This window comes from Tachyglossus aculeatus, chromosome 8 (assembly GCF_015852505.1).
Source record: "Tachyglossus aculeatus isolate mTacAcu1 chromosome 8, mTacAcu1.pri, whole genome shotgun sequence".
Lineage (NCBI taxonomy): Eukaryota > Metazoa > Chordata > Mammalia > Monotremata > Tachyglossidae > Tachyglossus > Tachyglossus aculeatus.
Genome location: NC_052073.1, coordinates 34,529,100 through 34,779,310, shown reverse-complemented (window position 1 = coordinate 34,779,310; position 250,211 = coordinate 34,529,100). Strand labels below are relative to the sequence as shown.

At 54.3% G+C, this 250,211-nt stretch overlaps 9 protein-coding genes and 1 long non-coding RNA gene across 12 annotated transcripts; 5 read left to right on the top strand and 5 right to left on the bottom strand.

The window, feature by feature from the left end:
- Window positions 1–31,170: 31,170 nt before the first annotated feature.
- Window positions 31,171–66,299, top strand: ZNF335 (zinc finger protein 335). The gene is made up of 25 exons (XM_038750054.1): window positions 31,171–31,303; window positions 31,430–31,490; window positions 38,599–38,789; window positions 40,918–41,104; window positions 42,327–42,404; window positions 42,499–42,843; window positions 42,949–43,059; window positions 43,139–43,397; window positions 45,199–45,367; window positions 48,180–48,292; window positions 48,370–48,388; window positions 48,472–48,588; window positions 48,677–48,753; window positions 48,845–49,005; window positions 50,465–51,038; window positions 51,130–51,217; window positions 51,295–51,483; window positions 51,561–51,703; window positions 58,184–58,329; window positions 59,913–60,016; window positions 61,686–61,760; window positions 61,890–61,970; window positions 65,783–65,848; window positions 65,942–66,023; window positions 66,107–66,299. The coding sequence occupies exons 3-25, from the start codon at window positions 38,646–38,648 to the stop codon at window positions 66,208–66,210; spliced, it is 3,432 nt and encodes a 1,143-aa protein (XP_038605982.1). The 5' UTR covers window positions 31,171–31,303; window positions 31,430–31,490; window positions 38,599–38,645; the 3' UTR covers window positions 66,211–66,299.
- Window positions 66,300–68,158: 1,859 nt separating this feature from the next.
- PCIF1 (phosphorylated CTD interacting factor 1) lies at window positions 68,159–87,359 on the bottom strand. Of its 2 annotated transcripts, none has more exons than XM_038750504.1 (16): window positions 87,274–87,359; window positions 82,715–82,855; window positions 82,123–82,247; window positions 81,883–82,029; window positions 78,305–78,441; window positions 78,060–78,214; window positions 77,831–77,978; window positions 77,654–77,737; window positions 77,457–77,556; window positions 77,212–77,374; window positions 73,395–73,570; window positions 73,209–73,295; window positions 72,928–73,112; window positions 69,867–69,960; window positions 69,597–69,772; window positions 68,159–68,419 (listed from the first exon to the last, which is right to left on the bottom strand). In XM_038750504.1, the coding sequence occupies exons 2-16, from the start codon at window positions 82,836–82,838 to the stop codon at window positions 68,236–68,238; spliced, it is 2,085 nt and encodes a 694-aa protein (XP_038606432.1). In that variant the 5' UTR covers window positions 82,839–82,855; window positions 87,274–87,359; the 3' UTR covers window positions 68,159–68,235. The 2 variants fall into 2 exon arrangements, with proteins under 2 accessions (XP_038606432.1, XP_038606431.1); XM_038750503.1 differs by having other exon boundaries at window positions 82,715–82,859; window positions 87,274–87,358.
- Window positions 87,360–93,358: 5,999 nt separating this feature from the next.
- Window positions 93,359–117,394, top strand: LOC119931410 (proteoglycan 4-like). The gene is made up of 7 exons (XM_038750053.1): window positions 93,359–93,523; window positions 95,431–95,531; window positions 114,730–114,834; window positions 116,344–116,533; window positions 116,754–116,891; window positions 117,126–117,226; window positions 117,319–117,394. Exons 1-7 carry the CDS (start codon window positions 93,359–93,361, stop codon window positions 117,392–117,394), a joined length of 876 nt encoding a protein of 291 aa, XP_038605981.1.
- Window positions 114,784–134,638, top strand: LOC119931350 (phospholipid transfer protein). The gene is made up of 16 exons (XM_038749967.1): window positions 114,784–114,834; window positions 117,470–117,658; window positions 119,894–119,993; window positions 125,601–125,729; window positions 127,234–127,389; window positions 127,974–128,037; window positions 128,114–128,177; window positions 128,312–128,403; window positions 128,485–128,661; window positions 132,097–132,156; window positions 133,636–133,800; window positions 133,892–133,959; window positions 134,039–134,081; window positions 134,166–134,229; window positions 134,320–134,396; window positions 134,474–134,638. The coding sequence occupies exons 2-16, from the start codon at window positions 117,508–117,510 to the stop codon at window positions 134,627–134,629; spliced, it is 1,566 nt and encodes a 521-aa protein (XP_038605895.1). The 5' UTR covers window positions 114,784–114,834; window positions 117,470–117,507; the 3' UTR covers window positions 134,630–134,638.
- On the bottom strand, window positions 134,627–149,000 carry CTSA (cathepsin A). Its single transcript, XM_038749968.1, has 15 exons — window positions 148,996–149,000; window positions 144,089–144,276; window positions 143,882–143,993; window positions 143,660–143,710; window positions 143,383–143,469; window positions 142,095–142,250; window positions 141,477–141,568; window positions 141,281–141,365; window positions 141,106–141,197; window positions 140,942–141,020; window positions 140,369–140,511; window positions 140,171–140,246; window positions 137,400–137,489; window positions 137,201–137,302; window positions 134,627–134,957 (listed from the first exon to the last, which is right to left on the bottom strand). Exons 2-15 carry the CDS (start codon window positions 144,274–144,276, stop codon window positions 134,874–134,876), a joined length of 1,437 nt encoding a protein of 478 aa, XP_038605896.1. The 5' UTR covers window positions 148,996–149,000; the 3' UTR covers window positions 134,627–134,873.
- Window positions 149,001–156,178: 7,178 nt separating this feature from the next.
- On the bottom strand, window positions 156,179–156,776 carry LOC119931794. Its single transcript, XR_005452156.1, has 3 exons — window positions 156,713–156,776; window positions 156,441–156,506; window positions 156,179–156,234 (listed from the first exon to the last, which is right to left on the bottom strand). It is a non-coding gene; the product is annotated as an uncharacterized LOC119931794 (long non-coding RNA).
- Window positions 156,777–173,786: 17,010 nt separating this feature from the next.
- On the top strand, window positions 173,787–187,004 carry ACOT8 (acyl-CoA thioesterase 8). The gene is made up of 6 exons (XM_038750240.1): window positions 173,787–173,878; window positions 181,836–181,972; window positions 183,545–183,809; window positions 184,596–184,753; window positions 185,379–185,573; window positions 186,762–187,004. Exons 1-6 carry the CDS (start codon window positions 173,787–173,789, stop codon window positions 186,881–186,883), a joined length of 969 nt encoding a protein of 322 aa, XP_038606168.1. The 3' UTR covers window positions 186,884–187,004.
- Window positions 187,005–188,935: 1,931 nt separating this feature from the next.
- Window positions 188,936–197,830, bottom strand: SNX21 (sorting nexin family member 21). The gene is made up of 4 exons (XM_038750357.1): window positions 197,800–197,830; window positions 195,719–196,010; window positions 193,740–193,873; window positions 188,936–189,683 (listed from the first exon to the last, which is right to left on the bottom strand). The coding sequence occupies exons 2-4, from the start codon at window positions 195,990–195,992 to the stop codon at window positions 188,991–188,993; spliced, it is 1,101 nt and encodes a 366-aa protein (XP_038606285.1). The 5' UTR covers window positions 195,993–196,010; window positions 197,800–197,830; the 3' UTR covers window positions 188,936–188,990.
- Window positions 197,831–215,533: 17,703 nt separating this feature from the next.
- TNNC2 (troponin C2, fast skeletal type) lies at window positions 215,534–227,494 on the top strand. Its single transcript, XM_038750498.1, has 6 exons — window positions 215,534–215,566; window positions 222,333–222,384; window positions 224,677–224,820; window positions 224,915–225,029; window positions 226,909–227,045; window positions 227,378–227,494. Exons 1-6 carry the CDS (start codon window positions 215,564–215,566, stop codon window positions 227,407–227,409), a joined length of 483 nt encoding a protein of 160 aa, XP_038606426.1. The 5' UTR covers window positions 215,534–215,563; the 3' UTR covers window positions 227,410–227,494.
- A 6,047-nt stretch (window positions 227,495–233,541) lies between these two features.
- Window positions 233,542–246,298, bottom strand: UBE2C (ubiquitin conjugating enzyme E2 C). 2 transcript variants are annotated; one of them, XM_038750597.1, is made up of 6 exons: window positions 246,198–246,298; window positions 246,077–246,104; window positions 243,395–243,481; window positions 239,028–239,232; window positions 238,866–238,925; window positions 233,542–233,722 (listed from the first exon to the last, which is right to left on the bottom strand). In XM_038750597.1, exons 1-6 carry the CDS (start codon window positions 246,296–246,298, stop codon window positions 233,664–233,666), a joined length of 540 nt encoding a protein of 179 aa, XP_038606525.1. In that variant the 3' UTR covers window positions 233,542–233,663. The 2 variants fall into 2 exon arrangements, with proteins under 2 accessions (XP_038606525.1, XP_038606526.1); XM_038750598.1 differs by lacking the exon at window positions 238,866–238,925.
- Between the last annotated feature and the right edge of the window lie 3,913 nt (window positions 246,299–250,211).

Sequence of the window (250,211 nt, the reverse complement as noted above, 5' to 3'; positions counted from 1 at the left end):
CCTCCTCTCCATCCCCCCCATCTTACCTCCTTCCCCTCCCCACAGCACCTGTAGATATGTTTGTACAGATTTATTACTCTATTTATTTTACTTGTACATATCTATTCTATTTATTTTATTTTGTTAGTATGTTTGGTTTTGACCCCCTCATCCCCCTCTCCATCCCCCCCATCTTACCTCCTTCCCTTCCCCACAGCATCTGTAGATATGTTTGTACAGATTTATTACTCTATTTATTTTACTTGTACATATCTATTCTATTTATTTTATTTTGTTAGTATGTTTGGTTTTGACCCCCTCCTCCCCGTCTCCATCCCCCCATCTCACCTCCTTCCCTTCCCCACAGCACCTGTAGATATGTTTGTACAGATTTATTACTCTATTTATTTTACTTGTACATATCTATTCTATTTATTTTATTTTGTTAGTATGTTTGGTTTTGACCCCCTCATCCCCCTCTCCATCCCCCCCATCTCACCTCCTTCCCCTCCCCACAGCACCTGTAGATATGTTTGTACAGATTTATTACTCTATTTACTTTACTTGTACATATCTATTCTATTTATTTTATTTTGTTAGTATGTTTGGTTTTGTTCTCTGTCTCCCCCTTTTAGACTGTGAGCCCACCGTTGGGTAGGGACTGCCTCTCTATGTTGCCAACTTGGACTTCCCAAGCGCTTAGTACGGTGCTCTGCACACAGTAAGCGCTCAATAAATACGATTGATGATGATGATGATGTTAGTATGGTTGGTTTTGTTCTCTGTCTCTTCCTTTTAGCCTGTGAGCCCACTGTTGGGTAGGGACTGTCTCTCTATGTTGCCAACTTGGACTTCCCAAGCGCTTAGTACAGTGCTCTGCACACAGTAAGCGCTCAATAAATACGATTGATTGATTGATTGTACATATCTATTCTATTGATTTTATTTTGTTAGTATGTTTGGTTTTGTTCTCTGTCTCCCCCTTTTAGACTGTGAGCCCACTGTTGGGTAGGGACTGTCTCTCTATGTTGCCAACTTGGACTCCCCAAGCGCTTAGTCCAGTGCTCTGCACACAGTAAGCGCTCAATAAATACGATTGATTGATTGATTGATTTGTTAAACGCTTACTGTGTGCAGAGCACCGTCCTAAGCGCTTGGGAAGTACAAGTTGGCAACATAGAGAGACGGGCCCTACCCGACAGCGGGCTCACAGTCGGGCTCTGGAGTCAGTGGTCGTGGGTTTAAATCGCGGCTCCGCCACTTAATAATCAATCAATCAATCAATCAATCGTATTTATTAAGCGCTTACTGTGTGCAGAGCACTGTACTAAGCGCTTGGGAAGTCCAAGTTGGCAACATATAGAGACGGGCCCTATCCAACAGTGGGCTCACAGTCAAGAAGGGGGAAACAGAGAATGAAAACCAAACGTATTAACAAAATAAAATACATAGAATAGATATGTACAAGTAAAATAAATAAATAAATAATAATAATAATGGCATTTGTTAAGCGCTTACTATATACTATATGCTATACTATTACTACACTATTTACTTACTATACAGTCTTCTAGACTGTGAGCCCACTGTTGGGTAGGGACCGTCTCTATATGTAGCCAACTTGTACTTCCCAAGCGCTTAGTCCAGTGCTCTGCACACGGTAAGCGCTCAATAAATACGATTGAATGAATGAATGAACAAGGTGATCGGGTTGTCCCACGGGGGGCTCCCAGTCTTCACCCCCCCCCCCCCATTTTCCAGGTGAGGGAACTGAGGCCCAGAGAAGTGAAGTGACTCACCCAAAGTCACACAGCTGACAAGTGGCGGAGGCGGGATTTGAACCCGTGACCTCTGACTCCAAAGCCCGGGCTCTTTCAAGCTAAATGCACATCATAAACAAAATAAATAGAATAGTAAATTTGGACAAGGAAAATAAAGAGTAATAAATCTGTACAAACATATAATAATAATAGCATTTATTAAGTGCTTACTATGTGCAAAGCACTGTTCTAAGCGCTGGGGAGGTTACAGGGTGATCAGGTTGTCCCACGGGGGGCTCCCAGTCTTCATCCCCATTTTACAGATGAGGGAACTGAGGCTGAGAGAAGTGAAGTGACTTGCCCAAAGCCACACAGCTGACAATTGGCGGAGCCGGGATTTGAACCCATGACCTCGGACTCCAAAGCCCGGGCTCTTTCCACTGAGCCACGCTGCTTCTCACAAGGAGGGGAAGGAGGTTGGGCGGGGGGCGTTGGGGAGGAGGAGAGGGAAAAGGGGGCTCAGTCTGGGAAGGCCTCTTGGAGGAGGTGAGCCTCTTTATTCATTCATTCATTCATTCAATTGTATTTATTGAGCGCTTACTGGGTGCAGAGCACTGGAATAAGCGCTTGGGAAGTCCAAGTTGGCAACATATAGAGACGGTCCCTACTTTTTGAAGCGCTTGCTGTGTGCACAGCACTGGACTAAGCGCTTGGGAAGTCCAAGTTGGCAACATATAGAGACGGTCCCTACTTTATGAAGCGCTTGCTGTGTGCAGAGCACTGGACTAAGCGCTTGGGAAGTCCAAGTTGGCAACATATAGAGACGGTCCCTACTTTTTGAAGCGCTTACTGTGTGCGCAGCACTGGACTAAGCACTGGGGAAGTACAACAGAGAGAGACGGTCCCTACCCGACAACGGGCTCACAGTCTAGAATGGGGGAGACCACCTTCCCAGACGGAGCCCCCTCCCTCCTCTCCCCATTCCCCCCACCTTACCTCCTTCCCCTCCCCACAGCACCTGTATATATGTAAATATGTTTGTACATATAGATATCACTCTATTTATATTTATTTTACTTGTACATATTTATTCTATTGATTTTATTCCGTCAATATGTTTTGTTTCATCGTCCGTCTCCCCCTTCTAGACCGTGAGCCCGCTGTTGGGTAGGGGCCGTCTCTCTATGTTGCCAACTTGGACTTCCCAAGCGCTTAGTACGGTGCTCTGCACCCAGTAAGCGCTCAATAAATATGATTGAATGAATGAATGAACAAAACAAGACAAGGAGACGGGCGTCGATACCGTCAGAATAAATGGAATTATAGCTATAGACGCATCTTTGATAAATAGAGCAATAAATCTGTGCAAATATGCCCAAGTGTTGTGGGGAAGGGGAAGGGCAGAGGGGAAGATGGGGAGGAGGAGAGGAAAAAGGGGGCTGAGTGTGGAAGGCCTCCTGGAGGAGGTGAGCGCTCAGTAGGGCCTTGAAGGGAGGAAGAGAGCTAGTTTGGCGGCTGTGTGGAGGGAGGGCATTCATTCAGTCGTATTTATTGAGCGCTTACTGTGTGCAGAGCACTGGACTAAGCTCTTGGGAAGTACAAGTTGGCAACATATAGTCCCTACCCAACAGTGGGCCCATTCCATCTGTTCATCCGTTCATTCAATCGTATTTATTGAGCGCTTACTGTGTGCAGAGCACTGGACTAAGCGCTTGGGAAGTCCAAGTTGGCAACATCTAGAGACAGTCCCTACCCAACAGTGGGCTCATTCTATCTGTTCATTCATTCATTCATTCAATCATATTTATTGAGTGCTTACTGTGTGCGCTTACTGTGTGCAGAGCACTGGACTAAGCGCTTGGGAAGTACAAGTTGGCAACATATAGAGATGGTCCCTACCCAACAGTGGGCTCACAGTCTAGAAGGGGGAGACAGAGAACAAAATCAATCAATCAATCAATCGTATTTATTGAGTGCTTACTATGTTCAGAGTACTGTTCTAAGCGCTTGGGAAGTACAAGTTGGCAACATATAGAGACGGTCCCTACCCAAAGTGGGCTCATTCCATCTGTTCATTCGTTCATTCAGTCGTATTTATTGAGCGCTTACTGTGTTCAGAGCACTGTTCTAAGCGCTTGGGAAGTACAAGTTGGCAACATGTAGAGACGGTCCCTACCCAACAGTGGGCTCATTCCATCTGTTCATTCATTCATTCAATCGTATTTATCAAGCGCTTACTGTGTGCAGAGCACTGGACTAAGCGCTTGGGAAGTACACGTTGGCAACATGTAGAGACAGTCCCTACCCAACAGTGGGCTCATAATAACAATAATAATAATAATAATAATAATAATGTCGGTACTTGTTAAGCACTTACTATGTGCAAAGCACTGTTCTAAGCGCTGGGGAGGTTACAAGGTGATCAGGTTGTCCCACGAGGGGCTCACAATTTTAATCCCCATTTTACAGATGAGGTAACTGAGGCACAGAGAAGTTAAGTGACTTTCCCAAAGTCACACAGCTGACAGTTGGCGGAGCTGGGATTTGAACCCATGACCTCTGACTCCAAAGCCCAGGCCCCTTCCACTGAGCCACAGCTCATTCCATCTGTTCATCCGTTCATTCAATCGTATTTATCGAGCGCTGAATGTGTGCAGAGCACTGGACTAAGCGCTTGGGAAGTACAAGTTGGCAACATGTAGAGACGGTCCCTACCCAACAGTGGGCTCATTCCATCTGTTCATTCATTCATTCATTCAATCGTATTTATTGATCACTTCCTGTGCGCAGAGCAGTGTACTAAGCGTTTGGGAAGTCCAAGTTGGCAACATAGAGAGACGATCCCTGCCCAACAGTGGGCTCATTCCATCTGTTCATCCGTTCATTCAATCGTATTTATCGAGCGCTTACTGTGTGCAGAGCACTGGACTAAGCGCTTGGGAAGTACAAGTTGGCAACATATAGAGACGGTCCCTACCCAACAGTGGGCTCATTCCATCTGTTCATTCATTCATTCATTCAGTCGTATTTATTGAGCACTTCCTGTGCACAGAGCAGTGTACTAAGCGTTTGGGAAGTCCAAGTTGGCAACATGTAGAGACGGTCCCTACCCAACAGTGGGCTCATTCCATCTGTTTAGAGTGGACTAGGCCCCGAGCATTGCTCTAAACAGATGCGAGGTCATCAGGTTGTCCCGCGTGGGGCCTCACCCCCATTTTCCGAGACGAGGGAACCGAGGCACAGGGAAAGGGAGGCCCGAGCTCGCACGGCAGCCGAGCGGCGGAGTCGGGATTAGAACCCAGGTCCTCTGACTCCCAAGGCCGGGCTTTTTCCTCCAAGCCACCCTCTCCTCCTCCTCCTCCGGCCTCCCGCATCCGGAGGCCGGCAGAGATCTCCCGCCCTCCCTTCCCGCAGCTCGGCCTCCGGCTGACTCAGCCTCAACTGTTCGGAAGGCCGGGAATTTCCAAGCGGGGTCATCCCGACACGTAAGAGGAAAGGGCGAGGTGGAAGTGGGGGGCGAGGATGGTCAGGTCCCCACCTGTCTCCGCTTCTAAGTCATCCCCAGTCTCTCTCCCAAGGCCAGGGAGGGGCTCAGAAAGGCGCCCAGGCCTGGACGGCGGGGGAGTCCAGAAATGGAGAATAATAATTATGATGACATTTATTAAGCGCTTAATGTAACAATAATAATAATAATAATAATAATGGCATTTGTTAAGCGCTTACTAAGAGCAAAGCCCTGTTCTAAGCACTGGGGAAGTTACAAGGTGATCAGGTTGTCCCACCGGGGGACTCCCAGTTTTAATCCCCGTTTTACAGATGGGGTCATTGAGGCCCAGAGAAGTCAAGTGACTTGCCCAAAGTCACCCAGCTGACAGTTGGCGGAGCCGGGATTCGAGCCCATGACCTCTGACTCTAAAGCCCGGGCTCTTTCCACGCTGCTTCTCTCTGCTACTATGTACAAAGCACCGTTCTAATAATAATAATAATAATAACGATCATCATCATCAATCGTATTTATTGAGCGCTTACTATGTGCAGAGCACTGTACTAAGCACTTGGGAAGTACAAATTGGCAACATAACGATGGCATTTGTTAAGCGCTTACTATGTGCAAAAGTCTTACTTTTAGACTGTGAGCCCACTGTTGGGTAGGGACCGTCTCTATATGTTGCCATCTTGTACTTCCCAAGCGCTTAGTACAGTGCTCTGCACACAGTAAGCGCTCAATAAATGCGATTGATTGATTGCAAAGCACCGTTCTCAGCGCCGGGGAGGATACAAGGTGATCAGGTTGTCCCACTGGTGGCTCACGGCCTTAATCCCCATTTTCCAGATGAGGGAACTGAGGCCCAGAGAAGTGAAGTGACTCGCCCCAGGTCACACAGCTGACAATTGGCGGAGCCGGAATTTGAACCCACGACCTCTGACTCCCAAGCCCGGGCTCTTTCCATTGAGCCAACGCTGCTTCCCTAAGCAGAAGCGGCTGCTTTAAGCGCTGGGGAGGTTACAAGGCGATCAGGTTGTTCCACGGGGGGCTCACGGTCTTCATCCCCATTTTCCAGATGAGGGAACTGAGGCCTAGAGAAGTGAAGTGACTTAAAGTCACACAGCTGACAGTTGGCGGGGCCGGGATTCGAACCCGTGACCTCTGACTCCAAAGCCCGGGCTCTTTCCACTGAGCCATGCTGCTTCTCTTCGATCCCTCTTTTCTCTGCTGTCTGAGTTGGGGGGGGTCTATCATTCGATAATTTAGCATGATCGAGAAGGTCACGGGTTCAAATCCCGGCTCCGCCAATTGTCCGCTGGGTGACTTTGGGCCAGTCACTTCACTTCTCTGGGCCCCAGTTCCCTCACCTGTAAAATGGGATTAAGATTGTGAGCCCCCCGTGGGACAACCTGATCACCCTGTTACCTCCCCAGCGCTTAGAACAGTGCTTTGCGCATAGTAAGCGCTCAATAAATGCTATCATTATTATTATTATTTAGTCCCGTAGCGAACGAGTGCTCACTGTGTGCCGAGCACTGGACTAAGCGCTTGGAAAGTACAGTTTGGCCGCAGATAGAGACGGTCCCTACCCGAAAATGGGCTCGCAGTCCAGAAGCGGGGAGATGGGCATCCAAACAAGTACCGGCAGAAGAGGCCTCGATAGCAGCAATATAAATAAACAGAATTACAGATATAGACACATCATCGTCTAGACTGTGAGCCATTTGTTGGGTAGGGGCCGTCTACGTTGGCGACCTGTACTTCCCCAGCGCTTAGTACAGTGCTCCGCCCACAGTAAGCGCTCAGTAAGTACGATCGAATGAAGGAATAAAATAGAATACTAAATATGCGAGTCGAATTGGACTTTCCAAGCGCTTAGTACAGTGACAGCACACAGTCAGCGCTCAATAAATACGACTGAATGAGTGAAAGTGCCGTGGGGCCGGGATAAGGGGTAGAGCAGAGGGAGGGAATCGGGGAGATGGGGTGGGGAGGAGGAACAGAGGGTAAGGGGGGGAGTCGTTTATTTATTGAGCGCTTATCGGGTGCAGAGCACTGGACTGAGCGCCTGGGAGAACAATCAGACACATCGTCAGCCCACGACAGGCCGGCGGCCTAGAGGAGGAGACGGATGTTAGTAGAAATAAATAAAATGATGGATATGGACTTTCGTTCGTTCATTCATTCATTGTCGTATTTATTGAGCGCCTACTGTGTGCCGAGCACTGGACTGAGCGCTGGGAAAGTACAATTCGGCAACAGAGACAATCCCCGCCCAACAACGGGCTCGGGGAGACGGACGGCAAAACAAGTAGATGGGCATCAGACAAGTGGACTTTCATTCAATCATATTTATTAATAATAATAATAATAATGGCATTTATTAAGCGCTTACTATGTGCAAAGCACTGTTCTAAACGCTGGGGAGGTTACAAGGTGATCAGGTTGTCCCATGGGGGGCTCACAGTCTTAATCCCCATTTTACTTGCCCAAAGTCACCCAGCTGACAAGTGGCGGAGCCGGGATTTGAACCCATGACCTCTGACTCCAAAGCCCAGGCTCTTTTCACTGAGCCACGCTGCTTCTTTTATTGAGCAGTTACTGTGTGCAGAGCACTGTACTAAGCGCTTGGGAGAGTCCAAGTCGGCCACATCTAGGGACGGTCCCTACCCGACAACGGGCTCACGGGCTAGAAGGGGGAGACCGACAACGAAACAAGACATGGCGACGGTCGTCGAAGTCGTTAGGACAAAGAGGAATGGTGAGGGGCGGTAAGCGTGGCTCAGTGGACGAGCAGCAGCGTGGAAAGAGCCCGGGCTTTGGAGTCCGAGGTCATGGGTTCAAATCCCGACTCCGCCAATTGTCAGCTGGGTGACTTTGGGCAAGTCACTTCACTTCTCTGCGCCTCAGTGACCTCATCTGTAAAATGGGGATGAAGACCGGGAGCCCCCCGGGGGACAACCTGATCACCTTGTAACCTCCCCGGTGCTTAGAACAGTGCTTTGCACATAGTAAGCGCTTAATAAATGCCATTATTATTATTAAATAAAGGAAGTCTCCCCCTTCTAGACTGTGAGCCCACTGTTGGGTCGGGACCGTCTCTATATGTTGCCAACTTGTACTTCCCAATAATAATAATCATAATAATGTTGGCATTTGTTAAGCGCTTACTATGTGCAAAGCACTGTCCTAAGCGCTGGGGGGGCTACAAAGTGATGAGGTTGTCCCACGTGGGGCTCATGGTCTTAATCCCCATTTTACAGATGAGGTCACTGAGGCTCAGAGAGGTTAAGTGACTTGCCCAAGGTCACACAGCAGACATGCGGTGGAGCCTGGATTCGAACCCATGACCTCTGACTCCAAAGCCTGGGCTCTTTCCACGGAGCCACGCTGCTTCTTCTTCCCAAACGCTTAGTCCAGTGCTCTGCACACGGTAAGCGCTCAATAAGTACAACTGAATCGAATGAACGAATAAAGGGGAGCGAGCCGGGGCGACGCAGAAGGGAGCGGGAGAAGGGGAAAGGGGGGGGGGGTGCAGTCAGGGAAGGCCTCTCGGAGGAGGGGACGGGCCTTCGACAAGGCTTTGGAAGCGGGGGAGAGCGACGGTCTGGGGGATTTGAGGCGGAACGACGAGCGGATCCTCGTCGCCTTCGGCCAGCGCGGTGGCAGCCGGGGTGATGATGATGATTAGTACAGCTTAGTACAGTGCTCTGCACACAGTAAGCGCTCCATAAATACGATTGATCATCATCATCATCATCATCAATCGTATTTATTGAGCGCTTACTATGTGCAGAGCACTGTACTAAGCGCTTGGGAAATACAAATTGGCAACACATAGAGACAGTCCCTACCCAACAGTGGGCTCACAGTATAAAAGGGATATGTACAAGTAAAATAAATAAATAAATAAATAAATAAATAAATAGAGTAACAAATATGTACAAATATGATGATTGATGATGATTTTGATTGCATTTATTAAGCGCTTACTATGTGCAAAGCACTGTTCTAAGCGCTGGGGAGGTTACAAGGTCATCAAGCTGCCCACGGCGGGCTCACAGTCTTCCCCCTCCCCATCCCCCCCGTCTTACCTCCTTCCCTTCCCCACATGTAAACCTGTATAGATGTCTGTACATCTTTATCACACTATTTATTGATTTTACTTGGACATATCTAGTCTATATATTTTATTCTGTTAATATGTTCGGTTTCGTTCTCTGTCTCCCCCACCGTGAGCCCACTGTTGGGTAGGGACCGTCTCCAGATGTCGCCGACTTGGACTCCCCAAGCTCCGCACCCAGGAAGCGCTCAGTAAATACGATGGATCGATTAATTGATTCCGGGCCTGAGGCAGGACGTAGGCCGGGGCGGAGGAGGTTGGCGTCCCAGGCCCCCCGCCCTGCCTTCTCCCCACTTCCTCTGCCCCATCACCCACCCATTTCACAGGATGAGGTGGGGGGAATCCGCTTTCCACACCGTCGGGTTTCTAGAAAGGGGCAGGAAGCGGCCGAGTTGGTCAAGAGACCGCGGCTGCCGGGCCCACTTCCTCCGCGGCCCCCGGCCACATCCCGGGGCAGGCCGCAAAGGGCGGATCGTCCTGGGGGGGGGTCCGCTCGGGGGGTCTCAACAACACCCCCATCCCATCTGCGACGTCAGCCTCTGAGGGAGTCTTCCGGGCCGGGGGTCGACCGGGAATGCGGCGGTGTCTCCTTCCATCCTACTCCTCCCGGCTGCTTCCTTCGGCCGGGCTTAATAATAATAATAATAAGGATGGCATTTATTGAGTGCTTACTATGTGCTGGGGAGGTTACGAGGTGATCAGGTTGTCCCACGGGGGGCTCGCGGTCTCCATCCCCATTTGACAGATGAGGGAACTGAGGCACAGAGAAGGGAAGCGACTTGCCCAGAGTCGCCCAGCTGACAGTCGGCGGAGCCGGGGTTTGAACCATGACCCATGACCCATGAGCCATGGTTTAGCGGAGAGAGCCTGGCACTGGGAGTCAGAATGATAATAATAATAATAATAATAATAATAATAATAATGATATGGTACCTCATTCTCGCCTGTCCCGCCGTCCACGTCCTCCCCCTGGCCTGGAATTCCCTCCCTCCGCACATCCGCCAAGCTAGCTCTCTTTCTCCCTTCAAAGCCCTACTGAGAGCTCACCTCCTCCAGGAGGCCTTCCCACACTGAGCCCCCTTTTTCATTCATTCATTTCATTCGATCATATTTATTAATAATAATAATGGCATTTATTAAGCGCTTACTATGTGCAAAGCACTGGTCTAAGCGCCGGGGAGGTTACAAGGTGATCAGGTTGTCCCACGGGGGGCTCACAGTCTTAATCCCCATTTTACAGATGAGGTCACCGAGGCACAGAGAAGTGAAGTGACTTGCCCAAAGTCACACAGCTGACAGTTGGCGGAGCCGGGATTTGACCTCATGATCTCCGACTCCAAAGCCCGGGCTCTTTCCACTGAGCCACGCTGCTTCTCACTGCGTGCAGAGCACTGTGCTAAGCGCTTGGGAAGTCCAAGTCGGCGACATCTAGAGACGGTCCCTACCCAACAGCGGGCTCACGGTCTAGAAGGGGGAGACAGACAACAAAACAAAACATATTCACAAAATAAAATAAATAGAATAAATACGTACAAATAAAATCAATCAATCAATCAATCGTATTTATTGAGCGCTTACTGTGTGCAGAGCACCGTACTAAGCGCTTGGGAAGTACAAGTTGGCAACATATAGACGGTCCCTACCCAACAGTGGGCTCACAGTCTTTAGGACAGCGCTTGGCACGTTGGAAGCACTTAACAAGTACCATAATGATCATTTCTATTAATAATAATAATAATGATGATGGTTTTGCTAAGCGCTTACAGTGCCAAGCACTGTTCCAAGCACTTATTACAGTGCTTGGCACATAGAAAGCGCTTAACTTACTTGGAGAATTCAGCATGGCGCAGTGGCTACAATCAATCAATCGTATTTATTGAGCGCTTACTGTGTGCAGAGCACTGTACTAAGCGCTTGGGAAGTACAAGTTGGCAACATATCATCATCAATCGTATTGATTGAGCGCTTACCGTGTGCAGAGCACTGTACTAAGCGCTTGGAAAGTACAAGTTGGCAACATATAGAGACAGTCCCTACCCAACAGTGGGCTCACAGTCTAAAAGCCCAGGCCCGCGAGTCAGAAGGTCCTGGGTTCTAATCCCGGCTCCGCCCCTTGTCTGCTGGGTGACCTTGGGCAAGTCACTGCGCTTCTCTGGGCCTCAGTTCCCTCATCTGGAAAATGGGGGTGGAGACCGTGAGTCCCACGCGGGGGCAACCCGGCTTGTGCGTGTCCACCCCGGCGCTTAGCACAGTGCCTCGCACTTAGGAAGCGCTTAACAGATACCACAATTGCTGTTATTGCTTTTAGCACAGTGTTTGGCGCGGAGGGAGCGATCAGGAAATACGATTGAACGAAGGGGCGTCAGGTGTGAGGGGTGAAGTCTAATGTCGGGGGGCTCGTGGCCCGGCCGGGACGAGACGGCTCTCTCTGGGGGTTCGCTCGCCACCCGAGATTCGACCAGCGCTTGGCACATAGTCAGCGCTTAACAAATACCATTTCAAAAAAAGACAAAGCCAAACTGAAAAACTCCGCAGGCTGAAGCGACTCATCAGACTAATAATCAGGCCTAGTCCCCGAGGCCCTCCTGAGTTCACTGCACTCCTGTCCGTACTTGAGGAAAGCTGATGAATTAATTATTAGCCTTCATTCATTCATTCAATCGTATTTATTGGGCGTTTACTGTGTGCAGAGCATGATTATTATTAAGGGAGCGCTCCGTAAATACCCACCCAGCCAACCACATTGGCTCGGGATTCATCATCATCAATCGTATTTATTGAGCGCATTCATTCATTCATTCATTCATTCAATCATATTTATTGAGCGCTTACTGTGTGCAGAGCACTGTACTAAGCGCTTGGGAAGTCCAAGTCGGCAACATAGAGCGACGGTCCCTACCAAACAACGGGATCACAGTCTAGAAGGGGGGGACAGGCGACAAAACAAAACATGTGGACGGGTGTCAAGTCGTCAGAACAAATAGAAGTAAAGCTAAATGCACACCATTAACAAAATAAATAGAATAGTAAATATGGACAAGATAGAAGGCTAATTCATTCACTCATTCAATCGGATTTATTGAGCGCTCACCGTGTGCAGAGCCCTGTACTAAGCACTTGGGGAAGTACAAGACAACAATAAACAGTGGCGTTCCCTGCCTGCAAAGAGTTTGCGGTCTAGAGCCGGGGAGACAGACGTAAATGGAAATTCATTCAGTCGTATTTATTGAGCGCTTCCCGTGTGCACAGCAAATAAATGAGGGATGTGGACGTGAGAGGGTTTGGGGCTGGGAGGGGGAATGAAGGAGAGAAGCGAGGTGAGGTAGGAGGGGGCGAGGCGATGGACGGCTTTAAATCCAACGGTGCTGAGTTTTTGTCTGATACAGAGGTGGATGAGCGACCGCGGCAGACTTTTGAGGAGCGGGGTATCGCATTTTGTAGAAAAATGATCCGGGCAGCGGAGTGAAGCCCGGACCGGATCGGGAAGAGACGGGAGGCCGGAAAGTCAGTGAGGAGGCTGATGCCGTCATCCAGGCGGGAGAGGATGAGGGACTGGATTAACTTGGGAGCCGTTTGGATGGAGAGGAAAGGCCGATTTTAGCCACGTCGTGAAGGTGGGACCGACGGGTTGAATGCGTTGAATAACTGAATCGAATTCAATTGAATAATTCTGTTTTCTTGTTCTCTCCCCAGTGCTTGGTACAGCGCTCTGCCCATAGTGAGCGTTTGATAAATACCGTCGACTGATAAAATCAGAAAACGCTGCAAGAAAACAATACATTTCCCAGCCCTCGATTTCGAAAGGGAGCAGACATCCGCAGCTTTGTTATCATCAGGGTTGGGGGGGCGGCGGTGGTTTAGGAAGAGGTTTGTTGCAGCTGAAACCAGAGCGCTGATTTCGGCCTTGCTTCACTCTTACATACGGGGAGAGATCTCTCTGATTGACAGCCAGGGCCTGCTGATCTCTGCCTCGCTTCGCTTTTACAGATGGGGAGAGATCTCTCTGATTGACAGCCGAGGCCTGCTGATCTCTGCCTCGCTTTATTCTTGCAGATAGGGAGAGATCTCTGTGATTGACATCTGGGGCCTGCTGATCTCTGCCTTGCTTCATTCTTACAGACGAGGCGATATCTCCCTGATTGACATCTGGGGCCTGCTGATCTCTGCCTCGCTTCACTCTTACATACAGGGAGAGATCTCTCTTCACTCTTACAGATGGGAAGAGATCTGTCTCATTGACAGCCAGGGCCTGCTGATCTCTGCCTCGCTTCACTCTTACAGACGAGGCGAGATCTCTCTGATTGACAGCTAGAGCCTACTGATCTCTGCCTCACTTCATTCTTACAGACGGGGAGAGATCTCTCTGATTGACAGCCAAGGCCTGCTGATCTTACAGACGGGGAGATATCTCTCTGACTGACATCTGGGGCCTGCTGATCTCTGCCTCGCTTCACTCTTACAGACGGGGAGAGATCTCTCTTCACTCTTACGGACGGGGAGAGATCTCTCTGATTGACAGCCGGGGCCTGCTGATCTCTGCCTTGCTTCGCTCTTACAGACGGGAAGAGATCTCTCTGATTGACAGCCGGGGCCTGCTGATCTCTGCCTTGCTTCGCTCTTACAGACAGGGAGAGATCTCTGTGATTGACATCTGGGGCCTGCTGATCTCTGCCTTGCTTCATTCTTACAGACGGGGAGATATCTCTCTGATTGACATCTGGGGCCTGCTGATCTCTGCCTCGCTTCACTCGTACAGAAGGGGAGAGATCTCTCTTCACTCTTACAGACGAGGAGAGATCTCTCTGATTGACAGCCGAGGCCTGCTGATCTCTGCCTCACTTCATTCTTACAGACGGGGAGAGATCTCTCTGATTGACAGCCAGGGCCTGCTGATCTCTGCCTTGCTTCATTCTTACAGATGGGGAGAGATCTCTCTGATTGACATCTGGGGCCTGCTGATCTCTGCCTCGCTTCACTCTTAGAGACGGGGAGAGATCTCTCTTCACTCTTACAGACGGGGAGAGAGGAGAGATCTCTCTGATTGACAGCCGGGGCCTGCTGATCTCTGCCTTGCTTCGCTATTACAGATGGGGAGAGATCTCTCTGATTGACATCTGGGGCCTGCTGATCTCTGCCTCTCTTCACTCTTACAGATGGGGAGAGATCTCTCTGATTGACAGCCGGGGCCTGCTGATCTCTGCCTCGCTTTATTCTTACAGACGGGGAGAGATCTCTCTGATTGACATCCGGGGCCTGCTGATCTCTGCCTCGCTTCACTCTTACGGATCGGGAGAGATCTCTCTGATTGATAGCCAAGGCCTGCTGATCTCTGCCTCGCTTTATTCTTACAGACAGGGAGAGATCTCTCTGATTGACAGCCGAGGCCTGCTGATCTCTGCCTCGCTTTATTCTTACAGATAGGGAGAGATCTCTCTGATTGACAGCCAGGGCCTGCTGATCTCTGCCGAGCTTTATTCTTACAGATAGGGAGAGATCTCTGTGATTGACATTGGGGCCTGCTGATCTCTGCCTCACTTCACTCTTACAGATGGGGAGAGATCTCTCTGATTGACAGCCGAGGCCTGCTGATCTTACAGATGGAGAGATATCCCTCTGACTTACATCTGGGGCCTGCTGATCTCTGCCTCGCTTCACTCTTACGGACGGGGAGAGATCTCTCTGATTGACAGCTGAGGCCTGCTGATCTCTGCCTCGCTTCATTCTTACAGACGGGGAGAGATCTCTCTGATTGACAGCCGAGGCCTGCTGATCTTACAGATGGGGAGATATCTCTCTGACTTACATCTGGGGCCTGCTGATCTCTGCCTCGCTTCACTGTTACAGACGGAGAGAGATCTCTCTTCACTCTTACAGACGGGGAGAGATCTCTCTTCACTCTTACGGATAGGGAGAGATCTCTCTGATTGACAGTCGGGGCCTGCTGATCTCTGCCTCACTTCATTCTTACAGACGGGGAGAGATCTCTCTGATTGACAGCCAGGGCCTGCTGATCTCTGCCTTGCTTCATTCTTACAAATGGGGAGAGATCTCTCTGATTGACATCTGGGGCCTGCTGATCTCTGCCTCGCTTCACTCTTAGAGACGGGGAGAGATCTCTCTTCTCTCTTACAGACGGGGAGAGAGGAGAGATCTCTCTGATTGACAGCCGGGGCCTGCTGATCTCTTCCTTGCTTCACTCTTACAGACGGAGAGAGATCTCTCTCACTGACAGCCAGGGCCTGCTGATCTCTGCCTCACTTCATTCTTACAGACGGGGAGAGATCTCTCTGATTGATAGCCAAGGCCTGCTGATCTCTGCCTCGCTTTATTCTTACAGACAGGCAGAGATCTCTCTGATTGACAGCCGAGGCCTGCTGATCTCTGCCTTGCTTCGCTCTTACAGACGGGAAGAGATCTCTCTGATTGACATCCGGGGCCTGCTGATCTCTGCCTCGCTTCACTCTTATGGATCGGGAGAGATCTCTCTGATTGACAGCCGGGGCCTGCTGATCTCTGCCTTGCTTCGCTCTTACAGATGGGGAGAGATCTCTCTGATTGACATCTGGGGCCTGCTGATCTCTGCCTTGCTTCATTCTTACAGACGGGGAGAGATCTCTCTGATTGACATCTGGGGCCTGCTGATCTCTGCCTCGCTTCACTCGTACAGAAGGGGAGAGATCTCTCTTCACTCTTACAGACGAGGAGAGATCTCTCTGATTGACAGCCGAGGCCTGCTGATCTCTGCCTCACTTCATTCTTACAGACGGGGAGAGATCTCTCTGATTGACAGCCAGGGCCTGCTGATCTCTGCCTTGCTTCATTCTTACAGATGGGGAGAGATCTCTCTGATTGACATCTGGGGCCTGCTGATCTCTGCCTCGCTTCACTCTTAGAGACGGGGAGAGATCTCTCTTCACTCTTACAGACGGGGAGAGAGGAGAGATCTCTCTGATTGACAGCCGGGGCCTGCTGATCTCTGCCTTGCTTCGCTATTACAGATGGGGAGAGATCTCTCTGATTGACATCTGGGGCCTGCTGATCTCTGCCTCTCTTCACTCTTACAGATGGGGAGAGATCTCTCTGATTGACAGCCGGGGCCTGCTGATCTCTGCCTTGCTTCGCTCTTACAGATGGGGAGAGATCTCTCTGATTGACAGCCGAGGCCTGCTGATCTCTGCCTCGCTTCACTGTTACGGATGGGGAGAGATCTCTCTGATTGACAGCCAAGGCCTGCTGATCTCTGCCTCGCTTTATTCTTACAGATAGGGAGAGATCTCTGTGATTGACATCTGGGGCCTGCTGATCTCTGCCTCGCTTCACTGTTACGGATGGGGAGAGATCTCTCTGATTGACAGCCAAGGCCTGCTGATCTCTGCCTCGCTTTATTCTTACAGATAGGGAGAGATCTCTGTGATTGACATCTGGGGCCTGCTGATCTCTGCCTCGCTTCACTCTTACAGACAGGGAGAGATCTCTCTGATTGACAGCCAGGGCCTGCTGATCTCTGCCTCGCTTCGTTCTTACAGCTGGGGAGAGATCTCTCCGATTGACAGCCAGGGCCTGCTGATCTCTGCCTCGCTTCGTTCTTACAGACGGGGAGAGATCTCTCTGATTGACAGCCGAGACCTGCTGATCTCTGCCTCGCTTCACTCTTACAGACGGAGAGAGATCTCTCTGATTGACAGCCAGGGCCTGCTGATCTCTGCCTTGCTTCACTCTTACAGATGGGGAGAGATCTCTCTGATTGACAGCCGAGGCCTGCTGATCCCTGCCTCGCTTTATTCTTACAGACGGGGAGAGATCTCTCTTCACTCTTACAGATGGGGAGAGATCTCTCTGATTGACAGCCGAGGCCTGCTGATCTCTGCCTCGCTTCGCTTTTACAGAAAAGGAGAGATATTCTAGCCTGTGAGCCCATCGTTGGGCAGGGATCGTCTCTACCTGTTGCCGAATTCTACTTTCCAAGCGCTTAGTCCAGTGCTCTGCACACAGTAAGCACTCAATAAATATGATTGAATGAATGAATGAATGGAAGCAGCGTGGCCCCGTGGATAGAGCCCGGGGGTCAGAAGGACGTGGGTTCTAATTCCGCCTCCGCCACTTGTCCGCCGAGTGACCTTGGTCCAGTCACTTTTCTGGGCCTCAGTTCCCTCATCTGTCAAATGGGGATGAAGACCGTGAGCCCCACGTGGGACGACCCGATGGCCTTGTATCTCCCCCGGCGCTTAGAATGACGCCTGACGCATAGCGCTTAACAAATACCATCATCATCATCATCATCATCATTATTATTATTACTTCTAGAACGATGCTCAGTGGAAAGAGCCTGGGCTTTGGAGTCAGAGGTCATAGGTTCGAATCCTAGCTCCGCCACTTATCAGCTGTGTGACTTTGGGCGAGTCACTTCACTTCTCTGGGCCTCAGTTCCCTCATCTATAAAATGGGGATGAAGACTTTGAGCCCCCCATGGGACAACCTGATCACCTTGTAACGTCCCCAGCGCTGAGAACAGTGCTTTACACATAGTAAGCGCTTAACTAATGCCATTATTGTTATTATTATTACAATGGGGATGAAGACTGTGAGACCCCTTGGGACAACCTGATCACCTTGTAACCTCCACAGTGCTTAGAACAGTGCTTTGCACATAGTAAGTGCTTAATAAATGCCATTATTATCATTATTATTATTATTATGTACTAAGCCCCTGGAAAAGTATGTTCCTTAGTGGAAGGAATACCTGCTCTATAGAATTTACAGTCAATCAATTCATTAGTAGTACTTGTTGAGCACCTCCTGTGGGCAGAGCACTGTCCTAGACACCTAGATGAGCACACAATTGACGCCCTCTGATCAAGCAACCAGTACTATTTATTGAGCACCCTTGAGCAGAGCACTGCGCTAAGAACTAGGGTTAACAGAGATAGAATATGTTATCCTTGTCTTCAAGGAGCTTATAGTCCAGCAGGGAAGAGAGCAGAGACAGCCCAGGCCCGGGAAACAGAGGGCATGGGTTCCAATCCCGCCACATCCCTGCTGCGTGACCTTGGGCACGTCGCTTTCCTTCTCTGGGCCTCAGTTTCTCCCCGTAAAATGGAGAGTCGATCCCCTCTCTCCCATCTCGTGGAGGACGGGGGCCGGGTCTGAATTGACTATCTCCAATCCACCCCATCCTGTGCTGTCATTAATTCATTCAATCGTATTTATTGAGCGTTTACTGTGTGCAGAGCACTGTACTAAGCGCTTGGGAAGTCCAAGTTGGCAACATAGAGAGCCGGTCCCTACCCAACAGTGGGCTCACAGTCTAGAAGGGGGAGATAGAGAACAAAATAAAACATATTAACAAAATAAAATAAATAGAATAAATATATACAAATAAAATAGAGTAATAAATACGTACATTTTCATTCGTTCATTCATTCAATCGTATTTATTGAGCGCTTACTGTGTGCAGAGCACTGGACTAAGCGCTTGGGAAGTACAAGTTGGCAACATCGAGAGATGGTCCCTACCCAACAGTGGGCTCACAGTCTAGAAGGGGGAGACAGACAACAAAACAAAACATATTAACCAAATAAAATAAATAGAATAAATATGTACAAATAAAATAGAGTAATAAATACGTAAATTTTCATTCATTCATTCATTCAATCGTATTTATTGAGCGCTTACTGTGTGCAGAGCACTGTACTAAGCGCTTGGGAAGTACAAGTTGGCAACTTATAGAGACGGTCCCTCTACCCAACAGTGGGCTCACCGTCTAGAAGGGGTAGACAGACAACAAAATGAAGCATATTAACAAAATAAAATAAATAGAATAAATATGTACAAAGAAAATAAATAGAGTAATAAATACGTACATTTTCATTCATTCATTCAATCGTATTTATTGAGTGCTTACTGTGTGCAGAGCACTGGACTAAGCGCTTGGGAAGTCCAAGTTGGCAACATAGAGAGCCGGTCCCTACACAACAGTGGGCTCACAGTTGAGAAGGGAGAGACAGACAACAAAATAAAACATACTAACAAAATAAAATAAATAGAATAAATATGTACAAAGAAAATAAATAGAGTAATAAATACGTACATTTTCATTCATTCATTCAATCGTATTTATTGAGTGCTTACTGTGTGCAGAGCACTGGGCTAAGCACTTGGGAAGTCCAAGTTGGCAACATCTAGAGACAGTCCCTACCCAACAGTGGGCTCACAGTCTAGAAGGGGGAGACAGACGACAAAATAAAACATATTAACAAAATAAAATAAATAGAATAAATATGTACGAGTAAAATAAATAAATAAATAGAGTAATATACATATATACAGGTGCTGTGGGGAAGGGAAGGAGGTAAGGCGGGGGGATGGGGAGGGGGAATAAATGGGGAATAAATGAAAGAATGAATTTATCGAGCGCTTATTGGGTGCAGAACTCTGTACTAAGCGTTTGGAAGGGGACACTATTACAATAAACGGACACATTCCCTGCCCACAATGTGCTGGCGGTCTAGAGAGGCAGCGGGGCTCAGTGGAAGGAGCCCGGGCTTGGGAGTTGGAGGTCGTGGGTTCTAATCCCGGCTCCGCCACCGGTCCGCTGCGTGTCTTTGGGCAGGTGGCTTCACTTCTCCGGGCCTCAGTGACCTCATCTGGAAAATGGGGGTGAAGACTGACAACCTGTTGACCTTGGATCTCCCCCAGTGCTTAGATCCCGGCCCGGGCTGCGCCCCTCTAGTCGTGGATTGGGGGTGGGGGGTCTTTGGGCTCTCCCTGCCCCCTCCTGCCCCGTCTCCCTGCCCACCCCCTTCCCTCTCATGGAGTCTGGAGCAATTTCCGATGACAACTCACTTCCACCAGAAACCCACATTTTGCTCAACACCCCCAGACGGGCCCGGGGTGGGGAGGAGCTCACAGCCGCCAAGTTCCCCCCAACCCTTTTCAACCCATCAGGCGTATTTCCTTAGCGTTTCCTATGGCCTAATCAATCAATCGTATTTATTGAGCACCTACCGTGTGCAGAGCACTGTACTAAGCGCTTGGGAAGTCCTAGTTGGCAACATATAGGGACGGTCCCTACCCAACAGTGGGCTCACAGTCTAGAAGGGGGAGACAGACAACAAAACCAAACATCTGAACAAAATAAAATAAATAGAATAGATATGTACAAGTAAAATAAATAAATAAATAAATAAATAAATAAATAAATAAATAAGTAGAGGAATAAATATGTACGAACATATATACAGGTGCTGTACAAGTAAAATAAATAAATAAATAAATAAATAGAGGAATAAATATGTACGAACATATATACATATATACAGGTGCTGTGGGGAAGGGAAGGAGGTAAGAGCGCTTGGGAGCGTCCAATACATTCATTCATTTCCCCCTTCTAGACTGCGAGCCCGCTGTTGGGTAGGGACCGTCTCTAGGTGTTGCCCACTTGGACTTGGCAAGCGCTTAGTCCAGTGCTCTGCACACAGTAAGCGCTCAATAAATGCGACTGAATGAATGAATGAATGGAAATGTACGTATTTATTACTCTATTTTATTTGTACATATTTATTCTATTTATTTTATTTTGTTAATATGTTTTGTTTTGTTGTCTGTCTCCCCCTTCTAGACTGTGAGCCCGCTGTTGGGTAGGGCCCGTCTCTAGGTGTTGCCAACTTGGACTTGGCAAGCACTTAGTCCAGTGCTCTGCACACAGTAAGCGCTCAATAAATACGACTGAATGAATGAATGAATGATGTACGTATTTATTACTCTATGGATTTTATTTGTACATATTTATTCTATTTATTTTATTTTGTTAATATGTTTTGTTTTGTTCCCTGTCTCCCCCTTCTAGACTGTGAGCCCGCTGTTGGGTAGGGACCGTCTCTAGACGTTGCCCACTTGGACTTGGCAAGCGCTTAGTCCAGTGCTCTGCACACAGTAAGCGCTCAATAAATACGACAATGAATGAATGAATGAAAATGTACGTATTTATTACTCTATTTTATTTGTACATATTTATTCTATTTATTTTATTTGGTTAATATGTTCTGTTTTGTTGTCTGTCTCCCCCTTCTAGACTGTGAGCCCGCTGTTGGGTTGGGACCGTCTCTAGGTGTTGCCCACTTGGACTTGGCAAGCGCTTAGTCCAGTGCTCTGCACACAGTAAGCGCTCAATAAATACGACTGAATGAATGAATGAATGAAAATGTACGTATTTATTACTCTATTTTATTTGTACATATTTATTCTATTTATTTTATTTGGTTAATATGTTTTGTTTTGTTGTCTGTCTCCCCCTTCTAGACTGTGAGCCCGCTGTTGGGTAGGGACCGTCTCTAGGTGTTGCCCACTTGGACTTGGCAAGCGCTTAGTCCAGTGCTCTGCACACAGTAAGCGCTCAATAAATACGACTGAATGAATGAATGAATGAAAATGTACGCATTTATTACGCTATTTATTTTATTAGTACATATTTATTCTATTTATTTTATTTGGTTAATATGTTTTGTTTTGTTGTCTGTCTCCCCCTTCTAGACTGTAAGCCCGCTGTTGGGTAGGGACCGTCTCTAGGTGTTGTCTACGGGTTCTAATTCTGGCTCCGTCCCGTCCCTGCTGTGTGACCTGGGGTGTGGTGGATCCGCTAGAGCCCAGGTTTGGGAGTCAGAAGGTCATGGGTTCTAATCCAGCCTCCGCCACTTGTCAGCTGTGCGACCTTGGACGAGTCACGTCGCTTGTCTGGGCCTCAGTCCCCTCCTCTGGAAAATGGGGATGGAGACCGTGAGCCCCAAGGGGGACAGGTCTCCCCCTAAATAATAAGCAAGCACTTAGTACAGTGCTCTTTTAGACTGTGAGCCCACTGTTGGGTAGGAACTGTCTCTATGTGTTGCCAACTTGTACTTCCCAAGCGCTTAGTCCAGTGCTCTGCACACAGTAAGCGCTCAATAAATACGATTGATTGATTGATTGATTGATTGCTCTGCACACAGTAAGTGCTCAATAAATACAATTGATGGATTGACAGGGACTGTGTCCAGCTCGATTGGCTTGGATCCAACCCGGCGCTTAGTACAGTGTCAGCTGTGTGACTTTGGCTAAGTCACTTAACTCCTCTATGCCTCAGTTCCCTCATCTGTAAAATGGGGATGAAGACTGTGAGCCCCACGTGGGACAACCTGATCACCTTGTATCCCGCCCAGCGCTTAGAACAGTGCTTGGCACATAATAAGCGCTTAACAAATACCATCGTTATTGTTAGAGAAGCAGCATGGCTTAGTGGAAAGAGCCCGGGCTTGGGAGTCAGAGGTCGTGGGTTCTAATCCTGCCTCCGCCACTTGTCTGCTGTGAGACTTTGGGCAAGTCACTTCACTTTGGTGGCAAGAGCCCGGGCTTGGGAATCGGAGGTCGTGGGTTCGAATCCCGATTCCACCACTTGTCAGCTGTGGGACTTTGGGCAAGTCATTTCACTTCTCTGGGCCTCAGTTCCCTCATCTGGAAAATGGGGATTAAGTCTGTGAGCCCCCCGTGGGACAACTTAATTACCTTGTATCTACCCCAGCGCTTAGAACGGTGCTTTGCGCGTAGTAACCGCTTAATAAATGCTATTATTATTATTATTATTATTATTATTATTATTATTATTATTATTCTCTGGGCCTCAGTTATCTCATCTGTCAAATGGGGATGAAGACTGCGAGCCCCCCGTGGGACCACCTGATCACCTTGTAACCTCCCCAGCACTTAGAACAGTGCTTGGCACATAGTAAGCGCTTAACAAATATTATTATTATTATTATTTATATAATAATATAAATAATTAATCATATAATAATTAATTAATTACTTCCCAATTAAGTGCTTCCCAATTAATTGTTCTTGTTATCATTTATTGTTAATAGCAATAATTAATTATTATTATTATCATCATCCCTGCTCATCTTCGCCGCCTGTTGGCAGGCCGTGGTATTTCATCATTATCATCATTCATTCATTCAATCGTCATCAATCGTATTTATTGAGCGCTTACTATGTGCAGAGCACTGTACTAAGCGCTTGGGAAGTCCAAGTTGGCAACATCTAGAGACAGTCCCTACCCAGCAGCGGGCTCACAGTCTAAAAGGGGGAGAACAGAGAACAAAACCAAACACACTAACAAAATAAAATAAATAGAATAGATATGTGCAAGTAAAATAAACAAATAAATAAATAAATAAATAAATAAATAAATGGAGTAATAAATATGTACAAACCTATATACATCTATACAGGTGCTGTGGGGAAGGGAAGGAGGTAAGATGAGGGGGATGGAGAGGGAGATGAGGGGGTATTTCTCACCCCCAGGCCTCCATCTCAGGGTGAGCGACCAGCTTGGGGGAGAGAGGGGATTCCTGTACCCATTCAGCGCTTAGGACAGTGCTTGGCGCATAGTAAGCGCTTAACAAATACCATTATTATCATTAGACTGTGAGCCCACTGTTGGGTAGGGACTGTCTCTATGTGATGCAAATTTGTACTTCCCAAGCGCTTAGTACAGTGCTTTGCACATAGTAAGCGCTCAATAAATACGATTGATTGATTGACTGATTAGTCATCAATTCATCCATTCATTCATTCATCCATCCATCCATTTGTTCATTCAATCGTATTTACTGACCGCTTTCCCTCTGCAGAGCACTGAACTAAGCGCTTGGAAAGTCCAATACAGCAATAAAGGGAGACAGTCCCCGCCCGAAAGGGATTGTACCCCCGCCTGTGACTGAATGAATTCTAATAATAATAATAATGGTGGTATTTGTTCATTCCTTCATTCAATCAATCATAATAATAATAATGATTATTATTCCCCCTCCTTCCTCTCCTCCTCCTCCCCCTCCTCATCCCCCGGGCCTAACCTCCTTCCCCTCCCCACAGCACCTGTAGATATGTATATATGTTAGTACGGATTTGTTACTCTATTTATTTATTTTATTACTCTATTTATTGATTGATTTTATTTGTACATATTTATTCTATTTATTTTATTTTGTTAATATGTTTTGTTTTGTCGTCTGTCTCCCCCTTCTAGACTGTGAGCCCACTGTTGGGTAGGGGCCGTCTCTAGATGTTGCCAACTTGGACTTCCCAAGCGCTTAGTACAGTGCTCTGCACACAGTAAGCGCTCAATAACTATGATTGAATAAATGAATGAATATGGTATCTGTTCATTCGCTCATTCAATCATAATAATAATAATGATGGTGCTATCTGCAAAGCACTGTTCTAAGCGCTCCCCCTCCCCATCCCCCGCCCTACCTTCTTCCCCTCGCCACAGCACCTGTATTTGTGTTTATACATATTTATTACTCTATTTATTTTACTTGTACACATGTACTATTCTATTGATTTTATTTGGTTAATATGTTTTGTTTTGTTGTCTGTCTCCCCCTTCTAGACTGTGAGCCCGCTGTTGAGTAGGGACCGTCTCTATCTGTTGCCAACTTGGACTTCCCAAGCGCTTAGTACAGTGCTCTGCACACGGTAAGCGCTCAATAAATACGATTGAATGAAAGAATGAATGGGGAGGTTACAAGGTGAACAGGTTGTCCCAAGGGGGGCTCACAGTCTTCATCCCCATTTTCCAGATGAGGTCACTGAGGCCCAGAGAATAATAATAATAATGATAATGGCATTTGTTAAGCGCTTACTATGTGCCAAGCACTGTTCTAAGCGCTGGGGGAATACAAAGTGATCAGGTTGTCCCACCGGGGGCCTCACAGCTTTAATCCCCGTTTTACAGATGAGGGAACTGAGGCCCAGAGAAGGGAAGTGACTTGCCCAAAGCCACCCAGCTGACAGTGGGCGGAGCCGGGATTTGAACCCATGACCTCTGACTCCAAAGCCCGGGCTCTTTCCACTGAACCACGCTGCTTCTCGGTGAAGCGGCTTGCCCAAAGTCACCCAGCTGACAAGTGGCAGAGCAGGGATTTGAACCCACGACCTCTGACTCCAAAGCCTGGGCTCTTTCCACTGAGCCACGCTGCTTCTCTAATGTTATCTTCATATTTATTGAGCACTGACTGTGTGCAGAGCACTGTACTAAGTGCTTGGAAAGTCCAATACAGTAATAAAGGTTATAAAATAAATATATTTATTCATTTATAAATAAATAAACATATTTATAGAATATAAAATACAAATAATTAAGTAATAATGGCATTTATTAAGCGCTTACTATGTGCAAAGCACTGTTCTAAGCGCTGGAGTAGATACAATTAATTAAGTAATAATGGCATTCATTAGGCGCTTACTATGTGCAAAGCATTGTTCTAAGCGCTGGGGTAGATGCAATTAATTAATTAATTAATAATGGCGTTCATTAAGCGCTTACTATGTGCAAAGCACTGTTCTAAGCGCTGGGGTAGATACAATTAATTAATTAATTAATAATGGCATTCATTAAGCGCTTACTATGTGCAAAGGACTGTTCTAAGCCTGGAGTAGATACAATTAATTAAGTAATAATGGCATTCATTAGGCGCTTACTATGTGCAAAGCACTGTTCTAAGCGCTGGGGTAGATGCAATTAATTAATTAATTAATAATGGCATTTATTAAGCGCTTACTATGTGCAAAGCACTGTTCTAAGCGCTGGGATAGATGCAATTAATTAATTAATAATGGCATTTATTAAGTGCTTACTATGTGCAAAGCACTGTTCTAAGCGCTGGGGCAGATGCAAGGTAATCAAGTTGTCCCACATGGGGCTCACAGACTTAATCCCCATTTTCCAGATGAGGTCACTGAGGCCCAGAGAAGTGAAACGACTTGCCCAAAGTCACCCGGCTGACAAGTGGCGGAGTCAGGATTTGAACCCATGACCTCTGACTCCAAAGCCCGGGCTCTTTCCATCCTTCTCTCAGAGGATGTGGGTTCTAATCCCGCCTCCGCCCCTTGTCCGCTGGGTGACCTTGGGCAGGTGGCTTCACTTCTCTGGGCCTCAGTGGCTTCATCTGGCAAATGGGGATGGAGACCGTGGGCCCCGCGTGGAACAACCTGATCACCTTGTATCCCCCCAGCGCTTAGAACAGTGCTTCACACGTAGTAAGCGCTTAACAGATACCATCATTATTATTATTATTATTATTATGTTGCCAACTTGTACTTCCCAAGCGCTTAGTCCAGTGCTCTGCACACAGTAAGCGCTCACTAAAGCATGAGAAAAAGCACTAAAGCTCATGAGAAGCAGCATGGCGCAGTGGAAAGAGCCCGGGCTTGGGAGTCACAGGTCGTGGGTTCGAATCCCGACTCCGCCACTTGTCAGCTGTGTGACCTTGGGCCAGTCACTTTACTTCTCTGGGCCTCAGTTCCCTCATCTGTACAATGGGGGTTGGGACTGTGAGCCCCACGTGGGACGGGGACTGTGTCCAACAAATTACCGCGGCTCAGTGGAAAGACCCCGGGTTTCGGAGTCAGAGGTCATGGGTTCGAATCCCAGCTCCCCCACGTGTCTGCTGTGTGACCTTGGGCAAGTTACTTCACTTCTCTGCGCCTCAGTTCCCTCGTCTGTCAAATGGGGATGAAGACCGCGAGCCCCCCGTGGGACAACCTGATCACCTTGCATCCCCCCCAGCGCTTAGAACAGTGCTTGGCACATAGTAAGCGCTTAACAAATGCCATCATTATTATTAAATCATCATCATCATCATCAATCGTATTTATTGAGCGCTTACTACGTGCAGAGCACTGTACTAAGCGCTTGGGAAGTACAAATTGGCAACATCTAGAGACAGTCCCTACCCAACAGTGGGCTCACAGTCTAAAAGGGGGAGACAGAGAACAAAACCAACCATACTAACAAAATAAAATAAATAGATAAATAAATAGATAGATAGATAAAATAAATTAAATCATCATCATCAATCGTATTTATTGAGCGCTTACTACATGCAGAGCACTGTACTAAGCGCTTGGGAAGTACAAATTGGCAACAGATAGAGACAGTCCCTACCCAACAGTGGGCTCACAGTCTAAAAGGGGGAGACAGAGAACAAAACCAAACATACTAACAAAATAAAATAGATAGATAAATAAATAGATAGATAGATAAAATAAATAAATTAAATCATCATCATCATCATCAATCGTATTTATTGAACGCTTACTATGTGCAGAGCACTGTACTAAGCGCTTGGGAAGTACAAATTGGCAACATCTAGAGACAGTCCCTACCCAACAGTGGGCTCACAGTCTAAGAGGGGGAGACAGAGAACAAAACCAAACATACTAACAAAATAAAATAAATAGATAAATAAATAGATAAATAAATTAAATCATCATCATCATCATCAATCGTATTTATTGAGCGCTTACTACGTGCAGAGCACTGTACTAAGCGCTTGGGAAGTACAAATTGGCAACATCTAGAGACAGTCCCTACCCAACAGTGGGCTCACAGTCTAAAAGGGGGAGACAGAGAACAAAACCAAACATACTCACAAAATAAAATAGATAGATAAATAAATAGATAGATAGATAAAATAAATAAATTAAATCATCATCATCATCATCAATCGTATTTATTGAGTGCTTACTATGTGCAGAGCACTGTACTAAGCGCTTGGGAAGTACAAATTGGCAACATCTAGAGACAGTCCCTACCCAACAGTGGGCTCACAGTCTAAAAGGGGGAGGCAGAGAACAAAACCAACCATACTAACAAAATAAAATAAATAGATAAATAAATAGAAAGATAGATAAAATAAATAAATTAAATACGATTGATTGATTATTAGAACAGTGCTCGGCCCAGATTAAGCGCTTCCTAAATGCCATCATCGTTAGCATTACCGTGACGGCCGAACGAACGAGCGACGAGAGTGCTCTGCACACAGTGGGCGCTCAATAAGTAGGACTGAATGAATGAATGACCGGATCCCGCCGGTGGGGCCGGTAGGCGTCCACTACGGACCACTTCCCGTGGGCTACCAACTGATGAGGCAGGCCACTTCCTCTGGCTTCTCCCCAACTCTGCTGAGTCCCGGGGTTTCCAAGCGGCGTGCCTCAGTGGGTAGAGCCCGGGCTTGGGAATTCCTTCATTCAATCGTACTTATTGAGCGCTTACTGTGTGCAGGGCACTGTACTAGGCGCTTGGGAAGTCCAAGTCGGCAACACCTAGAGCCGGTCCCTACCCAACAGCGGGCTCGCGGTCTAGAAGGGGGAGACAGACGACAAAACAAAACGTATTAACAGAATAAAATAAATCATCATCATCATCAATCGTATTTATTGAGCGCTTACTGTGTGCAGAGCACTGGACTAAGCGCTTGGGAAGTGCAAATTGGCCACATATAGAGACAGTCCCTGCCCAACAATGGGCTCACAGTCTAAAAGGGGGAGACAGAGAACAAAACCAAACATACTAACAAAAGAAAATAAATAGAATAGATAGGTACAAGTAAAATAAATAGAGTAATAAATATGTACAAGTAAAATAAATAAATAAAGTATTGGGAATCAGAGGTCGTGGGTTCTAATCCCACCTCCGCCCCTTGTCAGCTGTGAGACTCTGGGCCGGTCTCTTCTTTTCTCTGGGCCTCAGTTCCCTCATCTGGAAAATGGGGGTGAAGACAGGGAGCCCCATGGGGGACAACCGGATGACAATCAAATCCCGGCTCTGCCGCTTGTCAGCTGTGTGACTTTGGGCAGGTCACTTCACTTCTCTGGGCCTCAGTTCCCTCATCTGGAAAATGGGGATGAAGACTGGGAGCCCCCCGTGGGACAGCCTGATCACCTTGTAAACTCCCCAGCGCTTAGAACAGTGCTTTGCGCATAGTAAGCGCTTAATAAATGCCATCATTATTATTATTATTATTGGGCCAGTCGCTTCACTTCACTGGGCCTCAGTTCCCTCATCTGGAAAATGGGGGTGAAGACTGGGAGCCCCACGGGGGACAACCTGATGACATTGGGCCAGTCACTTCACTTCTCTGGGCCTCAGTTCCCTCATCTGGAAAATGGGGGTGAAGACTGGGAGCCCCACGGGGGACAACCTGATGACCCTGGGCCAGTTGCTTCGCTTCTCTGGGCCTCAGTTCCCTCATCTGGAAAATGGGGGTGAAGACTGGGAGCCCCACGGGGGACAACTTGATCACCTTGGGCCAGTCGCTTCATTTCTCTGGGCCTCAGTTCCCTCATCTGGAAAATGGGGGTGAAGACTGGGAGCCCCACGTGGGACAACTTGATCACCTTGTATTCCCCCCCAACGCTTAGAACAGTGCTCTGCACATAGTAAGCGCTTAACAAATGCCATCGTCATTACTATTATTACAGTGCCCTGCACATAATAATAATGGCATTTATTTAGAGAAGCAGCGTGGCTCGGTGGAAAGAGCCCGGGCTTTGGAGCCAGAGGTTGTGGGTTCAAATCCTGCCTCTGCTGAGTGTCAGCTGTGGGGGACTTTGGGCAAGTCGCTTCACTTCTCTGGGCCTCAGTTCCCTCATCTGGAAAATGGGGATGTGAGCCCCACGTGGGACATCCTGATCACCTTTGTAACCTCCCCAGCGCTTAGAACAGTGCTTTGCACATAGTAAGCGCTTAATAAATGCCATTATTATTATTATTATTTATTAAGCGCTTACTATGTGCAAAGCGCTGTTCTAAGCGCTCAATAAACAGTAAGCACTCCACACATCCGCCAAGCTAGCTCTCTCCCTCCCTTCAAGGCCCTAGAGAAGCAGCGTGGCTAGAGAAGCAGCGCGGCTCAGTGGAAAGAGCCCAGGCTTTGGAGTCAGAGGTCATGGGTTCGAATCCCAACTCTGCCACATGTCTGCTGTGTGATCTTGGGCAAGTCACTTCACTTCTCTGGGCCTCAGTTACCTCATTTGTAAAATGGGGATTAATATTGTCAGCCCCCTGTGGGACAACCTGATCACCCTATATCCTCCCCAGCGCTTAGAACAGTGCTTTGCACATAGTAAGCGCTTAACAAATGCCAATTATTATTATTATTATTATTATTAAGAGCTCACCTCCTCCAAGAGGCCTTCCCACACTGAGCCCCCTTTCTCCTCTCCTCCTCCCCATCGCCCCGGCCCTACCTCCTTCCCCTCCCCACAGCACCTGTATAAATATATATATATTTGTACAGATTTATCACTCTATTTATTTCACTTGTCCTTATTTACTATTCTATTTATTTTGTTGATGATGTGCATCTAGCTTTAATTCTATTTGTTCTGACGACTTGACACCTGTCCGCGTTTTATTTTGTTGTCCGTCTCCCCCTTCTAGACTGTAAGCCCACTGTTGGGTAGGGACCGTCTCCATCTGTCGCCGACTTGTACTTCCCAAGCGCTCAGTACAGTGCTCTGCACACAGTAAGCGCTCAACAAATAGGATTGAATGAATGAATAAATAGGATGGAAGGAATGAATGAATGAATTGACGCAGGACCCTGTGACTGGCAGGTCCGGGCTGCGGCCACTAGGGAGCGCTGCTCCCGCCCCGAGGCGGGGAGGACTACGCGGTGACGTCAGACGCAAGGGGTGACGTCCGGATGGAATGAATGAATGAATGAACCCGGGACCCTGTGACCGGCAGGTCAGGGCTGCGGCCACTAGGGAGCGCTGCTCCCGCCCCGCGGCGGGGGAGGACTACGTGGTGACGTCAGACGTGCGGGGTGACGTCAGGATGGAATGAATGAATGAATTAACGCGGGACCCTGTGACTGGCAGGTCCGGGCTGCGGCCACTAGGGAGCGCTGCTCCCGCCCCGAGGCGGGGGAGGACTACGCGGTGACGTCAGACGCACTGGGTGACATCGTGTGCCTGTGGTGACGTCAGACGCGCGAGGGGGCGCTGTGCGCGGAATGACGTCAGACGCATACGATAAGACCCTACGCGAGATCCTTCCGCTCCAACCGAGAAAATAGTTCCCGGCCGTTTGGGACGCGTCGCTCCGGACTAAGCGTCCGCCCCGCGGCCGAGGTCTGCTTGGGGGAGGGGTCTCTCTGTGGGGAGGGGGGTCTCCCGGGTTCCCTCGGCGGCCCTCCCGCGCGGCGAATGGATGTAGATCCGGCCGCGGACGCAGTGCGATGGGTCCTTCCGCCGCAGGGGGCGGCCGCGTCGATGCCGGAGCGGGAGCGGGAGCAAACCGCGCCGGGCCGCGCCGCAGGTGAGCGCGGGGGGGCGCGGCGACCTGCCCGGACCGGTCCGATCCGGTCCGGGAGGGAGAGAGGAAGGGCGGGTGGCGGCGGCGGCCCACGGGGCTGCCCCGCTCGAGGCCCCGGGGTCCGCGGACTTTTAGCGGCTCTCGCAGTTGCCTGAACGGAAATGGGCCGCGGCCGCCAGGTGGCGCCGCGGCCCGCGGTCAGGCAGCGCCGGGGGCAGCCCCGGGACCCCAACGCGCATGCGCGGATGGGGGGCGCGCGCCGGGGGCAGCTCTGAGACCCCCAATACGCATGCGCGGGATATGGAAGGGTGGGGGGCGCGCGCCGGGGGTAGCCCAGGGACCCCAATACGCATGCGCGGATTTGGGAGGGTGGGGGGCGCGCGCCGGGGGCAGCCCCGGGACCCCGATGCGCATGCGCGGATGGGGGCGCGCGCGCCGGGGGCAGAGCCAGGACACCAACGCGCATGCGCCGATTGGTTGCGGGGGAGCGCGCGCTGGAGACAGCCCCCGGGACCCCGATACGCATGCGCGGATTTGGGGGGGGGGGCGCGCCGGAGGGCAGCCCCGGGACCCCCAACGCGCATGCGCTGATTGGTTGAGGGGGAGCGCGCGCTGGAGACAGCCCCCTGACCCCCAACGCGCGTGCGCAGAGTGGGGGGGGGGGGGGGTCGCGCATGCGCGGATTGGGGGCGAGACATTGACCAGCTCGGGGCGGGGGGAAGGGGTGAGTGGACTGTGGTAATAATAATAGTAATAATAATAATAAAAAAATAATAATAATAGTAATCATAGTGATAATAATAATGGCCCTTATTAAGCGCTTGCTATGTGCAAAGCATGCACTGTTCTAAGCGCTGGGGAGTTTACAAGGTTGTCCCCCGTGAGGCTCCCAGTCTTCATCCCCATTTTACGGATGAGGGAACTGAGGCCCAGAGATTAATAATAATAGTAATGATGGTATTTGTTAGGCGCTTACTATGTGCAAAGCACTGTTCTAAGCGCTGGGGAGGTTACAAGGTGATGAGGTTGGCCCCCGTGGGGCCCACAGTCTTCCTCCCCATTTTACAGATGAGGGAACTGAGGCACGGAGAATAATAATAATACTAATGATGGTATTTGTTAAGCGCTTACTATGTGCCAAGCACTGTTCTAAGCGCTGGGGAGGTTACCAGGTGATCAGGTTGTCCCACGTAGGGCTCACAGTCTTCATCCCCATTTTACGGATGAGGGAACTGAGGCCCAGAGAATAATAATAATAATAACAATAATAATAAAAATGGTATTAAGCGCTTATTTTGTGCAAAGCACTGTTCTAAGCGCTGGGGAGGTTACAAGGTGATCAAGTTGTCCCCCGTGGGGCTCCAAGTCTTCATCCCCGTTTTACAGATGAGGGAACTGAGGCCCAGAGAAGAAGAATAATAACAATAATAATAAAAATGGCATTTGTTAAGTGCTTATTCAGTGCAAAGCCCTGTTCTAAGCGCTGGGGTGGTTACAAGGTGATCAAGTCGTCCCCCGTGGGGCTCCAAGTCTTCATCCCCGTTTTACAGATGAGGGAACTGAGGCCCAGAGAATAACAATAATAATAAATGGTATTTGTTAAGCGCTTACTATGTGCAAAGCACTGTTCTAAGCACTGGGGAAACAAGGTGATCAGGTTGTCCCACGGGGGGCTCTCAGTCTTCATCCCCATTTTACAGATGAAGGAACTGAGGCCCAGAGAATAATAATAATAGTGGTATTTGTTATGTGTTTACTATGTGCAAAGCACTGTTCTAAGCGCTGGGGATACAAGGTGATCACGTTGTCCCCCCCGGGGGGGCTCACACTCTTCATCCCCATTTTACAGATGAGGGAACTGAGGTCCAGAGAATAATAATAATAATAATAATAATAATAATAATAATAATAATGGTATTAAGCACAAAGCACTGAGGCCCAGATAATAATAATGATGGTATTTGTTAAGCGCTTACTCTGTGCAAAGCACTGTTCTAAGCGCCGAGGAGGTTACAAGGTGATTAAGTTGGCCCCTGTGGGGCTCCAAGTCTTCATCCCCGTTTTACAGATGAGGGAACTGAGGCCCAGAGAATAACAATAATAATAATAAATGGTATTTGTTAAGCGCTTACTATGTGCAAAGCACTGTTCTAAGCACTGGGGATACAAGGTGATCACGTTGTCCCCCCCGGGGGGGCTCACACTCTTCATCCCCATTTTACAGATGATGGAACTGAGGTCCAGAGAATAATAATAATAATAATAATAATAATAATAATAATAATAATGATGATGATGGTATTAAGCACAAAGCACTGAGGCCCAGAGAATAATAATAATAATAATGATGGTATTTGTTAAGCGCTTACTCTGTGCAAAGCACTGTTCTAAGCGCCGAGGAGGTTACAAGGTGATTAAGTTGGCCCCTGTGGGGCTCCAAGTCTTCATCCCCATTTTACAGATGAGGGAACTGAGGCCCAGAGAATAGTAATAATAATGGTACTTAAGTGCTTACTATGTGCAAAGCACTGTTCTAAGTGCTGGGGAGGTTACAAGGTGATCAGTTTGTCCCCCGTGGGGCTTACACTCTTCATCCCCATTTTACACATGAGGGAACTGAGGTCCAGAGATTAATAATAATAATAATGGTATTTGTTAAGCACAAAGCACTGAGGCAGAGAGAATAATAGTAATAATCATAATAATGGTATTTGTTAAGCGCTTACTATGTGCCAAGCACTGTTCTAAGCGCTGGGGAGGTTACAAGGTGATTAGGTTGTCCCCCGTGGGGCTCACAGTCTTCATCCCCATTTTACAGATGAGGGAACTGAGGCACAGAGAATAATAATAATAACTAACATTTATTAAGCGCTTACTATGTGCAAAGCACTGTTCTAAACGCTGGGGAGGTTACAAGGTGATCGGGTTGTCCCCCGGGGGGCTCACAGTCTTCATCCCCATTTTGCAGATGAGGGAACTGAGGCCCAGAGAATAATAATAATGATGATGATGGTATTTGTTAAGGGCTTACTATGTGCAAAGCACTGTTCTAAGCACTGGGGAGGTTACAAGGTGATCAGGTGGTCCCCCGTGGGGCCCACAGTCTTCATCCCCATTTTACAGATGAGGTCACTGAGGCCCAGAGAATAATAATAATAATAGTAATGGTATTGGTTAAGCGCAAAGCACTGAGGCACAGAGAATAATAATAATAATAATAATGATGGTATGTTAAGCGCTTACTATGTGCAAAGCACTGTTCTAAGCGCTGGGGGATATAAGGTGATCAGGTTGTCCCCCGTGGGCCTCACAGTCTTCATCCCCATTTTACAGATGAGGGAACTGAGGCACAGAGAATAATAGTAATAATAGTAGCATTTATTAAGCGCTTACTATGTACAAAGCACTGTTCTAAGCGCTGGGGAGGTTACAAGGTGATGACATTGTCCCAGGTGGGGCTCACAGTCTTCATCCCAATTTTACAGATGAGGTCACTGAGGCCCAGAAAATAATAATAATGGTATTAAACGCAAAGCACTGAGGCACAGATAGTAATAATAATAATAATAATAATGATGGTATTTGTTAAGCACTTACTATGTGGAAAGCACTGTTCTAAACACTGGGGAGATTACAAGGTGATCACGTCCCATGTGGGGCTCACAGTATTCATCCCCATTTTACAGATGAGGTCACTGAGGCCCAGAAAATAATAATAATAATGATGGTATTTGTTAAGCGCAAAGCAGTGAGGCACAGAGAATAATGATAATAATGATGGTATTTGTTAAGCACTTACTATGTGCAAAGCACTGTTCTAAGCGCTGGGGAGGTTACAAGGTGATCACGTTGTCCCATGTGGGGCTCACAGTCCCCATTCCAGCCCCACAGCGCTTATGTCCATATCCGTAATTTGTGTATATTAATAATAATGGTAAAATGGTAAAATCCCCATTTTACAGGTGAGGGAACTGAGGCCCAGAGAATAATAATAATAATAATAATGGCATTTGTTAAGTGCTTACTCTGTGCAAAGCACCGTTCTAAGTGCTGGGGAGGTTACAAGGTGATCGGGTTGACCCGCGGGGGGCTCGCGGTCTTCCTCCCCATTTTACAGATGAGGGAACTGAGGCACAGAGAATAATAATAATGGTGGTATTTGTTAGGCGCTTCCTATGTGCAAAGCACTGTTCTAAGCGTTGGGGAGGTTACAGGGTGATCAGGTTGTCCCACACGCAGCTCCCAGTCTTCATCCCCCTTTTCCAGATGAGGGAACTGAGGCCCAGAGAAGTGAAGTGACTTGCTCGAAGTCCCTCAGCTGACGAGTGGCGGAGCCGGGATTTGAACCCATGACCCCTGTGACTCCAAATCCCGGCCTCTTTCCACTGAGCCACGCTGCGTGATAATAATATTCATTCATTCATTCAGTGGTATTTATGGAGCGCTTACTGTGTGCAGGGCACTGTACTAAGCGCTTGGGATGTACAAGTTGGCAACATCTAGGGACAGTCCCTACCTGACAACGGGCTCACAGGCTAGAAGGGGGAGACGGACGACAAAACAAAACATGTGGGCAGATGATAATTGTGGTATTTGTTAAGCGCTTACTATGTGCCAGGCACTGTTCTAAGCGCTGGGGGAGATACAAGGTGATCAGGTTGTCCCCCATGGGGCTCACGGTCTTCATCCCCATATTCCAGATGAGGGAACTGAGGCCCAGAGAAGTCAAGTGACTCGTCCAAGGTCACACAGCGGACTAGAGGCAGAGGCGGGATTAGAACCCACACCCTTCTGACTCCCCAGGCTGGGCTCTTGCGGCTCCTGCCCCGCCGTGCCTCAGTTTACCCCCTCCGCCGCCGGGCCTGGGAGTCCGGTCCTGGGTTCTGATCCCGCCCCTTGTCTGCTGGGTGACCTGGGGCCAGTCACTTCCCTGCCTCAGTGCCCGTGGCTCAGTGGAAAGAGCCCGGGCTTTGGAGTCCGAGGTCACGGGTTCAAATCCCGACTCCGCCACTTGTCAGCGGGGTGACTTTGGGCGAGTCGCTTCACTTCTCCGGGCCTCAGTGACCTCATCTGGAAAATGGGGATTAATCAATCAATCAATCGTATTTATTGAGCGCTTACTGTGTGCAGAGCACTGTACTAAGCGCTTGGGAAGTACAAGTTGGCTTAAGACTGAGAATCCCCCATGGGACAACCTGATCATCTTGTGATCTCCCCAGCGCTTAGAACAGTGCTTTGCACATAGTAAGCGCTTAATAAGTGCCATTATTATTATTATTATTATTACTATTATTATTATTATTTAGAAAATGGGGTCCTGAATGGCTCCATTTCCTTTTCCTCTCCCATTGTGGGCAGGGATTGTCTCGTCTCTGTTGCCGCTTTCTAAGCGCTTAGCACAGTGCTCTGCACACAGAAATTGCTCAGTAAGCACGATTGAATGAGTGAATGGATTGACGACTGGGTGAATGAATAATAATAATAAATAATGACGGTATTTGATAAGCGCTTACTATGTGCCAAGCACTCGGGAGGATACAAGGCGATCAGGTCGTTCCCCCGTGGGGCTCCCAGTCTTCATCCCCATTTGACAGATGAGGGAACTGAGGCCCAGAGAAGGGAAGCGACTCGCCCAAGGTCACACAGCTGACAAGGGGTGGAGGCGGGATTAGAACCCACGACCTCTGACTCCCGAGCCCGGGCTCTTTCCACTGAGGCACACGAATGAATGAGACTGTGAACCCCACGTGGGGTGGGGATTGTGTCCATCCCCATTTGCTTGATTTCCCCCCCGCCTCAGCGCTTAGTACAGTGCCTGGCACATGATGACGATGATGATGATGGTATTTATTAAGCGCTTACTATGTGCCAAGCACTGTACTAATCGCCGGGGTTGATACAAGCCAATCGGGTTGGACATAGTCCCCGTCCCCCGTGGGGCTCACGGTCTCCATCCCCATTTGACAGATGAGGGAACTGAGGCCTGGAGAATAATAACGACGATGACGGTATTTGTTAAGCGCTTACTATGTGCCAAGCACTGTACTAATCGCCGGGGTTGATCCAAGCCAATCGGGTTGGACACAGTCCCCGTCCCTGTGGGGCTCACGGTCTCCACCCCCATTTGACAGATGAGGGAACTGAGGCCTGGAGAATAATTACGATGGTGATGGTGTTGGTTAAGCACTTACTATGTGCCAAGCACTGTACTAGTCGCCGGGATTGATACAAGCCAATCGGGTTGGACACAGTCCCCGTCCCCCGTGGGGCTCACGGTCTCCACCCCCATTTGACAGATCATCATCATCATCAATCGTATTTATTGAGCGCTTACTGTGTGCAGAGCACTGTACTAAGCGCTTGGGAAGTCCAAGTTGGCAACATCTAGAGACAGTCCCTACCCAACAGTGGGCTCACAGTCTAAAAGAGGGAACTGAGGCCTGGAGAATAATAATGATGATGACGGTATTTGTTAAGCGCTTACTATGTGCCAAGCACTGTACTAATCGCCGGGGTTGATCCAAGCCAATCGGGTTGGACACAGTCCCCGTCCCCCTTGGGGCTCACGGTCTCCATCTCCATTTGACAGATGAGGGAACTGAGGCCTGGAGAATAATAATGATGATGATGATGGTATTAAGCGCTTAGTATGTGCCAAGCACTGTACTAAGCGCCGGGGTTGATACAAGCCAATCGGGTTGGACACAGTTCCCTTATTGAGCGCTTACTGTGTGCGGAGCACTGTACTAAGCGCTTGGGAAGTCCAAGTTGGCAACATCTAGAGACAGTCCCTACCCAACAGTGGGCTCACAGTCTAAAAGAGGGAACTGAGGCCTGGAGAATAATAACGATGGTGATGGTGTTGGTTAAGCGCTTACTATGTGCCAAGCACTGTACTAACCGCCGGGATTGATACAAGCCAATCGGGTTGGACACAGTCCCCGTCCCCCGTGGGGCTCACGGTCTCCACCCCCATTTGACAGATGAGGGAACTGAGGCCTGGAGAATAATAATGATGATGATGATGGTATTAAGCGCTTACTATGTGCCAAGCACTGTACTAAGCGCGGGCTCCCCGTCCGGATCGGGTGTGGTTTTTCCCTGCCGGCAGAGTGAAGGCGTCGGACGGAGCGGCCCCCCCCGGCCCCCCGGGCGGCCATGGAGGAGGCCGAGGTGCAGAGCAGCAGCGACGCGGCCCCGCGGCGGCCCCGGGGCCGGGACCCGGCCGAGAGCGGGCTGGACGTGGGCTCCTCGGAGGAGGCCGTGTCCGCCGACAGCAGCGACGCCGCCCGCCGCGCCCCGGTAACCGCACCCGGGACACGGGCACGCCGCCCGCTTGGCGCCCAGCGCTGGGGGAGACGCCCAATCGAGGGCGAGGGGAAGCGGGGGAATCAGGAGGACCCGCGTCCTCGTCCCGGCCCTGCCACGGTGACCTTGAGCCAAATACGATTGAATGAATGAACACCTCCTCCAAGAATCAATCAATCAATCAATCGTATTTATTGAGCGCTGACTGTGTGCAGAGCACTGTACTGAGCGCTTGGGAAGCCCAAGTTGGCAACATCTAGAGACAGTCCCCGACAGCGGGCTCACAGTCACTTCCCTTCCCTGGGCCGCCTCTGTCGAATAATAATAATGATGGTGGCATTTATTAAGCGCTTCCTATGTGCGAAGCACCGTTCCCCGCTGTTGGGTAGGGACCGGTCTCTATACGTTGCCAACTTGGACTTCCCAAGCGCTCAGTACAGTGCTCTGCGCACCGTAAGCGCTCAATTAATACGATTGAATGAATGCTCTAAGCGCTGGGGAGGTGACAAGGTGATCGGGTTGTCCCACGGGGGGCTCACGGTCTTCATCCCCGTTTGGCAGATGAGGGAACTGAGGCACAGAGAAGTTAAGTGACTCGACCAAAGTCACATAGCTGACAATTAGCGGAGCCGGGATTTGAACCCATGACCTCTGACTCCAAAGCCCGGGCTCTTTCAGCTGAGCCACGCTGCTCCTCAACAATAATAATAATGATGGCATTTATTAAGCGCTTACTATGTGCAAGGCACCGTTCTAAGCGCTGGGGAGGTGACAAGGTGATCGGGTTGTCCCATGGGGGGCTCACGGTCTTCATCCCCATTTGACAGATGAGGGAACTGAGGCACAGAGAAGTTAAGTGACTCGCCCAAAGTCACATAGCTGACAATTAGCGGAGCCGGGATTTGAACCCATGACCTCTGACTCCAAAGCCCGGGCTCTTTCAGCTGAGCCACGCCGCTCCTCAACAATAATAATAATGATGGCATTTATTAAGCGCTTACTATGTGCAAAGCACCGTTCTAAGCGCTGGGGAGGTGACAAGGTGATCAGGTTGTCCCACGGGGGGCTCACGGTCTTCATCCCCATTTTCCAGATGAGGGGACTGAGGCCCAGAGAAGTGAAGCGACTCGTCCAAAGTCACCCAGTTGACAAGTGGTGGAGCTGGGATTCGAACCCATGACCTCTGACTCCAAAGCCGGGCCTCTTTCCACTGAGCCGCGCTGCTTCTATGGGGATGGAGACCGAGTCCGACCCAATCGGGTTGGATCCACCCCGGTGCTTAGTACAGTGCCTGACTCATCATCAATCGTATTTATTGAGCACTTACTATGCGCAGAGCACTGTACTAAGCGCTTGGGAAGTGCAAATTGGCAACATATAGAGACAGTCCCTACCCAACAGTGGGCTCACGGTCTCAGTAGGCGCTTAACAGATACCGTGATTATGGGACAGGTGAGGCAACTGAGGCCCATGCAGTCGTACTTATTGAGCGCTTACCGCGTGCAGAGCGCTGTACTGAGCGTTTGGAAAGCGCAGTCCGGCAACAGAGGGAGACGATCCCTACCCGATGGCGGGCTCACGGTCTAGAAGGGGGAGACGGACGACAAAACAAGTAGACAGGCGTCCATACCATCAATATAAATAAATAGAATTAAAGGTAGATACACATCATTAGTAAAATAAACAGAATAATAAGTATGGACAGACTGTGAGCCCACTGTTGGGTAGGGACCGTCTCTATACGTTGGCAACTTGGACTTCCCAAGCGCTTAGTACAGTGCTCTGCACACAGTAAGCGCTCAATAAATACGATTGATCGATTGATATACACAGGGGCTGCGGGGCGAGCAAGGGGGTAGAGCAGAGGAGAAGGGGGTCCCAGTTTGGGAAGGCTTCCCGGCGGAGGTGAGCTTTCAGGAGGGCTTTGAAGGGGGGGATGCAGTGACTTGGCCAAGGTCGCACGGCAGACACGTGGCGGAGCCGGATTAGAACCCAAGCCCGGGGTCCGCGGGGAGGGACGAGGCCGCCGCTCCGTGCCTCGGTCTCCCCGTCGGGCGGAGCGGGGGGCAAGACACCCGTGGTCTCCTCCCGACGCTCCCGTCCCCCCGGCGCGGGCCCGCAGGAGGAAGCGTCCGAGAGCAGCCCGGGCCCGGGCGCCGCCCGGCGGGGTTACCTGCCCGACTCGTCGTCCATGGGCCCGGCCACCGCCCTCCTAGCCGACTCCGCCGCCGCCGCCGCCTCCTCCTCGGACCTCGGCTCCGCCATCGACAGGATCATCGAGTCCACCATCGGGCCCGACCTCATCCAGAGTGAGAGCCGGGGGGCACCGGGGGGCACCGGGGGTGCTCTCGCCCGCCGCGGGACTCGCTGAGCACCTGTCGGGTGCGGAGCGCTGTCCTAAGCGCTTGGGAGAGGACGGTAGTTAGATATAATCCCCGCTCTCAAGGAACGGGGCATCTTGGGTGGCCCCCGGGGCACGAGCAGGGGGCCGAGCAGGGAATGCCGGGTAGCCCGGGGGGCTCAGCCGGGGGTCCTGAGTTCGAGCAGGGGACGCCGGGTAGCCCCGGGGCCCGAGCTGAGGATCCTGGTTAGCCCCGGGGGCCAAGTAGGGGATCCTGGCTAGCCCCGGGGGCCAGGCTGGGGATCCTGGGTAGCCCCGGGGGCCAAGTAGGGGATCCTGGGTAGCCCCGGGGGCCAGGCCGGGGGTCCTGAGTAGCCCCGGGGGCCGAGCAGGGGATGCCGGGTAGCCCCGGGGGCCGAGCTGAGGATCCTGGGTAGCCCCGGGGGCCAAGTAGGGGATCCTGGGTAGCCCCGGGGGCCAGGCTGGGGGTCCTGAGTAGCCATGGGGGCTGAGCAGGGGATGCCGGGTAGCCCCGGGGGGCCGAGCTGAGGATCCTGGGTAGCCCCGGGGGCCAAGTAGGGGATCCTGGGTAGCCCCGGGGACCAGGCCGGGGGTTCTGAGTAGCCATGGGGGCCGAGCAGGAGATGCCGGGTAGCCCCGGGGGCCAGGCTGGGGGTCCTGAGTAGCCATGGGGGCTGAGCAGGGGACGCCGGGTAGCCCCGGGGGACAAGTAGGAGATCCTGGGTAGCCCCGGGGGCCAAGTAGGGGATCCTGGGTAGCCCCGGGGGCCAGGCCGGGGGTCCTTAGTAGCCATTGGGGCCGAGCAGGGGATGCCGGGTAGCCCCGGGGGCCGAGCTGAGGATCCTGGGCAGCCCCGGGGACCAAGTAGGGGATCCTGGGTAGCCCCGGGGGTCCTTAGTAGCCCTGGGGGCCGAGCCGGGGACGCCTGGTAGCCCCGGGGGCCAAGTAGGGGATCCTGGGTAGCCCTGGGGGCCGAGCCCGGTGCCAAGTAGGGGATCCTGGGTAGCCCCGGGGGCCGAGCCGGGGATGCTGGGTAGCCCCGGGGGCCAGGCCGGGGATCCTGGGTAGCCCCGGGGGCCGAGCCGGGGATGCCTGGTAGCCCCGGGGGCCGAGCCGGGGACGCCGGGTAGCCCCGACGGAGCCTCAGTGGCCATCCCTCCCGCCCGCAGGCTGCATCACGGTGACCAGCGCCGAGGACGGCGGGGCGGAAACCACCCAGTACCTGATCCTCCAGGGGCCGGATGACGGTGAGAGACGGTGCGCGGGACCCCGGGGGGCCGGGGTGGCGGGGGGGAGGAGGCCTGACCCCAGCCCCGCCCCGCCCCGCCCGTCCCCCCGCAGGCGCCCCCGCCGAGGGGCCCACGTCCACCTCCGCCGGCCCGGGGCGGCCCGAGGAGCCGGACCTGCAGAGCCTGGAGGCCATGATGGAGGTGGTGGTCGTCCAGCAGTTCCAGTGCAAGCTGTGCCACTACCGCAGCGCCAGCAAAGCGCCCCTCCTCAGCCACATGCGCCAGAGGCACTTCGGGCCCGGTGAGGGGGCCGCCACCGCCGCTCCTCCGGCCCGCGCCGACCGTTTATTCCTCTCTCCCCCGCCGCCGGGTCACCCGGGGGCCGTTGCTTGTCCGGGCCGCGCCGACCGTTTATTCATCTCTCCGTCGACGTCCGTCCGGGGGACGCGCTCAGTAAATAGGAGAGGATAAATAACGGGGACGGGCGAACGGGATAAGAAAGGGGCGGCGGGGCGGTGTGGGGGTGGGGGGCGGACCACCTCTCACCGACGACTCCGGGCAGCGACGGGGCAGAGGAGCAGCCGGCCCGGCAAGCGGGGGGCCGCGCCCGAGGAGGAGGAGGAGGAGGAGGACGACGACATCGTGGACGCGGGGGCCATCGACGACCCGGAGGGTGAGGGGGGCCGGGGGGGGGGGGGGGGGCGGCGGCGGGGTCCCGGGGCGGCCGCGCTGACCGTTGCCCGTCGGCCCAGGGGACAGCGACTACGATCCGGAGGAGGACGAGGCGGGCCAGGGCCGCCCCCCGGACCCCCCCGCCGACCGGCCCCGCCGCTGCCGCCGGCCCGGGCGGCCCCGCGAGCCGCCCCGCCCGGAGGCCGAGGCCGGGGCCGGGGCGGGGGGCCGGCCCGAGGACGGCCCCCCGGGCGAGCCGCCCCCCGCCACCCCCCGGCGCCGCGGACACCCCTCCTGCCGCCTCCTCGGGAAGAAGTACCGCAAGTACACGGGACGCAGGTGGGTGCGACCGCCGGACCGGACGCTCCCGCGTCCCCTACCGGCCCCGGGAGTCAGGGGACGCGGGTTCGAGTGCCGCCTCCGCCGCAGCGGAAAGAGCCCGGGCTTTGGAGTTCCGATCCCGGCTCTGCCACGTGTCTGCTGTGTGACGTTGGGCGAGTCGCTTCCCTTCCCCGAGCCTCAGTTCCCTCATCTGTAAAATGAGGATTAAGACTGTGGGCCCCATGGGGGACAGCCTGATCACCTTGTAACCTCCCCAGCGCTTAGAACAGTGCTTTGCACATAGTAAGCGCTTAACAAATGCCATCATTATTATTATTATTATTATTACGTGTCCGCTGCGGGACCTGAGACGCGTCACTTGGCTTCTCTGAGAAGCGGCGTGGTTTAGTGGAAAGAGCCCGGGCTTTGGAGTCAAGAGGTCATGGGTTCTAATCCCGGCTCCGCCAATTGTCAGCCGTGTGACTTTGGGCGAGTCACTTCACTTCTCTGGGCCTCAGTGACCTCATCTGGAAAATGGGGATGAAGACTGTGAGCCCCCCCGTGGGACAACCTGATCACCTAGTACCTCCTCAGCGCTTAGAACAGTGCTTTGCACATAGTAAGCACTTAATAAATGCCATCATTATTGTTATTATTAAAATGGGGCTTAAAGACTGTGAGCCCCCCGTGGGACAACCTGATCACCTTGTAACCTCCCCAGCGCTTAGAATAGTACTTTGCACATAGTAAGCGCTTAATAAATGCCATTATTATTATTATTATTATTATTATTAAAATGGGGCTTAAAGACTGTGAGCCCCCCGTGGGACAACCTGATCACCTAGTAATCTCCCCGGCGCTTAGAACAATGCTTTGCACGTAGTAAGCGCTTAATAAATGCCACTATTATTATTATTATTATTATTAATAAAATGGGGCTTAAAGATTTTGAGCCCCCTGTGGGACAACCTGATCACCTAGTAGCATCCCCAGAGCTTAGAACAATGCTTTGCACATAGTAAGCGCTTAATAAATGCCATCGTCATTATTATTATTATTCTCCGGGCCTTGATTCCCTCACCTGGAAAATGGGGCTCCGTGTTCGTTGAGCGCTTACTGCGGGCCGAGCGCCTGGGGGGAGATTCGCGCATTCGGTCGTATTTATTGAGCGTCTACTGTGCGCGGAGCACTGTACTAAGCGCTTGGGATGTACAAGTCGGCAACGTCCAGGGCCTGTCCCTACCCGACAACGGGCTCGCAGTCTAGAAGGGGGAGACGGACAGCGAAACACGTGGACAGGTGTCAAGTGCGAGGTAGGGGGTGGACTCCCCAAGCGCTTAGTACAGTGCCCTGCACACAGTAAGCGCTCAATAAATACGATTGAATGAATGAATCTCGCTTTACTTCTATTTATCCCGACGACCCCCGTCCACGTGTTTGGTTTTGTCGTCCGTCTCCCCCTTCTAGGCTGTGAGCCCGTCGTCGGGGAGGGACCGGCTCTCTAGGTCGCCGACTTGTCCTTCCCGAGCGCTCAGTACAGTGCTCTGCGCACAGTAAGCGCTCAATAAATACGATCGAATGAATGAATCGGGTCGCCCCCCCGTCCTCACCCCCGTTTTCCCCAGGAGGTCACCGAGGCCCCAGAGCGAAGCGAGCGGCCCCCAGTCACCCAGCCGGCGGGGCCGGGATCGAAACGCGCGCCTTCGGGCTCCGGGAGCGTCAGCCCCCCTCCCGTGGGTCAGGGAGGGGGTCCGACCTGGGCGTTTAGACCAGCGCCGGGCACGTAGTGAGCGCTCACCGAGGACCGTCCGCCCCGCAGGTACTGCTACAAGGCCCCGCTGCGGCCCCACCTCTGCCGCGTGTGCGGATCGCGCTTCCTGTCCCCCGAAGACCTCCATTTCCACGTCAACTCCCACGAGGGCGGGGACCCCAACCTCTTCAAGTGTCTACAGTGCAACTACCACTGCCGCCGTTGGTCGTCTCTCAAGGTGGGGCTGGCGCTCACTACAGCGCCCCGAGCTCAGTCGATGCTTCCCACCGCGGCGTCCGTTCAGTCGCGACGACGGCGACGGCGTTTAAGCGCCGACTATGTGCCAAGCGCCGCTCTAAGCGCTGGGGTTGGGGGGATAGAGCCCTGGCTTTGGAGTCAGAGGTCATGGGTTCGAATGCCGGCTCTGCCGATTGTCAGCTGGGTGACTTTGGGCAACTCGCTTCACTTCTCTGGGCCTCAGTTACCGCATCTGGAAAATGGGGGTGAAGACTGGGAGCCCCCCGTGGGATCACCTTGTAACCTCCCCGGCGCTTAGAACAGTGCTTTGCACATAGTAAGCGCTTAATAAAGGCCATCGTTATCATTACAAGGTGATCGGGTTGTCCCGTGTGGGGCTCACAGTCTTCAGCATGGCTCAGTGGAAAGAGCCCGGGCTTTGGAGTCAGAGGTCACGGGTTCAAATCCCGGCTCTGCCGATTGTCAGCTGGGTGACTTTGGGCGAGCCGCTTCACTTCCCTGGGCCTCAGTCACCTCATCTGTCAAATGGGGATGAAGACTGTGAGCCCCCCGTGGGACAACCTGATCACCTGGTAACCTCCCCGGCGCTTAGAACAGTGCTTTGCACATAGTAAGCGCTTAATAAAGGCCATCATTATCATTACAAGGTGATCGGGTTGTCCCGTGTGGGGCTCACAGTCTTCAGCATGGCTCAGTGGAAAGAGCCTGGGCTTTGGAGTCAGAGGTCACGGGTTCAAATCCCGGCTCTGCCGATTGTCAGCTGCGTGACTTTGGGCGAGCCGCTTCACTTCCCTGGGCCTCAGTCACCACATCTGGAAAATGGGGGTGAAGACTGGGAGCCCCCCTTGGGATCACCTTGTAACCTCCCCGGCACTTAGAACAGTGCTTGGCACATAGTAAGCGCTTAATAAATGCCATCATTATTATTACAAGGTGATCGGGTTGTCCCATGTGGGGCTTCAAACATAGTAAGCGCTTAAGAAACGCCATCGTTATTATTATCACTCATCCCCATTTGACAGATGAGGGAGCCGAGGCCCAGGGGAGGGAAGTGACCCGCCCGAGGTCACACAGCTGATACGTGGCGGAGCCGGGATTAGAGTAATAATAATGATAATGGCGTCTGTTAAGCGCTTACTACGCGCCAAGCACCGTTCTAAGCGCTGGGGAGGTTACAAGGTGATCAGGTGGTCTCACGGGGGGCTCGCAGTCTTCATCCCCATTTCACAGATGAGGGAACCGAGGCCCAGAGAAGGGAAGTGACCCGCCCGAGGTCACACAGCTGATAAGTGGCGGAGCCGGGATTAGAGAAATAATAATGATAATGGCATCTATTAAGCACTTACTATGCGCCAAGCACCGTTCTAAGCGCTGGGGAGGTTACAAGGTGATCAGGTGGTCTCCCGGGGGGCTCGCAGTCTTCATCCCCATTTTACAGATGAGGGAACCGAGGCCCAGAGAAGGGAAGTGACCCGCCCGAGGTCACACAGCTGATACGTGGCGGAGCCGGGATTAGAGTAATAATAATGATAATGGCATCTGTTAAGCGCTTACTATGCGCCAAGCACCGTTAAAAGCGCTGGGGAGGTTACAAGGTGATCAGGTGGTCTCCTGGGGGGCTCGCAGTCTTCATCCCCATTTTACAGATGAGGGAACCGAGGCCCAGAGAAGGGAAGTGACCCGCCCGAGGTCACACAGCTGATAAGTGGCGGAGCCGGGATTAGAGAAATAATAATGATAATGGCATCTGTTAAGCACTTACTATGCGCCAAGCACCGTTAAAAGCGCTGGGGAGGTTACAAGGTGATCAGGTGGTCTCCTGGGGGGCTCGCAGTCTTCATCCCCATTTTACAGATGAGGGAACCGAGGCCCAGAGAAGGGAAGTGACCCGCCCGAGGTCACACAGCTGATAAGTGGCGGAGCCGGGATTAGAGTAATAATAATGATAATGGCATCTATTAAGCGCTTACTACGCGCCAAGCACCGTTCTAAGCGCTGGGGAGGTTACAAGGTGATCAGGTGGTCTCCCGGGGGGCTCGCAGTCTTCATCCCCATTTTACAGATGAGGGAACCGAGGCCCAGAGAAGGGAAGTGACCCGCCCGAGGTCACACAGCTGATAAGTGGCGGAGCCGGGATTAGAGAAATAATAATGATAATGGCATCTGTTAAGCGCTTACTATGTGCCAAGCACCGTTAAAAGCGCTGGGGAGGTTACAAGGTGATCAGGTGGTCTCCCGGGGGGCTCGCAGTCTTCATCCCCATTTTACAGATGAGGGAACCGAGGCCCAGAGAAGGGAAGTGACCCGCCCGAGGTCACACAGCTGATAAGTGGCGGAGCCGGGATTAGAGTAATAATAATGATAATGGCATCTATTAAGCGCTTACTACGCGCCAAGCACCGTTCTAAGCGCTGGGGAGGTTACAAGGTGATCAGGTGGTCTCCCGGGGGGCTCGCAGTCTTCATCCCCATTTCACAGATGAGGGAACCGAGGCCCAGAGAAGGGAAGCGACTCGCCCCAAGTCACACATCCGACCGGTGGCGGAGGCGGGATTAGAACCCACCACCCCGGGCTGGTCCCACCGAGTCACGGGGCTTCATCCGTTCCCTCCTCCGACCGCGCTTCCCGAGCGCCCGCGGTGGGCGGGGCGGTTGGACGCGACGACCCGGCGCTTTCCAAGCGCTTAGGACAGGGCCGTGCCCCCCTGGAGGCGCTCAGTAAACAGTCGAATGATCGACTTCGGGAAGTCGGGGGGACGGGGTGCCCGAGTCTTAACGGTCGCCCCTCCCCAGGAGCACATGTTCAACCACGCGGGCAGCAAGCCGTACAAGTGCGAGCACTGCGACTACTCCAGCGTCTACAAGAAGGACGTCACCCGCCATTCGGCCGTCCACAACCAAGACAGGTCCGGGGGGGCCGGGGGCGTCGGGGGGCCGGAGGGGCCGGGGGGGCCGGGCGCTGACCGGAGGTCTCGTCTCGCAGGAAGAAGAAGCCGGAGCCGGTGAGCCGCCGCCGCCGCCGCCCGAGTCCCGGGTGCGAGGGTGGTCCCGCCCCCCGCTGAGCGCCTCCCCCCCCCCTCCGCAGGCCCCCAAGCTGAGCTCGTTCCCGTGCCCCGTGTGCGGCCGCGTGTACTCCATGCAGAAGCGCCTCACGCAGCACATGAAGTCCCACAGCCCCGACAAGCCGCACATGTGCGACAAGGTGACGCGGCGGGGGCCGGTGGCGCGGGGCGGCGGGCCGCCGGGGGCCGGGGGGCTGGGGGTGACGCCCCCGGCTTTGCCCCCCGCAGTGCGGGAAGTCCTTTAAGAAGCGCTACACCTTCAAGATGCACCTGCTGACCCACATCCACGCCGTTGGCTACCGCAGGTAAGGGTCGAGGGCGTCCCGGGGCGGGCGCGGGGGGTCCCCCTCGCCGGCCCCCCGCCCCACGCGGCGCCTCCCCCCAACTCCGGGCCAGGTTCAAGTGCGAGTTCTGCGACTTCGTGTGCGAGGAGAAGAAGCAGCTGCTGAACCACCAGATCGGCCACGTGAGCGACAAGCCCTTCAAGTGCGGCTTCTGCCCCTACTGCACCTTCTGCGAGGACTTCCTGCTGGCCCACGTGGCCATCAAGCACACAGGTCGGCCCCCCGCGCCTCCTCCGGGAAGCCTTCCCGCCCGGCCCGCGCTCCGGCGAGGCGTGCCGGTCCCTGGCGTTCATTGAGCCCGGTCCGCCGCTTAGAGCGGCGCTCAGCCCGTAGCGAGCGCTTAATAAGCGCCACCGTTGCTATTATTCTCTGGGCCTCGGTTTCCTCATCTGGAAGAACCGGGGGTCCGATCCCAGTTCTTCCCCCCTCCTCTGCTGTGCGCTCCGATGATCTCCTGTGTCTTAACTGATCGATCAGTTCGAGTGTATTTATCGGGCGCTTACCGTGCGCAGGGCGCCGTACTAAGCGCTGGGGAGAGTCCAAGACAGCGGTAGACGGACCGCAGCGAGCGGACGGCCGAGGGTCGGCGGGGGCGGGGGTCTGGTCCGCTGCGTGACCTTGGGCCGGTCATTTCCCGCCTCTGGAAGACGGGGATGGAGGCCGGGAGCCCCACGGGGGACGGGGACCGTGTCCGACCCGGTTGGCTCGGCTCCGCCCCGGCGCTCAGTACGGTGCCTGCTACCTAGTCGACGCTTAATAATAATAATGATAATAATAATAATGATGGCATTTATTAAGCGCTTACTATGTGCAAAGCACTGTTCTAAGCGCTGGGGAGGTTACAAGGTGATTAGGTTGTCCCACGGGGTGGGGGGGGGGGCTCACAGTCTTAATCTCCATTTTACAGATGAGGTAACTGAGGCCCAGGGAAGTTAAGTGACTTGCCCAAAGTCACACAGCTGACAATTGGCAGAGCTGGGATTTGAACCCACGACCTCTGACTCCAAAGCCTGTACTCTTTCCACTGAGCCACACTGCTTCCCTAATGAACCCCCACGGTGGTTAATGAACCCCCACGGTGATTATCACCGCGCCGTGAGACCCGACGGTCGCCCGTTCGGTCGCGTCCGTCGAGCGCTTACTGTGGGCCGCCCTAGACTGTAAGCTCGCCGTGGGCAGGGAATGTGCTTTCATTTATGGCCCTACCAGCGCTTAGAACAGTGCTTGGCACATAGTAAGCGCTTAATAAATGCCATTATTATTATTATTACGGTGCTTGGCACATAGTAAGCGCTTAATAAATGCCATTATCATCATTATTATTACGGTGCTTTCCCAAGCGCTCAGGACAGCGCTGTGCACACGGGAGGCGTTCGGTAAATACGGTCGAACGAACGGGAGAGTCCATTAGAACAGCAGACGGACGCAGTCCCTGCCCACGATGAGGTGCGAGTCTAGCGTGACTTTGGGCTTCCCTGGGCCTCGGTTTCCCCATCTGGGAGACGGGGATGAGGCCCGGGGGCCCCACGGGCCGGCGACCCCGCGTCTCCCCCGGCGCCCGGGACGGCGCCCAGCCGTCTTCCCACGGTAGGCGCCGAGTCCGACCGTACTTACTGAGCGCCCGCCGCGCGCGGAGCAGATGGGTGACCACCCCGCTTCCCGCCCCGCGCAGGGGGCAAGCCGTTCTCCTGCGAGTTCTGCCACTTCAGCACGCGGCACCGGAAGAACCTGCGCCTGCACGTGCGGTGCCGCCACCCGGGCAGCTTCGAGGACTGGGCCGGGCGTCACCCCGAGGAGCCGCCCGCCGCCCGCCGCCGCCCGCACCGCCCGCCCTCCTCCCCGCAGCAGACGGAGGAGCTGAGGCGGCGCCACGCCCGGGCCGCCGACCCGCCGGCCCCGTTGGGGCCCCCCGAGGACCCCCTCCTGGGCCCGGGGGCGGAGGGGCCCGGGGGGCTCGGCGGTCCGGCGTCCCCGTCGCCCTCGACGGCCCTGGACCTGCTGCTGAACCTCGGTGCCCGGCAGGAGGTCGGGGGCTCGGCCCTGCAGCTGGCGGTGGTGGGCGCGGACGGGGCGGACGCCTCCGCGGCCCCCCGGCTGGTGACCCTGCAGGTGGCCGAGCCCGGCGGGGAGCGGGCCCCGGGCGGGCCGGACCTGCGGCGCATCGCCCTGGCCGCGGTGCCCCTGCCCGGCGGCGGCTACGGCGTCCTCGCCCCGGACGACGTGGGTCCCCCCGGGCCCCTGGATGGGTGAGAGGGGGCTCCCCGGGGGGCGGGGAGGGGGGGCGGGCCCGCGGGGCTCCCCCCGTGACCGGGCCGCCCCCCAACCGTGTGCCCGCAGCCAGGAGCCCCCCGCGGAGGCGAGCGACGCGGCCCTGCCCGGGCGCTTGGCGGGGACGGCGGACGACGCCTGCCTGCGGCACGTGGAGGTGGGCAGGGCCCCTCGCCCGCGGGGCTCGGGGTGCCCCCCGCGCCCCGCTCACCGGCGTCGCCCCCGTCTCCCCAGCTCGGCGCCGAGGCGGCCTCCTCGTCCTCCTCCTCCTCGCCCTCGACCAAGAAGTTCTCGTGCCGGATCTGCACGGAGGGTTTCTCCAGCCGGGCCGAGATGGAGAGCCACAAGCGGGCACACGCCGGGCCCGGTTCCTTCAAGTGCCCCGACTGCCCCTTCACCGCCCGCCTGTGGCCCGACGTGCGGGTACGTGCCCGGGGCGGCGGGACGGGGACGGGGGGCGGGACGGGGACCCCCGTGACCCGTCCCCCCCCCGTCCCCAGGCCCACCTGCGGGAGCACGTCGGCCTGAGACCCCACCAGTGCAGCCAGTGCAGCTTCGCTTCGAAGAACAAGAAGGACCTGAGACGCCACGTCCTCACCCACACCAACGAGAAGCCCTTCGCCTGCCCCCTGTGCGGCCAGCGGTGAGGGCGGCCCCGGGAAGAATAATCAGAATAATCAGAATAATCAATCGTATTTATTGAGCGCTGACTGTGTGCAGAGCGCTGGACTGAGCGCTTGGGAAGTCCAAGTTCGGAACGTATAGAGACGGTCCCTACCTGACGGCGGGCTCACGGTCTAGAAGGGGGAGACGGAGAACAAAACCGAACGTACTAACAAAATAAAATAAATAGAATAGATAGGTACAAGTAAAATAAATAAATAGAGTAATAAAATAAATAGAGTAATAAAATAGAGTAATAAAATAAATAGAGTGATAAAATAGAGTAATGAAATAGAGTAATAGAGTAATAATGGCATTTATTAAGCGCTTACTATGTGCAAAGCACTGTTCTAGGCACTGGTAATGGCATTTATTAAGCGCTTACTATGTGCAAAGCACTGTTCTAGGCGCTGGTAATGGCATTTATTAAGCGCTTACTATCATCAGCATCATCATCATCAGTCGTATTTATTGAGCGCTGACTGTGTGCAGAGCGCTGGACTGAGCGCTTGGGAAGTCCAAGTTCGGAACGTATAGAGACGGTCCCTACCCGACGGCGGGCTCACGGTCTAGAAGGGGGAGGCGGACAACAAAACCGAACGTACTGACAAAATAAAATAAATGGAATAGATAGGTACAAGTAAAATAAATCAATAGAGTAATAAAATAGAGTAATAAAATAAATAGAGTAATAGAGTAGTAATGGCATTTATTAAGTGCTTAGTATGTGCAAAGCACTGTTCTAGGCGCTGGTAATGGCATTTATTAAGCGCTTACTATGTGCAAAGCACTGTTCTAGGCGCTGGTAATGGCATTTATTAAGCGCTTACTATCATCATCATCATCAATCGTATTTATTGAGCGCTGACTGTGTGCAGAGCGCTGGACTGAGCACTTGGGAAGTACAAGTTTGGAACATATAGAGACGGTCCCTACCCGACGGCGGGCTCACGGTTTAGAAGGGGGAAACGGACAACAAAACCGAACATACTAACAAAATAAAATAAATGGAATAGATAGGTACAAGTAAAATAAATAAATAGAGTAATAAAATAGAGTAATAAAATCAATAGAGTAATAGAGTAATAATGGCATTTATTAAGCGCTTACTATGTGCAAAGCACTGTTCTAGGCACTGGTAATGGCATTTATTAAGCGCTTACTATGTGCAAAGCACTGTTCTAGGTGCTGGTAATGGCATTTATTAAGCGCTTACTATGTGCAAAGCACTGTTCTAGGCGCTGGTAATGGCATTTATTAAGCGCTTACTATCATCATCATCATCAATCGTATTTATTGAGCGCTGACTGTGTGCAGAGCGCTGGACTGAGCACTTGGGAAGTACAAGTTTGGAACATATAGAGACGGTCCCTACCCGACAGCGGGCTCACGGTTTAGAAGGGGGAAACGGACAACAAAACCGAACGTACTAACAAAATAAAATAAATGGAATAGATAGGTACAAGTAAAATAAATCAATAGAGTAATAAAATAGAGTAATAAAATAAATAGAGTAATAAAATAGAGTAATAATAGAGTAATAATGGCATTAAGCGCTTACTATGTGCAAAGCACTGTTCTAGGCACTGGTAATGGCATTTATTAAGCGCTTACTATGTGCAAAGCACTGTTCTAGGCGCTGGTAATGGCATTTATTAAGCGCTTACTATGTGCAAAGCACTGTTCTAGGCGCTGGTAATGGCATTTGTTAAGCGCTTACTATCATCATCATCATCATCAATCGTATTTATTGAGCGCTGACTGTGTGCAGAGCGCTGGACTGAGCGCTTGGGAAGTCCAAGTTCGGAACGTATAGAGACGGTCCCTACCCGACGGCGGGCTCACGGTCTAGAAGGGGGAGGCGGACAACAAAACCGAACGTACTGACAAAATAAAATAAATGGAATAGATAGGTACAAGTAAAATAAGTGAATAAATAGAGTAATAAAATAAATCGAGTAATAAAATAGAGTAATAAAATAGAGTAATAAAGTAAATAGAGTAATAAAATAGAGTAGTGAAATAAATAAGAGTAATAGAGTAATAATGGCATTTATTAAGCGCTTACTATGTGCAAAGCACTGTTCTAGGCGCTGGTAATGGCATTTATTAAGCGCTTACTATGTGCAAAGCACTGTTCTAGGCGCTGGTAATGGCATTTATGAAGCGCTTACTATCATCATCATCATCAATCGTATTTATTGAGCGCTTACTATGTGCAAAGCACTGTTCTAGGCGCTGGTAATGGCATTTATTAAGCGCTTACTACATGCAAAGCCCTGTTCTAAGCACTGGGGAGTTTACAAGGTGATCAGGTTGTCCCCCGGGGGGCTCACAGCCTTCATCCCCATTTTCCAGATGAGGGAACTGAGGCCCAGAGGGGAGTTTACAAGGTGATGGGGTTGTCCCACGGGGGGGCTCACAGCCTTCATCCCCATTTGACAGATGAGGGAACTGAGGCCCAGAGAAGCGAAGTGACTTGCCCAAAGTCACACAGCTAAGTGGCGGAGCCGGGATTTGAACCCGTGACCTCTGACTCCAGAGCCCGGGCTCTTTCCACGGAGCCATGCTGGAATCCGGGCGGATCGGGTCGGACGCGGCCCCTGGCCTGTCCTTCGTCCCGTCGTGTTCATCGAGCGCCCGGCGCTTACCCTGCGCGGAGCCCTGTGCTAAGCGCTTAATTAACCCCCACTTGACGGAAGAGGGAACTGAGGCCCAGAGAAGGGAAGTGACTCACCCAAGGTCACGCGGCAGACACGCAGTGGATCCGGGATGATATTATCACATTGTAATAATAATAATGATGGCGTCTGTTAAGCGCTTAATATGTGCAAAGCCTTGTTCTAAGCGCTGGGGAGGAGACAGGGTGATCAGGTTGTCCCACGGGGGGCTCACAGACTTCATCCCCATTTTCCAGATGAGGAAACCGAGGCCCAGAGAAGTGAAGTGACTTGCCCAAAGTCACCCAGCTGACAAGTGGCGGAGCCGGGATTTGAACCCATGACCTCTGACTCCCAAGCCCGGGCTCTTTCCACTGAGCCAAATTAATAATGGTGTCGGTCGCCACTGTACTAAGCGCCGGGGTGGATCCAAGCAAATCAGCGTGGCTTAGTGGTCGTGGGTTCTAATCCTGGCTCCGCCGCTCATCCGCTGCGTGACCTTGGGCGAGTCGCTTCGCTTCTCTGGGCCTCAGTTCCCTCATCTGTCAAATGGGGGTGAAGGCCGTGAGCCCCACGGGGGACCACCTGATGACCTTGTATCCCCCCCTCAGCGCTTAGAGCAGCGCTCAGCACAGAGTAAGCGCTTAACAGATAGCGTTATTATCATCAAATGGGGCTGGACACGGTCCCCGTCCCCCGTGGGGCTCGCGGCCTCCCTGCCCATTTTCCAGATGAGGGAACCGAGGCCCGAGCGAGGGAGGTGACTCTCCCGAGGTCACGAACCCGGAATTAGGATTTAGAGGAGATTTAGGATTTTCTTTCCAGTGGAAAGAGCCCGGGCTTTGGAGTCGGGGGTCGTGGGTTCAGTCATTCATTCAGTCGTATTTATTGAGCGCTTAACTGCGCGCAGAGCACTGTACTAAGCGCTTGGGAAGTCCAAGTTGGCAACACATAGAGACAGTCCCTACCCAACATCATCATCAATCGTATTTATTGAGCGCTTACTGTGTGCAGAGCACTGGACTAAGCGCTTGGGAAGTCCAAGTTGGCAGCACATAGAGACAGTCCCTACCCAACATCATCATCAATCGTATTTATTGAGCGCTTACTGTGTGCAGAGCACTGTACTAAGCGCTTGTGAAGTCCAAGTTGGCAACACATAGAGACAGTCCCTACCCAACATCATCATCAATCGTATTTATTGAGCGCTTACTGTGTGCAGAGCACTGTACTAAGCGCTTGTGAAGTCCAAGTTGGCAACACATAGAGACAGTCCCTACCCAACAGCGGGCTCACAGTCTAGAAGCGGGATGGGGTTCGAATCCCGACTCCACCAACTGCCAGCCGGGCGACTTCGGGCGAGTCACTTCACGTCTCCGGGCCTCAGTCACCTCATCTGTCAAATGGGGGTGAAGACTGGGAGCCTCCTGCAGGACCACCTGATCACCTTGTAACCTCCCCGGCGCTTAGAACAGCGCTTTAGACGTAGTAAGCGCTTCATAAATCCAGCGCTTAGAATGGTGCTTTGCGCGTAATAAGCCCTTAGTAAATGCCATTATTATTATTATAGATGCTATTATTATTATCATCATCATCATCAATCGTATTTATTGAGCGCTTACTACGTGCAGAGCACTGGACTAAGCGCTTGGGAAGTCCAAGTTGGCAACACATAGAGACAGTCCCTACCCAACAGCGGGCTCACGGTCTAGGAGCGGGAAGGGGTTCGAATCCCGGCTCCGCCAACTGCCAGCCGGGCGACTTCGGGCGAGTCACTTCACGTCTCCGGGCCTCAGTCACCTCATCTGTCAAATGGGGATGAAGACTGGGAGCCTCCTGCAGGACAGTATGTTTGTACAGATTTTTTACTCTATGTATTTATTTATTTTATTTGTACCTATCTATTCTATTTATTTTCTTTTGTTAGTATGTTTGGTTTTGTTCTCCGTCTCCCCCTTTTAGACTGTGAGCCCACTGTTGGGTAGGGACTGTCTCTAGATGTTGCCAATTTGGACTTCCCAAGCGCTTAGTACAGTGCTCTGCACATAGGAAGCGCTCAATAAATACGATTGATGATGATGATGATGACAACCTGATCACCTTGTAACCTCCCCGGCGCTTAGAACAGCGCTTTAGACGTAGTAAGCGCTTCATAAATCCAGCGCTTAGAACGGTGCTTTGCGCGTAATAAGCACTTGATAAATGCCATTATTATTATTATAGATGCTATTATTATTATCATCATCAATCGTGTTTATTGAGCGCTTACTATGTGCAGAGCGCTGTACTAAGCGCTTGGGGAGTACAAAAGCCCACTGTTGGGTAGGGACTGTCTCTCTATGTTGCCAGTTTGTACTTCCCAAGCGCTTAGTCCAGTGCTGTGCACGTAGTAAGTGCTCAATAAATACGATTGATGATGATGATGATGACAACCTGATCACCTTGTAACCTCCCCGGCGCTTAGAACAGCGCTTTAGACGTAGTAAGCGCTTCATAAATCCAGCGCTTAGAACAGTGCTTGCTTTGCGCGTAATAAGCACTTGATGAATGCCATTATTATTATTATAGATGCTATTATTATTATCATCATCAATCGTGTTTATTGAGCGCTTACTATGTGCAGAGCGCTGGACTAAGCGCTTGGGAAGTACAAAAGCCCACTGTTGGGTAGGGACTGTCTCTAGATGTTGCCAATTTGTACTTCCCGAGCGCTTAGTCCAGTGCTCTGCACACAGTAAGCGCTCAATAAATACGATTGATGATGATGATGATGACAACCTGATCACCTTGTAACCTCCCCGGCGCTTAGAACAGCGCTTTAGACGTAGTAAGCGCTTCATAAATCCAGCGCTTAGAACAGTGCTTGCTTTGCGCATAATAAGCACTTAATAAATGTCATTATTATTATTATAGATGCTATTATTATCATCATCATCATCATCAATCGTATTTATTGAGCGCTTACTATGTGCAGAGCACTGTACTAAGCGCTTGTGAAGTCCAAGTTGGCAACACATAGAGACAGTCCCTACCCAACAGCGGCTCACAGGCTAGAAGCGGGATTGGGTTCGAATCCCGGCTCCGCCAACTGCCAGCCGGGCGACTTCGGGCGAGTCACTTCACGTCTCCGGGCCTCAGTCACCTCATCTGTCAAATGGGGATGAAGACTGGGAGCCTCCTGCAGGACAATATGTTTGTACAGATTTTTTACTCTATGTATTTATTTATTTTATTTGTACATATCTATTCCATTTATTTTCTTTTGTTAGTATGTTTGGTTTTGTTCTCTGTCTCCCCCTTTTAGACTGTGAGCCCACTGTTGGGTAGGGACTGTCTCTATCTGTTGCCAATTTGTACTTCCCAAGCGCTTAGTCCAGTGCTCTGCACATAGTAAGCGCTCAATAAATACGATTGATGATGATGATGATGACAACCTGATCACCTTGTAACCTCCCCGGCGCTTAGGACAGCGCTTTGCACGTAGTAAGCGCTTCATAAATCCAGCGCTTAGAACGGTGCTTTGCGCATAATAAGCACTTAATAAATGCCATTATTATTATTATAGATGCTATTGTTATCATCATCATCATCATCAATCGTATTTATTGAGCGCTTACTATGTGCAGAGCGCCGGACTAAGCGCTTGGGAAGTACAAAAGCCCGCTGTTGGGTAGGGACCGTCTCTCTATGGTGCCAGTTTGTACTTCCCAAGCGCTTAGTCCAGTGCTGTGCACGTAGTAAGCGCTCAATAAATACGATTGATGATGATGATAACGCGGCTCCTCGCCCGCCGCTCCCAGGTTCAACCGTAACGGCCACCTCAAGTTCCACATCCAGCGGCTGCACGGCCCGGAGGGGAAGAGCCCGGAGCCCCCCGGGCCCGCCGGACCCCCGACCCAAACCATCATCCTCAACGGGGACGAGGACGCCCTGGCCACCCTGCAGAGTAAGACCCCCCCCCCCGGCCGGCGCCCCCCACATCCATTCCGCCTCCCCGGGCCTCGGTTTCCTCCTCCGGAAAACTGGGAAGAGCGGGAGCCCCGTGCGGGGCAGGGATCGGATCCACCCCGATCCGCCCGGATCTCCCCCGGCGCTTAGACCGCTCCTCGGCACCTTAGTAAGCGCTTAGAAGCAGCGCGGCTCGGTGGAAAGAGCCCGGGCTTTGGAGTCCGAGGTCACGGGTTCGAATCCCGGCTCCGCCAACTGTCAGCTGGGTGACTTCGGGCGAGTCACTCAACTTCTCTGGGCCTCAGTTCCCTCGTCTGTCAAATGGGGGTTAAGACCGTGAGCCCCCCCCGTGGGACAACCTGATCACCTTGTAACCTCCCCAGCGCTTAGAACAGTGCTTGGCACGTAGTAAGTGCTTAATAAATGCCGTTATTATTATTAGAAGAGAAGCAGCGCGGCTCGGTGGAAAGAGCCCGGGCTTTGGGGTCGGAGGTCACGGGTTCAAATCCCGGCCCTGCCAACGGTCAGCTGGGTGACCTTGGGCAAGTCACTTCACTTCTCTGGGCCTCAGTTCCCTCACCTGTAAAAATGGGGATGAATCGATCAAACAGTCGTATTTATTGAGCGCTTAGTGTGTGCAGAGCACTGTACTAAGCGCTTGGGAAGGACATATAGAGACGGTCCCTACCCAACAGTGGGCTCACAGTCTAGAAGGGGGGATGAAGACTGCGAGCCCCCGGCGTTCAGAACAGTGCCTTGCCCATCATAGGCGCTTAATAAATACCATCATTATCATTATTATCGTAATTGCGGTGCCTGTTAAGCGCCCCTTCCGTGCCGGGCATCGCGCTAAGCGCTGGGGCAGAGAGGGAAGCAGCGCGGTTCGGTGGAAAGAGCCTGGGCTTGGGAGTCGGAGGTCGTGGGTTCGAATCCCGGCTCCACCCCTCGTCAGCTGCGGGACTTTGGGCGAGTCAGCGCTTAGAGCAGCGCTTTGCACGCAGTAAAGCGCTTCACAAATACCATCACCATCGTTACTATTGCTATTAACTTGTACTTCCCAAGCGCTCTGCACACAGTAAGTGCTCAATAAATACGATTGATGATGATGATGATTAACTTCTTTATGTCTCAGTTCCCTCATCCGTAAAATGGGGATTAGCACTGTGAGCCCCACGTGGGACAACCTCGATTACCCTGTATCCACCCCGGCGCTTCGAACAGTGCTTGGCACAGAGTGAGCGCTTAACAAATACCAACATCATTATTATTAGTATTCGCTGGACCTCGGTGACCTCATCTGGAAAATGGGGATTAAAACCGCGAGCCCCACCACGGGACGATCCAATTAGCTTGTATCTCCCCCGGCGGTTAGGACAGTGCTGGGCGCGTAGCGGGCGCCTAACGGATGCCGTCATCATTGTTACGACGCGAGCAAGTCGGGTCGGACAGCGCTCCGTCCCACGTGGGGTTTAGCAGGGACTGGGATTATTTTTATTGGCATCCCGGCACGGTCCCAGGGAGGGAGAAGGGAGGCTCCCGGGGGTCTCCGGAGCCCTCCGACCCCCGACCCCCCACCTCCAGGCGCGCTGCAGGCCGGCCGGGCCGTGCTCACCCCCGACGAGCTCCAGCAGGCCCTGGGCCAGGACCACATCATCGTAGCCCAGGAGCAGACCGTCACCGACCAGGTGAGGAGGCCGGCGGAGGCGGAGGCTGGGGGAGGCGGAGGCTGGAGAAAGAGGAGGAGGCGGAGGCTGAGGGGGTGGGCTCCGGGCTGGGGCTGGAGTTGGCTTGGCCCAGGGCAAGAGGAGAAAGAGGAAGCTGAGGTGGAGAAAGAGGAGGCTGGGGAGGGAGGAGGCTGGAGGTGGGGGGAGGCCGAGGCTGGAGGAGTTAGAGGAGGCGGGAGAAAGAGGAGGAGGCCGAGGTTGGGGAAAGAGGAGGAGGCTGAGGCTGGAGAAGGGTGAGGAGGCTGAGGGTGGAGGAGGAGGCCGAGGTAGAGAAAGAGGAGGAGGAGGAGGCTGGGGGAGGCCTGAGGGGCGGGCCCCGGGGGGCTGGGTCTGGAGTTGGCTTGGTTCACGGCAAGAGGAGAAAGAGGAAGCCGAGGTGGAGAAAGAGGAGGCTGGGGAGGGAGGAGGCTGAAGAGGAGGCTGGAGGTGGGGGGAGGCCGAGGCTGGAGAAAGAGGAGGAGGCTGGGGGAGGCTGAGGGGGCGGGCTCCGGGCTTGGCCCACGGCAAGAGGAGGGAGAGGAGGCTGAGGCTGGAGGAGTTAGAGGAGGCTGGAGAAAGAGGAGGAGGCTGAGGCTGGAGAAAGACGAGGCTGGAGAAGGGTGAGGAGGCTGAGGGTGGAGGAGGAGGCCGAGGTAGAGAAAGAGGAGGAGGAGGAGGCTGGGGGAGGCCTGAGGGGCGGGCCCCGGGCTGGGTCTGGAGTTGGCTTGGTTCACGGCAAGAGGAGAAAGAGGAAGCCGAGGTGGAGAAAGAGGAGGCTGGGGAGGGAGGAGGCTGGAGAACAAGACTGAGGCTGGAGAAAGAGGAGGAGGCTGAGGCTGAGGCTGTGGGGGCGGGCTCTGGGCTTGGCCCGCGGCAAGAGGAGGGAGAGGAGGCTGAGGCTGGAGGAGTTAGAGGAGGCGGGAGAAAGAGGAGGAGGCCGAGGCTGGAGAAGGATGAAGAGGCTGGGGGTGGAGGAGGAGGCTGAGGTGGAGAAAGAGGAGGAGAGGGAGGCTGGAGAAAGAGGAGGAGAAGGAGGCTGGAGAAGAGGAGGCTGAGGCTGGGGGAGGCTGAGGGGGCGGGCTCCGGGCTGGGTCTGGAGTTGGCTTGGTCCAGGGCAAGAGGAGAAAGAGGAGGCTGGGGAGAGAGGAGGAGGCTGAGGTGGAGAAAGAGGAGGAGAAGGAGGTGGCCGAGGCTGGGGGAGGCTGAGGGGGCGGACTCCGGGCTGGGTCTGGAGTTGGCTTGGCCCACGGCAGGAGGAGGGAGAGGAAGCTGAGGTGGAGAAAGAGGAGGCTGGGGACAGCGGAGGCTGAGGTGGAGAAAGAGGAGGCTGGGGAGAGAGGAGGCTGAGGTGGAGATGGAGGAGGAGAAGGAGGCTGAGGAGGCTGGGGGAGGCTGAGCCTGGAGCGGGAGGCCGAGGTCGGGCAAAGAGGACGAGGCCCAGGCTGGAGGGGGGAGGGCGGGCGGGCTCCGGGTCTTAAGTCGTAAGCGCTTAATAAATGCCATCATTATTATTATTATTATTACTGTGAGCCCACTGTTGGGTCGGGACCGTCTCTGCGTGTTGCCGACTTGGACTTCCCAGGCGCTTAGTCCAGTGCTCCGCACGCAGTAAGCGCTCAATAAATACGATTGATTGATCGGTCCCCGGCAGGAGACGACCTACATCCAGGAGATCACCACGGCCGACGGCCAGACGGTCCAGCACCTTGTCACCTCCGACAACCAGGTCAGCGGAGAGACCCCCCCCCCGGGACCCCCCCAATCCCGCCCTCCGGGACCCCCCAAATCCCGCCCTCTGGATCCCCCCAAATCCCGCCCCCCGGATCCCGCTCCCATCCTCCTCTTCCCTGGGCAGGTGCAGTACATCATCTCCCAGGAGGGCATGCACGTGCTACCCCAGGAATACCTCGTTGTACCCCAAGGGCATCACATTGAGGTAAGCGTTTGGGGGCCCCCTCCTCCGGGAAGCCTCCCGGGATTTTCCAAAACGGCTTCTGTCTGGCGCTTACTACGTATCCAGGGCGGATACCGCCCTCCAACAGTCCCTTCCGGACTGTAAACCCGGGGTGGGCGGGGATCGCCTGATCACCTTGTAACCTCCCCAGCGCTTGGAGCAGTGCTTTGCACATAGTAAGCGCTTAGTAAGTGCCATCATTATTATTATTTGAAGTCAGAGGTCACGGGTTCAAATCCCGGCTCCGCCAGGTGTCAGCTGGGTGACTTTGGGCGAGTCGCTTCACTCCTCTGGGCCTCAGTTTCCTCACCTGTAAAATGGGGATGAAGACTTTGAGCCCCCCGTGGGACAACCCGATCACCTTGTGACCTCCCCAGCGCTTTGAACGGTGCTTTGCACATAGTAAGCGCTTAGTAAATGCCATCATTCTTCTTCTTATTATTATTATGGGGTAACAGAGGCCCAGAGAAGTGAAGTGACTTGCCCGGGGTCACACAGCTGACACTTGGCGGAGCCAGGAGTAGAACCCATGGCCTTCTGACTATTTATTATTCTGTTTATTTATTTATTTTACTTGTACATATCTATTTTATTTTGTTAGTATGTTTGGTTTTGTTCTCCGTCTCCCCCTTTTAGACCGTGAGCCCGCTGTTGGGTGGGGACCGTCTCTAGATGTTGCCAATTTGTACTTCCCAAGCGCTTAGTACAGTGCTCTGCACACAGTGAGCGCTCAATAAGTACGATTGATGATGATGATGATGATGATGATCGTCTCTCTACTGCTGAATTGTTCCTTCCGAGCGCTTAGTCAGTCGATCGTATTTATTGAGCGCTTACCGCGTGCAGAGCACTGTACTGAGCGCTTGGGAAGTACAAGCTTAGCACAGCGCCCTGCACACGGTGGGCGTTCAGTAAGTACGACTGTGAGGTAGACCCGGTCCCCGCTCTTAAGCGGCAGGGAGCGGCGGGTGGAGTCCGGCCCTGGGAGTCGGGAGGGCGTGGGTTCTAATCCCGGCTCCGCCGCGTGCCTGCCGTGTGACCTTGGGTAAGTCATTTCCGCTGTGTCTCCTTTCCCTCCTTTGGAAAACGGGGAGACCCGGAGCCCCTCAGGGGACGGGGACTTGGTCCCCCACCCCGGTTTGTGTGTCTCCACCGACGCTTAGGACAGTGCTCGGCACGTAGTAAGCTCCTGGCTCGGTGGAAAGAGCCCGGGCTTTGGAGTCCGAGGTCATGGGTTCAAATCCCGGCTCCACCAATTGTCAGCTGTGTGACTTGGGGCGAGTCACTTCACTTCTCTGGGCCTCAGTTACCTCATCTGTAAAATGGGGATTAAGATTGTGAGCCCCATGTAGGACAACCCGATCGCCTTGTATCCCCCCCAGCGCTTAGAACAGTGCTTTGCACATAGTAAGTGCTTAACAAATACCATTATTATTATTATTATTATTAAATTCCAGCTCCACCACTTGTCAGCTGTGTGACTTGGGGCAAGTCACTTAACTTCTCTGGGCCTCAGTTACCTCATCTGTAAAATTGGGATTAAGACTGTGAGCCCCACATGGGACAACCTCACCACCTTGTAACCTCCCCAGCGCTTAGAACAGTGCTTGGCACATAGTAAGCGCTCAATAAATGCCATCATTATTATATTATTATTATTATTAAATCCCACCTCCGCCACTTGTCAGCTGTGTGACTTTGGGTGAGTCACTTGACTTCTCTGGGCCTCAGTCCCTCATCTGTAAAATGGGGATTAAGACTGTGAGCCCCCCGTGGGACAACCTCACCACCCTGTAACCTCCCCAGCGCTTAGAACAGTGCTTGGCACATAGTAAGCGCTTAACAAATACCATCATTATTATTATTATTATTATTATTATTATTAAATCCCAGCTCCTCCACTTGTAAGCTGTGTGACTTTGGGGGAGTCACTTGACTTCTCTGGCCCTCAGTTACCTCATCTGTAAAATGGGGATTAAGACTGAGCCCCACATGGGACAACCTCACCACCTTGTAACCTCCCCAGCGCTTAGAACAGTGCTTGGCACATAGTAAACGCTTAACAAATACCATCATTATTATTATTATTAAATCCCAGCTCCACCACTTGTCAGCTGTGTGACTTTGGGCGAGTCACTTGACTTCTCTGGGCCTCAGTCCCTCATCTGTAAAATGGGGATTAAGACTGTGAGCCCCACATGGGACAACCTCACCACCTTGTAACCTCCCCAGCGCTTAGAACAGTGCTTGGCACATAGTAAGCGCTTAACAAATACCATCATTATTATATTATTATTATTATTAAATCCCAGCTCCGCCACTTGTCAGCTGTGTGACTTTGGGCGAGTCACTTGACTTCTCTGGGCCTCAGTTCCCTCATCTGTAAAATGGGGATTAAGACTGTGAGCCCCACATGGCACAACCTCCCCACCTTGTAACCTCCCCAGCGCTTAGAACAGTGCTTGGCACATAGTAAGCGCTCAATAAATGCCATCATCATTAACAGATACCATTACTGCTGCTGAGCTCACTGCGGGGGGGGGACCGTGTCCGTTCCGTCGCCCGCTCCCAAGCGCTCAGCACAGTGCCCGGCACACAGTAAGCGCTCAATAAATACGGCCGACCGGCTTAGTCCCCGTTTTACGGATCGGGGGTCACCGAGGCCCGGAGAAGTGACTCATCCAAGGTCACACGGCAAGCTCCAGGCCCGGGCTCTGTACCGCACCCCCACACCCTGGAGTCTGTACCCCCCGAGGAATTGAGGCAGTCGCCCCCCATCCCTCCATTCCTTTACCCGTAACGCTTTTCGCTCCCATCGACCCCCTAATAATAATAATAATGGCATTTATTAAGCGCTTACTATGTGCCAAGCACTGTTCTAAGCGCCGGGGAGGTTACAGGGAGATCAGGCCGTCCCACGGGGGGCTCCCAGTCCTCATCCCCGTTTTACAGATGAGGGGACGGAAGCGCAGAGAAGCGACTCGCCCGGAGTCACCCAGCTAATCGGCAGGGGGGGGATTCGAACCCACGACTCCGGACTCCAGAGCCCGCCACGGAGCCACACCGCTTCTCGGCACGCTCAGCTGTCCAAGCAGACTCGCCCGGGCGCTCAGCCCGGCGCCCCGCGCACGGGAAGCGCTCCGCAAATCATCATCATCAATCGTACTTACTGAGCGCTTACTATGTGCAGAGCACTGTACTAAGCGCTTGGGAAGTACAAGTTGGCAACATCTAGAGACAGTCCCTACCCAACAGTGGGCTCACAGTCTGAAAGGGGGAGACGGAGAACAAAACCAAACGTACTAACAAAATAAAATAAATAGAATAGATAGGGACAAGTAAAATGAATAAACAGAGTAATGAATATGTACAAACATATATCCGGGTGCTGTGGGGAAGGGAAGGAGGTAAGATGGGGGGATGGAGAGGGGGACGAGGGGGAGAGGAAGGAAGGGGCTCAGTCTGGGAAGGCCTCCTGGAGGAGGAAATACGAATGAATGAATGAATGCATGCATGTCCCGCGTGGGGCTCACGCTCTTCCATCCCCATTTCATCCGGTCGTATTTATGGAGCGTCGGCCGTGTGCCGCTTCTCGGCACGCCCAGCTGTCCTAGCGGACTCGCCTGGGCGCTCAGCCCGGCGCCCCGCGCACGGGAAGCGCTCCGCAAATACGACCGGACGTGAGCCGCTGGGGGAGTCCCGTCCGCCGGGTCCGCCGGGTGACCCTGGACGAGTCATTTCCCTTCCCTCGTCCGGCCGTTCCGCCGCCCGACGGATCTTCCCCCCGCCCCCAGGTGCAGGAGGGCCAGATCGCCCACATCCAGTACGAGCCGGGGATGCCGTTCCTGCAGGAGCCGCAGGTAGGGGCCGAGGGGAGGGGGCCGGGCGCGGGCGGGACCCCCGTGCCCGCGGCCCCTCACGCCCACCGTCCTCCTCCTCCGCCGCCGCGGCAGGTCCAGTACGTGCCCGTGTCCCCGGGACCCGCGCTGGTCACGCGGACCCAGCTGGAGGCGGCCGCCCAGTCCGCCGTGACAGGTGAGCCGGGGGGCCCGGGGGGCCCGGGGGGCCGCGGGCCGGGCGGACGGGACCCCCGACGGCTGTCCCCGTCTCCCCCGCAGCGGCCCGGGGCCTGTTCGGCGGCGGCGGCGGCGAGGCGGCGGCGTCCGAGGAGTTGCCCCCCGAGGGCGTCCAGTACGACATCATCGCCCTGGCGGACGACTGAGGGGTCCTTTCCGCGTTGTTTACAAATTAAAAGGATGTTTACGAGGGCCGCGGGATCCGTTGAGCGCTTACTACGCGCGGGCGCTGTCCTGAGCGCCGGCGGGGCGGGGGGGGACGCGGTCTCCGTCCCCGTTTTACAGAACCAGAGAGGCTCCGCCGCTCGCCCGCTGCGTGACTTTGGCCCGGTCGCTTCCCTCGAGCCCGCTGTCGGGTAGGGACCGCCTCTGGATGTTGCCAACTTGTGCTTCCCAAGCGCTTAGTACAGTGCTCTGCACACGGTAAGCGCTCAATAAATACCACTGCATGAATACCCTGGGCCTCGGTTTCCTCATCTGGGAAACGGGGATGAGGACCGTGAGCCCCGCGGGGGACCACCCGATGACCTTGCATCTCCCCTAGTGCTTAGAACGGTGCTTGGGACGCGGTGAGTGCTTAACAAATACCATTATTATAATTATGATGATTATGTATAAATACCATTGAATGAATACCCTGGGCCTCAGTTTCCTCATCTGGGAAACGGGGGTGAGGACCGTGAGCCCCGCGGGGGACCACCCGATGACCTTGCATCTCCCCTAGTGCTTACAGTGGTGCTTGGGACGTGGTAAGTGCTTAACAAATACCATTATTATAATTATGATGATTATGTATAAATACCATTGAATGAATGAGTGAATACCCTGGGCCTCAGTTTCCTCATCTGGGAAACGGAGGTGAGGACCGTGAGCCCCTCAGGGGACCACCCGATGACCTTGCATCTCCCCTAGTGCTTAGAACTGTGCTTGGGATGCGGTAAGCGCTTAACAAATACCATTATTATAATTATGATGATTTTGTTATAATCATCATTATATTATAACAATCATAATTGTAATAAATATACTGATTACAAATACCATTATTATAATTATGATTATGTTATAATCATTATTATAACAATCATAATTATAATAAATATGCTGATTACAAATACCACTATGAATATTATGCTATAATGATCATAATTATTATATCACAACAATAATAATTATAATAAATATGCTGATTATAATATATCAATAATGATATATAATTGTATCTTATAATTACATTATTATAATTATGTTATTGTTGTATGTTATTATTGTGATGTATTGTGTATGATTATATTACATATTATAATTATGATCATTGTTATGATCATCATTATATTGTAGCAGTCATTATTATAATAAATATACTAATTACAAATACCATTATTATAATTATGATGATTGTTATAATCAGCATTATCATAGCAATCATAATTATAATAAATACACTGATGACAAATACCATTATGATTATCATGCTATAATGATCATAATTGTTATATTATAACAATCATAATTATAATATACTGATAATATATTAATTATAATATAATATATAATAATATAATTATAGTGCTATTATTATTACGAGGGAGCCGAGGCCCAGAGGAGCAAAGTGATTTGCCCGAAGCCCCACAGCTGACAAGTGGCAGAGCCTGGACTAATAATAACAATAATAATAATAACGATGGTATTTGTTATGCGCTTACTGCGTACCAAGCGCTGTTCTAAGCGCTGGGCGGGGGGATACAGAGTGATCAGCTTGTCCCACGGTGGGGGGCCCGGTTTTAACCCCCATTTTGCAACCGAGGCGCCGAGAAGTGAAGTGGCTCGCCCCAAGCCACGCAGCCGGCGAGCGGGATTAGAACCCGTGACTTCGAAGTCCAGACCGGGGGGTCCGAACCGAGGGCGAGGGGGTCCCGCGGGGGGAAAGGAGGGGATCGAAGCGTGGCCGAGCCGAGCCCCCGAGGGCCGGAAGCGGGGTCCGCCCGCCCGCCCCGGCGCCCCCCAAAAGGGACCCCCGGCTCCTTCCCGCCCCACGCAGCACCCGGCCACAAGGTCGTCGGGGGTTTCGGCATTTTCTTTATACACGTAAGACGGGGGGCCGGGGGAGTCGGCGGGGGGGGGGGACGGGGCTATTCACAGGGGCCGCGGCGGGGTTCGGGGGGCCGCGATCAGGCGGAGGCGACGTCCCGGCTGGTGCTCTGGTCGCGGTCCTTGGCGCGGGGGGCGGCGCGCTGGTAAGCGGCGCTCAGCTCTTCGACCCGCCCCGGGGTGGGCTCCCACTTGGCGAAGCCGGCCTCGTTTTGCAGGAACAGCACGGCCGTGTTGTGAACCGCCTTGTAGTGCATCTCCTCCCTGGCGGAAAAACGGGCCAAGGTGGGGGGGCTCGGCCAAGGTCACGCGGCCGGCCGGGGGGCGCGGGGGGTCTCCGCGCCGGGCCTTTTCCCGTAGTAATAATGGCATTTGTTAAGCGCTTACTATGTGCAAAGCGCCGCTCTAAGCGCTGGGGGGGACACAAGCCCATCAGGTTGTCCCACGGCGGGGCTGGCAGTCTAAATCCCCATTTCACAGATGAGGGAACTGAGGCCCACAGAGGCGGCTTGCCCCAGGTCACCCAGCTGACAGTTGCGACCGTGAGCCCAGAGAAGCCAAGTGGCCTGCCCCAGGTCACCCAGCTGACAGTTGTGAGGCTGTGAGCCCGCTGTTGGGTAGGGACCGTCTCTCGATGTTGCCAACTTGGACTTGCCAAGCGCTTAGTACAGTGCTCTGCGCACAGGAAGCGCTCCATAAATACGATTGATTGAATTGGCGGAGGCGGGATTGGAACCCGCGACCTCCGACTCCAAAGCCCGGGCTCTTCCCACTGAGCCGCGCTGCTGCTCTACACGACGTGCCGTAATGCGCTCGGCCTTTCCTTAATCAATCAATCATATTTATTGAGCGCTTACTATGCGCAGAGCGCTGTACTAAGCGCTTGGGAAGTACAAATTGGCAACATATAGAGACAGCCCCTACCCAACAGTGGGCTCCTTACCCTCACCGAGTCCCATTATTAACAATAATGAGTCTGAGGTCGCGGGTTCGAATCCCGGCTCCGCCCCCAGTCACCCGTGTGACTTTGGGCAAGTCACAACTTCTCTGGGCCTCGGTTCCCTCATCCGGAAAACGGGGATGAAGCCTACGAACGCCCCCCCGCCGGGGACAACCTTGTATCGTCCCCAGCGCTTAGAACGCCACTTTGCACATAGTAGGCGCTTAATAAACGCCGTAAGCGCTTAGTACAGTGCTCCGCACACGGTAAGCGCTCAATAATCAACCAATCATATTTATTGAGCGCTTACTATGTGCGGAGCACTGTACTAAGCGCTTGGGAAGTACAAATTGGCAATAAATACGATGGACAATACTATTAGTTTTCGTCACCGTGCCGGGTGGGGGGGAGCGGAGCGAAACGGAGTCGGGCGCGGGGTCCCCCCGGCCCGGGGCTGTCGGGATTAGAACCCGGGACCCTCCCGGCCCCGCGCTTCCTCACTTTTTGCAGATGTGCTGGGAGCCGCTGCGGTACTCGTGGTCGAAGGCGGGCAGGATCAGCTGGTGCCGTTTGAAACGGCTCCGCTCCATGCGGGTCAGGGCCGGCGTCGGCGGCTCCCGCCACTCGGGGATGAAGACGATGAAGGACAGCGGCTCGGGCGAGCCTTCCAGGAGGCTCTGTGGGAGACGCCCCCGGGGGTGAGGGGACGCCGCCCGGACGGCCCCCCGCGCCCCGGCCGCCGCCCGCCCCGTCCCCCCCAAACCCCGGCACCTCGAAGTGAGACACCATGGCGTCCATCAGCTCCTCGCAGAAAGGGGGGTTGGCTTCAAAGGACCCGCTCAGCGGAGAGAAATCCAGGCACGGCCTAATCGATCGGGGACAGGCCGCGATCAGTCCGTCCATCTTTGCCATTTATTATCATTAATCGGTACTTCCCAAGCGCTCAGTACAGCGCTCTGCACATAGGAAGCGCTCAACAACTACGATCGGCGATGATCGATAACGGTGACGACGGCGGCGGGATCGGTCGAGCGCTTACTACGCGGCCAGGCGCCGGGGGCGATGAGGGGTGACCGTCGTCATCGATCGTATTTATTGGAGCGCTTACTACGTGCAGAGCACTGTACTAAGCGCTTGGGACGTAGAAACTGGCAACACATAGAGACAGTCCCTACCCAACGGTGGGCTCACGGTCTAAAAGGTGACGGGTTTGGGATGACGGGCTCCATCCCCGTTTCCCATCCGAGGCCCGGAAAAGCGGGCCCCTTCCCGCTCTCCCGACGTGGGTCACGGTTTACGGAGCGCTCTGCAGTACTAAGCGCCGGGGGCTGCGGTCCCCCGCATTTGTTAAGCGCCCACTACGTGCCAAGCACTGTTCTAAGCGCCGGGTGATCAGGTTGTCCCCCGTGGGGGCTCACAGTCTTCATCCCCCTTTTACAGATGGGGGGACTGAGGCACGGAGAAGTGGCTTTCCCGAGGTCACACAGCTGACTAGCGGCGGAGCGGGGATTCGAACCCGTGACCTCGGACTCCCGAGCCCGCCGCTTCTCTAGGAAAGACCAAGCGCGGACGTGGGGCGGGAGTCGGAGGTGAGGCGGGTGCGACTGAGGCACGGGAGAAGGTCAGCGCCGGAGGGGCACTACTGAACTCTCCCTGGCGCTTAGTACAGTCCCCCGCACGCATCGCGTAAGGTCTAGAGGGCTTCGAAGCTTTATTCCAAAGCCCATCTCCTCCGAGGGGCCTTCCCCGATTTTCCCCGCCGCCGCCGCCGTCTCGTAGGCCGGAGACGGGCCGTGCCGTCCTCTCCCACGTGCCCGGTGGACGGCGAGCGCTCAGTAAGTACCGCCGTGCGGAAGACGCGCCCCCGACTAAACCGCAGTGAGGGAAAACGAGGCACTACCGCCTGTGAGGCGGCGCGGTCGTGGGTTCTAATCCCGCCTCCACCGCCCGGCCGCCGCGTGACCTTGGACGAGTCACTTCACTCGTCCGGGCCTCGGCTCCCGCCTCCGGAAAATGGGCGTCGGGGGAGCCCCAGGAGGGACGGGGACCGCGTCCGACCCGATGACCTCGTATCTCCCTCGGCGCTCAGACAACGCGTGGCGTGTAATAAGCGCCTAACGGACACCGCAATTACTATTATTGCTAAGTGCTCAGAGCAGGGCCGGGCCCCCAGTCTTCGCAAATACCACGATTATTATTAGTATTATTATTAAGTCCTGTTATTAGAGAAGCAGCGTGACAGCGGAAATCAATCATTCAATCGCATTTACTGAGCGCTTACTGTGTGCAGAGCACTGGACTAAGCGCTTGGGAAGTACAAGCTGGCAACATATAAAGAGCCCGGGCTTTGGAGTCGGAGGTCATGGGTTCAAATCCCGGCTCCGCCAATTGTCAGCTGGGTGACTTTGGGCCAGTCACTTCACTTCTCTGCGCCTCAGTTCCCTCATCTGCAAAATGGGGATGAAGACTGTGAGCCCCCCGTGGGACGACCCGATCACCTTGTAACCTCCTTGGCGCTCAGAACAGTGCTTTGCACATAGTAAGCGCTTAGTAAATGCCATTATTATTATTACTAGACTGTGAGCCCACTGTTGGGTAGGGACTGTCTCTATATGTTGCCAATTTGTACTTCCCAAGCGCTTAGTACAGTGCTCTGCACACAGTAAGCGCTCAATAAATACGATTGATGATTACTATTAAGGGCTTCCAGAGCGGAGCGGTACCCAACGCTCGGAACACTGCCTGGCCCCCAGTAGGCCCTTCGCAAATACCACGATTATTATTAGTATTATTATTAAGTACTATTATTAGAGAAGCAGCGTGGCTCAGTGGAAAGAGCCCAGGCTTTGGAGTCGGAGGTCACGGGTTCAAATCCCGGCCCCGCCACTTGTCAGCTGGGTGACTTTGGGCCAGTCACTTCACTTCTCCGCGCCTCAGTTCCCTCACCTGTCAAATGGGGATGAAGCCTGGGACGGGGGGCAGCCTGATCACCTTGTAACCTCCCCGGCGCTTAGAACGGCGCTTGGCGCGTAGTAAGCGCTTAATAAATGGCGTTATTGTTATTAGCAATCAATCAATCGGATTTATTGAGCGCTTACTGTGTGCAGAGCACTGTACTAAGCGCTTGGGAAGTACAAGTTGGCAACATATAACATTAGCAACTGCTTCCGGAGCGGAGCGGTACCCAAAGCTCGGAACATGGCCCAGACTGATGTTATTAGCAATCAATCAATCAGTCGTATTTATTGAGCGCTTACTGCGCGCAGAGCACTGTACTAAGCGCTTGGGAAGTCCAAGTTGGCAACATATATGAGAAGCAGCGTGGCTCAGTGGAAAGAGCCCGGGCTTTGGAGTCAGAGGTCATGGGTTCAAATCCCGGCTCTGCCGGTTGTCAGCTGCGTAACTTTGGGCGAGTCACTTTTTTTTTTTAGACTGTGAGCCCACTGTTGGGTAGGGACTGTCTCTATGTGTTGCCAATTTGTACTTCCCAACAGTACAGTGCTCTGCACATAGTAAGCGCTCAATAAATACGATCGCTGATGATGATGATGAAGTCACTGCACTTCTCTGGGCCTCAGTGACCTCATCTGTCAAACGGGGATGAAGACGGTGAGCCCCCAGTGGGACCACCTGATCACCCCGTAATCTCCCCGGCGCTCAGAACGGCGCTTTGCACGTAGTAAGCGCTTAATAAATGCCGTCGTTATAACATTAGCAGAGCGGTACCCAAAGCCGGGAACGCGGCCCGGACCGCAGGCGCGCCCGAGGGGCCGGGAGCGAGCGGCCTCCCCGCGCCCCCGTCGCGGGGGGGGGGGGGGGGCGTCTCTCTCACCCCCGGGAGCCGAAGTAGCCGTCCGTGTCCGGGAAAGCGGAGCAGTACTGGCGGAAGTAGCAGTTGAGGGGCGAGGCGAAGCACTCGAAGCTGACGCCGAACAGCCGGTGCAGGGCTTCGAACACGGCCACGGGCAGGGCCCCCTGCAAGCCCGTGCCCTCGTACAGCCCCACCCCGAACATCATCTGCGGGAGGGAGGGAGGGACGGAGCGGTGGGCGGCCGGCCCCCCGGCCCGGAGCCCCCCGCGGCCCGCCCGCCCGCCCGCCCGCCCCTCGCCTACCTGGTAGCGGCGGAGGAGGCACCAGACCCGCGGCAGGAAGCGCTCGAAGGCCGAGTCGTCGACGCAGCTGTAGCGGTAGAGGAGCCACTGCCCGGGCGACGGGGGCCGCGGTCAGACGGTGCCCGCCCGCCCGCCCGGCCGCCCCCGCCGCCCGCCGCCGCCGCCGCCGCCGCCGCCGGGCCTCACCAGCTTGCTGAAGTAGCTCCGGCTGACGCGGACCACCTCGCCCTTGTAGCGCACGACGCAGGCCACGTGGCTCTCCATGTGCAGCTCCACGCCGGGCAAGGGCGGGGAGGGCACCGCCAGCCGCACCGGGTAGCAGTAGACCAGCCGCTCCTCCACCTCGCCCGCCTCCACCTCCTCTGCGGGGCCAGGGGGACGGACCGACCGTCTCAGGCCCCGGCCCACCCCGCGGCCCGCCCGCCCAGGCGACCGGACGCTCGCTCGCTCGACCGCGAGCCGGAGCGGGTCGGCGCGCGGGACCCCGGAGTCCGAGCCGGAGGCCCCGGGCCTCGGTTTCCTCATCCGCTCTCTTCCTCCCTTCAAGGCCCTGCTGAGAGCTCACCTCCTCCAGGAGGCCTTCCCCCTCGTCCCCCTCTCCATCCCCCCATCTTACCTCCTTCCCTTCCCCACAGCACCTGTATAGATGTTTGTACACATTTATCACTCTATTTATTTTACTTGTCCATATCTATTCTATTTATTTTCTTTTGTTAGTATGTTTGGTTTTGTTCTCTGTCTCCCCCTTCTAGACTGTGAGCCCACTGTTGGGTAGGGACCGTCTCTAAATGTTGCCAATTTGTACTTCCCACGGTGCTCTGCACATAGTAAGCGCTCAATAAATATGACTGATGATGATGATATGTTTGTACATATTTATTACTCTATTTTACTTGTACATATCTATTCTATTTATTTTATTTTGTTAGTATGTTTGGTTTTGTTCTCCGTTCTCCCCCTTTTAGACTGTGAGCCCACTGTTGGGTAGGGACCGTCTCTAGATGTTGCCAATTTGGACTTCCCAAGCGCTTAGTACGGTGCTCTGCACATAGTAAGCGCTCAATAAATATGATTGATATATGTATATATGTTTGTACATATTTATTACTCTATTTTACTTGTACCTATCTATTCTATTTATTTTCTTTTGTTAGTATGTTTGGTTTTGTTCTCCGTCTCCCCCTTTTAGACTGTGAGCCCACTGTTGGGTAGGGACCGTCTCTAAATGTTGCCAATTTGGACTTCCCAAGCGCTTAGTACGGTGCTCTGCACATAGTAAGCGCTCAATAAATATGATTGATATATGTATATATGTTTGTACATATTTATTACTCTATTTTACTTGTACCTATCTATTCTATTTATTTTCTTTTGTTAGTATGTTTGGTTTTGTTCTCCGTCTCCCCCCTTTTAGACTGTGAGCCCGCTGTTGGGTAGGGACTGTCTCTAGATGTTGCCAATTTGGACTTCCCAAGCGCTTAGTACGGTGCTCTGCACATAGTAAGCGCTCAATAAATATGATTGATGATGATGATGATATGTTTGTACATATTTATTACTCTATTTATTTTACTTGTCCATATCTATTCTATTTATTTTCTTTTGTTAGTATGTTTGGTTTTGTTCTCCGCCTCCCCGTTTTAGGCTGTGAGCCCACTGCTGGGTAGGGACTGTCTCTAGATGGTGCCAATTTGGACTTCCCAAGCGCTTAGTACAGTGCTCTGCACATAGTAAGCGCTCAATAAATATGATTGGTATATGTATATATGTTTGTACATATTTATTACTCTATTTTACTTGTACCTATCTATTCTATTTGTTTTATTTTGTTAGTATGTTTGGTTTTGTTCTCCGTCTCCCCCCTTTTAGACTGTGAGCCCACTGTTGGGTAGGGACTGTCTCTATATGTTGCCAATTTGTACTTCCCAAGCGCTTAGTACGGTGCTCTGCACATAGTAAGCGCTCAATAAATATGATTGATGATGATGATATGTTTGCACATATTTATTACTCTATTTTACTTGTACCTATCTATTCTATTTATTTTCTTTTGTTAGTATGTTTGGTTTTGTTCTCCGTCTCCCCCTTTTAGACTGTGAGCCCACTGTTGGGTAGGGACTGTCTCTAGATGTTGCCAATTTGGACTTCCCAAGCGCTTAGTACAGTGCTCTGCACATAGTAAGCTCTCAATAAATACAATTGATGATGATAATGATGACATGTTTGTACATATTTATTACTCTATTTTACTTGTACCTATCTATTCATTTTATTTTGTTAGTATGTTTGGTTTTGTTCTCCGTCTCCCCCCTTTTAGACTGTGAGCCCACTGTTGGGTAGGGACCGTCTCTAGATGTTGCCAATTTGGACTTCCCAAGCGCTTAGTACAGTGCTCTGCACATAGTAAGCGCTCAATAAATACAATTGATGATGATGATGATGACATGTTTGTACATATTTATTACTCTATTTTACTTGTACCTATCTATTCATTTTATTTTGTTAGTATGTTTGGTTTTGTTCTCCGTCTCCCCCTTTTAGACTGTGAGCCCACTGTTGGGTAGGGACCGTCTCTAGATGTTGCCAATTTGGACTTCCCAAGCGCTTAGTACAGTGCTCTGCACATAGTAAGCGCTCAATAAATACGATTGATTGATTGATTGATTGAACCCCGGACACAGGACCGGGCCCATTCATGCACTCATACAATCGTATTTATTGAGCGCTTACCGCCTCTCAGGGAAAATCCCGGAGGAGATGGGATTTCAGAAGGGCCTCGGCTGGAGGGGGCGGAGAGCGGGCCCAGAGACACCATCCCTATGCGGCGTCGGCCACGAGAGGCTGGGCTCGGGAGTCAGAGGCTGTGGGTTCGAATCTCAGCTCCGCCACCTGGCACAGAGCAAGCGCTTAACGAATACCGTCACCACCCCCATTATTGTCTGCTGGCTGACCTCGAGGCCGGCTGCTTCGCTTCTCTGGGCCTCAGTTCCCTCGTCTGGAAAACGGGGATGGAGGCCGCGAGCCCCACGGGGGATTGCCCTGCATCTACGCCAGCGCTCAGAGTACGCGCTTAACCGACACCCTCGTTATCGCTCTCCCGTACGTCCGGGCGTATCGGTAGTTCTATCTCCTTTATCTCCTAGAAGCAGCGTGGCTCAGTGGAAAGAGCCCGGGCTTTGGGGTCAGAGGTCACGGGTTCGAATCCCGGCTCCGCCAACTGTCAGCTGGGTGACTTTTGGCACTTCTCTGTGCCTCGGCTACCTCGTCTGTCAAATGGGGATTAAGACCGTGAGCCCCAGGTGGGGCAACCCCATCACCCTGTATCCCCCCGGCGCTTAGAACGGTGCTTTGCCCGTAGTAAGCGCTTAGCAAATCATCATCATCATCAATCGTATTTATTGAGCGCTTACTACGTGCAGAGCACTGTACTAAGCGCTTGGGAAGTACAAATTGGCAACATCTAGAGACGGTCCCTACCCAACAGTGGGCTCACAGTCTAAAAGGGGGAGACAGAGACCAAACATACTAACAACATAAAATAAATAGAATAGATATGTACAAATAAATTAAATAAACAAATAAATGGGGTCAAAAAATATGTACGAACATATATCCATATATACAGGTGCTGTGGGGAAGGGAGGGAGGTAAGATGGGGGGATGGAGAGGGGGGCGAGGGGGAGAGGAAGGAAGGGGCTCAGTCTGGGAAGGCCTCCTGGAGGAGGTGAGCTCTCGGCAGGGAAACACCTCAGCAAATCCCATCCTCATTATTCTCCTGTACGTCTGCCCAGTTCTATCTCCCTTAACGCCCATCTCTTCATCTGCGTCGCCGTCCGTTCCCTCCTCTCGCCGTCCGTCCGTCTCCCGGCCTCTCGACCGTAAGCCCGGGGCGGGCGGGGGCCGTCTCCCCCCGGACTTTCCGAGCGCCCCACGCCTCGGCGAGCGCGGCCGCCCCGTTGCCGGGCGGCCCGCCCGCCCCGCCGCCCCTCCCCGGGGGCCGTACCCGAGATGTCGTTCTCCTTGAGGATGGCGAGGTGCCTCTCGCGGATCCGCTTGACGTACTCCAGGGAGATGTGGTAGATCTTACTGCAGATGCCCTCCACCGAGTCCTTGGCGGCGGCCGACACGTGGGGGCCGCACTGCTTCCGCAGGTGCTCCAGCCGGTCCTGCGGGACCCCAGAGGCGGTCCGCCGGGGCGGCCCCCCGCCCGCCCCGCCCGCCCCCCGCCGCCTCCGCCGCCCCCCTCACCATGTAGTCCTCCTTGGAGGCGGAGCTGTCTTTCCTCAGCCAGCTGAAGGTGTCCTCCACGTTCCACTTGACCACCTTGCGACTGTCCGGGGAGGCCCTCCTGGGGGACAGCGGAGGGGTCGGCTCTCCCCGCCCGCCCCCCGCCGCGGGCGTCCCGCCCCGGGGCTCCCCGCGGGGACCGGGGGGCCCGTCCCGACCTGGACTCGATGAGTCGCTTGGCGGCCTCGGCGTACTTGAACAGGAGCCGCTTGGCTTCTTCCCGGAACTTGATGCGCGATAACCTGCGGCCGCAGAAGGGACGGAGGGGGTTCCCTCGGCGCCCTTCCCCGCCCGCCTCCCGCGCCCCCCCCCCCCACCGGCCCCGGGGTCCGCACCTGATGGGGATGTCGTTCATGATCTCCCGGAACATGGAGGGGGACACCACCGGCTCGCAGTCGCTGGGCAGCAGCGGGTCGGTCCCTTTGTCCACCACCTTGCGTTCCAGCATCCAGCGGTTGAAGGACTCCCGGGGCGGCTCGATGCCTGGCGGGGGGGGACCCCCGGTCAGGACGGCGGAGGCCCCCCCCCGGGGGGTGGGTGGGGGGCGCGGGGAGGCCGCCTTACCCTCGCGCTGCTGGCAGAGTTCGCGGTAATGCTGGCGCAGCTTGAGGATGAGCTGGGAGCGGAGCAGCTCCACCTCGGGGTGCGGGGGCAGGGCCTCCGCCGGCCCCCGCTGCCTGATCACCGCGTTGGTGGGGATGTCCAGGTCCCAGTAGACCCTGGCGGGGAGGGAGGGGGTCCCCGGGGGGCCGTCAGACGGGGGGCCGGGGGCCGGCGGGGCCCCCCACCCTCCACGGCCCGCCGCTCACTCGGTGGGACGCAGGAGAGCCGCCTGCTGCTTGTCCTCGGGGGCCGCGCTCCAGCCCTTCGGGGTCGGGGGCCCGGGCGCCGCGGGCACCGCGGGGGAGCCGGGCACCGGCTGGGCGGGGGGCCCGGGGGCGTCCACCTGAGGAGAGACGGACGCGGTCCCACTCAGGGGCCGTACCGAGCGCGGGGCCGACGGAAGGGTGACGCCACGCCGAAGCCACCCGCTTCGGTGCGGTCCAGGGAAACCGAGTCCGGGTGGCGGGGGTGCTCCGAGGCCACCCGGCGGTTCCCGGGACGAGGGGTACCGCCGGCCGATCCGGGGCCGGGGGGATCCCCGGGTCGGGAAGCGGCGAGGAAGATCCGCCGCCTCTCTCCGAGAAGAGAGCGCGCTCTCCCCGGATCTCTCCCGTGCGCTCCTCTCCAAACTCCCGGGATGGGTCCTCTCCTTGCCCCGCCTCCGATCCGGCCCCCTTCGCTCCGTGGAAACTGCCCTTTGACCCCTTTTTGGCCAATTTATAATTCTAATAATAATGACGGCATTTATTAAGCGCTCACTACGCACAAGGCACTGTTCTAAGCGCTGGGGAGGTGATGTCTCTATGGGTTGCCAATCTGTACTTCCCAAGCGCTTAGTACAGTGCTCTGCACATAGTAAGCGCTCAATAAATACGATTGATGATGATGACGATGATTAGGTTGTCCCCCGGGGGGCTCCCAGTCTTCACCCCCATTTTCCAGATGAGGTCACTGAGGCCCAGAGAAGTGAGGCGACCCGCCCAAAGTCACCCGGCTGACAACTGACGGCGCCGGGATTAGAACCCGTGACCTCGGACTCCCAAGCCCGGGCTCCTTCCGCTGAGCCGCGCTGCTTATCGTCACGGCGTCCTCGGTGGCATTTACTGAGCGCTCTGTGTGCCCGGCGCCGGACTGAGCGCTTGGGAGAGGACGATGGAGCAGAGCGGGCCGACACGGGGAGCTGGGGAGGACGTACCCGAAAATAAATAACTGAATCCCTGTCCTAGATTGGCACGTAAGTGTGGCGGGGTTGAGGGTGGGGCCAATATCAAAAGGCCCGGATCCAGCGGCGTCTACTCCACCCGGATCCTCCCCGACCCCCCCGGGGCTGCCTCCGGAGCCGTGGACCGTCGCCCCTCCTCCCGGAATCATAATAATAATAATGGCATTTACTAAGCGCTTCCTACGTGCACAGTCCCGTTCTAAGCGCTGGGGAATTTACAAGGTGATCAGGTTGTCCCACGGGGCGCTCCCAGTCTTCATCCCCATTTTACAGAGGGGGGAACTGAGGCCCAGAGAAGTGAAGCGACTTGCCCGGAGTCGCACGGTTGACAAGTGGTGGAGGCGGGATTTGAACCCATGACCTCGGACTCCGAAGCCCACGCTCTCTCCACTGAGCCGCGCGGCTTCTCAAATCGTTATCGAACCTCGGCTCCGCCGCCTCCGTCCTCTCCTGGTTCTCCCCTCATCCCCGTGGCCGCGCGGGCTCCTCCCCCTGCCTCCCGCTCCCGAACTGGGGGGTCCCTCGGGGGTCCCCTCGGAGAACTCCTCGTCCCCTCCCACCGCTTCCAATCCCACCTCCGCGCGGACGTTCCCGGCTTTCCCTCTCCGCCGCGGGACATCTCCGCTCGCCTCCCGCGGGATCCGTCTCCTTAACCACTCGGACCCACACGGACACTCCCGGCCTCCGAGCCTTCCCGCCAACCCCTTCCCCACCTCCTCAGGGATTCCTTCCCCCTCCACGTTCGTCATCAATCATCAATCGTATTTATTGAGCGCTTACTGTGTGCAGAGCACTGTACTAAGCGCTTGGGAAGTACAAACTGGCAACATATAGAGACAGTCCCTACCCAACAGTGGGCTCACAGTCTAAAAGAGTGGGCTCACAGTCTAAAAGTTCATTCACTCCACCGTACTTATTGAGCGCTTACTATGTGCGGAGCACCGTACTGGACGCTTGGGAAGTACAGTTGGACGACGCCCACCCACGGCCAGCCGGACCACCGCTCTCTCCGCCTTCGGAGCCTCTCCTCCGAGAGGCCTTCCCTGACTGGAAGTGCCAATTTCCCAAGCGCTTAGTACAGTGCTCTGCACATAGTAAGCGCTCAATAAATACAATTGATGATGAGGATGATGACTGAGCCCTCCTTTCCCCGGCTCGCACTCCGCCCTCGGGACGTTTGACGTTCGCCCCGACCCCGCGGCACTCGGGGACACGTTTTTAAGTACGTCTTCGTGTGCACGCGAGGAAGCAGCATAATAATAATAATAATAATGGCATTTGTTAAGCGCTTACTATGTGCAAAGCACTGTTCTAAGCGCTGATGGGGTAGCGGATACAGCACGAGCCTGGGGGGGGGGTGTCGGAAGGTCACGAGTTCTAATCCCGGCTCCGCCGTGGGGGCGGGTCGCTTCCCCTCTCCGGGCCTCGGTTCCCCGACCCACCCGATTTGCCTGGATACGCCGCAGGTGCTCAGTACAGCGCCGGGCACGCAGTAAGCGCTTAGCAAATACCACGGTTATTCTCATCACTTGAGCTACACGTCACAAATCACTTCTTTGCTCGGAGTCGGGCCTATCTTCCCGTCTAGACCGTAAGCTCACGATTACAGATTACAAATGATTTATTCGTAGTAACGCGTCTTCCTCTCTAGACTGTAAGCTCGTCACAGGCAGGGAACTCGTCGGCTAGTTCTGTTGTACAGAAGATAATAATAATAATAATAATAATGATGATGGCATTTGTTAAGCGCTTACTACGCGCAAAGCACCGTTCTAAGCGCTGGGGAGGTGGCAAGGTGATCGGGTTGTCCCACGGGGGGCTCACGGTCTTCATCCCCATTTTCCAGACGAGAGACGTTAAGTGACTTGCCCGAGGTCACAAAGCAGACACGTGGGGGAGCCGGGATTAGAACCCACGACCTCTGACTCCCAAGCCCGGGCTCTTCCCACCGAGCCACGCCGCTTCTCTAGCCGGCCCCTCCCGGGCGCTCAGTACAGTACCCTGCACGGGATAATCGCTCGATAAATACGGCCGACGGGCTGACTGATCCGTCGCGGTCGTGGGTTCCAATCCGGCTCCACCACTTGACGGCCGTGTGCCCGCGGGCGAGCCGATTAAGCCGATTCAAGCGCTTAGTACAGTGCTCTGCACATAGTAAGCGCTCAATAAATACGATTGATTGATTGATTGATTAGCTTTTCCGGGCCTCTGATCTCGTCTGGAAAACGGGGGCGAAGACTGGGAGCCCCACGGGGGACCGCCTGACGACCTCGAGTCTCCCCCAGCGCTTAGGACGGTAAGCGCTGCGCAAGTACCACCGCTGCTATTATTATTATCATTATTATTATTATTATCATCATCGGCCCCCTCCCCGGACACCTCCCGCCTCCAGTGGGATTTTAGGAGGGTCGCGAAGCCCCCTCCGCTGATCATCCACTCGGCGCGGCCCCCCGGACTCCGGAGGCGCCCGGTCCGGCGTGTTGGGAACGGAGCGGGCGCTCAGGGCGGCGGCGGGCATCGGATGAGTCGGTTTCCCGTTCTCCCGCCCCGGCCCGTACCCACCTTAGGCTTCTTGACGCCGTTGCCGGCGGGCTGGATCTCTTCCGAGAGCCTCCTCTTCCCGGGCTTCTCCGCGGGCTTGTCCGCGGGCGAGTCGGCGGGGCCCGCGTCCGGGGGCAGCGGGGCCGCGTTCAGCCCCAAGGGGTCCGACTGGGGAGGGGGAAGAGGGCCGGACCGGCGGGGTCACGGCCGGCCACGCCGGTCCCCCACCCCCAGCCCCCCGGTTCCCCCCCAGCCACTCACGATGACATCGTGCTGCCCGAGGATGGGCACCTCCCACAGAGACTGGTTGGTGAAGCGGTTGAAGTAGTAAGGGCGGGCCTCTCGCCGGCTCCAGCATTTCTCCCAGCCTGCCTGTACCAGCCCGTCTGGGCCGGGGGGTGGGCACAGGTGGGCGGGAGGGAGGACCTCCAGGTCGGGCACGGCCCCCGCCCCACCCGGAGGCCGGCCCCGTTCTCCAGAGGGGGCAACCGAGGCCCGGAGGAAGGGAAGCCGCCCGCCCGACGGGCGGCGGGGCCGGGCCCGGCCTCCGAAGGCGGTTCCAACCGAGGGGTGGGCCCCTGACCTCTGACCCCCGGTCGGGGTCACCCCGGACGCCGGAATCGGTTTGGGACGGGAAGGGAGCACGCGGGGCCGCGTCGTCATTTAATCGCGACCGTTATTGAATCGGGCAAGCATCTGCCCCGTCCATGCTAGGCAACGGGGCAGAGAGGAGGCGAGCGGGCCGGACGCGGTGTCGGGAGGCGCTCTTTCCTGAGGCGGCCCGGGCCGACCCGCGGGTTTTGCGGGGTGCCGCCCGCGGCGGTTTGGGGGACGGGGGACGGCGGGGGGTTACCTGGCAGATCCTGCACCAATCGGACGGGTTTGGGGGAGCTGGGCTGGCTCTGACTGGAGGTGCCGGGGCTGTGGCCCACCAGAGACGCTTCGTCCCTGGGGCTGCCTTGGGTCTCATTGGCCATCTCTCAGCATCCGCGCTCTGCCTGGCACGCAGACGGTCCTCAGCCGCGCTGCCCACCCGCCTCCCGGCCCCCCCCGGGGCCTGCCTCCCCCCCTCAACCCGTCGTACACACTCACAAACACACACAGACACCAGGTGGACGGGGGGGCGGGGAGGGCCGGGCCTCGAGGCCGAAGGACCCCATCACTACCCTCTGTGACCCCCACGCCCGGGCGGGGGGAAGGAGGGGAGGAGAGAGGAGGGAACGAAAGAGGAGGGGAGACGAGGAGCAGGGAAGGAGGAGGGGGACAGAGGGGAGAGGGAGGTGGGAAAAGGGAGGATGGGGGAAAGAAGAGGGAGGAGCAGAAAAGGGAGGAGGAAAAGGAGAGGAAGGAGAAAGAGGAAATGAAAGAGAAAGGGGGGAAGAGGAGAGGGAGAAGGGGAAAAGGAGGATGGGGGAAAGAAGAGGGAGGAGCAGAAAAGGGAGGAGGAAAAGGAGAGGAAGGAGAAAGGAAATGAAAGAGAAAGGGGGGAAGAGGAGAGGGAGAAGGGGAAAGGGAGGAGGAGAAAGGGGAAAGGGAAAGAAGGGGAAAGAGGAAAGGGAGAAGGGGAGGAGGAAAAAGAGGAAAGGGGGGAAGAGGAGAGGGAGGAGGGGGAAAGAGGAGGGGAGACGAGGAGCAGGGAAGGAGGAGGGGGACAGAGGGGAGAGGGAGGAGGGAAAAGGGAGGATAGGGAGGAGGGGGGAAAGAGAAGAGGGAGGAGCAGAAAAGGAAGGAGGAAAAGGAGAGGAAGGAGGAGAAAGAGGAAATGAAAGAGAAAGGGGGGAAGAGGAGAGGGAGAAGGGGAAAGGGAGGAGGGGAAAGAGGAAAGGGAGAGGGGGAGGAGGAAAAAGAGGAAGGGGGAAGAGGAGAGGGAAGGGGGGAAAGAGGAGGGGAGATGAGGAGCAGGGAAGGAGGAGGGGGACAGAGGGGAGAGGGAGGAGGGAAAAGGGAGGATAGGGAGGAGGGGGGAAAAGAGGAGAGGGAGGAGCAGAAAAGGGAGGAGGGAAAGGAGAGGAAGGAGGAGGAAGAGGAAACGAAAGAGGGAGGAAGAGGAGATGGAGAAGGGGAAAGGGAGGAGGGGAAAGGGAAAGAAGGGGAAAGAGGAAAGGGAGAAGGGGAGGAGGAAAAAGAGGAAAGGGGGAAAGAGAGGAAAGGAAGGAGGGGAAAGGAGAGGGAGAAGGGGAAAGGGAAGGGAGAATGGGCAAGAGGGGAAAAAAGGAAGGAGAGGGAGAAGTGAGGGAGGAGCAGGAAAGGGAGAAGAGGGAGGAGGAAAAAGAGGAGGCAGAGGAGGGCATGGAGAAGGAGGAGGAAGGAGAAGAGAGAAAAGAGGGAGGAGAAAAAAGGAGGGTGAAGAGGACGAAAATGAGGAGAGGGAGGAGGGGAAAGAGAGAAGGAGGAGGAGGGGGTGCTTTAAGCACTGTAAGCGCTCAATAAATATGACTGAATGAGTGAATGAGGAGGGGCAGGAGGAGTTCCGATCATTCTCCGAAGGAGGCCCAAGCCTTGGGCCGGGCCTTCTCCCCAGCGAGGAGGGGAGATGGGGTAGACGCCTCCCGGCCAGGGTGGAACTGGGGGAATTGGGGAGGGGCCACCGGGGACAGCTGGGGCTTATCCGACGGTCGACGAGGCCTGGATCCTCCCTGGACCTTCCCGGGCGCCCAGTACAGTGCCCCGTCCACGGGAGGAGCTCAACAAATGCTACTGATCGACGGCGGGCTCTGCACCCAGTAAGCGCTCAATAAATACGATTGATTGATTGATTTGCACATAGTAAGTGCTTAATAAATGTCATCATTATCATTATTATTAAGCGCTGAGCTCTATCTGTACTAAGTGCTTAGAAAGTGCAATGCAGCAATGATGATGGCATTTATTAAGCGCTTACTAGGTGCAAAGCACTGTTCTAAGCGCCGGAAGCGGTACAAGGTAATCAGGTAGTCCCACAGGGGGGCTCACAGGCTTCATCCCCATTTTACAGATGAGGGAACTGAGGCCCAGAGAAGTGAAGCGACTTGCCCTAAGTCACCCAGCTGACAATTGGCGGAGCCGGGATTTGAACCCATGACCTCTGACTCCACTCTTTCCACTGAGCTACGCTGCTTCTCAATAAAGAGGGACCAACGCCGCCGTGTAGTAAGTCTTCTCGACTGTGAGCCCACTGTTGGGTAGGGACCATCCCTATATGTTGCCAACTTGGACTTCCCAAGCGCTTAGTACAGTGCTCTGCACACAGTAAGCGCTTAGTAAACATGATTGATTATAATAATAATAATAATAATGGCATTTATTAAGCACTTACTATGTGCAGAGCACTGTTCTAAGCGCTGGGGAATTTACAAGGTGAGCAGGTTGTCCCCCGTGGGGCTCACAGTCTTCATCCCCGTTTTACAGATGAGGTCACTGAGGCCCAGAGAAGTGAAGTGACTTGCCCAAAGTCACCCAGCTGACAAGTGGTGGAGCCGGGATTTGAACCCATGACCTCGGACTCCAAAGCCCAGGCTTTTTCCACTGAGCCATGCTGCTTCTCTGATTGACTGATAGTAAGCGCCTCTAAAATACCCCCGTGGTAACTGATCGGACAGACTGTCCCTAGCTCTTAGCACAGCGTTGAGGGGTAGGGACCGTCTCTAGATGTTGCCAACTTGTAATAATAATAATAATAATAATAATAATAATAATAATAATGATGGCATTTATTAAGCACTTACTATGTGCAAAGCACTGTTCTAAGCGCTGGGGAGGTTACAAGGCAATCAGGTTGTCCCACAGGGGGCTCACAGGCTTCATCCCCATTTTACAGATGAGGTCACTGAGGCCCAGAGAAGTTAAGTGACTTGCCCAAAGTCACCCAGCTGACAACTGGGAAAGCCAGGATTTGAACCCATGACCTCTGTCTCCAAAGCCCAGGCTCTTTCCACTGAGCCACGCTGCTTCCCATGAAAGCATGAAACGAAAGGAAAAGCTTCCCACGCAATGAAAATGAACAACAGGGTCAAGAGATCTGGATTCTAATCCCGGCTCCCCCACTTGTTTGTCGTGTGACCCTGGGAGAGCCACTCAAGTTCTCTGTGCCTCAATTTCCCTATCTATAAAATGGGAATTAAATGCTTATCATCATAAATCGTACTTAGTGAGCGCTTACTATGTGCAGAGCACCGTACTAAGCGTACTGTACTTCCCAAGCGCTTAGTACAGTGCTCTGCACGCAGTAGGCGCTCAATAAATAAAAATGATGATGAAGGCGCTTCGTGGACGCCCAGGGTGTCATTCACTCATTCAACCGCGTGCACTGTGCTAAGCGCTGGGGAGGGCGCGTCCCCAGTAGCCGGTGTACTGGACGCTCCCCAGAGCGCTCAGCGCAGGGTTTCGCGCAGGGGAGCCGCTCCTGGAGGGCAGGGCCCAAGTCTAACCGAGGGGGGGGGGCGCTCAGTAAGTAATAATAATAATAATAATGGCATTTGTTAAGCGCTTACTATGTGCAGAGCACTGTTCTAAGCACTGGGGGGGATACAAGGTGATCAGGTTGTCCCCCGTGGGGCTCCCAGTCTTCATCCCCATTTTACAGATGAGGGAACTGAGGCTCAGAGAAGTTACGTGACTTGCCCATGGTCACACAAGTACATAAGTACCCCCCGCTCTGAGGTGCTACGGCTCTATACATTGCCAACTTGGACTTCCCAAGCGCTTAGTACAGTGCTCTGCACACAGGAAGCGCTCAATAAGTACGATTGATTGATTGATTGATCGACTGGGGGGGGAGGAGGGAAACACACACAGACAATGGTCAAGCGACGCTGAGGGAGTCGGCCCCACCGGAAGTGGGCAGCCGGACCGGAAGTCGCTTAGCTGGACCGGAAGTGGAGGGCGCGAGCGGGATTCCCCCGCCCCCGCCCAACCAGGGCGGGCCGCGCATGCGCAGTGGGCGCCGGCGCGAGCTGGAGTCCCCCCGCCCCCGCCCAACCAGGGCGGGCCGCGCAGGCGCAGTGGGCGCCGGCGCGATGGGGAGTCCCCCCGCCCCCGCCCAACCCGGGCGGGCCGCGCATGCGCGGTGGGCGCCGGCGCGAGGGGGAGTCCCCCCGCCCCCGCCCAACCAGGGCGGGCCGCGCATGCGCGGTGGGCGCAGGCGCGGGTGGGAGTCCCCCCCGCCCCCGCCCAACCAGGGCGGGCCGCGCAGGCGCAGTGGGCACCGGCGCGCGCCCGCGCCCCGCCCTGCCTGGCGCGCTCCCGCCCCCCCCGAGCTGAGGAGACTGGAGAAGGAGAAGGAGGAGGAGGAAGAGAAGGAGGAGGAGGCCGCCATTGAGGCGGCGGCGGCCTGGCTTCACCGCCGCCCCTCCGGCCCCGGCGCCAACGGGGGACGGCGGAAGCGACGGCGGGAGAGGCTCCTCCTTGCCCCCCGCCCCGCCCCGGGGTCCTCACCTGCCCGGATGGGTCTCGGCAACGCCGCGCTCGGCCGCCTCCGCCTCGGCCTCCCCGGCAGCAGCGCCGCCGCCGCCGCCATCTTGTGCCGGCCGCGGGCCCGGGCCCCGCGCTGCGCATGCGCCGTCCGCGCCCAGGCCGGGCCGCGCCGCGCTGAGGGGAGCCCGGGCCGCCATCTTGAGTGTGGCCAACGACCTCCCTCCCTCAGCTCGTTCGCCATCACCACCGCCATAAGCAGGCGATTTGTTCACCCATCCGGCCAGTCGGTCCTACTTAGTGGGCGCTTACCGTGTGCAGAGCACCGTACTGAGCGCTTGGGAACTCCAAGTCGGCCACGTCTAGGGACGGTTCCTACCCAACAACGGGCTCACGGCCTAGAAGGGGGAGACAGGCAACAAAACATTCAATCATTCATTCATTCATTCAATTGTATTTATTGAGCGCCTACTATGTGCAGAGCACCGTACTGAGCGCTACTCCAAGTTGCCACATCTAGGGATGGTCCCTACCCAACAACGGGCTCACGGCCTAGAAGGGGGAGACAGGCAACAAAACATTCAATCATTCATTCATTCATTCAGTTGTATTTATTGAGCGCCTACTGTGTGCAGGGCACTGTACTGAGCGCTTGAGGAACTCCAAGTCGGCCACATCTAGGGACGGTTCCTACCCAACAACGGGCTCACGGCCTAGAAGGGGGAGACACAACGAAACATTCATTCATTAATTCATTCAATTATATTTATTGAGCGCCTACTGTGTGCAGAGCACCGTACTGAGCGCTTGGGGACTCCAAGTCGGCCACGTCTAGGGACGGTTCCTACCCAACAACGGGCTCACGGCCTAGAAGGGGGAGACAGACAACAAAACATTCAATCATTCATTCATTCATTCAATTGTATTTATTGAGCGCCTACTGTGTGCAGGGCACCGTACTGAGCGCTTGGGGAACTCCAAGTCGGCCACATCTAGAGACAGTTCCTACCCAATAGGGGCTCACGGCCTAGAAGGGGGAGACACAACGAAACATTCATTCGTTAATTCATTCAATTGTATTTATTGAGCGCCTACTGTGTGCAGAGCACCGTGCTGAGCGCTTGGGAACTCCAAGTCGGCCACGTCTAGAGACGGTCCCTACCCAACAACAGGCTCACGGCCTAGAGGGGGGAGACAGACAACAATACATTCATTCATTCATTCATTCAATTATATTTATTGAGCACCGTACTGAGCACTTGAGAAACTCCAGACAACAAAACATTCAATCATTCATTCATTCAATTATATTTATTGAGCGCTTACTGTGTGCAGAGCACCGTACTGAGCGCCTGAGGAACTCCAGACAACAAAGCATTCATTCATTCAATTATATTTATTGAGCGCTTACTGTGTGCAGAGCACCGTACTGAGCGCCTGAGGAACTCCAAGTCGGCCACGTCTAGAGACGGCCCCTACCCCTTCTAGGCTCATGGCCTAGAAGTGGCAGACAGACAACAAAACATTCAATCATTCATTCATTCAATTATATTTATTGAGCGCTTACTGTGTGCAGAGCACCGCACTGAGCGCTTGGGAACTCCAAGTCGGCCACATCTAGAGACGGCCCCTATCCCTTCTAGGCTCACGGCCTAGACAGGGGAGACAGACAACAAAACATTCAATCATTCATTCATTTAATTGTATTTATTGAGCGCCTACTGTGTGCAGAGCACCGTACTGAGCGCTTGGGGACTCCAAGTCGGCCACGTCTAGGGACGGTTCCTACCCAACAACGGGCTCACGGCCTAGAAGGGGGAGACAGACAACAAAACATTCATTCGTTAATTCATTCAATTGTATTTATTGAGCGCCTACTGTGTGCAGAGCACCGTGCTGAGCGCTTGGGAACTCCAAGTCGGCCACGTCTAGAGACGGTCCCTACCCAACAACAGGCTCACGGCCTAGAGGGGGGAGACAGACAACAATACATTCAGTCATTCATTCATTCAATTATATTTATTGAGCACCGTACTGAGCACTTGAGAAACTCCAGACAACAAAACATTCAATCATTCATTCATTCAATTATATTTATTGAGCGCTCACTGTGTGCAGAGCACCGTACTGAGCGCCTGAGGAACTCCAGACAACAAAGCATTCATTCATTCAATTATATTTATTGAGCGCTTACTGTGTGCAGAGCACCGTACTGAGCGCCTGAGGAACTCCAAGTCGGCCACGTCTAGAGACGGCCCCTACCCCTTCTAGGCTCATGGCCTAGAAGTGGCAGACAGACAACAAAACATTCAATCATTCATTCATTCAATTATATTTATTGAGCGCTTACTGTGTGCAGAGCACCGCACTGAGCGCTTGGGAACTCCAAGTCGGCCACATCTAGAGACGGCCCCTATCCCTTCTAGGCTCACGGCCTAGACAGGGGAGACAGACAACAAAACATTCAATCATTCATTCATTTAATTGTATTTATTGAGCGCCTACTGTGTGCAGAGCACCGTACTGAGCGCTTGGGGACTCCAAGTCGGCCATGTCTAGGGACGGTTCCTACCCAACAACGGGCTCACGGCCTAGAAGGGGGAGACAGACAACAAAACATTCATTCGTTAATTCATTCAATTGTATTTATTGAGCGCCTACTGTGTGCAGAGCACCGTGCTGAGCGCTTGGGAACTCCAAGTCGGCCACGTCTAGAGACGGTCCCTACCCAACAACAGGCTCACGGCCTAGAGGGGGGAGACAGACAACAATACATTCAGTCATTCATTCATTCAATTATATTTATTGAGCACTGTACTGAGCACTTGAGAAACTCCAGACAACAAAACATTCAATCATTCATTCATTCAATTATATTTATTGAGCGCTCACTGTGTGCAGAGCACCGTACTGAGCGCCTGAGGAACTCCAGACAACAAAGCATTCATTCATTCAATTATATTTATTGAGCGCTTACTGTGTGCAGAGCACCATACTGAGCGCCTGAGGAACTCCAAGTCGGCCACATCTAGAGATGGTCTAGAAGGGGGAGACAGACAACAAAACATTCAATCATTCATTCATTCAATTATATTTATTGAGCGCTTACTGTGTGCAGAGCACCGTACTGAGCGCTTGAGGAACTCCAGACAACAAAACATTCAATCATTCATTCATTCAATTATATTTATTGAGCGCTTACTGTGTGCAGAGCACCGTACTTAGCACTTGAGGAACTCCAAGTCGGCCACGTCTAGAGACGGTCCTTACCCCTTCTAGGCTCAGAGCCTAGAAGGGGGAGACAGAGAACAAAACATTCAATCATTCATTCACTCAATTGTATTTACTGAGCGCCTACTGTTGCAGAGCACCGTACTGAGTGCTTGAGAACTCCAAGTCAGTCACGTCTAGAGACAGTTCCTACCTAACAACGGGCTCATGGCCTAGAAGTGGGAGACAGACAACAAAACATTCAATCATTCATTCATTCAATTATATTTATTGAGCGCTTACTGTGTGCAGAGCACCGTACTGAGCGCTTGAGGAACTCCAGACAACAAAACAATCATTCATTCATTCAATTATATTTATTGAGCGCTTACTGTGTGCAGAGCACCGTACTGAGCGCTTGGGAATTCCAAGTCGGCCACGTCTAGAGACGGTCCCTACCCTTTCTAGGCTCACGGCCTAGAAGGGGGAGACAGACAACAAAACATTCAGTCATTCATTCATTCAATTGTATTTATTGAGCGCCTACTGTGTGCAGAGCACTGTACTGAGCGCTTGAGGAACTCCAAGTCAGCCACATCTAGAGACGGTCCCTACCCTTTCTAGGCTCATGGCCTAGAAGGGGGGACAGACAACAAAACATTCAATCATTCATTCATTCAATTATATTTATTGAGCGCTTACTGTGTGCAGAGCACCGTACTGAGCGCTTGAGGAACTCCAGACAACAAAACATTCAATCATTCATTCATTCAATTATATTTATTGAGCACTTACTGTGTGCAGAGCACCGTACTGAGCGCTCGAGGAACTCCAAGTCGGCCACATCTAGAGACGGTCCCTACCCCTTCTAGGCTCACGGCCTAGACAGGGGAGACAGACAACAAAACATTCAATCGTTCATTCATTCAATCGTATTTATTCAGCGCTTACATTTTGCAGAGCACTGTACTAAGCGCTTGGGAAGTACAAGTTGGCAACATTTAGAGACGTCCCTACCCAACAATGGGCTCACAGCCTACAAGGGGGAGACGGACAACAAAGCAAGACATGGAGACGGGGGTCAAAGTTGTCAGAATGCACATCATTAACAAAATAAATATAAATAATGACATTTGTTAAGCGCTTACTATGTGCCAAGCACTGTTCTAAGCACTGAGGGGGATACAAGGTGATCAGGTTGTCCACGGGGGGCTCACAGTCTTCATCCTCATTTTACAGATGAGGGAACTGAGGCCCAGAGAAGTGAAGTGACTCGCCCCGGGTCACACAGCAGACATGTGGCTGAAGCAGCGTGGCTCAGTGGAAAGAGCACGGGCTTTGGAGTCAGAGATCATGGGTTCAAATTCCGGCTCTGCCAACTGTCAGCTGTGTGACTTTGGGCAAGTCACTTCACTTCTCTGTGCCTCAGTTACCTCATCTGTGAAATGGGGATTAAAACTGTGAGCCCCCTGTGGGACAACTTGATCACCTTGTAACCTCCCCAGCACTTAGAACAGTGCTTTTCACATAGTAAGCGCTTAACAAATGCCATCATTATTATTAAGTCACTTCACTTCTCTGGCCCTCAGTGACCTCATCTGTCAAATGGGGGTGAAGGCTGTGAGCCCCCCGTGGGACAACCTGATCACCTTGTAACCTCCCCAGCGCTTAGAACAGTGCTTGGCACATAGTAAGCGCTTAACGAATACCATTATTAGTAGTAGTATTATAAGTTGGCAACATATGAGAGCTCACCTCCTCCAGGAGGCCCTCCCAGACTGAGCCCCCTCCTTCCTCTCCCCCTCCTTCCCCTCCCCACAGCATGTGTATATATGTATATATGTTTGTAGGTGCTTATTACTCTATTTATTTATTTTATTTGTACGTATTTATTCTATTTATTTTATTTTGTTAATTTGTTTTGTTCTCTGCCTCCCCCTTCTAGACTGTGAGCCCACTGCTGGGTAGAGACCGTCTCTAGAGGTTGCCGACTTGTACTTCCCAAGCGCTTAGTCCAGTGCTCTGCACACAGTAAGCGCCCAATAAATACGATTGAATGAATGAACATCCAGAGCCGGTCCCTACCCAACAACGGGCTCACATCATCATCAATCGTATTTATTGAGCGCTTACTGCGTGCAAAGCACTGTACTAAGCGCTTGGGAAGTACAAATTGGCAACAGATAGAGACGGTCCCTACCCAACAGTGGGCTCACAGTCTCGAAGGGGGAGACAGGCGACAGAACAGAGCGTCGTAAGTGCTTAAAAAAGTCATAATTATTACTATTATTACTAATAATCGATTATTTTAGATTATTTTAGACTTTTAGACTGTGAGCCCACTGTTGGGTAGGGACTGTCTCTATATGTCGCCAATTTGTACTTCCCAAGCACTTAGTACAGTGCTCGCCACATAGTAAGCGCTCAATAAATGCGATTGATTGATTGATTGATTATTATTACAGTGCTCTGCACTCACCCAGTGGGCGCTCAGTAAGTAGGAATGCATGACTAGGCCTGGGGGGGGGGGGGGGGTGAAGCTGAGGCGGCCGCTTCCCGCGCTTTCTTGGCCCCGCCCACCGGGGGGCGCGCGCGCGCCTCGCCGCGGGGCACGACGGGAGTTGTAGTTCGCCGGGCGCGGGAGGCGAGCGGGCGGGCGTGCGTTGGACTACAACTCCCAGAGGGCTTCGCGCACCACCCTGGGTTTTTCCCGGCGTGCGTCGGACTACAACTCCCAGAGGCCTTCGCGCGCCACCCCGGGTTTTCCCGCCGAGGCCCGTGAGACGCGGGGAAGGCCGAGGTCCCCGCCCAGGGTCACCCGGCAGGGGAGAGTCGGAGCCGGGAAGGGAGCCCAGGTCGCCCGGCTCCCAACCCCGAGCAGCTACCGGTGGCCTCGGGAATGGGACCCAAGTCGCCCGGCTCCCAGCCCCGAGCGGCTTCCGGTGGCCGCGGTTGCCCGGATGACGGCGGCGCCGGGGCACGCTGCCCTCTGGTGGCCGCCCTCGGCACGGCCGTGCAGTCCGTCGCGCGGCTGGAGCGCCTCCTGTCGGCAAAGCACCGGCCTGTGCGCTTGGGAGAGTCCACTATTCATTCACTCATCATTCATTCATTCAATCGTATTTATTGAGCGCTTCCTGTGTGCAGGGCACTGGACTAAGCGCTTGGGAAGTACAAGTTGGCAACATATAGGGACGGTCCCTACCCAAAAGCGGGCTCATTCAGTCGTATTTAATCAATCAATCAATCAATCGTATTTATTGAGCGCTTACTATGTGCTGAGCACTGTACTAAGCGCTTGGGAAGTAAAAGTTGACAACATATAGAGACGGTCCCTACCCAAAAGCGGGCTCATTCAGTCGTATTTAATCAATCAATCAATCAATCGTATTTATTGAGTGCTTACTATGTGCAGAGCACTGTACTAAGCGCTTGGGAAGTAAAAGTTGGCAACATATAGAGACGGTCCCTACCCAAAAGCGGGCTCATTCAGTCGTATTTAATCAATCAATCAATCAATCGTATTTATTGAGCGCTTACTGTGTGCTGAGCACTGTACTAAGCGCTTGGGAAGTACAAGTTGGCAACATAGAGAGACAGTCCCTGCCCAACAGTGGGCTCACAGTCTAAAAGGGGGAGACAGAGAACAAAACCAAACATACTAACAAAATAAAATAAATAGAATAGATATGTACAAGTAAAATAAATAGAGTAATAAATATGTACAAACCTATATACATATATACAGGTGCTGTGGGGAAGGGAAGGAGGTAAGATGGGGGGATGGAGAGGGGGATGAGGGGAATTGGGAAGGAGATAATCAGTCTGGATGCAGTCCCTGTTCGAAACGGGGCTCACAGCCTCCACCCCCATTTTACAGATGAGGAAATCGAGGCACTGAGAAGTCAAGTGACTTGGCTAAGGTTGCCCAGGAGGCAGGCGGAGGATGCGGGATTAGAACCCGGGTCCTCTGACTCCCAGCCAAGGGTCTTTCCACTAGGCCGGGCCACTTCCGAAATCTGTTGGGGGTTTTCCAGCCAATTTGTTGGGGATTTTCCAGCGGAGTGCTAAGGATGCCCAGAAACCAGAGGGCAATGACGCTCCTGCTTGGAATATTATGTCGATCAATTAATCGATCGATCGTAGTTATCGAGTGAGCGTGTGCCAAGCGCTGGGGACTTGGGAGAGAAGACAAAATCTCTGCCCTGAAGCAGTTTGCAGTCTATCGGTGAGCGATAATAATAACAATAATAATTATTATTATGGTATTTGTTATTTGTTAAGCGCTTACTGTGTGCCCAGCACTGTTCTAAACACTGGGGGAGATACCAGGTCATCAGGTTGTCCCACTTGGGGCTCACGGTCTTCATCCCCATTTCCCAGAGGAGGTCACTGAGGCCCAGAGAAGGGAAGCGACTCGCCCAAAGTCACGCAGCAGACGAGCGGAGGAGCCGGGATTAGAACCCACGACCTTCCGACTCTCGGGCGCAGGCTCTTTCCATAAAGTAAAGCACAGGTAGGGAAGGAGGTGACGTATAAAGAGCCGCGCATTTCGGCTTCGGGGGCGGAGGGGATGAGGAGCTGGGTTTATAGGCGACTCGATAAAGAAGGAGAATAGAGAGGGAAGGCTTCCTGGAGGTGAAGTCACGCGCAGTAAGCGCTCAAGATGAAACGATCGAATGAATAAATGAATGAAAAGTTAAAGGGATTTAAGTCCACAAGCGCCGCAAAGGTCTCCTGCCTCGCGGAGGCGAGCCCCAGCTTCCCGAGTGCGGGGAGAGGAGACCCATGAGGAAAAAGTAGGGGTGGGTGGAGGGAATTGATGAGGTGCCTTATCGCACAGCGGGAGGGGGCTGGAGCTGGGAATGGGAGGGAACTGGGAGAACTGGGAGCCAAGAGGGAGCTGGGAGAACTCCCTTCTTTCCTCCCTATCAGCCGTCTTCAACTGTTCGCTCTCCGTCGGCCTCCAAACAGGCCCAGGTCTCCCCCATCCTAAAAAAACCCGCCCTCGCCCCCCGGGGTCCCTCCGGTTACGGCCCCGTCTCCCTCCTGTCCTTCCTCTCCGAACTGCCGGAGCGAGTCGTCTTCATCTGCCGTCTCAAATTCCTCTCCTTGACCCCCTCCGATCTGGCTTCCATCCCTTTCACGTCACCGATGATCTCCTTCTGGCCAAATCCAACGGCCTCGACTCCATCCGAATCCTCCTCGACGCCTCGGCCGCCTTCGACGCTGTGGACCACCCCCGATCCTGGAAACGTTTTCCAACTTGTGCTTCACGGATTCTGTCCTCTCCCGGTTCTCCTCTCGTCTCTCCGGCCGTCCGTTCTCCGTCTCCTTCGGGGGCTCCTCCTCCGCCTCCCCGCTCCTCACTGCGGGGGTCCCTCAAAGGTCACTTCTTGGTCCCCTTCTCTTCTCCACTTACCCCCACTCCCTTGGAAAACTCATCCGCTCCCCTGGCTTCAACTGCCGCCTCTAAGCGAATCTCCATCTCCAGCCTTGACCTCTCTCCCTCTCTGCAGCCTCGCATTTCCTGCTGCCTTCAAGACATCTCTACTCGGATGTCCTCCCGTCACCTCAAGCGTAACACGTCCGAAAGAGAGCTCCTCATCTTCCCGTCCAAACCCTGTCCTCTCCCTGACTTTCCCGTCACCGTAGACGGCACCACCCGTCCCGTCTCGCGGGCTTTGACTCCTCTCTCTCGTTCAACCCACGTGTTCAATCCATCCATCAATCAATCAATTGTATTTATTGAGCACTTACTGTGTGCAGAGCACTGCACTAAACGCTTGGGAAGTCCAAGCTGGCAACATCTAGAGACGGTCCCTACCCAACAGTGGGCTCACAGTCTAGAAGGGGGAGACGGAGAACGAAACCAAACATACTAACAAAATAGAATAAATAGAATAGATACGTACAAGTAAAATAAATAGAGTAATAAATACGTACAAACATATATACAGATGCTGTGGGGAAGGGAAGGAAGTTAGATGGTGGGGGGGGGATGGAGAAGGGGACTAAATCCCGTCGATGCCACCTTGGCCACGTCGCTGAAATCCGCCCTTTCCTCTCCATCCGAACCGCTAGCACGTGAATCCGATCCCCCATCCTATCCCGCCTGGATGACGGCATCAGCCTCCTCGCCGACCTCCCTCCCCACTCCCGTCCGTACTTCCCTCTGCGTCCCGGGTCACCCTTCTGCTTCTTGCACCCCGCTCCTCGAGAAACTCCCGCGGTCGCCCGTCCACCTCTGTATCGGACAAAAACTCCTCGCCTTTGGCTTTAAAGCCGTCCGTCGCCTCGCCCCCTCCTACCTCACCTCGCTTCCCTCCGTCTCCAACCCGGCCCGCCCGCTCCGGGCCTCCATCTCTCCCGTCTCTCCGCCGACCCCCGTCCCGTCTCTGGCCTGGCACCCCCTCCACCTCAAATCCCCCCAAACAATGACTCTTCCCCCCTTCAAAGCCTTAGCGAAGGCCCACGTCCTCCCAAAGGCCTTCCCAGACAAAGCCCTGCCTTTTCCTCTTCTCCCACTCCCTTCCGTGTCACCCCGACTCTCTCCCTTTCTTCATCCCCCCCCCCCCCAGCCCCACTCTGCTTATCTGTTATGATCGTATCTGTTATTGATTTATTTCTTTTACCCTCTCCCCCCCCCGTGAGCTCAGTGGAGGGCACTGAATGTGTCCGTTCATGGTTACGTAGTACTCTAATAAGCGCTCAATAAATATGCCTGAAGGAATGACTGAATGAGGGCCAGGAGAGGAAGGGAGCCGGGACCCAAGGGAGGGAGGCGTTGGTGGTTCTTGGAGACCGACCCAGAAGGCTTCGGTGACCCGGTCCCGGAGAATCGCCGGGCCGGTGGCCAGCCCCGTGGCCTGCCGGGCCCGGCTCCTCGGCTCAGCGGCAATCAATCAATCAATCAATCAATCGTATTTATTGAGCGCTTACTATGTGCAGAGCACTGTACTAAGCGCTTGGGAAGTACAAATTGGCAACACATAGAGACAGTCCCTACCCAACAGTGGGCTCACAGTCTAAAAGGGGGAACAGCCCGGGCTCGTGGGTTCCAATCCCGGCTCCGCCGCCCGTCTGCCGAGCGGCTTTGGGCGAGTCGCTTCGCTTCTCTGGGCCTCAGTGACCTCATCTGGAAGATGGGGATGAAGACCGTGAGCCCCCCCGGGGGACAACCCGACGACCCTGGATCTCCCCCGGCGCTTAGGACGGTGTTTGGCACACAGTAAGCGCTTAACCGATACCATCGTTCTTATTTTTATCGTTCGGGTCTACGGGCCATGCCGAATCGTGACCACTGCTGACCCAGGTCTCTCACACAAAAACACACAAAAACACAGTCATACACCCTGTCTCCTGCTTCGTTCTCCCTCCCTGTGTCTCTTTCTTTCCGACTCTGGGTCTCTCTTTGTCCTTTTCTGTCTTTTTGTCTTTCTGCCTCTGGTTCTTTCTCCTTCTGACTCGGTCTCTCCCTCTCTCTCCCCCACATTTCTCCGTCTTTCTTCCTCTGGTTCTTTCTCCTCCTCTTTCTCCTTCTGACCCTGTCTCCCCGTTGGCCTCTCTCTCTCTCTCCCCCCCCTCTCTCTCACCCACATTTCTCAATCGGGACACTGAGAAATCCCTTGCTAAATCTCCCCCATCCCACGTACCCGCCCCCAAACTTGGAAGCTCCGATTGGAATCCGTCGCCCTCCCACCCTTCTGCTGGAAGTGTGATCGAAAGATGGGGAGAGGGAGAATCCAGTGGGTGTTTTTTTGGGGGGGCTGGGGGGGGAGAATCAAAAGCCAGAGCCTTTGAGGAAGGGGGAAAGGCCCGAATAAAGCCGGGAGGAAAGGCAGAAAGGGCACAAACTCTCCGGCCCCGGATCCGCCCCGCCGCTTTGGAACAGTTTGCCATCTTGTCCAGACTTGCCAAAATTCATGACCGGTTTTTGTTTGCATTGTTTTCCTCCCGGAGTCTCCCTCTCCCGAGCTCCGTTCCCTCTACCCTTCGGGGCCTTCGATCTCTCCCCGCTTTTCGGTTTTGTTTTCCTTCGTTTTTTGGTGGAGATGCCCGCCGGGTGCCGGGCGTTGTCACTGAGCGCTTAGCACAGTGCTCTGCACACGATAAGCGCCCAATAAATCCGAGCGAACGAAGGAAATCCTGGCTAATCGGGTCCGGACTCAGTCCCCGTCCCGCGGGGGGCTCACGGTCTTAATCCCCATTTTACAGATGAGGGGACTGAGGTACGGAGAAGGGAAGTGACTTGCCCGGGGTCACACAGCAGGCAGGCGGCGGAGCCGGGATTCGGACCCGTGACCTTCCGAGGCCCAGGCCCGGGCTCTCTTTATTGCCAAATTGTACCTTCCGAGCGCTTAGGACAGTCAGCGCTCAATAAATCCTGCGTGACTTTGGGCAGGTCGCTTCTCTGGGCCTCAGTGACCACATCTGTCAAATGGGGACGAAGACCGGGAGCCCCGAGAAGGACAACCGGATGACCTCGTGTCTCTCCCGCGCTTAGAACGGTGCTCGGCACAGAGTAAGCGCTTAACAAATACCATTATTATTATTATTATTATTATGAAACAATCCTCATTTAAAGATGAGCAGCGTGGCTATGAAGCAACAGTGGCTTAGTGACTAGAGCCCGGGCCTGGGAATCGGAGGACGTGGGTTCTAATCCTGGCTCCGCCACCCGCCTGCTGTGTGACCTTGGGCCAGTCACGTCGAGAAGCAGCGTGGCTCAGTGGAAAGAGCCCGGGCTTTGGAGTCAGAGGTCGTGGGTTCAAATCCCGGCTCCGCCGCTTGTCAGCTGGGTGACTTTGGGCGAGCCGCTTCACTTCTCTGGGCCTCAGTCACCTCATCTGCCAAATGGGGATGAAGACTGGGAGCCCTTTGTGGGACAACCTTGTATTCTCCCCAGCGCTTAGGACAGTGCTTTGCACATAGTAAGCGCTTGATAAATGCCACCATTATTATCATCTGTAAAATGGGGATAAGACTGTGGGCCCCCCGTGGGACAACCTGATCACCTTGTAACCTCCCCAGCGCTTGGAACAGGGCTTTGCACAGAGTAAGTGCTTAACAAATACCATCTTATTATTATTATTATTATTATTATTATTATTATTATTATTATTATTATTATTATAGACTGGGTTAGGCTTTGAACCCCCTTGAAGGACAGGAGCTGGATCCAATTCTCAACTGTGTGCGCTCAGTAACAGGGCTCTAAATGCTGGAAGTGCTTAATAATTACGATTACATATTGTCCATCTTTGCTAAATTTACTTAATAAATGCCATTATTATTATTATTATTATTATTATTATTATAGACTGGGTTAGACTTTGAACCCCCTTGAAGGACAGCAGCTGGATCCAATTCTCAACTGTGTATATTCTCCCAGCGCTCAGTAACAGGGCTCTAAATGCTGGAAGCGCTTAATAATTACAATTACATATTGCCCATATTTGCTAAATTTACTTAATAAATGCCATTATTATTATTATTATTATTATTATTATTATTATTATTATTATAGACTGGGTTAGACTTTGAACCCCCTTGAAGGACAGGAGCTGAATCCAATTCTCAACTGTGTATATTCTCCCAGCGCTCAGTAACAGGGCTCTAAATGCTGGAAGCGCTTAATAATTACGATTACATATTGCCCATATTTGCTAAATTTACTTAATAAATGCCATTATTATTATTATTATTATTATTATTATTATTATTATTATTATTATAGACTGGGTTAGACTTTGAACCCCCTTGAAGGACAGCAGCTGGATCCAATTCTCAACTGTGTATATTCTCCCAGCGCTCAGTAACAGGGCTCTAAATGCTGGAAGCGCTTAATAATTACGATTACATATTGTCCATATTTGCTAAATTTACTTAATAAATGCCATTATTATTATTATTATTATTATTTTTATTATTATAGACTGGGTTAGACTTTGAACCCCCTTGAAGGACAGGAGCTGGATCCAATTCTCAACTGTGTATATTCTCCCAGCGCTCAGTAACAGGGCTCTAAATGCTGGAAGCGCTTAATAATTACGATTACATATTGTCCATATTTGCTAAATTTACTTAATAAATGCTATTATTATTATTATTATTATTATTATTATTATTATTATTATTATTATTATTATTCTCCAGGCCGCAGATGCCTCCTCTGTCCCAAGCGGCGAAGCCACGTCCTCCCGAATCCCAGGCCCGGGCTCTATCCACTAGGCCGCACTGCCAGAGATGGTCGGTTGACGGTCCGATAAGGCCCCGGGAAGAATTTCCGGAAAAACAAATCCCGTTCGAATCCAAGAACTCAGTGTTCAAGGACCGGGGGAAATCCAAGAGAGGGAGGGGTTTGGATCTTTGAGCAAAACAGACTGCCAAGCGGTAGCGGACGGACGAGCACTCGTTCCTTCGGTCCGTCGGAGCGCTTACGGTGGGCAGAGCGCTGGACTGAGTGCTTGGGACAGTGCTCTGCACACAGTAGGCGCTCAATAAATACGATCGATTGATTGGGACGCGCAAGTCGGCAACCCGGAGAGGCGGTCCCTGCCCGACAACGGGCTCACGGCCTAGAAGGGGGAGACGGACGATGAAACAAAACACGTGGACGGGTGTCGGGTCGTCAGAATAAATAGAATTAAAGCTAGATGCACATCATTAACAAAATAAATACGATAGGAAATACGGACAAGGAAAATAAATAGAGTGATAAATCTGTACAAATATATATATATATATATATATATATATATATATATACACAGGGGCTGTGGGGAGGGGAAGGAGTATTACTCTATTTATTTATTTATTTTATTTGTACATATCTATTCTATTTATTTTATTTTGTTAGTATGTTTGGTTTAGTTCTCTGTCTCCCCCTTTTAGACTGTGAGCCCGTTGTTGGGTAGGGGCTGTCTCTAGATGTTGCCAATTTGTACTTCCCAAGCGCTTAGTACAGTGCTCTGCACATAGTAAGCGCTCAATAAATACGATTGATGATGATCATTAACAAAATAAATACAATAGGAAATACGGACAAGGAAAATAAATAGAGTGATAAATCTGTACAAATATATATATATATATATATACAGGGGCTGTGGGGAGGGGAAGGAGGTAGGGCCGGGGGGATGGGGAGGAGGAGAGGAAAACGGGGGCTCGGCCCGGGAAGGCCTCTTGGAGGAGGTGAGCGCTCAGACGAGCATTCATTCATTCATTCAATCGTATTTATTGAGCGCTTACTGCGTGCACAGCACTGTACTAAGCGCTTGGGAAGTCCAAGTTAGCAACACCTAGAGCCGGTCCCTACCCGACAGCGGGCTCGCGGTCTAGAAGGGGGAGGAAGACAACAAAACCAAACATATAAACCGCTCACAGGCCTCGTCCCCATTTGACAGATGAGGGCACTGAGGCCCGGAGGAGTGAAGTGACTCGCCCAAGATCACCCAGCCGGCAACTGGCGGAGTCGGGATTTGAACCCATGACCTCTGACTCCAAAGCCCGGGCTCTTTCCACTGAGCCACGCAGCTTCTCTAATAATAATAATGATGATGACGGTATTTGTTAAGCGCTTACTATGTGAGCTTACAGCCCTAGGGACCGTCTCTATATGTTGCCAACTTGGACGTCCCAAGCGCTTAGTACAGTGCTCTGCACACAGGAAGCGCTCAATAAATACGATTGAATGAATGAATGAAATATCAAAATTATTATTATTATTATTATTATTAGAGAAGCAGCGTGGCTCAGTGGAAAGAGCCCGGGCTTTGGAGTCAGAGGTCATGGGTTCAAATCCCGGCTCTGCCACTTGTCAGCTGTGTGACTTTGGGCAAGTCACTTCACTTCCCTGGGCCTCAGTTCCCTCATCTGGAAAATGAGGATTAAAACTGTGAGCCCCCCGTGGGACAACCTGAGCACCTTGTAACCTCCCCAGCGCTTAGAACAGTGCTTTGCACGTAGTAAGCGCTTAATAAATACTATCATTATTATTATTATTATTGTCGGCCGTGCGACCTCGGGCGAGTCACTTCGCTCCTCTGGGCCTCAGTTCCCTCCTCTGGAAAATGGGGATGGAGACCGCGAGTCCCACTCGGGACGGGGGCTGTGTCCAACGCCGTTTGCTCGTATCCACCCCGGCGCTTAATACAGTGCCGGGCACGCAGTAAGCGCTTAACAAATGCCACGACTATTATTAGTATTATTTCTCATCTGTAAAATGGGGATCCAAATTCCGTTTTCCCTTCTCCTTAGACCGTGAGTCTCACGAGGGACAGGGACCGTGTCTGACCTGATTCATTTATAATAACAATAATAATAATAATAATGGCATTTATTAATCACTTACTACGTGCAAAGCACTGTTCTAAGCGCTGCGGAGGTTACAAGGTGATGAGGTTGTCCCACGGGGGGCTCACAGTCTTCATCCCCATTTTACAGATGGAGGAACTGAGGCCCAGAGAAGTCAAGTGACTTGCCCAAAGTCACACAGCTGACAACTGGCGGAGCCGGGATTTGAACCCAAGACCTCTGACTCCTTTCCACTGAGGCACGCTGCTTCTCCCCCGGCGCTTAAACCAGCGCTTGACGCATAGTAAGCGCTTAGCAACTACCGTTATTATTATCGGTGGTAGCAGAATTGATAGTGATAATATTTACTGAGGACCTCAGTACAATTGCTTAGTACAGTGCTCTGCACACAGTAAGCGCTCAATAAATACGATTGATGATGGCCTAATCGAGGCGATGAGGAAAAAGAAAACCAAAAAGGGACGTAGTCCACGCCCGCAGGTCGCTGAAGCTGTAATGGAGGAGACGGTTATGAAAATATGTAATCGGAATAAATTCATGAATTGCTCCGGTATCCACTTATTCATCCCATCGTATTTATTGAGCGCTTACTGTGTGCAGAGCACTGTACTAAGCGCTGAGACTGGTGCTTGGCACGTGGTAAGCGTGTTAACAAATACCATCACTATTATTAGCACGATATCGATCGGTAACATCTATTGAGTGAAAAGGGTGAAAAGAGCCCACGCCTGGGAGTCCGAGGATCTGGGTTCTAATCCCGGCCCCGCCGGGTGACCTTGGATAGGTCATTGGGCCTGGGGATTGGGCCCCAGTCTTTTCCTCCGTAAAATGGGATTTCAGTACCCGTTCTTCCTCCTGTTTAGAGCGGGACCCCCATGGCAGTCAGGGACTGTGTCCAATCCGATTATCTTTTATCAACCCCAGCGCTTACTACAGTGCCGGATTCCCAGCAGGCGCCCAACAAATACCACTGTCATTACTGTGACGCCAAGCCCGGTACTCCGCACTTGGGAAGAGCATGAGAAAATACCATCATTATTATTATTATTATTAGAGGGGGCGGCAGAAAATATAAACAGTCAGTCAGTCGTATTGATTGCGCGCTTACGCTGCGCAGAGCGCTCCGCCGCAACGTGGCTCAGTGGCAAGAGCCCGGGCTTTGGAGTCAGAGGTCGTGGGTTCAAATCCCGGCTCCGCCATTTGTCAGCTGTGTGACTTTGGGCAAGTCGCTTCACTTCTCTGGGCCTCAGTTCCCTCATCTGGAAAATGGGGATGAAGACTGTGGGCCCCCCGGGGGACAACCTGGTCACCTTGTAACCTCCCTAGCGCTTAGAACAGTGCTTCGCACGTAGTAAGCGCTTAATAAATGCTATTATTATTATTATTATTGTCTGCTGTGTGACCTTGGGCAAGTCACTTCACTTCTCCAGGCCTCAGTTTCCACCTCTGTAAAACGGGGACGGAGACGGTGAACCCCACGTGGGACAGGGACCATGTCCAACCCGACTGGCTTAGATCCATCCCGGCACTTAGTACAGCGCCTGACACGTAGTAAGTGCTTAGTAACTACCCTGCTTCATTCATTCATTCGTTCAATCGTATTTATTGAGCGCTGACTGTGTGCGGGGCACTGTACTAAGCGCTTGGGAAGTCCAAGTTGGCAACATCTAGAGACGGTCATCATCATCAATCGTATTTATTGAGCGCTGACTGGGTGCGGGGCACTGTACTAAGCGCTTGGGAAGTCCAAGTCAGCAACATCTAGAGACGGTCATCATCATCAATCATATTTATTGAGCGCTGACTGTGTGCGGGGCACTGTACTAAGCGCTTGGGAAGTCCAAGTTGGCAACGTCCAGAGACGGTCATCATCATCAATCGTATTTATTGAGCGCTGACTGTGTGCGGGGCACTGTACTAAGCGCTTGGGAAGTCCAAGTTGGCAACATCTAGAGACGGTCATCATCATCAATCGTATTTATTGAGCACTTTACTGTGTGCAGAGCACTGTACTAAGCGCTGGGAAGTCCAAGTTGGCAACATCTAGAGACGGTCATCATCATCAATTGTATTTATTGAGCGCTTACAGTGTGCGGGGCACTGTACTAAGTGCTTGGGAAGTCCAAGTTGGCAACATCTAGAGACGGTCATCATCATCAATCGTATTTATTGAGCGCTTACAGTGTGCGGGGCACTGTACTAAGCGCTTGGGAAGTCCAAGTTGGCAACATCTAGAGACAGTCCCCACCAAACAGTGGGCTCACGGTCTAGAAGGGGGAGACAGGGAACAAACTAATTATTGTTATTATTGTTATTATTGTTATTATTGTTATTATTGCGAAGCACTTGGGAAAGTACAAGGATAAACAGACACGTGCCCACGACGCGGGGGAGAGAGGCATTAATAGAAATAAACGAATTAGAGTTATGGACGTGAGATGAATAAAATTATAAATAATAATAATGATAATGATAATAGTAATAATAATAATGATAATAATAATAATAATAATAATGGCATTTATTAAGCACTTATGTTCAAAGCACTGTTCTAAGCGCTGGGGGGATACAAGGTGATCAGGCGGTCCCACATGGGGCTCACAGTCTTCATCCCCATTTTCCAGATGAGGGAACTGAGGCCCAGAGAAGTGAAGTGACTTGCCCAAGGTCACACAGCTGACAAGTGGCGGAGCCGGGAGAGACAGAGACGTTCAAAATGGAGCTGGGAAGTCCGGTTGGAGTAAATGGGCTTTCAGGAAGGCCGTCAATATAGAGAAGCAGCGTGACGGAGAGGGTAGAGCCCCGGGCCTGGAATTCAGAAGGTCCCGGGTTCTAATCCCGGCCCCGCCACCTGCCCTCTGGGTGACCTTGGACGAGTCACTTCCCTTCTAACGATGATGATGAGGGCATTTATTAAGCGCTTACTATGTGCAGAGCGCTGTTCTAAAAGCTGGGGAGGTTACGGCGTGGCTCAGTGGAAAGAGCCCGGGCTTTGGAGTCAGAGGTCGTGGGTTCGAATGCCGACTCCGCCACGTCTGCTGTGTGATCTCGGGCAAGTCACTTCACTTCTCTGGGCCTCATCTGTTATTACCTCATTTATTACTCTATTTATTTTACTTGTACATATCTATTCTATTTTATTTTGTTAGTATGTTTGGTTTTGTCTCCCCCTTTTAGACTGTGAGCCCACTGTTGGGTAGGGACTGTCTCTCTAGGTTGCCAACTTGGACTTCCCAAGCGCTTAGTACAGTGCTCTGCACACAGGAAGCGCTCAATAAATACGATTGATTGAAAACCAGCACCTGTATGTATGTATATATGTTTGTACGTATTTATTACTCTACTTGTTTATTTATTTATCTTACTTGGACTTATCTATTCTATTTATTTTATTCTGTTAGTATGTTTGGTTTTGTTCTCTGTCTCCCCCTTCTAGACTGTAAGCCCACTGTTGGGTAGGGACTGTCTCTATGTGTTGCCAATTTGTACTTCCCAAGCGCTTAGTCCAGTGCTCTGCACACAGTAAGCGCTCAATAAATACGATTGATATGATGATGATGATCTGTAAAATGGGGATTAAGACTGTGAGCCCCATGTGGGACAACCCGATCACCCTGTCTCCTCCCCAGCGCTTAGAACAGTGCTTTGCACATAGTAAGCGCTTAACAAAGGCCAATTTTTATTATTATTATTATTATTATTACAAAGTGATCAGGTTGTCCCACGTGGGGCTCACAGTCTTAATCCCCATTTTCCAGATGAGGGAACTGAGGCCCAGAGAAGTGGTGACTTGCCCAAAGTCACACAGCTATGTAGGGAGCCGGGATTTGAACCCATGACCTCCGACTCCAAAGCCCGGGCTCTTTCCACTGAGCCGCGCTGCTTCTCTGCTGTGTCTGCTTGTCCGCCGTGTGACCTTGGGCAAGTCACTTAACTTCTCTGAGCCTCAGTTACCTCATCTGTAAGATAATAATAATAATGGTATTTGTTAAGCGCTTACTATGTGCAAAGCACTGTTCTAAGCGCTGGGGAGGTGACAAGGTGATCAGATTGGCCCACGGGGGGCTCACAGTTTTAATCCCCATTTTCCAGATGAGGCAACTGAGACCCAGAGAAGTGAAGTGACTTGCCCAAAGTCACACAGCTGAGTGGGGAGCCGGGATTTGAACCCATGACCTCTGACTCCAAAGCCCGGGCTCTTTCCACTGAGCCACGCTGCTTCTCTGCTGTGTCTGCTTGTCTGCTGTGTGACCTTGGGGAAGTCACTTCACTTCTCTGAGCCTCAGTTACCTCATCTGTATAATAATAATGGTATTTGTTAAGCGCTTACTATGTGCAAAGCACCGTTCTAAGCGCTGGGGAGGTGACAAGGTGATCGGATTGTCCCACGGGGGGCTCAGAGTTTTAATCCCCATTTTCCAGATGAGGTAACTGAGGCCCAGAGAAATGGAAAGCCCAGAGTCACACAGCTGACAGTTGGAGGAGCCGGGATTTGAACCTTCTCCGGGCCTCAGTTCCCTCCTCTGGGAAATGGGGATGGAGGTGGGAGCCCCACGGGGGACGGGGACTGGGTTCAACCCCATCCGCTCGGATCCATCCCCGCGCTTAGTACAGTGCCGGGCACATAGTAAGCGCTCGACAGATACCGTCATCAGCATCCTCATGGAGGGAGAGCTGGGTTCTGTTGGATCTTGGAAGATGGGGGGGACTCCTTTGGGGCTCAGGGAACTGTCTTCTCCCAACTGCTCAGTACAGTGCTCTGCCCACAGGAAGCGCTCAATAAATACCACCGATGGATTCACCGATGGAATGAATTCCAAGGTGGGAAACGGTCACGGCTTCCCGGGCAACGCAAAAATGACACGATTCCCGTGGAAGCGGCGTGGTTCAGCGGCGAAAACCCAGCCTCTGGAGTCAGAAGTCGTGGGTTCTAATCCCGCTTCCGCCGCTTATCAGCTGTGTGACCTTGGGCGAGTCACTCTGCTTCTCCGGGCCTCAGTTCCCTCATCTGGAAAATGGGGATGGAGACCGTGAGCCCCACGGGGGGCAACCCAGTGACCTCCTATCTCCCCCGGCGCTTAGAAGGGTGCTTGGCACAGAGTAAGCGCTTAACAGATACCACCCTCATCATCATCCTGCCCCCAAAAGGGAGTTGTCTAGTAAATAGTAAGCTCACCGAAGGCGGGGAGTGCATCCGGCCTCTCTGTTGGACTCTCCCTGGTGCTTGGAACAGGGTCATCGTGCTCCTCCCGGGTGCGGTGCACTGCACTAAGCGCTGGGGAAAATGCAAAACAAAGAAGTGCTTAGCGCAGTGCTCTGCAAACCGTAAGCGCTCAGTACATATGCTATTTATTTATTTTATTTTACATATCTATTCTATTTATTTTATTTCGTTAGTACGTTTGGTTTTGTTCTCTGTCTCCCCCTTTTAGACTGTGAGCCCACTGTTGGGTAGGGACTGTCTCTGTGTGTTGCCAATTTGTACCTCCCAAGCGCTTAGTACAGTGCTCTGCACATAGTTAGCGCTCAATAAGTACGACTGATGATGATGATGATGATGCTACTGCTGCCTGTTCACTCGTTTTGAGGGCTGTCTCCCCCCCTTCTATCAATCAATCATCAATCGTATTTATTGAGCGCTTACTGGGTGCAGAGCACTGTACTAAGCGCTTGGGAAGTCCAAGTTGGCAACATATACAGTCCCGACCCAACAGTGGGACTGCTTAGAACGGTGTTCGGCACCGAGTAAGCGCCCAACAAATACCATCGTTGTTGCCGATTTGTACTTCCCAAGCGCTTAGTACAGTGCTCTGCGAACCGTAAGCGCTCAGTACATATGCTACTGCTGCCTGTTCACTCGTTTTGAGGGCTGTCTCCCCCCCTTCTATCAATCAATCAATCAATCGTATTTATTGAGCGCTTACTGTGTGCAGAGCACTGTACTAAGCGCTTGGGAAGTCCAAGTTGGCAACATATACAGTCCCGACCCAACAGTGGGACTGCTTAGAACGGTGTTCGGCACCGAGTAAGCGCCCAACAAATACCATCGTTGTTGCCGATTTGTACTTCCCCAGCGCTTAGTACAGTGCTCTGCGAACCGTAAGCGCTCAGTACATATGCTACTGCTGCCTGTTCACTCGTTTTGAGGGCTGTCTCCCCCCCTTCTATCAATCAATCAATCAATCGTATTTATTGAGCGCTGACTGGGTGCAGAGCACTGTACTAAGCGCTTGGGAAGTCCAAGTTGGCAACATATACAGTCCCAACCCAACAGTGGGACTGCTTAGAACGGTGTTCGGCACCGAGTAAGCGCCCAACAAATACCATCGTTGTTGCCGATTTGTACTTCCCCAGCGCTTAGTACAGTGCTCTGCGAACCGTAAGCGCTCAGTACATATGCTACTGCTGCCTGTTCACTCGTTTTGAGGGCTGTCTCCCCCCTTCTATCAATCAATCAATCGTATTTATTGAGCGCTTACTGGGTACAGAGCACTGTACTAAGCGCTTGGGAAGTCCAAGTTGGCAACATATACAGTCCCGACCCAACAGTGGGACTGCTTAGAACGGTGTTCGGCACCTAGTAAGCGCCCAACAAATACCATCACTGTTGCTGATTTGTACTTCCCCAGCGCTTAGTACAGTGCTCCGCACATAGTAAGCGCTCAATAAATGCGACTGATGATGATGATCATTACTCGTATTAATAAATGCGATGGAATGAGTGAATGAATGGAAGAAGTCACGCTACATTCCCCGCTCCAGAGGCCTTTTTCTTTTAGTGGTCTAGTAGTGGTCGTGGTATTTATTGAGCGCCCACTGGGACAAGCAGAACCCTAAACTTTGGGGCGAGAACAGAGACGTGATAGACTCCCCGACCACAAAGAGCTTACAGTAATAGTCATGGCACGTTGTGCGCGGCCGACGGGCGCGGCGGGCCGGATTTTATTTAGACCCTGTCATTTATTTCATTTTATACCCTGTAATTTGTTCGATTTATTTTAGAGCCCGTCTCTCCCCGCCGGACTGGGGAAAATAAGGAAAGCGGCCCGGTTTAGTGGAAAGAGCCCGGGTTTGGGGGTCAGAGGTCGTGGGTTCTAATCCCGCCCCTGCCGCTCGTCAGCTGGGCGACTTGGGGCGAGTCACTTCACTTCTCGGGGCCTCAGTGACCTCATCTGGAAAATGGGGATGGAGGCCGGGAGCCCCACGGGGGGACAACCCGGTGACCTTGAATCTACCGCGGCGCTTAGCACGTAGTAAGCGCTTAGCAGCCTGGCCTAGTGGCAAGGGCCCGGGCTTTGGAGTCGGAGGTTGTGGGTTCTAATCCCGGCCCCGCCGCTCGTCTGTTGCGTGACCTTGGGTGAGTCACTTCACTTCTCTGGGCCTCAGTTCCCTCATCCGGAAAATGGGGATGGAGACTGTGAGTCCCACATGGGACAACCCGATCTCCCTGTACCCCCCCCAGCGCTTAGAACAGTGCTTGACACATAGTAAGCGCTTAACAAATGCCATCATTATTATTATTATTATTAGGTGAATCACTTCACTTCTCTGGGCCTCAGTTCCCTCATCTGGAAAATGGGGATGGAGACTGTGAGTCCCACATGGGACCACCTGATCACCTTGTACCCTCCCCCCCCTCCAGTGCTTAGAACAGTGCTTGGCACATAGTAAGCGCTTAACAAATGCCATCATTATTATTATTATTATTGGGCGAATCACTTCACTTCTCTGGGCCTCAGTTCCCTCATCCGGAAAAGGGGGATGGAGACTGTGAGTCCCACATGGGACAACCCGATCTCCCTGTACCCCCCCCAGCGCTTAGAACAGTGCTTGACACATAGTAAGCGCTTAACAAATGCCATCATTATTATTATTATTATTAGGTGAATCACTTCACTTCTCTGGGCCTCAGTTCCCTCATCTGGAAAATGGGGATGGAGACTGTGAGTCCCACATGGGACCACCTGATCACCTTGTACCCTCCCCCCCTCCAGTGCTTAGAACAGTGCTTGGCACATAGTAAGCGCTTAACAAATGCCATCATTATTATTATTATTATTGGGCGAATCACTTCACTTCTCTGGGCCTCAGTTCCCTCATCTGGAAAATGGGGATGGAGACTGTGAGTCCCACATGGGACAACCCGATCTCCCTGTACCCCCCCCCCCCCAGCGCTTAGAACAGTGCTTGACACATAGTAAGTGCTTAACAAATGCCATCATTATTATTATTATTATTAGGCGAATCACTTCACTTCTCTGGGCCTCAGTTCCCTCATCCGGAAAATGGGGATGGAGACTGTGAGCCCCACATGGGACCACCTGAGCACCTTGTATCCCCCTCAGCGCTTAGAACAGTGCTTGGCACATAGTAAGCGCTTAACAAATGCCATCATTATTATAATTACCTTGTATTTACCCCAGCGCTTAGAACAGTGCTTGGCACATAGTAAGCACTTAAAAAATACCATAATTAATTAACAGATACCCTCACTATCATTGTGAGTCCCACGTGGGACAATCTGATTACCTTGTATCTACCCCAGCGCTTAGAACAGTGCTTTGCACATAGTAAGCGCTTAACAAATACCAACATTATTATTATTATTATTATTATTACTATAATGATGGTATTTGTTTAAGTGCTTACTCTGTGCCCATAGTAAGTGCTTAACAAATGCCATCATTATTATTATTACCTTGTATTTACCCCAGTGCTTGGAACAGTGCTTGGCACATAGTAAGTGCTTAAAAAATACCATAATTAATGAACAGATGCCCTCACTATCATTATTATTATTATAATGATGGTATTTGTTAAGCGCTTACTCTGTACCCATAGTCGGTGCTTAACAAATGCCATCATTATTATTATTACCTTGTATTTACCCCAGCGCTTAGAACAGTGCTTGGCACATAGTAAGCGCTTAAAAAATACCATAATTAATTAACAGATACCCTCATTATTATTACTATAACGATGGTATTTATTTGTTAAGCGCTTACTCTGTGCCCATAGTAAGCGCTTCACAAATGCCATTATTATTACCTTGTATTTACCCCAGCACTTAGAACAGCACTTGGCACATTGCAAGCACTTAAAAAAATACCATAATTAATTAATAGATACCACCGTTATCATTATTATTACTATATCAATGGTATTCGTTAAGCGCTTACTCTGTGCCCATAGTAAGTGCTTAACAAATGCCATCGTTATTATTATTACCTTGTATCTACCCCAGCGCTTAGAACAGCGCTTGGCACATCGTAAGTGCTTAAATAATACCATAATTAATTAATAGATACCACCATTATCATTATTATTACTATATCAATGGTATTCGTTAAGCGCTTACTCTGTGCCCATAGTAAGCGCTTAACAGATGCCATCATTATTATTATTACCTTGTATCTACCCCAGTGCTTAGAACAGTGCTTGGCACATCGTAAGCGCTTAAATAATACCATAATTAATTAACAGATACCCTCACTATCATTATTATTACTATAATGATGGTATTCATTAAGCGCTTACTCTGTGCCCATAGTAAGCGCTCAACAGATGCCATCGTTATTATTATTACCTTGTATCTACCCCAGCGCTTAGAACAGCGCTTGGCACATCGTAAGCGCTTAAATAATACCATAATTAATTAATAGATACCACCATTATCATTATTATTACTATATCAATGGTATTCGTTAAGCGCTTACTCTGTGCCCATAGTAAGTGCTTAACAGATGCCATCATTATTATTATTACCTTGTATTTACCCCAGCGCTTAGAACAGTGCTTGGCATGTAGTAAGCACTTAAAAAATACCATAATTAATTAACAGATACCCTCATTATCATTATTATTACTATAATGATGGTACTTGTTAAGCGCTTACTCTGTGCCCATAGTAAGCGCTTAACAGATGCCATCGTTATTATTATTACCTTGTATCTACCCCAGCGCTTAGAACAGCATTTGGCACATCATAAGCGCTTAAATAATACCATAATTAATTAACAGTTACCCTCATTATCATTATGAGAAGCAGCGTGGCTCAGCGGAAAGAGCCCGGGCTTGGGAGTCAGAGGTCATGGGTTCAAATCCCGGCTCCGCCAATTGTCAGCTGTGTGGCTTTGGGCGAATCACCTAACTTCTCTGGGCCTCAGTGACCTCATCTGTGAAATGGGGATGAAGACTGTGAGTCCCACGTGGGACAACCTGATGACCTTGTATCCCCCCAGTGCTTAGAACAGTGCTTTGCACATAGTAAGCGCTTAACAAATACCATTTTTATTATGATGATGGTATTCGTTAAGCGCTTACTCTGTGCCCGCCACCGCTCTATCGCGTTTCCCATCTCCCCCGGCCTCTCCGGAGCGCTTAGCACAGCGCTCTGCTCCCATCCAGCGTGGCTCAGTGGGAAGAGCCCGGGCTTTGGAGTCAGAGGTCATGGGTTCGAATCCCGACTCCGCCAATTGTCCGCTGTGTGACTTTGGGCAAGTCACTTCACTTCTCTGGGCCTCAGTGACCTCACCTGTCAAATGGGGATGAAGACTGGGAGCCCCACGTGGGACAACCTGATCACCTTGTAACCTCCCCAGCGCTTAGAACAGTGCACATGGTAAGCGCTTAATAAATGCCATCATTATTATTATTATTATTATCCAGAGGCTCAAGCGAAGGCTGTGACCACTGCTCTCGGCAGGTCACTCCACTTCTCTGGGCCTCAGTTCTCTCATCTGTCAAATGGGGATGAGGACTGTGAGCGGTTTATATGTTTGGTTTTGTCGCCTGTCTCCCCCTTCTAGACTGCGAGCCTGCTGTTGGGTAGGGACTGTCTCTAGATGTTGCCAACTTGGACTTCCCAAGCGCTTAGTACAGTGCTGTGCACACAGTAAGCGCTCAATAAATACGATTGATTGATTGATTGCTAACTTGTACTTCCCAAGCGCTTAGTCCAGTGCTCTGCACACAGTAAGCGCTCAATAAATACGATTGATTGATTGATTGCTAACTTGTACTTCCCAAGCGCTTAGAACAGTGCTGGGCACACAGTAAGCGCTCAATAAATACGACTGATTGATTGATTGCTAACTTGGACTTCCCAAGCGCTTAGTACAGTGCTGGGCACACAGTAAGCGCTCAATAAATACGATTGATTGATTGATTGCTAACTTGTACTTCCCAAGCTCTTAGAACCAGTGCTCTGCACACAGTAAGCGCTCAATAAATACGATTGATTGATTAATTGCTAACTTGGACTTCCCAAGCGCTTAGCACAGTGCTGTGCACACAGTAAGCGCTCAATAAATACGATTGATTGATTGATTGCTAACTTGGACTTCCCAAGCGCTTAGAACAGTGCTGGGCACACAGTAAGCGCTCAATAAATACGATTGATTGATTGATCGCTAACTTGTACTTCCCAAGCGCTTAGTACAGTGCTGGGCACACAGTAAGCGCTCAATAAATACGATTGAATGAATGGTCTCCCCCATCCGCTTAAGCACTGTTTGTACGTATTTATCACTCTATGTGTTTATTTTATTTGTACGTATTGATTCTATTTCTTTTATTTTGTTAATATGTTTGGTTTTGTTGTCTGTCTCCCCCTTCTAGCCTGTGAGCCCACTGGTGGGTAGGGACTGTCTATGTTGCCAACTTGGACTTCCCAAGCGCTTAGTACAGTGCTCCGCACACAATAAGCGCTCAACAAATACAATCAATCAATCAATCGTACTTACTGAGCGCTTACCGGGTGCGGAGCACCGGACTGAGCGCTTGGGAAGTCCAAGTTGGCAACATAGTTCCTACCCAGTCTACAAATGAAATGAAAGGAGGATGCAAGGAGGATGGGGCAGGCCGGGGGGGGAGGGGGGGCTGCTTTTGGGGGGTCGTCCCCCCCCAGCCCGGCCTCCTTAGAGCCCCCCTCCCCCGCCCCCCCTGCACCCCAAGAGGGGAGGAGGGTCCCGTTGGGCCCGGCCCCCCACCCCGCTATAAAGCGGCCCCGTCGGGCCCGCTCGCCACAGTCTCCTCCCTCTCCCGCCGACAGCCGCACGCGTGAGTGCCCCCCCCCCAGATTGGAGTGGGAGGACCCCCCCCCGACCCCCCCCCCAGTTTCTCCCCGCGACCCCCGGCTTCCCTTCCTCCCTCCCACCCGCCGCGACCCCCGGATGTCTCCCCCAAATTGGACCCCTGGACTCCCGCGACCCCCAGATGTCTCCCCCAACATTAGGCCCCTGGACTCCCGCGACCCCCAGATGTCCCCCCAAATTGGACCCCTGGACTCCCGCGACCCCCATTTGTCTCCCCCAAATTGGACCCCCTGGACTCCCGCGACCCCCGGCTTCCCTTCCTCCCTCCCACCCCCCGGGACCCCCATTTGTCTCCCCCAAATTGGACCCCCGGACTCCCACGACCCCCGGCTTCCCTTCCTCCCTCCCATCCCCCTCGACCCCCATTTGTCTCCCCCAAATTGGACCCCTGGGGCTCCCGCGACCCCCGGCTTCCCTTCCTCCCTCCCATCCCCCTCGACCCCCATTTGTCTCCCCCAAATTGGACCCCTGGACTCCCACGACCCCCGGCTTCCCTTCCTCCCTCCCACCCGCCGCGACCCCCCATTTGTCTCCCCCAAATTGGACCCCTGGACTCCCACGACCCCCGGCTTCCCTTCCTCCCTCCCATTCCCCGAGACCCCCAGATGTCTCCCCCAAATTGGACCCCCTGGACTCCCACGACCCCCGGCTTCCCTTCCTCCCTCCCACCCCCCTCGACCCCCATTTGTCTCCCCCAAATTGGACCCCCGGCTTCCCTTCCTCCCTCCCATCCCCCTCGACCCCCATTTGTCTCCCCCAAATTGGACCCCTGGGCTCCCGCGACCCCCGGACCCTCAAGGACCCCCAAATCCTTCCCCACCCCGGAATCCCCCTCCCCCAGCTTGAATACCAACGAGGGAACTTGTGAAGCGCTAACTCTGTGCCAAGCGCTCTACTAAGCTTCGTCCCCCACTTTGGACGGCCGGACCCCGGAATCCCGCGACCCCCAGGCTCTCCCTCCTCCTCTCCCACCCCCCCGCGACCCCCAGATTCCTCCCCCACGTTGGAGTCGCCGGACCCCTGGACTCCCGCGACCCCCCGATTGAATACCGATTGATGGTATTGGTTAAGCGCTCACACTGTGCCAAGCGCTCGTCTACGATTTGTCCCCCCTATTGGGCTCCCGCGACCCCCGGCCTTCCCCCCTCCCTCCCTCCCATCCCCCGCGACCCCCATTCATTCATTCATTCATTCATTCATTCATTCATTCATTCAATCGTATTGATTGGGCGCTTCCTGTGTGCAGAGCACTGTACTAAACGCTTGGGAAGTCCAAGTTGGCAACCTGTGGAGACGGTCCCACCCCAGCAGCGGGCCGCCAGCCCCCTGTCCGGGCCCGGGGGGACCCCCGGTGTCCCCCTCCCTCCCTCTCCCCTCGGGGTCCCTGGAGCCCGCCACGAGTCTGTCTGCCCTGGAGCGGGGCAGGGACCCCAGACCCCCGGCGCCCCCCAATTCCATGGCCCCGACCCCCCAGTGACCCCCGCCGCCCCCAGACCCTCCAACTCCAACCCCCGAGAGCCCCCAGACCCCCAAATCCGACCCTGGGCACCCCCAGGCCCAGCCCCACCAACCCCCAGACCCCTGAACCCCGAGAATCCCTAGGCCCTGAGGGTCCCCTGACCCCAAGGCTCCCTCCCACCGCCCCCAGACTCCAAAACCCGCCTGTCGGCACCCCCAGGCCCAGCCCCTCCGCCCCCAGACCCCTGAACCCCGAGAGTCCCTAGCCCCTGAGGGTCCCCTGACCCCAAGACTCCCTCCCACCACCCCGAGACCCCCAAATCCGACCCTCGGCACCCCCAGGCCCAGCCCCACCTCCCCCAGACCCCGAGAGTCCCTAGGCCCTGAGGGTCCCCTGACCCCAAGCCTCCCCCCCACCGCCCCCAGACCCCAAAACCCGCCTGTCAGCACCCCCAGGCCCAGCCCCACCGCCCCCAGACCCCTGAACCCCGAGAATCCCTAGGCCCTGAGGGCCCTCTGACCCCAAGCCTCCCTCCCACCGCCCCCAGACCCCCAAATCCGACCGTCGGCACCCCCAGGCCCAGCCCCACCTCCCCCAGACCCCTGAACCCCGAGAGTCTTTTAGACTGTGAGCCCACTGTTGGGTAGGGACTGTCTCTAGATGTTGCCAACTTGTACTTCCCAAGCGCTTAGTACAGTGCTCTGCACCCAGTAAGCGCTCAATAAATACGATTGATGATGAGAGTCCCTAGCCCCTGAGGGCCCCTTGACCCCAAGCCTCCCTCCCACCGCCCCCAGACCCCTGAACCCCGAGAGCCCCTAGGCCCTGAGGGCCCCCTGACCCCAAGCCTCCCTCCCACCGCCCCCAGACCCCCAAATCCGACCCTGGGCACCCCCAGGCCCAGCCCCACCTCCCTCAGACCCCTGAACCCCGAGAGTCCCTAGGCCCTGAGGGTCCCCTGACCCTAAGCCTCCCTCCCACCGCCCCCAGACCCCCAAATCCGACCCTGGGCACCCCCAGGCCCAGCCCCACCTCCCTCAGACCCCTGAACCCCGAGAGTCCCTAGGCCCTGAGGGCCCCCTGACCCCCGGCCCCCCCTCTCCTGATCCCCCCGGCCCGGCCCCCGTTTCTGCGCCCTCAGCCCCTCAGCCCCGAGGTGTTTGGTTCCGTCTCGGGAGGATGGCAGCCCAGGGGCTCCCGGTCCCGGTGCCGGTCCCGGTGCCGGTGCCGGTGCCGGTGCTGCTCCTTCTGCTGGCGGCGCTGGCCCCGGCCGTCCGGGCGGAGCCCCCCGCCTGCAAGATCCGCGTCACCTCCAAGGCCCTGGAGCTGGGTGAGCCCCGGGGGAGACATCGGGGGGGCGGGGGATCGATAGATCGATCGATCGGTAGGGGGGGGATCGATAGGGGGCCGGCGAGGGGCGCTGCCGGAAAAGCGCGCACCGGTAGGGGGCGTCGTGGGGGGGGGGGGGAACGGGGTGCTGCCACCAGCAGGGGGCGCCGCCGGTAAAGGATGACGTCAGCGGGGGAATCCCTCCAGGAAGGGGGTGCTGCCGCCGGCAGGGGGCGCAGTCGGTAAAAGGGGCACCGGCAGGGGGCGCCACTAGGAAGGGAGGACGTCAGCAGGGGCAATCCCGCCCTTAAGGGGGTGCTGCCAGCAGGCGGCGCTGCCGGTAAAGGGGGCACCAGCAGGGGGTGCTCCCAGGAAGGGATGACGTCAGCAGAGGGAATCCCACCAGTAAGGGGGTGCCACCAGCAGGGGGCGCTGCCGGTAAAGGGGGCACCAGCAGGGGGCGCCCCCAGGAAGGGATGACGTCAGCGGGGGGAAATCCCACCATTATGGGGTGCCGCCAGCAGGGGGCGCTGCTGGTAAAGGGGGCACCAGCAGGGGGCGCCACTAGGAAGGGGGGGCGTCAGCAGGAGGAATCCCGCCCTTAAGGGGGTGCTGCCAGTAGAGGGAGCTGCCGGTAAAGGGGGCGCCAGCAGGGGGCGCCCCCAGGAAGGGAGGACGTCAGCAGGGGGAATCCCACCAGTAAGGGGGTGCTGCCAGTAAAGGGCAGTGCAGGTAAAGGGGGGTGCCAGCAGGGGGCGCCACCAGGAAGGGAGGGCATCAGCAGGGGCAATCCCGCCATTAAGGGGGTGCTGCCAGCAGGGGGCGCTGCCGGTAAAGGGGGCACCAGCAGGGGGCGCCCCCAGGGAAGGAAGACGTCAGCAGGGACAAACCCACCATTCAGGGGGTGCTGCCAGTAGAGGGCGCTGCCGGTAAAGGGGGCACCAGCATGGGGCGCCCCCAGGAAGGGAGGACGTCAGCAGGGGGAATCCCACCAGTTAGGTGGGCGCTGCCAGCAGGGGGCGCTGCCGGTAAAGGGGGCACCAGCAGGGGGCGCCACTAGGAAGGGAGGACGTCAGCAGGGGCAATCCCGCCATTAAGGGGGTGCTGCCAGCAGGGGGCGCTGCAGGTGAAGGGGGCACCAGCAGGGGGCGCCCCCAGGAAGGGAGGACGTCAGCAGAGGGAATCCCACCAGTAAGGGGGCGCCACCAGCAGGGGGCGCTGCCGGGAAAGGGGGCACCAGCAGGGGGTGCCCCCAGGGAGGGAGGACGTCAGCAGGGGGAATCCCACCATTAAGGGGTGCTGCCAGTAGAGGGCGCTGCAGGTAAAGGGGGCACCAGCAGGGGGCGCCACCAGGAAGGGAGGACGTCAGCAGGGGGAAATCCCACCAGTAAGGGGGTGCCTCCAGCAGGGGGCGCTGCCAGTAAAGGGGGCACCAGCAGGGGGCGCCACTAGGAAGGGAGGACGTCAGCAGGGGCAATCCCGCCCTTAAGGGGGTGCTGCCAGTAGGGGGTGCTGCCGGTAAAGGGGGCACCAGCAGGGGGCGCCACTAGGAAGGGAGGACGTCAGCAGGGGCAATCCCGCCCTTAAGGGGGTGCTGCCAGCAGGGGGCGCTGCTGGTAAAGGGGGCACCAGCAGGGGGCGCCACCAGGAAGGGAGGACGTCAGCAGGGGGAAATCCCACCAGTTAAGGGGGCGCCGCCAGCAGGGGGCGCTGCCGGTAAAGGGGGCACCAGCAGGGGGCGCCCCCCGGGAGGGAGGACGTCAGCAGGGGGAAATCCCACCAGTAAGGGGGTGCCGCCAGCAGGGGGCGCTGCCGGTAAAGGGGGCACCAGCAGGGGGTGCCACTAGGAAGGGAGGACGTCAGCAGGGGCAATCCCGCCCCTAAGGGGGTGCTGCCAGTAGGGGGCGCTGCAGGTAAAGGGGGCACCAGCAGGGGGCGCCCCCAGGAAGGGATGACGTCAGCAGGGGGAAATCCCACCATTATGGGGTGCTGCCAGCAGGGGGCGCTGCCGGTAAAGGGGGCACCAGCAGGGGGCGCCCCCAGGAAGGGATGACGTCAGCAGGGGGAATCCCTCCAGTTAAGGGGGCGCTGCTTAAGCTCCCGCCCTCCCCCCCAGAGCTGGAGTGGGGGGCGTCGGGTCGGGGGTGTCCGGGGGTCCCGGGGGTCTGAGGGTCCGTCCGTCCATCCGTCCGTCCGTCCGTCCGTCCGTCCGTCCGTCCGTCCGCCGGCGCCGCAGTGAAGCAGGAGGGGCTGCGGTTCCTGGAGCAGGAGCTCATGCACATCCACATCCCGGACCTGCGCGGCGGAGACAGAAACTTCTATTACAACATCACTGAGTGAGCCGGGGGTCACGGGGGCGGAGGTCACGGGGGCCGGGGGCACGGAGCCCGGGGTCACGGGCCCCGGGGGGCACAGCTCCATCCCCCCTCTGCACCCGCTCATTCAATAATAATCATCAATCAATCAATCAATCGTATCGATTGAGCGCTTACTGCGTGCAGAGCACCGGACTAAGCGCTTGAGCACTGGACTGAGCGCACTGGACTTAGTACAGTACAATAATAATAACGGTATTGGTTAAGCGCTTACTAGCGCTGTGCTAAGCGCTGGGGTAGATACAAATGGGGATTAGTAATAAGAATGATGGTATCCGTTAACTACTCTCCCCCTTCTAGGCCGTTGTCAATCAATCAATCAATCGTATTTATTGAGCGCTTACCGTGTGCAGAGCGCTGTACTAAGCGCTTAAGGACAGGTACGACCCAGATGGGATGTTGTCGGGGAGGGACCGTCTCTCTAGGTTCGTTCACTCATTCAATCGTATTTATTGAGCGCTTACTGTGTGCAGAGCACTGTACTAAGCGCTCGGGAAGTTCAAGTCGGCAACATCTAGAGACGGTCCCTACCCCACAGCGGGCTCACAGTCTAGAAGGGGGAGACGGACGACGAAACAAAACATGCGGACGGGGGTCAAGTCGTCAGAATAAATAGAAGTAAAGCTAGATGCGCAGCATTAACAAAATAAATAGAATAGGAAATATGGACAAGGAAAATAATAGAGTAATAAATAGCTGTACAAACATATATACAGGTGATAATGTGGATGTTAGCAAGGGAAACCCACCCTCTTCCACCTAGTAATCTAATAATATTTACTGGAGGCATCGCGTGAGAAGCAGCGTGGCTCAGTGGGAAAGAGCCCGGGCTTTGGAGTCAGAGGTCATGGGTTCAAATCCCGGCTCCGCCACTTGTCAGCTGTGTGACTTTGGGCAAGTCACTTCACTTCTCTGTGCCTCAGTTCCCTCATCTGTAAAATGGGGATGAAGACCGTGAGCCCCACGTGGGACCACCTCATCACCTTGTATCCCGCCAGCGCTTAGAACAGTGCTTTGCACATAGTAAGCGCTTAATAAATGCCATTATTATTATTATTATCGCTAGACCCCAAAGTGTCCTTCCCAAGCGCTTAGTCCAGTGCTCTGCACACAGTAAGCGCTCAATAAATATGATTGAATGAACAAATGAATGCCCAGCACTTTTCTAAGCGCTGGGGGAGATACAAGGTCATCAGGTTGTCCCACGTGGGGCCTCAGTGACCTCATCTGTCAAATGGGGATGAAGGCCGTGAGCCCCACAGGGGACAACCCGATCACCTTGTATCCCCCCCAGTGCTTAGGACGGTGCTTGGCACATAGTAAGCGCTTAACAAATGCTGCCATCATCATCATCATCATCAGTAGTAATCCCCAATTTACAGTTGAGGCAACTGAGGCCCAGAGAAGTGAAGTGACTTGCCCAAAGTCACACAGCTGATAAACGGCGGAGGCGGGATTCGAACCCATGACTTCTGACTCTTGCCCCTGAGCCACGCTGCTTCTCTGTCAATTCGATCAGATTTACTGAGCGCTTACCGCGTGCGGAGCACTGTAGTAAGCGCTTGGAAAGTACAGTTCACCAATAGAGACGACAATCCCTGCCCACAGCGGGCTTTCAGTCCAGATCGGCTGGAGCAGAGCTCAGTCGATCATCGACGGTGTTTACTGAGCATCGTACTAAGAAATAGCAGTATTTGCTAAGCACTTAAGGATGGCGTTTATTAAGCGCTTACTATGTGCAAAGCACTGTTCTAAGCGCTGGGGAGGTTACAAGGAGATCAGGTTGTCCCACAGGGGGCTCACGGTCTTAATCCCCATTTTACAGATGAGGGAACTGAGGCCCAGAGAAGCAAAGTGACTTGCCCGAAGTCACACAGCTGACAGTTGGCAGAGCTGGGACTCGAACCCATGACCCCTGACTCCAAAGCCCGGGCTCTTTCCACTGAGCCGCGCTGCTTCTCTACTCTCCGTACTTCCCAAGCGCTTAATACAGTGCTCTGCACACAGTAAGCGCTCCATAAATACGATCGAATGATTGAGTCATCATCAATCGTATTTATTGAGCGCTTACTGTGTGCAGAGCACTGTACTAAGCGCTTGGGAAGTACAAGTTGGCAACATATAGAGACGGTCCCTACCCAACAGTGGGCTCACAGTGAATGAATTCAATCAACCCTATTGAACTAGAGCTTATTGGGCGCAGAGCTCTGTACTAAGCGCTTGGGCTGGGAAGGCCTCTTGGAAGAGGTGGGCCTTCAATGAGGCTTTGAAGGCGGGGAGAGTCGTCGTCTTCTAGACTGTAAACACGGTGTGGGCCGGGGATCGTCTCTATTGCTGAATTGGATTGTCCAGGCGCTTAGTACAGTGCTCCGCACGCAGTAAGCGCTCCGCAGATACGATCGAATGGACGAACGAAGGAACTGTCTGTCAGATACCGAGAGGGAGGATGTCTGAAGCCCGCAGAGGGAAGTCCGGACCGGAGCGGGAAAGAGACGGGAGGCCGGGAGGTCGGCGAGGAGGCCGACGCGGTCATCCGGGCGGGAGAGGACGAGGGATCGGATTAACGCGATAGCGGTTCGGATGAGGAAGTCAGGGGAAGGACGGAGTTGGGGGCGGGGAAGATGAGGAGCTCTGTTTTGGACGCCTTAAGCTTGAGGGACGGGAGGACATCCGAGTAGCGACGTCCCGAAGGCGGGAGATGAGAGAGAGATCAGGGCCGGAGAGGGAGATCTGGGAATCCTCCGCAGAGAGGTGGGAGTCGAAGCCAGGGGAGCGAATGAGTTCTCCGAGGGAGCGGGGGGAAATGGAGAAGAGACGGGGATCCAGAATTGGACTTGGAGGGATCCCCCCCACGGTTACGGGGTGAGAGGGAGAGGAGGAGGCCGTGAAGATGACGGAGAATGAGCGGCCGGAGAGACGAGAGGGGGATCGGGAGAGGACGGAATCGGCGAAGCCGGGATTGGATAACGTTTCCGGGGTCGGGGCCAAAGCGTCAAAGGCCAAGGAGGATTCGGATGGAGTGGAGGCTGTTGGATTTGGCAAGAAGGGGATCGTCGGTCACCTTCGAGGGGACGGTTTCCGTGGGGCCGAGGGAGGGTCGGAGGAGAGGAATTCGAGGCGGCGGGTGTGGACGAGTCGCTCCCGGAGTCTGGAGAGGGAGGGGAGGGGGAAACGGGGCCGGAACCGGGGGGATCCGGGGTCCAGGGAGGGTCTTTTTAGGTTAGGGGGGACGCGGGCCTGGTTGAAAGCGGCGGGGAGGAGGGAACCGTTCGGAGAGCCAGCGGTTGAAGATGGCGGTCAGGGCGGGAAATCAATCAATCAATCAATCAATCAATCAATCGTATTTATTGAGCGCTTACTGTGTGCAGAGCACTGTACTAAGCGCTTAATGGAGTACTGTACTAAGCGCTTAACAGACTCCCGGGAAAGAGGAGGGGGCAAGAGTTTTGTTGAAGGGCGAAGGAAGGGGTGCGGGGGCGGCGGTGGAGGAGGTGGATTTTGAGAGAAGGCGGGAGATCTCCTCTAGAGAGACTGCTGGGAAAGATGGCAGAGATCAATCAATCGATCGGTCGTATTTATTGAGCGCTTACTGTGTGCAGAGCACTGGACTAAGCGCTGGGGAAGTCCAGGTTGATCGCGTAGGTTGATTGGTAGACGAAGGAGGGGCAGAAGGAGGAAGGGCCTGGAGAGGAGCAGGGGAGATTTTAGGGACTTGACAAACACTCTAATAATTATGATGGTGTTTATTAAGCGCTTACTATGTGCAAAGCACTGTTCTAAGCGCTGGGGTGGTTACAAGGTGATCAGGTTGTCCCATGTGGGGCTCACAGTCTTATCCTTCCTTCTTATCCACTTCCTTCCTCTCCCCCTCGTCCCCCTCTCCATCCCCCCCATCTTACCTCCTTCCCTTCCCCACAGCACCTGGATATATGGATAGATGTTTGTACATATTTATTACTCTATTTATTTATTCTACTTGTACCTATCTATTCTATTTACTTTATTTTGTTAGTATGTTTGGTTTTGTTCTCTGTCTCCCCCTTTTAGACTGTGAGCCCACTGTTGGGTAGGGACCGTCTCTAGATGTTGCCAACTTGTACTTCCCAAGCGCTTAGTCCAGTGCTCTGCACACAGTAAGCGCTCAATAAATACGATTGATGATGATGATCCCCATTTGAAAGACGAGGGAAGTGAGGCCCAGAGAAGGCAAGCGACGTGCCCGAGGTCACACAGCAAGCAAGGGGCTAAATCGGGATTAGAACCCAGGCCTCTGACTCCCGGCCCCGGGCTCTTTCCGCTCCCCTACGCCAAATAAGTGTTTGGGAAGGTACAACAGAGGGGGTGGACGTGATCAGTGCTTAAAACAGTGCTTGGCACATAGTAAGCGCTTGACAAATACCATTATTATTATTATTATTATTATCCTTGCCATCGAGTCACATGTGTTGCTCAGTTACCTCATTCGTAAAAGGGGGATTAAGACCGTGAGCCCCACGTGGGCTGTATTCGTTCAATCAATCGTATTTATTGAGCGCTTACTGTGTGCAGAGCACTGTACTAAGCGCTTGGGAGAGTCCAATATAACAATAAACAGACACATTCCCAGCTCCAGCGCTTAGTACAGTGGCTGGCACCTCATAAGTGTCTAAATATCATTAGAGAAAACCACTGAAGAGTATTTAGACTTTTAGACTGTGAGCCCACTGTTGGGTAGGGGCCGTCTCTATATGTTGCCCATTTGTACTTCCCAAGCGCTTAGTACAGTGCTCTGCACATAGTAAGCGCTCAATAAATACGATTGATGATGATTTATTGAGCAGCTCTTGCGTGCCGAGCACTGTAGGGAAGCGGCACGGCTTGAGTGATCGCAGCCCGGGCCCGACAGCCAGGAGGATCTGGGTTCTAATCCCGGCTCCGCCCCCTGCCTGCTGGGTGACCTCGGGCGAGTCACTTCACATCTCTGGGCCTCACTTCCCTCCTCCGGAAAATGGGGATGAAGACCGTGAGCCCCACGGGGACCGTGTCCGACCTGATTAACTTAATAATAACGATGGCGTTTATTAAGCGCTTCCTACGTGCAAAGCGCCGTTCTAAGCGCCGGGGAGGTTACAAGGTGATCAGGTGGGCCCGCAGCCTTAATCCCCATGTTACAGATGAGGGAACTGAGGCCCAGAGAAGTGACTTGCCCAAAGTCCCGCAGCTGACAGTTGGGGGAGCGGCGATTTGAACCCGTGACCTCTGACTCCAAAGCCCGGGCTCTTTCCGCTGAGCCACGCGGTTTTCCTATGTAGCTTGTAGCTACCCCAGCGCTATGAGCAGTGCTTGGTTCTTACGATTATTATTCATTCATTCAATCGTATTTATTGAGCGCCTACTGTCATCCGCTTGATGATGATTATTACGTACCGAATGCGTGAGAGAGTCCAACGTGGCGAGCGGAGCCGATCTACGGGCCGGAGGAGGCCCAGGGTGAGGGGGGATGGCCGGCGGGGAGCCCCGCAGATTCTGGGGGGCTCGGGGGTGGTCCCCGGTGTCCGAGCTCCCGGCCCGCCCGTCCCTCCGCTGCAGCGTGAAGGTGGAACAGCTGCAGGTGACGGAATCGGAGCTGAGCTTCCAGCCCCCGCGGAGCCTGGCCCTGCACATCCACAACGCCTCCATCCGCCTCGGCTTCCACAGGAAGCTACTCTACTGGTTCTTGTGAGGCCCGCGGGGAGAGGAGGCCGGGGACCGCCGGTGGGGAGGCCGGACGGGGAAGGGAGGCGGGGAGGAGGCCGCAAGTGGTCGGTGGGAAGGATGGACGGCGAAGGGAGGCCGCGGACGGATGGCGGGGAGGATGGACGGGCGAGGGAGACGAGGAGGAGGTTGGGGGCGGTCGGTGGGGCGGATGGACGGGCAAGGAGAGTCAGGGAAGAGGCCGGGGACGGTTGGTGGGGAGGATGGACGGGGAAGGGAAACGAGAAGGAGGCTGGGCATGGTTGGTGGGGAGGATGGACGGGGAGGTTGGGGATGGTTGGTGGGGAGGGTGGATGGGAAAGGGGAGGATGGATGGGGAAGGGAGACGAGGAGGCTGGGGACGGTTGCTGGGGAGGATGGGTAGGGAAGGGAGACAAGAAGGAGGTTGGGGACGGTCGGTGGGGAGGACGGACGGGGAAGGGAGACGAGAAGGGCCTGGGGACGGTTGGTGGGGAAGATGGATGGGGAAGGGAAACAAGGAGGCGGCTGGGGATGGTCGGTGGGGAGGATGGGCAGGGAAGGGAGGCGGGGAGGAGGCCTTGGACAGTTGGTGGGGAGGATGGATGGGGAACGGAGACAGGGAGGAGGCTGAGGACGGTTGGTGGGGAGGATGGATGGGGAAGGGAGACGAGAAGGAGGTTGGGCATGATGGTTGGTGGGGAGGATGGACGGGGAAGGGAGACGAGAAGGAGGCTGGGGATGGTCGGTGGGGAGGATGGACAGGGAAGGGAGACGAGAAGGAGGCTGGGGATGGTCGGTGGGGAGGATGGACGGGGAAGGGAGACGAGAAGGGCCTGGGGACGGTTGGTGGGGAAGATGGATGGGGAAGGGAAACAAGGAGGCGGCTGGGGATGGTCGGTGGGGAGGATGGGCAGGGAAGGGAGGCGGGGAGGAGGCCTAGGACAGTTGGTGGGGAGGACGGACAGGGAGGAGGCTGAGGACGGTTGGTGGGGAGGGTGATGGGGAAGGGAGACAAGGAGGAGGTTGGGGACGGTTGGTGGGGAGGATGGATGGGGGAGACGAGAAGGAGGCTGGGGATGGTTGGTGGGGAGGATGGACGGGGAAGGGAGACGAGAAGGAGGCTGGGGATGGTTGGTGGGGAGGATGGACGGGGAAGGGAGATGAGGAGGAGGCTGGGGACGGTTGGTGGGGAGGATAGACGGGGAAGGGAGATGAGAAAGAGGCTGGGGATGGTTGATGGGGAGGATGGACAGGGAAAAAAAGCAGAGAAGAGGCCGGGAGTGACCGATGGGGAGGATGGACGGGGAAGGGAGACGAGGAGGAGGCCGGGAACGGTCGGTGGGGAGGAAGGACGGGGAAGGGAGATTAGGAGGAGGCTGGGGACGGTCGGTGGGGAGGATGGACGGAGAAGGGAGACGAGGAGGAGGAAGAGCAAGGCAAGCCCAGACGGGGAGCAGGCCGGGCGTCGGAGCCGGCGCCCGGCAGAGCCCACCCTCCGCGTCCGCAGCTACGACGGGGGCCACGTGAACGCGTCCGCCGAGGGGGTGAACATCCGCACGGCCCTGCACCTGGCCAGGGACCCCGAGGGGCGCATCCGGGTGGCCAACGTCTCCTGCAAGGCCCACGTCGCCAAGATGCACACCGGCTTCGGGGGGACGTACCGGTGAGCCCCTGCCAGGGCCCTCCCTCGCTTCTCCTCTCCCACCTGGATGGTCCCACGGGCCTCCTCGCCGACCGTTTTTCTATGGAAGCATTTAGGACGTGTTTCCTCCCACCCTCCAAAAACTCCAGCGGTCGCCCGTCCGCCTCCTCGTCAGACGGAGACTCGTCAAGCGTCGGGTTTGAAGCCGTCCGTGCCCTCGCCCCCTCGATCGTCTACTACAGCCCGGCCGGCGCGCTTCGCCCCCTCACGCCAACCTTCTCGCCGGGCCTCCGTCTCATCTCTCTCGCCCACGGCCCTCCCTCCCTCAAACCCCCCAGACAGGCCTTAGGGAAGGCCCACCTCTTCCTCCGAGAGGTCTTCCCTGACCGGGCCTCGTTGTCCTCTTCTCCGGCTCCCTTCCGCATCACTCCCGTCCCCTTCCCTCACTTATTCCCTTCTATTGGTTTCCGTCTCCCCGTCTAGACCGTCAGCCCGTTGCGGGCAGGGAACGCGACTGCGATATTGCTCTATTGTTAGCCCGGCGATTCCTCCCTTGAAGAATCCGGACGGTGGGGGCTGATGGATTCTCCCTCTTCCCTCCCCAGGAAGGTCTACGAGATCCTGTCCAGCTTCATCACGTCGGGAATGCGTTTCCTCCTCAACCAGCAGGTGCCGGCCGGGGCGGTGGGCCCGGGATGGGGGTCGCGGGCACCGGGTTGGCGCTGACGCCGGGTTTTCCCCGCAGATCTGCCCGGCGCTCCACCACGCGGGCATGGTCTTGCTCAACTCCATGCTGGAAACCATCCCCGGTGAGTCGGGGCGGGGAACGGGCGGGAATGCCCGGGTCCCGGACGGGGGAGCCGGGATCTACCGGATCGGCCTCCCGGGTTCCTTGTGGGGGGGGGCGGGGGGGGAATTCCCGCCCGATTCCGCCCCCTCCCAGTTCGCGGCGCCGTGGACGACCACGTGGGGATCGATTATTCCCTGCTGCGGGATCCCGTGTGCTCCAACCGCAACCTGGACATGGATTTCCGGGTGAGGCGCGGGATTGGGGGCCGGGGGGGGGGTGGAGGGGCGGTGCGGCCCCCCACCTCTGACCCCGCTCCGTACCCCCAGGGAGCCTTCTTCCCCTTGACGCGGGGCAACGGCAGCCTGGAGAACCGGGCGGCGAGCCCGCGGGTGGAGGAGGAGAACCGCATGGTTTACGTCGCCTTCTCCGAGTTCTTCTTCGACTCCGCCATGGACAGCTACTTCCGGGCCGGGACGCTGGCGCTGGAGCTGAAGGGGGCCGAGGTGACCGGGGGGGGCGTCGCGGGAGGGACGGGGGGACGCGTCCGGCCGGGCGCCGTCCTAAGCGCCGGGCTACAGGGTCGTCGGGCCGTCCCGCGTGGCGCCGGCCGTCTTCATCCCCGTTCTCCAGATGAGGCAACCGAGGCACGGAGGAGCGGCGCTCGATAAGCCGGGCACCGTTCTCGGCGCCGGCGGGGGGATACAAGGCGATCAGGTGGCCCCCCGTGGGGCTCACGGTCTTCACCCCCCCCCCCCCCATTTTCCAGATGAGGTCACTGAGGCACTGAGAAGCGAAGCGGCTCGCCCAAAGCCACACGGCAGACGAGCGGCGGAGCCGGGATTAGAACCCAGGTCCTTTGACTCCCGAGCCCGCTGAGCCACGCCGCTTCTCGAATTATGGTGGTATTCCTTAAGCGCGGGCACTGAACTAAGCGCCGGGGGGAATACAAGGTGATCAGGTTGTCCCCCGTGGGGCTCACGGTCTTCACCCCCATTTTCCAGATGAGGTCACTGAGGAATTGAGAAGCGAAGCGGCTCGCCCAAAGCCACACGGCCGACGAGCGGCGGAGCCAGGATTAGAACCCAGGTCCTCGCGACGCGCTATCCGCTAGGCCAGGCTGCTTCTCTACACCCGGCTAGATCTGGGGGCTTCCTGATAGCAGGGACTGCGGCCACTAATTCCTGCAAGTGCTCACCGAGCGCCTAGTACAGTGCTCCGCACACAGTCGGCGTCCAATACTACCGATTATTACACTGGAAGCTCCCGGAGGGCAGTGGCCGTAACCACTGATTCTCATCCAAGCGCTCAGTACAGTGCTCTGCATGCGCTATAACAATATATTATAATAATGGCATTTATTAAGCGCTTACTATGTGCCAAGCACTGTTCTAAGCGCTGGGCGGGTTATAACATGATCAGGTTGTCCCTTGGGGGGCTCCCAGTCTTCATCCCCACTTGACAGATGAGGGAACTGAGGCACAGAGAAGTGAAGTGACTTGCCCAAAGTCACACAGCCGACAATGGGCGGAGCCGGGATTCGAACCCGTGACCTCTGACTCCAAAGCCCGGGCTCTTTCCACCGAGCCACGCTGCTTCTCTAGACGCTCCATATCACTCCCAGCTCTATGCGGAGGACGCCCAGATCTCCCTCCCCAGCCCCGACCTCTCTCCTCCTCTGCCGTCTCGCCGCCATCTCAGACCGAACGCGTCCAATACAGAGCTCCTTACCCTGCCCCCCCGTGAGCGCTCAATAAATCCGACTGAATCCTCTCTCCCTTCCGACCCGCCCGCCGGACCCGGTCGGTCCCGCCTTCCCGACGTCGGTGAAAACCCGGCCTCCCATTCAGTCAGTCGTATTTACTGAGCGCTTACCGTGCGCAGAGCACTGTACTGAGCGCTTGGGAAGTACAAATTGGCGACATATAGGGACGGTCCCTACCCACCAGCGGGCTCACAGTTCAGGCCGCGTCTCCCCCGTCCTCAAGACCCCGCGGCGGCGGCCCGGCCACCCCGGCCTCGAACAGAAGCCCGTCACCGTCGGCTTCAAGACACGCGGTCACCTCGCCCCCCTCGTTCCTTCAGTCGTATTTACTGAGCGCTTACCGCGTGCGGGGCGCTGTACTGAGCCCTCCTACCTCCCTTCCCTAATTTCTTCCTCCGATGCAGCCCACACGCTTTCCTCTTCTAGCGCCGGCCTTCTCACCGGGCCTCCGTCTCTCGCCCCCGTCCTGCCTCCTCAGATCTGCCAATCGATCCATCAATCGTATTTATTGAGCGCTTCCTGTGCGCAGAGCACTGTACTAAGCGCTTGGGAAGTCCAAGTTAGCATCATATAGAGACGGTCCCTACCCAACAGTGGGCTCACAGTCTAGAAGGGGGAAATCACTCTCCCGCCTCCTCCTCCTCCTCCCAGAAGCCTTCCCTGACTGCGCCCTCCTTTCCTCTCCTCCCCGTCCCTTCCGCGTCGCCTCTGTGGTAGCGTTTGCCCCTTTCCTTCGGCCGAACGGCGCTTACGTCCCTAATTTATTTATTTTATAGGCCCGTCTCCTCCTTTCGATTGCAAACTCCCTGGGATCAGAGGGCGGGCCTACCAAACCTGTTTTGTGGGACGCTCCCCAGCGCTTAGTAATAATATATGGTGCCAATCTGCACTTCCCAAGCGCTTAGTACAGTGCTCTGCACATAGTAAGCGCTCAATAAATACGATTGATGATGATGATGATAAGAAGCAGCGTGGCTCAGTGGAAAGAGCCTGGGCTTTGGAGTCAATCAATCAATCAATCAATCGTATTTATTGAGCGCTTACTGTGCGCAGAGCACTGTACTAAGCGCTTGGGAAGTCCAAGTTGGCAGCATCTAGAGACGGTCCCTACCCAACAGCGGGCTCACAGTTTAGAAGGGGGAGACAGACAACAAAACATGGTAATAAAATAAATAGAATAGATATGTGCAAGTAAAATAAATACTTAAATAAATAAATAAATACAAATAAATGTCAGAGGTCATGGGTTCGAATCCCAGCTCTGCCAACTGTCAGCTGGGTGACTTTGGGCAAGTCACTTCACTTCTCTGGGCCTCAGTTCCCTCCTCTGTCAGATGGGGATGAAGACTGTGAGCCCCCCGTGGGACCACCTGATCACCTTGTAACCTCCCCAGTGCTTAGAACAGTGCTTTGCACATAGCAAGCGCTTAATAAATGCCATTATTATTATCATTAATAAATATATAATATGATATATCACATATATTTCCTGCAAAAATATATTATATTTTATATCTTAAATGAATGTTATTAAATATATTATATGCGACATACCATATATAAATATATTATATTATAATAAATACCATAAATAAATATTATTAAGTATAATATATTCTATATGTTACGTTACATATAAATATATTATACATTATAATGAATAAATTAATACTATTACTACTAATAATAATTAGGCTATTTGGTAAGTGCTTACTATATGCCAGGCACTGTACTGGATACGAGCAAAGTGGGTTGGCTACAGCAGCATGGCTTAGCGGGTAGAGCCCAGGCCTGGGACTCGGAGGTCGTGGGTTCTAATTCCGCCGCCGCCACCCGTCTGCTGTGTGACTGCGGGCCAGCCGCTTCTCCGCGCCTCAGTGACCTCATCTGGAGAATGGGGACGAGGACCGTGAGCCCCACGGGGGACAACCCGATGACCCCGCATCTCCCCCGGCGCTCAGAACAGTGCTCGGCACATAGTAAGCGCTTCACAAATACCATCATTACTACGATGAGGTGCACACCGAAGCCTTGATAAACACCACCGGGTGTGAATCATCGGCTCCCTGAGGGCAGGGGTCGCGTCCGCTAGTTCCGTGTTCTCCGAAGCGCTCAGTACAGAGTCCCGACCCAGCGGGCGCTCAGTAAATACTTCTGCTTCCTTACTTTTGTTCAGATCCCCAAGGACGTGGATGTGATGCTGAGAGCCTTTTTCTTTGGTGCCATTATCTTACTGGTAAGGAGGATGGGGGCGGGGGCTACTTAGTAGACGGCGGGTTCAGCTCCCTCCATCACCTCCTCCCCTTTGACTACTCACGTTTTTTTAACGGGACGTGTTACGCGCTTACTACGGGCCAGGCTCTGTACTGAACGCCGGGCTGGACCCGAGCTAATCGAGTCGGACACGGTCCACGGTCTTCATCCCCATTCTACAGGTGAGGGAACCGAGGCCCAGCCAAGTCAAGTGACCCGTCCAAGGTCACCCGGCGGGGCCTCCGGACTCCCAGGCGTCCGATTTATCCACTAGACCACCCTGCTCCTCCGTACCATCGACGGGGGGGCTTCCCAAAGGCTGGGAAGAGTGGTCGGCCCACAGTAGGCGCTCAATAAATATCACTGCTTATGTGCTGAGGGCGGGGATCGTGTGTATCAATAAGGACGGCGTTTATTAAGCGCCTACTATGTGCCAAGCGCTGTTTTAAGCGTCTGCTACAAGTGCTCGGTACAGTGATCAGGATACAGATGGGGCTCAGAGGGTTTGATAGATCGATCGCCATTTTTTGAGCGCTTACTTCATGCGGGGCACCGTACTGAGCGCTCGGGAGAGTACGACGTGATGATGAAAGAGACGCGCCTTCTGCCTTAGGTCCCAGAGGGCAGGCGGCACGTACTGTCCTCATCCAGGTGCTCAGTACGGTGCCCGACGCTTAGCACAGCCCCTGGCCCGTAGTAAGCGCTTTCCAAATACCATCGTCATCCTCAGTAGTGTCTGATTCTAACTACGTGGCAGACCGCCGCACCCCTGGGCCTCGGTTCCCTCATCTGTCAAATGGGGATGCGGACCGTGACGACCCGACGACCTCGCGTCTCCCCCAGCGCTTAGCGCGTGGCTCGGTGGAGAGAGCCCGGGCTTTGGACACGGGTTCAAATCCCGGCTCCGCCACTTGCCAGCTGTGTGACCTTGGGCAAGTCACTTCACTTCTCTGTCCCTCATCTGTAAAACGGGGATGAAGACTGTGAGCCCCCCGGGGGGCAACCTGATCCCCTTGTATCCCTCCGGCACTTAGCACGTGGCTCGGTGGGAAGAGCCCGGGCTTCGGACACGGGTTCAAATCCCGGCTCCGCCACTTGTCAGCTGTGTGACTTCACTTCTCTGTCCCTCATCTGTAAAACGGGGATGAAGACTGTGAGCCCCTCGTGGGGCAGCCCGATCCCCCTGTATCCCCCCGGCGCTTAGAACGGCGCTCTGCACGTAGTAAGCGCTTAACGAACGCCGTCATTATTACTGTTAAGAGCCCACGGGGGACGACCCGATGACCTCGCGTCTCCCCCGGCGCTCTGCGCACGGTAAGCGCTCAGTAAATACGACTGAGCGGACGAACGAACAGCGCCCGGCCCGTAGTAAGCGGCCAACGGGTACCGTCGCCACGACGACGACGGCCCCCTCCCGAGCGTACCTCTCCGAGGCCCTGACCGGACGCCCCCTCGGCCGCAGGGCCCCGCCGCGGTGGACGCCCCCCTGCAGCTGGGCCTGCGGGCCCTGCTGCCCCCGCGCTGCACCATCAAGCCCTCGGGCACCACCGTGTCGGTGACGGCCGGCCTCACCGTGGCCCTGGCGCCTCCGGGCCGGCCCGCCGTCCAGCTGTCCGGCCTGACCCTGGTGAGGGGGCCCGCGGGGAGGGAGGGCGGGAGGGGGGTGGGCGCCCACCAGGCGGGCCTGACCGCCTCCCCCCGACCCCGTCTCCCGCCAGGATGCCCGGCTCAACGCCAAGATGGCCCTCCGAGGCAAGACGCTCCACACCAAGTTGGATCTGCGCAGGTGGGCCGGCGGACGCCCCCTCCCCTCCGGGCCCCCCGCGGGACGGGGACCGACCCCCCGCTCCTCCCGTCTCCCGCAGGTTCCGCATCTACTCAAACCAGTCGGCGCTGGAGGCCTTGGCGGTGAGCCGGGCCCCGGACGCCCCCCGGGCGGGGGGCGGGACGGGCGGCGCTCGGCGCTTACCTCGGTTTCCCCGTCTCCCCCAGCTGTTACCCCTGCAGACGCCCCTGAGGTCCATCCTGCAGATCGTAGTGATGCCGCTGCTGCACGGTAAGGAGCGGGGTTCGAGGTGGGAGGGCGGAGGGGGCGGCGGGGCGGCACAGCGGAGCCGCCCGGCGTCCCCCCCACCATCTCCCGCAGCCCGGACCCGGAGAGGAGTGCGGATTCCCCTGCCGGAGGGCGTCGATTTTGTCCGGGAAGTGGTGACCAACCACGCGGTGAGCTTCGGGGGGCGGGCGGGGAGGGGAAAGCGGGGGACGGGGAAACTGAGCCCCCTCTTCCTCCGCGCCGCCAGGGCTTCCTGACCATCGGGGCGGACCTGCAGTTCTCCAAGGGGCTGCGGGAAGTGATCGAGGCGAACCGCCGGCCGCCCGGCCCGGCCGCCGGCCCCTCCTCTCCTCCGCCCGGCCCCCCTCCCGCCGCGGCCGCTCTAACCGCGGCCCCCCAATAAAGGCTCCCCGGTCCGGCGACTCGGCCCCTTTATTCGTGCGGCCCGCGCTGGCCCCCCGAGCTCGGGAAGGGGACCGGAGCGAGGGCGCGGCGGGGAGGGCGGCCCGGTTTTCCCGCCGAGGCCGGAGACGGGGGTCGCCCTCGGCCGGGCCGCCTCCCCCGCGGGAGGCTCGGGGGCGGCCTTCCTCCGTCCCATCGCGTTTACTGAGCGCTCGCCGGGCGCGGAGCACTGGACCGAGCCCCCTTCAGTAGGGCTCCCTGTTCAGGAAGCGGCTGAACATGGCCAGGGCCGCCTGAGGCTTGTCCGTGGGGACCATGTGGCCGGCTCCCTGGAAGAGAAGCGGCGGGGCTCAGTGGAAAGAGGCGGCGATCACGGGTTCGAATCCCGGCGCCGCCAACTGGCGGCTAGTCACTTCACTTCTCTGGGCCTCGGTTACCTCATCTGGAAAACGGGGATTGACCGGGGGCCCCCCCCCGTGGGACAACCTGATCGCCTTGTATTCCCCCAGCGCTCGCTTAGAACGGTGCTTTGCACATAGGAGGCGCTTAATAAATGCCATCGCTATTATTATTATTGCTATAATAATCACGGGAGGGACCGTTCCCGCCCCGTCCCCGAAGCCCCCCTTCCTCGTTCCTAGCCGGAACCGGAACTCAGCCATCCCCAACCCTCCATCCTTAATCGATCAATCAATCGTATTTATTGAGCGCTTACTGCGTGCAGGGCACTGTACTAAGCGCTTGGGAAGCACAAGTTGACAACAGTGGGCTCACAGTCTAAAAGACTGTGTACCCTTAACGGTAACGACGACGGTATCTGTTAGGCGCTTACTCTGTGCTAAGCGCCGTCCCACGTGCCGGGGGTGGGCACGCCGTAACGGGGCCGGACACGGTCCCCGTCCCCCGTGGGGCTCACGGGCTTCATCCCCATTGGGCGGAGGAGGGAAGTGACTTGGCCAAGGTCACCCAGCGGGATCGGAACCCAGGTCCTCTGACTCCCAAAGCCGGACCGCCCTCCCCGGGCCAGGCTGGAGCCGTCTGCTGGCCCTCGGCAGCGTGACTCGGTGGACGGAGCCCGGGGCTGGGAGTCGGGGGGACCCGGGTTCTAATCCCGGCTCCGCCAGAGAAGCGGCGTGGCTCAGGGGGAAGAGCCCGGGCTTGGGAGTCCGAGGTCGTGGGTTCGAATCCCGCCCCTCGTCAGCTTTGTGACTGTGGGCCAGCCTCTTCCCTTCCCTGTGCCTCAGTTCCCTCAACTGGAAAATGGGAATGAAGACCGTGAGCTTCACGGGGGACCACCTCATCACCTTGTATCCCCCCGGCCAGTGCTTAGAACAGTGCTTGGCGCGTAGGAAGCGCTTAACAAAATGCCTTCATTATCACAGGTCTGCCGAGTGACCTTGGCCGAGTCGCTTCCCCGGGCCTCAGTTCCCGCATCCGTAAAATAGGGACCAAGAGCCCCGTGTGGGCCAGGGCCTGGGTTCGACCCGATTTACTTGTCTCTGCTCCAGGGCCGGAGAGTCGGAGGGACGCGGGTCCGCCACAGGTCTGCCGAGTGACCTTGGCCGAGTCGCTTCCCTGGGTCTCGGTTCCCTCATCCGTAAAATGGGGACGAAGACCGGGAGCCCCGTGTGGGACAGGGGCCCGGTTCAACCCGATTCACTTGTCTCTACCCCAGGGCCCGAGAGTCAGAGGGACCCGGGTTCTAATCCCGGCTCGGCCACAGGTCTGCCGAGTGACCTTGGCCGAGTCGCTTCCCTGGGCCTCAGTTCCCTCATCTGTAAAATGGGGATAATAATAATAATGACGGCATTTATCCAGCACTTACTATGTGCAAAGCACTGTTCTAAGCGCTGGGGAGGTTACAAGGTGATCAGGTTGGCCCACGGGGGGCTCCCAGTCTTCATCCCCATTTTACAGATGAGGTAACTGAGGCCCAGAGAAGTGAAGCGACTTGCCCAAAGTCACACAGCTGACAACTGGCGGGGCCGGGATTTGAACCCATGACCTCTGACTCCGGAGCCCGGGCTCTTTCCACTGAGCCCCGCTGCTTCTCCAAAGAAGAAGACCGGGGGCCCCGTGCGGGACAGGGCCCGGTTGAACCCGATTCACTTGTCTCTACCCCAGGGCCCGAGAGTCGGAGGGACCCGGGTTCTAATCCCGGCTCGGCCACAGGTCTGCCGAGTGACCTTGGCCGAGTCGTTTCCCTGGGTCTCAGTTCCCTCATCTGTAAAATGGGGATGAAGACCGGGAGCACCGTGTGGGCCAGGGCCCGGTTGAACCCGATTCACTCGTCCCTACCCCAGCGCTCAGCACAGCGCTCGCCACAAAGTCAGCGCTGCACAGGTCCCAGGGTTATTAATAATGACGACAGCATTTATGAAGCGCTCGCTACGTGCAAAGCACCGTTCTAAGCGCTGGGGAGGTTACAAGGTGATCGAATGGTCCCACGGGGCGGGGGGGGGCTCGGTCTTCATCCCCGTTGTACGGACGAGGGAACTGAGGCCCAGAGGGTTGGCGGAGCCGGGATTTGAACCCATGACCTCTGACGTCCCCTCACCGCCCCCCGGCCCACCTTGATGGTGAGGAAGGCCACGTTGGCGAACTCCTTGACGAATCCGGCCACCTGCTCCCCGGTCCCGTCGGCCACCAGCCACGGGCGCCGCAGCACTTGCACCTGCGGCAGACCACCGCCCCGGTGGGACCCCCGCTGCCCGCCCCCGCCGCCCGCCCCCGCTGCCCACCCTTGATGCCCGCCCCCCGCTGCCCCTCACCTTCTGGTTGAGCGAGTCCACGAACCACTCGTCGCCCATGAAATTGCAGGCCATGTCCACGTCGCCGTTGTACACCAGGATCCGATACCTCTGCAGGCGGGAGGCGGCTGCGGTCGCCCGGGGCCCGGGCCGCCCTCGCCCGCCCCTCCGCCCGCCGGCCCGGCCACTTCCGCCGCGCCGTACTGAGCGCTTGGGCGGCTACGATCTACAATCAGCGGACCGGATCCCCGCCCTCGAGGAGTCGACGAGGCAACCGGTAGTGTCAACACTGCCGACTGAGTGACGCTACCTATTGAGCGCCTGGGAGACTACAAGGGTCTTCTAGACTGTGAGCCCGCTGTTGGGTGGGGACCGTCTCTAGATGTTGCCAACTTGGACTTCCCAAGCGCTCAGTACAGCGCTCTGCACACAGTAAGCGCTCAATAAATACGATTGAATGAATGAATGAATGAGCCCACTGTTGGGTAGGGACCGTCTCTAGATGTTGCCAACTTGGACTTCCCAAGCGCTTAGTACAGTGCTCTGCACACAGGAAGCGCTCAATAAATACGATTGAATGAATGAATGAATGAGCCCACTGTTGGGTAGGGACCGTCTCTATATGTTGCCAACTTGGACTTCCCAAGCGCTCAGTACAGTGCTCTGCACACAGGAAGCGCTCAATAAATATGACTGAATGAATACAAGAGGCATGCTCCCCACCCTCAATCAATCAACCAATCAATCAATCGTATTTATTGAGCGCTTACTGCCCTCAAGGCACGTACAGCCAAAAACAGAAACAGCGCTGACTGAGGGCAAGTCACTTCTCTGGGCCTCAGTTCCCTCACCTGTCAAATGGGGATGAAGACCGTGAGCCCCTCAGGGGACAACCTGATCACCTTGTATCCTCCCCAGTGCTTAGAACAGTGCTTGGCACGTAGTAAGCGCTTATCAAATGCCATCGTTATTATTATTATGTTTGGTTTTGTTAATATGTTTGGTTTTGTTCTCTGTCTCCCCCTTCTAGACTGTGAGCCCGCTGTTGGGTAGGGACTGTCTCTATATGTTGCCAACTTGTACTTCCCAAGCGCTTAGTACAGTGCTCTGCACACAGTAAGCGCTCAATAAATATGATTGATTGATTATTATAGGTGATATTTTATACTGAGGGCTTGGGAGAGTCCGCCAGAGTTAGTAGGTAACCCCCACCCGGGAGGGGTTCACGGTCAGCAGCGTTTAGCACGGTGCTCTCCGCACGGATTCGGCGGACCGGAATTACCCCGGCACGATTGCAAACGCAGGTCAGGAGGATCTGGGTTCTAATCCCGGCTCCCCCAACTTGTCTTGTGCCTTGGGGCGAGTCGCTTCGCCTCTCCGGGCCTCGGCGACCTCATCTGTAAGATGGGGATTAAAGCCGAGCTCTGTGCGGGACGGGGACCGTGGCCGACTTGATCGTCTCCTAGCTACCCGGGCGCTCAGAACAGTGCCCGGCGCCCAGCCGGTAAGCGCTTAGCAAGTACCCAGCCAAAAAAAAAAAAAGTGATGGCAGTTGGACGGAGAAAGATTACAACGAGGTCAGAGATTGCGCTGACCAAATGCAAGCGCCAATTGCTCGTCTACCGACCTCTCCCAAGCGCTTAGTACGGTGTTTTGCGCGGAGCAAGCGCCCAATAAATGCGATCCGTTACAATGATAATCAGGTGGGACACGGTCGCCGCCCCAGATGGGTCTGAGTAGGATAGTCGGACCTTTACGGGTATCTGATCCTCGCTTTAGGCGTTTAGGATATCTACGGATATTTAATCTTCATCTTTCGGTTGAGGAAACCGAGGCACAGGGAAGCGAAGGCCACCCAGGTGGCGGGGCTGGGATCGGGACCCGGGTCATCGGACTCCCCGGCTCAACCTCGTTCGTTCGATCGTTTACCGTCTTTTACAGTCTTTTAGACTGTAAGCCCACTGTTGGGTAGGGGCTGTCTCTATGTGTTGCCAATTTGTACTTCCCAAGCGCTTAGTACAGTGCTCTGCACATAGTAAGCGCTCAATAAATACGATTGGTCGATTGATTGATTGATTACCGTGCGCGGAGCGCTGCGCTAAACGCCCGGGCGAGCGCGCCACACCAATAAGCGCACACTCCCTGCCCGCGGCGGGTTTACGGCCCAGAAGGGGAGGCAGGCGTAGTCGGCGTCGCCGCTCGCCACTGAACGATAAGCACCGCGGTAGGCGTTGAGCGCTTACTACGTGCCGGGCGCCGTACGGAGCGCCGGGGTGGGTAGGGGGTGACCGGGCCGGACCCGATCCCTGTCATCATCATCAATCGTACTTATTGAGCGCTTACTATGTGCAGAGCACTGTACTAAGCGCTTGGGAAGTCCAAGTTGGCAACATAGAGAGACGGTCCCTACCCGACAGTGGGCTCACAGTCTGAAAGGGGGAGACGGAGAACAAAACCAAACGTACTAACAAAATAAAATAAATAGAATAGATAGGTACAAGTAAAATGAATAAACAGAGTAACGAATATGTACAAACATATATCCGGGTGCTGTGGGGAAGGGAAGGAGGTAAGATGGGGGGATGGAGAGGGGGACGAGGGGGAGAGGAAGGAAGGGGCTCAGTCTGGGAAGGCCTCCTGGAGGAGGAAATACGAATGAATGAATGCATGCATGTCCCGCGTGGGGCTCACGCTCTCCCATCCCCATTTCATCCGGTCGTATTTATCGAGCGTCGGCCGTGTGCCGAGCGCCGGACCGAGCGGCCGGGAGCGCCGGGGCGCTGCCCACTGACCTGGGCGCTGAGCAGCTTGAGGTACTCGTCCTTCATCGTGCTATAGAGGCGCTTGTAGCCTCGGCTGACCTCGAAGCTGCCGGGCGAGAGGACGGGGGGGGTTGCGGAAAGGGGGACGGCCCGCCGTCCGTGCCTCCCGGGCGCGGAGGACCGTACTGAGCGCTCGGGGGGTAGAATCGGCCCGTCGGCCCCCCTCACCTGCACAACAGCCAGCGCGGGGCTTCGGCGGGGATGTGTAGAGCCTTACGCACGTACGGGTCGTTCAGGTAGGTGGAGGGGGCCGTGGTGTTCGTGCAGGGCGGGTCCAGTCGCACCGGACCCCCCGACCGCAGGAGCAGAGCCTGGTGGGGGGCGCGGGGTCAGCCCGGGGGGCACGGCCCTACCGCCGCGGCCCCTTCCCTAGCTGGGGCTAAAGATAATAATAATAATAATAATGGCATTTGTTAAGCGCTTACTACGTGCGAAGCACTGGGGGGGGGGATACCATGTGACCAAGTTGTCCCACGTAGGGCTCACAGTCTTAATCCCCATTTTTACAGAGGAGGGAATTGAGGCTGAGAAGTGACTTGCCCAAGGTCACACAGCAGACTCGGGGTGGAGCCGGGATTCGAACCCACGACCTCCGACTCCAAAGCCCGGGCTTCTCCCACCGAGCCACGCCGCTTCTCTTACGGGGTCGGGCGAGCGCTCGCCGCGCGGTTGGCCCCCGCGGGCCTCCCGGGCTCCGTCCCCGATCTCCGGATGAGGGGCGGCCCGCCGGCCGCGACCCACCTGCTGCCGCGCCCGCTTCAGGGGCACGCGGTTGAAGATGTTCCCCAAGTCGTGGGTCACCGCCACGTCCTTCTCAAACCTGGGGACGGGGACGGGCGTGAGCCGACGGGGGGCCCCGGGGACGGGCCCGCGGGGCTTTTTTTTTGGGGGGGTGGGCGGATTACCTGATCTGCCCGGGAACCCCCCCGGCGCACGGGGCGTAGAGGTTGTAGATGTTGAGGCCGGAATCCCCTACGATGTGAAACACTTCCTGCAGCTGGGAGGGAACGAGCGGGAGGCGGACGTGAGCGGCGCGGGAGGGGGGGCCGGACTCGGTCTCCCCCCCCGCCGGGCACTCACCCTGAGGGTGCAGTTGAGGTTGGGGTTGTCGTAGAAGTTGCAGCGGCCCCCGGAGCAGCAGGAGGCCTGCAGGGCTTCCCAAAGCCTGAGGGAACCGGCCGAGCGGGGGACGTGGAGGACCGGGCGGGCCGGCCGCCTCCCGCCGTCCCCGTCCCGGGGCCGCCCCCTCCCCAGACCAGGGCCGGGCCCCCCGCACCTGTTGCCCAGCAGCCCGTGGTAGTAGGCGAAGTAGACCAGGGAGTTGTCGTTCTGCTCGTAGCACGAGAGGCCGTTGCCCACGGCCAGGCCCTGCGACCGCCCCGGGAAAAGGAGACCCACCTCAGGGACGGGCCGAGCGGGGCGGGTCCCGGGGTCCGGACCCCGGGTGGTTGGGGGGACGGGAACCGCGGCCTTGGCCGGCCGCTCGCTACGTCGGGGCTCGAATCCCCATTTTGCAGATGGAGGGACCGAGGCTCAGGGAGGGGAAGCGACCGGGCCGCGGCCACACGGCACCCAGGGGGAGGGATTAGAGCCCGGGTCATAAATACGTCGTAACGCAACGCAGCATCCGTTAAGCGCTTAGTACGTGCCGAGCGCTGGTGGACACGGGCAAATCGCGGGGCTCACGGCCTCCATCCCCAGAGGCCCAGGGAAAAGAAGCGACTTGCCCGAGGTCACGCGGCAGGCGCGAGGCGGGATTAGAACCCAGACCCCTCCGAAGCCCGGGCCGCGCCGTTCGCCCAGGGTATCTCCCAAGTGCCAACGGCGTGCAGAGCGGCGCGCGGGCCCCCCCGCCCCGCGCTAGCCGCCGACGGGGAGGCCGGCCGACCCCCACCTGCAGGTTCATGCTGGGGTCCTGCATGACCCTCGTGGCCAGGGTGGGGATGTAGACGCCGGCATAGCTCTCGCCCGTCAGGAACAGCTCGTTGGAGCCGTACTCTGGGAAGAGGCGGAAGAATTCTCGCAGGGCCAGGAAGTTGTCATCGGCCACCTGCGGAGGCGGGGAGGAGGAGAGGCGTCCTGAGCGCCGGTTTGGGCCGCCGACGCTATTTACCGAGCGCCCGCCGGACTGAGCGCCAACCGCGTGCGGAGCTCTCGGGAGAGGACCACGAACGGACACATCCGTCGATGTGGATCTATCTCAGACACCTATTAGCTTTGTCTAGTGGCCCATCGTCCCCCTTCTATCATCATCATCATCATCAATCGTATTGATTGAGCGCTTACTACGTGCAGAGCACTGTACTGAGCGCTTGGGAAGTACAAATTGGCAACATATAGAGACAGTCCCTACCCTGCAGTGGGCTCACAGTCTAAAAGGGGGAGACAGAGAACAAAACCAAACATACTAACAAAATAAAATAGGATATGTCCAAATAAGATAGAGTAATAAATATGTACAAACGTATATACATATATCCAGGTGCTGTGGGGAAGGGAAGGAGGTAAGATGGGGGGGATGGAGATGGGGACGAGGGGGAGAGGAAGGAAGGGGCTGAGTGTGGGAAGGCCTCCTGGAGGAGGTGAGCTCTCAGTAGGGCCTTGAAGGGAGAAAGAGAGCGAGCTTGGCGGATGGGCAGAGGGATTGGGGGCATTCCAGGCCCGGGGGAGGACGTGGGCCGGGGGTCGATGGCGGGACGGGCGAGAGCGAGGTACGGTGAGGACTGTGAGGACTTCTAGACTGTAAGCCCGTCGTCGGGTACGGATTGTCTCCATCTGTTGCCGGATCGTACTTTCCGAGCGCCCGGTACGGCGCTCCGCCCACGGTGAGCGCCCAGTAAATACGACCGAATGAATCCCCTGCCCACGATGCGCTTGGGGGATAACGGTCGGTCGACAGGACGGTCTACTGAGCGTTCGGTGGAACCGTCAGCGCTCCGCACACTGTTCGGAACATAGCAGGCGCTTAACAGATACCATTATTATCAATCAATCAATCAATCGTATTTACTGAGCGCTTACTGGGTGCAGAGCACTGTACTAAGTGCTTGGGAAGTACAAGCTGGCAACATATAGAGACAGTCCCTACCCAACAGTGGGCTCACAGTTATTATCATCGTTAGAGATGCTCGCCGCCTTAAAGTGACGTGAGTCTGTCAGGTAAACGAGGGTCACATTCCCACCTCGGTGTCGTTGGTCCCGTAGGCCTTGTCGTCGGAGTAGGAGAAGCCGACGCCAGCGGGGGACTCCAGATACAGCATGTTGGCTACCTGGAGTCGGAGGGGGCGAGCCGTTTCTCGACGGCCGGGGTGGCTACGAGCCCGACCGGGGCCGGGCCCCCTCCCGCCCCCCACCTGGGGAGGGACGACTCGGCCCGTTTTCGGGACGAGAGGAGCGAGGCCCAGAGGGAAGGAGCCGGGACGGGAAGCCCGCCCCCCACTCGCCGTTGAGCCCCCCTACCAGATTCCAGGAGTAGGGGTTGTATTCCAGGGTGCTTCCATCTGGCTGGATCTGAGGAGGGAGAGGGGGGGGTCCGGTCGGCCGCGAGGATCCAAAGACCGCCCTCCCCTCCCTTATTCCCGGGGGGACCCCGGGAGAGGAGCCCCGCGTCCGCCCGTCCATCCGCCCGCCCCCTGGACCCTTCCCCATTCCGAGGGGGCCCCGGGGGGAGGGCGGTCTGACCAGGAAGGGCCCGTGCTCCGTCAGGAAGCCGTCCAGGGAGCTGCAGCCGGGGCCGCCGTTCAGCCACAGCACCAGGGGGCTGCTCTGGGGGTCCCGCTGGGCCTCCACGAACCTGGCGGAGGGTCCGGGCCGGTCGGGGCCGGTCAGGGCCGGTCCGGCCCCAGCCCCCCTTGCCCCGTGTCCCACGGGCGGGGGGGGGGGTCTCACCAGTAATGCAGGCGCTTGGTCCCGGAGACGCGGAGGTAGCCGGAGAACTGGCGGAAGGCGGGCTGCTTGGCCAGGCCGGGCAGGCACTGGATCTCGTCCTCCTGGGGGGCGGCCGAGGTCCCGGGGGGCCGGCTCAGGAAGAACAGCAGCAGCAGCAGCGGCAGCGAAGACCACCGGGAAGGGCCCATCTGGGGGGGGTCGGAGAGGATGTGGGGGGGCTGGTGACCCTGAGGATGACACCCTTCTCCCCCGGTCCCCCACCGGCCTCCCGCGGCCCCCCACGCTGTCCTGGGCCCCCCGACTTCGCCCCGCTCACTCCCAGAGATGTCCAAGGCCGGCACATCCCGCTCCCCAGGACCCCTGCCCCGACTCCCCTGCCTCCTAGGGGACCCCGGACCCTGCACCTCCTGCTCCCCAGGGTCCCCCGCTCCAGCACCCCCCCCCGCCCCACACTGTGCCCAGGATCCCCGAGCCGGTCCCCCTCACTCCCAGGGACCCCCTACCTCACCCCCCACCTGCTGCCCAGGACCCCCGACCTCGCCCCGCTCACTCGCAGGGACCCCCAGGCCCCTTGAGCCGGTCCCCCTCGCTCCCAGAGACCCTCTACCTCACACCCCCCGCTGCCCAGGACCCCCGACCTCTCCCCGCTCACTCCAGGGGACCCCAGGCCCCCTGAGCCGGTCCCCCTCGCTCCCAGGCACCCCCTACCTCACCCCCCCCCCCCCCCCCCCCCGCTGCCCAGGTCCCCCGACCTCACCCCGTTCACTCGCAGGGACCCCCAGCCCCCTCGAGCCGGTCCCCCTCGCTCCCAGAGACCCTCTACCTCACACCCCCCACTGCCCAGGACCCCCGACCTCACCCCGCTCACTCGCAGAGACCCCCAGGCCCCTTGAGCCGGTCCCCCTCGCTCCCAGAGACCCTCTACCTCACCCCCCCCGCTGCCCAGGACCCCCGACCTCGCCCCACTCACTACAGGGGACCCCAGGCCCCCTGAGCCGGTCCCCCTCACTCCCAGGGACCCCTTACCTCACCCCCCCCCCCCGCTGCCAGGACCCCCGACCTCGCCCCACTCCCTCCCAGGGACCCCCAGGCCAGCTCGTCCCGCTCCCCAGGCCCCCTGACCGGGCCCCCCCACCTACTCTCGGGGCCCCCCAGCTCCACACCCCTCGCTTCCGGAGCCCCCTGACCTCCCCCCGCTCACTCCCGGGGACCCCCAGGCCCCCTGAGCCGGTCCCCCTCCCTCCCAGGGACCCCCTACCTCAACCCCCCCAGCTGCCAGGGCCCCCAATCTCTTCCCGCTCCCTCCCAGGGCCCCCCAGGACCCCCTGACCGGGCCCCCCACTACTCCCAGGGACCCCCGACTCTGCACCCCTCGTTTCCAGAGACCCCCAACCTCGCCCCACTCCCTCCCAGGGCCCCCCAGGCCCCCCTGACCGACCCCCCCCACTACTCCCAGGGCCCCCCGACTCTGCACCCCTCGCTTCCAGAGACACCCCCCCCCCCGGGCCCCCCGAGCCGGAGGAGCGTCCGACCTCTCCGGGGCGCCGAGCGGGACTGGCTGTCACGTGACCGCGCGGGGGCCGGGCGGGGACACGTGACCCGAGGCCGGGGACACGTGACCCGAGGCCGGCGGGCCGCGTGACCCCCCCCCCGGGGGGGGGGGAGGGGCGGGACCCGAGAAGGGCCCGCGTGACCTGAGGGGGACACGTGACCCGAGGGGGGGCGCGTGACCCCAGAGCGACACGTGACCCCTGGTGGGGGTGGGGCGGCCGGCCTTGCTTTCCTTCTCACCCTCGGGCCGGAGGCTGAGGGGAGCTTCGGTTCTAATAATAATAATAATAAATAATAATCATAAATAACAATAAATAATAAATAATGACGGCATTTATTAAACGCTTATCATGTGCAAATCCCTGTTCTAAGCTCTGGGGAAGTTACAAGGTGATCAGGCTGTCCCACGGGGGGCTCACGGCCTTCATCCCCATTTTACAGATGAGGGAACTGAGGCCCAGGGAAGTGAAGTGACGCGCCCAAGGTCACCCAGCTGACAAGTGCCAGAGTCCGGATTTGAACCCATGACCTCTGGTCCAGTGCTCTGCACACAGTAAGCGCTCAATAAATACGATTGATTGACTGACTCCAAAGCCCGGGCTCTTTTCCACTGAGCCGCGCTGCTTCTCGATTTTTGAGCGCTTACTATGTGCCAAGCGCTGTTCTGAGCATCGTCATCATCATCAATCGTATTTATTGAGCGCTTACTATGTGCAGAGCACTGTACTAAGCGCTTGGGAAGTACAAGTTGGCAACATAGAGGGACAGTCCCTACCCAACATGGGGCTCACAGTCTAAAAGGGGGAGACAGAAAACAAAACCAAACATACTAACAAAATAAAATAAATAGAATCGATATGTACAAGTAAAATAAATAAACAGAGTAATAAATATGTACAAACATATATACATATATGAGATACGAGGTCATCAGGTTGTCCCCCTTGGGACTCCCAGCCTTCATCCCCATTTGACAGATGAGGGAACTGAGGCCCAGAGAATCAATTAATCAATCAATCATATTTATTGAGCGCTTACTATGTGCAGAGCACTGTACTAAGCGCTTGGGAAGTACAAATTGGCAACATATAGAGACGGTCCCTACCCAACATGGGGCTCACAGTCTAAAAGGGGGAGACGGAGAACAAAACCAAACATACTAACAAAATAAAATAAATAGAATAGATATGTACAAGTAAAATAAATAAATAGAGTAATAAATATGTACAGACATATATACATATATGAGATACGAGGTCATCAGGTTGTCCCCCTTGGGACTCCCAGTCTTCATCCCCATTTGACAGATGAGGGAACTGAGGCCCAGAGAAGTGAAGTGACTGGCCCAAGGTCACCCAGCAGACGAGTAGCAGAGGCAGGATTAGAACCCACGACCTCTGACTGCCAGGGCCGGGCTCTTGCCACTAGGCCAGGCTGCTGCTCTTGTCCGCCAGCGGACTTGGCCTGACTGACTCCATTTTGTGCATACCGACGGTAACCCTCCATTTTCTGCAGGCCGAAGGCAACTCCTTAGAGGAGCAGCGTGGCTCAGTGGAAAGAGCCCGGGCTCTGGAGTCAGAGGTCATGGGTTCAAATCCCGGCTCCACCAGTTGTCAGCTGTGTGACTTTGGGCGAGTCCCTTAACTTCTCTGAGCCTCAGTTCCCTCACCTGTAAAATGGGGATGAAGACTGGGAGCCCCCCGTGGGACAACCGGATCACCTTGTAACCTCCCCAGCGCTTTGCACATAGTAAGCGCTTAATAAATGCCATTATTATTAACTCCTTTTTGTATTTGTGCAAGGCTCAACAACAGAATGTCTTCAAGGCCAGCAACAAGTTAACACCCGTCTATGCAAGGTCGTGGGGCAGATAACAAATAACTCCCATTTATACGAGGCTGTGAGACCAGAGACTAATTCATCCATTCGATCGTATTTATTGAGCGCTTACTGTGTGCAGAGCACTGGACTAAGCGCTTGGGAAGTACAAGTTGGCAACATACGGAGACGGTCCCTTCCCAACAGCGGGCTCACGGAATTCACAACCATCCTGTCGGTCCTCATTGCTTCCCTGAAGTTCCCATCGCTCGCTCCCGCGTTGCTGTGACTCAATAAAAGAAACAGTGGGAAGGGGATCGGGGCTGCTTACGGTATCTGTGAAGCGCTTACTATGTGCCAGGCACTGGACTAAGCGCTGGGGTGGAGACCAGCAGATCCTCTGTCCCACTTGGGGCTCCCAGTCTCCACCCCCTTTTGACAGATGAGGAAACTGAGGCCCGGGGAAGGGAAGCGACTTGCCCGGGGTCACACGGCAGACGAGCGGCGGAGCCAGGATTAGAACCCACGACCTTCTGACTCCCAGGGCCCGGGCTTCATTCCGCTAGGCCACGCCGCTTTTAAGATAATAATTGCGGCATTTTCATTCATTCACTCATTCAACCGTATTTATTGAGCGCTTACTGTGGGCAGAGCACTGTACTAAGCGCTCGCTATGTGCCAAGCACTGTGGGTGGATACAAACAAATGGGGTTGGACACAGTCCCTGTCCCTCTTGAGGCTTACAGATGGGGTAACTGAGGCCCAGAGAAGCCAAGCGACTTGCCCGAGGCCACACGGCGGAGCCGGGATTAGAACTCGTGACCTTCTGACTCCCAGACACTACGCTAAATGCTTGGGAGAGCCCGACAGAGTTGACATCATCAATTGTATTTATTGAGCGCTTACTGTGTGCAGAGCACTGTACTAAGCGCTGGGGAAGTACAAGTTGGCAACATATACCAAATATGTTGGCATATGTCAATAAATATGTACAAATAAAATAAATAGAGTAATAAATACATACAAACATATATACAGGCACTGTACTAAGCGCTTGGAAAGGACAATTCGGCAACAGATGGAGACGGTCCCTGCCCAACAATGGGCTCACAGTCTAGAAGGGGGGAAGACAGACAACAAAGCAAGTAGCTAGGCATCGACGACATCAAAATAAATTCATTCAATCGTATTTACGGAGCGCTTACTGTGTTGCAGAGCGCTGGACTAAGCAGCAACAGAGACAATCTCTACTCAACAACGGGCTCACGGTCTAGAAGCGGGGACAACAGACAACACAGCAAGTAGTTAGGCATCAAAAGCTTCACAATAAATTCGTTCAATCGTATTTACGGAGCGCTTACTGTGTGCAGGGCACTATACTAAGCGCTTGGAAAGCACAATTCGGCAACAGATGGAGACGGTCCCTGCCCAACAACGGGCTCACAGTCTAGAAGGGGGGAAGACAGACAACAAAACAAGTAGCTAGGCATCGACGACATCAAAATAAATTCATTCAGTCGTATTCATTGAGCACTTACTGTGTTGCAGAGCGCTGGACTAAGCAGCAACAGATGGAGACAATCTCTACCCAACAACGGGCTCACGGTCTAGAAGCGGGGACAACAGACAACACAACAAGTAGGCATCAAAAGCTTCACAATAAATTCGTTCAATCGTATTTACGGAGCGCTTCCTGCGTGCGGGGCACTATACTAAGCGCTTGGAAAGCACAATTCGGCAACTAACACCATCACCTCAGGCTTAGCATATCCAAAGCTGAACTCCTTCCCTTCCCACCCAAACCCCGTCCTCTCCCCCGACTTTCCCGTCTCCGTAGACGGCCGTCCCGTCTCACCGGGCCGCGGACCTCGGCCTCCTCCTCTCTCTCGTCCGACGCACACGGTGGATGGGTCCCCGGATCCCGTCGGTCCCCGGATCCCGTCGGTCCCACCTTCACCACGTGGCTAAAATCCGCCCTCTCCTCTCCATCCCTCGTCCTCTCCCGTCTCTCCCGGCTCCGGTCCGGGCTTCGCTCCGCGGCCCGCGTCGTTTTTCCACGGAAACGTTCGGGACGGGTCACCCCGCTCTTCAAGAAACTCCAATCCACCGCCCCGTCAAACAAAAACCGGTCACCGTCGGCCTCAAGGCCGTCCGTCGCCTCGCCCCCTCCTACCTCTCCGTCTCCAACCCAGCCCGCCTGCTCCTCGTTGGGTAGGGACCGTCTCTAGATGTTGCCAACTTGGACTTCCCAAGCGCTTAGTACAGTGCTCTGCACATAGTAAGCGCTCAATAAATACGATTGATGATGATGGTGATGATGATGATGATGATCTCGCCCGTCCCGCCTCTGCCCCAGCCCGCCCTCCCTCCTCAAATCCCCCAGACAACCACTCTCCCCCGCTTCAAAGCCCTATCGAAGGCCCGCCGCCTCCTCCTCCGAGAAGCCTTCCCTCATAAGCAGCGCGGCTCAGTGGAAAAGAGCCCGGGCTTTGGAGTCCGAGGTCATGGGTTCAAATCCCGGCTCCGCCAGTTGTCAGCTGGGTGACTTTGGGCAAGTCACTTTGCTTCTCTGGGCCTCAGTTACCTCATCTGGAAAATGGGGATTAAGGCTGTGAGCCCCCCGTGGGACAACCTGATCACCTTGTAACCTCCCCCGCACTTAGAACAGTGCTTTGCACGTAGTAAGCGCTTAATAAGTGCCATTATTATTATTATTATTATTAGAACAGCGCTTTGCACATATTAAGCACTTAATAAACACTATCATTCCACATCGCCCCGACTCCTCGTCCCCCTCTCCACCCCCTCATCTTACCTCCTTCCCTTCCCCACAGCACCTGCATATATGTATATATGTTTGTACATATTTGTTACTCTATTTATTTATTCATTTTACTTGTACATATCTATTCTATTTATTTTATTTTGTTAGTACGTTTGGTTTTGTTCTCTGTCTCCCCCTTTTAGACTGTGAGCCCGCGGTTGGGTAGGGACCGTCTCTATATGTTGCCAACTTGGACTTCCCAAGCGCTTAGTCCAGTGCTCTGCACACAGTAAGCGCTCAATAAATACTATTGATGATGATGATGTTGGGTAGGGACCGTCTCTATATGTTGCCAACTTGGACTTCCCAAGCGCTTAGTCCAGTGCTCTGCACACAGTAAGCGCTCAATAAATACGACTGATGATGACGATCCTCCCTCCCCACCCCCCAACACTTCCACCCGCATCTCTCCTTTATTTCCGTTCATGTCCCCTCTGGACTGTCGGCTCGCTGTGGGCTGGGAAGGAGTCTGTTTCTTGTCGTATTCAGTCCTATTTACTGAGCGCTTACGGCGGGCACTGTGCTAAGCGTTTGGAAAGAGTCCAATACGATAACTGGACTTTTAGACTGTGAGCCCACTGTTGGGTAGGGACTGTCTCTATGTGTTGCCAATTTGTACTTCCCAAGCGCATAGTACAGTGCTCTGCACATAGTAAGCGCTCAATAAATACAATTGATTGATTGATTGATTAATAAACGGACGTGTTCCTCGCCCATGTGAAGCCGTACTCTCCCGAGCCGCCTGCGCACGGTCGGGGCCTGATGACTAGGTCGGAGTGAACGTATGATGGACGAATGACTTGCCCAAGGTCACCCAGCGGGCAAGCGGTCGGTCCCAAGGCCTGTCCCAGCTCCGCCATTCGTTCATTCATTCAATCGTATTTATTGAGCGCTTACTCTGTGCAGAGCACTGTACTAAGCGCTTGGGAAGTCCAAGTTGGCAACATCTAGAGATGGTCCCTACCCAACAGCGGGCTCACGGTCGAGAAGGGGGAGACAGAAAACATCATCATCATCAATCGTATTGATTGAGCGCTTACTATGTGCAGAGCACTGTACTAAGCGCTTGGGAAGTACAAATTGGCAACATCTAGAGACAGTCTCTACCCAACAGTGGGCTCACAGTCTAAAAAGGGGGGAGACAGAGAACAAGACCAAACATACTAACAAAATAAAATAAATAGAATAGATATGTACAAGTAAAATAAATAAATAGAGTAATAAATATGTACAAACATATATACATATATACAGGTGCTGTGCGGAAGGGAAGGAGGTAAGATGGGGGGGATGGAGAGGGGGACAAAACAAAACATATTAAAACAAAATAAATAGAATAGTAAATATGTACATATGTACTTATCAGTGGAAAGAGCCCGGGCTTTGGAGTCAGAGGTCGTGGGTTCAAATCCCGGCTCTGCCAATTGTCAGCTGTGTGACTTTGGGCAAGTCACTTCACTTCTCTGGGCCTCAGTGACCTCATCTGTCAAATGGGGATGAAGACTGGGAGCCCCCGGTGGGACCACCTGATCACCTTGTAACCTCCCCAGCGCATAAAACAGTACTTTGCACATAGTAAGCCCTTAATAAATGCCATTATTATTATTATTATTATCAGCTGAGTGACTTTGGGCAAGTCACTTCACTTCTCTGGGCCTCAGTGACCTCATCTGTCAAATGGGGATGAAGACTGTGAGCCCCCGGTGGGACCACCCGATCACCTTGTAACCTCCCCAGCGCTTAGAGCAGTGCTTTGCACATAGTAAGCGCTTAATAAATGCCATTATTATTATTATTATTATTATCAGCTGAGTGACTTTGGGCAAGTCACTTCACTTCTCTGGGCCTCAGTGACCTCATCTGTCAAATGGGGATGAAGACTGTGAGCCCCCAGTGGGACAACCCGATCACCTCGTAACCTCCCCAGCGCTTAGAACAGTGCTTTGCACGTAGTAAGCGCTTCATAAATGCCATCATTATTATTATTATTATCAGCTGAGTGACTTTGGGCAAGTCACTTCACTTCTCTGGGCCTCAGTTCTCTCACCTAGAAAATGGGGATGAAGAGTGTGAGCCCCCCGGGGCACAACCCGATGACTTTGTCTCTCCCCAGGGGCTTAGAACAGCGCTTGGCACATTGTAAACGCTTAACAAATACCATCGTTATTATTATTTAGTGGATAGAACATGGGCCTGGGAGAAAGGAGGCCCCAGGTTCTAATCCCGGCTCCACCAATGGTCCGCTGCGTGACCTTGGGCAAGTCACTTCGCTTCTCTGGGCCTCAGTTCCCTCGTCTGGAAAACGGGGAGCGAGACAGTGGGAACGCGTCCCGCCTGGCTAACTTGTATCTACCCCAATCAATCAATCAATCAATCAATCAATCGTATTTATTGAGCGCTTACTATGTGCAGAGCACCGTACTAAGCGCTTGGGAAGTCCAAATTGGCAACACATAGAGACAGTCCCTACCCAACAGTGGGCTCACAGTCTAAAAGGGGGAGACAGAGAACAGAACCAAACATACCAACAAAATTAAATAAATAGGATAGAAATGTACAAGTAAAATAAATAAATAAATAAATAAATAAATAAATAGAGTAATAAATATGTAATATAAGTAATAAATACCCCAGCGCTTAGAACAGTGCCCGGCACATAGTAAGCGCTTATTATTATTATTATTATTATTATCTTCCCAAGGGAGTCATCTGAATGGGGAGGTGGATTTTGAGAATTTAGAAGAGGGGGGTGTTCTAGAAGGCAGATACCCAGGCGACCTTCAGGAAGGGCAGACTTGGGATTGTGAGGCGGCTTCGGAAGGCCGGGATCGGACCGTTCTCGGGGGAACGCGCCCATCTCCGCGGCCGCCATGGCCTTCTTCGTCGCCCAAGAGGTCCTCCTGGTTACCGGACGCGGTGAGCGGACGGCCGCGCCGTCCTCCCGCCCCAAGAATCGGGGTCCCCTGGGTGGGGAGAGAGGCGGGAAGTTAGGCCCCCCAACTAACTCCGCCGCCCAACGCTCGCCCATCCCTCCCGTCGACCGACCGGGGCGGAGAACTTGGTTTCCACGACCTCTTTCTTCGCCTCCCGTCGGTCAAAAGTACTTCTTGAGCACCTCCCGGGCGCGGAACACCGTCCTTTACGCTTGAGGAGCGGCGCGGCCCGATGGCTAGAGCCCGGGCCTGGGAATCGGGAGAATCTAATCCCGGCTCCGTCCCTTGTCGGCTGGGTGACCTTGGGCGAGTCACTCCGCCTCTCCGGGCCTCGGTTACCCCATCTGTCAAATGGGGATGAAGACCGTGAACCCCACGTGGGACGGCCCGACGGCCTCGTATCCCCCCCAGTGCTTAGGACGGTGCTTGGCACATAGTAAGCGCTTAACAGATACCATCATATCATCACCTCATCTGTAAAATGGGTACCAAAGCCGCAAGCCCCACGTGGGACAGGGACGTACCCAACCTGATGATTTGGTATCTTCCCCGGCGCTTAGGACAGTGCTCGGCACATAGTAAGCGCTTAACAAATCCCATCATTATCAGCCCACTGTTGGGTAGGGACTGTCTCTCTATGTTGCCAACTTGTACTTCCCAAGCGCTTAGTCCAGTGCTCTGCACACAGTAAGCGCTCAATAAATACGATTGATTGATTGATTGATCCTCAGGGGTCTCGCTGGGGAGAAGGACCAAGGAAGCAACAGAGAGGACAGAATAATAACAATTAATAATAATGGTATTTGTTAAGCGCTTACTATGTGCCAAGCACCGTTCTAAGCGCCGGGGTAGACACAATAATAATAATAATAATAATAATAATAATAATAATAATGGTATTTGTTAAGCGCTTACTATGTGCAAAGCACTGTTCTAAGCACTGGGGAGGGTACAAGGGTGATCAGGTTGTCCCATGGGGGGCTCACGGTCTTCATCCTGTGAGGCCTGTGGTCGCTCAGAGGGAAAGTAACAACCTTGAAAGGCTGGAGGCCTGGGTTCGAATCCCCTCTCTGGTATGAGAGTTTAAAAAAAGATTGTAAATACCCAGGAGGGTCTAGAATACATCTCCTAAGAGTCCTAAGAGTCCTAAGGCCTCCTCCGGGAGGCCTTCCCAGACTGAGCCCCTTCCTTCCTCTCCCCCTCGTCCCCCTCTCCATCCCCCACATCTTACCTCCTTCCCTTCCCCACAGCACCTGGATATATGGATATATGTTTGTACATATTTATTACTCTATTTATTTATTTATTTTATTTGTACATATCTATTCTATTTATTTTATTGTGTTAGTACGTTTGGTTTTGTTCTCCGTCTCCCCCTTTTAGACTGTGAGCCCACTGTTGGGTAGGGACTGTCTCTATATGTTGCCAATTTGTACTTCCCAAGCGCTCAATACAGTGCTCTGCACACAGTAAGCGCTCAATAAATATGATTGATGATGATGATGATGAGATAAAATTTTTTGAGAAGCAGAGTGGCTCAGTAGGAAAGAGCCCGGGCTTTGGAGTCAGAGGTCATGGGTTCAAATCCCAGCTCCCCCAATTGTCAGCTGTGTGACTTTGGGCAAGTCACTTCACTTCTCCGGGCCTCAGTGACCTCATCTGGAAAACGGGGATTAAAGCTGTGAGCCCCGCGAGGGACAACCTGATCACCTTGTAACCTCCCCAGCGCTTAGAACAGTGCTTGGCACCTAGTAAGCGCTTAATAAATGCCATCATTATTATTATTATTATTATTCATCCCCATTTTCCAGATGAGGTCACTGAGGCCCAGAGAAGGGAAGCGACTCGCCCAAAGCCACGCAGCTGACAGTTGGTGGAGCCGGGATCTGAACCCGTGACCTCTCCGCCGAGCCACGCTGCTTCTCGGTCATCAGACCCCCGGCCCACGTCACCCCCCCGGGCCTGGAATGCCCCCAATCCCTCTGCCCACCCGCCAAGCTCGCTTTCTTCCTCCCTTCAAGGCCCTGCTGAGAGCTCACCTCCTCCGGGAGGCCTTCCCAGACTGAGCCCCTTCCTTCCTCTCCCCCTCGTCCCCCTCTCCATCTCCCCCATCTTACCTCCTTCTCTTCCCCACAGCACCTGTATATATGTATATATGTTTGTACAGATTTATTACTCTATTTATTTTACTTGGACATATCTATTCTATTTATTTTATTTCGTTAGTATGTTTGGTTTTGTTCTCTGTCTCCCCCTTTTAGACTGTGAGCCCACTGTTGGGTAGGGACTGTCTCTACATGTTGCCAATTTGAACTTCCCAAGCGCTCAGTCCAGTGCTCTGCACATAGTAAGCGCTCAATCAAGACGATTGATGATGATGATCGGGGGTGGCCGGCGGGTGGGAAAATCGCGAGCCCCACGTGGGACCCTGTATCGACTCCGGGGCTTAGAACGGTGCTCGGCACGTAGTAAGCGCTCAATGAATACCGTCGTTTATTATTATTAGTATTATCACGCCCGTTGGCAAGAGGGGAGGCCGGGAACTGACCGGCCCTCTCCATCCCGTGTCCGCAGGCAGAGACGTCCGCGCGCCCGCGCCCCTCGACCTCTACGGGCCGGTGGAGCCCGTGCTGGTGCCCGGGCCGGGGCGGCCGGGCTCCTGGACGCCCTGGCTGGTGGCGCCCCGTCTCTGGGCCTACTCGCCGGTGGGCCAGGAGCGGCGGGCCGGGCCCGGGCGGGCCCCTCCGCGTGCCGGGGAGCAGCGGGCCCGCCGCCCGCCCGAGGGGCCCGCCGGAGACGGCTCGCAGGGGCCGGCCCGGGGCCCGCCGGGCCCGCCGCCCGACGTCTGCATCGTCACGCTGGCCATGATGATCGCGGGCATCCCCACCGTGCCCGCGCCCGGCCGGCGGGAGGACGACATGGTCCGGGCCGCCCGGGCCTACCTGGAGGCCCGCCCGGAGGCGGAGGGGCCTCCCTGAGGGCTCCGGACCAACGCCACGGCCTTTCCACCGTCCACTGACCTAAGAGAACGGCGGACTTTTAAAAGTTTAACCGATAAAACCTGGGAAACGAACACCGAAGTCCCACATTAAATATTCTCTCAAAGAAATACATTCTTCTAGAAGGGTGAGCTTGAAGGGGAAAAATTAAGACGCGAATACCACACTACCCATTAGGTAACTGACAGAGATTATTAAACGCCGCTCCAGAAAAATCATTTCCTTACCCGTTTTGATAGGGGCCTCCCTGAGGGCTCCGGACCAACGCCACGGCCTTTCCACCGTCCATTGACCTAAGAGAACAACAGACTTTTAAAAGTTTAACCGATAAAACCTGGGAAACGAACACCAAAGTCCCACATTAAATATTTTCTCAAAGAAATACATTCTTCTAGAAGGGTGAGCTTGAAGGGGAAAAATTAAGACGCGAATACTACACTACCCATTAGGTAGCTGACAGAGACTATTAAACGCCGCTCCAGAAAAATCATTTCCTTACCCGTTTTGATAGGGTATACGGTGTCGGAATCTTTGAGAAAGTGAATTTACACGCTGAATACACCTGGGTTTAAGAAAAAATGGAGAGAGATATAAGAAACTTAATCACTTCATTGATTCTATTTATTTTATTTTGTTAGTACGTTTGGTTTTGTTCTCTGTCTCCCCCTTTTAGACTGGGAGCCCACTGTTGGGTAGGGACTGTCTCTGTATGTTGCCAATTTGGACTTCCCAAGCGCTTCGTACAGTGCTCCGCACATAGTAAGCGCTCTATAAATACGATTGATGATGATGATGATGTCTTCTCTCTGGGGGTCACTTCTAATAATGGCATTTATTAAGGCGCTTACTAGGTGCCAAGCACTGTTCTAAGCGCCGGGGAGGTGACAAGGTGACCGGGGGGCTCCCAGTCTTCATCCCCGTTTTCCAGATGAGGTCACTGAGGCCCAGAGAAGTGAAGTGACTTGCCCAAAGCCCCGCAGCGGACAACCGGCGGAGACTTTGCAGGGGGCTCGGGTGAGGGGGTCCGCCCGGGCCGCTTAGGACTGTTATTACGACCCCGTTTCGGCCCTCGCGGCGCGTCGAGCGCTGTTCTGAGAAGCAGCATGGAAAGATCCCGGGCTTTGGAGTCAGAGGTCATGGGTTCGAATCCCAGTTCCGCCACACGTCTGCTGTGTGACCTTGGGCAAGTCACTTAACTTCTCTGAGCCTCAGTTACCTCATCTGTAAATGGGGATTGACTGTGAGCCCCAAGTGGGACAACCTGATCATGTTATATCCCCCCAGCACTTAGAACAGTGCTTCGCACATAGTAAGCGCTTAACAAATGCCATTATTATTATATCATTATTATTCTGAGCGCTTGGCGTAGTGACCCGAGTCTTGGGTCAGACACTCATCAGTTCGTTCGGTCGAAATTATCGAGCGCTTACCGGGTGCAGAGCACTGTACTAAGCGCTTGGAGACGTATTCCCCCAGGGAATACACCCCACACGGGGCTTACACTCTAAGTAGGAAGGAGAATCGGTATTAAGGAGGACGCTGAGCGCTTATTAGTATATTATGGTCCTTTTTCAGCCCTCGCTGTTCTAAGCGCTGGGGTTACCGGTTTATCAGGTCGGAAACGGTCCCTGCCCCACAAGGAGCTCACGCTCTAAACGGGAAGGAGAACGGGAATTCATTCACTCGTTCATTCATTCGATCGTATTTATTGAGCGCTTACTGTGTGCAGAGCGCTGGACTAAGCGCTTGGGCAAGTTGGCAACATCTAGAGACGGCCCCTACCCAACAGCGGGCTCACAGTCTAGAAGGGGGAATCATTTATTAGTATTATGATTACTTTTATTATGGTATAGGTTCAGCTTTCATTCATTCATTGCTCATTCGGTCGTATTTATTAATAATAATAACGGCATTTATTCATTTATTATTCATTCATTCATTTAATCAATCAATCAATCGTATTTATTGAGCGCTTACTGTGTGCAGAGCACTGTACTAAGCGCTTGGGAAGTACAAGTTGGCGTTATTCCCGCTTACTCTGTGCAAAGCACCGTTCTAAGCGCCGGGGAGGTTACAAGGTGATCGGGTTGTCCCACGGGGGGGGCTCGCAGTTTTCATCCCCATTTTCCAGATGAGGAAACTGAGGCCCAGAGAAGGGAAGTGACCTGCCCAAAGTCACCCAGCTGACAATCGGCGGAGCCGGGATTGGAACCCATGACCTCTGACTCCAAAGCCTTACCGCCTTCCCCTCCCCACAGCACCTGTATAGATGTATATATGTTTGTACGTATTTATTACCCTATTTATTTATTTATTTTATTTGTACATCATCATCATCATCATCAATCGTATTTATTGAGCGCTTACTATGTGCAGAGCACTGTACTAAGCGCTTGGGAAGTCCAAATTGGCAACATCTAGAGACGGTCCCTACCCAACAGTGGGCTCGCAGTCTAAAAGGGGGAGACAGAGAACAAAACCAAACATACTAACAAAATAAAATAAATAGAATAGATAGGTACAAGTAAAATAAGTAAACAAATAAATAGAGTAATAAATATGTACAAACATATATACATATTTATTCTATTTATTTTATTCTGTTAATATCTTTTGTTTTGTTCTCCGTCTCCCCCTTCTAGACTGTGAGCCCGCTGTTGGGTGGAGGGACCGTCTCTATCTGTTCCGAACTTGTACTTCCCAAGCGCTTAGTCCAGTGCTCTGCACACACAGTAAGCGCTCAATAAATACAATCGAATGAATGAATGAATGAATGAGCCACGCTGTGTGCAGAGCACTGTACTAAGCGCTCGGAGGGCCCAATTCGGCAAGGCAGGGGGGCAATCCCTGCCCACGCCGGTCTACGGTCTAGACAGGCGTCCAAACGTGTAAACAGGCATCAATATAAATAAATAGAATTAGAGATATATACGTGAGGGCCGTGGGGAGCTGAGGAAAAGGGGGGCTCAGTCTGGGAAGGCCTCCTGGAGGAGGTGAGCCTTCAGCAGGGCTTTGCAGAGAGGACGAGAGCTAGTATAGCGGATTTGAGCCACTTGTCAGCTGTGGGACTTTGGGCGAGTCACTTAATAATAATAATGATGGCATTTATTAAGCGCTTACTATGTGCAAAGCACTTCACTTCTCTGGGCCTCAGTGATCTCATCTGTAAAATGGGGATTAAGACCGTGAACCCCCCGTGGGACAACCCGATCACCTTGTAAACTCCCCGGCGCTTAGAGCGGTGCTTTGCACGTAGGAAGTGCGTAATAAATGCCATTATTATTATTATTATTTGAGGAGGGAGGGCATTCCGGGCCAGAGGTAGGAGTTGGGCCGGGAACCTGGAGAATTTCCAGGCTTCTACCGGGCTCCGCTACGGGAGGGAGAGGCCGACGGAGGCCTAACCGGTCCGCTCCCAGCTCAGCCGGTGGCTAGCGAGCGGCGAGCCCCGCTAGCCTCCTCGTGCCCAGAGAGACTCGAGGGCCGACACTCGACTTGGCCGCGTGGAAAAAGGCGACGTCAACCCCGTCCGGGATTTTCCCGGGAAGGCTCTCCGGATTCCCCGCCGGAATGAGCGCGGATGGAGGTGGGGCGTCCCGGGCCGTGGCCTCGCCAGGGGTCGGAGGCCGCTCGACGGCACAAGGCGATTTGTTCGGCTCTTAGTCTAAGCACCGGATGCCAATCAATCAATCGTATTTATTGAGCGCTTACTGTGTGCAGGGCACTGTACTAAGCGCTTGGGAAGTACAAGTTGGCAACATATAGAGACAGTCCCATTATTATTATTCCTATTATTATTATTCCCCCAGCTCCATCACACTGCCCGGCGGACCCCCGGCGGATGCCGTCCCGCCCCGGGGCCTCGGCACTCATTCATCAATCAATCGTATTTATTGAGCGCTTACTATGTGCAGAGCACTGTACTAAGCGCTTGGGAAGTACAGATTCATTCATTCGTATTTACTGAGCGCTAGTAAGCGCTTACTAGATGCCATCATTATTATTATTATTCTCTGGGCCTCAGTTCCCTTATCTGTAAAATGGGGATGAAGACTGTGAGCTCCACGTGAGCCAACCTAATCACCTCTCCCCGGCGCTTAAAACAGTTCTTTGCCGTTATTGCGAGAGGCAGCGTGGCTCAGTGGAAAAGTGCGCGGGCTCTGGAGTCGGAGGTCATGGGTTCAAATCCCGGCTCCACCAACTGTCAGCTGTGTGACTTTGGGCGAGTCACTTCACTTCTCTGGGCCTCAGTGACCTCATAAGTAAAATGGGGATGAAGACTGGGAGCCCCCCGTGGGACAACCTGATCACCTTGTAACCTCCCCAGCGCTTAGAACAGTGCTTTGCACATAGGAAGCATCAATCATCATCAATCGTATTTATTGAGCGCTTACTATGTGCAGAGCACTGTACTAAGCGCTTGGGAAGTACAAATTGGCAACATATAGAGACAGTCTCTACCCAACAGTGGGCTCACAGTCTTAAGTAAGCACTTAATAAATGCCATCATTATTATTATTATTATTACCTGTGACTCAGTTACCTCATCTGTAAAATGGGGATTAAGACTGTGAGGCCCCCGTGGGACAACCTGATCACCTTGTAACCTCCCCAGCGCTTAGAACAGTGCTTGGCACATAGTAAGTGCTTAATAAATGCCATAATTATTATTATTATTATTAGCAGGCAATCAGGTCAGTCGCAGTCCCTGTCCCCCTTGGAGCTCACAGTCTTAACCCCCATATCACAGACGAGGTCACTGAGGCCCAGAGAGGTGAAATGACCCACCCAAGGCCACCCAGCAGATACGTGGCGGAGCTGAGATTTGAACCCGGGTCCTTGTGACCCCCAGGCACGGGCTCGAGCCACCTGTCCCCTCCTCACGGGCAGTACACCGCAGTTGTATTGGACTCCCCCAAGCATTTAATACAGCGCTCTGCACACAGCAAACGCTCAATACATAGTGCTGCCCGATTATCAGAGAAGCAGCTTGGCTCAGCGGAAAGAGCCCGGGCTTTGGAGTCAGAGGTCACGGGTTCAAATCCCGACTCCGCCAACTGTCAGCTGTGGGACTCTGGGCAAGTCACTTCACTTCTCTGGGCCTCAGTGACCTCATCTGGAAAATGGGGAGGAAGACTGTGAGCCCCCCGTGGGACCACCTGATCACCTTGTATCCCCCAGCGCTTAGAACAGTGCTTTGCACACAGTAAGCGCTTAACAAATACCCTCATTATTATTATTATTAATCAGGGGCGCTTAACAAACACCATTATTATTATTATTAATCAGGGGCGCTTAACAAACACCATTATTATTATCATTAATCAGGGGCGCTTAACAAATACCATTATTATTATTATTATTATTATTAATCAGGGGCGCTTAACAAATACCATTATTATTATTATTATTATTATTATTATTAATCAGGGGCACTTAACAAATACCATTATTATTTTTATTATTATTATTATTATTATTATTATTAATCAGGGGCGCTCTCTCAGCCAGGAGGAGGGGAGTCTGCGTCATCCTCCCGGCCTCGTCCTCATCTGGCCCCGTTGATTAAGCCATCGCTGCTGTAATGATAATAATCATAATGATGTTGGTGTCTGTTAAGCGCTTACTACGTGGCCGGCACTGTGCTGAGCGCTGGGGCGGGGACGGGCGAATCGGGATGGACGCGGCGCTCGCCGTCTCCGTCCCCATTTTCCAGCTGAGGCAACTGAGGCCCAGAGAAGGGAAGCGACCGGCCCGAGGTGGCGGAGCCGGGTGTCCGGCCCTGTTCTAAACGCTGGGGTAGAGCTAAGTCATTCATTCATTCAGTGTACTTATTGAGCGCTTACTGCGTGCAGAGCTTGGACTAAGCACTTGGGAGAGGACGATATAGCAATAAACAGACACAACCCCTGCCCAAAACGAGCTTCTAGTTAGTTGTATTTATAAGATTATAAGATAATAACAATAATAGTAACGATGGCATTTATTAAGCGCTTACTATAAGATTATAAGATAATAATAATAACGATGGCATTTATTAAGCGCTTACTATGTGCAAAGCCCTGCTTTAAGCGCTGGGGAGGTTACAAAGCCATCAGGTTGTCCCACAGGGAAGCAGGGAAGCAGCATGGCATAGTGGGAGGAACGCGGTTCCGGGTTCAAATCCCAGCTCCGCCGCTGGGCTGCTGTGTGACCTTGGAGGAGTCGCTTTGCCTCTCCGGGCCTCGGTTCTCCCATCTGCAAAATGGGGACTCGATCTCCGTTTTCCCTCCAACTTAGACCGGGAGCCCCGTGTGGGATCCGATCATCCGGTGTGTACCGCGGCGCTTAGTACAGCGCCTGGCACGTAGTGAGTGCTTAATCCGTATTAGGTCAGAGCCAGTTCCACCCGGGGCACCCGGCCAGGGAGGAGAATCTGACCCCATTTTGCAGATGAAATAACAAGAGGGACAAGGGGAGGCTAAGTGACTCGCCCAAGGTCACACAACAGATGGGCGGTGGAGCGGGAATTAGAATGATAATAATGATGACGGCGTTTATTAAACGCTTACTATGTGCAAAGCACTGTTCGAAGCGCTGGGCAGATAAAAGGTGATCAGGTTGTCCCACGCGGGCCTCACGGTTTTCATCCCCATTTTCCAGATGAGGTCACTGAGGCCCGGAGAAGTGACTTGCCCAGAGTCCCACAGCTGGCAAGCGGCGGAGCCGGGATTTGAACCCACGACCTCTGACTCCAGAGCCCGGGCTCTTTCCACTGAGTCACGCTGCTTCTCCAGCTCAGGAGAACTCAGTACATATTTAGTCTATTTATTTTATTTTGTTAATATGTTTTCTTTCGTTCCCTGTCTCCCCCTTCTCGACTGTGAGCCCGCTGTTGGGTAGGGACCGTCTCTAGATGTTGCCAACTTGGACTTCCCAAGCGCTTAGTACAGTGCTCTGCACACAGTAAGCGCTCAATAAATACGACTGAATGAATGAATGACTCTAAGGTCCGGGCTCTTTCCACAAGGCCACGCAAGGCCCAGGAGTCTGGAGACCCGGATTCTAATCCTGGTTCTTCCACTTACCCACTATATGTCCTTGGATGAGTCATTTCCCCGGGCCATGACTTCTCCATCTGGAAAATGGGGGGATAAATACCTGCTCTTCCTCTCTCTCAGACCACGGGCACCGTGCGGATCCCTCCAGGTCTTCTCGTCTCTACCCCAGCGCCTAGCACAGGGCTTGGCACATCCCGGCTCCGCCACTTGCCCGCCGTGTGACCTTGGGCAAGTCATTTCGCTTCTCCGTGCCTCAGTTCCCTCATCTGTCAAATGGGGATAAAGACTGTGAGCCCCACGTGGGTCAACCTGATCACCTTGTATCCCCCCCAGCGCTTAGAACAGTGCTTGGCACATAGTAAGCGCTTAACAAATACCATTATTATTGTTGTGACTGCTTAACAAATGTCACGGTTATTATTTATTGGACGTTTACTCTGCGCAGAGCACTGTACTAAGTGCTTGGGAGAGTACGGAAGAGTTACTAGACGTGATCCCCTCCCTGAAGGTGCCGACAGACTAGAGGGGAGACGGACGTTAAAATAAATCTCAGGCAGGAGAGACACCCGAAGCAGGGTGGCCGAGCGGCCCACGAGTCAGAAGGGCCTGGGTTCTAATCCCGGCTCCGCCGCTTGCCCGCTGTGTGGCCTTGGGCCAGTCGCTTCACTTCTCTGGGCCTGGGTTCCCTCCTCTGGAAAATGGGGACTAAGGCTGTAAGCCCCATGGGGGACACGGACGGTATCTACCATCATCATCATCATCATCAATCGTATTTATTGAGCGCTTACTATGTGCAGAGCACTGTACTAAGCGCTTGGGAAGTACAAATTGGCAACACAGTACCACATTGGTACCACAGCGCTTAGAACAGTGCTCGGGCACATGGTAGACGCTTACGGATAATCGCTTGAAAAACCCAACTGAATCTAAAGATATGGACACAAAATAATAATAATAATAATGATAATAATGGCATTTATTAAGCGCTTACTATGTGCAAGCCAAGGGGAGAGGAGTGGGAGAATTTAAGTGTGGCAGAGTGAGCTCTGAGGAGGTAAATAATAATGATAGTATTTAAGCGCTTACTATGTGCCAAACACTGTTCTAGGCACTGTTCTAAGCGCTGGGGAGGTTACAGCAATAATAATAATAATGATGGTATTTGTTGAGCGCTTCTTATGTGCAAAGCACTGTTCTAAGCGCTGGGGAGGCTACAAGGTGATCAGATTGTCCCACGGGGGGCTCACAGTCTTATTCCCCATTTGACAGATGAGGGAACTGAGGCCCAGAGAGGTGAAGTGACTCGCCCAAAGACACCCAGCTGACAATCGACGGAGCCGGGATTTGAACCCATGACCTCTGACTCCCAAGCCCGGGCTCTTTCCACTGAGCCACGCTGCTTCTCTCTCACGCTAAGCACTGTTCTAAGCGCTAGGGAGGATACAAGGTGATCAGGTTGTCCCACGGGGGGCTCCCAGTCTTCATCTTCATTTATTACTCTATTGATTGATTTATTTTATTTGCACGTGTTTATTTTATTTATTTTATTTTGTGAATATGTTTTGTTTTGTTCTCCGTCTCCCCCGTCTAGACTGTGAGCCCGCTGTCGGGGAGGGACCGGCTCTAGATGGTGCCGACTTGGACTTCCCAAAGCGCTTAGTCCATTCATTCATTCAATCGTATTTATTGAGCACTTACTGTGTGCAGAGCACTGTACTAAGCGCTTGGGAAGTATAAGCTGACAACATACAGAGACAGTCCCTACCCAACAGCGGGCTTACAGTCTAGAAGGGGGCGAACCATTAAACAGTTTCTCTGCTCTTGAAACTCCATGGTCTTCTCCACTTTATCATCATCATCATCATCATCAATCGTATTTATTGAGCGCTTACTATGTGCAGAGCACTGGACTAAGCGCTTGGGAAGTACAAATTGGCAACATCTAGAGACAGTCCCTACCCAACAGTGGGCTCACAGTCTAAAAGGGGGAGACGGAGAACAAAACCAAACATACTAACAAAATAAAATAAATAGAATAGATATGTACAAATAATAAATAAATAGAGTAATAAATATGTACAAACATATATACATATATACAGGTGCGGTGGGGAAGGGAAGGAGGTAAGATGGGGGGGATGGAGAGGGGGACGAGGGGGAGCGGGACCAGATGACAGACTGTCACAAGACCTGAACGCTCATTATTTGCTATCGAGTTACTCTTGAATTATCAAAATCCACTTCCTTCACTCAAAAAAGGCTGGATTGTCGAGTTCCGAGAAATTTAGCTTTTCAAATTTCCTACTGGAACATCTTCAACCTAATCTTCAGATTTGAAACCATTCCCCTTCCCCTCATGCTCCAAGGAAACCGGTTTTAATTCACGATTAACAATATTAACCCTAATAAATAGTTTTACCTTTAAACGATCATACGGTGAGGAAACAAGGTGGTGGGGATGGCGGCGGGGGGGGGGAAAGGCTTACACTGATATTTTCTAACTGTAGTAGACGTACTGTGCGATAGGATTTGACATCTTCTGATGCAAGTCACACACAGAATTGCGTTTCTTTAAAAAGCATCATCTGGTCTTCTTTCGTCGGCCGGTGTTGTTCACGTTTTATCGATTCTTTTTCACCAATTCGGTTTAGCATCACAACTGCTCTGGTTTTTTGTTGCCATACCATTAGCCAAAAATGACGGCGTGTATCGGGCAGTGGGCCCTGTGTTTATTTTGTGCCTCTTCTATGACAGTCCAGTGCTCTGCACACGGTAAGCGCTCAATAGTAAGCGCTTAACAAATGCCATTATTATTATTATTATTGTTAAGTCACTTAACTTCTCTGTGCCTCAGTTCCCTCATCAGTAAAATGGGGATGAAGACTGTGAGCCCCCCGTTGGACAAACTGATCACCTTGTAACCTCCACGGCGCTTAGAACAGTGCTTTGCACATAGTAAGCGCTTAAGAAATACCATCATCATCATCAATAAATACGATTGAACGAATGAATGAATGAATCCCCACTTTCCAGACGAGGGAACCGGGGCCCAGAGAAGTGAAGTGTCTTGCCCAAAGTCACACAGCTGACAACCGGCGGAGCCGGGATTTGAACCCACGGCCTCTGACTCCAAAGCATTCATGCATACGATGGATGATGATGATGACGCATTCGTTCAAGCGTATTTCTGGAGCGCTTCCCGCGTGCAGGGCACTGTACTAAGCGCTTGACGGCCAGGGGAGGCCTCCCGAAGGAGATGCGATTATAGAAGGGCCTTGAAGCGATCGGCCAGACGCGAAAGGGAGATATTCCTCGGTTTCCTCACCTGTAAAACGAGGGTTATTTATTTATTTTCCTTGTACCTATCAATTCTATTTATTTTATTTTGTTAGCAGGTTTGGTTTTGTTCTCTGTCTCCCCCTTCTAGACTGTGAGCCCGCTGTCGGGTAGGGACCGTCTCTAGATGTTGCCAGCTTGTACTTCCCAAGCGCTTAGTACAGCGCTCTGCACACGGTAAGCGCTCAATAAATAGGATTGATTGATTGAGGGTTAAATTCCTGCCCTCTCTCCTCCTGACGCAGCGATCCCGATGTGGGACGGGCCCCGCGTCGACCTGATTATCTCGGGCCCGTCCGGGCGTTTGGCAACAGGGCTCCGCCGGAGATAGCGCTTAACCAACTCCCAAATTATCGTGATTATTTACAGATAAATGCACAAACAAGCGGGTCACGGGGAAGATTCCAGGTCCCCGGCATTCCGGAGCCAAGTCTGGAATAGGGTCACGGCTCCCGGAACGCGGTGGGGCACAATCCGGGGACACGCTGCGGTCCGGCTACGGATTCCCGGGCCGGGAACAGCACACGTTGTTAATAATCGCGATGGCGGCGTCCGTTAAGCGCTCACCACGTGCCGAGCACCGTTCGACGCGCTCCCGTGACCCCCGGCATTGTGGCTCGGAGGAGCAGCGTGGCTCAGTGGAAAGAGCCCGGGCTTTGGAGGCAGAGGTCGTGGGTTCAAATCCCGGCTCCGCCACTTAGCTGTGTCACTTCGGGCAAGTCTCTGGGCCTCAGTTCCCCCGTCTGCAAAATGGGGATGAAGACCGTGAGCCCCCCGTGGTCATAACTGCGGTGCCTGTTAAGCGCCTCTTCCGTGCCGGGCATCGTGCTAAGCGCTGGGGTAGAGAGGGAAGCAGCGCGGTTCGGTGGAAAGAGCCCGGGCTTGGGAGTCGGAGGTCGTGGGTTCGAATCCCGGCTCCGCCCCTTGTCAGCTGTGGGACTTCGGGCGAGTCAGCGCTTAGAACAGCGCTTTGCACACAGTAAGCGCTTAACAAATACCATCATCGTCATTATTACTATTAACTTGTACTTCCCAAGCGCTTAGTACAGTGCTCTGCACACAGTAAGCGCTCAATAAATACGATTGATGATGATGATGACAACCTGATCACCTTGTAACCTCCCCAGCGCTTAGAACAGTGCTTTGCACGTAGCAAGCGCTTAACAAATACCATTATTATTATTTTTTTCTTTTTAAAAAGACGGTCAGGGAGGGGTGAATGAAGAGTGCAAATCCAAGCGTCAGGGTGACGCAGAAAGGTGGGGGAGAAGAGGAAAGGGGGGGTGCAATCAGGGAAGGCCTCTCAGGGGCGGTGGGCCTGCGGTAAGGCTTTGAACGCGGGGAGAGCGATGGTCTGTCAGGTAGAGAAGCAGCGTGGCTTGGTGGAAAGAGCCCGGGCTTTGGAGTCAGAGGTCCTGGGTTCAAATCCCGGCTCCGCCACTTGTCAGCTGGGTGACTTTGGGCGAGTCGCTTCACTTCTCTGGGCCTCAGTGACCTCATCTGGAAAATGAGGATTGACCGTGAGCCCCCCGTGGGACAACCCGATCACCTTGTAACCTCCCCAGCGCTTAGAACAGTGCTTCGCACATAGTAAGCGCTTAATAAATGCCATTATTATTATTATTTTTAGGAGGAGGGACGGCGGGCCGGGCCAGAGGCGGGACGGGGCCGTGACGGGTCGGCGGGCGATAGGGGAGCCCAGGGAGAAGGCCGGCGTCGGAGGAGCCATGTGTGCGAGCGGGGTTGTGAGGTAAGGGCAGAATCCATCGATCGTACTCATCGAACGCCCACCGTGTGCGGAGCACTGCCCTAAGCGCTCGGGAGAGGACAATAGTACGAGGGTAGAGAAGCGGCGTGGCTCAACGGGGCTTGGGAGTCAGAGGATGTGGGTTCTAATCCCGCCCCCACCAACCTGTCTGCTGTGTGACCCCGGGCCAGCCGCTCGGCTTCTCTGGGCCTCAGTTCCCTCATCTAGACTGTGAGCCCGTTGTACTTCCCAAGCGCTTAGTCCAGTGCTCCGCACACAGTAGGCGCTCAATAAATACGATGAAATGAATGAATGAATGAATGAATGAATGAATGAATGGAAAATGGGGATGAAGGCTGTGAGCCCCACGTGGGACAACCTGATTACTCGGTATCTCCCCCGGCGCTTAGACAGTGCTCGGCATATAGTAAGCGCTTAACAGATACCATCCTGATTATGACTGCAGTACAACAGAGTTGCTAGACACAATCTAGACGCTTGAGAAGCAGCGTGGCTCAGTGGAAAGAGCCCGGGCTTTGGAGTCAGGGGTCATGGGTTCAAATCCCGGCTCCGCCGATTGTCCGCTGGGTGACTTTGGGCGAGTCACTTCGCTCCTCTGGGCCTCAGTTCCCTCATCTGTCAAATGGGGATGAAGACTGGGAGCCCCCCGTGGGACAACCTGATCGCCTGGTAACAGGTAACAGGTAACTGCTTAGAACAGTGCTAGGCACATAGTAAGCGCTTAACAAGTACCAACATTATTATTATTATTATTATTATTATTATTATTATTATTATTATTATTATTATTATCCGGCAGATTCTGTTCACCCGCCCCGACCCGGGCATTAGGAAACCACGGGGCCTGGAGCTGGGCCGCCATGGTTAAGATGGAGGTGTTACAGAATGCCAACATCGCTCCTGCTTACTGCAATTAGTAAGCAATTAGCAATAATAATAATGGTAGCAATTAGTAATAATATTGGTAGCAATTAGTAGTAATATTGGTAGCAATTAGTAGTAAGATTGGTATGCGTCAAGTGCTTACTATGTGCCAAGCCTTGTACTCAGCGCTGATATAGACACGAGATATCCAAATTCAGACCAAGTCTGCAGCTGAGTAGCCAGAGAGCCAGAGGGACCCGAGTTCTAATCCCGGTGCTGCTGCCTGTCTGCTGTGTGACTTCGGGCCAGTCGTTTCACCTTTCTGGGCCTCGGTGACCTCATCTGGAAAATGGGGATGAAGACCGTGAGCCCCACGGGGGACAACCGGATCAGCTTGTATCTACCTCAGCGCCTAGTAATAATAATAATAATGGCATTTACTAAGCGCTTGCTATGTGCAAAGCACTGTTCTAAGCGCTGGGGAGGTTATAAGGTGATCAGGTTGCCCCACGGGGGGCTCACAGTCTTAATCCCCATTTTACAGCTGAGGGAACTGAGGCCCAGAGAAGTTAAGTGACTCGCCCAAAGTCACACAGCTGACAACTGGCAGAGCTGGGATTTGAACCCATGACTTCCGACTCCAAAGCCCGGGCTCTTTCCACTGAGCCACGCTGCTTCTCTAATGATAATAATCGTCATCGTTAGTAATAATAATAATAAGACCCACACATAGTAAGCACTTCACAAATACCGTTAAAAAATGCCCCACGTGCGGTTTGCTCTCTCAGAGGGAGGGTGAATAGATGTCTCACCCCCATTTTACAGAGGAGGAAACTGAGGCCCACAGAAGTGAAGTGACTTGCCCAAGGTCGCACGGCAGGCAAATGACGGAGCCGGGATTCGAACCCAGGGCAAATGACTCCCAGCCCGTGTTTTATCCGGTAGGCCATGCTCCTTTCCGGGATAAACGTGAACGCTATAGGTCAGTTGTTTAATAACAATAATAGTAATAATAATAATTTTGGCATCTGAGAAGAGGCAGATACTGTGTGAAGCCCTAGGGGAGATCTGAGCTACCCCAATGTCAGTAATCACTTTGTAAATGTTATTATTATTAATAATAATAATAACATTTATTAAGTGCTTATTATGTGCCAAGCACTTCTAAGCGCTGGGGGGATACAAGGTAATCAGGTTGTCCCCCGGGGGGCTCACAGTCTTTATCCCCATTTTCCAGATGAGGGAACTGAGGCCCAGAGAAGTCAACTGACTCGCCCAAATCACCCAGCTGACAAGTGGCGGAGCCGGGATTTGAACCCACGACCTCTGACTCCCGAGCCCGGGCTCTTTCCACTGAGCCCCGCTGCTTCGCTAATGATAATAATCGTCATCACCAGTAATAATAATAATATTTAGAAGTGCTTACTACGCACCCAGCACCGTTCTAGCCTGTGAGCCCGTTGTCGGGTAGGGACCGTCTCTCTATGTTGCCGACTTGGACTTCCCAAGCGCTTAGTCCAGTGCTCTGCACATAGTAAGCGCTCAATAAATATGACAATGAATGAATGTTCTAAGCACTGGGGTGGCTAGAAGTTAACCAGTTCGGATGCAAGATCCCGGCCCATGCCGACATCCAACCTAGCCCGCGGTTTAGATCGTGTCCCGGATTATTCATTCCATCGTATTTCTTGAGCGCTCCCCGTGCGCAGAGCACTGTACTAAGCGCTTGGAATTGCACCTCGTTCTCGCCCGTCCCGCGTCCTGCCCTTGGCCCGGAATTCCCTCCCTCCGCCCATCCGCTCAAGCTCGCTCTCTTCCTCCCTTCAAGGCCCTACTGAGATCTCACCTCCTCCGGGAGGCCTTCCCACGCTGAGCCCCCTTTTTCAATCAATCAATCAATCAATCAGTCGTACTTATTGAGCGCTTACTGTGTGCAGAGCACTGGACTAAGCGCTTGGGAAGTCCAAGTTGGCAACATATAGAGGCGGTCCCTACCCAACGGCGGGCTCACGGTCTAGAAGGGGGAGACAGAGAACAAAACCAAACATATTAACAAAATAAAATAGATATGTACAAGTAAAATAAATAAATAAATAGAGTAATAAGTATGTACAAACATATATACAGGTATATATATATATATATATATATATATATATTTCCTCTCCTCCTTCCCCTTCCCACAGCACTTGCATATGTATTTGTACAGATTTACTGCTCTCTTTATTATTTTCCTTGTACATATTTACTATTCTATTTGTTAACGACGTGCATTTATCTTTAATTCTATTTGTTCTGACGATTTGGACACCCGTCTCCGTGTTTTGTTTTGTCGTCCGTCTCCCCCTTCTAGACCGTGAGCCCATTGTCGGGTAGGGACTGTCTATGTTGCTGACTTGTACTTCCCGAGCGCTCAGTACAGTGCTCTGCACGCAGGAAGCGCTCAATAAATACGATTGAATGACAGGAGCCCTGCCCCACGTGGAGCTCAGAGTCTACGAGCTAGGAAGAATGGGCGCTTCTATGTTATTATTATTATATATTATATATTAATATATATAATATATTAATAATAATAATAGTGATGATGATGATAATGATAATAATAATAATAATCGTGGGGTTTATTAAGAATTCACTGTGCGCGTGAAGCATCGGAAGCTTGCCTTGTCTTACGCCATCGAGTCGCAAGCAGACGAAGAGGAAGTAGTAGCAGCGTGGCCTAATGGTTAGAGCCCCGCCTTGGGAGTCAGAAGGACCTGGGTTCTAATCCCGCTCCGCCCCTTGTCTGCCGCTGGCTGGGGCCAGTCGCTTCCCGTCTCTGGGCCTCAGTTTTCTCACCTGGAAAATGGGGATGAAGACTGTGAGCCTCACGTGGGATCACCTTGTATCCCCCCCAGCGCTTAGAACGGTGCTTCGCACATAGTAAGCGCTTAACAAATACCATCATTATTAGTAGTAGTAGTAACAAATGTCATCATCATTATTATTATTAAATGTTTAACAAATACTCTTTTAAAAAATCCTTTTTTACCAATGCTTAATACAGTGCTTTGCACATAGTAAGGGCTTAACAAATGCCATCATTATTATTATTAAATGTTTAATACCATTTCAAAAAAATCCCTTATACCAGTGCTTAGTCCAGTGCTTAGCACATAGTAAGCACCAAATGCCATAATTATTATTATTATTATTAAATTTTTAATATTTCAAAAAAATCCCTTATACCAGTGCTTAGTATAGTGCTTTGCACGTAGTAAGCGCTTAACAAATGCCATCATCATTATTATTATTATTGGTATTGTTTCCCAGCAGGCAACCGATCACCTTGTAACCTCCCAGCGCTTAGAACAGTGCTTTGCACGTAGTAAGCACTTAACAAATGCCATTATTATTATTATTATTAACAGATGCCATCATTATTATTATTGAATGTTTAAAACTATCTCAAAAAAATCCCTTAAACCAGTGCTTAGTACAGTGCTTAGCACATAGTAAGTGCTTAACAAAAGCCATTATTATTATTATTAAATGCTTAATACTATTTTTTTAAAATCTCTTATACCAGTGCTTGGTCCAGTGCTTTGCACATAGTAAGCGCTTAACAAATGCCATCATTATTATTGTATGTTTAATACTATTTTTTTAAAAAATTCCTTACATCAGTGCTTAGTCCAGTGCTTTGCATGTAGTAAGCGCTTAACAAATGCCACCATTATTATTGTATGTTTAATACTATTTTTAAAAAATTCCTTACATCAGTGCTTAGTCCAGTGCTTTGCACGTAGTAAGTGCTTAACAAATGCCATCATTATTATTGTATGTTTAATAATATTTTTTAATTCCTTATATCAGTGCTTAGTCCAGTGCTTTGCACGTAGTAAGCGCCTAACAAATACCATCATTACTATTATTAAATGTTGAATACTATTTTTTAAAAATCCCTTCTACCAGTGCTTGGTGCAGCGCTTAGGACATAGTAAGCCTTTCAGAAATCCCAACTTCTTTCAAAATTCCCTCAGTAGTGCTTAGCACATAGTAAGTGCTTCAGAATTCCCAAATTCTTTAAAAGCTCCCTCAGGGAATAGGCCGCAGAGGCCGCCATATGCAGGCTTCTAGGCGGGTGAGTGACGGGAGATTGGGCCAATCAGAGCAGCGGTGGGCGGTGCCGTCCCCCGCAGGCGTCCGGGCGGGCGGGTGACGGGAGAGTGGGCCAATCAGAGAAGCGGTGGGCGGTGCCGTCCCCCGCAGGCGTCCGGCAGGGTAAGTGACGGGAGAGTGGGCCAATCAGAGCAGTGGTGGGCGGTGCCGTCCCCCGCAGGCGTCCGGGAGGGTGAGTGACGGGAGAGTGGGCCAATCAGAGTAGCGGTGGGCGGTGCCGTCCCCCGCAGGCGTCCGGGCGGGTGAGTGACGGGAGAGTGGGCCAATCAGAGCAGCGGCGGGCGGTGCCGTCCCCGCCCACCGCCTGTGCTACTTCCGGCTTCGGCGTCTGCGCATGCGCAGTGCGGGCCTCCTCCTCCTCCTCTTCCCGCCTCAGGGCCGGCGACACGTGGGCGCGCAAGATGTCGGAGGGCGGGCCGGGGCGGGCGGACCTCCGCAGCGTCCTGGTCACCAGCGTGCTCAACCTCGAGCCGCTGGACGAGGATCTGTACAGGTAGCCGCCCCCGTTGCCATGGAGACCGGTGGAGCCCCTCCCCAACTCGAGACCCCGCGCAGAACAATAATAACGGTGGTGTTTGTTAAGCACTTACTATGTGCCAAGCGCTGTTCTAAGCGCTGGCAAGGTAGTCAGGTTGTCCCACGTGGGGCCCACAGTCCTCATCCCCATTTTACAGACGAGGGAACTGAGGCCCAGAGAAGTGAAGTGACTCGCCCAAAGCCGCCCAGCTGACAAGTGGCGGAGTCGGGATTTGAACCCACGACCTCTGACTCCAAAACCCGGGCTCTCTTCCGCTGAGCCACGCTGCGCGCATCCTCCGTTGCCATGGGGACGGAGGGAGACCCTCCTACAAATCTTGGCACCACGAGGGGCGCCCGTTGCCATGGGGACGGATGCGCGCTCGCCCCGCCCCCTGAGCCCACAAGCATCCCCCGTTGCCATAATAATAATAACGGTATTTATTAAGCGCTTATTATGTGCAATGCACTGTTCTAAGCGCTGGGGAGGTTACAAGGTCATCAGGTTGTCCCACGGGCGGGGCGCACAATCTTCATCCCCATTTTCCAGATGAGGTCACTGAGGCCCAGAGAAGTGAAATGACTCGCCCGGTCACACAGCTGACAATTGGCGGAGCCGGGATTTGAACCCGTGACCTCTGACTCCAAAGCCCGGGCTCTTTCCACCTAGCCGCAGTGGGGACGGAGGGAGCTCCTACAAACCCTGGGACCACGAGTGGCCCCCGTTGCCATGGGGATGGAGGGAGCCCCTCCTACCCCGACTACAAACCAGGGGACCATAAGTGGCCCCCGTTGCCATGGGAGCGGAGGAGACCCCCTCCCCCTACCCAGACCCTGTGAAGCGCTTAAATACCATTATTATTGTTATTATTATGTGCCGGGCACTCTACTAAGTACTGGACGTAGTTACAAGATAATCAGGTCCAGTCCTCACACGAGGTTCACAGTCTTAGCCCCCATTTTGCAGATGAGGGAACTGAGGCCCAGAGAAGTGAGGTGACTTGCCCAAGGTCACACAACAGACAAGGAGAAGAGCCGGGATTAGAACCCGGGTCTTCCGAGTCCCAGGCCCGGGCTCTTTCCGCTAGGCCACGCTGCTTCTCCTGTCTGCCGTTCGACCTTGGGCAAGTCACTTCCCTTCTCTGGGCCTCAGTTCCCTCGTCTGGAAAATGGGGATTAAGGCTGTGAGCACCACGTGTGGCCAACCCTTTTATCTCCCCCAGTGCATAGAACAGTGCCAGGCACGTAGTAAGCGCTTAACAAATGCCATCATCATTATTATTATTATTATTCGCCTGGTATTTGTAAACTGCCCTGGCATAGCTACAAGATAATCAGGTCAGGCGGACCCAACCCTTGTCCCACATGGGGCTCACCCTCAGAGCAGGAATTCTATCCCCGTTGGAAAAAAACGCATCAACCGAGGCCCAGAGTAGTTCAGCGTGTCACCCACGGCCCCCCAGCAGGTAAGCGACGGAGCCAGGGTCGGAACCCAGTCTCTTGACAGGAGAAGTCGTCAAATAAATAATAACAATCGCAGTAATAAGAAGGAGGGCGTAGGATCGAATCCCCGTTTTACAGATGAGACACAGGGGTGAAGTGACTTACCCAAGGTCACCCAGCAGACAAGGGGCGGAGCTGGGATTAGAATCCGGGTCCTTTGACTCTCAAGCCCGTGATTTTTCCACTATAATAATAATGGCATTTGTTAAGCGCTTACTACGTGCAAAGCACTGTTCTAAGCGCTGGGGGGGATACCATGTGATCAAGTTTTTCCCACGTAGGGCTCACAGTCCTAATCCCCATTTTTACAGATGAGGTAACTGAGGCTCAGAGAAGTTAAGTGACTTGCCCAAGGTCACACGGCAGACTTGTGCTGGAGCCGGGATGCGAACCCACGACCTCTGACTCCAAAGCCCAGGCTTTTTCCACTGAGCCACGCTGCTTCTCTTGTGGGCTCGGTCGAGCGCTCGCCGCACGGTGTGAGCCCAGCGGGTTGGCCCCCGTGGGCCTCCCGGGCTCCGTCCCCGACCGTACCGCTCCTCCCGTAACCACCGGGGAGCTTTCCGATGACACGATCGCTAATTTTTCTACAAAAACGTTCAGGCCGCCGCTCGAGACCCTCCGGCGGTCGCCCGTCAGCCGTCCATCCCCTCGCTCCCTCCTACCTCACCTCGCCGCTCTCCTCCGGCCCGCACGCTTCGCCCCCGACGCCAACCATCTCGCCGCCCACCCCCGGCCCACATCCCGCCTCAGGCCTGGCATGCCCTCCCTCCTCATATCCTCTCCATCCCCTCGCCCCCTCCTACCTCCCCTCCCTTCTCTCCTTCTCCAGCCCAGCCCGCGTCCTCCGCTCCTCTGCCACCGCTAATCTCCTCGTCGTGCCTCGTTCTCGCCTGTCCCGCCATCGACCCCCGGCCCACGTCCTCCCCCGGGCCTGGAATGCCCCCAATCCCTCTGCCCACCCGCCAAGCTCGCTCTCTTCCTCCCTTCAAGGCCCTGCTGAGAGCTCACCTCCTCCGGGAGGCCTTCCCAGACTGAGCCCCTTCCTTCCTCTCCCCCTCGTCCCCCTCTCCATCCCCCCCATCTTACCTCCTTCCCTTCCCCACAGCACCTGTATACATGGTTGTACATATTTATTACTCTATTTTACTTGTACATATCTATCCTATTTATTTTATTTTGTTAGTATGTTTGGTTTTGTTCTCTGTCTCCCCCTTTTAGACTGTGAGCCCACTGTTGGGTAGGGCCTGTCTCTATATGTTGCCAATTTGTACTTCCCAAGCGCTTAGTACAGTGCTCTGCACATAGTAAGCGCTCAATAAATACTATTGATGATGATGATATCCCACAGACAATGACTCTCCCTCCCCGCCTCAAAGCTCTATCAAAAGCCCACCTCCTCCTAGAGGCCTTCCCCGATTGCCCCCTCCTTTCCTCTTCTCCCGCTCCCTTCTGCGTCGCCCCGATCCGCTCCCCTTATTCCTCCCCCGGTCCCGGCCCCGCACCGCTTACGTCCATAGCCGTCATTCAGTTATTTATATTCACATCTAGCCCCCCTCCCCGGACTGTAAGCTCGCCGTGGGTAGGGAATGAGCCTGTTTATTGTCCTACTGCACTCTCCCAAGCGCTTAGTACAGTGCTGCGCGCCCATTAAGTTCTCAGTCAATGCAGATACAAGTCACCGGAGACTCGTGATCTCATGACCCCCCAGAGCGGTGATGGTCACCTAACGGCCCCTCGCACTTGGGATCACTTGGGATCCCGTGACCACCCGGGATCTTAACGATTCATTAACCCTGTTGCTCGGCCACCCGCTTAGATATTATTCCCCTTTCCCTTTCTTCTCCCGTCTCCAAATTATGCGCCCGTCTTCTCTACTCCGTTACCCCCCGGGCCCAAATACGACCCGAACGAATCGTGAAACTCCTGATCGTCCTTGCGTCGAGCCCCTAGAACAGTCCGTAGGGTAGAGGCCCGGTGAGGAAGGGAAGCGGCGTGGCTCGGCGGAAAGAGCCCGGGCTTTGGAGTCAGCGGTCGTGGGTTCAAATCCCGGCTCCGCCAGTTGTCAGCTGGGTGACCTTGGGCAAGTCACTTCTCTGGGCCTCAGTTCCCTCATCTGGAAAACGGGGGTTGACCGTGAGCCGCCCCCCCCGTGGGACAACCTCATCACCTTGTATCCCCCCCAGCGCTTAGAACGGTGCTTTGCACATCGTAAGCGCTTAATAAATGCCATTATTATTATTATATAATTATAATAATATAATATAATTATATGTATAATAAATATGGTATATTTATGATATAATCAGGGGCAACCTGATTACCTTGTATCCTCCTCAGCACTTAGAACGGTGCTTTGCACATAGTAAGTGCTTAATAAATGCCATCATATATATATATATATTGGTATTGTATTATATATATATTATATATATTATATATTATATATAATATATCAGTATTGTATTATATATATTATATATAATGTATATTCTATATAATATATATTATATATTATATATAATATATATAATACAATACTGATATATATATTATATATAATATATATTATATATGTCAGTATTGCATTATATATATTATATATATTATATAATATATATTAGTATTATATTATATATAATATATATATATATCAGTATTGTATCATATATATTATATATTATATATAATATATATGATACAATACTGGTATATATCATATATAATATATATTATATATAAATATATAATATATATCAGTATTGCATTATATATGCTATATATATTATATAATATATATTAGTATTATATTATATATAATATATATATATTAGTGAGGATTGGTGGATCAGAAGCTCTCTGAGGGACCTTTTCACTCCCCTGACAAAGTTGCACCCCAATACTACCCGCAATCCCCCTCGTGATCGTTCAAATGGGAGAACAATGATAGCGGTATTCGTTAAGCGCTGGGGCAGAGACCATATAATATTAGGTTGGGCAAAGGCCCTGTCCCCCACAAGGCTTGCGATAGTAATAAGGATGATGGTATTTGTTAAGCGCTTACTATGTGCCAGGCACTGTACTAGGCGCTGGGGAGGATACGGGCACCTCGGGTTGGACGCGGCCCCCGCCCCCCGTGGGGCTCGCGGTCTCAATCCCCGTTTGACAGCGGGGGGAACCGGGGCACTGAGAGGTGACGTGACTTGCCCAGGGTCACACAGCAGACGAGCGGCGGAGCCGGGATTCGAACCCGCGCCCTCCTGACCCCCGGGCCCGGGCTCTAGCCGCTAGGCCAGGCTGCGGTCTGAGGGAGAGCGGGTGTTTTACGACCGTTTAACCAGGGCCTAGAGACGTTCCGGTCCTGGGTTCTAATTCGTACTCTGCCACGCGCTTGCTGTGTGACTTTGGGCAAGTCACTGTGCTTCTCTGGGCCTCAGTGACCTCATCTGTAAAATAATAATGATAACTATGGTATTCGTTAAGCGCTTACTACGTGCCCGGCACTGTACTGAGCGCCGGGGGGGATCCGAGCAAATCGGGTTGGACGCAGTCAGTCCCCCGCGGGGCTCACGGTCTCCATCCCCATTTTCCAGAGGAGGGGACTGAGGCCCAGAGAAGTGAAGGGACTCGCCCGAGGTCGCACAGCAGACGAGCGGCGGAGTCGGGATTAGAACCCGGGGCCTTCTGACCCCCAAACCCGGGCTCTACCCACTGGGCCACACGGCTTCCCCGAAATGGGGACTGAGACCGCGAGCTCCGTGGTGGACCGTGTTCAACTCAGCGATCTCGTATCTGCCCCAGCGCTTAGTACAGTGCCTGGCACATAGGAAGCGCTTATCAATTCAGGAAGCAGCGTGGCTCAGTGGAAAGAGCCCGGGCTTGGGAGTCAGAGGTCGTGGGTTCTAATCCCGGCTCCGCCGCTGGTCAGCCGTGTGACCTTGGGCGAGTCGCTTCACTTCTCTGGGCCTCAGTTTCCTCATCTGTAAAACGGGGATGAAGACTGTGAGTCCCATGTGGGACAACCTCATTCCCTATAATAATAATAATAATGGCATTTATTAAGCGCTTACTATGTGCAAAGCACTGTTCTAAGCGCTGGGGAGGTTACAAGGTTGCCCCACGTGAGGCTGCGAGCACCATGGTGGACTGTGTTCAACTCAGCGATCTCGTATCTGCCCCAGCGCTTAGTACAGTGCTTGGCACATAGGAAGCGCTTATCAATTCAGGAAGCAGCATGGCTCAGTGGAAAGAGCCCGGGCTTGGGAGTCAGAGGTCGTGGGTTCTAATCCCGGCTCCGCCGCTGGTCAGCCGTGTGACCTTGGGCGAGTCGCTTCACTTCTCTGGGCCTCAGTTCCCTCATCTGTAAGCGCTCAATAAATACAACTGATTGATTGATAAAATGGGGATGAAGACTGTGAGCCCCATGTGGGACAACCTCATTGCCTATTACAATAATAATAATAATGGCATTTATTAAGCGCTTACTATGTGCAAAGCACTGTTCTAAGCGCTGGGGAGGTTACAAGGTTGCCCCCCCCCGTGAGGCTCACCGTCTTCATCCGCGCTTTACAGATGAGGTGACAGGCACAGAGAAGGCACTTGCCCAAAGTCGCAGAGCTGGGATTTGAACCCACGCCCTCCGACTCCAAAGCCCCTGCTCCTTCCACTGAGCCACGCTCCCCCAGCGCTTAGAACAGTGCTTGGCACATAGCGATTAACAAACACCACTATCCTCCTTCTTCTTTTATTAAATAACACACAGCTGATAAGTGGCAGAGCTGGGATTTGAACCCATGCCCTCCGACTCCAAAGCCCCTGCTCCTTCCACTGAGCCACGCTCCCCCAGCACTTAGAATAGTGCTTGGCACCTAGTCAGCGATTAACAAATACCACTATCCTCCTTCTTCTTCTTATTATTATTAAATAACACACAGCGGATAAGTGGCAGAGCTGGGATTTGAACCCACGCCCTCCAACTCCAAAGCCCCTGCTCATTCCACTGAGCCACGCTCCCCCAGCGCTTAGAACAGTGCTTGGCACATAGCAATTAACAAACACCACTATCCTTCTTCTTATTATTATTAAATAACACACAGCGGATAAGTGGCAGAGCTGGGATTTGAACCCACGCCCTCCGACTCCAAAGCCCCTGCTCCTTCCACTGAGCCACGCTCCCCCGGCGCTTAGAACAGTGCTTGGCACCTAGCGATTAACAAACACCACTATCCTTCTTCTTATTATTATTAAATAACACACAGCTGATAAGTGGTGGAGCTGGGATTTGAACCCACGCCCTCCGACTCCAAAGCCCCTGCTCCTTCCACTGAGCCACGCTCCCCCAGCACTTAGAACAGTGCTTGGCACCTAGCGATTAACAAACACCACTATCCTCCTTCTTATTATTATTAAATAACACACAGCGGATAAGTGGCAGAGCTGGGATTTGAACCCACGCCCTCCAACTCCAAAGCCCCTGCTCCTTCCACTGAGCCACGCTCCCCCAGCGCTTAGAACAGTGCTTGGCACATAGCAATTAACAAACACCACTATCCTTCTTCTTCTTATTATTAAATAACACACAGCGGATAAGTGGCGGAGCTGGGATTTGAACCCATGCCCTCCAACTCCAAAGCCCCTGCTCCTTCCACTGAGCCACGCTCCCCCAGCGCTTAGAACAGTGCTTGGCACATAGCAATTAACAAATACCACTATCCTTCTTCTTCTTATTATTATTATTAAATAACACACAGCGGATAAGTGGCAGAGCTGGGATTTGAACCCACGCCCTCCAACTCCAAAGCCCCTGCTCCTTCCACTGAGCCACGCTCCCCCAGCGCTTAGAACAGTGCTTGGCACATAGCAATTAACAAACACCACTATCCTCCTCCTTATTATTATTAAATAACACACAGCGGATAAGCGGCGGAGCTGGGATTTGAACCCACGCCCTCCGACTCCAAAGCCCCTGCTCCTTCCACTGAGCCACGCTCCCCCGGCGCTTAGAACAGTGCTTGGCACATCACCACCATCAATCGTATTTATTGAGCGCCTACTGTGTGCAGAGCACTGGACTGAGCGCTTGGGAAGTACAAATTGGCAACATCTCGAGACGGTCCCTGCCCAACAGTGGGCTCACAGTCTAAAAGGGGCACCTAGCGATTAATAAACACCACTATCCTTCTTCTTATTATTATTATTATTAAATAACGTTTAAAAAAGAAAACAAGAAGCGACGGTAGGCCGTGTCTGCAGTGGGGCTGGGGAGGGTGGTGTTCTCCCCGCCATAAGGCTGTGAGCCCACTGTTGGGTAGGGGCTGTCTCTGTGTGTTGCCGATTTGTACGTCCCAAGCGCTTAGTACAGTGCTCCGCACCTAGTAAGCGCTCAATAAATACGATCGATGATGATGATAAGGCACCTGTTGTCCTCGCAGGGGCCGGCACTATTGGTTCCCGTCCACCCAGCGGCTCTTCGGAGGGCAGATCATGGGGCAGGCGCTGGTGGCGGCCGCCAAATCCGTCAGCGACGACGTCCACGTGCACTCCCTGCACTGCTACTTCGTGCGGAAAGGTAACGACGTCCGGCCGGTCGGGCCTAGCGAGCGCTTACTGTACTGAGCGCCCTTTTTGGCTCCCCTTAGGCCGTCGGGCGACGCGTTCCCGTAGCGGGTCCGTGGTTTCCCGGGGAAAGATCCGGAAGGGGTCGACCGTCTCGCGCCGTCTTCCGACTCGAGTGTCTGTGAGCCCAGACTGTGGGTAGGGACCGTCTCTCGATGTTGCCAATTTGTACTTCCCAAGCGCTTAGTACAGTGCACATAGTAAGCGCTCAATAAATACGACTGATGACGATGGGTGTCCGCTCCCCCGAGTCTCTCTCGGCACGGGGGCGTTTGGGCTCGCCGAGCTGGGAATGGACTGCGGACGGACCGGAATTAGAACCCACGACCCTCTGGGCTCGGTGGAAAGAGCCCGGGCTTTGGAGCCCGAGGTCACGGGTTCAAATCCCGGCTCTGCCGATCGTCAGCTGTGGGACTTTGGGCGAGTCACTTCTCTGGGCCCGTTACCCCATCCGCGAAACGGGCTCACTGAGACCGTGAGCCCCAAGTGGGGCGGCCTGCCCACCTTGTAACCTCCCCAGCGCTTAGAACAGTGCTTTGCACGTAGTAAGCGCTTAATAAATGCCATCATTCTATTCTACTTATTTTATTTTGTGAGTATGTTTGGTTTTGTTCTCTGTCTCCCCCTTTTAGACTGTGAGCCCACTGTTGGGTAGGGACTGGCTCTATTATGTTGCCAATTTGGACTTCCCAAGCGCTTAGTACAGCGCTCTGCACATAGTAAGCGCTCAATAAATACGATTGATGATGATGATGATGATGATGATGACGATCTACCTCCCGGGCCCGGGCTCTCCACTAAGCCACGCCGCTTCTCGTATCTACCAACTCTGTTGTGCTCTGCGTACACTGTTCGCTCAATAGAAGCGACATATCGTAGTGGAGAAAGCGGGGGTCAGAACGTCGCGGGTTCGAATCCCGGCTCCACCGCCCGCCTGCCGCGTGGCCTCGGGCGAGTCACGTCTCTGGGCCTCGGTTCCCTCATCCGGGAAAAAACGGGGGTGGAGATCATGAGGTCCAAGTGGGGACGGAGACCGTGTCCAACCTGGTTAACTCGCATCTACCCCCGTGCTTCCAACGGTGCTTGGCGTAACAATAATAACGGCGCTTACTACGTGCCAAGCACCGTTCTAAGCGCTGGGGAGGTTACAGGGTGATCGGGTCGTCCCCCGGGGGGCTTCCGGTCCTCATCCCCATTTTCCAGATGAGGTCACCGAGGCCCAGAGAAGTCAAGTGACTCGCCCAGCTGACAAGTGGCGGAGCTGGGATTTGAACCCGTGACCTCTGACCCCAGAGCCCGGGCGCTTTCCACTGAGCCACGCTGCTTCTCCGTAGTACCAACAAGTACCGTCGTTATTCTCGTTAACGCGGCTGATTGGGAGTAAGCGCTCAGTAGATGCCAGGGATCGACCGTACCCCGGCACGGAGCGGGGGGGGGTCTGTGGGTGGTACCGAGGGCCCGGTGATAACGGGCACGGGTAGCCGGGCGGCGGGGAGGGTCACGGCGGTCGCCCGGGTGCCCGCAGGGAACCCCGAGATGCCGGTGCTGTACCAGGTGGAGCGGACGCGGACGGGCAGCAGTTTCTCGGTGCGGTCGGTGAAGGCCCTGCAGGGCGGGCAGCCCATCTTCATCTGCCAGGCGTCTTTCCAGCGCCACCAGCCCAGCCCCATCCAGCACCAGTTCTCCATGCCCGCCGTGCCCCCGCCCGAGGACCTGCCCGATCTCCGGGAGGTCATCGCCAACTTCTTACGGCAAAAGGCGGCCGACCCCGCCCGGGGAGCCGACCCCGGGTAAGTCGCTTTCCCCCTCCGGGCCTCGGTTCCCTCATCTGGCAAATGGGGGCGGAGGCCGCGAGCCCCCCCCGCCATGGGACCCGATCGGCTGGTATCCACCCCGGCGCTTATTGCATCGCCTGGCACGTGCTAGTAATAATGGTAATAATTGGCATTTGTTAAGGGCTTGGAACCCGATCAGCTGGTATCCACCCCGGTGCTTATTGCATTGCCTGGCACATGCTAATAATAATAATTGGCATTTGTTAAGCGCTAATTATTATTATTATTGGCATGTGCCAAGCGCTTAACAGATGCCACTCGGCTTCTCCGTGCCTCAGTGCCCCCAGCCGTAAAACGAGGATTCAGACTGTGAGCCCCCCGTGGGACGTGGACCGTGGCCGGCGCTCAGTTCAGCGTCTGGCACGTAGAAAGCGCTTATAACAAATACCACGATTAGCGTTGTTATTGTAATTATTCAACACCCGTCCTTCCCTCCCCCTAGACACCGAGACGGAGATGGTGTCTGATGGTACCTGCCCCGGCACATAGCTCAGTGCTTGGCACGTAGTAAGCACCCGAACCCTCCTCCTCCTCCGTACGGTCACCGCAGAGCCGGAGATCGGCTCCCTTTTTGGGGGACCGGAAACACGGAGGCGGGAGCGGTCCGCCACGCTCCTGGAAGGCAGGGATGTGGAGTCCTCTCCCGAGCGCTCAGTACGGCGCCCCGCGTACGGGATCGCCCGGGGGGGGGACGGGGAGCCTCCGGGATGGCTCACGCCGGCCCCCCCGCCCCGGCCGCAGGGACCCCAACCTCCAGGAGAGGTATCGTCTGGGCTTGAATCGGATCGCCGCCCGGGACGTGCCTATTGAGGTCAAGATGGTCAGCCCGGTCCCGACCGGTCGGGGGCCCCACCCGGAGCCCGAGCAGATGTTCTGGGTGCGAGCCCAGGGCCACATCGGTAAGAGGCGCGGGGCCGGCCTAGACCTCCGTCCCCTGGGGCTCCGAGAGCGGGAGGTCGGGGGTCGGGGGGGTGGCGGTGGCCACTGGAGGTCAAGGGTCGGGGGTCAGCCCCGGTCGCAGGAGGTCGGGGTGGTGGGGCATTGGTGGTCCCTGGAGGTCAAGGGTTGAGGGAGTTGCTGTGGCCTCGGGGGGCTGGGGGTCAGCCCCAGTCCCTGGAGGTCAAGGGTCGGGGGTGGGGTAGGTGCAGCCTCAGGTCAAGGGTCATGGGGAAGTGAGGCAGTTGCAGCCTCTCCCCCCAGAGGTTAGAGGTCGGGGTGGTGGGGCATCGGCGGTCCCTGGAGGTCAAGGGTCAGGGGGTGGTGGAGTAGGTGCAGCCTCTGGGGGTCGTGGGTCAGCCCCGGCCCCCGGAGGTCAGAGGTCGGGGTGGTGGGGCATCGGTGGGCCCTGGAGGTCGAGGGTCAGGGGGTGGTGGGGGTGGGGCAGCTGTAGCCTCTGGGGGTCGGGGGTCAACCCCTGCCACCGGAGGTCAGGGGTCAGGAGGGTGGGCCGGCTGCAGCCCCTGGAGGTCAGGGGTCAGGGGGGTGAGGCGGGGCGCTGAGGTGAGCGGGGCGTGTTGTCCGCAGGGGAGGGCGACGTGAAGCTGCACTGCTGCGTGGCGGCCTACATCTCCGACTACGCCCTGCTGGGCACCGCCCTGCTCCCCCAGCGCCACCGCTTCACCACCAGCTTCCTGGCCTCGCTGGACCACGCCATGTGGTTCCACGCCCCCTTCCGCGCCGACCACTGGATGCTCTACGAGTGCCGCAGCCCCTGGGCAGGTCCGGGAAACCGCGGGCGGGGGGCGACGGGCACCGGGCACGGGGGGCGCGGGGCACCGGGCCCACGGGGCTCACGGGGCCTGCAGGGCTGCCACTGCTGCGGCCGCCACCAGGGGGCGCCGGGGGAGAACTGCATGGGGAGGGGGCGGGGCCAACAGAGAGGGGCGTGGTCATCATCCGGGAGTCAGGGGGCGGGGCCAATGGAGAGGGGCGGGGTCACGAGGCCAGGACCATCAGCAGGAGCTGGAAAGGGGGCGGGGCCGTTGGGGGAAGGGGCGGGGTCGTGATGCCATCATCAGGGGAAGGGGGCGGGGCCAGGGGAGGGGGGGGATTAATAATAATGACATTTATTTAGTGCTTACTATGTGCAGAGCACTGTTCTAAGCACTGGGGAGGTTAACATGGTGATCAGGTGGCCCCACGGGGGGGTTCACAGTCTTCGTCCCCATTTGACAGATGAGGGAACTGAGGCCCAGTGCAAGCGAAGTGACTGGCTCAAAGTCACCCAGCTGGGCGGCGGCGGGGGCGGGATTAGAACCCAGAACCTCTGACTCCCAAGCCCGGGATCATGCCACTGAAGCCACGATGGGGGCGGGGCCACCGGGGGTCACGTGGCGGGAGATGGGTAGGGGCGGAGTCGCGAGGGGGGGGGGTCAAGTGGTGGGAGTTGGGACGGGGCCGCGAGGCGTCACGTGGTGAGAGCTGGGAAAGGGGCGGGGCCGTGAGGGGAGTCACGTGGTGGGAAGTGGGGGAAGGGGCGGGGCCGCGATGGGTGGGGTCACGTGGTGGGAGCTGGAAAGGGGCGGGGCCGTGAGGGGTCACGTGGTGGGAGCTGGAAGGGGGCAGGGCCGTGAGAGGGCGTGCAGGGAGGGGTGGGGCCACGAGGAATGATAATAATAATAATGATGGCATTTATTAAGCGCTTACTATATGCAGAGCACTGTTCTAAGCGCTGGGGCGGTTACAAGGTGATCCGGTTGTCCCACGGGGGAGGGCTCACGGTCTTCATCCCCATTCGACGGATGAGGGCACTGAGGCCCAGAGACAGTTGGCGTGTCCGGGGTTCGAAGTCCAAAGCCCGGGCTGTCTCCGCTGAGCCAGGCCGAGGAAGGGGCGGGGTGCGCGCAGGCGCGGGGTGCGCGCAGGGGCGGGGTGCGCAGGCGCTGAGCGTCCCGTGTCCTCCGGCAGGGGGCTCCCGCGGGCTGGTCCAGGGCCGCCTGTGGCGCCGCGACGGGGTGCTGGCGGCCTCCTGCGCCCAGGAGGGCGTCATCCGCGTCAAGCCCCGCCCCCGGGGGGACAGCAAGCTCTGAGGACCCCGGACCCCCCGGACGGAACGACGCCCACCCCTCTGGGGGGGAGGCCCCTTCACCTCGGGGTCCGGACGGCCTCCAAGCCCCGACCCCGGATAGCCGGGGCTGGTTGCCCCGTCCTCAGCTCTGGTTGGCCTCTTCACATACGGGTCCGGACGGCCTCCAAGCCCCGCCCCCCAAGCCCGGATCGGCCCCCGGATATCCGGTTCCGGTCGGCCTCCTAGCCCCGCCCCCAGGCCCGGGTCGGCCCCCGGATATCCGGCTCTGGTTCCTCCTCCCGCCCTCAGCTCTGGTTGGCCCCCTCACATCCGGGTCCGGATGGCCTCGAAGCCCCGCCCCCAAGCCTGGCTCGGCCCCCGGATATCCGGTTCCGGACGGCCTCCAAGCCCCGCCCCCGGATATCCGGTTCTGAGCCCCGCCCCCAGCTCTGGTTGGCCCCCTCACATCCGGGTCCAGACGGCCTCGTAGCCCCGCCCCCAGGCCCGGATTGGCCCCCCGGATATCCGGTTCCGGATGGCCTCCAAGTCCCGCCCCCAGACCTGGTTCGGCCCCCGGATATCCGGTCCCCCCCCCCGCCCTCAGCTGTGGTTGGCCCCCTCACATCCGGGTCCAGACGGCCTCAAAGCCCAGGCTCGGGTCGGCCCCCGGATATCCGGTTTCCGGTCGGCCTCCTAGCCCCGCCCCCAGGCCCGGATTGGCCCCCGGATATCCGGCTCTGGTTCCTCTCCCCGCCCTCAGCTCTGGTTGGTCCACTCACATCCGGGTCCAGACGGCCTCCTAGCCCCGCCCCCAGGCCAGGATTGGCCCCCGGATATCCGGTTTCCGGTCGGCCTCCAAGCCCCGCCCTCAGCTCTGGTTGGCCCCTTCACATCCGGGTCCAGACGGCCTCCAAGCCCCGCCCCCAGGCCCGGCTCGGCCCCCGGATATCCGGTTTCCGGTCGGCCTCAAGGCCCCGCCCCCAGGCCCGGGTCGGCCCCCGGATATCCGGTTCCGGTTGCCCTCCCTCCCCCCCCCCCCCCCGGGAGTGAGCCCGTCCGTCGTCGGGCGGGGACCACCTTTACCCGTTGCCGACTTGTACTTTCCAAGCGCTTAGTGCAGTGCTCTGCACACAGGAAGCGCTCAATAAATATGATTAAATGACTGACTGACTGCTCGGGTCGGCCCCGCACATCCGGTTCCGGTCGGCCTCCAAGCCCCGCCCCCGGACAGCCGGTTCCCGCCGCTTTGGGTCAAGGCACGTGTCCACTTTTTCTGGCGTCGTGCTCCCTCCCTCCCGAGCGCCCAGTACAGTGCCCTCCACGTCGGGTGCGCCCAGCCCACCCCCCCCCCCCCCCCCGAGCAATAAAGAGAAGCAGCGGGGGCTCAGTGGGAAGAGTCCGAGGTCGTGGGTTCAAATCCCAGCTCTGCCCCCTGTCAGCTGGGTGACCTTGGGCAAGTCACTTGGCTGCGCTGGGCCTCAGTTCCCTCCTCTGGGAAATGGGAATAAAGACTGAACCCCACGTGGGACTACCTTGTATCCCCCCAGCGCTTGGAACAGTGCTTTGCACATAGTAAGCGCTTAACAAAAACCATCATTATTATTATTATTAATAAAGGCCGGCCGCCCCGACTGCCTCGGTTTATTCTGCCCGGACCCTGATACTGGTCCCTCCCCCACCAGGGCCCCAGAGCACAAGGAAGGGGAGACACGGTCCCCCCACATCTCCATGGCTCCTGGGGCGTGGGGGTCCCGGGCCCACCCGTCCATCCATCCACCTGTCCGTCCTCAGTTGAGCATCCCCTTGATGAGCAGCTCCGGGAGGCGGGGGTCCCGGGTCCGTCTGTCCATCCATCCGTCCCCAGTCGAGCATCTCCTTGACGAGCAGCTCCTGGAGGCCAGGGGCCCGGGCCCGTCCGTCCCCCGGTCCGTCGTCAGTCGAGCGTCTCCTTGATGAGCAGCTCCTTGAGGCCGGGGGTCCCAGGCCCGTCTGTACACCTGTCCATCCTCAGTTGAGCATGTCCTTGATGAGCAGCGCCTGGAGGCCGGGGGTCCCAGGCTCATCCATCCATCCATCCATCCATCCGTCCTCAGTCGAGCAGCTCCTGGTGCCCGCCCCCCGGCCCGTCCTCAGTCGAGCGTCTCCTTGATGAGCAGCTCCTTGAGGCTGGGGGGCGGGACGGACACCAGGCCGGCGTCCTGCAGGGCGAGCAGCCGGGCCTCGGACGGCCGCCCGTCGAGGCCCAGGCGCCGGGACAGCCGGACGTGGGCCTCCAGGAAGGGCCCCAGCAGCGGGTGGCGGGCGCCGGGGCCCAGCAGGCGGAGGGCCCGCTCGCAGCAGGCCCGGGCCCGGCCGGGCTCCTCCAGCTCCTGGTGGCACACGGCCAGGCCGGCCAGGGCCAGCAGGGCGCGGCCGGGGCCCGGCGTCCCGGGGCCCGCCGGCCCGGGGCCCAGCCCGGCCTGCAGCTGGCGGGCGTTGTGCCAGAGGCCCAGGGCCTCGCGGTAGAGGCCGGTGCAGGTGAAGCGCTGAGCGCGGTGCAGCTCGGGCAGCAGGAAGAAGTCGTGGAGGGCGGCGGCCCCACGCAGCTGGGCCTCGGCCTGCACGTGGCCCAGGAAGCGCTCGAAGGCCCGGCTGCGGCGGGCGACGGTCTCGGCCGCGAAGTTGCGCCGCAGGCGCTTGCGGGGGAAGGACACGGCCGCCATGGGCCCCGGGAACTGGCGCCGCAGCCGGCGGTGAAGCCGCTCGAAGTCCGAGTAGCGGCGGGAGACCTGGGCCGGGGGCCGCTCCGCCGGGCCCGGCCGTCTCAGGGCGACGGTGTACAGCTGAGGGAGGGAGGAAAAGGGCGCCTCTGGAAGGCGGGGATCCGCTCCCCGTTTCGGAGGGAGGGGTGGCGCTTCCCCGACCCCCGGCTGGGGGGCCTTGGGCGAGTCACCTCGCCGCCCTGGGCCTCGGTTCCCTCCTCTGGAGAATGGGGACGAAGACCGGGAGCCCCGCGTGGGGCCGCGTCCAACCTCATCGTCCTGTACCTCCCCGGCGCTCGGAAGGGCGACCGTCCCACGGTAAGCGCTTAGGTGCCGCGGTCGTCGCCGTTCCCCCCTCCGGAAAATGGGGATTCGGTCCCTGCTCTCCCTCCCCCTGAGGTGGGCTGCGGGCAGGGGGCCGCAGAGCTGCGGAACCCTGTCTTACCTGAGGCTCGTCTGAGAGACCCCCGGCATCGTGAGGCACGGAGAGAGAAAGAGAGGACGTTCAGAGCCGGGGGTTGGCTCTCTCCTCCTCCCCCTGACCCTTCTGTCCTGCTATGTCTCCTCCTCCTCCTCCTCCTCCTCATCACCTTCCTCCTCTCCTCTCCTCTCCATCCTCCTACCCCTGTTCCTTCTGGCCATCCTCCTTCTCCTCTCCCCCTTTTTCTCCACTTATTCCCCTCCTCCTCTCTTCCTCCTCCTTCTTCCCCCCCTTTATCTCTTCCATTTCATTCAATCGTATTTATTGAGCGCTTACTGTGTGCAGAGCACTGTACTAAGCGCTTGGGAAGTACAAGTTGGCAACATCTAGAGACGGTCCCTACCCAACAGTGGGCTCACAGTCTAGAAGGGGGAGACAGAGAACGAAACAAAACATATTAATAAAATAAATAGAATAAATATGTACAGATAAAATAGAGTAATAAATATGTACATACATATATACAGGTGCTATGGGGAGGGGAAGGAGGTAAGACGGGAGGGAGGGGGAGGAGGGGGAGAGGAAGGAGGAGGCTCAGTCTGGGGCTTCTTCCCCTCCTCCTCTCTTCCTCCTCCTCCTTCTCTTCTTTCCCTTCTTCTCTTCTTCTTCCTCCTCCTCTCCTCTTTATCCTCCTACCCCCGTTCCTTCTGGCCATCCTCCTTCTCCTCTCCCCCTTTTTCTCCTCTTCCCCTCCTCCTCTCTTCCTCCTCCTCTTCTTCCCCTCCTCCTCCTTCTTCCCCTTCTCCTTCTCTTTTTCCCCTGCTCCTCTCCCCCTTCTCTTCTTCTCTTCCACTTTCTGCTCCTCCTCCTCTTCTTCCTCTCCTCCTCCTTTCCTCCTCTTCTCCTTCTCCTCTCCCCCTCCTCCTCTTCTTCTCTTCCACTTTCTGCTCCTCCTCCTCTTCTTCCTCTCCTCCTCCTTTCCTCCTCTTCTCCCTCTCCTCCTCCTTCCCTCCTCTTCTCCTTCTCCTCTCCCCCTCCTCCTCTTCTTCTCTTCCACTTTCTGCTCCTCCTCCTCTTCTTCCTCTCCTCCTCCTTCCCTCCTCTTCTCCTTCTCCTCTCCCCCTCTTCCTCTTCTTCTCTTCCACTTTCTGCTCCTCCTCCTCTTCTTCCTCTCCTCCTCCTTCCCTCCTCTTCTCCTTCTCCTCTCCCCCTCCTCCTCTTCTTCTCTTCCACTTTCTGCTCCTCCTCCTCTTCTTCCTCTCCTCCTCCTTTCCTCCTCTTCTCCTTCTCCTCTCCCCCTCCTCCTCTTCTTCTCTTCCACTTTCTGCTCCTCCTCCTCTTCTTCCTCCCCTCCTCCTTTCCTCCTCTTCTCCTTCTCCTCTCCCCCTCCTTTCCTCCTCTTCTCCTTCTCCTCTCCCCCTCCTCTTCTTCTCTTCCACTTTCTGCTCCTCCTCTTCTTCCTCTCCTCCTCCTTTCCTCCTCTTCTCCTTCTCCTCTCCCCCTCCTCCTCTTCTTCTCTTCCACTTTCTGCTCCTCCTCCTCTTCTTCCTCCCCTCCTCCTTTCCTCCTCTTCTCCTTCTCCTCTCCCCCTCCTCCTCTTCTTCTCTTCCATTTTCTGCTCCTCCTCTTCTTCCTCTCCTCCTCCTTTCCTCCTCCTTCTCCTCTCCCCCTCCTCCTCTTCTTCTCTTCCACTTTCTGCTCCTCCTCCTCTTCCTCTCCTCCTCTTCTCCTTCTCCTCTCCCCCTCCTCCTCTTCTTCTCTTCCACTTTCTGCTCCTCTGCTCCTCCTCTTCTTTCCCTCCTCCTCTCCTCTTCTTCCTCTCCTCCTCCTCTCCCCCTCCTCTTCTTCCCCTGCTCCTCTCCTTCTCCTCTTCTTCTTCTCTTCCACTTTCTCCTCCTCTGCTCCTCCTCCTCTCCCCCTTTTCTTTCCTTTCCTCCTCCTCTTCTTCCCCTCCTCCTCCCCTTCTCCTCTGCCCCTCTTCCTTTCCTCCTCTTCTCCTTCTCCTCTCCCCTGCTCCTCCCTTTTTCCCTTCTCCTCTCCACCTCCTCTTCCCCTGCTCCTCTCTCCCTTATCCTCTTCTTCTCCTCTTCCACTTTCTCCTCCTCCGCTCCTCCACCTGTCCCCCTTCTCCTTTTCTTCCTCTCCTCCTCCTCCTCTTCTTTCCCTTGTCCTCCCCTTCTCCTCTGACCCTCCTCCTCCTCCTCCTCCTTTCCTCCTCTCCTTCTCCTCCCCTTTCTCCCCTCTTCTTCTCCTTCCCGCTCCCCCCCGGCCCCCTCGGGCCCCCGGCCCCTCATCCGTCCCACCTCCTGAGCCCCCCGCCCCTCCAACCAGACACCGGATTCTACGGGAAACCCCAGAAAGGGGGTCCCTGGTTCTCCCACCTGACGACCCCGGACCTCCCTCTCACTCAGTACGGCACTCGGCACGTAGAGAGCGCTCATCGTCACGGTTATTATCGCTACTATTAGCGATAGTAATTAGTATTAGCCTGCTGCTGCTGATTGTTATTTCCGCTTTTCCCCAGCGAGGACCCGTCCTCCCCAGGCCCCGGCCAGGTGGCCGCCAGCTCCTCCGCTCGGTCCTAAGGAAAAACCTGCCCCTCGCGCCGTCCCCTCTCCTAGAATCCCCCGGGACCCGCGGCTCCCCGCCGACCGTCCCCCCCAAGCCCTGCTCCTCGTCGCCGAACTGTACTTTCTGAGCGCTCAGTGCAGTGCTCTGCTCACAGCGAGCGCTCAGTAAATACGGCGGATCGATTGACTCCAGCGGCTGGTGGAGTCAAAGGCCTCTGTTGCTTTTCCTTCTCCAAAATGGGGGTCGGAGGGGAGGGCCCCGGGGGTGGGGGGGTCTCGCCCGCTGCTGCCACCCCCCTCCCCACACCTTCAGCGTGGCTCAATGGAAAGAGCCCGGGCTTGGGAGTCAGAGGTCACGGGTTCAAATCACAGGTCCACCAACTGTCGGCTGTGCGACCTTGGGCGAGTCACTTCACTTCTCTGGGCCTCGGTGACCTCATCTTGTAACACGGGGATGAAGGCTGGGAGCCCCGCGTGGGACAAGCTTCCCTGCTTAGAACAGTGCTTGGCACATAGTAAGCGCTTAACAAATGCCATCACGATTATTATCCAGCGCTTAGAACAGTGCTCTGCACCTAGTAAGCGCTTAATAAATGCCATCATCACCATCATCATTCCGAGGCTGGACTGAGCGGCCCTTCTGCATTCCCCCACCCCGGGGCCACCGGGGCTAGCACCAACGCGGCCCGCTCGCCGCCTCCGAGAAGCCTTCCCTGACTTCATTTCCCCTCCTCCCCGATTTGCGCCCTTTATTCACCCGCCCCAGCCCCACGCCACTTACGGACAGACCCATAATGGATTCACTTCCCCAAACGCTCGTCTCCTCTAGGCCGGTTTGTGTTGCCGACTTGGACTTCCCAAGCGCTCGGTCCAGTGCTCTGCACACGGTCAGCGCTCAATAAATATGATTGATGACGACGGTAAGTTCCCACTGCGGGCCGGGGGAGGGTCCCCCAACCCCTTTCTGCTTGGCGTCCGGCACACAGCCCGTCTGCTGGTTTTGTCGTCCGAGGCCGTGAGCCCGCCGTGGGGTAGGGACGGTCCCGAACCGCGCCTCCCACGCGCTCGGCTCGGCGTCGGGCACGCGGTGAGCGCCCGGGAAGTACGCGCCGCCGCCGGACGGCCCTCCCTCGGCCCGTCACTCACCACGTACTTGGAGGGGGGCTCGCTGACCACGTTGGCGCCGGTCACCTCGAAGAGCGGGCGCTGGGGCACGTGGCTGCCGCGCGACCTCCTCCACAGGCCCCGCAGCCGGCGGGTGAGGAGGGCGGCCCCCCGCTCTGCGGGGACAGGGCGGGGGGCCGTCACCGCCCCGCGGCGGGCCCGTCTCCCCGGCCCCGTCTTCCCCTTTTAGACCGTGAGCCCGCAGTGGGCAGGGAACGTGCGTGTCTGCGTGCTTTTCTATTAATAAAGGCGTTCGATAAGCGCTTACTATGTGCCAAGCACCGTTCTCAGCGCTGGGGAGATCACAAGGTGATCGGGTTGTCCCACGTGGGGCTCACAGTCTCAATCCCCATTTTCCAGATCGGGGAACTGAGGCCCAGAGAAGTGAAGTGACTTGCCCAAAGTTGACAGTTGGCGGAGCCGGGATTGGAACCCACGACCTCGGACTCCAAAGCCCGGGCTCTTTCCGCTGAGCCACGCTGCTTCTCCAGGAAACGCTTACTATGTGCAAAGCGCTTGTTCTAAGCGCTGGGGGGGATACAAGGCGATCAGGTTGTCCCACGTGGGGCTCACGGTCAATCCCCGTTTTACAGATGAGGGAACTGAGGCCCAGAGAAGTGAAGTGACTTGCCCAAAGTCACCCAGCTGACAGTTGGCGGAGCCGGGATTGGAACCCATGACCTCGGACTCCAAAGCCCGGGCTCTGTCCACTGAGCCACGCTGCTTCTCTATTGGACTCTCCCAAGTGCTCAGTTCAGTGCTTGGCACCTATTAAGCACTCAGTACGACTGAATGACTTAATTAATTAATGTCGGTCTCCCCCTTTAGACTGTGAGCCCGCTGTGGACAGGGAATGTGTCTGCGTATTCTATTGGACTCTCCCAAGCGCTCAGTTCAGTGCTTGGCACCCAATAAATGCTCAGTACGATTGAATGAGTAATTAATTAATGTCTGTCTCCCCCTTTAGACTGTGAGCCCACTGTGGACAGGGATCACCTCTTCGTTGCTGAATCGTGCTTCCCAAGCGCTTAGTACAGTGCTCCGCGCCCAGTAGGCGCCCAATAAATACGGTTGAATGAACGCGAGACAGAGACTTGTGTCCTCCCCAGTGACTTTGTATCTACCCCAGCGCTTAGCACAGCTCCTAGGGAAGCAGCGCGGTTCAGCGGAAAGAGCCCGGGCTTTGGAGTCAAAGGTCATGGGTTCAAATTCCGACTCCGCCAACTGTCAGCCGGGTGACTTTGGGGAAGTCACGTCACTTCTCTGGGCCTCAGTGACCTCATCTGGAAAATGGGGATGAAGACTGTGAGCCCCACGGGGGACAAGCTGATTCCCTTGTATCCCCCCCGGCGCTTAGGACAGTGCTTTGCACATAGTAAGCGCTTAAATGCCGTCATTATTATTATTATTAGTGCCTGGCACATAGTATGATCTTAACAGATACCACAGTTGCTACTATTAGTTCTCGTCTCCGTGATACCGTTCTGTTGTACTCTCCCAAGCGCTTAGTACAGACTTTACTTTTAGAAGCGCTTTTAGACCGTGAGCCCACTGTTGGGTAGGGACCGTCTCTATATGTTGCCAATTTGTACTTCCCAAGCGCTTAGTACAGTGCTCTGCACACAGTAAGCGCTCAATAAATACGATCGATGATGATGATACGGAATGGCTTGGCGGCCGGAACGCGGGCCTCGGGGGGGTCTAATCCCGGCTCCGCCACCCGTCCGCCGCGTGACCTTGGGCAAGTCACTTCATTCAGTCGTATGCACTGGGCGCTTCCCGCGGTACAGAGCGCTTGACTTCTCCGGGCCTCGGTTGCCTCCTCCGGAAAACGGGGATCGAGACCGTGAGCCCGGCGGGACGGTGGACCCGGCCTGCTGGGATCCACCCCGACGCCTGGCACACGGTAAGCGCTTAACGGATCCCGCGATCGCCTGCCCACGGTAAACGCAGTGACCGACCTCCGTCCTCTGTGGCGGCCGCCCCTGAGCCGAGAGGGTCCCGGCCTTCGTCGTCGTCGTCGTCGTCGTCGTGGTGGCCGTGGTCACCCGGGGCCGTCCGGTCCTCCTCGTCGGTGTCGGTGAAGCTGAGGGTGCCGCTGAGGCGGGTGGACAGTCTCTCGGCCGTGTCGTCGTCCAGCTCCGAGCTCTCGGGGAAGTCTTGGGCCTCGGGGGTGGCGGGGGGACCCTCTCCGCCCAGGGCGCGGCGCAGGCGATGCAGCAGGCGGGAGGCCATGGCGGCCCACGGGGCGGCCTGCGGGGCGGACAGCAACGGGCGGATGGACGGGAGGGCGGGAGGACCGCCGTCGGGGGCCGCGGAGGGACCGGTCCGCCGCCCCCCACCACCGTGTCGCCTCCCGCCCCTCCTGCGGGCTACAGGCCCCGGCCTCCATCCCGGGGGCCGAGGGGTCGGCAGGAGTGGGGCTGCAGGGAGGGGAAGAGGTTGGGGTGGGGGAGAGGGTGGAATTTGGGGGAGGCCAGAGGAGGGAAGGAGGAGATGGGGGGGGGGTGGCGAGGGAAAAGTCTGGGAGGAAGAGGGCTGGAGATTGGGGTCGGGGCTGATGGATGGATGGATGGATGGATGGATGGATGGGATGGGAAGGAAGTTTGGAGGAGGGGATTGGAGAAGCTGGGGGAGGAGAAGGAGACGGGGTGGGGGGATTTTGGGGGAGGGGGTTGGAGACAATAATAATAACGGTATTTGTTAAGTGCTTACTATGTGCAAAGTGCTGTTCTAAGCCCTGGGCATTGTTGGGGGTCGGAGGAGGGTGGCGGGCGGAGGAGATGGGGGGCGTGAAGTTGGGGGCGTTGGAGGTCAGGGTGGGTGGGGGGAGTTTGGGGAGGGGCTGGAGGAGATGGGGAGGGAAGGAAGTTTTGGGGAGGGGGTTAGTGGAGATGGGGGGGTGGATGGAGGCGGTTGGGGGGCTGGAGATGAGGGGTGGGGGGAAGGAGGAGGAAGGGGGTGGGGAGAGTTTGGGGAGGGGGGTGGAGGAGGTTGGGGGTGGAGGAGATGGGGAGGGAAGGAAGTTTTGGGGAGGGGCTTAGAGGAGATGGGGGGAAGGTGGATGGAGTTTGGGGAGGGGATGGAGTTTGGGAAGGGGGCTGGAGGAGGGGAGGGAGTGGATGGAGTTTGGGGAGCGGGTTGGAGAAGATGGGGATGGAGAGAGGGAGGGAAGCTTGGAGGGCGGGGGTTAGAGGAGATCGGGGGGTGGAGCAGAGGGGCTGGATGGAGTTTGGGGGGGTTGGAGGAGGGATGGGGTGGAGGAGAGGGGGTGGGGGCAGTTTGGGGAGGGGGCTGGAGGAGGTTGGGGGGCGGAGGAGATGGGGAGGGAAGGAAGTTTTGGGGAGGGGCTTAGAGGAGATGATTGGGGGGTGGATGGAGTTTGGGGAGGGGGTTGGAGGAGATGGGGAGGGAAGGAAATTTGGGGAGGGGGTTAGAGGAGGTCGGGGGGTGGATGGAGTTTGGGGAGGGGGTTGGAGGGGATGGGGGCGGTTGGGGGCTGGAGATGAGGGGGGCGGGGGCAAGGGGGAGGAAGAGGGGTGGGGAGAGATTGGGGAGGGGGTGGAGGAGATGGGGAGGGAAGGAAGTTTGGGGGAGGGGGTTAGTGGAGATCGGCGGGGTGGATGGAGTTTGGGGAGGGGGTTGGAGGGCGGAGGAGATGGGGACGGGGTGGATGGAGTTTGGGGAGGGGGTTGGAGGAGATGGGGAGGGAAGGAAATTTGGGGGAGGGGGTTAGAGGAGATCGGGGGGTGGAGGAGGGGGGAGGGATGGAATTTAGGGAGGGGGTTGGAGGAGGGGAGGGGTGGATGGAGTTTGGAAAGGGGGTTGGAGGAGGTTGGGGGGTGGAGGAGCTGGGGGGAAGGAAGGAAGTTTGGGGGGAGGGGGGGTTAGAGGAGATCAGGGGGGTGGAGGGGGGGGTGGATGGAATTTGGGGAGGGGGGTGGAGGAGGGGAGGGGGCCGGTTGTGGGGCTGGACATCTGGGGGGGGCAGTTGGGGCGAAGGAGGAGGAGAGGCGGGGGGGGGGGGTCGGGGGGGGCTCACCCAGGGCCCGGCCGGGCCCGCCCGCTGCCGCTGTGCTGGACGCTCCGCTCCGCTCCGCTCCGCTCCGGCCGGGCCGGACGCTTCCGGATCCGCCCCCGCCCCCGCCCCCCGGCCTCCCAACTAGACCCCCCCCCCACCCACCCGATCTCCAAACTAGAGACCCTCACCCCTGGACCCCCCCGAACCACCATTCATTCCTTCATTAAGTCCTATTTATTGAGCGCTTACTGTGTGCTGAGCACTGTGCTGAGACCCCCTCTCCTCCCTCCCCCCCCAACTAGACCCCCCCTGCCCACCAAACCAGTCCCACCCCCCTACTGGCCCCCAGTCCCCCCTTGACCTCCCAACTAGACCCCCCCATTCGTTCAATCGTATTTATTGAGCGCTTACTGTGTGCAGAGCACTGGACTAAGCGTTTACCCCTGACAGCCATCCCCCCAGGCCTCCCAACTAGACTCACTCACCCCTGGATAATAATAATAATAATAATAATAATAATAATAATAATAATAATAATAATAATAATAATGATAATGGCATTTATTAAGCGCTTACTATGTGCAAAGCACTGTTCTGAGCGCTGATCCCCCCTGACCATTCATTCATTCACTCAATCGTATTTATTGAGCACTTATTGTGTGCAGAGCACTGTACTGAGCGCTTGGGAAGTACAAGTTGGCAACATCTAGCGACGGTCCCTACCCGACAGTGGGCTCACAGGCTAGAAGGGGGAGACAGACCACAAAACAAAACATATTAACAAAATAAAATAAATGGAATAAATATGTACCACCAAACCAGCCCCACCCCCAGACCAGGCCCGGCCCCTGGACCCAGGCCAACCCCCCTCAATCAATCAATCAGTCAATCAATCAATCAATCAATCAATCGTATTTATTGAGCACTTACTGTGTGCAGAGCACTGTACTAAGCGCTTGGGAAGTACAAGTTGGCAACATCTAGAGACGGTCCCTACCTAACAGTGGGCTCACAGTCTGGCCCCCAGACCCATCTGACCTTTGAACTAATAATAATGATAATGATGGATAATGATAGGGACCGTCTCTATATGTTGCCAACTTGTACTTCCCAAGTGCTTAGTCCAGTACTGTGCACACAGTAAGCGCTCAATAAATACGATTGAATGAATGAATGAATGATGGCATTTGTCAAGCACTTACTACTACTACTACTACTACTACTACTACTACTACTACTAAAGGCATTTATTAAGCACTTACTATGTGCAAAGCACTGTTCTAAGCGCTGGGGAGGCTACAAGGTCATCAGGTTGTCCCACCTGGGGCCCACAGTCTTAATCCCCATTTTCCAGATGAGGGAACTGAGGCCCAGAGAACTGAAGTGCCTTGCCCAAAGTCACCCAGCTGACAATTGGCGGAGCCGGGATTTAATAATTATAATAACGATGGCATTTATTAAGCGCTTACTAGGTGCAAAGCCCTGTTCTAAGCTGCTGGGGAGGTTACAAGGTGATCAGGTTGTCCCATGGGGGGCTCACAGTCTTAATCCCCATTTTACAGATGAGGTCACTGAGGCCCAGAGAAGTGAAGTGACTTGCCCAAAGTCACCCAGCTGACAATTGGCGGAGCCGGGGTTTAATAATTATAATAATGATGGCATTTATTAAGCGCTTACTAGGTGCAAAGCCCTGTTCTAAGCTGCTGGGGAGGTTACAAGGTGATCAGGTTGTCCCATGGGGGGCTCACGGTCTTCATCCCCATTTTACAGATGAGGTCACTGAGGCCCAGAGAAGTGAAGTGACTTGCCCGAAGTCACACAGCTGACAAGGGGCGGAGCCGGGATTTAATAATAATAATAATGACATTTATTAAGTGCTTACTATTCATTCATTCAATCGTATTTATTGAGCACTTACAGTGTGCAGAGCACTGTACTAAGCGCTTGGAAAGTACAAATTGGCAACATATAGAGACGGTCCCTACCCAACAGCGGGCTCACTATGTGCCAAGCACTGTTCTAAGCACTGGGGAGGTTAAAAGGTGATCAGGTTGTCCCACGGGGGGCTCACAGTCTTCATCCCCATTTGACAGATGAAGTAACTGAGGCCCAGAGAAGTGAAGCGACTCGCCCAAAGTCACCCAGCTGACAAGCGGCGGAGCCGGGATTTGAACCCGTGACCTCTGACTCCAAAGCCCGGGCTCTTTCCACCGAGCCACGCTGCTTCTCTATGCTTCCACTGAGCCGTGCCGCTACTATATGTGCCGAGCACTGTTCTAAGAACTGGGGGAGATACGAGGTCATCACGTTGCCCCCCGTGGGGCTCACGGTCTTCATCCCCATTTTCCAGATGAGGGAACCGAGGCCCAGAGAATAATAAGAAGAAGAAGAATGGCATTTATGAAGTGCTTACTATGTGCAAAGCACTGTTCTAAGCGCTGGGGAAGTTATAAGGTGATTAGGCTGTCCGACGGGGGGCTCACAGTCTTCATTCCCATTTTCCAGATGAGGGAACCGAGGCCCAGAGAATAATAATAAGAAGAACAATGGCATTTATGAAGTGCTTACTATGTGCAAAGCACTGTTCTAAGCGCTGGGGAAGTTATAAGGTGATTAGGCTGTCCGACGGGGGGCTCACAGTCTTCATTCCCATTTTCCAGATGAGGGAACTGAGGCCCAGAGAAGTGAAGCGACTTGCCCAGAGTCACACAAGTGGCGGAGCCGGGATTTGAACCCGCGACTGTGTGCGGAGCACCGGACTAAGCGCTTGGAAAGGACAATTTCCCTAAGCCGCGTAGGCCCACTCATCCCTGGAGCCCCCCGGACGCCCCCCAGACCGGTCCACACCACCCTCAGGATTAATCCGAATCTCCCCAGGCCCAACCTCCGGCCCGGGCCGCAAACTATGATTATTATTACGGCGTTTGCCAAGCGCTTACTGTGTGCCAAGCACGGTACCGAGCGCTCGGGAGGGCACGAGCAAATTGGGTCGGACCCGGTCCCCGTCCACCCCCCCCATTTTCCAGGTGAGGGAACTGAGGCCCGGAGAAGTGACACGTGGCGGAGCCGGGATCAGGACCCGTGACCTTCCGACTCCCGGGCCGGGGCTGTAGCCTCTCCCGCCGAACTCTTCCCACCCTCCGGGCCCTTTCCGCCCCCCGCTCCCGGGAAAAATCCGGGGGTTCTCCCGTCCGACGGTCGGAGAGGCCTCGGACTTCCTCTTCCTCGCCATAACCGCCGTATCCAGGCCCGTGGCTTATTATTATCACTGATAGATTAGAATAATCATCACGACGATAGTAATGATAACGGCGCTTGCACTGTTTCCGAGCACTGGGCCAACCTGTACTTCCCAAGCGCTTAGTACAGTGCTCTGCACACGGTAAGCGCTCAATAAATACGATGGAATATGAATATGAACACTGGGGTAGATACGAGAAGAATCCGACAAGAGGCAGCCCCTACCTGCTCCGCTGTCCGGGGCTCACGATCTAATCGATTAATGGTATTTAATAATAATGGTGGCATTTATTAAGCGCTTACTATGTGCAAAGCACTGTTCTAAGCACTGGGGAGGTTACATAATAATAATGATGGCGTTTTATTAAGCGCTTACTATGTGCCAAGCACTGTTCTAAGCGCTGGGGAGGATACAAGGTGATCGGGTTGTCCCATGGCGGGGCTCACAGTCTTAATCCCCATTTTACAGATGAGGGAACTGAGGCCCAGAGAAGTTAAGGGACTTGCCCAAAGTCACACAGCTGACAGTTAGCGGAGTCAGGATTCGAACCCATGACCTCTGACTCCAAAGGCCGGGCTCTTTCCACTGAGCCACGCTGCTTCTCCATGGTGATCAGGTTGTCCCGGGGGCGGGGGCTCACGGTCTTCATCCCCATTTTACAGATGAGGGGACTGAGGCCCAGAGAAGTTGAGTGACCGGCCCAAAGTCACACAGCTGACAAGTGGTGGGGTCGGGATTTGAACCCATGACCTCCGCCTCCGAAGCCCGGGCTCTTTCCACGGAGCCACGCTGCTTCTCTGCTTAAGCGCGCTTACCGTATTTACCGAGAACTAAACGCACGGGAGAGACCGATAATAATAATAATTACGGCACTGAGCGATGGTTTTGCTCAATAAATAAATAATTCCGGCGATTCCGTGTGCAGAACACTTGGGAGAGCCCCGTCCAATTATAATGATAATAATCACGTGTGTCAGGCACTGTACTAAGCGTTGGGGTGGATACAGTACAGTGCCGGCACCTAGTAAGCGCTTAACCTTTATTATTAGTATTATTATACCACGAGGGCCTTAACAGTCTCGTTTCCCATTTTCCAGATGAGGTAACTGAGGAAGACACGATTCCTCCCGTCTAGGAGCTTATTATAGTCTAACGGGGAGAATGCAGATATTTTATGACCGTTTCCCAGAGAAGGAAACTGAAAAATTAAGGAACTTGCCCAGGGTCGCAGAGGGATTTGGGAGTCGGGATTTGGGAGTCAATCAATCAATCAATCAATCAATCATATTTATTGAGCACTTACTATGTGCAGAGCACTGTACTAAGCGCTTGGGAAGTACAAATTGGCAACATATAGAGACGGTCCCTACCCAACATTGGGCTCACAGTCTAAAAGTTCCACTGGATGCACTGTGTAAATTCACTTTATAGAGGTTCTAGTACAGTATTTTCACAAACATTAATTCTAACCATCAGGTCACCCAAACCCGGATTGAGTCAGAGGACCTGGGTTCTAATCCCAACTCCTCCATCTGTCTCCCGCGTGACCTTGGGCGAGCCGCTTCTCCTCTCTGGCCTTCAGTTCCCTCGTCGGGGGTTAAGACCGTGAGAACCCGCGGCGTGTCCGACCCGAACGGCCTGCGCCTACCCCGGTGCGGAGCACAGCCCGGTGCCCGGCGCGGAGGAGGCGCTCAACAAGTAGCACAGAAAACCCCAAAAAGGAGGCGAGTGCGTTTCCGCTAGGCCTCGCCGCTCCCTCACGCTCGGAGTTTCTGGTTCCGGGGGGAAGAAGAGAGAGGCTTCCCGGGAGACGTTGGCCATCGCGCGGCCAACGCAGAGGTCGACCGGTGGTGGTACTTATTGGGCGCTCACCGCGCGCAGAGCACTGTGCTGAGCTCTCAGTGTTGCCTTTCTTTGGCGTTGCCGAGGCGAAGCGGGATTTTCACTTGGTACCGCTCTGCTCTTGCCGACCTGTACTTCCCAGGCGTTTAGTACAGTGCCCTGCACACAGTAAGCACTCAATAAATACGATTGAAAGAACGATCTGGGAGGTCATCGGGCACTAAAGAAAACCGTTTTGTGGAACGGGATATTTCAGCTCAACTTCCCGGCCCTTCCGAGTTCAATCTCTTCCTCTTCCTCCTCCTTCTCCGCTGGGATCGTGCATCTAACTCTTTTGTAACAGTAATAATAAATACGGCATTCGTTAAGCGCCTACTATGTGCCGGGCGCCGTACTAAGCGCTGGGGTAGGAAAGCAATAGTAATAACAATAATCATCATCATCAATCGTATTTATTGAGCGCTTACTATGTGCAGAGCACTGTACTAAGCGCTTGGGAAGTACAAATTGGCAACATCTAGAGACGGTCCCTACCCAACAGTGGGCTCACAGGCTAAAAGGGGGAGAGATAATAATAATAATAATGGCATTTCTTAAGCGCTTACTATGTGCAAAGAACTGTTCTAAGCGCTGGAGAGGATACACGTGGAGCTCACGGTCTTCATCCCCATTTGACAGATGAGGGAACTGAGGCCCAGAGAAGTGACGTGACTTGCCCAAAGTCGCACAGCTGACAAGGGGCGGAGGCGGGATTAGAACCCGCCACCTCCTGACGCCCGGGCGCTTAGTACGAGTCGTCAGAACAAGTAGAATTAAAGCTCAATGCACACGTGAGCCCACTGTTGGGTAGGGACCGTCTCTATATGTTGCCAACTTGGACTTCCCAAGCGCTTAGTACAGTGCTCCGCACACAGTAAGCGCTCCATAAATACGATTGATGATGATGATGATGATGATCATTAACAAAATAAATAGAATAGTAAAGTCAGTGCTCAACCAGAGGACGTGGGTTCTCATCCCGTCTCTGCCGCGTGACCTTGGGTAAGTCACTTCCCTGTGCCTCAAAGCGTGGCTTCTCATCCCGTCTCTGCCGCGTGACCTTGGGTAAGTCACTTCCCCGTGCCTCAAAGCGTGGCTTGAGACTGGGAGCTCTACGTGGGACGGGGACTGCGTCCAACCCGATGACCTTGTCCCTGCCCCAACGCTTAGAACAGTGCGTGGCACCTAGTCGGCACTTAACAAATCCTATTATTATCATTATTATTACTATTACTCTATTGATTTATTTATTTTACTTGTACATTTTTATTCTACTTATTTTATTCTGTGAATACGTTTGGTTTTGTTCTGTGTCTCCCCCTTCTAGACTGTGAGCCCACCGTCGGGTAGGGACCATCTCTAGATGTTGCCTATTTGTACTTCCCAAGCGCTTAGTACAGTGCTGTGCACACAGTAAGCGCTCAATAAATATGATTGAATGAATGAATGATTATTATTAATAATAATAAATACCACCAATGGATTGATGTGGAGCGCACGTCTCAGGGACCTACAGGTTGCGGAGAAGGGGTCCCCAAAGGGCAGCTCACCTGTCTCCCGAGCCCCCCTCCTCAATAATAATAATAATGACGTTTATTAAGCGCTTACTATGTGCAAAGCGCTGTTCTAAGCGCCGGGGAGCCTACAAGGTGATCAGGTTGTCCCACGGGGGGCTCCCAGTCTTCATCCCCATTTTACAGAGGAGGTAACTGAGGCTCGGAGAAGCAAAGTGACATGCCCAAAGTCACGCAGCTGACAATTGGCGGGGCTGAGATTTGAACCCGTGACCTCTGGCTCCAAAGCCCGGGCTCTTGTCACTGAGCCATGCTGCTTCTCCATAAGCGCTCAATAAATACGATTGATGATGATGATGCCCTCAATGCCCTTGAACGTAGTAGAGCCCGGGCCCGGGGGTCAGAAGGTCGTGGGTTCTAATCCCCGCTCTGCCACCCGACGGCTGTGTGACCTTGGACGAGTCACTTGGCTGCTCTGGGCCTCTGGAAAATGGGCAGAAGGTGGACTGCGTCCAACCCGGCTTCTATCCACCCCGGCGCTTAGTACAGATAGTAAGTGCTTAACAAATGCCATGATTATTATTATTATTAATAATAATAATAACAAATACCGTTATTATTATTATTATTGTCAGTCTGTCCCACTCTCTGTCCCTTAGGGTTGGACACCTGTCTCCATGTTTTGTTTTGTTGCCCGTCTCTCCCTCCTAGACTGTGAGCCCATTGTCGGGTAGGGACCGTCTCTAGACGTTGCCAAATTGTACTTCCCAAGCGCTTAGTACAGTGCTCTGCACACAGTAAGCGCCCAATAAATACGATTGAATGAATGAATGAGTGCCCCACGGCATTCCCGCCCGGTGTCTTCCCTGGAAAAGAAGCAGAGCGGCCTAGCGGAAGAATCCCGGGCCTGGGATGCGGGAGGCCCGGGTTCCAATCCCGGCTCCGCCACTTGCCCGCCGGGTGACCTTGGCCCAGTCACTTCACTCCCTCCGTGCCTCAGTTTCCTCGTTTTCAGCCGGGTACTCGGTACCTGTTTTCCCTTCCGCTTCGACAGCGAGCCCCGCGTGGGCCGGGGCCTTGTGGTCATCATCGTCATCATCCTCCTCAGTCGTATTTATTGAGCGCTTACTGGGTGCAGAGCGCTGTACTGAGCGCTTGGGAAGTCCAAGTCGGCGACATCTAGAGACGGGCCCGACCCAACAGCGGGCTCACGGTCTAAAAGGGAACAAAACCAAACATACTAACAAAATAAAATAAATAGAATAGATATGTACAAGTAAAATATGAATAAATAGAGTAACAAATCTGTACAAACATATATACATATATACAGGTAATCGTTCTTCACAAACACGCAAAAACGCACGCCCCGCGCCCGTACGCGGTAGCCGAGGCGGCGGGCCGAACCCGGCCGGTCACGCCAATACGAGGCTGAGCAGCGGCGGGGCTCAGTGGGTAGAGCCCGGGCTCGGGACTCAGGGGTCGTGGGTTCGAATCCGGCCCCCGCCCCTTGTCAGCCGGGCGACTTTGGGCCGGTCGCTTCTCCGGGCCTCAGTTCCCTCATCTGGAAAATGGGGGGTGAAGACCGGGAGCCCCACGGGGGGCAACCCGATCACCTTGGAACCTCCCCAGCGCTTAGAACAGTGCTTTGCACATAGTAAGCGCTTAATAAATGCCGTCATTATTATTATTACCCCAGTGCTTAGCACAGTGCCGTCATTATTATTATTATTATTATGAGGAAACACCCTTAATTGCTTCTACCCTCCCTTCTTCGTCTCTATAGGTTGCCAACTTGTACTTCCCAAGCGCTTAGTACAGTGCTCTGCACACAGTAAGCGCTCAATAAATACCATTGATTGATTGTCACATCAGACCAGCCCTTCCCCATTTCCAAAGCCCTTGGGAACCTCCTCCAGGAAGCCCTCCCCGATTGATTTTAGGGACAGAGATGTTGATCGTGGCCGCCGTTGAGCGCTCACTACGTTCTCACTACGCGCTGGAGCGGAGACGAGATAATCGGGTCCAGGCACGGCCCCCGTCCCACCCGGGGTTCACCCTCTTAATCCCCATTTTACAGGTGAGGGAACTGAGGCACAGAGAGACGACTTGCCCGAGGTCACCCGGCGGACAAGCAGGAGGGAGAGCGGGCACTCGATCCCCATTTGGAGAAGCAGCGGGGCTCGGCGGCAAGAGCCCGGGCTTTGGAGTCCGAGGTCACGGGTTCAAATCCCGGCTCCGCCAATTGTCAGGTGGGTGACTTTAGGCGAGTGGCTTCACTTCTCTGGGCCTCAGTTCCCTCATCTGTCAAATGGGGATGAAGACTGGGAGCCCCCCGTGGGGCCACCCGATCACCTTGTAACCTCCCCAGCGCTTAGATCAGTGCTTGGCGCTTCGTAATCGCCATTATTATTAGAAGGGGGAGACAGACAACAAAACTGTGTGACTATGGGCGAGCCGCTTCACTTCTCAGGGCCTCAGTTCCCTCATCTGTCTAATGGGGATGAAGACTGGGAGCCCCCCGTGGGGCCACCCGATCACCTTGGAACCTCCCCAGCGCTTAGATCAGTGCTTGGCGCTTAGAAATTGCCATTATTATTAGAAGGGGGAGACAGACAACAAAACTGTGTGACTTTGGGTGAGTGGCTTCACTTCTCTGGGCCTCAGTTCCCTCATCTGTCAAATGGGGATGAAGACTGGGAGCCCCTCGTGGGGCCACCCGATCACCTTGTAACCTCCCCAGCGCTTAGATCAGTGCTTGGCGCTTCGTAATCGCCATTATTATTAGAAGGGGGAGACGGACGACAAAACTGTGTGACTTTGGGCGAGTGGCTTCACTTCTCTGGGCCTCAGTTCCCTCATCTGTCAAATGGGGATGAAGACTGGGAGCTCCCCGTGGGGCCACCCGATCACCTTGGAACCTCCCCAGCGCTTAGATCAGTGCTTGGCGCTTAATAATTGCCATTATTATTAGAAGCGGGAGACAGACAACAAAACTGTGTGACTTTGGGTGAGTGGCTTCACTTCTCTGGGCCTCAGTTCCCTCATCTGTCAAATGGGGATGAAGACTGGGAGCCCCTCGTGGGGCCACCCGATCACCTTGGAACCTCCCCAGCGCTTAGATCAGTGCTTGGCGCTTTGTAATCACCATTATTATTAGAAGGGGGAGACAGACAACAAAACCGTGTGACTTTGGGCGAGTGGCTTCACTTCTCAGGGCCTCAGTTCCCTCATCTGTCAAATGGGGATGAAGACTGGGAGCCCCCCGTGGGGCCACCCGATCACCTTGGAACCTCCCCAGCGCTTAGATCAGTGCTTGGTGCTTAATAATTGCCATTATTATTAGAAGGGGGAGACAGACAACAAAACTGTGTGACTTTGGGCAAGCCGCTTAACTTTTCTGTGCCTCAGTTCCCTCATCTGTCAAATGGGGATGAAGACTGTGAGCCCCCCGTGGGGCAACCCGATCACCTAGTAACCTCCCCACCGCTTAACTTCTCTGTGCCTCAGTTCCCTCATCTGTCAAATGGGGATGAAGACTGTGAGCCCCCTGTGGGGCAACCCGATCACCTTGGAACCTCCCCAGCGCTTAGAACAGTGCTTGGCACATAGTAAGCGCTTAATAATTGCCATTATTATTAGAAGGGGGAGACAGACAACAAAACCGTGTGACTTTGGGTGAGTGGCTTCACTTCTCTGTGCCTCAGTTTCCTCATCTGTCAAATGGGGGTGAAGACTGGGAGCCCCCCGTGGGGCAACCCGATCACCTTGTAACCTCCCCAGCGCTTAGATCAGTGCTTGGCGCTTAATAATTGCCATTATTATTAGAAGCGGGAGACAGACAACAAAACTGTGTGACTTTGGGCGAGTGGCTTCACTTCTCAGGGCCTCAGTTCCCTCATCTGTCAAATGGGGATGAAGACTGTGAGCCCCCCTATGGGGCAACCCGATCACCTTGGAACCTCCCCAGCGCTTAGATCAGTGCTTGGCGCTTCGTAATCGCCATTATTATTAGAAGGGGGAGACAGACAACAAAACCGTGCGACTTCGGGCGAGCGGCTTCACTTCTCTGGGCCTCAGTTCCCTCATCTGTCAAATGGGGGTGAAGACTGTGAGCCCCCCGTGGGACAACCCGATCACCTTGTAACCTCCCCAGCGCTCAGAACAGCGCTCGGCACATAGGAAGCGCTTAGTAATTGCCATTATTATTAGAAGGGGGAGACAGACAACAAAACCGTGTGACTTTGGGCGAGCGGCTTCACTTCTCTGGGCCTCAGTTCCCTCATCTGTCAAATGGGGATGAAGACTGGGAGCCCCCCGTGGGGCAACCCGATCACCTTGTAACCTCCCCAGTGCTTAGAACAGTGCTTGGCACATAGTAAGCGCTTAATAATTGCCATTATTATTAGAAGGGGGAGACAGACAACAAAACTGTGTGACTATGGGCGAGCCGCTTCACTTCTCTGGGCCTCAGTTCCCTCATCTGTCTAATGGGGATGAAGACTGGGAGCCCCCCGTGGGGCCACCCGATCACCTTGGAACCTCCCCAGCGCTTAGATCAGTGCTTGGCGCTTAGAAATTGCCATTATTATTAGAAGGGGGAGACGGACAACAAAACTGTGTGACTTTGGGCAAGCCGCTTAACTTCTCTGTGCCTCAGTTTCCTCATCTGTCAAATGGGGATGAAGACTGGGAGCCCCCCGTGGAACAACCCGATCACCTTGTCACCTCCCCAGCGCTTAGATCAGTGCTTGGCGCTTAATAATTGCCATTATTATTAGGAGGGGGAGACAGACAACAGAACTGTGTGACTTTGGGCGAGTGGCTTCACTTCTCAGGGCCTCAGTTCCCTCATCTGTCAAATGGGGATGAAGACTGTGAGCCCCCCCGTGGAGCAACCCGATCACCTTGTAACCTCCCCAGCGCTTAGAACAGCGCTCGGCACATAGGAAGCGCTTAGTAATTGCCATTATTATTAGAAGGGGGAGACAGACAAGAAAACTGTGTGACTTTGGGCAAGCTGCTTAACTTCTCTGTGCCTCAGTTCCCTCATCTGTCAAATGGGGATGAAGACTGGGAGCCCTCCGTGGGACAACCCGATCACCTTGTAACCTCCCCAGCGCTCAGAACAGCGCTCGGCACATAGGAAGCGCTTAGTAATTGCCATTATTATTAGAAGGGGGAGACAGACAACAAAACTGTGTGACTTTGGGCAAGCCGCTTAACTTCTCTGTGCCTCAGTTTCCTCATCTGTCAAATGGGGATGAAGACTGGGAGCCCCCCGTGGGACAACCCGATCACCTTGTCACCTCCCCAGCGCTTAGATCAGCGCTTGGCACATAGTAAGTGCTTAGTAATTGCCATTATTACTAGAAGGGGGAGACAGACAACAAAACCGTGTGACTTTGGGCGAGTGGCTTCACTTCTCTGGGCCTCAGTTCCCTCATCTGTCAAATGGGGATGAAGACTGGGAGCCCCCCGTGGGGCCACCCGATCACCTTGTCACCTCCCCAGCGCTTAGATCAGTGCTTGGCGCTTTGTAATCGCCATTATTATTAGAAGGGGGAGACGGACGACAAAACTGTGCGACTATGGGCGAGCCGCTTCACTTCTCAGGCCTCAGTTCCCTCATCTGTCAAATGGGGGTGAAGACTGGGCGCCCCACGGGGGGCAGCCTGACTTGGATCTCCCCCAGCGCTTCGAAAGTGCTCGGCACGTAGTGAGCGCCTGAGAAAGGACATGATTATCGAAAGCAAGCAAGCGGACGGGCGGCAAGGGGAAGCGGGGGCCGCGGTAACCTCAGACTCTGGAGTGTTTAGCGCAGTCCAAATTGGTAGCCCACCCCCCGGCCCAGTGGCCCAGACGCTGCCTTATTTAGCCCTCGGCCTCTTGGCTTTTCTTGAGAATGTCTATTTATAAGGGGGGGCCCGGCCTGCAGCTGCGCCCGTCCATCTGTCCCGGCCCCCCACCCGCCACGGTATTTGAGAAGCGCTTACTATGTGCCGAGCACCGTCCTAAGCGCCGGGGCAGGCACGGGGTCACCGGGTGGTCCCCCCCGTGGGGCTCCCGGTCGTCGTCGATCGTATTTATTGAGCGCTTACGATGCGCAGGGCACTGGACTAGGCGCCGGGGAAGGACAAATTGGCAACATATAGAGACGGTCCCTACCCGACAGTGGGCTCCGTCCCCATTTTCCAGACGAGGGAACTGAGGCCCAGGGAAGTGTGGCCCGTCTCCCCCTCCTCGACTGTGAGCCCGCTGTTGGGTAGGGACCGTCTAGATGTTGCCAACTTGGACTTCCCAGTGCTCTGCACACAGTAAGCGCTCAATAAATACGATTGAATGAATGAATGAATGAATGAATGAATGAAGCGGCCGACGAGGGGCGGAGGCGGGATTAGAACCCGCGACCTCGGACTCCCGAGCCCGGGCCACCCCGGGCCCATCCAGAAGTTTGCTGGGCACAAACTCCATAACCACGGGCCCTCCGACGGCTAGCCGAGGCCTACGCACGGCGGGATAATAATAACAATGGCATTTATTAAGCGCTTACTACGTGCCGAGCACTGTTCTAAGCGCTGGGGAGGTTACAAGGTAATCAGGTTGTCCCCCGGGGGGCTCACAGTCTTCATCCCCATTTTCCGGATGAGGGAACTGAGGCCCAGTGAAGTGACTTGCCCAAAGTAACACAGCTGACAATTGGCAGAGCTGGGATTTGAACCCGTGACCTCGGACTCCAAAGCCCGGGCTCTTTTCCACTGAGCCACGCGGGATCCGTCGGGCGCTTACTACGTGCCGCAGCAGAGCGGGCCCGGAGTCGGGAGGCCACGGATTCGAATCCCGGCTCCGCCGCTCGCCTGCTGTGGGGCCTGGGGCGGGTCGCGCCGCTTCTCTGGGCCTCGGCGACCTCATCTGGAAAATGGGGATAATAATAATAATAATAATAATAATAATAATGTTGGTATTTGTTAAGCGCTTACTATGTGCCAAGCACTGTTCTAAGCGCTGGGGTGGATACAAGGTAATCAGGTTGTCCCACGTGGGGCTCACAGTCTTCATCCCCATTTTACAGATGAGGGAACTGAGGCCCGGAGAAGTGAAGTGACTTGCCCGAAGTCACACAGCTGACAAGTGGTAGGGTCGGGATTTGAACCCACGACCTCTGACTCCAAAGCCCGGGCTCTTTCCACTGAGCCACGCTGCTTCCCTATGAAGACCGGGATGAAGACCGTGAGCCCCCCGGGGGGACGGGGACTGTGTCCGACCCGATTGGCTTGTCTCCCTCCGGGCGCTTAGTACAGTGCCTGGCACAGAGTAAGCGCTTAACAGACACCGCAGCTATTATACCAAAAATCTATATAATAATTAATCACAATTACAGTACTTGTTAAGCGCTTGCTCTGTGCCAGGCATTGGGATAGCTGCATGATATTTATTTATCTCTTTATAATAATTAATAATAACTATGGTAATACTAATAATGATGGTATTTGTTAAGCGCTTACTATGCGCCAAGCACTGTTCTAAGCGCCGGGGGAGATACAAGTTTATCAGGTTGTCCCCCGCGGGGCTCACCGTCTTAATCCCCATTTGACAGATGAGGGAACTGAGGCCCAGAGAAGGGAAGTGACTGGCCCAAGGTCACACAGCTGACGAGTGGCGGAGGTGGGGTTAACAATAATAATAATAATGTTGGTATTTGTTAAGCGCTTACTATGTGCCAAGCACTGTCCTAAGCGCTGCAGTAGATACAAGGTAATCAGGTTGTCCCATGGTGGGGCTTACAGTCTTCATCCCCATTTTACAGATGAGGGAACTGAGGCCCGGAGAAGTGAAATGACTTGCCCAGAGTCACCCAGCTGACAAGTGGCGGTGCCGGGATTTGAACCCACGACCTCTGACTCCAAAGCCCGGGCTCTTTCCACTGCGCCACGCTGCTTCCCACGACCTCTGACTCTCAAGGCCGGGCTCTTTCCGCTAAGCTGTTAAGCGCTTACTATGTGCCTTGTAACCTCCCCAGCGCTTAGAACAGTGCTTTGCGCATAGTAAGCGCTTAATAAATGCCATTATTATTATTATTATTATTATTTGCCAAGAACTGCACCCAGCATTAGGGGTAAATGCAAGATTCAATCTATCCGTACCTATATAAGTTGCCAATTTGTACTTCCCAAGCGCTTAGTACAGTGCTCTGCACACAGTAAGCGCTCAATAAATACGATTGATGATGATGATGATGATATAATCATTAATAATAATTAGGGCGCAAAGCACTGTTCTAAGCGCCGGGGAGGTTACAAGGCGATCGGGTCGTCCCCTGTGGGGCTCCCGGTCTTCACCCCCATTTTCCAGAAGAGGTCACTGAGGCCCAGAGAAGCGAAGTGACTCGCCCAGGGTCACGCGGCCGAGGGGCGACGGAGCCGGGATTAGAACCCACGTCCTCCGTCCCCCGGGCCTGGGCCACGCTGCTTCGATCTCTATATCTCCATACTTGGCTCTCTACCGACAGAAATCGATTTATTCCTTCATTCAGTCGTACTTATTGAGCGCTCCCTGTGCGCCGAGCACTGTGCTGAGCGCTCGGGAGCGGACAACAAATACAACAATAAACGGAGAGAGAGAGAGAGATACAGGATATTGGAGAGAGAGATACAGGATATTGAAGCCGTGTGGCCTAGTGGAAAGAGGAGGGAGTCAGAGGACCCGAGTTCTAATCCTGCCCCCGCCTCTTGTCCGCTGGGTGACCTTGGGCAAGTCACCTCACTCCCTAAGGCCTCGGTTGTCTCGTCTGTCAGATGGGGATGAAGAAAGTGAACCCCACGTGGGACAGGGACCGCGTCGACCTCGTATCCACCCCGGCGCTTAGTACAGTGCCCGGCACGTAGTAAGCGCTTAACAGGGTCCGATTTTTCCCAATTCTTCCAGACGGACGTTTAGCTTGGTAATCCTGGCTCCGCCACTGAACAACAATAAGAATAATCATAGTAGTATTTGTTGAGCGCTTACTCTGTGGCAGGCACTGTACTAAGCGCCAGGGTGGCTACAAGCAAATCGGGTCGGGCACCGTGCCTGTCCGGCGTGGGGCTCCCAGTCTTCATCCCCATTTTCCTGATGAGGGAACTGAGGCCCAGAGAAGTGAAGTGACTGGCCCAAGGTCACCCAGCTGACCAGGTGGCGGGGGCGAGATTAGAACCCAGGTCCACTGACTCCCAGAGTATAACCAGAAGAGGTTCTTGGGGTTGGGGGAGAGAAGGAGAAAAAGAAAGAAGCTTTGGGAGGTGCCAATTATCTCCTGGTTCTGAAGGTTAGAAGAAACTAATTTGAGAAATAATTATAATAATATATGTTGCCGTCTTGTACTTGCCAAGCGCTTAATACAGTGCTCTGCACACAGTAAGCGCTCAATAAATAGACTGTGAGCCCACTGTTGGGTAGGGACTGTCTCTATATGTTGCCAATTTGTACTTCCCAAGCGCTTAGTACAGTGCTCTGCACATAGTAAGCGCTCAATAAATACGATTGATGATGATGATTGGAGCTTCCCAGTCAAGCCTGCTTCGGCGATCCGGGACTCCGTGGCACGGCTTGTTTTTGTTTAACGGTGTTCGCTAAGCGCTTACTATGTGCCAGACGCTGTACTGAACAACATAATTGGGTTGGAAACGGTCCTTGTCCCATTTTGGGCTCTCAAAAAGCGAGCCAATTGTATTTATTGAGAGTGTACTGTGCGCGGAGCACTGTACTAAGCGCTTGGGAGAGGAGTCATTCGTTCGAGCGCGTTTATTGAGCGCTTCCTGCGGGCAGAGCACTGTATTGAGCGGTTGGGAGGGGACAACAGAATGATATTAATAATAACGATAGCATTTATTAAGCGCTTACTACGTGCAAAGCACTGTTCTAAGCGCTGGGGGGGGGATACGAGGTGATCGGGTTGTCCCACGTGGGGCTCACAGTCTTACTCCCCATTTTACAGATGAGGTAACTGAGGCTCAGAGAAGTGAAGTGACTTGCCCGAGGTCACACAGCAGACACGCGGCGAAGCCGGGATTTGAACCCACGACCTCTGACTCCAAAGCCAAGGCTCTTTCCACTGAGCCGCGCTGCTTCCCCACCCATTCCCTGCCCACAGTGAGCATCCTTCTCCCGCCATTCATTCATTCATTCAATCGTATTTATTGAACGCTTACTGTGTGCAGAGCACTGGACTAAGCGCTTGGGAAGTACAAATTCATTCATTCATTCATTCATTCCAATATGTTGCCAATTTGTACTTCCCAAGCGCTTAGTCCAGTGCTCTGCACATAGTAAGCGCTCAATAAATACGATTGATGACGATGATTCGTTCGTTCAATAATAATAATAATCATAAGGGAATTTATTAAGCGCTTACTACGTGCAAAGCACTGTTCTAAGCGCCGGGGAGGTTACAAGATTATCAGGTTGTCCCTCGTGGGGCTCACAGTCTCAATCCCCATTTTCCAGATGAGGGAACTGAGGCCCGGAGGAGCTAAGCGACTTGCCCAACAGTGCCCTGCACGCAGTAAGCGCTCAATAAATACGACTGAGGACAGCTGACAAGTGGCGCAGCCGGGATTCGAACCCGCGACCCCAGCTTGGGCTCTTTCCACCGAGCCACGCGCGGAGCGCTCGAAGCCCTCCTCTTAACGGTACCCGTTAAGCGCTCCCTCTACGCCGGGCACTGTACTGAGTGCGAGCGGCCGCGAAACCGGCCCGTTTTCCGGAGGAGGAAACCGAGGCCCGGAGAGGCCCAAGGTCACGGGGCCCGGCGGAGGAGCCGTGACCGGAACCCAGGTCTCCGTTGGTTGGGACAGGTGGGGACCCGGGTGCGGGGGGGGACGGATGGCCGGGGGCCACCTGCTCCGGGGTGTCAGTTTACCCAGGGGTCCTTGGCTAAATTAGGCAAAGGGGTGCAGCTGCTCTTGGGCAAGGGGGGGTAAGTGGAGGCCCGCGGCCGGATTCGACGCCCCCCCAGCCCCCCTGCTGCCCGGGGGGCCAATCGTGGCGGGGGCCAAGGGGCCGGGCGGCCCGGGACCCTACAAATCCCGGGCCCCGCCGCTCCGGGGTGCTCCGACGGCCTGGAAATCGAGGAATTCTCACGCTGGCGCCCGGGAAGGCCGCAGCCCTCGCCATGGTAGGTTCCGCACGCGGCCCCGCTGCTTGACGAGGTTCGGCGCTCGCCGTGGGCCGAGCACTGTGCTGAGCGCCGGGCCGGCGGAAAGAGCCTGGGCTTTGGGGTCCGAGGTCGTGGGTTCCGATCCCGGCGCAGCGGGGTGGCTTTAGGCGAGTCGCTTCGCTTCTCTGGGCCTCAGTTGCCTCATCTGCCAAATGGGGATTAAGACCGGGAGCCCCATGGGGGACAACCTGATGACCTTGTATCCCACCACCAGTGCTTAGAACAGTGCTCGGCACATAGTAAGCGCTTAATAAATATCATCATTATTACTATTATTTGGAGTCAGAGGTCGTGGGTTCAAATCCCGACTCAGCGGGGTGACTTTAGGCGAGTCATTTTGCTTCTCTGGGCCTCAATTGCCTCATCTGCCAAATGGGGATTAAGACTGGGAGCCCCACAGGGGACAACCTGATGACCTTGTATCCCCCCGCAGCGCTTAGAACAGTGCTCGGCACATAGTAAGCGCTTAATAAATATCATCATTTTTACTATTATTTGGAGTCGGAGGTCGTGGGTTCAAATCCTGGCACAGCGGGGTGACTTTAGGCGAGTCACTTCGCTTCTCTGGGCCTCAGTTGTCTCATCTGCCAAATGGGGATTAAGACCGGGAGCCCCATTGGGGACAACCTGATGACCTTGTATCCCCCCGCAGCGCTTAGAACAGTGCTCGGCACATAGTGAGCGCTTAGTAAATATCATCATTATTACTATTATTTGGAGTCAGAGGTCGTGGGTTCAAATCCCGGCACAGCGGGGTGACTTGAGGCAAGTCGCTTCGCTTCTCTGGGCCTCAGTTGCCTCATCTGCCAAATGGGGATTAAGACCGGGAGCCCCACGGGGGACAACCTGATGACCTTGTATCCCCCCCCCCCACACTTAGAACAGTGCTTGGCACATAGTAAGCGCTTAGTAAATATCATCATTTTTACTATTATTTGGAGTCGGAGGTCGTGGGTTCAAATCCCGGCGCAGCGGGGTGACTTTAGGCGAGTCGCTTCGCTTCTCTGGGCCTCAGTTGCCTCATCTGCCAAATGGGGATTAAGACCGGGAGCCCCACGGGGGACAACCTGATCACCCTGTATCCCCCCCCCCCAGCGCTTAGAACAGTGCTTGGCACATAGTAAGCGCTTATAAATATCATCATTATTACTATTATTTGGAGTCAGAGGTCGTGGGTTCAAATCCTGGCTCTGCCACTCATCAGCGGGGTGACTTTAGGCGAATCGCTTCGCTTCTCTGGGCCTCAGTTGCCTCATCTGCCAAATGGGGATTAAGACTGGGAGCCCCACAGGGGACAACCTGATCACCTTGTATCCCCCCCCAGCGCTTAGAACAGTGCTTGGCACATAGTGAGCGCTTAATAAATATCATCATTATTACTATTATTTGGAGTCAGAGGTCGTGGGTTCAGATTCCGGCTCCTCTCCGGGCCTCGGTGACCGCAGCTGGAAAATGGGGATGGAGACTGGGAGCCCCCCTCCGTGGGACAACCTGATCCAACCTCATCACCAGCGCTTAGAACAGTGCTTTGCACATAGTAAGCGCTTAATAAATGCCATCATCATTAGTACCATCAGGTTGTTCCCCGTGGGGCTCGCGGTCTTCATCCCCATTTGACAGGTGGGGGAACTGAGGCCCAGAGGCGTGAAAAGACTCGCCCGACGTCCCGCAGCCGACGGGCGGCGGAGGCGGGATTAGAACCCACGACCTCTGGCTCCCAAGCCCGGGCTCGGGGAGTTTTTTTGTTTTTTTTTAATGTTATTTAAGCGCTCACTACGTGTCTGGCGGTGCTCTGATGCGGGGTGGAATCTAGGCCGTCCCACACGGGGCTTCGGATCCCCATTTTGCAGCGGTGGAAACTGAGGCCCGGAGGGGGTGAGGCGACCCGCACACGGCGGGGGAAGGGGAGGCGGCGGGATTAGAACCCGGGACCCCGCTTCCCGTGATGCGGCAGCGTGGCTCAGCGGCGACAGCCCGGGCTTGGGAGTCAAAGGTCGCGGGTTCTAAGCAGGCCTCCGCCCCTCGTCTGCTGTGTGACCTTGAGCAAGTCACTTCACTTCTCTGGGCCTCAGTTCCCTCATCTGGAAAATGGGGATGAAGACCGTGAGCCCCCCGCGGGACAACCTGATCGCCTTGTACCCTCCCCAGCGCTTAGGACGGTGCTTTGCACGTAGTAAGCGCTTAATGAAGGCCATTTTTATTGTTATAATGAGCGTTTAACCGGTGCCTAGGTTTTTAAAGAGTGCTCAGTTCAGCGCCCTGAGCACGAGAGGTGCTCCATACATAGCCCTGATGGACAGGTGGGTGTAGACGTGCTGCAGGATAATTTTTCCTTGGCCCGGGATGGGAATATGACCCTTTATGGGGATGGAAAGAGAGGGAAGGGAGGGCAAGGCGGGCATATTCCCCTTCGAGAAGAAATCGGAGCCCGCCGGCAGCTGCTAGGACGGGTCGTTTCTAAAATAGCCGCGTCTTCTGGCACGGCTCGCCCGCGGTGTGGCTTGGTGGCCAGGGCCTGACGGACAGGAGGTCACGGGTTCTAATCCCGCCTCGGCCGCTGAGAATAATGATAATGATGGCATTCGTTAAGCGCTTACTATGTGCCAAGCACTTTTCTAAGAGCTGGGGAGCTTACAAGGTGATTGGGTTGTCCCACGGAGGGGGCTCACGGTCTTCATCCCCATTTGACAGATGAGGTCACTGAGGCACAGAGAATAATAATAATAATAATAATGGCATTTATCAAGCGCTTACTATGTGCCAAGCACTGTTCTAAGCGCTGGGGAGCTTACAAGGTGATCGGGTTGTCCCATGGCGGGGGGCTCCCGGTCTTCATCCCCATTTGACAGATGAGGTCACTGAGGCACAGAGAATAATAATCATAATGATGATGATGGTATTTGTTAATAATAATAATAATAATAATGGCATTTATTAAGCGCTTACTATGTGCAAAGCACTGTTCTAAGCACTGGGGAGGTTACAAGCGCTTACTCATCCCCATTTGACAGATGAGGTCACTGAGGCACAGAGAATAATAATAATAATAATAATAATAATAATAATAATAATAATAATAATAATAATGGCATTTATCAAGCGCTTACTATGTGCCAAGCACTGTTCTAAGCGCTGGGGAGGTTACAAGGTGATTGGGTTTGTCCTACGGGGGGCTCCCAGTCTTCATCCCCATTTGACAGATGAGGTCACTGAGGCACAGAGAATAATAATCATAATGATGATGATGGTATTTGTTCATAATAATAATAATAATGGCATTTATTAAGCGCTTACTATGTGCAAAGCACTGTTCTAAGCGCTGGGGAGGTTACAAGGTGATCGGGTTTGTTCTACGGGGGGCTCCCAGTCTTCATCCCCATTTGACAGATGAGGTCACTGAGGCACAGAGAATAATAATAATAATAATGATGATGGCATTTGTTAATACTAATAATAATAATAATGGCATTTATTAAGCGCTTACTATGTGCAAAGCACTGTTCTAAGCGCTGGGGTGGTTACAAGGTGATCGGGTTTGTCCCACGGGGGGGCTCCCGGTCTTCATCCCCATTTGACAGATGAGGTCACTGAGGCACAGAGAATTATAATAATAATAATAATAATAATGATGGTATTTGTTAATAAGAATAATAATAATGGCATTTATTAAGCACAAAGCACTGTTCTAAGCACTGGGTATGTTACAAGGTGATCAGGTTGTCTCACGGGGGGCTCACAGTCTTCATCCCCATTTGACAGATGAGGTCACTGAGGCACAGAGAATAATAATAATAATAATAATGGTATTTGTTAATAATAATAGTAATAATAATAATAATGGCATTTATTATGTGCAAAGCACTGTTCTAAGCACTGGGGAGGTTACAAGGTGATCGGGTTGTCCCACGGGGGGCTCACAGTCTTCATCCCCATTTGACAGATGAGGTCACTGAGGCACAGAGAATAATAATAATAATGATGATGATGGTATTTGTTAATAATAATAATAAAAATAATAATAATGGCATTTATTAAGTGCTTACTATGTGCAAAGCACTGTTCTAAGCACTGGGGAGGTTACAAGGTGATCGGTTTGGCCCACGGTGGGCTCCTGGTCTTCATCCCCATTTGACAGATGAGGTCACTGAGGCACAGAGAATAATAATCATAATAATGATGATGGTATTTGTTAATAATAGTAATAATAATGGCATTTATTAAGCGCTTACTATGTGCAAAGCTCTGTTCTAAGCGCTGGGGAGGTTACAAGGTGATCGGGTTGGCCCACGGGGGGCTCCCGGTCTTTATCCCCATTTGACAGATGAGGTCACTGAGGCACAGAGAATAATAATAATAATGATGATCGTATTTGTTAATAATGATAATAATAATAATAATGGCATTTATTAAGCGCTTACTATGTGCAAAGCACTGTTCTTAGTGCTGGGGAGGTTACAAGGTGATCGGGTTTGTCCCACGGGAGGCTCCCGGTCTTCATCCCCATTTGACAGATGAGGTCACTGAGGCACAGAGAATAATAATAATAATGGTATTTGTTAATAATAATAATAATAATAATAATAATAATGGCATTTATTAAGCACTTACTATGTGCAAAGCACTGTTCTAAGTGCTGGGGTGGTTACAAAGTGATCGGGTTATCCCACGGAGGGCTCACAGTCTTCATCCCCATTTGACAGATGAGGGAACTGAGGCCCAGAGAATAATAATGATGGTATTTGTTAAGCACTTACTATGTGCCAAGCACTGTTCTAAGCGCTGGGGAAGACACAAGGTAATCAGATCGTCCCACATGGGGTTCACAGTCTTCCTCCCCATTTTTCACATGAGGTAACTGAGGCAAAGGGAAGTTAAGTGATGTGCCCGAAGTCACCCAGCTGACAAATGGCGGAGCCGGGATTTGAACCCACAACCTCTGACTCCAAAGCCCGGGCTCTTTCCACTGAGCCACGCCGTCAGCTGGGTGACCTTTGGGTCAAGTCCCTTCACTTCTCTGGGCCTCCGCGACCTCATCTGGAGAATGGGGATGAAGACTGGGAGCCCCCCGTGGGACAGCCTGATCACCTTGTAACCCCCCCAGCGCTTAGAACAGTGCTTTGCACATAGTAAGCGCTTAACAAATACCATCATTATTATTATTATTAATAAGTCGTTTCACAACTCCGGGCCTCATTTCCCCCATCTGCAAAAGGGGGATTAAGAGAGTGAACCCCACGTGGGACAGGGACTGTGTCAACCAATGAACTTGTATAAGAATAAGCGCTTAGTACAGTGCTCTGCACAGCAGTAAGCGCTCAACAAATACGATTGAATGAACTTGTATCAACAGAGAATATCCCGCTGAGAAGCAGCGTGGCTCAGTGGAAAGAGCCCGGGCTTTGGAGTCAGAGGTCGTGGGTTCAAATCCCGGCTCCGCCGCTTGCCAGCTGGGTGACTTTGGGCAAGTCACTTCACTTCTCCGGGCCTCAGTTACCTCATCTGTCAAATGGGCATTCATTCATTCATTCATTCATTCATTCAATCGTATTTATTGAGCGCTTACCGTGTGCACAGCACTGTACTAAGCGCTTGGGAAGTCCAAGTTGGCAACATATAGGAGCCGGTCCCTACCCGACAGCTGGGCTTACAGTCTAGAAGGGGGAGACAGGACAAGAAAACAAAACATATTTAACAAAATAAAATAAATAGAATAAATATGTCCAAATAAACTGGACTGGACTGGACCTGTGAGCCCCCCGTGGGACAACCTGATCACCTTGTAACCTCCCCAGCGCTTAGCACGTAGTAAGCGCTTAATAAATGCCGTTCATTATTATTATTATTATTAAGCCCGGAGCTTAGCACGGTGCTTGGGACATAGTAGATCAATCAATCAATCCATCAATCGTATTTATTGAGCGCTTCCTGTGTGCAGAGCACTGTACTAAGCGCTTGGGAAGTCCAAGTTGGCAACATATAGGGACGGTCCCTACCCGACAGTGGGCTCACAGTCTAGAAGGGGGAGACGGATGACAAAACAAAACATATTAACAAAATAAAATAAATAGAATAAATATATCCAAATAAACTGGACTGGACTGGACCGTGAGCCCCCCGTGGGACAACCTGATCACCTTGTAACCTCCCCAGCGCTTAGCATGTAGTAAGCGCTTAATAAATGCCGTTCATTATTATTATTAAGTGATTAGTACAGTGCTCTGCACATAGTAAGCGCTCAATCAATACGATTGATGATGATGATGCTGATGATTCACCCCGGAGCTTAGCACGGTGCTTGGGACATAGTAGATCAATCAATCAATCCATCAATCGTATTTATTGAGCACCGACTGTGTACTAAACGCTTGGGAAGCTGCAAGTTGGCAACACCTAGAGACGGTCCCTACCCGACAGCGGGCTCACAGTCTAGAAGATCATCATCATCGTCATCATCAATCGTATTTATTGAGCGCTCACTGTGTGCAGAGCACTGTACTAAGCACTTGGGAAGTACAAATTGGCAACATCTAGAGACGGTCCCTACCCAACAGTGGGCTCACAGTCTGCTTAGTGAGTCCCGTAGTTATTAATATTGGGGGCTTCGGAGGTAGGGCTGGAGGTGGGGGGATTGGGGAGGGCCGGAGGCCTTCGGCTGTCCCGGGGGGCGTCCACACCACGTGCCCCCGAGTCGCTGAGCCCGGCCGGTGGTGTTTCTGTGTTGCAGACGGACCAGCAGGCCGAAGCGCGGTCCTTTCTGAGCGAGGAGATGATCGCCGGTGAGTGGGGACCCGGGGGGTCGGTGACCCGGTCGAAAAGAGGGCCTGGGCCCCGATCTCCGTGCCGTGTGACCTTGGGCCAGTCACTTGCATTCATTCAGTCATTCAAGCGCATTTACTGAGTGCTTACTGTGTGCAGAGCACTGTATTAGGCGCTTGGGAAGTCCAAGTTGGCAACGTATGGAGGACGGGCCCCTGCCCGACGGCGGGCTCACGGTCCGGAAGGGGGAGACGGACGACAAGACGTGTGGACGAGTGTCAAGTCATCAGAATAAATAGAAGTAAAGCTAGACGCCCATCGTTAACAAAATAAATAGCAAATATGTAAAAGTAAAATAAAAAATAATAATGATGGCATTTATTAAGCGCTTACTAGGTGCCAAGCGCGGTTCTAAGCGCTGGGGAGGTTACAAGGTGATCGGGTTGGCCCACGGGGGGCTCACGGTCTTCACCCCATTTTACAGATGATAATAATGACGGCATTTATCAAGCGCTTACTCTGTGCAAAGCACTGTACTAAGCGCTGGGGAGGATGCAAGGCTGTCCCACGGGGGGTCCCCTATTTGACAGATGATAATATAATAATAATGATGGCATTTATTAAGCGCTTACTATGTGCAAAGCACTGTACTAAGCGCTGGGGAGAATACAAGGTTGTCCCACGGGGGGCTCACGGTCTTCATCCCCATTTGACAGATGATAATAATAATAATAATGATGGCATTTATTAAGCGCTTACTATGTGCAAAGCACTGTACTAAGCGCTGGGGGAGAATACAAGGTTGTCCCACGGGGGGCTCAGGGTCTTCATCCCCATTTGACAGATGATAATAATAGTAATAATGATGGCATTTATTAAGCGCTTACTATGTGCAAAGCACTGTACTAAGCGCTGGGAGGCTACAAGGCGATCAGGTTGTCCCCCGGGGGGCTGACAGTCTTCATCCCCCATTTTACAGATGATAATTATAATAATAATGATGGCATTTGTTAAGCGCTTACTATGTGCAAAGCACTGTACTAAGCGCTGGGGGGAGGCTACAAGGCGATCAGGTTGTCCCACGGGGGGCTCACGGTCTTCATCCCCATTTGACAGATGATAATAATAATAATAATGATGGCATTTATTAAGCGCTTACTCTGTGCAAAGCACTGTACTAAGCGCTGGGGAGGGTGCGAGGCACGGTCTTCATCCCCATTTGACAGATGATAATAATAATAATAATGATGGCATTTATTAAGCGCTTACTATGTGCAAAGCACTGTACTAAGCGCTGGGGAGGCTACAAGGCGATCAGGTTGTCCCACGGGGGGCTCCCAGTCTTCACCCCCATTTTACAGATGATAATTCTAATAATAATGATGGCATTTGTTAAGCGCTTACTATGTGCAAAACACTGTACTAAGCGCTGGGGAGAATACAAGGTTGTCCCACGGGGGCTCAGGGTCTTCATCCCCATTTGACAGATGATAATAATAATAATAATAATAATGATGGCATTTATTAAGCGCTTACTATGTGCAAAGCACTGTACTAAGCGCTGGGGGGAGGCTACAAGGCGATCAGGTTGTCCCACGGGGGGCTCCCAGTCTTCATCCCCATTTTACAGATGATAATTCTAATAATAATGATGGCATTTATTAAGCGCTTACTCTGTGCAAAGCACTGTACTGAGCGCTGGGGAGGGTGCGAGGTTGTCCCACGGGGGGCTCACGGTCTTCACCCCTATTTGACAGATGATAATCATCAATCGTATTTACTGAGCGCTTACTGTGTGCAGAGCACTGTACTAAGCGCTTGGGAAGTACAAACTGGCAAATAATAATAATAATAATGATGGCATTTATTAAGCGCTTACTAAGTGCTAAAATATACTGAATTAAAATAGGGTGATAAATCTGTACAAACATATACACAGGTGCTGTGGGGAGGGGACGTATATATGTTTGTACGTATTTATTACTCTATTTTATTTGTACGTATTTATTCTGTTTATTTTTGTTACTATGTTTTGTTTGTCCGTATCTATTCTATGTATTTTATTCTGTTAATATGTTTTGTTTTGTTGTCTGTCTCCCCCTTCTAGCCTGTGAGCCCGCTGTCGGGTAGGGACCGGCTCTCTATGTGGCCAACTTGGCCTCTCCAAGCGCTTAGCCCAGTGCCCGGCCCACCGTAAGCGCTCAGTCAATACGATCGATTGATTGATTGATTGATCGAGGCAGGGATGAGGAGGAGGAGGAGGAGGAGAGGAAAAAGGGGTCTGAGCCTGGGTCTCCATCCCCGGGCCTCAGAGTTCAAGGCGGCCTTCGACATGTTCGACGCGGACGGCGGCGGGGACATCAGCACCAAGGAGCTGGGCACCGTGATGCGGATGCTGGGGCAGACGCCCACCAAGGAGGAGCTGGACGCCATCATCGAGGAGGTGGACGAGGATGGTGAGCCGGTGGGCCGGGGGGGGCCCGGGGGGGGGGGGGCCCGCCGGGGGGGCCCGGCTGACCCCCCGGCCCGGCCGCCCTCGGGCCTCCGCAGGCAGCGGCACCATCGACTTCGAGGAGTTCTTGGTGATGATGGTGCGCCAGATGAAAGAGGACGCCAAGGGGAAGACCGAGGAGGAGCTGGCTGAGTGCTTCCGCATCTTTGACAGGTCTGGGGGGGCTAGCCCGTCCCACCCCATCTCACCCCATCCCACCCCATCCCATCCCATCCAACGCCATCCCACCCCATCCCCATCCCACCCCCATCCCATCCATCCCTTCCATCCCATCCCATCATCAAAATAGGCCCTACCGAGAGCTCCCCTCCTCCAGGAGGCCGCCCCAGCCCTATGCGAGCGCCCCCTGCCGGCCCTGCCCCCGAAAGCTTGCTCCCTGCCGGCCCCGCCCCTGAGCGGGCGCCCCCTGCCGGCCGCAGCCGCGCCCTACCCTCGAGCGAGCGCCCCCTGCCGGCCCCGCCCCAGCCCTATTTGAGCGCCCCCTGCCGGCCCCGCCCCTGAGCGGGCGCCCCCTGTCGGCCCCGCCCCAGCCCTATGCGAGCGCCCCCTGCCGGCCCTGCCCCCTGAGAGCGCGCTCCCTGCCCGCCCCGCCCCTGAGCGGGCGCCCCCTGCCGGCCCCGCCCCTGAGCGAGCGACCCTTGCCGGCCCCGCCCCAGCCCTATGCGAGCGCCCCCTGCCGGCCCTGCCCCTGAGAGCTTGCTCCTTGCCGGCCCCGCCCCTGAGCGGGCGCCCCCTGCCGGCCACAGCCACGCCCTACGCTCGAGCGAGCGCCCCCTGCCGGCCCCGCCCCAGCCCTATTTGAGCGCCCCCTGCCGGCCCCGCCCCTGAGCGGGCACCCCCTGTCGGCCCCGCCCCAGCCCTATGCGAGCGCCCCCTGCTGGCCCTGCCCCTGAGAGCGCGCTCCCTGCCCGCCCCGCCCCTGAGCGGGCGCCCCCTGTCGGCCCCGCCCCTGAGCGAGCGACCCCTTGCCGGCCCCGCCCCAGCCCTATGCGAGCGCCCCCTGCCGGCCCTGCCCCTGAGAGCTTGCTCCTTGCCGGCCCCGCCCCTGAGCGGGTGCCCCCTGCCGGCCGCAGCCACGCCCTACGCTCGAGCGAGCGCCCCCTGCCGGCCCCGCCCCAGCCCTATTTGAGCGCCCCCTGCCGGCCCCGCCCCAGCCCTATGCGAGCGCCCCCTGCTGGCCCTGCCCCTGAGAGCGCGCTCCCTGCCCGCCCCGCCCCTGAGCGGGCGCCCCCTGTCGGCCCCGCCCCTGAGCGAGCGCCCCCTGCCGGCCCCGCCCCAGCCCTATGCGAGCGCCCCCTGCCGGCCCCGCCCCTGAGCGGGCGCCCCCTGTCGGCCCCGCCCCAGCCTTATGCGAGCGCCCCCTGCTGGCCCTGCCCCTGAGAGCGCGCTCCCTGCCCGCCCCGCCCCTGAGCGGGCGCCCCCTGTCGGCCCACGCCCCTGAGCGAGCGACCCTTGCCGGCCCCGCCCCAGGCCCTATGCGAGCGCCCCCTGCTGGCCCTGCCCCTGAGAGCGCTTTCCCTGCCGGCCCCGCCCCCTGAGCGGGCGCTCCCTGCCGGCCCCGCCCCTGAGCGGGCGCCCCCTGCCGGCCGCAGCCGCGCCCTACCCTCGAGCGAGCGCCCCCTGCCGGCCCCGCCCCAGCCCTATGCGAGCGCCCCCTGCTGGCCCTGCCCTGAGAGCAGGCTCCCTGCCGGCCCCGCCCCTGAGCGGACGCCCCTCGGCCCCGCCCCCAGCCCTATGCGAGCGCCCCCTGCTGGCCCTGCCCCTGAGAGCGCGCTCCCTGCCGGCCCCGCCCCTGAGCGGGCGCCCCCTGCCGGCCGCAGCCCTGCCCTACCCTTTTAGACTGTGAGCCCACTGTTGGGTAGGAACTGTCTCTCTATGTTGCCAACTTGTTCTTCCCAAGCGCTTAGTCCAGTGCTCTGCACACAGTGAGCGCTCAATAAATACGATTGATTGATTGATTGATTGAGCGAAAGAGCGCCCCCTGCCGGCCCCGCCCCACCCCCAAGTGAGCGCCCCCTGCCGGCCCCCGCAGGAACATGGACGGCTACATCGACGCGGAGGAGCTGGCGGAGATCTTCCGCGCCTCCGGGGAGCACGTGACCGACGAAGAGATCGGGGACCTCATGAAGGACGGCGACAAGAACAACGACGGACGCATCGACTTCGACGGTCAGCAGGGGCCCGGGGGGGTGGGTGGGGAGAGGGGCGGGGCCCAGCGCGGCGATGGGCGTGGGCCGGACCGGAAGGGGCTGGGCCTAACGTGGCGAGGGGCGTGGTTATTGGTGGGCGGGCCTAGCGCGACGAGGGGCGTGGCTATTGGTGGGCGGGTCTAGCGCAACGAGGGGCGTGGTTATTGGTGGGCGGTGCCTAGCGTGGGTCAGGTGTGGGCGTGGCCTCGGTGGGCATGGCCGGAAGCGGCGAGGGGCGGAGTCTGTCGTGGGCGTGGTCAGTGGTGGGCGTGGCCGGGGGCGGGTCCGTAGCCGTGGGTGTCCGCCCCGCAGAGTTCCTGAAGATGATGGAGGGCGTGCAGTAAGAGCCCAGCCGCGCCCAGCCGCCCCTGGCCGAGGCCGCCGGACGGGAGCTCGGCCCCCCGGAGGCCCGCAGCCCCCGCCCTTGCCCCGCCCCGCCCCCCGTCCGTCCGTCCTTGTGCCGGACCTGTCCGTACAGAATAAAGGGATAAACGAGCATCACCGCGCCGCGGCCCCCAGCACCGCAGTCACTGGCCGACCGAGGCCGGGGAGCAGACGGGGAGGGAGGGCGGAGCCGGTAGTCCACTTCACTTCTCGGCGCCCCAGTGGCCTCACCTGAAAAACGGGGATGAAGACCGTGAGCCCCACGGGCGATCAACCTGAGAGTCTTGCTTCGCACAAATACACGAACACCACCGTCCTAAGAAGTCTTAGGATTACGGCGGGACGCGGGGGCGGGGCCGAGATCACGAGGGAGGGGTGGGGGCGGGGCCGGAAGGGCGGGGTTTAGGAGAGGGAGGGGCCGAGAACCGGAGGGGGCGGGGCTTGGGAAAGGGGCGGGGGCAGTGTCCCGAGGGAGGGGGGCCGGGGCTGTCTCCGTGAGGGGCGGGGCTTAGGAGAGGGGCGGGGCCGGGGGCGGTTAGGGGGGAGGGGCTGAGAACAGAAGGGGGCGGGGGCCGATCTGAGGGAGGGGTGGGAGGGCGGGGCCGAAAACCGGATGGGGCGGGGGCTTAGGAAAGGGGGCGGGACCGGCCTCCGGAGGGAGGTGGGGTGGGCGTGGCCGGGAGGGAGATGAGGGGCGGGGCTTCGTAGAGGGGCGGGGCCGAGTTCCTGAGGGAGGAAATGGAGGGCGGGGCCTGGAGAGGGGCGGGGCCGGGAGGAAGCTAGGGGGCGGGACCGGGTTCCGGAGGGAGGGGGGGCTTAGGGGAGGGGCCTGGAGGGATCTTGGGGGCGGGGCCAAGTTCCTGAGGGAGGAGTGGGAGGGCGGGGCCGGGAGGGAGCTAAGGGGCGGGGCCGAGTTCCTGAGGGAGGGTCCGGAGAAGGGCGGGGTTTAGGAGAGGGGCGTTGTTGGGATTGCATCCATGAGGGGAAGGGCTTAGGAGAGGGGCGGGTGGGCTTGGCCGGGAGAAGGGCGGGGCTTCGGAAAGGGGCGGGGCCGACCTCCCGAGGGCGGGTGGGCGTGACCCGGGAGATCCGCCCCCGATGGGCGGGGCTTAGGGGAAAGGCGGGGGCGGAGCCGAGTTCCTGAGGGAGGAGTGGGTGGGCGGGGCCTGGGAGCCATCTCAGGGGCGGGGCCGAGATCCTGAGGGAGGGCTGGGCGGGGCATAGGACAGGGGGCGGGGCTTGGGAAAGGGGAGGGGTTGAGTTCCTGAGGGAGGGCGGGGTTAGGAGAGGGGCGGGGCTCCGCCTACCAGGGGCGGGGCCTGGAGGGAGCTAGGGGGCGTGGACGAATTCCTGAAGGAAGAATGGGAGGGCGGGGCCTGGAAAGGGGGCGTGGCTCAGGATATGGGCGGGGTCGCGCCCTTTGGGCGGGGGGGCGGGGCCGGCTTCCGCAGGGAGGAGTGGGTGGGCGTGGCCTGAAAATGGGGCGGGGCTTGGGAGAGGGGCGGGGCAGCGCCCATTGGCCGGGAGGGGCGGGGGGGCGGGGCCCGGTGTCCCCCTCCAACTGCGCCTCCGAGAGGCAGCGCCGCCTCAATCAATCAATCAATCAATCAATCGTATTTATTGAGCGCTTACTGTGTGCAGAGCACTGGACTAAGCGCTTGGGAAGTCCAAGTTGGCAACATCTAGACGGTCCCTACCCAACAGTGGGCTCACAGTCTAAAAGTGGGGGGGGACAGAGAACAAAACCAAAGATACTAACAAAATAAAAGAAATAGAATAGATAGGTACAAGTAAAATAAATAGAGTAATAAATATGTACAAACATATATACATACATGCAGGTGCTGTGGGGAAGGGAAGGAGGTGAGATGGGGGGGATGGAGAGGGGGACGAGGGGAAGAGGAAGGAAGGGGCTCAGTCTGGGAAGGCTTCCTGGAGGAGGTGAGCTCTCAGCAGGGCCTTGAAGGGAGGAAGAGAGCGAGCTTGGCGGATGGGCAGAGGGACTGGGGGCATTCCAGGCCCGGGGGGTGACGTGGGCCGGGGGTCGATGGTGGGACAGGTGAGAATGAGGCCTAACGGTGAGGAGATTAGGGGCAGAGGAGCGGAGGGTGCTGGCTGGGCTGGAGAAGGAGAGAAGGGAGGTGAGGTAGGAGGGGGCCAGGGGATGGACAGACTTGAAGCCCAGGGTGAGGAGTTTCTGCCTGATGCGCAGATTGATTGGTAGCCACTGGAGATTTTTGAGGAGGGGAGTAACATGCCCAGAGCGTGTCTGGACAAAGATAATCCGGGCAGCGGCGTGAAGTATGGAGTGAAGTGGAGAGAGACACGAGGATGGGAGATCAGAGAGAAGGCTGATGCAGTAGTCCAGATGGGATAGGATGAGAGCTTGAACGATCAGGGTAGCTGTTGGGATGGAGAGGAAAGGGCGGATCTCGGCAATGTTGCAGAGCTGAGACCGGCAGGTTTTGGTGACAGCTTGCCTCGTGGACCCTGACCGGCACTGCAAGCCAGGAGGACCTGGGTTCTAATCCCGCCCCGCTACTGACCTGCTGGCTGACCTTGGGCTTGGCACACAGACAGCACTCCATCCATTCATTCAATCGGGTTTATTGAGCGCTTACTGTGTGCAGGGCACTGGACTAAGCGCTTGGGAAGTCCAAGTTGGCAACATCTAGAGACGATCCCTACCCAACAGCAGGCCCGCAGTCCAGGGGGAGACAGACAACAAAACAAAACACACCAACAAAACAAATAGAACAAATATGTACAAGCAAAACAAAACAGAGCAACAAATACGTACAAACACATATACATATATACAGGTGTGTTCACTCCGGGGAACCGTCTATTAGCGGTAGTAGTAGTAATGATAATAATAATTTTGTTATGTCAGAGGACCTGGTTTCTCTGCCACTTTTAATAATGGTAATAATGGCATTTATTAAGTGCTTACTATGTGCAAAGCACTGTTCTAAGCGCTGGGGAGGTTAGAAGGTGGTCAGGTTGTCCCACGGGGGGCTCACAGTCTTAATCCCCATTTTACAGATGAGGTAACTGAGACCCGGAGAAGTGAAGTGACTCACCCAAAGTCACCCGGCTGACAATTGGCGGAGCCGGGATTTGAACCCGTGACCTCTGACTCCAAAGCCCGGGCTCTTTTCCACTGAGCCAAACTGCTTCTCACTTACTGCTGGGTGACCTTGGGCAGTCACTTCACTTCTCTGGGCCTCAGTTTCCTACCTGCAAACTAAGAGATTCAATTCTTATTCTCCCTCCCGCTTACACAGAGAGCCCCAGTGGGGGACTGGGACTGTGTCTAACCAGATTAGTTTGTATCCGCTCCAGTGCTTGGTACGTAGTGAGTGTTTAACAAATACCCCAATTATTACGATTATTTTCAGTGAATATAACGATGGTGTTTGTTAAGCGCTTACTAGGTGCCGAGCACTGAGTGGTCCTGCATCAGAGGTGGTGGGAAAGACCAAGGAGGATTAGGACCGTCTCTATATGTTGCCAACTTGTACTTCCCAAATGCTTAGTACAGTGCCCTGCACACAGTGAGCGCTCAATAAATACGATTGAATGAATGAATGAATGAATGAATGAATGGAAATCCACTGGATTTGGCCAAGTGGAAAGAACCCGGGCTTGACAGTCACAGACCTTGGGTTCTAATGTTCCACCAATCAATCAGCATCATCATCAATCGTATTTATTGAGCGCTTACTGTGTGCAGAGCACTGTACTAAGCGCTTGGGAAGTACAAGATGGCAACGTATAGAGACAGTCCCTACCCAACAGTGGGCTCACAGTCTAAAAGGGGGAGACAGAGAACAAAACCAAACATACTAACAAAATAAAATAAAATAGAATAGATATGTACAAGTAAAATACCTGCCTACCTGCTGTGCGACCTTGGCCAAGTCACTTACGCTTTCTGGGCCTCGGCCTTCATCGATCAATCCACGGTATTTAAAAACTGGCCCGGACCACGGCCCGGGACCGAGACCCAACGCCGTCCGAGGACGTCGAGATCTTCAGCCTCCACGCCGACTAAACTCCTGCTGTCTCCTACGTTCACCCCAACCCAGTCTGTTTACTCCTCGTCTCCGGCCTCTTCTCTCTCAAGGCCCGAAGGACAATCCGGCCATCTCCTCGGGGTTCTCCTAATCTCCGGCCTCTCCCCTCTCAAGGCCCCAAGGACCATTCAGCCGTCCCCTCGGGGTATCACGGGATGAAATAATTACTGCTTTTCCCTCAACTACAAGATTGAAACTTCACCAGCCCCGCCACGACCCTTCCCTCTCCCCCCTGCAGGCCGCCCACCCCAGTCCTCCCCTCCCACCGCACCATTCCTGCCCCCTCAAACTTCCAACCCCATTCCCACTCCTTGCTCGGTCCCCCCCATTCCTCCCCACCCCATCCCTGTCCTAGTCCCTCGTCCCCTTCCCACAGCAGCTCATTCCCAAGCGACCCCTCGCCGTTCCTTTGCTTTGTCCGCTTTCGACCAAATGCGGCCCGTGGCCCCCGCGCTCCGTCATGGGGAAGCTCCCCGTCATCCTTGACCTGTTCCTGACTCAATCGCTCCTCCTTCTCACCATTGCTGAAACTTTTCTGGCCCCCGATGACCCGGTCTCTCCTGCTGCTCGGAACAGTGCTTTGCACATAGTAAGTGCTTAATGAATGCCATCATTATTATTATTACTACAGTATAGCAGAGTTGGTAGACACGTTCCCTGCTCGTAAGGATCTTACAGTCTAGAGGACTCTAACTTCTAACCTAACTCTGCCGCTCACCTCCTCCCTGTACCTCGTTCTCGCCCGTCCCGCCGTCGACCCCCAGCCTATGTCCTCCCCCGGCCCGGAATGCCCTCCTTCCGCACATTTCCGCTCTCTTCCTCCCTTCAAAGCCCTACGGAGAGCTCACCTCCTCCAAGAAGTCTTCCCAGACTGAGCCCCCTTTTTCCTCTCCTCCTTCCCATCCCCCCGCCCTACCTCCTTCCCCTCCCCACAGCACCTATAGATATGTTTCTACAGATTTATCACCCTATTGATTTCACTTGTCCATATTGACTCTTCTATTTATTTTGCTAATGATGTGCATCTAGCTTTATTTCCATCTGACGACTTGACGCCTGTCCACATACTTTGTTTTGTGGACAAAATATGTCCACAATTCTTCCCCCTTCCCCCTTCTTCCCCCCACAATTCTTCCCCCTTCCCACAATGTCCACAATTCTTCCCCCTTCCCCCTTCTTCCCCCTTCCCACAATTCTTCCCCCTTCTAGACTGTGAGCCCATTGTCGGGTTAGGGGCCGCCAACTTGTACTTCCCAAGCGCTTAGTACAGTGCTCTGCACACAGTAAGTGCTCAATAAATACGATTGAATGAATGAATGCTGCTCTCTCCACCCTCCCAGATACCGGGAAAGATGTTGGCTTCCTTCTCGCTCCCCAATGCCGCTTTCACTCCATCCCACCTCCCCCTTCCCTCTCCTTTGAAGCCCCCCTACCACCCCTTCCGGATTCTCCCGCCTCCCAACTCCAACTTCAACCGTTCCGACCCCTTTCTCGCCTTCCTCCTCTCTTTCTCCATGCCTACACCGATCCTTGGGAACTTCAATATCTGCTTCCCGCCTTCCATCACTCCCTCAACTCCGCTGACCTCCTGCTCCACATCTCTCCCCCTCACCAACTCTGAAAACCCACTCTCTCTGACCACAACCTCCTCCCCGTAAATCCCTACTGTTCCCCCCGCCAAAGACCTCCGATTTTTAGACCCCATCCCATTTTCTCATCGCGCCCCATTCGCTTCTCCGCGCCTCAGTTCCCTCATCTGTAAAATAGGGATGAAGACCGTGAGCCCCACACGGGACAACCTGATGACCTCGTACCCACCTCAGCGCTTGGCACATAGTAAGCGCCTAACGAATACCGTCATCATTCATTCATTCATTGAGGGCAGAGCACCGTACCGAGCGCCTGATAGCACCCCTTGACCGATCTGAACACCGCCCGCCCAGAGGGGAGCCTCGGCCGCAGAACGGAGCGTCGCCGTTTTAACAAAACCACGTTTTATTTGTACATCGAACGTCTCGACCGGAGCGTTTAATTTAAAGGACAGTCTATGATACAGAGACCCGTGCGGGACAGAGAAGAGTGAAGCCATAAAAAGAGACGGAGACGACGGAGACGGCCCACGAGCGCGGGCGGGATCAGGGCTCCTGGCCGCTCGTTTGCTTCGGGTAAGTTTCTCGCAGGTACTTCTTGAAGGCTTCGGGGAAGGAATAAAGAGAAGCCAGATGAGCCGCCGCGCCTCGGCCTTAGGGGAAAATCAAACGGGGGGCGAAGGGTTCGGGGTTCTAATCCCGGCTCCGCCACTCGTCTGCTGGGTGACCTTGGGTAGGTCACTTCTCTGGGCCTCGGTGACCACAGCTGGAAAACGGGGAGCCCCGTGTGGGACAATCTGACGACCTTGTATCGATCCTGATGCTTGGAACACTGCTTGGCACGTAATAATAATAATGATGATATTTGTTAAGCACTTACTATGTGCCAAGCACTGTTCGAAGCGCCAGGGTCGATACGAGGCGATCAGGTTGTCCCACGTGCGGCTTACCATCTTCATCCCCGTTTTATCATCATCATCACTGATTGTATTTATTGAGCGCTTACTATGTGCAGAGCACTGGACTAAGCGCTTGGGAAGTCCAAGTTGGCAACATCTAGAGACGGTCCCTACCCAACAGTGGGCTCACAGTCTCAAAGGGGGAGACGGAGAACAAAACCAAACGTACGAACAAAAGAAAATAAATAGAATAGATAGGTACAAATAAAATAAATAAATAGAGTAAAATAGAGTTTTACAGATGAGGGAACTGGCCCAGAGAAGTGAAGTGACTCGGCCACAGTCTCACAGCTGGCAAGCGGCAGAGCCGGGATTAGAACCCGCGACCTCTGACTCGCAAGCCCGGGCTCTTTCCACTAAGTCACGTTAACACCATCATTATCATTATTATCATTATTATTACCCTCCCCGCAAATTTAGGCTGAGACCAAACACGTTTTTGGGTAGGGACCGTCCCTATATGTTGCCAATTTGTACTTCCCGGGCGCTTAGTACAGCGCTCTGCACCCAGTAAGCGCTCGATAAATACGACTGAATGAATGAAATGCGCTGTAACCTCTCCCTCACTCAAGTAGTAATAATAATCATGGTATTTGTTAAGCGCTTATTATGTGCCAGGCACTGTGCTAAGCGCTGGGGTGCATACAAGCTACTCAGGTTGGATACAGTCCCATATGGGGCTCGCAGTCTCCATCCCCATTTTCCAGATGAGGGAAACTGAGGCCCAGAGAAGTGAAGCCACTTGTCCAAGGCAAGACAGCTGATAAGCGGCAGAGCCGGGATGAGAACCCACGACCTTCCGCCAACTTGTACTTCCCAAGTGCTTAGTACAGTGCTCTGCACACAGTAAGCGCTCAATAAATTCGATTGATTGATTGATTGATTCCGCCTCTCAGGCCCGGGCTCTAGGTACTGCGTCATGCTGCTTTTTCTCACTTCACTCGTTCACTGAATCGCATTTATTGAGCGCTGACTGGGGGCAGAACGCTGTACTAAGCGCTCGGAAAGTACAGTTCAGCAACAGAGAGAGACAATCCCTGCCCACGGCGGGCTCACAGTCTAAAAAGAGGGGAGACGGACAGCAAAGCCGGTGCCCGCCCAAAGCGAGGAGCACTGGAAAGAGCTCGAGCCGGCTGTCCAGAGGACCCGAGTTCTAATCCCGCTCCGCCTCTTCCCTGTCGTGTGACCTTGGGCAAGTCACTCCGCTTTGCCTCAGTTTCTTCCACTGCAAAATGGGGATTCAACGCCCGGTCTCCCTTCTTTAATACCGGGTGGGTCCTGATTGATTGTATCTACCCCAGTGTTTAGAACAGCGTTTGACGCCCAATAAGTACTTAAACACACTAAGGGAAGCAGCTACCTCTGCTCAGCTCATTTATTTCGGAGTCTCTGGGCCCGTTGGAGCGGGACGGACAGGGTCGCCGCTCGGGGAAAGCGTCTAGACACCTTCCTCCCGTTCTCTCTACAGCTCACGCCAGTGGTCCGCGCACAGTAGGCGCTCAATAAGTCCCGTGACGTCCGGTTGGATGGACGGAAGCCGAGAAACGGCCCGCTCCTTCGCCGGCGACATTCTAAAAAACATCCTCAATCCCCACGCGTCCGCTGTGTGACCTTGGGTAAGTCATTTCCCCGCCCTGGGCGCCTCAGTCCCCTCATCTGCAAAATGGGGATTCTCCCTCCCGAGGACACGAGGCCCGATTAACCTGCATCCGCCCCAGGGCTTAGTACAGTGCTTGGCACATAGTGAGCGCCTAAATAGCACATTCTGGTGCTGCCGTGGTGTTGAAACCCCCTTCCGTTCAGCTCACATAGTAAACACTTAATAAATGCCATTATATAGCTTCCCAAGCGCTTAGTCCAGTGGTCTGCACACAGTAAGCGCTCAATAAATACGACTGAATGAATGAATAAAATTATTTTACCCCTTTAACTCTTTAGATGGTACAGAAGCAGCATGGCTTAGTGGAAAGACAAGGGTTTAGAACAATGCTTGGCACATAATAAGTGCTTAGCAAATACCATTATTATTATTATTAATAAACTCCTCGAGGGCAGGGATCCTAGCAAAGGGTTCTCTTCTACCCTGCCAAATTCTCAGTATCAATGGTATTTATCAAGTGCTTAATAATTAATAATAATTATGGTACTTGTTAGATGCTTAACTACGCGCCAGGCACTGTTTTAAGCGCTTGGGTAGATACAAGACCATCAGGATGGACACTGTCACGGTCTTAATTCCCATTTTCCAGGTGAGGAAACCGAGGCCCAGGGAAGTAAAGTGACTTGCCCAAGGTCACCCAGCCCAAAGGTGCTTTCTGTGCGCGGAGCACCGGACTGCTGGAGAAAGGACAATGGGGGTCGAGTGGTTGAATGTGATTCTTGCCCACAGGGAATTTACGATCTACAGCCGACGCTCAGGGACGAATCAAGCGTATTTGAGCGCTTACTATGTGTGGAACACTGTACTGAGCGCTTGGGAGAATACGACAGTGCTAAGCGCCTAGGACAGCGCTCTGCACGCTGGAAGCGCTCAATAAATACGACAAGGAACAGAATTAGCGGACACATTCCCTGCCCACAGCGAGCTTCCAGTCAAAGAGCCTTATGGTTGCTTTTGCCCTCTTAATGTACTGTTATATTCATTCGTTCAGTCGTATTTATTGGGCGCCTACTATGTGCAGAGCACTGGACTAAGCGCTCGGGCAGTACAATAGACGGCCCCGATCGCTTAGTACGGTGCTCTCCACACAGTAAGCGCCCAATAAATACAACTGACTGACAGCGAGTGCTCCGTAAATGCTACCGAATGGAGGAAACTGAAAGCGTCCGGTTATGTTCGGCCTGGGGAAGATGGGATGGTCTGTATTTATTTATTTTATTTTGTTAAGTGCTTAGTCCAGTGCTCTGCACACAGTAAGCGCTCAGTAAATACGATTGAATGAATGAATGAATGAAAATGTACGTATTTATTACTCTATTTTATTTGCACATATTTATTCTATTTATTTTATTTTGTTAATATGTTTTGTTTTGTTGTCTGTCTCCCCCTTCTAGACCGTGAGCCCGCTGTTGGGTAGGGACCGGCTCTAGAGGTTGCCAACTTGGACTTCCCAAGCGCTTAGTACAGTGCTCTGCACACAGGAAGCGCTCAATAAATACCATTGAATGTATGAATGGATGGATTCAGAAGAGCCAGAGTTGAGGTGGGGGGTCTCTGTTGGTGGTATTGATGAATAATTACGATACTGGTTAAGCGCGATGTGCCAAACACTGCCCTAAACACTGGGGTCGAGCCACGATAATCAGGTTGGGCCCCCCCGGGGCTCACGGACTCGATCCCCATCGTACAGATGAGGCAACCGAGGCACAGAGGAGTAGTTTGCCCGTGGTCACACCGTGGACAAGTGGAGAAGCAGCGTGGCTTAGGGGAGGAGGCCCAAGGACCCGGGTTCTAATCCCGGCTCCGCCACTCGTCTGCCGCGTGACCTTGGACAAGTCGCTTCCCTTCCCTGGGCCTCGGTTCCCTCATCTGTCAAGCGGGGATGGGGACGGCGAGCCCCGCTGGAGCCCGGGCTTTGGAGTCGGAGGTCATGGGTTCAAATCCCGGCTCCGCCAATGGTCAGCTGCGTGACCCTGGGCAAGTCACTTCACTTCTCCGGGCCTCAGTGACCTCATCTGGAAAATGGGGATGAAGAACGTGACCCCTCGGTGGGACAATCTGATTCATTCATTCATTCATTCAAATACGATTGAATGAATGAATTTATTGAGCGCTTACTGTGCGCAGAGCACTGTACTAAGCGCTTGGGAAGTACAAGTTGGCAACATATATATCTGGTCACCTTGTAACCTCCCCAACGCTTAGAACAGTGCTTTGCACTGTATATATGTTTGTGCGTATTTATTATTCTATTTTATTTGTACATATTTCTTCTATTTATTTTATTTTGTTAACATGTTTTGTTTTGTTCTCTGTCTCCCCCTTCTAGACTGTGAGCCCACTGTTGGGTAGGGACCGTCTCTAGATCAATCATATTTATTGAGTGCTTACTATGTGCAGAGCACTGTACTAAGCGCTTGGGAAGTTCAAATTGGCAACATATAGAGGGAGGTTTTCGATCAATCAGTCGTATTTATTGGGACAATCTGATTCATTCATTTATTCAGTTGTATTTATTGAGTGCTTACTGTGTGCGGAGCACTGTACTAAGTGCTTGGGAAGTACAAGTTGGCAACTAATATATCTGGTCACCTTGTAACCTCCCCAACGCCTAGAACAGTGCTTTGCACTGTATATATGTATGTGCGTATTTATTACTCTATTTTATTTGTACATATTTATTCTATTTATTTTATTTTGTTAACATGTTTTGTTTTGTTCTCTGTCTCCCCCTTCTAGACTGTAAGCCCACTGTTGGGTAGGGACCGTCTCTAGATGTTGCCAACTTGGACTTCCCAAGCGCTTAGTACAGTGCTCTGCACACAGTAAGCGCTCAATAAATATTAAGTGCTTAATGCCATCATTAATTATTTAATTAGATACCGTGGTTATCATCACATGGTGGAGCCGGGGTTAGAACCCAGGTCGTTCCGACCCCGGGCTCTCTCCGCTCGGCCGCACTGGGGGGTCTCCCGCGCCGCCGGAGGTTTTCGATCAATCGGTCGTATTTATTGAGCGCTTCCTGTGTGCAGGGCGCTGTACTAAGCGCTCGGGAAGGACAAGTTGGTCCCTACTCAACAGTGGGCAGAAGCCACCGCCCGGGTTTGGACGACAAGCCCCGACACTCACCCGTGGGATTCTTCCAGAGTTCGGCGGCGTGGGTGTTCAGGGGGCTGTCGATGTTGGGCTCTGCGGGGGGACAGGGGAAGCCGGGGGGTCGACGAGAAGCCCGGGACGAGACGGGGGAAGCCCCCCGCGCGGCCGCCCGCCCGCCCGCGGCCCCCCGCTCACCTCCCAGCAGGCTCTGGATGGACAGCAGGATGGTCCGGACGTCGTACAGGGCCGACCACTTGTCCTTGAGGATGTCCAGGCAGATGTTGCCCTGGGTGTCGACGTTCGGGTGGTAACAGGGGGTGACGAACTTCACCGTGGGGGCATTGTAGGGGTACCCGCTGGGGAACTCCAGGGACAGCTTGTAGCGCAGGTCTTCGTACACCTGGCGGGGGAGGGAGGACGGAATCAATCCATCAATCAATCGATCGGATTTATTGAGCGCTTACTGTGTGCAGAGCACCGGACTAAGCTTAGCTTGGGAAGTCCAAGTTGGCACCATCGAGAGACGGGCCCTCCCCAACCGTGGGCTCACGGTCTACAAGGGGGAGACGGACAACAAAACCAAACATACTAACAAAATAAAAGAAGTACAAGTAAAATAGAGTAATAAATATGTACAAACATATCATCATCAATCGTATTTATTGAGCGCTCACTATGTGCAGAGCACTGGACGAAGCGCTTGGGAAGTCCAAATTGGCAACGTATAGAGACAGTCCCTACCCAACAGTGGGCTCACAGTCTAGAAGGGGGAGACAGACAACAAAACCAAACATGCTAACAAAATAAATAGAATCGATATGTACAAGTAAAATAGAGTAATAAATACGTACAAACATATCATCAATCGTATTTATTGAGCGCTTACTGTGTGCAGAGCAGTGGACTAAGCACTTGGGAAGTACAAATTGGCAACGTATAGAGACGGTCCCTACCCAACACTGGGCTCACGGTCTAAAAGGGGGAGACAGAGAACAAAACCAAACATGCTAACAAAATAAAAGAAATAGAATAGATATGTACACGTAAAATAGAGTAATAAATACGTACAAACATCATCAATCGTATTTATTGAGCGCTCACTATGTGCAGAGCACTGGACTAAGCGCTTGGGAAGTCCAAATTGGCAACGTATAGAGACAGTCCCTACCCAACAGTGGGCTCACGGTCTAAAAGGGGGAGACGGAGAACAAAACCAAACATACTAACAAAATAAAATAAATAGAATAGATATGTACAAGTAAAATAGAGTAATAAATATGTACAAACATATCATCATCAATCGTATTTATTGAGCGCTCACTATGTGCAGAGCACTGGACTAAGCGCTTGGGAAGTCCAAATTGGCAACGTATAGACGGTCCCTACCCAACAGTGGGCTCACGGTCTAAAAGGGGGAGACGGAGAACAAAACCAAACATGCTAACAAAATAAAATAGAATAGATATGTACAAGTAAAATAGAGTAATAAATATGTACAAACATATCATCAATCGTATTTATTGAGCGCTTACTATGTGCAGAGCACTGGACTAAGCGCTTGGGAAGTCCAAATTGGCAACGTATAGAGACAGTCCCTACCCAACAGTGGGCTCACGGTCTAAAAGGGGGAGATGGACAACAAAACCAAACATACTAACAAAATAGAATAGATATGTACAAGTAAAATAGAGTAATAAATACGTACAAACATACCATCAATCGTATTTACTGAGCGCTTACTATGTGCAGAGCACTGGACTAAGCGCTTGGGAAGTCCAAATTGGCAACGTATAGAGACGGTCCCTACCCAACAGTGGGCTCACGGTCTAAAAGGGGGAGATGGACAACAAAACCAAACATACTAACAAAATAGAATAGATATGTACAAGTAAAATAGAGTAATAAATACGTACAAACATATCATCAATCGTATTTATTGAGCGCTTACTATGTGCAGAGCACTGGACTAAGCGCTTGGGAAGTCCAAATTGGCAACGTATAGAGACGGTCCCTACCCAACAGTGGGCTCACGGTCTAAAAGGGGGAGACAGACAACAAAACCAAATATACTAACAAAATAAATAGAATCGATATGTACAAGTAAAATAGAGTAATAAATATGTACAAACATATCATCATCAATCGTATTTATTGAGTGCTTACTATGTGCAGAGCACTAGACTAAGCGCTTGGGAAGTCCAAATTGGCAACATATAGAGACAGTCCCTACCCAACAGTGGGCTCACAGCCTAGAAGGGGGAGACAGAGAACAAAACCAAACATACTAACAAAATAAATAGAATCGATATGTACAAGTAAAATAGAGTAATAAATATGTACAAACATATCATCAATCGTATTTATTGAGCGCTTACTGTGTGCAGAGCACTGAAGTAAGCGCTTGGGAATTCCAAATTGGCAACATCTAGAGACAGTCCCTACCCAACAGTGGGCTCATGGTCTAAAAGGGGGAGACAGAGAACAAAACCAAACATGCTAACAAAATAAAATAAATAGAATAGATATGTACAAGTAAAATAGAGTAATAAATATTTACAAACATATCAATCGTATTTATTGAGCGCTTACTATGTGCAGAGCACTGGACTAAGCGCTTGGGAAGTACAAACTGGCAACGTATAGAGACAGTCCCTACCCAACTGTGGGCTCACGGTCTAAAAGGGGGAGACGGAGAACAAAACCAAACATACTAACAAAATAAAAGAAATAGAATAGATATGTACACGTAAAATAGAGTAATAAATATGTACAAACATATCATCATCAATCGTATTTATTGAGCGCTCACTATGTGCAGAGCACTGGACTAAGCGCTTGGGAAGTCCAAATTGGCAACGTATAGAGACGGTCCCTACCCAACAGTGGGCTCACAGTCTAAAAGGGGGAGACGGAGAACAAAACCAAACGTACTAACAAAATAAAATAAATAGAATAGATATGTACAAGTAAAATAGAGTAATAAATATGTACAAACATATCAATCGTATTTATTGAGCGCTTACTATGTGCAGAGCACTGTACTAAGCGCTTGGGAAGTCCAAATTGGCAACGTATAGAGACAGTCCCTACCCAAAAGTGGGCTCACAGTCTAAAAGGGGGAGATTGACAACAAAACCAAACATACTAACAAAATAGAATAGATATGTACAAGTAAAATAGAGTAATAAATACGTACAAACATATCATCAATCGTATTTATTGAGCGCTTACTATGTGCAGAGCACTGGACTAAGCGCTTGGGAAGTCCAAACTGGCAACGTCTAGAGACAGTCTCTACCCAACAGTGGGCTCACAGTCTAGAAGGGGGAGACAGAGAACAAAACCAAACATGCTAACAAAATAAAAGAAATAGAATAGATATGTACATGTAAAATAGAGTAATAAATACGTATAAACATCATCAATCGTATTTATTGAGCGCTCACTATGTGCAGAGCACTGGACTAAGCGCTTGGGAAGTCCAAATTGGCAACGTATAGAGACGGTCCCTACCCAACAGTGGGCTCACAGTCTAAAAGGGGGAGACGGAGAACAAAACCAAACATACTAACAAAATAAAATAAATAGAATAGATATGTACAAGTAAAATAGAGTAATAAATATGTACAAACATATCAATCGTATTTATTGAGCGCTTACTATGTGCAGAGCACTGTACTAAGCGCTTGGGAAGTCCAAATTGGCAACGTATAGAGACAGTCCCTACCCAACAGTGGGCTCACAGTCTAGAAGGGGGAGACAGACAACAAAACCAAACATGCTAACAAAATAAATAGAATCGATATGTACAAGTAAAATAGAGTAATAAATACGTACAAACATATCATCAATCGTATTTATTGAGCGCTCACTATGTGCAGAGCACTGGACTAAGCGCTTGGGAAGTCCAAATTGGCAACGTATAGAGACGGTCCCTACCCAACAGTGGGCTCACAGTCTAAAAGGGGGAGACGGAGAACAAAACCAAACATACTAACAAAATAAAAGAAATAGAATAGATATGTACAAGTAAAATAGAGTAATAAATATGTACAAACATATCATCATCAATCGTATTTATTGAGCGCTCACTATGTGCAGAGCACTGGACTAAGCGCTTGGGAAGTCCAAATTGGCAACGTATAGAGACGGTCCCTACCCAACAGTGGGCTCACAGTCTAAAAGGGGGAGACGGAGAACAAAACCAAACATGCTAACAAAATAAAATAGAATAGATATGTACAAGTAAAATAAATAGAGTAATAAATATGTACAAACATATCGTCACCAATCGTATTTATTGAGCGCTTACTATGTGCAGAGCACTGTACCAAGCGCTTGGGAAGTACAAATTGGCAACGTATAGAGACGGTCCCAACCCAACAGTGGGCTCACGGTCTAAAAGGGGGAGACGGAGAACAAAACCAAACATACTAACAAAATAAAATAAATAGAATAGATATGTACAAGTAAAATAAATAGAGTAATAAATATGTACAAACATATATACATATATACAGGTGCTGCGGGGAGGGAAGGAGGTAAGATGAGGGGAGACCCACCGTGCCCACGGCCCCGTGGATGGTCCCGACCCATCGGAAGAGGTTGTCCGACTCGGGGAAGGCGGAGATGCCCTTGTCGCCGGACATCTGGAAGAAGCAGAAGAGAGGGGCGGCTTTAGGCTCGGGAGTCGGAGGATGTGGGTTCTAATCCTGCCCCCTTGGTGACCTCGAGCGAGCCACTTCGCTTCCCCGGGCCTCGGTTCCCTCATCTGGAAAATGGGGACGGGGACAACCTCGCCGCCTTGTATCTCCCCCAGTGCTTAGAACGGTGCTTGGCACATTCATTCATTCAATCGTATTTATTGAGCGCTCACGGTGGGCGGAGCACCGTACTAAGCGCTTGGGAAGGGCAAGGCGGCAACAGATAGAGACGGTCCCTATCCAGCAACGGGCTCACATAGTAAGCACTTAACAAATCAATCGTATTTACTGAGCGCTGTGTGCAGAGCACTGTACTAAGCGCTTGGGAAGTACAAGTTGGCAACATATAGACGGTCCCTACCCAACAGTGGGCTCACAATAATAATAATAATAATGATGGCATTTATTAAGCACTTACTATGTGCAGAGCACTGTACTAAGCGCTTGGGAAGTACAAGTTGGCAACATATAGACGGTCCCTACCCAACAGTGGGCTCACAATAATAATAATAATAATGATGGCATTTATTAAGCGCTTACTATGTGCAGAGCACTGTACTAAGCGCCTGGGAAGTACAAGTTGGCAACAGATAGAGACGGTCCCTACCCAACAGTGGGCTCACAATAATAATAATAATAATAATAATGATGATGGCATTTATTAAGCGCTTACTATGTGCAGAGCACTGTACTAAGCGCCTGGGAAGTACAAGTTGGCAACATATAGAGACGGTCCCTACCTAACAGTGGGCTCACAACAATAATACTAATAATGATGGCATTTATTAAGCGCTTACTATGTGCAAAGCACTGTTCTAAGCGCCGGGGAGGTTACAAGGCCATCAGGTTGTCCCACAGGGGGCTCACGGTCTTAGGGACCGTCTCTATATGTTGCCAACTTGTACTTCCCAAGCGCTTAGTACAGTGCTGCGCCCACAGTAAGCGCTCAATAAATAGGTTTGATTGATTGATTTTACAGATGAGGTAACTGAGGCCCAGAGAAGTTAAGTGACTCGCCGCATTATTGCCTATTGAGTGCTTGCTGTGTGCAGAGTACTGTATTAAGCGCCTGGGGGGAGTCCAATTTAAAAATAGAGACATTCCCTGCCCACTCCCCGGGCACGTCATCCGCATCCAAGGCGAAGATAATAATAATAATAGCATTTATTAAGCGCTTACTACGTGCCAAGCACCGTTCTCAGCGCGGGGGGAGGATACAAGGTGATCAATCAATCGTATTTATTGAGCGCTTACTGTGTGCAGAGCACTGTACTAAGCGCTTAGGGTTGTCAGGTTGTCCCACGGGGGACTCCCAGTCTTCATCCAGCGTGGCTCAGTGGAAAGAGCCCGGGCTTTGGAGTCAGAGGTCATGGGTTCGAATTCTGACTCCGCCACACGTCTGCTGTGTGACCTTGGGCGAGTCACGTCGCTTCTCTGAGCCTCAGTGACCTCATCTGTAAAATGGGGATTATAAAACTGTGAGCCCCCGCCATGGGACAACCTGATCGCCTTGTATCCCCCTCCCCAGCCCTTAGAACAGTGCACTGCACATAGTAAGCGCTTAATAATAATAATGATGGTATTTATCAAGCGCTTACTATGTGCAAGGCACTGTTCTAAGCGCCGGGGAGGGGACAAGCTGATCAGGTTGTCCCACGGGGGGCTCACAGTCTTCACCCCCCTTTTCCAGATGAGGTAACTGAGGCCCAGAGAAGCGAAGTGACTGGCCCACAGTCGGGATTTGAACCCATGACCTCCGACTCCCAAGCCCGGGCTCTTTCCCACCGGGCCACGCCGCTTCTCGTGTGGCTTAACAACGAATGGCTCTGGAGTCAGAGGTCATGGGTTCGAATCCCGGCTCAGCCACGTGCCTGCTGCGTGACCTCGGGCAAGTCACTTCTCTGAGCCTCAGTTCCCTCATCTGGAAAATGGGGATGAAGACTGGGAGCCCCACGGGGGACAACTTGCTCACCTTGTATCCCCCCCAGCGCTTAGAACAGTGCTCCGCACATAGTAAGCGCTTAACAAACGCCATTATTATTATTATTACCACGCTGCTTCTCGTGTGGCTTAACAACGAATGGCTCCGGAGTCAGAGGTCACGGGTTCGAATCCCGGCTCGGCCACGTGCCTGCTGCGTGACCTTGGGCAAGTCACTTCTCTGAGCCTCAGTTCCCTCATCTGGAAAATGGGGATGAAGACTGGGAGCCCCACGGGGGACAACTTGCTCACCTTGTATCCCCCCCAGCGCTTAGAACAGTGCTCCGCACATAGTAAGCGCTTAACAAACGCCATCATTATTATTATTATTATTCATCCCCATTTGACAGATGAGGAAACCGAGGCCCAGAGACGTGACTGGGCCGAAGTCCTAATTGGCGGAGGCGGGATTCGAACCCACGACCTCGAGGCTCCCAAGCCCGGGCTCTTTCCACCGCGCGCGCGTGGAGGGGGGGGGGGTCCAGAGGGGAAACTGAGGCAGGAGCAGGGGGTGTCCGAGGATCCGGAAGCAGAGTGTGGAGGATTCCGAGGGCGGCTCACCATCAGCGTCATCAGCTCCTGCTGCAACCTGCGGGGACAGGGAGGCGGCGGGAAGTCAGGGGGGAAAACAACGGGAAAAACGGGAATGGGGGGGAATGGGAATGGGAGCGGGGTGCGTGACCTCTTGCCGACGGAGCCCCGGGCGGCGGCCCCCGGGGGCTCGGGCCCTTTGTGGGCGGCGCTGGCGGCGGCGGCGGAGGGATCGCGGTTCTGCGAGGCCATCGGAGCGGGACACAACCGGACACACGCACGGCCCGACGGCGGCAAGAAAGTGCCTTCCCTCCCGCCCGCCCGCCCGCGTTTGAATCGGGCCCCGCCGGCCGAGCCGACCAATCGGAGGCGCGCTCGGGTTTGATCCGGCCAATGGCCCGCGCCGACGCGCCCGGACGCCCGGCAACCGACCCCCGCCCACCCAGACGCGCGCCGCCATTGGTCCGGCCGGCGTACGGCCCCGCGCAGCTATTGGTCGAGGGGCCGGCGTCCGGCCCCGCGCCGCCATTGGTCCGGCCGGCGTCCGGCCCCGCGCAGCCATTGGTCGAGGGGCCGGCGTCCTGCCCCGCGCCGCCATTGGTCGGACCGGCGCCCTGCCCCGCGCCGCCATTGGTCGGACCGGCGTCCGGCCCCGCGTTGCCATTGGTCGGGCCTGCGCCCGGACCCGCGCAGCCATTGGTTGAGGGGCCGGCGTCCTGCTCCGCGCCGCCATTGGTCTGGCCGGCGTGCTGGCACGCACTGCCATTGGTCCGGCCGGCGTCCTGCCCCGCACCGTCATTGGCCGGGCCGGCGTCCTGCCCCGCACCGCCATTGGCCGGACCGGCATCTGGCCCCGCTCCGCCATTGGTCCGGCCGGCATCCTGCCACGCGCCTCCATTGGTCGAGAGGCCGGCGTCCGGCCCCGCGCCGCCATTGGTCGGGCCGGCGTGCTGCCCCGCACCGCCATTGGACCGGCCGGCGTGCTGCCCCGCACCGCCATTGGCCGGAACGGCGTCTGGCCCCGCGCCGCCATTGGTCCGGCCTGAGTCCTGCCACGCGCCACCATAGGTCGAGAGGCCGGCGTCCTGCCCCGCGCCGCCATTGGTCCGGCCGGCATCCTGCCCCGAGCCGCCATTGGTCCGTCAGGCGTCCGGCTCCGCGCCGCCATTGGTCAAGGGGCCGGCGTCCGGCCCCGCGCCGCCATTGGTCGGGTCGTTGTGCTGCCTCGCACTGCCATTGGTCGGGCCAGCGTCCTGCCCCTCACCGCCATTTACCGGCCCGGCGTCCTGCCACTCTCCGCCATTGGTCCGGTCGGCGTCCTGCCCCGCGCCGCCATTGGTCCGGCAGGCGTCCTGCCCCGCGCCACCATTGGTCGAGAGGCCGGTATCTTGCCCCGCGCCGCCATTGGTCCGGCCGGCGTCCTACCCCGCGCCGCCATTGGTGGGACCGGCGTCCTGCCCCGCGCCACCATTGGTCGGACCGGAGCCCGGCCCCGCGCCGCCATTGGTCCGGTCGGCGTCCTGCCCCGCGCCGCCATTGGCCGGGGGCCCGGCCGCCAGCACGGCGGCTCTGCGCCTGCGCCGGGCCTTAAAGGGGGCAGCGGGTTGAGGGGATGGAATTGACGAGGCCGATGAGGACACCATTTTTTAAGCGCTTATTATGGGTCAAACACTGTTCCAATTGCCAGGATAATTATAATAATACTAATAATCCTTAATAAGCGCTCTTTAAGTGCCAGGCACTGTCCTAAGCGCTGAGGTAATAATACTAATTATAGTGGTTCTTATTAAGCACTTACTATGTGCCAGACACTGTTCTAAGCGTTGGGATAAAAATAATTATTATTATTCTTATAAAGCTCTTCTTACTCTGCTTAGGCTGGGAATCCCACGTGGAATGTGATGATCTTGTTTCTCTCCCAGCGCTTACTACAGCGCTCGGCACATAGTAGGCGCTGAACGAGCATCAATCAACCAATCAATCATCAATCATCATCAATCGTATTTATTGAGCGCTTACTATGTGCAGAGCACTGTACTAAGCGCTTGGGAAGTACAAATTGGCAACATACAGAGACAGTCCCTACCCAACAGTGGGCTCACAGTCTATTTATTGAGCGCTTACTGTGTGCAGAGCACTGTATTAAGCGCTTGGGAAGTACAAGATGGCAACATATATTATTATAATTATTTTTCAAATTAGTTTCCTCTAACCTTCAGAACCAGGAGATAATTGGCACCTCCCAAAGCTTCTTTCTTTTTCTTCTTCTCTCCCCCAACCCCAAGAACCTCTTCTGGTTATACTCTGGGAGTCAGTGGACCTGGGTTCTAATCTCACCCCCGCCACCTGGTCAGCTGGGTGACCTTGGGCCAGTCGCTTCACGTCTCTGGGCCTCAGTTCCCTCATCAGGAAAATGGGGATGAAGCCTGGGAGCCCCACGCCGGACAGGGACGGTGTCCGACCCGATTTGCTTGTAGCCACCCCGGCGCTTAGTACAGCGCCCGCCACAGAGTAAGCGCTCAACAAATACTACTATGATTATTCTTATTGGTGTTAAGTGGCGGAGCCAGGATTAGAACCCAGGCCCCCGGGCTCTATCCACTAGGCGACATTGTTTCTAGAGAGATCTGGGTTCTAATCCCGACTCTGCCAGCGGTCTACTGTGAGACCCTGGGCAAGTCACTTCACATCTCTGGGCCTCAGTTCCCTCATCAGGAAAATGGGGATGAAGACTGGGAGCCCCACGCCGGACAGGGACGGTGCCCGACCCGATTTGCTTGTAGCCACCCCGGCGCTTAGTACAGTGCTTGCCACATAGTAAGCGCTCAACAAACACTACTATGATTATTCTTATTGTTGTTAAGTGGCGGAGCCGGGATTAGAACCCAGGCCCCCGGGCTCTATCCACTGGGCGACATTGTTTCTAGAGAGATCTGGGTTCTAATCCCGACTCTGCCAGCGGTCTGCTGTGAGACCCTGGGCAAGTCACTTCACATCTCTGGGCCTCAGTTCCCTCACCCGGAAAATGGGGATGAAGACTGAGCCCCACGGGGGACGCGGACTGTGCCCGCCCCAATTAGCTCGTATCCACCCCGGCGCTCAGTACAGCGTTGGGCACAGAGTAAGCGCTTAGAGGATACCATTAAAAAACAGAGGAAAACAACGAGAAGGGGCATGGCGTAGTGGATAGGGCCCGGGCCTGAGCCGCCAGGTCATGGGTTCTAATGCCGCGCTCTGCCGCCTGTCTGCCGTGTGACCTTGGACAAGTCACTTCTCTGTCCCTCAGTGACCTCATCTGGAAAATGGGGATTCAGACTGTGAGCCCCCCGTGAGACAACTTGATCACCTAGTAACCTCCCCGGCGCTTAGAACAGTGCTCTGCACATAGTAAGCGCTTACTAAATGCCGTTATTATTATTATTATTCTTAAGTTACTTCACCTGGAAAACGGGGATGGAGACTGTGGTGTAAACGCATGTGCTGGCATCCCCCCCCCGCAGCGCTTAGCACAGTGCCTGGCGAACCGTAAGCGCTTAACGAACGCTATTTATTGTTATTATTTAAGCGCTCATCTGTGAATCCGCTTTTCCTTGTTCCTCCCATCCGGAAGTGATTTTAGCGTTGTCTCCTGTGCTAGACGTCGCGCTCCTTGAGTGTCGTACTCACTCTCTAGTCCTCTCCCAAGTGCTCAGCACAGAGGAGGTGCTCAATAAATGTTCCGGACGACTGAGGTCCTCCGCCCCGATTCGGTAAAACGAAGAGGGAGGGAAGCAGCGGAGCCTCCTGGTGAGAGCTCCGGCTGGGGAGTCGGAGGACCCGGGTTCCAATCCCGGCCCTGCCGCTCGTCTGCTGTGTGACCTTAGGGAAAGCACTTGACCGTCCTGTGCCCGGGTTTCCTCATCTACCCGATAGGGATTCAACACCCGTTCTCCCTTCCTCGGGCCCCACTGGGTCGGGGACCACGTCCGACGGGATCGTACTGCAGCCGGACCGGCGTTCAGTACAGCGCTTGGCGCGCGGCAGGCACCTGGAAAACAAAATTACCGTAAATACGAGGGTCAAAACAACGCTGCAGGGGAAACCCGAGGTATTATTTTACTCTTCCCCCCCCGGGGGGTTTCCTCCCAGCACTCAGTATAGCGCCCTGCGTTACAGTAAGCGCCCC

What these genes read in the sequence shown, in the direction of transcription:
- ZNF335 (XM_038750054.1), top strand. Translation starts at nt 38,646, where the DNA reads ATGGAGGAGGCCGAGGTGCAGAGCAGCAGCGACGCGGCCCCGCGGCGG. An exon ending in TGCCCCCTGTGCGGCCAGCG is followed by an intron (nt 51,704 to 58,183) that starts GTGAGGGCGGCC and finishes CGCCGCTCCCAG; the next exon opens with GTTCAACCGTAACGGCCACC. An exon ending in AGCAGACCGTCACCGACCAG is followed by an intron (nt 60,017 to 61,685) that starts GTGAGGAGGCCG and finishes GGTCCCCGGCAG; the next exon opens with GAGACGACCTACATCCAGGA.
- PCIF1 (XM_038750504.1), bottom strand. Translation starts at nt 82,838, where the DNA reads ATGGCCAATGAGACCCAAGGCAGCCCCAGGGACGAAGCGTCTCTGGTG. An exon ending in ACTCTGCCAGCAGCGCGAGG is followed by an intron (nt 77,979 to 78,059) that starts GTAAGGCGGCCT and finishes CCCCCCCGCCAG; the next exon opens with GCATCGAGCCGCCCCGGGAG. An exon ending in GGCTACTTCGGCTCCCGGGG is followed by an intron (nt 69,961 to 72,927) that starts GTGAGAGAGACG and finishes CCGATCGATTAG; the next exon opens with GCCGTGCCTGGATTTCTCTC.
- LOC119931410 (XM_038750053.1), top strand. Translation starts at nt 93,359, where the DNA reads ATGGGACCCAAGTCGCCCGGCTCCCAGCCCCGAGCGGCTTCCGGTGGC. An exon ending in TTCCTCTCCGAACTGCCGGA is followed by an intron (nt 95,532 to 114,729) that starts GCGAGTCGTCTT and finishes CTGCACCCCAAG; the next exon opens with AGGGGAGGAGGGTCCCGTTG. An exon ending in CCGACCCTGGGCACCCCCAG is followed by an intron (nt 117,227 to 117,318) that starts GCCCAGCCCCAC and finishes CACCGCCCCCAG; the next exon opens with ACCCCCAAATCCGACCCTGG.
- LOC119931350 (XM_038749967.1), top strand. Translation starts at nt 117,508, where the DNA reads ATGGCAGCCCAGGGGCTCCCGGTCCCGGTGCCGGTCCCGGTGCCGGTG. An exon ending in GTTTCCTCCTCAACCAGCAG is followed by an intron (nt 128,038 to 128,113) that starts GTGCCGGCCGGG and finishes TTTTCCCCGCAG; the next exon opens with ATCTGCCCGGCGCTCCACCA. An exon ending in AGTGATGCCGCTGCTGCACG is followed by an intron (nt 134,230 to 134,319) that starts GTAAGGAGCGGG and finishes CATCTCCCGCAG; the next exon opens with CCCGGACCCGGAGAGGAGTG.
- CTSA (XM_038749968.1), bottom strand. Translation starts at nt 144,276, where the DNA reads ATGGGCCCTTCCCGGTGGTCTTCGCTGCCGCTGCTGCTGCTGCTGTTC. An exon ending in CACGGGCTGCTGGGCAACAG is followed by an intron (nt 141,366 to 141,476) that starts GTGCGGGGGGCC and finishes CGGTTCCCTCAG; the next exon opens with GCTTTGGGAAGCCCTGCAGG. An exon ending in GGGGTTCCCGGGCAGATCAG is followed by an intron (nt 141,021 to 141,105) that starts GTAATCCGCCCA and finishes CCCCGTCCCCAG; the next exon opens with GTTTGAGAAGGACGTGGCGG.
- ACOT8 (XM_038750240.1), top strand. Translation starts at nt 173,787, where the DNA reads ATGTCGGAGGGCGGGCCGGGGCGGGCGGACCTCCGCAGCGTCCTGGTC. An exon ending in CTGGACGAGGATCTGTACAG is followed by an intron (nt 173,879 to 181,835) that starts GTAGCCGCCCCC and finishes TTGTCCTCGCAG; the next exon opens with GGGCCGGCACTATTGGTTCC. An exon ending in GTGCCGCAGCCCCTGGGCAG is followed by an intron (nt 185,574 to 186,761) that starts GTCCGGGAAACC and finishes GTCCTCCGGCAG; the next exon opens with GGGGCTCCCGCGGGCTGGTC.
- SNX21 (XM_038750357.1), bottom strand. Translation starts at nt 195,992, where the DNA reads ATGGCCTCCCGCCTGCTGCATCGCCTGCGCCGCGCCCTGGGCGGAGAG. An exon ending in GGCCGCCACAGAGGACGGAG is followed by an intron (nt 193,874 to 195,718) that starts GTCGGTCACTGC and finishes CTGTCCCCGCAG; the next exon opens with AGCGGGGGGCCGCCCTCCTC. An exon ending in AGCCCCCCTCCAAGTACGTG is followed by an intron (nt 189,684 to 193,739) that starts GTGAGTGACGGG and finishes TCCCTCCCTCAG; the next exon opens with CTGTACACCGTCGCCCTGAG.
- TNNC2 (XM_038750498.1), top strand. An exon ending in TGCTTCCGCATCTTTGACAG is followed by an intron (nt 225,030 to 226,908) that starts GTCTGGGGGGGC and finishes CGGCCCCCGCAG; the next exon opens with GAACATGGACGGCTACATCG. An exon ending in CGGACGCATCGACTTCGACG is followed by an intron (nt 227,046 to 227,377) that starts GTCAGCAGGGGC and finishes TCCGCCCCGCAG; the next exon opens with AGTTCCTGAAGATGATGGAG.
- UBE2C (XM_038750597.1), bottom strand. Translation starts at nt 246,298, where the DNA reads ATGGCCTCGCAGAACCGCGATCCCTCCGCCGCCGCCGCCAGCGCCGCC. An exon ending in CATCCAGAGCCTGCTGGGAG is followed by an intron (nt 238,926 to 239,027) that starts GTGAGCGGGGGG and finishes GTCCCCCCGCAG; the next exon opens with AGCCCAACATCGACAGCCCC. An exon ending in ACTCTGGAAGAATCCCACGG is followed by an intron (nt 233,723 to 238,865) that starts GTGAGTGTCGGG and finishes CCTTCCCCGAAG; the next exon opens with CCTTCAAGAAGTACCTGCGA.